General features: G+C 37.4%; 6 protein-coding genes and 1 long non-coding RNA gene across 32 annotated transcripts; 6 read left to right on the top strand and 1 right to left on the bottom strand.

Moving 5' to 3' along the window:
- The first annotated feature begins 17216 nt into the window (after positions 1 to 17216).
- On the top strand, positions 17217 to 199836 carry Stacl (SH3 and cysteine-rich domain-containing protein). Of its 23 annotated transcripts, XM_089736866.1 has the most exons (25): positions 17217 to 17856; positions 52029 to 52968; positions 53203 to 53400; positions 81915 to 82023; positions 136459 to 136681; positions 139834 to 139998; positions 143760 to 143840; positions 147889 to 148074; positions 150811 to 150939; positions 151274 to 151351; positions 151930 to 151998; positions 168227 to 168375; positions 177296 to 177340; positions 178452 to 178567; positions 183037 to 183204; positions 183653 to 183751; positions 184130 to 184306; positions 184532 to 184657; positions 185844 to 185909; positions 186643 to 186774; positions 187477 to 187554; positions 188007 to 188149; positions 189806 to 190036; positions 191080 to 191256; positions 194434 to 199836. In XM_089736866.1, exons 2-24 carry the CDS (start codon positions 52344 to 52346, stop codon positions 191221 to 191223), a joined length of 3537 nt encoding a protein of 1178 aa, XP_089592992.1. In that variant the 5' UTR covers positions 17217 to 17856; positions 52029 to 52343; the 3' UTR covers positions 191224 to 191256; positions 194434 to 199836. The 23 variants fall into 23 exon arrangements, with proteins under 23 accessions (XP_089592992.1, XP_089592996.1, XP_089592994.1 ...); XM_089736870.1 differs by lacking the exon at positions 183653 to 183751; XM_089736868.1 differs by lacking the exon at positions 185844 to 185909.
- On the top strand, positions 58763 to 62777 carry LOC149500321 (uncharacterized). Its single transcript, XM_089736864.1, has 2 exons — positions 58763 to 60260; positions 60675 to 62777. Exons 1-2 carry the CDS (start codon positions 58891 to 58893, stop codon positions 61912 to 61914), a joined length of 2610 nt encoding a protein of 869 aa, XP_089592990.1. The 5' UTR covers positions 58763 to 58890; the 3' UTR covers positions 61915 to 62777.
- LOC114249294 (sodium channel protein Nach-like) lies at positions 72236 to 75298 on the top strand. Its single transcript, XM_028182812.2, has one exon. It carries the CDS (start codon positions 72868 to 72870, stop codon positions 74212 to 74214), a length of 1347 nt encoding a protein of 448 aa, XP_028038613.2. The 5' UTR covers positions 72236 to 72867; the 3' UTR covers positions 74215 to 75298.
- Positions 105985 to 107760, bottom strand: LOC114250913 (uncharacterized). Its single transcript, XM_089737062.1, is given in 2 exon segments — positions 105985 to 107146; positions 107471 to 107760. Coding segments are annotated over 2 exon segments (1341 nt in total). The 5' UTR covers positions 107655 to 107760; the 3' UTR covers positions 105985 to 105989.
- On the top strand, positions 155109 to 159266 carry LOC114249295 (uncharacterized). The gene is made up of 2 exons (XM_028182813.2): positions 155109 to 155268; positions 155833 to 159266. Exon 2 carries the CDS (start codon positions 155899 to 155901, stop codon positions 156637 to 156639), a length of 741 nt encoding a protein of 246 aa, XP_028038614.2. The 5' UTR covers positions 155109 to 155268; positions 155833 to 155898; the 3' UTR covers positions 156640 to 159266.
- A 3543-nt stretch (positions 199837 to 203379) lies between the features above and the next one.
- On the top strand, positions 203380 to 233636 carry Tgi (Tondu-domain-containing Growth Inhibitor). Of its 4 annotated transcripts, none has more exons than XM_089736889.1 (6): positions 203380 to 203475; positions 208473 to 208576; positions 228707 to 228848; positions 229592 to 229737; positions 230863 to 230988; positions 232369 to 233636. In XM_089736889.1, the coding sequence occupies exons 2-6, from the start codon at positions 208480 to 208482 to the stop codon at positions 232821 to 232823; spliced, it is 966 nt and encodes a 321-aa protein (XP_089593015.1). In that variant the 5' UTR covers positions 203380 to 203475; positions 208473 to 208479; the 3' UTR covers positions 232824 to 233636. The 4 variants fall into 4 exon arrangements, with proteins under 4 accessions (XP_089593015.1, XP_028038565.2, XP_028038566.2 ...); XM_028182764.2 differs by lacking the exon at positions 203380 to 203475 and adding an exon at positions 203622 to 204112; XM_028182765.2 differs by lacking the exon at positions 203380 to 203475 and adding an exon at positions 207973 to 208142.
- Positions 233637 to 238453: 4817 nt separating this feature from the next.
- LOC149500320 (uncharacterized) lies at positions 238454 to 248549 on the top strand. The gene is made up of 3 exons (XR_016325059.1): positions 238454 to 240216; positions 241032 to 241099; positions 244184 to 248549. It is a non-coding gene; the product is annotated as an uncharacterized LOC149500320 (long non-coding RNA).
- Positions 248550 to 258076: the final 9527 nt, after the last annotated feature.

Below are 258076 nucleotides of genomic sequence, written 5' to 3'. Positions count from 1 at the left end.
ATCGAGTGACGATAACACAATTCAAGTGCCACCTCCATCGAGTAGCTCTTAACTACTTATTGCCTCCATCCGGCAAATAAGTGGGACCTCCATCCGGTACACAACTTCAACACAAAATACTAATGCCTCCATCCGGCACGCAAGTGGAACTTCCATCCAGTACCCACTTCAACCATAAAACACATCGCAATGCCTCCATCCGGCAATAAAACGAACACATCACCTAAATCGAGCGAGGTGTTCAATTACCAGTCATAAATAACACTGAATACTGTTCTTTACTAATCACACAAAATAGGACAACAAAATCCTTACTTTAATCAGTCAGTTGTATCGTGGTCATTTGATCCTACATCTTCTACATCACTAGTGTCAACAAAATCGTATAGAACGCTCCTGGCCTGGCTGCCGGCGCAGCTAGTGACATTGCCACCCACATTATCATTAAAACAAATGGTAAAACCAATACACATCACTTCACAATATAGAGTCAAGGTCATTAGTAGACCAACACAACAATAGTCTCCATTGAGACCCAGGTCTTCGCTGTACCAATCGATGGAGATACTCTCACCTCACTGATCAGTCTCGTCAGTAGTACTACTTAGAGGCAACCTTATGTAATCATAGGTTCTATTACCAGTTAAAGCCATCTATCTTCATTTCAACATCGAATTTTACTAACTTTCCAATGTTCTGGTCTCGTCAAAGTTAATCTCTTACTTTCAGTATCATTTTAAGTAAAAATCTTTTGGGATATGGCACGCGAACTATTAAGAATTCGAAGGGGCTTGCTTCTGTTATTTATGGTAGAACAATTTAAAAAAGATGTACGGCTTCTAGCACTTCTTGTCAAGAACAATTCCATGAGCTCATCGCGAGTTTGGTCATCAATAACGCAAGTGTGGGCTTCGAATAAGGACACACTAGATTTAAGTACTTATTTCGTTGAATGCTCAGTCTCACTGAACCGATTAAAACAACTATCGGGTAGTACATGACATAAAAATGAGTAAGCAATAAACCATCGCAAAGGATTTGTTTCGTACAGTTTTGGTCAAAACAACAGACTCTTTATGAGAACCTTCGCATGAAATTTCTGAATTATGAAGCTACTACTAACAGATTTCTCGACAAGAGAACATTCGGCACCAGATTCCAAATAAAAATAATACGACTCACCATTTTGTTCTTATTTACCAAAATTGCCCGATATTACGCAGCTACCGGCACGTCGCTCCGCTCGGCCGGTGAATAGTTGACCCATCGAGCGCCGACAGACGGCGCTTGCGTCCCATATCTCGTACTGGCTGCAGCAATCACGTGTTGATTGCGACACGGCCTTCCTGACTGTACACGTCCTCGTGTGATGGTTAACCTCACAGTCTCCTACACGATGTTACTCCTACACTGAGGAAGCCAACCGCGAACACTTGTCAAGCACGCACAAGCACGCACTTCACCGGAAAAACCTGCATCCGCCAGTGGAACCCGAACACCGCCGCATCGCCAGACACGAACGCACCGGACGTCTTATTTTACAGGTCACGACGACTTCAGATGTGTCAATTTTTCTTCCCCACGGAAACTTGCTTGCTTTCTTGTTTGCTTGCTTGCTGGAGCTCGAAGTCATCGAACGTGTAGTGTTATTGGTATTAAATCTAGTAGATTCTAAAATTTCAGCGACAATTCACAGTCTCATGTCCTGGTTTACTACACTAGTGCCATGTAACTCTAGCAGAAGTCAGCCGCTTAAAATAATTCTTGTCTGAACTACCCACTCGTCATGACAGATCCATTATTGCGATCGAAGTTTTCACTTGAGATTTGCACTTGCCTTAATTTCTTGCAATAGCTTGTTACGTGTTGTATTTCCGCTAGTAAATGCCATGTGATGAAGTCGACAGTCAAACTGGGCAACATGAGCCAGAACGTAAGATGTGACGATTTCTTCGTGGTCAGATCTTCCATCGAGGTAACAGAGACGTTATTACACGACTTACGTATGCTGCATTCACACTCTTGTGGCGTACCACTACTAGTATTCTGATCTGCATCATGTTTTTTTTTTGCTGTACTTCGAAAATGTTCAAACACGTCACGCCAGTGAGAGTAGAGTCCTGATCTCACTTCTGATGTCGGCTCACGTCAGGGATGGCTGAGCGGTAGTTTCGCCATCACTCGTATTTGGTTGAACACAGTTTATAAAAAGTCAATAAAACCTTTTGAATAATAATTATTGAAACTCAACACACACAACTTTCACAATGACAGGATAAACCGACAGTTTCGTTGCACATACCGACAGACCGACCGACTGACTGACTGACTGACTGACTGTCAGAGACTTACTGACTGAGACGGACCGACCGTCCGATATGGCCTGCATGACTGTCTGACACGGAACGCCACGACTCTGTCCACGTACCGCCATTTTATACTGTGGCGTTACGTAGTCTACCCTTCATTTTGTGATATTTATCAAAACAACATCTCATCATTTAAAATAATAATCAAAACCACCGTCTTAATATTACTAAAAGTCGTTATCTACGACAACTAAAAGTCGTTATCCACGACATATATTACAGTCATTTAATCGATTATTCGTTGTAATAACACATGTTTTGACACAACCATGGCAGCACTATGTCTACTAAGCTCGCTGATCGTATCGTAGCTATTATCGATTTTTGTTAAGGTCACTGTAATTTATTTTATGAAGTCATTTTCAGAATTGCGTTTATTCACAATACTGATATTCTTCGACAGTCAATGGTAAATGATTTATTCTTGATAATCTTATTATTTTTATTGGAACCAGTAACACAGACATCGGACAAGAATATATATTATTAGACTTTGAATAGCAAATATAATTAATGAATGCCATTAATAGATCCAGGATCACTTAACACTAGAATAGTCTTTGAAGTACCCGTGGCCTGGGAAAGAATAACATTACGTAATATAAATCAAACCAGAACAATGTAATTTTGTTTAATGGCTTGGATGGGTGGACGAGTTCACGGCCCATCTGCTGTCAAGTTGTTACCGGAGCCCATAGACATCTACAACATAAATGCCGCCACCCACCTTGAAACATGAGTTCTAAGGTCTCACTTTTAACAGTACAACGGCTGCCCCGCCCTTCAAACCGAAAAGCATTACTGTCTCACTGCAGAAATAGGCAGGTTGGTGGTACCTACCCGTGTGGACTCGTATGTGGTACCACGTGGTGCCTCGTACCAGTAGGTGGTAGGACGACTAAAGTGGAGGAGCTATGCGTTCCGGTTTGATAGGTGGGAGAGCCGTTATGCAATATAATTCAGACTTCGGCATCATGTTTTAAGGTGGATGCTGACATTCACGGTGTGCGATGTCTATGGGATCCGGTACCCAGTTTTCTCTAGCGAAAATCTATCGAAATCCACCAATTTTTTTAAAGTAGATTATGTTCACGATGCTACGTAAGAAATCTCCTCTGAGGATCTAACATCTAAATATATCCAACATATATATTTTTGTTTTAACTCAGTTAACAGACTCGAATCAAATTAAATTTGTAATTAAAAAAAAACAGGTTTGTACCTTCCTGCAAGTCGATCAGGGAATATGTTCTGCCATTTGTACAGAGTACGATTTTAATTTTTAAGCGAAGCATTAATAGTAGATTTCGTGAACACGTACTGTCAAGAGAAAGTAGCTTACTTAGGCTTATCTCCGCATGTTTCGACAAGGCCGTAGGCCACGTTCTTCAGTTCATTTTTAGGAGTAGAATACGCGTGCCGAAAAAAAATTGTTTTTTATTAACCTTATTCCTTTCACCTTATCCTTGATCCTAAGTCGTTTTATGGAATGGATTCCCACATTGACAAGCGACGAAAGAATTTTATACAAAAGCAAAAATAAAAACAATGTACTTATTGTACTGTGCTAATTTTAATTCTAATCTTATTCATAAATAAAACAATTTAAACAAGATCAAAGCATCTTAATTTCTGATTTTTTTAACTATTGAACAAAATGAAAAAAGTATAACAGTGACACCTCGTGTAATGTAAAAGAACTAGCTGCACAAAGGTTCACGACTGGTCAAAACCGCTGTTTTTTTCAATTGTTTTATATTGTAATGCATAGATGTCGTTCAATGAAGCACTCTGTAAAAATATTGCAGTTAATTGTAAGATTTTAAATGTGACTTAATCGACCCAAATAGGGCAAAGCAAAGCCGCCGTCGCCCGAAGCGTGTCTTGCGGGATCCCCCGGATCCGCTATCGGTGTTGGCTCTTGAAGCGCTGGTTACCGTCCTCATCGAACTTATCAAGCGAACTAGTCTATAGACACAGCCCACTGAGTTTCTGGCTGGATCTTCTAGTGATTCCGATCCGGTGGTAGATACTGCCAAGCACTGCCCTAACTAGAGCTAGTGTTAGCAAATTTTCACAGATTGAGTCTTTGAGATCACCTACCCGTCGACGCCTAGCTAGAATAGCCTGTCAGCAAACAGTGAATAGGTAGGAAAAAACAAATCGGCCCGAAGTTTGATCCGAACCCAAGAATCTGATAATTATTTGGCGTTTTTCGTGATAAATGTATATTTCCAGCATAAGTCACGCGAACTAAAATACAAATAAAACTTTCAAATGGAGACACAAATAATAATTACTATAAGCAATTCCTTATCATCGAAAATATAGCGTGTTTCACGGTGCTGAATTACGAATATGTCGCGGATGAATTCACGGTGCATGTCTGATGTCCAATAAATAAATTTGATTCAGTAGTCATTCAATTGTAATTAGGTATCATAGCTCGCATATAGTCGGTCTATAAGCCCGCCAGTCGCTGTGAGCTATATGGAGCTAATGTTATCATTCCAAAGTGTAAAAGTATCTTTGTCCAGGATTAAGTCTAGCATCAACTAGACTACTTTTCGTGGACAAATTTCTTGCATTTTCTTCCTCCAGCTATATTTTTTTGGAAGGAAGGTTTTTCCTGTTTCGCTTGGACAAATGGGCAAGTCTTAGCCAGGAGCGGTGGGATTTGCTAACAGCTATCCCAGCGCCACCGAAGGAGATCTAACAGCTCATGTAGGTACAAATGCTTCGCGAATGCATCTACCACCAGATCGCGACCCGCTGAGAAGATCTGGCGAGGAACTCAGCGGGTTAGGTTTCACGTCGACCTCTTTGGCGAGTTAAGCAAGTACGGTTACCAGGGTCCCAACTCTGCCCCTAGTGCTAAAGCAGCAGGCGTTTAATAATAGAGGATGTTATGAAATAAAAAACCCGTCCTACGAGACAGTTTATTCCACCCGTCCCTTTTTTTCTTTTATTTATATTACTTTGCGTGCGAAACATGATTTAATAATCACTGCTAGTGAATAATAATATATATTTTTCATGCTACCATGCAAAAAATCTCTGCCACTTGTCTCCTCTCAATTAATAGGAAGGGGTTCCATTACACCCAACAAACATATTTCTAAGGTAGTTGAAAACTTAAACAATATTTCAAATTTACGTATAGTTTCTGGAACTCTATCATAATTGAACAAGTTTCCAATGTAATTATAGGTTACATTACACGATCGGCTAAGAGCCGAAACTTCGAGTTTACTAACAATTAGTAATGCACCGAAAAGTTTCATGTTAACATTAATGTTAATTCTAATTTAATGTAACGATCGAACGTCTTATATTGTGGTCATTACATTATTTCCTTTTAATGCTGTATAAACTATTATGTACTTTTTTTTTTTATGATTGAAGGATTACTGGTGGCCCGGAGGCCTTTCCAGTTTCACCAGGACAGGTGGGCGAGCAAAGGCTCAGCCAGGAGGGGTGGGATTTGCTAACAGCTACCCGAGCGCCTCCGAAGGAGACCTAACAGCTCAAGAGCAGCTGCTTCGCGAATGAATCTACTACCGGATCGGAATCGCGACCCGCTGAGAAGATCCGGCGAGAAACTCAGCGAGCTGATTCATGGGTTAGGTTGCACGGCGAACTCTTTGTCGAGTTCGACGAGTACGGTTACCGAGGTCCCTAAGCCTGCTCCTAGAGCTGAAGGCGTCTAGTGCAAACGTTATTGGATCTGAGGGATCCGTAAGGACGTGTCTAGGGCGTCGACGGTGACTGGCTCCTGCATGATCAGGATTCGGGGAGTAGTCAGCGGCGGCTACGATAAGGCGATTATCATGACGCATAGCCTTATCGAAGTACCGTTCCGACGCTGACTTCATGTATTTCTGGATAGATTCGAGGCCCAGGTCGTCGTGTAGGTCAACGTTCCTCACGAACCACGGAGCTCCGACGGCTAACCTGCAAAAGCGGGATTGTAGAGATTGAAGGGTGTGTATGTGTGTGCGGGCCGCGTGAGCGAACACCACACTCGCGTAAGTCATGACGGGCCTTATGCAAGTTTTGTAAAGTGTCACCTTGTTCCGAAGGGACATTTTACTCCGCTTACAGATCATGGGGTAGAGTCTACCGAGAATAAACGCGGCACGGTCACGGACTGATTTTATATGCGGGCGGAATGTCATCGATGCATCCAGGGTAACGCCCAGGTACTTGACCTTCCTGGCCCAGGGTATGGATTGACTAAAGAGAGTAATCGGGGGTGTGAGATTCCTCCTCCTAATACGGGAGGAAATCCGTGTGGAGCTTCCCCTCTGAAATAGCACCGCAGTACTTTTCGCTGGGTTGATGTCTATGCGCCATTTTCGGAACCACTGTCCTAGGGCTAGGGCTGCGCTCTGAAGCTTCTTCGCGATTAGGGACTTGTTTCTACTGGAATAGTAAACAGTCGTGTCGTCGGCGAATAAAGCTAAATCGGTCGGCGGCGACCGGGGAATATCGTTAACGAATAAGCTAAATAGGAGGGGTGAGAGGACAGAGCCTTGCGGGACTCCAGCTGTGAGAGGTCGTGGGGAGGAGCGGGTTCCCTCGACTCGATATCGAAAAGAGCGGTTCGACAAGAAGTCCCATATGATGAGCACGAGACTATCCGGCACGCCCATGTTGAATAGTTTGAAAATCAAACCGTTGTGCCAGACTTTGTCGAACGCTTTTGCGACGTCGAAGAAGAGAGCTCCCGTGTATAACGGTTTTGGTCGATTAAGCCCCACAAGAATGTGCTCCGTGAGGCGGTGCACCTGTTGAACGCATGAGTGATTTGTACGGAATCCGAATTGTTCATCGATGAGAATGCCCTTGGATGAGACGAAGTCTCTGAGGCGTTTGTAGAGCAGACGCTCATACAGTTTGCCTAGAGACATGAGGAGGCTAATCGGGCGGTAGCTCGTCGGATGATTTTTTGGTTTACCGGGTTTATGTATGCCGATAACGTCCGCTTCTTTCCACACCGCGGGAAAGATACAGTTCGCCATAGCGGCATTGAAAATAGATGCCAACATCACGATGAGTTGGACGGGTAGAAGTTTAATAACGCGGTTGGATATACCGTCGGAACCGGGAGCCTTGCGAGGACGTAGGTCTTTGATCAAGTCTTTAACTTCCATCGGGGTGACGGGTGGTAACGCGTCCGAGGGTGGCAAGGAGACTCTGCGTTCTACCTCACTGTCTACAAATTCTACATGAACAGGGTCCACGGATTGAGTGCTGGGCGTGCACTGGGTTTGCAATGTATCGGCCAGCAGCTCTGCTTTTTCATCATCATCAAACGCCGCGAGTCGGCCTGAGGGGCCTACGAGGGGGGGCATAGTTACTACCGTATCCGATTTGAGAGTACGAGCTAAGCGGTAGTAAGACCTTTGAGAGGGCGCGAGTCTTTCTAAGAAATCAGACCATCTGGCATCTCGGACTTCGACGATGCGAGACTTTACGTCGCGTTGTAGGGCACGCATTCGAATACGATTTTCCGCGGTAGGATACCTGTCGTAGGCGCGTATCGAGGCGTTCTTAGCTCTAAGGAGTTCCCTAATATCGTCGGACAATTTGAAGCGGTGAAGGAAGTCCTCCGATACAACTTGTTTCGATGACCTATCTAATGTCGAGGTGATGTGTGACGTTAAGATGTCTATGGCTTCAGCGGTATCCTGAGGAGACGGGGTAGAGTCTGGGTTAAACGGGAGCGATGGTGGATCAGATTCAGCCAGGCTGATGCCCAGCGTGTGCCAATCCACCACAGTCCTCGTGACGGGAACGAAATCGGGAGCGCGACCGAGCTTCATAACGACGGGACGGTGGTCTGAATCTAACTCTGAAACTACATCGATCGAGTGTAAGCGCAGAGTTACGTTTTTTAATAACGCTATGTCGAGTATATCCGGGCGATGCGCGATATTTAGCGGGTAGTGAGTCGGGGTTAGCGGAGCGACGATATCGAATGCGAGATCATCGACTAACGCGTCAAGCCGCCTGCCATTCGGGGTTGTAGTGTGTGAGTTCCACCTGATGTGTTTACAATTTAGGTCGCCCGCCAGAATGACAGAGCTCCCCATGCCGAGCAGCGCCTCGATATCACTGCTTAGAACGATCTTATCCGGTGGAAGATAAACGGACGCGATAACGATCGGCGCGTGTCCCGTCAGTGAGATTCGGCACACTGATGCTTCGATATTAGCGAGCGCGGGAGGATCGAGCGGGACGCAATGCAGGGCTCTTCTATAGTAAATGACGGTACCACCACCACGAGCAGAGAGCCTGTCGTTCCTGACCATGTTATAGTTCGCGATTTTAGGGTCACGGCGCGCGGGCTTAAGTAGGGTCTCCTGCACTAAAAAGATATCAATTTGATGGTCACGCAAAAAGTCAGAAACCTGATCACGTTGATTTGCGAGACCGTAAGCGTTAAAAAATCCTATCGTTACGGATAGGGGCTTTATTCTACTTATATACGCCATTGATTACCGGCGGAGTGAGGGGAGGACGTACGTATTTAATGACGCGTATACGTCGGCGTATTCTTGCACAACGGCGATAAAGTGTTGTGCAGTGGAGGCAGCGCGAATGGCGTCGCCCAAAGCGTTAACGCGCTCAAAGTTGATCGACTGAAAGAAGTCGATCGCTAAAGCGAGATTGTCGGACGCGGTCGGAGGGCAAGTCGCGGGAGAGGGACGAGTCGCGGGGGCGGGACGAATCGCGGAGGAGGGAGTTGTAGCCGTGTTCGTGTACGGCAGCGGTTTCGCCCAGGCCGAGACACTGGGCACCGGCGCCGAAACGAACGCTGGCTTAGCCTGCGACACAGAGGGTGCCGAGGCTTTGATGTCTGGGCCGGAAGCTCGGAGGCGGTTTTGGCGGGCGACGCGTCGATTTATTTTAGGGGCTCGGGGGCATCCGCGGTAATTTGCGGGGTGACCCTGTGTTCGACACAGGACGCAGCTAGGCGGTTCCGTCGCGGTTTTTTGATCGCGAGTGCATAGGGCCGTGGCGTGATCGCCTAAGCACTTGACGCATCGGGGGCGCGCGTGACAGTTACGGGAAGAATGCCCGTATAATTGGCAGTTATGGCACTGGCTAGGTGTGCCTTTCTTGTGTGGGGTTTCGACTGCGATTCCGGAAAGGCTACAGACCGTTCGGATGTTGAATATTTGCTTACCCTCGGGGGTAGGCTGGAGGGCGATGAGAACCATATTATATGGCTCCCTTCCGCGGCCTGTATGCATGCGGTGTACGGAGTTAACCGGTAGGCCTTGTTCGAGAAGGTCGGCCTTAACGAGCTCGGCATCCAACTCTTTAGGGATGCCACGTATAACGGCACGGAGTTCGCGCTCCTCCTGGAGCGTATACGTGTGGAAACTTATACGCTCCTTACGGAGGTAAGAAGAGAGGGCCCTATGGTCGTCGGGTGTTCGAACCTTAATTTGAATGCCGTTCGCGAGGTTACGGGCATTCGTGAAATTGATATTTTTGGCCTTAAGGGCCAGGGAAACTCGTTCCCAAGCTGCCTTCTCTTGAAGGATTACCGGGGGAGGGGTCTGGGTTTTATTTTGTGCCACCGGACGCGGCGACGGAGTGGCACGGGCTGGAGGCGCAACGGGAGTCTGAGGGCGGGGGCGCGACGCGTTCGCGGCTTTGCTAATTTTAGCGGCCGCGGGAGCTCGAGACTCCGCGGCACGCTTCTTACCCTTTTGCACCAGGGTGAATCCATCCGTCGATGAGGCGGGGGCGAGGTCGACCTCCATCTCCGAGTCAGAGTCGGAGGACGAGGAGGCGGGTGCAGGTGACCTACGAGTAGGTGTTTTGGAGGGCGCGACGGAGGCCGCGGATGATCGCGCTGCTGGAACGGTGACCACAGCGGACGACGCAGCAGTTTTACTCGCCAGTATAGGCGACGCGGGAACGGCAGGCACGACGGAGGCTGCGGTGCTCGATGCAGAAGCTTTGCACGCAGGTACAGGCGACGCAGGAGCAGCGAGCTCGGCGGAGTCCACGAGAGGGCTCGCGGTGTGATCGGCCTTGAAGGCCTGAAACTCGGAAGTGAGCTTTGGGTAGCGAAGCCGGAGAAATTCCGCAAATACAGCGTCCATGATGGCTACGTGCCCAGGTGGGGCTACCCTGGGTATTAGAAAAACATTCGCCTTGCGGCGAGGCCCCAAGTTCTCGGACCTGAGCGGTTCTATTGAACACAGGTGGCGATGCGGCACGATTACTACAGGACAAAGAAAAAAACACAACAAAACGGAAATAACAAAAAGAAACAAAACAATTAAACACTTCCAGGAAGACAGTTTGTCGGCAGATGTACCACGAACACAGAAATAACAAAAGGAAACAAAACAATTAAAAACTTCCAGAAAAAACACTTGGTCGGCAGATGTACCACGAACACAGGCCGCGCGAACAATGGCCGGGCTAACAAAAGCGGGGCGAACAAAGGCCGGGAAATCGAGTGGTCGATGAGCACGTCCGCACGTGACGGGTGCCTCTATCGGAATGGCTATTATGTACTGTATACATACTGTATATATGTATATGTGATTTGTGTATATATGTATATATTTTTTGTGTATTTATTTGTAATTATATTATATTTAATATAAATTTCATTGCACCTACCACTATTTACTCTGCACTACCTTTGGTTGACTGGTAGGGAATGCCTTAGGCATTAAGTCCGCCATTGCAAATTTTATATGAAGTGTAATAAATAAATAAATAAATAAATAAAAAATATCCAACGCAACGAATGCTTTACAATTTTCGTGGTTACGGACGACTGATTTAATTTCTTTAATTATTTCTACGACTCGCAAAAACATAAGAAAGTAACTATTACATTATTCTTTGTAACATATTTATGAAGATAAATACAATAAAATTATTAATCCTAATAATCAGAGAAAGCAGTGAGAATGTGTGGTCGCATTGCACAGACTATAAAGATTTACAAACAATGCGCTAATAAAACATAACTTTTCTCATGAACACAGTGCACTGAGTTTCTCGCCTGATCTCCTCAATGAGTCGCGATTCTGAACCAGTGGTAGATTCTGTAAAGCAGGAAGCTCCTACTAGGATAATCAAAAACTGTCAGGTTGAATGCGTGAGCTCCTGTCCTATGACCTACCTGTCCGTGCCTAGCTGGAATAGCCTCTTAGGCTACCAGCGAATAGGTAGGGGGAAATATACATTAATACGGGTATATACCGGCAAAGACGGGACTTTCGGCGCGTACTGCGGTACCGTAAGTTTCGTCTAGTCGGTGTGGTGGAGCTCGATGGGGCTTAGTCGGTAGCCGGTTCTGCGGAGCAAGTGCCTCGCGCGCCTTTTTCAAGGCGTAGTCTCCTGTGAGATATTGGGAGAGGTGGAGGACTTTGGTCCTTCTCTTCGCCCCTTCTTCCCCTCAGGAGGCGCTAGAGTTCGACATAACCCGGTCCGTTACCCCCTCGACCGGGTAAATGTATCCGTAAATGGATTCCCCAAGGTTAAAAAAAAGGGGGAAAAAAGTAACTTTTTAACGATTTCATGTTTTACCACTTTAACTTGACTTAACAGAATATAATCGAAAATAAATACAGCCTTAGTCAAGCTCAACAATAAAGTGACTCCACCGTTCAATAAATTAAACAAGAAATGTTAAGCCAGAAATCGCACTAGATAAACTTGGTTAACTGGAAGCCTTGAAGCGTTCCACTTTGAAATACTAGACCATATTCAGCCGAGATTCCATTCACGATCAATGATTTGTATTGTGATTTATCAAATTGGTATGTCCTTTCAAGTTCCATTAATGAAATCACTGGGCATTATTGGATTTCGTGATTATCCAACCGAGGGACAACATATGTACCTACAGTTCAAATAAGACATCGATACATCGATTTATTTACAATATTTTTCAGTGGCGCCTTTGTCAATAAGTATTTTCGCTTTGAGGTTAATAAATATTAGCGATTAATTCAAAACCATTTTTTTAAGTAGAAAATAAATAAACGTAATACAGATGACGCAGCTTTCCTAAGCAGTCTTCAAGTTTAATAAAAACTACTTATAACATTTTGTGTAGTCTAAGCTGTGTTAGTAGGTATTTTAGTAATGAATATAAAACAATCAGCATTAAGGTTTGTTTCTGTGTTTTCTTTTTGTATGAAGGCTGCCTTCTCTCTCTCTCTCTCTCTCTCTTTCTCAATAGTTCTCCTTCCAACATAATGATAATAAAAATCAATCAACCGTGTTAATTGCTGTTTTACAAAAGCTAAAAACGGAATAATAATGAATAACACACTTAGAAAACAAACAACCGGGGCTCTTAGATTATCTTTTTTGTTGTTCGTTAGTAAATACTCATATTTACTTGAGATCATCTTGAGACATGAATTAGAAATCTCTATTGTGCCATACAATAGATTTCTATTTATATAACGGTTGTCATATCAAATCGAAAAGCTTGACTGCTTAGCATCAAGAATAGGTAGGGTTGTACATAATAATATGCGTTCTCATATTTATTTTATCAGTAATATTTATTTTTTACAATAAATTATGTATTCATTGTGGAAGCTGTTCGTAAGCGTGTTTTAAATATGTATGTAAGTATTTTGTTCGAAATAATTATAGGTATTAATTTCCAGTTTTCAAACTCTGGCATGGTCACAGTATATATTCACGTATGATTCGATTGACAAGTAAACTGGACATCTAACCTATACGCTACGGACGCTACGTTTTATTAGAATCGTCTTTTAGTATGTGGTAGATTTTTATTGTAAACTTAAACAGAAACTATTAGTCCATTGAGATAATTACCACAAAATCTCTTTGTTTTGATATAAAGTTTGTTATAGAAGAACATGCACTATTAAAGTCAATCAATCATCATTTCAATCAAAAACATCAATTTATAACTGGTATAATTGATCGAATTTTATGTTTTAAGAGCTATTAGTTTTTGTAACAAAGACAACATTAAAGCGATTGTAACTCGAAAGTGTTACATTTAGCTCTGGGGAATTCATTTACGGATACCCGGTTGAGGGGGTAACGGACCGGGCTATGTCGGACTCCGGCGCCTCCTGAGAGGAAGAGGGGGAGAAGAGAAGGGCTGAGGTCCTTCACCTCCCCCAATTTCTCACAGGAAACTACGCCTTGGAAAAGGCGCGCGAAGCACTTGCCCCGCAGAACGACTACCGACTAAACCCCATCGAGCTTCTACCACACCGACTAGACGAAACTTACTGTACCGCGGTGCGCGCCGAAAGTCTCGCCTTAGCCTGTACCCGTACTAATGTTAAGACGGGATCTCATCCCCGGGAAAATCCCGAAGAACCTCGTCTCGGGAGACACACCGTGAGCGGCGCACAGGAGCCACCATGCACCGCTTCACCACCGGAACCACAGTAGACCTAGCTTCTGAATTATAATAACCTATATATTAATAAAAATAGTTGTATATTAATCTTCTATGTGTCGCAAAACTATACATTTTATTCTTAATCCCAAGTAGTTAGAATTAATAATTAGAAGAATACTACAACAAAAATGTTGAATGTGTTTATTTTATATGATGTCCAACTGTAATTTAATTTTGTGTTCGTTTGAATTTGAATAGTCAAAAATTGGTTTTAATTTAATGTTGGCAGTAATCGGGCTTGGTAGATTAGTTAGTTATTAGTAACAATAACTGTACGAAGCTACTAGTGGACTAATTACTAGTATTACTTGCTACAGCGATTGTTATATTACGTATTATTTATATTATGACATGTCCTTCTTCAAACGAGGCTTGTGGAGAGTATTAAACGGTAGGCAGCGGCTTGGCTCTGCCCCTGGCATTGCTGAAGTCCATGGGCGACGGTAACCACTCACCATCAGGTGGGCCGTATGCTCGTCTGCCTACAAGGGCAATAAAAAAAAAAAAAAAAAAAAAAAAAAAAAAAAAAAAAAAAAAAAAAAAAAAATATTACAGTTATTGTGGGAACAAAACATGGTATAGTAAGCTTGGTATAGTTATTGTTACCACTTCGGGGATGGTTTCTATGTTAGTACTATTAACATACAATTAAGTGGTGCGCGAATAGTTCATAATTGATGTCTTTCGTAAGTCTAAAATGAACATGTCATGCATGCATGCTAATTTCTTCATCCGATTGTTATATTTGGTACAATTATTATTATTTTGAACTTTTGGAAGGTTTTCTGTTACCATTCAACGCCGGGTGTACAGTGAATTCGTTTGTCTAAGCTAAAAATAAAGTACCATCAACCCACGACAGTTTCAAGTAGAGTGTATTTCATGCATTTAAGTTGGATTTCTTTAGAAAGAAATTTGTCAAAAACGTAGAATACACATTAAAGTTTTTAATAAATACAAAAAATTTTGCTTTTGATATATTTGCTATAAATATCATTCGAAATAATATTTTGGGAACACTTCGTCAATATTAGTTGTTATGTGAGAAGGAAAATCTGGTGGGTAGTGAAAAGCTCTCGTTATATTTTTCACCTAAACACGCTTGTCGTAGACGCCCAGAGCCACGTGCATCCTCCAAACATTCTTTTCATTAAGTTATTTTTACACGAAATACTTATTTTATTCTTGCTTTGTTGATTCTGCACAGCTTAACATTTCGAAAATATCAAATAAGAGATTTTTTCAGATTTTCGTTATTTAATAGTTTAAAACAAACAAGACAACGTTAATTTCTTGTTGCTGACCTTTGAATGTCGTCAAATATTTTCGGCAACATATCGCGAGACGACAGGCGTGCTACGCGCGGAAATGTCGCGCGGACAAGAATAGCAGCTACGTCGGCAAGCATGAGGTATGACGTCACACGAGACACGTCAACCGATGCGCGTGCTCAACTTTTTCAATGTCTCTCTTCAAAATAATTAATATGTTATTAAAAAATCAAGACACTCAAACTATTATGCCACTGAATAGAGAAACGTAGGTGCTAAAATGACTGAATTAGAACAATATACGAGTATATTAAAGATGTTTTAGTGTTCTACTATTTAAATTCTATATTACTAACAAATCAAACCCGCAAAATTATAATTTGCGTAATTACTGGTGGTAGGACCTCTTGTGAGTCCGCACTGGTAGGTACCACCGCCCCGCCTATTTCTGCCGTGGAGCAGTAATGCGTTTCGGTTCGAAGGATGGGGCAGCCGTTGTAACTATACTGAGACCTTAGAACTTATATCTCAAGGTGTGTGGCGCATTTACGTTGTAGATGTCTATGGGTTCCAGTAACCACTTAACACCAGGTGGGCTGTGAGCTCGTCCACACAACTAGGCAATAAAAAAAATAAGAATCTTTATCCTGCAAATAATTCAACACTGATTAATATGCCTTTGCTGTTCTGTAATTTAAAGTGGAGCAGCCACTAACAAAGGGACAGACAATTTAATAAACCTAGCACGGCTGAATGCAACGCGCTTCGAAGTGTACACTGATGGTCTATATTATGATATTTTCGACTATTGATCAAGTAATACAGACTAGAGGTCCCGCATTATTCGAAATTCGACTATAAAATTGATTGGAATTGTACACTGTACACTAGAATTGTACAATAGTGTTTGTACACTATTATGATTGTAATTTATACTTCTATAATCACAAATTTCACCAAGGCTACACTATAAAAAAATATTAATAAAGACAAACAATATTTAATCTATTCTCAATTTGACCACAGACATCAAGAACAAAAGTTTGACAATAAAATAAATAGCAGTGTGTGTAATGTTTTCTTTATTGATTTAATGTATCTTTTACGCATTATTTTAAAAAAATATTTGCATTGTGCATTCCTTCTCTATATTCTCTATAAGTGTGGAAAATTTCATACTCCTCCGTCCCCGCAATTTTCGTAAAAAGGGATACAAAGTTTTTGCTTCACGTATTAATATATAGATTAGCGAATCCAGCCTTCTCCTATTCCTATAACTTTCAATAGTAGTATAATAATTATATTTTCCGATTCAATTTTTTCCGTGGACTAAGAGGCATTTATTTCATAAGTCTATACTAAAGGCTCCGGTTCGGGATTAGTTGGAATAGCCCCTTAGGCTACCAACGATTAGGTAGGGAAAAAGAAACTAAGCACATTCACAAAAAAGCTATTGGACCCGGTCAATGTGTCGAAAACATGATGATTTAATTTTCTTATTCTGATGCTCCTATCAATAGAGAAGCGAGAGAGCAATAGAAAAAAGAACGTGAATGAACTCTGCTATTCTTCTGAGATGATTATTATTTTGAGTAGTAGAGTGTAGAGCGTACTTTTAGTTTGCATAGTTTGTCACCGCCAAAATACATTCATACATAATAATACATTCATAGTTAATAAAGGAAATATGATTGTTCTAGTAATAGTTAACCTGGTTTTATTAATAATTCGGCTTTTATTAATAATCGTTATACTACAATGACTGGTTTGTCCAAAAGGCGTATAAAAGGATCCTTTATGAATACACCACTCGATCAAATCGTTCATGCTTCTTCCATCGTACATCGATGGTACTATGCCAGAAATCTCCCCGAAAATACCAAGAACCCCAGTTAAAAGCTTCACCGTAAACAAATTATTGGTATATAAATCGTTACCTTAGAAACAAATAACCAAACAATTATTTATTTAATGAAATCAAATTAAAATTAAAAAATTATAGCCGAGGCTGACCGATTTAACTAGGTTAATTAGGGAAACAGTATATTGGCGATAAAGCGAAATTACAGTGATCTTTTGAGTGCATCGGTTTTGCATTGGAGCGCCGAGGGTTGGCAGACAGCAGTGGCAGTACTGACTACGGAGTCGGCAGTCCTACGTCGACCCGCGTGCACGCCGCCCGCCGCGCAGTGTCGTGTCGCGCCCTGGCACGCGCCTTCCAACCCCAATGGACTACGATCGACCAAACGAATTAACTTATTTTTCAATTACTTCTATAATACACTTCAACTCTCCCGATAGAACCTATCGAACGAATCACGCGACCCTAGTATGACTGAAACTCGATTTCGAAAACTTTTACCGACTTTCGATAATTAGTGTTTTAATTATCCATTGTAGTGAACGATTTCAAACTTCTTTGGTTTTTTTCTATTCAAATATGTATCTTAAAGAGGAGTTGTTGAGAACCCTATTTACACACAAGAAGCGACTGAAGTTTTTTTCTTGAACATTTTACCCGTTTCATGAACTATTTACAAAATTTGCGGTTGCGTTTTTTCCCTAAGAACCTTTTAGAACCCTCTACTATTTCTAGTAATACAAGTGTGCTGAATTAAATCCATAAACAACTTTAATCTGTGTAGTCGTTAGCGTAAAATTATAAGTAAAGTGGTTTTAAAGACGTTAAAACTGTGTCAGTTCCTTTGAATCTTAACCAGCAGTGTGCTAGTGGATCATTGTACCCTTCGAATATTCCATTAAACTGGTAAGTATCAGAAATTAAAAATAAAAGGATTTTATATTACCCATGTTCAACTATAAATGTTTTTCAAAACGGTTAGGCTAAGGAAAGAATTTGCAATTCAAATAAAACGCTTTGTTGATGTCCGTTTAAAAATGATAGTCATAGTCGATTTAGTTGATGTCCGTTTAAAAATTATAGTCAAAGTCGATTTAGTTGATGTCCATTTAAAAATGATAGTCATAGTCGATTTAGTTGATGTCCGTTTAAAAATGATAGTCATAGTCGATTTCAAATCGGAATGAAACGAAATAATTCTAAGGATTTCTTTACAAAATCACGAAACTGAATAACATTGAAGAATCATTGAAAATAAACTTTCTAATACTAGCTTGTGTTCTAGTTTTATTTTAAAATAATGAGGACGAGAACGTTTGACGACATAATGCAAAACGTTAGTGTAATGTTGTTTTTCGGTGCGATCAGGATTACTGTAATGTTATTACAGAACGTGTTACGTTGTATCGTATATAACGACTTTATAATTATAGGACGCTAATATCTTGTGCCAAGTCCAATGACATCGTGCAGTATTTATAAAATTATTATACAATGCCAACCGCCTTCCTTATAGTTAAAGACTTTGACTCATCAACGTTGTGTGAAAAATATTTCAATGTAATCCAAAACTGTCGACTTAATTAATTCTGCAAGTATATACAATTGTATCTTATATAGTTTTTCTTATAGAAAATATATATTGTGTAAGTAAAACACAGTCTAATGGTAAATGCGACTATCATTATACCATTATTAATATTTAGTTTCTGAATAGTGAAACTTTCGGTCAAGTTAGCTCAGTGTAGTGAATTAATAATTTTGAGAGTACCGTCTTGTTCCGATGTACTTACATATTTCCACTATACATTTCCCACATATTCACTATTCTATTTACAATCATACATATAACTTACAGCTTATTTCATCATTTATTTCAAATATAAATATTACTCATATTAGAAAAATCAAGCCCGACATTGAGGATTATTTCAAAACTTTGTTCGGAGAAATTTTTAAAACTATTAACTTAAAGTTAAGAAATATAGCTAATTTTTGTTACCGATAAAGAAAGAGAAACATTCAATAGAACACCAAATATTTTATTCCTGAAAATAAAATCCTAAGCCTCGTCTCTTAAAACGACGCAATCGCTTAAATTTCACACCCTTAAACAGTAAATTATCTACCGCCCAACTCAAGAAGTAAAAAATTTAGGAACAAAGTAACAAAAATATATTCTTGTAAAAAACTTTGGAAATAGGAAAATCCTCGAGAATCTACTAAAAGTGATAACTTCCATTTAAGTCCGAGCAGCTCACATTTTTGAAGACAAATAAATTATTCAGAATTTTAAGGGCTAGCTAAACAAAGGACTACATGAATTTACTTAAGAAAACTGAAAGCAACTCTATGTGAGCTGAGTGAAAATTAAATGATATCTTATCACTCTCACTAGATTAGAATTTCTTACAAAACATGTAAGTTGTGAATGAAATACATCCTCACACACTCTATAACTATGTTCGTAATTTCAGACGAAGCGTAATCTAATATCACAGCTGCAATAGAGCGGTTTCAATGGATCTTTAATCTAATTATTACTAAATTGACATTTTGATGGCTATTACGAGTATGTACGCTATTATGCGCGATGGGCAAACAAGATCAAAATTTCGCACTCCCAGAGTTGGTTTAGGGAGAGCGTGATCATGTTCGCATTGACTGACTCGCCAGAGCAGTAGTTAGCCCTCCTGACCGCTCGGCCGAGGGTCATGGGTTCCATTCCCACATAGAACGAACGTTCCTATGATGAACAGGTTTGTTTGCTTTTTGTCTATATATTATATATTTACGGTCCACATAAACCACATAGATATAATAACGGGAATGTTGCCTACCACCATTAGACATTAGGTATAAGTTACATTTCCCTAGTATAACGGTTGTTCCATTCTTCAAACTGAATTACTGCTTTGCGGCAGAAAAAGGCAGGTAGTAGCAGAGTAACAAGATGTCCTACCACTAGCGATTACGAAAATTTTGAGATCTTTATTACCCAATGTTACTCTCTGATCGTATTACGCATTTTATTAGGAAGATTAGTATCCGCCATGCCTGCGAGATTTGAATACCGGCATTGTTGCATTATTAAGTACGAATACAACCGGCGTCTGATCCTTTAGGCCGCGATGACTTCAAAACGAACTTTGTGTGATTGATTAAGCTGATTAACGCGCGAAGATAAATACAAACAAACAGCTCTTCACATCCTATGGGAATGCAGTATCTGGCAGAATGAATGCTAAATTATTCAAACGTTGAATCTGATGTCATTTGTTATATCTAAGACAAATTAGCTTTCCCTCGGACTACCTGAACTACATCATTCAAAGTATTTGTTGCGAGGTTGCCGCTGTGGATTCTGGCTTACCAGAACTTACAGTCGTGGGAGTGATTATGGAGCAAATACCAGAAAAAATCTAAATCTTGCCCTTCCATTTTGAGTTTTCTGTTTGAAGATTAGATCAGGGACGGTCTTCTCAACTACTACTACTACTACATAATTCGCTGTCACTGAGTGGAAGTGCTTCCACTTTAAGATGAGATAGAACTTAACCGAGAAAGGTGGGGATAACGTGAAGTTTTTTTGCACAGAACCCATTGAAGTTTTTTGCACAGATCCCTACTGACAGTGAACAGGCGATTGGTGGAGCCACAAATACCGGTACATTCAGTCAACATAGAGGCTATCAGGTACCAACGAGATGATGGCAGCAACTACTTGCCTCAGAATTTCCCTTTGGGCGAAAAACATTGAATTGAAACAATGAAAACATTGATTCTAAGGTTCTAGAAAAAATATCCAAGAAACACGTCATCTTCATGGACCTTGACTGTCACTAGGCTGGTGTACCAAGTGCAATCTTAGCTCCGTGCCAATATTTGGCCCCAGCTTGACGGTAATGGGTCGATGAAGAGAGATAAGATCGGTTTGTCACTCACCGAAGTCAAGCATCGTCCGTCAGGACTCGTTTCTATCAAGATTCGCAGCTATGACACTCGGTAGTGACATTCGGTTCCAATTTGTGCGACGAGGACAGGGCGTGTTCAGTCGAGACCAAATCCCATACACAAAATTTTGATCTAATAAGATGTAAAAAAAATGAATTAGCTATTTTCTGCTAAGCTCGTATTGAATAGCTTCTATAGTTTTTGTTCTTAATACCAATTAAATGATAGACAATTTATTTATACGTAAAATGTCCAATACCATTAACACATAATAACAAGCTCTATATAGGTAAAGCGGATTCTCGATTAAAGTAATTAAGAAGTTGGCTACGTCGAAACCTTTATTTTCGCATCTCGAATCCCCGATTATATTGTGTTACAGTTTCTGAGTGAAATAAGTAATATAACATTTATTTATATGTTGTATTTGTATGCAATGGCTACTTAAATTTGGTATTTACTGGATTTCATAAGAATTAGGGCTTTGAGTGTTTCTCGACCTTATTTAACTAGCGTGCTATGTATTTGAGGTTCGTTAAAGATTTCAGTAATGATACTCTTCTTCACTGGAATAAAGCACCATAAATCTATCGCAATGCGTCTTGGTCTTGCCCCGTGGAGTTGAGTAAAGGGTCTTAATCTCTAAGATATATATAAGAAAAAAATTTAAAGCACAGAAAAAGTGTTGTAAATTCGAGAGATTATAGATATAGAGATACGGTAAATAATCAGGCGTGATAGGGAAACTGTAGCATCGGAAATAAAGATTGACGGGTAGGATAATACAATTATAGATGAATTTCGTAGGAATAGAAAGATCCTGGTTGAGCTGACATTTCCAAATTTCGCGAGTAAGAGCCTCGATTTGAATTACAGGATAGTATTTTTTTTTAATGGAAAATAGGCCAACTTTCGAAGAGTGAAAACCCAAAAGCAAAAACTTCATACTTAGTATTACCTCATCTGTACGCTGTACAAGCAAACGTTAATGAGATTTAACGGAATAAACTTTGACAAGTGAAATAAGTTCTAACCCTGAACAAACTGAAACAGCCCGTCGTGATTACCTCAAATTAAAACTAGCTACATTACAGCGATGACAAGTTTACCTATTATGTTTTAGAGAAATTACGCTATCTTCAATCTCTTCTTCTTTAATTTCCTTGGTGCAGTCGTTTGACTGTATCATTCCATCCATAATACAGATCCGTACATTTGTTAGAAGTTCGTCCTCTTGGCCTCTTCACCGCAATTATTCCAGTCACCATCGGACACTAAAAGTTTCTATGCAGTAATAGTGTAATAATAAATCATTCTATAAAGTGTAGAATACGGTGTAGGTACACAATGGAAAGCGTGGTAATTTGAGCTAGGAGTTAAACAAAAGACTGACAATTAATTGATAGACTGGAGTAGAGGCTAATGATGTGAGTAATTTTAGTCTCTGAGTTACTCGAGAAAAGGGTGTCTCTCAAACTGTACTGCTTTAAATTATTCAAGTCTGTAACTTCAACTTAGATGATATTGCACATACACAATTGTCGAATGTCAAAATATAGTCTACTGCCAATTTGGACAAGAACACTACTAAGAACATTTCCATAATAATAGTTTTATTTTATAATGCAAAATTACAATGAAACCTCAGAGCATAATTTCCATTCACCCTTGTACAACTTCACTCTTAATGCTTGTTTACTGGATAATCCAATTACAAATGTACTTGTTTAGACTATTCATGTTGTATTCTCGATGTCGATTTATTTCGGAGCTCTCACAATCGATAATCGTTGGAAAGGTACAACCAATCTGACCGAAACCCCAATACTTTGGTGTAGGTATTGAAATTAAATTGAATATCGACCCAACTTATGTGTCACTAACTAATCCAACTTGCTGTTTGCGGTATCTCTAAATGGAACAGTTTTGCGTGGACCTGTTTAAAATTCAAAGCTTGAACATGGATTTAATAGAATACATGCATATATTGTAAATGACAGACGAGAAAATAGACAAAGTATGTATTTTAAATGTTCTTTTTTTTCCCTTGTAGGCAGACGGGTATAAGGCCCACCTGATAGTGAGTGGTTACCGTCGCCCATGGACTTCAGCAATGCCAGGGGCAGAGCCAACCCGCTACCTACCGCTTTAGCTTTAGTTTAGTTCGTAGATGTAAATAATCTTAAGACGCATTTTTTAACAGAGATACCTAACCTAAATAACACCGCAAAAGAGATGCCTTGAGACATGAGATTGAAGTCTCCACGATAGGCTAGTGTCACAAAATAAATGGAAAATCTGTTACAAAAATCAAAAAGATCTTAAATAAATAAATTTCAAAGAACGAAGACACGCAGTTCAACAATCCGGAAGATTTATCCCGCGAACAGTTTAAGGTCGTGGTGCGGGAAATCTCGTAGAAGCCAGTAAGTACGTCACGGAACAGCTGAGCAGAGTCCCGGCCGCAGGTGGGCCGCTATATGTAAATTTAGATTATGAGTCGTAATCCGTTCATTGTCACCAACACTCGCCAAGGCTCAACGTAAGATTGTTGGCCGATTCGCGAAACAACCAATAACTCTGTGATGATAAAAACTTCAATTTTCAATGAACTGTTTAGTAATTTTGTGATAAATTATTTTTAGCAGATTTTCGAATGCTTTGGTTCGTAATTGGATTTTACGTAATGTGTTAAACTATTAATTTCATTACCATTTTTATTATGAAATGAAATAAATCATTTTAATATTAATCAAATGAATCACTGAAAATACTTAATGTGTAGCTCTAAAATAATTTTAGATAGAGCGAAAAGTCGCTCGTAAAATGAAAAACCGGATGTTCGAAATTACCGAGCTATTTTGATTTAAATATCGGATGATATAAAAATGTTCAGGTTAGGCATTATCCACATTGATAATATGAAACGTTATTAATTATTCACCGACTACTGTGTGTACTGTTTGGATGGCAATTTAAAGGCTGACCGCATTATTATTTCAGCTCGACATTTGTCAGAATGCGTACAAAGTCACGATAGCTTATGTTGTCATTAAAAGAAAGTTAACTTCTGTTACATAACTACAAAATCATAAGGTCATAAGTAATAGGTCATAAATAAGTCGTCGTGGCCTAAAGGATAAGACGTCCGGTGCATTCGTGTTGAAGCGATGCAACGGTGTTCGAATCCCGCAGGCGGGTACCAATTTTTGTAATGAAATACGTACTCAACAAATCTTCACGATTGACTTCCACGGTGAAGGAATAACATCGTGTAATAAAAATTAAACGCGCAAAATTATAATTTGCGTAATTACTGGTTATCACCTATCGGACCTCTTGTGAGTCCGCGCGGATTGGTACCACCGCCCTGCCTATTTCTGCCGTGAAGCAGTAATGCGTTTCGGTTTGAAGGGTAGGGCAGCCGTTGTAACTATACTGAGACTTTAGAACTAGTATCTCAAGGTGGGTGGCGCGTCTACGTTGTAGATGTCTATGGGCTCCAGTAACCACTTAATACCAGGTGGGCTGTGAGCTCGTCCACCCATCTAAGCAATAAAAAAATAATAATGAAATAATAGTACTTCGGCTTATTTTATAACCTAGATCTCTAATGAGGTTTGTTTAACCGTAAAGTTCATACCAATGCCAATATAAAGCGGCTACGGATCATAAAGCTTATTAGGCCATTTTCTAGTATTTGGTAAATGAATCAGACGTCAAGATACCCCTGTCAGCCCAAATCCCTTCAAACAAGAATGCTTGATTGCTCTACGGTACCTACCCATAGATGGTACGTGTACCGCGGTCCATTTACATTATAATTAAAATAGTCGGCAAACTATAACAGTAATTGCTTGAATTCATCCAGCTACTACTCGTATATTTAAATTAAAATAACGCTCATTGAAAAAATAACAAAAAAGGAGTTTGATGACAACAGTCGACCATATTTAAACCCAAAAAAACCTTTTATGTTTTTTTTTTCCATGTAAAACGTATCATTTTCAAACGAAAACGAAAGAGTTTTACATTCATTAAGGAAGAGCAATTAATTTTCATTCAACTTGTGTAATTATACGAATGGGAATTTAAATAATGTAATAGGTCTACAAGTATAGGTATGCTACAATGATGTCGTTGATTTTAATAGGTTGGACGATATAAATGAAAAACATGAAAATGGAATACGAAGTTTTGTTGAATTGTGTTGAAAATTAATTATTAAATTAATTAAGATATATCCAAAATTATATCTAAAATAATACTTTTTAAGCATTCTAAATTGATCGCAAATTGAAAATGAAGGATGACAATAAACAATTCATTTTTAGGTTATTTTTACATCACTGAGCATTTTATATACGGACGTGTTACAATAATAATAATAACAGTATTCCGTTACAATTTTGGAACCTATCATTATCCTTAATAGTAATCAGGATTTCTTATTTTCGCATATAATTCTGTTGAATGTTTTAAAGTGCTCTGTTTCCAAGCAGTTAATATAGGGCTAAATCCAACTCTTAAGACTCTTCATCCGTTTGTTATTAGTCGAATATTTATATTTCGCGTCCTTGTACCAATTTTGAATAATTGAAATATATTTTAGTTGTTACAGAAAAAGATTTAACCATCCATGTCGAATTTGTAATTCAAATGCGACTAAAGAAATGAAAGAAATCATCAAAAGAAATCTCGTCCGATAAAAAATATTTTATCAAAGGATACAAAAACAGAAATATGTCGCGTGTTTTAAAATATCACTTGTAGCTTGCAAGGGATGTACTTATTGGTCTTTACTCAATCGATAGTTTAAAAGTGAATAGGATTAAAAAATATATTATAAAAACTCCCTAAGCCGCAAGCAAGCGGTAGGAAGTGGCTTGGCTGTGCCCTTGGCATTGCCGAAGTCCATGGGCGACGGTAGCCACTCACCATCAGGTGGGCCGTATGCCCGTCTGCCTACAAGGGCAATAAAAAAAAGCAAAGGTTCGAAAAAGGTTCGGTCTCACGGATCGTTTGGAACCTCTGGGTCTGCGGAGGGACTTCGGTTCCCTCTGTATTTTGTACCGTATGTTCCATGGGGAGTGCTCTGAGGAATTGTTCGAGATGATACCGGCATCTCGTTTTTACCATCGCACCGCCCGCCACCGGAGTAGAGTTCATCCATACTACCTGGAGCCACTGCGGTCATCCACAGTGCGTTTCCAGAGGTCTTTTTTGCCACGTACCATCCGGCTATGGAATGAGCTCCCCTCCACGGTGTTTCCCGAGCGCTATGACATGTCCTTCTTCAAACGAGGCTTGTGGAGAGTATTAAGCGGTAGGCAGCGGCTTGGCTCTGCCCCTGGCATTGCTGAAGTCCATGGGCGACGGTAACCACTCACCATCAGGTGGGCCGTATGCTCGTCTGCCTACAAGGGCAATAAAAAAAAAAAAAAAAAAAAAACCGACAAGAAAACTTTTACTACTTTGTAACAAAATGTTATGGAAATAATGTTTATGGTAACACCGGGTACAATTCTATGTTGTCTCTGGCTATCTTTATGGTTTAAGAACGTCTATTATCAAAAAAAGAAAGAATAAAACGCATGATTGCAATATATGATTGAGTTCCCCTTTGAAGTTTGGGAACCTTTCAAGAAAGGTTTTAAGGAAAAACTAAAATGATACGCTTTGTGAATAGAAACGGCTTGGATTAGCTTCTGAGAATATTGGATATGACAGTAGATTTTAGTCTGAAATAGTCCGAAAGCTATAAATGTTTGATGGTACCCCTGTGAATACTGGAGACTCCACATACAGAGCTCGCGATAGCCAAAAACAATCGTATTGTTAGAGGTATAACAATAAGTCAAAAAGAAGCATTTATATCAACTACTTAATTACTACTAGTAGTAATTAATTTATTAGTAGCTGACTAATTTAATTTTTTTTTCAAAAGAACCTCACTCGGACTATTTCAAATTTTTAAGACCAATAATAGCCAAAACGGCCTAATTGATGGGATTAATTTATTTTTATTTATTTAATTTATATAAAGAGGTGTGATTTTTTTTAAATATTTAATACAATAGTAAAGTCTTTTATGTTGTCACTGAAATCCACATTTTCTTTACCTTTTCATATACATATTCAATAGCAAAGCACTATATATTAATAGGAGTTATACTTCCTAATTTAAATATGTAAATACGTTCGTAATATAGAACAAAGTTTTGATTTTTTCATGTTCACATTACAGAGTTCCATTAAACACGTAACGTACGTGTATTTGCTTTGATCATAACTCACGACTGCTTTATTCCCAGCATATGAAGTTAATCTGAGTGTTGTGTACATTTTTGCTCTAGGTATAAAGCCGACTCGAGGGAGAGCGTTTTCGGTTAATATGTCACGGGCCGAAGTCAGCCATTCGAAATTTAAGTAAAACATGTTTCTATCACATCGAATGCAAGCCTACGAATATTTTAATGTTAGGTTAGAGTTTTTTGTTCACTGCGTGACTACAAGTCGTGGCATTCATTTTTATTAGTCTGCAACTGTGTGATTTGTAGCTACCGACCACAAATCACACAGTCGACCGGCTCCTCAGACATTATCAATTGTGTTTATGCTTGAAAGTAGTCTGTACCAACGAATACGCTTAATATTTTAAAGCAATTTTCATAGCTTTTTTCTCTCTTTCTTATTTCTATAGAAAATTGTTCATAATTTCCATAATAAACCACAGCTCTAAATAATATATTGATATATCTGAAGCCATAAGGTTCAGGCCTTTCTTTAGTTAGTTAAAAGAGCCATGGAATTATGTCATTAATTCTTACATCTCACAATCAAACTCACAATTAACTCACCGTAAGCTTATGTTGATACCTACTGTACACTTTTTGGATAATCTCTGAGAACTTAAATCCATTAAATACTAAATCGAGCACGTGTAAGTACCACCACTCAGTCGATTTCATCCCCGTAGCAGAGATGAATTTTAATACGATCTAGATTTATCTCACGTCTTAACGTATAGGATAGCAAGATATACTATACCACTATTTGGATGTGCTACTGTTATTACGCAAAAACGCTTTAACTATACCAGAAATTCCAGTGAAATCAGATGAATGTGATTCCTTAACTATATTTAAAATAATTCTTAGTTTGTGATTTGCACAATGGGAAAACTAGTTAGTATAAGCTTTCATCGCCAGCGACCGAATCCATATAAACTTAAAATTTTATTTTTATAATTTACTTCGATTTATACGATCATTTTTAGGGTAATGCTAATTTAATTGAAGTAAAAAAAAACGAATGACATTTTCTTTAAAAGTAGATTCATTCTTATGGCTTCAATGTTGATGTGTGTCCTCCAAAAAAAATTCAATTACCATCTCACTTACTTTTAAGAAAACCGTCTAGCAATGTTTGTGACACAAAGGATCATTTATACATATATTCATTTATTTATTTGCTACCTACAGCATTTCCATTAAAATATTTAAAACTTATGTAACTATCAAGCAAAAACGGTCAGAGCTTGCTTCGTGAGCTATCTCTAAGAATATGGAACTCCTTTAAACAGCTTAGTTGGCTAGTTTAATATCTTAAAATAAATTAAAATATCCAAAAAGTACATGGGCGACGGTAACCAATCACCATTAGGTGGACTGTATGCTCGTCTATCTACAAGGGCAATAAAAAAAAAATCTTATACAAGTTCTATGTTAAACGTACAAATATTTCTACGAGTTTGTTTACTAAAGCATTCAATTTGTTTACAAATTTTCGAAACTCAATTTATTTACAAATGCAAACAGATTCCAACAAAAATAACTAATCCAATAAAAATAATGTATTGACAGAATCCCATACTCATATTTTTATCGCCTATCTGGTCTGGGTCTCATTGTTGAAAACTTATTAAATGTTGGCTCGTAGATTCTGTTTTAGTAGTCGGTAACAACTTTTAGGACATTGCGCGAAATCACCAAGATATAGAAGCTGTAGTTTAGAAGATTATCCATGTCTCATTCGCATGCGATTGAGATATGGATTCGGTCGCTGGCGATGAAAGCTTATACTAACTAGTTTTCCCACTCCAGCCCATCTTTTTAAATACAAAATTGTTGATAGTCCAGCCTGTGATTGCGGTGCTGAAGTCTGTGACGTTAAACACATTTTCTTTTCTTGCTCTCTAAATGATTGCTCTCCTTTCTATTTAAATTTGATTTCATTACGTATTCATTTTCCTACTTCGATTATATGTCTTTTATCTATGAAATCTCCTAGTTTATTGTCTTTATTTATATTATCTAATGATGTACATATTTAATTTAATCTTATTTATATATGTATTTTCATATATTCTCTAACTTTCCTAATCTTTCCCTTGCGAATCCGATCAAGCTTTTTTTGGATTACGTAGTTTCCCAACCTTTTATTTTGTTCTACGGCAAATGCGCAAGCCGCGCGAGCCAAAATCAAACAGAAGAAGAAGAATGTTCAATTCAGATAACAAAATGTCCTTCAAAATTATAAATCCCATTCTTCCATATTATCCTAATTATAATTTCAATTGCTTTTTACATAAACACCAACGATTACCAAACAAGAAGATTCAGGAAAATACGTGTACATTTTAGTTTTTAATAAGCAGTTTCGAGGTTACAATAAAGAATTGACAGTATGACGTCATCAGATAGTTTGGATTGTGACGTAAATTTTTGGCAATGATCATTATTCGCCCAGATTTCATCGAGGCGTACGAACCTACGTCAATTACTATGACTTAAGCCTATATTTATTTTGCAATGTTACAGGATAACGACCTATATAATAAACGCGTGCCATTGTTGTAGTAATCATTAAAATGCCATAATATTTGCTTTTCCGATTTCGCATTAATAAGAAACCAGTGCTGAAGATTAAGGCAGATATCAAGTATACTTTTATACTGCATAGAAGAGTGAGATCCATCTACGAATAAGTCATTACTGTCGAACATAGCCTTTTTATCGTAAAGCTGCCACCTACCTTGAGACATCATGACCTCAAATTTCAATTAAATTGTATGACGGTTGTCCCATTTTCCAAAACGGAACACATAAATGCTTCGCATAAGCAAATAAGCAGAATTGTGGTATCTTACCGGCGCATTTACAATAAATACGACCTACCGTCAGTTATTATTCAAATTTATTAATTTTGCGTATTCGAATCATAGACCTATATAGTAGGGACACGACATATTGTTCTATACGTACAATTGCTTATATAAATAGCACCCATTTTGAAGGCACACACATAAACATATATCTATCTCGTTCTTACTCAGCACTTTAACTCGCAGGAAAACAATATAACAGTATTTCAGTGCGTACATAAAATGAAACATGAATATACGTAAATGTCTCCGTCTCCGTCTAATGAGGCCGAAAATCCGCCATGTTTAGCGCACCAAATGTCATTGTCACGTCAGTTCGGCCGTCTGTTTTGGGTTGTACATTATTTATTGACTTTGATATCGATTTAATATCATTGCTTATATAAAATTTCTGATTTTATCATGCTTAAAACATACAAAAATAATAATTAAAACATATTTAAAGGATCTCAAGAAAGTCGATGCCCCAAAACTATTGGTATCTATATATATTTAAATTCATTATGGAGCCCTCATCCGAAAAATCGGACACCATTTTTCGGTCGGAATCTATTGATCATGACACTAATCATAAATACCTCTTTAAAATATGTCATCAAAACATATTTAGACATTCTGTTTAGATATTTCGGGAAAAAGGCTACCGACAAAATCTCTTCGGAACGATTTAAATAAAATAGTTTTATTCCGCAGTGAGTAAAACACTATTGTAAATTCGTTAAATATTTAATAATTAAGTGATTTTAGAGAGGAAGTCATAAGGAATGACGTTTGTAATTTTATTAACGAATAAATGTTCTGTAGGTGTTTTTTTTTATCAGGCGGTCCCTTAATAAGTTTAAAATTTGAATCACTCTCAAGCGAAAGTGATTCAAATGGTGCGGCGCACCTTCCTTGAGGTGCGCTGCGGTAGTGTGTTACGGACTTAAGAGTCAGCAAAACAATTAAAATAGATTGTAATAGTCTAAGAAAAACGTACTCAAAATACGAGAACATTCAGCATGCTAGAAATGGGCAGATGGCACTGTACTACGCCATATCTTTATGTTTTGCGGCAAACGACAGCTTTATAAAATCAGTGTAGCAAATTTTAAAAATCGTCATATCGTTTACTTGGCAAATTTGAAGCACGAACTCGTCTTAGATTTCACATAATATCTAAATCACATCATCTTTGCACATAACAATATACTTACTTCCTATTATAGTATAAATTCTACAAATACATTCATATTCAACAATATTTAAAATAAAATGAGCCAAGAACGTTTATCGATAAAACCTACTAACATTAAAATCTTCTGGGCAGCACTAAAACCGCCATGTTTTGTGGCCAGATGACGTCACAGTGGCACGAATTTGTTGTTGACGTTTCATTTCCATAGGTTTCCTAGTTCATTGATTCGAATATTACGACACGATGTTATTTCTTTAGCATTTATAAGAAAGTCATTCATGAACATGTTTTGCGTTCGTTTTAATAAGAAAATTGGTATCTGCCTACGGAACTGAAATACCGGCTTAGTCGCTTGATACAAATATACCGAGCTTCTTATCACAAATTTAAAATGAAGTGCTTGTCATTCTATCAATCAATGATAACGAAAATATAAAAAAAGCGGAAAAAATAAGCTTGTTAAATTTTTTGTACTGCACGCATTGAAATAAGATTTAAACATAGCTGACGCGCGGGTCAATATTAGCTTCGTTTGAGATTGCGTGTTTACTCATACATACCTGCAATTAATTTAAGAAAATAAACTTTATTCTGTTTATTAAGAGAGTTTTGGTTTTCCAACAATTTCCGTAAATTTTCTTTTGTTTCATGTTGTATCCGTTTTGCTAATAATAGCATACCGATATTTGGACAGATTATAAAAAAATCGATTTCGGCTCCTTTATGATATACGAAATTAGATGTAAATAGGCTGTGTTTCGTTTGGTAGTGGTTTTTAAATAAGTGGCTTTACAAAAAGTTAAATGACTTCACTGCAAATTAATGTTTCGTATTGCCCTAAATGAAAACACAAATTATTTACCCTGTGCGAATAAAAATATGTTATCAAACTTAATTAAAAAAATAAAAGGTTTTTGCAGAAAACTTTACAGACACAATTTAAAAACCGCTATAGTTAAATAAATTGGAAAAAGTTAGCAAGTTTATTTAGAACTCGTCGCTTTGAAGGAAAATTATTGAAAACTCTCGAAGAGGACGGTAGAGGTCATAAATTCTCATTTTTCTCTAACTTTTATTTATATCTTGCTCTCTTTCATCTACTTTCGATAAAAGGTTTTCTTTTTATTTTAATTATACAGTTAGATGATGAACCGTGCTAGTAAACATATTAAAATTTGTGTGTTCAAGCCAATTCAAATACAATTTACAATGAAATAAATTTAAACATATGATATTACAGAAAAATAAGTCGCTTGCTTTCTTTTAGGTTCCACTAAATGGTAACTGTCGTTTCTTACATTTTGTCAGAGTAATTAAGCTGTGAATTATTTAGCGTGTCAAATAGCGCACGTTTTCGGTACCTTTTTGTATTCCGGTAATAAAAGAGGAAATGAAACATTAAGGCTGTTCACATGTAATTCGGGCCACTGGTCGATCAATACGACAAGTTAATTGAAACAGTTGTTTTGTTTTCTCGTTTACTTTTTACGGTTATTTTCGTATTAAATAATAATCAGAAATATGTAGTTTTTTATATCGTATTCAATTATTAAAATTAATTGTCAATTTCAAAATAAAAGTGAAAGTAGTTTTAATTATGTCTGCCACTCAAAGCGCTGAAATTCCTATAAATAAATGGTTTCAATACAAATCGTTTTATTTTTCAGTTTAATTTGACTGATTGTTGATCCTTTGTCACTCAAAAATTTTAATGTAAATGCTGAAATAAGCTAACGATCTAACTAAATTGAAATTTAAATATATAATTATAATCCAGTTTACGAAAACAAATTCAATATTCCTTTAATCCCATTAATCTGATTAACATTAATTTCGATGAAGAAATCCGATATGATAGACAAATTAATTATATAATGAATTACAAACACGTTCCGTACCAATTAAATCTTTCACGGTAAATTTTCATTCACGTCAGATTTCAACGTAGCAGAAAATAACATCGGCTATCTATATTGAAAAGGTTACAAGTTTGACTTTGTTGTTGTTGTAATAAAAACATAAATCAACACGTAGGTATCCAGTGAACACAGCATAATATATTCACCTAAAATATGAGGCCAATAAATCTAGCCGCTGTAACGAGATCTCTGTCAACAATGGCTTAGTTGATATCTTTTTACTCAAAGTGAACTTAGTAGTATATTGCTTTGCTACGAAATGTTTTAATAAAGGCACTCGTTGATATATCGTTATTGATTTACTTTCATAAATAATACACATAAATTAGTTACAGATAAGAAACTCAACCATTCGACAAAAATGTTTGCGGGCGTCGGCCACTAGATGGCTTCGCTTCGAATAGTTTCTCATTGCTCCTGTAGATGGCAGTAACATATTAACTATCCTATCTTTTATTTTTAATGAAGAATTTTGTAAATTTACAGAAACCACAAACTGGTAAAATTTAATCAATTTGTGTTTAACAAATAAAGACTTATGTGATTTATTTTTATTTTTATTTTTATTTTCTGTGCTTAGTTGTACAATAATGAAACGCCTTAACTTTAACTACGTATAAGTTTGGGGCATCCACTACAAGATGTCCCTAGTTTCCTTACAAAAAAATATTTGTCTTAAAGTATCGCAGTTTCAGGGCTCTGTTTACTTTGGGTTATTCCGAAATTCATCTTGAACAGATTTAACGCCTTAACTTTAACTACGTATAAGTTTAGGGGCATCCACTACAAGATGTCCCTAGTTTCCTTACAAAAAAATATTTGTCTTAAAGTATCGCAGTTTCAGGGCTCTGTTTACTTTGGCTTATTCCGAAATTCATCTTGAACAGATTTAATTTAAGTCTTCTGTTAAATTGTAAAAACAAACAATTCACAAAATTTTCCGAGCTACCCACACAACATCTGTTTATTAAAAACAGTCTTGAAAACGCTCTTTAAAGTTACATCAGTTGCTGTCAAGTAATCAATACGTTTTGTCGTGAACTGTCCAACAGTGGAGTAAACAAACTTCCAGTGTAAGAACTTTCGGTATTCCGAAACTTCTTCGTGTAAAACAGATCTGAAATACAGCCATACCATGGGCGTGGTGACAAAGAAGCAGGTTAACCGAGTATAATAATTTATTAATGGAACAAATGCGTGTCATGTTAAAGTATTTACGTTACGGGCTTGGTTGGGTTCGGCATTGTCCACCTCAAGCATCTTTAAAGCTATTTCTAAGTCACTTCCTTTTTGTTCTGACTTCAGTATTCTTCGTGAATTTATAATCTGCATCAAAACTTTTTGGACACAAAGACTGAACTATTTCAAAGCTGAAAAACAAAACAAAACATGAATGAAACATGTTTCAGAATATGTTACGGTGTCCTTTGGAATACGTTAAATTGTGTTGTTCATGTTTTATTTATGATAGCAAAACACCGCGCAAAAGCGTTTTGTTTCTGACAAATAAATGGTATTTATTATACTTACCAGCAATATTTCGAAATTGATCTCTTTAACATTTTACTACTTTATTATTATTGTAATAGAGTATTTTTCCCAAAAAAAAGCAACCTTTTTTCGGCTTTTCAACTGTAACAATTTAAGGAATACTGTACCATGAGTTCAGAAAATTATTGTTGTATTTGAATTGTTGTAGGGCCCGGATTACGCGGGTAATCACTGCTCTGGTAATCATATGCTTCTTTATTTTGAAAGTGCACCATCTCCGCTGTAACGCTTCGCCGTGGAGTCGGAAGCCAGAATAAGAATCTCATCTATATCCTGGTTCTTTATGTGTTTTGAGTTTCATCCGTTTGGTGGCTTGCGGACCGAATTCTGGACTGGTTCTGACCGAGTAGTGTATGCTAGGAAAACGAGCTGGCGGCATCATCTAGGCGGGCTTCCGAGACGCCAGCCGGTCGCGGGGTTAAAGTGGCGTGAAGAGATGCACTCCGCGCAAAACGCATCATTTTAAGCCAGGTCTCCTCATTTGGTTATTGTCTCGTTTGAGACGCTGCAGATGAGTGAACAGAGCTTGTGGAGGGAAGTTAAAAAACGATCCAACTGGGCTGGGCGGCGTTCGGCAAACTATGTCGAGTCTTCATCGCACATCCCACAGAGCCTGAAAACGAAAGCATTTAACCAGTACGTCGTACCTGTCATGACTTACGCAGCCGAGACATTAACACTCACTGTGCGGCTGGTCCGTCAGCTCAAAGTCGATCAGCGATCCATGGAAAAAGCCATGCTCGGAATTTCTCTGAAGGAGTCGTCATGGCCTAAAATATAAGACGTCGGTGCATTCGTCTGACGCGATGCACCGGTGTTCGAATCCGGCAGGCGGGTACCAATTTTTCTAATGAAATATGTACTTAACAAATGTTCACGATTGACTTCCACGGTGAAGGAATAACATCGTGTAATAAAAACCAAACCCGAAAAATTATAATTTGCGTAATCACTGGTGGTAGGACCTCTTGGGAGTCCGCAAGGGTAGGTACCACCACCCCGCCTATTTCCGCCGTGAAGCAGTAATGCGTTTCGGTTCGAAGGGTGGGGTAGCCGTTGTAACTATAGTGAGACCTTAGAACTTATATCTCGAGGTGGGTGGCGCATTTACGTTGTAGATGTCTATGGGCTCCAGTAACCACTTAACATCAGGTGGGCTGTGAGCTCGTCCATCCATTTAAGCAATAAAAAAAAAAAAAAAGGATAAAGTCAGGAATGAGGTTATTCAACAGAGAACTAAAGTTATCGACATAACTCAAAAAACCAGCAAGCTGAAATGGGGGTGGCTTGGCCATATATGCCGACGACATATGCCATTGAGCTGACGACCGCTGGAGTAGATGGGTTCTCAGGTGGAGACCGCGCAACAGAAAATGTAACGTGGGACGCCCCTTGGATAGCTGGTGTAATGACTTCCGAACAATGTGCAGCAGGAAGTGGATGAGGGTAAGCCGAATACTGGGCTCAGTGGTGTAAATTGGGAGAGGTCTATGTCTAGCAATAGTACTGTGGGCTGATGACGATGAGGTTTGGACTCGGTAAAAACTAGGTTTTACTCTATTCAATTCCAATATGTCCCTCCCCTTTCCTAGGAATTAGGTTAGGTTAGCGTAGGCGGAGTTTTGGCAATTTTCACTAACCCGAAAAATAGACAAATAAATGAAAGGTTCTACGTCGGTTCGAAAACGTGCCGTGAGCCCAGCTCCGATCTAGTGTAAATACTTCTCGGAGCCTGCTAGCTCAACACCGGCACCAGACAGAAGGTGAAGCATCCTTCAGTGAATCTTACTGAAATTTCAACTGTACACAGGTAGAAATTGTCTTTTACTTTACCCTTAATCTTTTTTTGAAATAAATTTAGTAAAAAGGATGAGATGCTTCACAAACGAAAAATAAATTCACTTACAAAGATTTACTTTCCGTTGCTGACACATTTTATTATAAAGCTATCGAGATTTACCGATCGGCCTATCGATAGTACGTAGCAATTTTTTCGAAGTAATTTATTCATACTATATTTTTGCGTTTTTTTTAAAAACTGGTTACAAAGTTAAAGGAATACGTAATTACTCAATAAGTTATTTATATAAGAAGATATAAAGATAAAAGAAGAAGATAGAACATGAGACCTTAAAACTTATATCTCAAGGTGGCTGTCGCATTTACGTCGTAGATGTCTATGGGCTCCAGTAACCACTTAACACCAGAGGGGCTGTGAGCTCGTCCACCCATATAATCAATAAAAAATAAAAAAAGATAAAGGACTTTAAGGTCTTTAGTTTGTTTTTTTATAAACACAACAATTTAAATTCCTAAACCAATTCAGCGATGTCACTCCCAATGTGACTTCGTCGAGTAAAACTTTAGCTAATTTATAAATGAAATGAATTGTTCTCGACTTACATATGTATACTAAGTTCCATGCGAATAATCTGGCACGGAGAGATAATGAGTTGCCAAAATAGATTGCGAGTCGGCAATCGAGTACGACACAGTTTTTGTTACAGGGCCAAGTTCGGTCCAGAATCTCGGTCAAGTTGAGAACCGGTGTTAATCATAAATGTTATTGTTTATAAAATTGGTGTTGATTCAATCGCTTAGTTATTGTAAGACGTAAGCAACGTATGCAAAGATTACGAGTTGAGGTTATGGGTACGACGACACAAATAACTCTTAACAGTCGATATTTTTTTTATTGCCCTTGTAGGCAGACGAGCATACGGCCCACCTAATGGTGTGGTGGTGATGGAGTGGTTACCGTCGCCCATGGACTTCAGCAATGCCAAGGGCAGAGCCAAGCCACTGCCTACTTATGCGATATGTCGAGTAATTAATTTTCCATCCAGCTCAGCCAGCGTTATTACATGTTTAAAATCTTACTGAATTTATAACATTTTGTTACAGATGCAAACAGATTTTAATACGAAAAGTAAACACATACAACATACAATTCTTTAATTATAATTTGTAATCATTGAATTAAAAACAAAGTCTTTTATGTTGCGATAATCATAAAGAAATACAAAAAATGTCTTGCGATAAAGTATGAAATTTCAAAGTTTTCTCAAGCACTTCCGGGGGTGATACATGGGCATTGGCTTAATGCCTTTCAGATACGTGACATCAAAAGATTTGATACGAGACACGAAATCGAAGTTCGATCTGTGAATAATAAAATAAAGTAGTCTTTGTGAGTGTTCCGTAGAATTGAAAACATTTTGGAAGTTTTATAAATTTTGTACGAAAGAACTAGGCCTTGGTCCTATGTTTTTCTCACTTGACGCTTACAAAATACTGGTCGTTTTTCAAGAGGTCTTAACAAACGATTATTACCGTCGAAGGGTGCCAGACGTCGAGTCTCATCGGTATTACTGACCGTCATATAAATTTTCATTAGTCGGGCTCGCTGGGAATTCCTTCATTCGTAATAAACACGCGCTACGTGGCCATATTTTTCCGTTCTTTTGAACGCACCGGTTCTGGGACTCGCGGATTACAAACGGACTAACTTTGTTGTTAAACACACTATTATACTATTGATCAGAGCTCACGGCATTCGTTTCTTTCTAAATTCAATTTCGTATCGGCTACCTGCGACAAGAGACTTAAAAAAAACAAATAAATGGGAACCAAACACGCATGGTCATCCAGCCCCTAATTAGGATTCCCTGTATTATGGGTACCAGATACTGAAATACAAACTTCTATATATATGTATATTTAAATGTTTAAATATCTCCATTTTTAAATAATAAACACCCATACAAAGAGCAAATAAACACTGCTCTTGAGTTGTTAGGTCTCCATCGGAGGCGCCCGAACAACTGTTAGCAAATCCCACCCCTTCTGGTTGAGCCTTTGCTCTCCCACCAGTCCAATCATAAAAAAGCAAATAAACCTGTTCATCACAAGAATGTTTGCTCGATGTGGCAATCGAACCCGTGATCCTCGGCGCGATAGTCAGGGCCGCTAACTACTGCACAACCGAGTCAAACAAATAACTTTTAACTTTACAATAAATTTCAATGCGTCGAGCGTACTTATGTATTTCTCAGCGCGGTAATGCAAAACGATGGTTTGTTTGCTTTTTACAGCCGCATAAAATTTACAACGGCGTGTGAGTAAAATCAGAATTACTGTGTGCTTCGAAATACATAAGTTTTCTAAGCATTTATGGAAGTCGTTCTTCAGTTCTTATAGCTGCTATTGTTTTATCTATGGTTACAGTTTCAATTCCATTCATGGTTTTATGTCTAAAAGAAAATGATTATTGATTTCAATAGTACATAATATATGTAGACGAGATCTATGTTCATTTTATATGGAGCCCACCTTAGACCTTTAAAATATCAGACAGTAACACATACTTACTTGACTGAATTTACTTAACTTGTATTTTTAAAATAAATGCCTTGGGTTTTCAAGACAAAGTCGAAATTCAACTGGAAAACATTCCATATCAAATTAGAGTAGAATTAGACACGACAATGGCACTGACTGACTATTAAATCGATATTTAAGATTGTTGTGATTAATCTGATTAATGTGTGAATTTAATAATCTAAACATATAAAAAACTAAATTTATTAAAAAAACATCCTAAATTGAGTACCTTCTTCTTTATTGATATATGTTAAAAACATAAAGTACTATTATCGTATCCACAATAGCAATATACACTGGTACCTTGGATCATAATATTGTTCTTACAAAGTGTTAATAAGAACGCTACGAATAGAAACTTTAAAAGCATTACTTCAACATTATACGGAGAAATTAATTATACATTAATAATAATATGTGCAAGCTCAGATTCAAATCGTAGCTGAAATAATGGAAAACCATCTGATGTATATTATTTTCGAATACACTTAATGCACGTAACTTTTCGAGTAAATTCACAAAATGCGATAAGTTACTTTTGCGAGACGATGTACAGGAAAATTGACCCTCTTTTAATAATCCTTTCTTAATATGTGTTAATTTGTTTCTTGAAAGATGTTTTTCCCATAAGAATACTACTAAGACTATTAAAAAGATTATTAAAGCATTATTTGAAAACTTTTGTGTCTCTAAAGTTATATAAAGTATGTTATGTAAGTAAATATGCACGGATGTCAACAGAAACATTTCGAAGCTTTCTCTTTAGCGATTTAATTCCGCAGTGGGACGGAACATTAGTCAAAGTGTAAATTAAATCCACGTGGATGCTTTTTGACGATATCAATGCTTGTTTTTGAAAATATACAGATTGTTTTTCCATCATCACAAAGTTGTTCTCTTTATTTAAATTAATTAAGTTAAGTGACAACACAAAAGCATCCTAACAAATAAATAAACAGATGTATTTTTCAATGTTTTAATGAATCTCCTTAATTAACTTCAGAGAATTTTTTTTTTTTATTTTTTTTTTATTGCTTAGATGTGTGGACGAGCTCACAGCCCACCTGGTGTTAAGTGGTTACTGGAGCTCATAGACATCTACAACGTAAATGCGCCACACACCTTGAGATATAGTTCTAAGGTCTCAGTATAGTCACAACGGCTGCCCCACCCTTCAAACCGAAACGCATTACTGCTTCACGGCAGAAATAGGCGGGGCGGTGGTACCTACCCGCGCGGACTCACAAGAGGTCCTACCACCAGTAATTACGCAAATTATAATTTTGCGGGTTTGATTTTTATTGCACGATGTTATTCCTTCACCGTGGAAGTCAATCGTGAACATTTGTTGAGTACGTATTTCATTAGAAAAATTGGTACCCGCCAGCGAGATTCGAACACCAGTGCATCGCTCGATACGAATGCACCGGACGTCTTATCCTTTAGGCCACGACGACTTTTTATGCAACATAAAGCACTTGATTTCTAATTCAATGAAGCGACCTAGATTTATTTATAATATAAAAAAAACATATTTACTCTGAAATATGACACGAACTCCACAAATGCATTCATACGCCGACAGCGAATGCCGACGTCCTTTGGGAAATGAATGCTTGTACTATCATTGCACCGTATTCTCTATATACTGAACTAATGACATCCGACGCCTAGCACTTTGTTCATTCAACGTTCAGACTATCTAGGTTAATTTTATGCAAGAGCGCTACATCACTCCATTTTCCATTATGCCGCAATTTTTCTAAGTGAAGCTTAACTGCTTTCCGGAGAGGCTTAACCAATTAGTGACTTGTCTGTCTCTTGTTTTTGTAGATTTTCGAGGACTAAAGTTTTATATTCAATATCGTTTTAACGCTTAGTGATATTTTAGACCTTCTATTTTGCCTTAGAAGTTGTCGTAATGATTTAAATCATACGAGTTTGAAAAATATAATAGATATACATAAAACATAAATATATATATTTTTAAACATTGATACTGATTGTTAATTAAAATTTAATTGAGCTTCAAAATCAAATTAGTTTTTCACTTAAAATTATTTAACAGAAAATAATATTGAATTGGTAATATTATACTCAATGGCGGTAGCCACTATTTTCAGAATTCTAACACTATATACCTAATTATAACCAGGCAGAAAAGGTGTTAAGAAACGTAAATCATTATTGAATATTGAATTCAGATGAAATTACAAAAATATCTGTCTAAATATTCACCCGAAGATATAAGTAGGAGACTACGCATTTTTCTATTCTGGTGGTTCTACTTGACTAACATCTGTAAGCGATATTATTCTCACCACCAATACCAATTATAACTCATATTGAAGTAGTGGTTAGTATGCTTAAACACCGTACAATAACTCGTACTGTAGTACAAAGTTATTGAAGCCTCGACTTCACGTCACAAGATGGGTAGTGGAATTTACGCTGCAGTTTCTAAAGCTCCAACCATTGAATCAGACCAGGTGGGTTGTGGGATATTCTGCTAATACATATAAGCCAAAAGAAATAGAACGTAAAAAGATAGATCATAAAACGCACATATAAACTTCGTTTCGTGCTACTAAATTATTTACATAACTTCCTATGTTCACGTTAACAATGTTCGTGAGGAGAGACACGACCTCGGCCGTTCGGAAAAATAACATCCGCTGTAAATCGTCGTTCAAGTCGTGGCGTAATATTATTTATTCTCGATATTTTTGCGAACATTTAAACGGTAGTGAGTACTATTCTGATAATTAGTGAAATTTTCGCAAAAACTTTTGTGATGTCGAATTCTTTCAGTTATCAAATTTTATAGAATTGTAAATTTACTATACGAGTAATACACATCCACGCTACTAAACATCTAAAATGACGTATCTATGTATTTTTTTAATTTAATAAGGTAAATAATAATATTAAATAATTTCATATATTTGTAAAACCTTTGCGTTTCAATAAAATATTCTCATTTGTTCCGACATAACATGAAAGCAATACAAAACATAAAAGTATTTAAAACCAATGTTTGTAGTAGCTCATCCATATTGAAATAGGACCAAAGGAAAGAATATTTCAGATTGATTGTATACTTAAAAATATTTTTTTTCACCCTGAACAACGTAATAGACGTGTCATATAGGTAACAAACAAGAGCCAGTTAATGATGTTACGTATTCCATGGTTCGTTTTTTAATTATAGATTCTGTATTTTAATTCAACCTGAAAATAAATTTAAACGTTTTTCCTCTTTTCGTTCTCAGATCGTTGCACTTAATAAGATTAGGGAGTTTCAGACAGTTAAGCGAATTACGTGGGCGGTAAGTATTTGTGTAGGTTCTAAAAATACTACTATATACTATATATAAATATACTACTAGAGGTCCCGCAGTAGTCGAAATTCGACTATAATTAATTGGAATTGTAAGTTTGTACACCATTATGATTGTATTTTATACTTCTATAATCACCAAATTTCGCCAAGACTACACTATAAAAAATATTAACAAAGGCAAACAATATTTAACCTATTCTCAATTTGACAACAGACGCCAGGAACAAAAGTTTGACAATAAATAGTATGCATGCGTTTGTGCGTCAAATAAATGGTATGTAGTGTGTGTAAGTTTTTCTTTATTGATTTAATGTATCTTTTATGCATTATTTAAAAAAATATTAGCATTGTGCACTTCTTCTCTATATTCTCTTTAAGTGTGGAAAATTTCATACTCTTCCGTCCGCGCAATTTTCGTAAAAAGGGATACAAAGTTTTTGCTTCACGTATTAATATATATAATATTGTACAGAACTAAGTATAAAATCAAAGGTTTTCGCGCGTACTAATGACAGCCGAGGGGACTAGAGCGGTCGCTTCATTGGGGTACCTCTCTTGAAATTTTATATTCTTTCAAATAACGGTCAGCATCAACGTTTTCACTCTTTATAATGACGTAAATTTACTAATTAGATATGTGGCGTTGTAATTAATAACAAATTTACAATTTATTTTATACATGTCTATTCTTCATGTGTTAATAATTATTCGATCCGGGGGCAGAAACTATTCTCTACTACTAGGTACTGTATTCTACCAATAAATCTCCTTCGAGGCTCGAGCGATTACCAGGACACCTTAGAGGGATCCGGGGCTATGACTTCGCTCACCCATCCTTGTGAAGCAATCCTTTTTACTGGTGGTAAGACCTCTTGTGAGTCCGCACGGGTAGGTACCACCGCCCCGCCTATTTCTGGCGTGAAGCAGTAATGCGTTTCGGTTTGAAGGGTGGGGCAGCCGTTGTAACTATACTAAGACTTTAGAACTAGTATCTCAAGGTGGGTGGCGCGTCTACGTTGTAGATGTCTATGGGTTCCAGTAACCACTTAACACCAGGTGGGCTGTGAGCTCGTCCACACATACAGGCAATAAAAAAAAAGCTAGAAGGCCACTCAGCCATCAGCATTTCTTCCATCCCAAAAAGGTAGAGATAATTATTTCGATACATAATACTTCTACTACATTATCAGGGATACCATATCGCCATGTGCTAGATTTCAATTGCCATATACATATAGCTCTTTTGATGTTTAATGGCAACGAAGACCAGGGTTAGGTTTGCTTACACGAAGCTGATGTGTAATTTTTTATTCTTCTATTTAACTATACCAGGTTACGGCCCATCTGGTAATAATAGCCTATCGGATCCCAATATTATCACAACGAGAATGACTTCGAAATACTAATTCTATTGCATAGCGGTTACCCCACCCTTCGAACCGAAACGCATCACAGGCGGACAACAAACCCTATCATAAATACCATGTGATAACTATAAAATATTTCTTGAGAATACCTATAAAAATATTGCGAATTTATGTGTCGTAGATGCTGTTAAATTTGAGGGAACACAAATAGCCATCTCTTTGACATTCATTCTATAAAAGTTGTTGAACAATATCGGATACTCAGTATGTACTTAGGAATAACGCTTTGAATACTTTCTAACACTCCACACTTTTTACTGGTGGTAGGACCTCTTGTGAGTCCGCGCGGGTGGGTACCACCACCCTGCCTATTTCTGCCGTGAAGCAGTAATGCGTTTCGGTTTGAAGGGTGGGGCAGCCGTTGTAACTACATGAGACCTTAGAACTTATATCTCAAGGTGGGTGGCGCATTTACGTTGTGTATGTCTATGGGCTCCAGTAACCACTTAACACCAGGTGGGCTGTGAGCTCGTCCGACCATGTAAGCAATAAAAAAAATAAAAAATATATATATTAACAAATTCTTTCTTCTTTAAGATTTTCTTTTTCTTCTTTTTCTTTAAGACTCTTATAAAATGTTTTAGAAAATTTAATTTAATTTTCCTCAAAATATGCTCATGAAGATATGCTACTTCACGATTACGTTCACGTTTCAATAGTTGTTTATTCAAGTTACGATGACCTACTTCCATTCGGATGAATGTAGGGGCTTCGAAAATTTTACGTCCATTGAAAATATTTGAATTCTTAAACCAAGTGGAAGGGATTATTATTGGTATAGGTCTATAAGGGTACGCATCTCCCCTTTGTCTATTTGTCTGTGAATGTTACATGATAAAAATTGTTACTTCAACCTCAAATCTCAAAGTACGATATTATTTTTCTAATATCCATGAGGATGCGTATTAGATTTGATTGAATATTTGATAGAACACATTTTTAATTTATGATATTGATAGAAACGTATTAATATTTGGTGATGTTATTACTAAAAAAAATGCAATAAACAGTTATTTATTGCATATTTTTTAGTAATTAGTATTTGCGTATTTTACATTCCTTCATTCTATCAATATCATAATAATAAAAATTTGTGCAATCAAATACTCAGTTAAAAAATACTTGCAGAAATCGTTATATAAGTTCGTCTGTCGATCCGTAGTGTTAAAAAATACCAACAACTTCTTCTTCGTTGCTTGATAAATAAAATTATACGGGCAAATTAGACTTTAAATCATTTGCAATGTAATTTCTCATATTTACAAATATCTATTAATTTACAATCAGGAACAGTCAATATACAAATTTATAACTCTAGTTTAATCAGTATTATTTTACTTAAATCTTAATCTTTAAATTTAAAGTATTTGATAAGGTTTTACTATGTTGACAATTTAAAATGAATACTAACTATATTAACACTGATTTCCAGTAGTAGCGAAGATTACGAGTAATTAGGGATTCAGAGTGAGAAACCTTATGGCTAGGATGACATGCGTTCTACGTGAAACACTTCACGATAGCCCCAGCTTGATTTGTGTCAGTTCTATCTCATCTGAGCGACAGGGGGCTTTAGGCAATCCAACTGTAATATTTCCTGCCTATCGCCTTCAATGCGTAGGCGGAAGTCGGGCGATTTTCTCCGAACCCAAAAAAGTTCATGTCCGAAGACTTATAAATGGCTGTGAAAGTTTTTTGCCAATAATATAAAAGGTCGTGATCAACGTTTTAATCAGATATTTGATTTGACTTAACAATTAAATATTCGAAGTTCCTCGGAGTTTAAAACTTTTTAACCCAACTGAAAGCGTAATTGGACTCAAAATAGGAATGAATTGGAAAGTTTTGTTTTTATTTCAAGAATCCGTACATATTTAACTTGAAAGTTGAGTTTTGTTCGGAAACATACTAATAAACCGTAAATAAGGGTGAGCAGCAATATAAAGTCGGTAAATTTCTTAATTGTTCCAACCGCTTCATTTAGAAATTGTATTACTAAACTGTAAGTAAACTGTATAAAACTCAATCCTTCTTGAGTTTTAGTTTGAAGTATAAAATAGCTATTGTTACAATAAAGAGACTTCTACCTTAAGTCCTAAAGTTTTTTTTTATTATCTTAGATAATAAAATCTTTAATGCACTTATCTTAGATAATAGATCTTTAATGCACGGTTGAGTGAACGAGATCTGAGAATCCGAAGATAAGTGGTCACCGGAGTTCCAGACCCATATTAAGGCTTTAGTTCTAAATTTCTGTTCTACAGTACCACGGCTACCCCACACTTAAATCCAGAACGCAAGGCTGGTTCGCGGCAGAAATAGATGAGATGATGGTACCTATCCGTGCGGACTCCCAAGACGCCTACCGATTTATATCGAACTCGAATACCGAATATACGAAACGCCTTCAGAGAAGAAGAGGGAGAAAAAGAAGACCAAAATCCTCCTCTTCGTCCAATTCCTTCCGGGAGACTACGCGTTGAGAAAGGGCCCAAGACGCCCTACCACCAGCATAATCTCGAACAAAGGTCACCCGTCCTATAGACTCTTATCTCCATGCGCAACATTCAAGTGGACGGTTACTTTTTTTTTATTACCCTTCTAGGTAGACGAACATATGGCCCACCTGATGGTAAGTGGTTACCGTTGCTCATGGACGTCAGCAATGCTAGGGGCACGGCCAAGACGCTGCCTACTGTTTAAACTTCACAAGCCTCTACAAGATATGAGCAGTAGTCAGGATAGGAGAGTGACAAAAAACATACCAAGGGTGGAAATATCGGACAATTGCTTGCCCAATCCCTAAAATCTAAGATAAGATAAGCTAGGTAGAGATTTTTAAATTAAATACAGATGTGTAATCGCCGTCGTTCGTGAGCATTGATGATACCAGAGGCAAGACCGAGCGCTTTACACCGCTAAGGACTTTTATCAAGCTTCGTTTGAAAAATGAAATGTCATGTAGCTTGATCGAATGGAATGTGGTTACCGAACAGAAACTTGGAGCGATTGCGCTTTTGTATTTGATTATTTGTATTAAATTTGTAATTACGTTATTGTGTGGTATAAAATCAAACAACAAACTAAATCGGATATAAAATGAAATTAAAAGTCAACATGGACCTAAAAATTGCTCCGATGATGTTCAAACTAACCAAAAAATAATTAATTTTAATTTTAGTGACTAACTCAGTGGTACAATAGTTAGCGCCCCTGACTCACGTAATTTCGGATCGTCCTGATCCACCAACGGTGCTTTTAGGTCCTCAAGCACAGGTCATCGTTCTCGTTGAACCCGTCGCTTGCGACGAAGGGCTCGGCGAGTAAATTAACCCACAGACACAGCCCACTGAGTTTCTCGCCAGATCTTTTCGGTGGGTCGCGCTTCCGATCCGGTGGTAGATTCTCCGTAGCACAGCTTTTGCTAGGCTACTTGTTAGCAATAACGTCAGATTTGAGCCCCATGAGCTCACCTACTCGCCCGGTTACGCTGACATAGTCTCTCAAGGCTATCAGATTCCCATTTTTTTTTTATTGCTTAGATGGGTGGATTAGCTCACCACAGCCCACCTGGTGTTAAGTGGTTACTGGAGCCCATAGACATCCACAACGTAAATGCGCCACCCATCTTGAAATATAAATTCTAAGGTCTCAAGTGTAGTTACAACGGCCGCCCCACCTTTCAAACTGAAACGCATTACTGCCTCACGGCAGAAACAGGCAGTGGTACCCACCCGCGCGGACTCACAAGAGGTCCTACTACCAGTAATTACGCAAATTATAATTTTGCGGATTTAATTTTTATTACACGATGTTATTCCTTAACCGTGAAAGTCAATCGTGAACATTTGTTGAGTACGTATTTCATTAGAAAAATTGGTACCCGCCTGAGATTCGAACACCGGTGCATCGCTCAACACGAATGCATCGGTCGTCTTATCCGTTAGGCCACGACGAGTCGGGCAAACATTATGCGATGAACAGGTTTGCTTGTTCTTTGTCTGGGTGCTTATTGTCTATATGTGTTTACATTTAAACGTATATAAGTATGCATATATTATGTCAGTCTCTGGGACCTATAATACAGGGAATCCTTATTCGGGGCAGGTCAACCGTGCGCGATTTGTTAAAACAAAATCGGGTTACTTAAACAATATTTAATTTAACTATTTCATGTTAACAGAGCGTGATACCTTCAGCTACGCGTGACGACACCAGGTTATTGAAATTAAGAAAAAAAATATATATAAAGAAAATCATTATTAAATATTTCGTTTCTCCTTACCAAGTAATGTTTTTAGCTTGAATAATACGAATATTAATTTGATTACAACACTTAATTACATTCGCTTTATACTACGTTACGCACTACGCTGATTGCCTAGTGTGTGCATAAATGATGCGTGTAATTCGTAATCCTAGCATAGATCGTTGCGTTCTGATGCTCAAATCTTCATTGATGGTCTAATCTCTGAGCACGAGTAATTGCGAAGTAATGCCTCCACATTTACCTGTTCTCAGAAATAGTACACGTTTTGCTTATTACTCACGATCTCAAGTAGCTGCATTTTGCAGCTTATTATTTTTTAATGTTGTTCCGAAGATATGTTTAATTTACATAAATTACGAACCATATTATACAATGAAAAACACACTTGATTTCTAACGGATTTACCCACTAACATATACAATACAGCAATATGTTCAAAGTATTTTTGTCATGAATATTGATATTTCCTCATTAATGATACTTTTTCCCAAACTACCTCAATTCCTTTTTCAGTGATTTTAGATACCCTTTTCATTTTAAAGATAGGATTATGATTTTACCTAATAAGCTTTCTTATTAGTGTCGTTGTTTTGTTAGGAGGTAACGGAAGCCCAGTCGATGTACAAATCAAATATGCACTAAAAAATACGAGTTTGGTCAATTTTCTGGTCAATCTACTTTTATTAAATGGACTTGAAAACCAGTGATTTATTAACAAAGACAAAACAAATCACTACTACTCACTCAAGAAACCATATAAACTGGTAATGGCTGTCTATATTCGTCACGACTCGTCTAGCCACAGGTTTATAGGCACAGGCAATGAGCCAAACCGCAAACATTGAACTGTGGGCAGTAAATGATCACACGCTTTTAGCGAAATGCAGCTTACGATGCCGTGCACACTTTCGGAAATCACAAGTCGATTAGGTTATGAGCAGGAACGAAGCAGGAACAATCAGAAACATAAACAGAACGAGCTAGCTATTTGGCGTTAACTTTCTCTTTCACAGAAATAGATCATTGTGAAAAATTGCCTAATTTGTAGGCGAGCTGTGGAATTCTCAGCAGCTATTACTCTTTTATAGCCTAGCAGTCTTTATTTAGTATAAATAAAATCTAATCTACAATCTTGAAATAACTAATTTTTTTTATTATTATTCCCCTTGTAGGCAGACGACCATACGACCCACGTGATGGTGAATGGTTACCGTCGCCCATAGACTTCAGCAATTCCAGAGGCAGAGCCAAGCCGTTGCCTACCGTTCAAATTTATGAGTTTTCAAGTCAATGTTGAATGATATGTCTCTTAAAATAGAAATTGCGATTCAATCTTGTCGGTCGTTTAATGAATAGCTAAAATTAAACATAAAACCCATATTTTAATCATGTCTCGATACTTGTGAAAATCGAAAAGTTTTACCAAATTAAAACTATAATAATATTACGGTATAATCTTGGGTTTAGTATTTCAGACGTTTTGAATACTATAAAGTTTTGGTGTTTAGACACATCACCTAAGACCTTATTCAATATTTTACTATTTTATTAACTACCGCTTAATTCTCAATAATTTTGTTTTTTAAACTAACTCTTCTCTTTATACCTTAGGTATTTTGTGTCTAAGTCCGTCTTTGTATTTTGTGATAAGACCTTTACGTTGAGAGGAACTACTAGGAATATCGTTAAGTAATGAATATCTTTCGGGCGAAAGTGAAGTTGAATGTAAATCTGAGTAAAGGCTGTGTTAGGAAGTTTAAAGTGGTTCTTGTTGCGAGGCCTACCCCCAGCTATTGTGGCACCACTTGACCCGCTTGTTTCAGAGTCCCGTTCTAGTGAAACATGCTACAACTCAAATCTGATCATTATATCGAAAAACATATTAAGCTTAATTGGAATAATTTGCTACTGCGAAAAATTATATATTAAATAATAAAATGAAATCATAGAGGAGAATATTTAAAACATCTGGGTAAATGTTTTCGGTCATCGACAAAAATAGATAATTAATGGACAGTTATTTGTTTACATTAGTTAATGCATAATATTTAAACGCAAGTGCTATTCACAGAGCTATGATCTGACAACTGTTTGAAAACTAAATAAAAGTACATTATAACAAATAATAGAACTCAAAATTTGCATTAAAATCCATATTTCTCCAGTCTGAAAAGTTTAAGAGCTTTTATTGTACTCTAAAGACATCAAGGGCATTGAAGTGAGTAAGCTGATAAAGTTATTTAAATATTACATATGATTTATATTTTATAAAATAGTTCTTAGAGAGAAAATAGTTTTATGCTACGTATGTATGTAAGAAAATATGTTCGTTCGTTATTTACTTGTTACGTTATTGTCCCTGATGAACATAGGCTACTTTTTTTTTTTTTTTGGTTTCCTGTGTGTTTTAATGTTTCCGAAGCGAAGCGAGGGCGGGTCGCTAGTGAGTGAAATAAAAATGTTTTAAGAAGAGACATATTTTATTTCACTTAAGTTAAGTTTGAATATAAGATTAAAAGGAATCCATATTATTTTTATGTTATATGCTTGCCAGAAATATTTCTAATGAAAATCAAATTTTTAAATTAGAATGAACGACTGCTTCAAGGCCCAAATAAACAAGCTTGTGGTACCTACCGGCGCTCACAACACTACCACCACAAGCTCAAAAGATTACCTCTCAGAGATTACCTCTAAAATACAATATCACCGGTAAACCCATAATACTAGATTTACATTTAATATTGGATCAAAACAAATATTTGTCTGTAAATTGAAAAGTCATTATTTATGTATCGATATCAAATTCAACTTACAGGGCTTTAAAGTACAAACCCAGCAAACTTAGGCAACCAATATAAATTAATTTTAAAAGAAACACTAATTAGAATCATCTTCACAGAGAGAAATATCTTGTTCCTCAAACTTTACTCCTACTTATACTTCGCTGTATTTAATTCATTCACCTACAAACGATGTTTCTAAGGAACATTGAATATTTTTAAGATATGGAAGAGAAGTCCTTCTATTTAAAACTGAATACGGAAACTTCCGAAGAAATTAATGTTTTTCACGCTTCGTGTCTAGGTTTATTATTACTACACTTTTCTCCTTGTCGTTAAATGTGCTATGCTGGTGTATTGATGGTCAAGGGTTGATTGACGAACTTACTGGTAGCCTTGTGATAAATGACTATTGGAGCCCATTTGATAACCTATTCATATCGAGCGATGCAACTGCGCGTCACTCCAATTGGTTCCATTTTTAGGATTCGGCAAAAACTATTTTTGAAAGGAAAAATGAAGCACTTACAGAAAGAATAATTTTGTTGTTCATCTGCCTATCTGTCCGTTACATAAGAATGTGCTTTTCAGGAACTTCTAGAGATGTGAAGTTTAAATTAGTAGCAAATATTAGATCTACGACGGAAAGAATTCCTTATAAATCTCCAGCTTCTCATTCGACACAATCAAATTTTATATATAACCCTATTTTGTTACTCATAAAAAATTAAGGGGCACTTCCCGTTGACCTGAAATCATAAAATTTAACATGAGTCAAGGTCTTATCGTTAAAGTTAAAGGAAAAGTTTGAAAATAGTGTATTTTTATCATAGACATTTGATAAAGAAAATTAACGAATAACGTATGAAAGGCGGACCACGCTTTGGTGTCTCTAGACAGCAGCTATCATTGTGGTATCAGCGTATTATCTACCTACTTATAATTGTAAAATATAGCACATTTTAGACAGCTAATTTTAGGCAAGGGCTTATCTAATATGCTTATGAATTTTTCACTTCAAAAAACAATTTTCTAAGGTGGAAACCTTCATACTACGAGTATAATATTATGTTTTATTAATTTTATTCTATATATTCTTTTCTAGGTTGAAGAATAACGTGACATTTATGGAAGAAACTGCTTCGTCGAACACTAGTTATGGCTCAAAATCCTTCCCTTGAAACATTCCTTAATAGTTGTTCATCTTGTCTATTTATCAAACCACTACGTCACCTTTAAAAACATTCCACGTTGTGGTCGAAATAGATTTTTAAGCTTTGTGTCAAAAATAATTTAATTTTAATTGGGACATTTCGTTAAATTATATCCAGAACTAGATTGTAGTGGTAGTGTGTTAAAGTGACGCGCGTAAACCTCTTCGGAGGGCGCGAAGAATTTGCGCGATGCGGTCTCACCAGGGATGTACGTAATATATCCTGCGGATGAAGTAGTTTCCCTGACTTACAGCTCGCATTCGCTGCCCCGGCCCCGGCAGCGGCCTACACTTGATATTTTGGTTGGACCGCTGCTGAGTTTGCCATCCAGCACGCACCCCCTGCCCTTGGCCCCCACCCTCGTCTGCGGCAACTCTCTCAAAACGGCGCCCCCGGAGCCAGCGGAGCGCGCGCCGGCATCGCCGACGCCGTCGCTCGACCGCTCGAGCAAGGTGCGCGAGCGAACAAAAGCCAAGCTTTTCAAAAAGCTCGGACGTCACGAAAACAATGAATTCGGAAAAATTGTTAGGACACCCGCCCCCGACGAGTTTGAACTACCCGCTCCTTTGCCGACTCCAGCTTTTTCTAGGAAAAATATATTTGATCGCGATTTCGATGCGTTATTTGAAGTGGCAAGTACTCCGCAATTCGGCGCAAATATTCGCGTTACGACCCCTGAGCCAGATCATCGACCAGATGTATCAGCATCACATTTTCCTTCTCCTGCGGAATCATCTTTAAGTCTGCTTCCACCTCGGCCCAACTCTGAGCCGACACCCTCACCAGGGAACTCGACCCGCACTTCTACACCACAGCGTTCGTCTCTTGAAGGTTTAAACGAAAGTGTGGATTTCAGATCGCTTGTTTGTTAACTAACCGATTCTGCCTCACCAATTTAGCATGGTACTTATGATGACTGCGATGTGATAGTAAACTTAACATCATTTTCCATTGCATCTTTGTGATTTTAACTATGTGTGATAAGAGTTTTGATTTAAAATAATAATATTTTCAAAAAATAAGGCTACTGGAATATCATAAATAAAAATTACTTCATTTTGACAGGTACTAACTCTAAATCGAAGAAAGTTAGTTTCTTTCGGAGGCTTGGCCGATCCAAAGATTCGACGCCGCCGAGACGTACCTCATCTTTTACCATGCAGCAACCATCAGTGGAGATGGCTCTTCGAGAGCTAACGCATCCAATTCACAATGAACAGCTCAAGAATCAACAGCAAGTCACCTTCAAGCTGGTTAAAACAGGTAAGATACTTTGAGCATGAACAGCTATTAAAACATAAACTTACTAGATAATTCTCTTTTTCTCCACCTTATCCCACTAGTTGGGGTCGATACAGCTAATTTTTTCTTCCATTATCTTTTACCAGCCGTCATCTCAACACTCATTCTTTTTTCTCTCATATCGTCATTCACACACTCCATCCATGTCTTCTTCGGTCGACCTCTTCCCCCTCTACCTTGCACTACCATTTCCATACATCTCCTAGTCACATGCATCTTCTCTCTACGCATCACATGTCCATACCACGCTAACCGTCCGCTCTTTAATTTGTTGATTACTGGGGCTACTTTCACACTTCCTCTGTTATATTTATTCTTTATCTTGTCCATTCTTGTTACTCCGCACATCCATCTAAACATTCGCATCTCTGCCGCATGCACTCCTCTTTCATGCTTTGCTTTCGTCGTCCAACATTCAGACCCATACAGCACGGTAGGTCTAATGATCGTTTTGTAAATTTTTCCCTTTTGTAATAATTACTAGATAATTATAACAGAATTTATCAAAGGTATAAGATTCTCCTTAAACAATTATAACTAGCTGGATTCGAGTAGCAAGTTAACCTGCGATCAAAAACGTCTAAAGTGAAATCGGTTGAGATCGTTAATTAAATATTCCTATTTACCGCCAGCATACTCGACATGAAGACAAATCTAGTTAACGCGAGAACCGGCTTAATTGAATATACTCGATCATAATTCGATAACGATAAAACGGGAACAACACATCAAAAGAAAGGGCGCACATCAGTAACACTGCGTTCAGATAGCTACACAAACTCCATGATTCTTAAATTGACTTTTTTTTTTTTATTGCTTCGATGGATGGACGAGCTCACAGCCCACCTGGTGTTATGTGGTTACTGGAGCCCATAGACATCTACAACGTAAATGCGCCACCCACCTCGAGATATAAGTTCTAAGATCTCAGTATAGTTGCAACGGCTACCCCACCCTTCGAACCGAAACGCATTACTGCTTCACGGCGGAAATAGGCGGGGTGGTGGTACCTACCCGTGCGGACTCCCAAGAGGTCCTACCACCAGTGATTACGCAAAATTATAATTTTGCGGGTTTGGTTTTTATTACACGATATTTATTTTCTAATTATCTTTCTATTTTTTAATTATTTTTCTTTTCGTCTTTCCATATCGAGGAATCAAATGAACTTGCCTAACAAAAGGTATACCGTAACAAAACCTGTACTTTCGCCGTACTACGTTCCTTTTACGTTTCGTAGCTCAAAGCGGCATAATGACTATTTCACGAGGCACGTCGCTAACACAAAGAACGTTTTTGTAGTAACTGTGTCTACAGTTGGAAGCCGTCACGTAGGGGCAGGTTTCAGCGTCAAATAGAATCATTTTTTCAATCCGTTCCGAGCGACTCGGTTCGGGAAACTACGCCGCTCTATTGAAATTGAATGACACTCGAAAGTGGGTCCTAGCTTTACATAATAATATATAGTTTCAATCGATTACATTTTTACAGCATACAAAGGCAAAAAAGGTTCTTCTCACTTGGTGGTCAATCTACAGAGCTTTTTTTAAATAATAACTCGATGAGCTCACAGCCTACCTAGTACGAAGCGGTACACTATCCCGTAGTACAAGATATTACACACCACTACTAACCTTGAGAAATTTCGTCAAAATGTATATTGTATTGGCCTAACAATTATCAAGCTAAAATGAATTATTCCTTCGCAGTAGGAATAGGCAAGCATTGTTTTGCTTATTTCAATAACTGGCCATTACAGAGAATTAGATAGGAAACTGAGGTTCATCACTTTTAGTTCGTAACACAGGATTATAATATCTATGGGTATTTTCCAACTTTTACATTTTTTGTTTGGGTGGAATAAAATGAATAAAGTTGGCGACGTATTGAATAACGCTCAAACAATGTTTAAGTCTCCTTTGCAACGCGTAATACTTTAGGACTTCTTCTTTCAAAATGTCAGAATCCATTCTTAAATGCTAACGTGAATTATATGGACTGAAAGATTTTTTGTTTTAATATTATAATCCTGCTTTTGTCGAATTGAGGTAGGCTTTAACGAAAACGTGCTTCGAACGCACTTAAGGTAACGCTGAATAAATGAATGGAAAGCTTTCCTTTATGTGTTGTGCTTAGCAATATTAAAACGATAACAGGTAGAATAAAATTTGTTTGAATATTTTTTAGGTCGAAAATAAGAAGATAAAATCAGTGTTCGTTTGTAGTGATTTATTTTGTTACTTTTATTATGTAATTTTCTGTAGGTTTATATATTATTTTAAAGGATAAACTAGTGAAAGAGCTCTTGGTCCATCTGATACGACAACACAACGTGAATGCATCGCCCACCTGATGACATGAGGTCAATAGTCAAATAATGGCCGTTCAATACTTCAGACTAGCCACCTAAACCTAGATTAGAGACTAGAGACCATCTAGCATTAATTCTTTCCGATATAAATTGGCAGTTTGGTGGTAGGTATTTACCCATGTGGGTTCACAAGATGCCCTACCAGTAATTACGCAAATTATATTATTATAATAAATATAATATATATAAATAATTAAATTATATTATATATAGTCGCATCGTTCGATATGAGCTTACTACACGTCTCATTCTGTACCCCACGGCGACTATGAGTTCTTTAATGTTAGTGATACTAAATTGACAGTCATATTTAGTGGTACTACAGCAGCTTACGATATGCAACATTCAATTCTAAAAGTATGCGGTGTCGCAATATACAGATATCATATCTTTTAAACCAAATATTTATTATACCCTCCTAATTACCAGAAACTTGAAATAACGTAATTTTATTTATTGTAAATGCGCCACCCACCTTGAGACATAAGTTCTAAGGTCTCATACAGTAACAACGGCTGCCCCACCCTTCAAGCCGAAACGCATTACTGCTTCACGGCAGAAATAGGCGGGGTGGTGGTACCTACCCATGCGGACTCACAAGAGGTCCTACCACCGGTATTGTAAAGCTCGCATTAGAGAGAGATACGTTTTTTTTTTTGGGTAGATACCTCTTATGATGTACCCGGGCTGAAAGGCACAGAACACAAGAGCCGTAGTGCAAATATTACTACTCACCCTAAGATATGACGTTGATGGCTTGATTGCTATATCATCTTCAACGGAAACACTAAATTGTTTTGTGCCAGGTACCTTGTCAAAATACGAAAACCAACATAAATCTCGTCTGTACTATTCATTAAACATTTACACAAATATTCCTCACCGTAAACATTACTTTAGAGAAGCAAGATAAACAACGTTAATAGCTTTTCAGAAAATTCTTTAGAAAATGTTGATAGCCAATTAATTATATAATTATATATAATTGTAAATAACTACTAAAAAGGGTCAATTAACTCACGGTTCGTTTGAGGTTTCTCTACATCAACATAGTTTAAAACAAAGTCGCTTTCTCTGTCCCTGCATCCCTATGTATGCTTAAGTCTTTAAAACTACGCAACGGATTTTGAATGGATTACTGCTTCACGACAGGAATAGACAGGGTGGTGGTACCTACCCGTGCGGACTCATAAAAGGTCCTAACACCAGTAATTACGCAAATTATAATTTTGCGGGTTTGATTTTTATTACACGATGTTATTCCTTCACCGCGGAAGTTAATCGTGAACATTATAAAATTATTATTGAAGTGTTAACTTTTTATGGGAAGGTAAACCGCTTCGTTACGTAACGCGTTACGGTGCCAGTCTGTCTTCTCTTTCTCTCACGCATACGGCAGCGGTACTTAGAACGTATGTAACTCCTAACTATTTATATATCTCTTTCAATTTATGTTACAATTTACCTTACATTATTATATTATTATACAAAAAATAATAACCTGAGCTTTTTCTCAAATTGAACAATTTTAATATTAAATAGTTCAACTTAGATTAGTACAAGTTATCACTTCTGTCGGCGTCTCGAAAAGCACAGGTTTTTTTTGTCAATAATAACTGAGTATAGTTAGTTTAAGTTCAGTATGATAATAAAAACGGCCAGGTCTAATGCAGGTCAACGTTGGATGCTAATATACAAGTGTGCCTCCAGTGAAACGGTTCTATTTGCGGGTCAAATCTCGTTTCGCGAATGCAATTTAGTTAGGTACCACAACACTGCTGCTCGCACGAGATTAACCCTGTTGCCGCAAACAGCGAAACCATTTATTCTTCATCTGGATTTTAGGAATTCCATCCAAAATAATTACTTGTGTTTTTTTATGTGAAGATGTAAATTCGTTCGAAATAAGTTAAAACCATCAAAAAATCGATTCCTGTATATACTATCGATGATGCACTCCTTTGAAAACAACGTGAAATAATAATAAGATCTTAAGTCTGAAAAGAGTTACTTTAAGATATTTCTTAGGGTAGCGGGGTTTTTAAATATTTTCAAAAGGATTCCGTTTTTAGTGAAAAGTATAAAAAGTAGCCAAACTGAATTTGGTTTTGAAGGAAAAACGTCTAGAGCGCTGTTTGCAATTCGAATTAACAATCAGCCTTTTCCCGTTTTATCTTTACATGAATGACCATAAAAACTCCTTTGAAAAACCGAGTTGCGTTTCAAAGTTACAAGCACGGAATAACAAGTGAGCGCTTTTTAAGTGTTATTATTAATTTGTATAATCTATATATATATCGGCGCGATGGATGATTCACGCATTTAAAAGAATCACTTTTAGTTATATAAGAACTGTTTAGAATCAATTGTGATGTAATGACACTCATTGTAATGTAAAACAACACGTGATTTATAATCACTACGTGTTATTTCATTACTTAACCTAAAAACTCAAACACGTGTTGATTTGCAAAAATCACTATAAATACCGGCCGCTCTGCCGACGACGATTCATTCGTGTTCGAGCCGTAGGACAGTACGGATCTCTCCGGAAAGTTGTTACGCTTGTAGCGAAATATAAACAGTGTTCGTGAAGTTCTCGTGAAGTTTTCGTTCAGAAGCCCGACATGAGTCATCATCATGAAAGTAATAACTGTGACGTCAGCAATGCTGACGTCACACTTTTTAAAAACAATACGGAGGTTAATTTTCCGTCATCAGAAGTGGGATCACATGCTGCCACCGCTCAGCAACAACCTGAAGCTACATCACAAATAGAACCACACCATGGATTAAATACTACAGGCGATGCTGGGAGTTCCTTGGAACAGGAACAGGAACAGCCACAATCAGCATTGCTTAACGCACCGATGAGCAGCGTACCGCCACAATTCATCATGCAGATGATGCATGTGATGCAGCAAATGTCGGAACGCTTAAGTACAGCAGAAACTAAGATACGTATAAATGATATTTACCTACCATCATTTGACCCCGATACTAGTGTGGGAGTACGTGAGTGGTGTCAACATATCGACAAAGCCATTGAGACTTATCGACTCAACGACTTTGACATACGCATGAAAGTTGGCAGCCTCCTAAAGGGAAGAGCGAAGATGTGGGTTGACGATTGGATGGTCACTGCAGCTTCGTGGGCTGAGCTGCGCAACAATCTTATCACGACATTCGAGCCAGAAAATCGCTATTCTCGAGACATAGCTCGATTTAGAGAACATATGTACGACTCTTCAAAGGACATCTCGGAGTTCTTGTCACGAGCTTGGGTCTTGTGGAGGAGGATCACCAAAGACAAACTATCTAATGAAGATGCAGTTGAAGCAGTTATTGGTTGCGTGAATGACGAGAGACTTAGGATCGAGCTACTGAACACGAGAGCCACAACAGTCCCAGAATTGATATCTGTTGCATCATCAGTAAGAGCCATAAAGCGTTTTCACGAGGGCTCAAATAAGCTGAGTACAAATAAGCGTCCCCGTTTTTCGAATTCTACGTCATCAAATTCATCCTGCCATATCTGTAAAAGAACTAATCACACCACCAACGAATGCTACTACAAAATGGTTACCGAATCAAAGCCCGAACAAAGAAACAAAACAACAACTGAGACAACGAAGGAAGTAACCTCCTACCAGAACAATAAAACAATAATCTGTTCATTCTGCAAAATACCAGGACACAGTTTTGAAACATGCTTCAAACGTGAACGAGCATTGACATCAATCGTAAATTACGTTGCTGGATCAAAACTATCTCCGATTCAGGTGAAGTTTGGATCAAAGAGTTTTCAGGCAATCTTTGATAGTGGCGCAGAATGCTCACTTATGCGGGAATCCGTAGCAGCTCAAATACCCGGAAAAAGACTACAAACGGCAGACTACTTGAAAGGAATTGGACAATTTCCTGTACTTTCAATAGCTACACTGGTAACGGTAGGTGTTATCGATAACATCAACGTTGAATTACAGTTTCACATAGTGGCAGATTACGAGATGACTACAGATAGTTTAGTGGGTATGAACTTGATAAACAATACGAACCTAACTATGACGATCACTTCGGGCGGAACGAGGCTAACACGTCAGCCACATGTTAATCAAGTTCAGTGTATAAATCCAATTTTCGATAAACTGGATTGTGATCTCACAAATGAAGAAGATATCGCAAAATTACGCACCCTTCTAAACAAATATCAACACCTGTTTATCAGAGGGTATCCAACAACTCGTGTCAAGACAGGTGAACTGGAAATCCGCCTGAAGAATCCAAACAAATATGTAGAACGAAGACCTTACAGGCTCAGTCCAATCGAACGAGAAAGGGTGCGAGCCATTGTGAAAGAGTTGATGGAGCATGGCATTGTACGCGAAAGCAAGTCCCCATACTCCAGTCCCATCATCTTGGTGAAGAAGAAGAATGGTGACGATCGCATGTGCGTGGATTTCAGAGAACTTAACTCTAATACCTTACGGGACCATTACCCGCTGCCACTAATTTCAGACCAAATTGACCAATTGGCCAAGGGGCAATTCTTTACAACCTTTGACATGGCCGCAGGGTTTCACCAAATACCTATTGCAGAATCATCAATTGAAAAGACAGCCTTTGTCACACCGGATGGGCTGTATGAATATACGACTATGCCATTTGGATTAAGTAATGCATGTTCAGTCTATCAACGATGCATCAACAGAGCTCTGAGCTCGTTAATAGGGAATGCAGCTCAAGTCTACGTCGATGACGTATTAAGCAGATGTGAAAATATCGCAGAAGGGCTGTCAAACATAGAACGTATTCTAATAGCACTACAAGATGCGGGCTTTTCCATTAATGCTGATAAATGCAGTTTTTTTAAGCGTTCAATCGAATATTTGGGTAACGTAGTATCTAATGGACAAGTCTGGCCAAGCCCACGGAAAATAGATGCTCTGGTAAAATCGCTTGTACCAACAACACCCAGACAAGTAAGACAATTTTGTGGATTGGCTGGCTACTTTAGAAAATTTATAGCAAACTTCTCACGCATAATGATACCACTATACGAGTTGACCAAATCAGGGGCTAAATGGGAGTGGGACGAGCGCCATGAGAAAGCAAGAGAGAATGTCATTCAGTGCTTAACATCAACTCCAGTACTAACACTATTCCAGGAGGAAGCACCTATTCAATTGTACACAGATGCAAGTAGTTTGGGATTCGGAGCAGTACTGGTACAAGTAATTGCGGGACGACAACATGCAGTTGCCTTTATGAGCATGAGAACTACTGAAACAGAAAGTCGCTATCACTCTTATGAATTAGAGACCTTGGCAGTAGTCCGAGCGATAAAACACTTCCGGCAGTATCTTTATGGACGTAAGTTTACAGTTATCACAGACTGTAATGCACTAAAAGCATCCAAACACAAAAAGGACTTACTCCCTAGAATCCACCGTTGGTGGGCATTTCTACAAAACTATAATTTTGAGGTTGAATACCGCAAGGGTCAACAGCTTCAACACGCAGACTACTTCAGTAGGAACCCAGTCGAACTCACAGTGAATATAATGACCAGAGATCTAGACTGGCTGAAAATTGAACAGCGACGTGATGAAACACTACGAGCTATAATGGATGGTATGAGTAATAACAATCCAAGCAACGGCTATATGCTAGAAAACAATGTCCTCAAGCGTATCGTACAAGATCCAACCTTCGGACACCGATACTGCACAGTGGTACCCAGGTCCTTTCAGTGGAGTTTAATAAACTCCTTCCACACCGCACTGAAACACCCTGGCTGGGAAAAGACGTTGCAGAAAATTAAGGACAGCCACTGGTTTGACAACATGAGCACGAAGGTACGAAAATTTGTTGACAATTGCGTGGTCTGCAGGACATCGAAAGGAGCATCTGGTGCGGTACAAGCTCAAATGCACCCGATTCAGAAACCGTCTGCTGCTTTTCAAGTAATACACATGGATATAACAGGGCGTTCTAGAAAAGTAGCTCATCATCAACTCCGTCGGGCACCGCAACCTGGAGACCAGATAGCCGTATCGGCGGAAGAACACGACCCTCCAGCATCAGCCGGTGAACCTATATGAGCATGTTCAACAATCAACTGATTAATTAATACAAAGGTAAAAGTTTTATTTTTGATTACCAAAATTACACCACAACATAAGTACCACAGTGTACGCCTCAACAAAAAGTACCACAGTGTACGCCTCAACAAAAAGTACCACAGTGTACGCCTCGGCAAAAGTACCACAGTGTACGCCTCGGCAAAAGTACCACAGTGTACGCCTCGACAAAAGTACCACAGTGTACGCCTCGACAAAAGTACCACAGTGTACGCCTCGACAAAAAGTACCACAGTGTACGCCTCGGCAAAAGTACCACAGTGTACGCCTCGGCAAAAGTACCACAGTGTACGCCTCGACAAAAGTACCACAGTGTACGCCTCGACAAAAGTACCACAGTGTACGCCACAATAAAACACTACACAAAATAGGTTACTTTCAAAGTAACCTAAAAAAGGTACACAGATACCAATCTCAGAAAAAGGACATTCTATTATTTCAGATAGACCCCAAGAACTCTCTGGTGATTCACCATAAATGAGCGGCTGGTGCAGAGCGCGCACCGCCTGTCAGTATGGCCGTATCGGCGCGATGGATGATTCACGCATTTAAAAGAATCACTTTTAGTTATATAAGAACTGTTTAGAATCAATTGTGATGTAATGACACTCATTGTAATGTAAAACAACACGTGATTTATAATCACTACGTGTTATTTCATTACTTAACCTAAAAACTCAAACACGTGTTGATTTGCAAAAATCACTATAAATACCGGCCGCTCTGCCGACGACGATTCATTCGTGTTCGAGCCGTAGGACAGTACGGATCTCTCCGGAAAGTTGTTACGCTTGTAGCGAAATATAAACAGTGTTCGTGAAGTTCTCGTGAAGTTTTCGTTCAGAAGCCCGACATGAGTCATCATCATGAAAGTAATAACTGTGACGTCAGCAATGCTGACGTCACACTTTTTAAAAACAATACGGAGGTTAATTTTCCGTCATATATATAAATGAATTGCTATTCGTTAGTCTCGCTGAAACTCGAGAACGGCTGGACCGATTTGGCAAATTTTGGTCTTGAATTATTTGTGGGAGTCCAGAGAAGGTTTAAAAGGTAGATAAAAAGTTTAGGTCTTTCATTTAACGATTGAGGCACTACGAAGTCTGCCAGGTCAGCTAGTTCTTAAAAAAAAATTGATAACAGCAATTAATATTGCTTTCATAAATTTTCATAGTATCAATAAATTTTTACTTATAGTAACCAATAATATCCAATAAGCGTTTTTCGAAATCCGTCGTTCTACATGTAATAAAATCCTTAAGAGGCCTAGCGCCTAATTGAAGTCATCGAACTAGGCATTAATGAAAAATAGTTTCTATACAAATGTAGGTCATATATCCCTTGTGGAATATTATTCCAGTAATTAATATGAAACACACGTACAGCAAACAATAGTTGTACAGGCTAATGAAGTTGACTATAGCTTAATAATGCAATACTCACTCGTACAGAACTAATATTATAATATTTGAACTCGTTCAAGCTTAAGCTTAAGTATAATATGAACTAAAGTTTCAGTTATTTTAAATTTTGTAGGCTTTATGCAAACATGTATGCTTCAAATGTAAAATGGGTTATATCTAAGTTATTATTAGGTTGATCAAAAAGCATTATCTTGGTTAACAATAAAAAAAAATGATTATGTACTAGGAGGATCAAAAAGTAGTGAAAATGAGATAGAATATAATGACTATTGATAACTTAATAATTTACAAAAACATTCTCGCTCACGACTCGGTCGTGCGCGGACGTGCTTTCCGATCCGTGGCCCGCTTGCGAGCTGCGTCTCTGAACTCACAGTTGTGCTCGACAGTGTAGTGACCGTGAATACATCGTGCGTACAATTCAGTAGTGCGGACGTGCCGATCCGTTGGTCGCTTGCGATCTGCGTATCGAGGTCCATTTTTGTGCGCTAAAGTTTTGTAACCGCGAACCCACCCTTACCAACTGCCTTTTTCAAGGCAAAACCAATCGCTACGTTCAGCTTCCTGTGGCACTCACAGGCTAGCGATTTCCTAACCCTTCCCAAAACAACAGTCTTTTTCAAGACTAGACCCCCGCTCGCGATTCTGCCTGCTGTAGCACTATACAGCCCGAGCGGGTTCCTTTCCTTTTCCCCGCCGATTGCCGTTTTCACGGCATAGGCATTCCCCCCCCCTGCTCCTTGCTGTCCTGCAGCACAGGGGGGTTACAAATCCTATCCGGGGCCTCGCCTTTCGGCGAGTTCAACAAAAGTCCCGGGGCCGCCCCCCCCGGGCAAGAAGACCGAAGAATGGAGAAAGAAGACGTTAGTGATATTGTCGGGTTCCTCCGGGATAGGTACCCGTCAATTAGGGCCGAGTACCTAGAGTTTAGGGCCGCCCGTGGCAATCCCTCCCCCCCCGCGTCCGTCGCCGCGTATCTCAAACGTGCCTCGGAGGCACGCCGCGCGCCCCCCGCCGCCGCGTCAAGTTCGAGCGCACGTTCCCACGATGCGGCTCACGTAGCGCCTAACGCTACCCCCACCCCCGCGCCCGCGTCGTTTACGTCATCGCGCGCTTCATCCGTCGCGACCTCGATCGTTTCGAGTTCAGGCTCCGATACCGAATCGGAGATGGATTTCGAATCCGCGTCAAGCCCTCAGCCTGGAACTTCGGATGGGTTCCAAACCGTAACGCGCGGAAAAAAGCGTACTCGCGCCGTGGAGTCCCGGAGCTCCACGACGAAGCAAACTAAATCCGCGACCGCCTCCCGCCCGCAGGTAGTCGTGACACCGGAGTCGGACTCCGCTCGCCGCGTAACCCCGCCGCCGCGTCCCAAGCCCGCGCCCGCTCCTAAAGTAGCTGCCCCGCCCCCGCTGATTCTCCAGGAAAAAACTGCGTGGAACCGCGTTTCCCAGGCCCTTCAGGCAAATAAAATTAATTATACCCATGCGCGTAACGTCGCGCATGGGATTCAGATAAAGGTCGCAACGCCGGGCGACCATAGGGCCCTCTCTTCATACCTCCGAAAGGAGAACATAGGTTTTCACACCTATGCTCTTCAGGAGGACCGCGAGCTCCGCGTAGTAATACGCGGAGTCCCAAAAGAGCTAGATATCGAGTACATTAAGGAGGATCTGACCGCTCAGTCCCTCCCGCTAGTTAGTGTGCACCGGATGCACAGTGGGCGGGGCAAACAGCCCTACAACATGATTCTAGTAGCGCTAGAACCCACCCCGGAGGCCAAAAAGAAGATCGCATGTCTCACGACAATTTGCGGCCTATCCGGGATCTCAATTGAAGCCCCCCATAGACGTGGCACTCCCGGGCAGTGCTACAGATGCCAGCTTTACGGCCACTCGGCTCGTAATTGCCACGCGCGCCCCCGCTGCGTAAAGTGCCTCGGCGACCACGCCACACTAGATTGCTCGCGTGTTAGGGAAACCGCGACCGAACCTCCAAGCTGTGTCCTATGCCTTAAGCAAGGGCACCCCGCGAACTACCGTGGATGTCCTAGGGCTCCGCGAAAACGTCCGACCCACCCAGCCCCCCGAACCGTCGGCCCAAAGACTTCGGCGCCTTCAGTGCCGAAACCCGCCTTCGTGCCGGCTGCGGTTCCCACGGTGTCGGCGTGGAAAAAACCGCTGCCGTATACGAAGGCGGGAACGGAAACCGCACCCCCGCCCCCGCTCGTGACACGCCCCGCGCCCCAGCCCCTGCTCGCACCTCGCCCCGCGCCCGCGTTCCGTCCCCCGCAACCCTCTGCCGTCAACGACTTCGCGCTCGTGCGTGACTTCGTCACCGCAGTCAACTTCGACCGTCTGCGATCGTTCGCAGACGCGATACGTAGGTCGGTAACCCCCGAACAGCGGCTCGCAGCCGCTTTCGATCACATGGACGTCTACGAGTCCGTGTCGCGTACGTTATAAAATCTTTACCGATAATCAATGGCGCAAAAAGGTAGAGAAAAACCGTATTCCCTTACGTTAGCATTCTATAATGCTAACGGACTCGCGCGGCAACGCGATCAAATTTTTGAATTCCTCCGCGATAATCTTGTAGATATTCTATTAGTGCAGGAAACCTGTCTGAAGCCCTCGCGTCGCGACCCGAAAGTCGCGAACTACGTCATGGTTAGGAATGACAGACTCACCGCCTCCAAAGGCGGGACTGCCATTTACTATAGACGGGCCCTGCACGTTGTCCCTCTCGATACTCCCTCGCTCTTACATATCGAGGCGTCAGTGTGCCGTATCTCGCTGACGGGACACCAGCCGATCGTCATCGCATCCGTTTATCTCCCCCCGGACAAGCTCCTTCTGAGCAGTGACATCGAGTCACTGTTCGGCATGGGAGACTCTGTCATCCTGGCAGGCGATCTAAATTGCCACCACACTAGGTGGAACTGCCATCGTACAAACGTCAACGGTAGGCGTCTCGACGCGTTTATAGACGACCTCACCTTTGAAATAGTCGGTCCCCCAACTCCAACATGTTATCCGTATAACATCGCGCTCCGTCCGAGCACTATAGACCTGGCATTGCTTAGGAACGTAACTCTGCGCTTACGTTCCATCGAAGCAATGTCAGAGCTCGACTCAGACCACCGACCTGTCGTTATGCAGCTCGGTCGCCCTCACAACCCAGTCACTGTTACGAGGACCATGGTGGATTGGAATAAGCTGGGCACGTGCCTAGCCGACGCCGCTCCGCCAATCCTCCCTTGCGGCCCGGATTCGAATCCATCCCCCGAGGACACCGTCGAATCCATAAACATCATTACCGATCACATCTCTTCCGCGATCATTAGATCTTCAAAAGAAGTCGATGTGGAGGACAGCTTCCACCGCATCAGACTGTCCCCCGATCTTAGGAATCTCTTAAGAGTTAGGAACGCGGCAATCCGGGCCTACGATCGTCTTCCCACGCATTCAAACCGGATTCGGATGCGTCGTCTACAACGCGAAGTCCACTCCCGCTTAAGCGACGCGCGTAACGATAATTGGCATAGTTATCTAGAACAACTCGCGCCCTCCCACCAAGCATACTGACGACTAGCTAGGACTCTCAAATCCGAAACTACCGCTACTATGCCTCCCCTCATACGCCCTTCAGGCCAACCACCGGCATTCGATGACGATGACAAGGCTGAGCTGCTGGCCGATGCACTGCAAGAGCAGTGCACCACCAGCACTCAACACGCGGACCCCGAACACACCGAGTTAGTCGACAGGGAGGTCGAGCGCAGAGCTTCCCTGCCGCCCTCGGACGCGTTACCCCCCATTACCACTGACGAAGTTAGAGACGCGATCCACAAACCTCCAACCTAGGAAGGCACCCGGCTCCGACGGCATCCACAACCGCGCGCTAAAATTTTTGCCAGTCCAACTGATAGCAATGTTGGCTACAATTTTAAATACCGCTATGACGCACTGCATCTTTCCCGCGGTGTGGAAAGAAGCGGACGTTATCGGTATACATAAGCCGGGCAAACCGACAAACGAAACTTCTAGTTACCGTCCGATTAGTCTCCTCTCGACGATAGGAAAAATTTACGAACGGCTCCTTAGGAAACGCCTCTGGGATTTTGTTACCGCGAACAAAATTCTCATTGACGAACAGTTCGGATTCCGCTCAAAACACTCGTGCGTACAACAAGTGCACCGCCTCACGGAGCACATTCTGATAGGACTAAATAGGCGTAAACAAATCCCGACCGGCGCCCTCTTCTTCGACATCGCGAAGGCGTTCGACAAAGTCTGGCACAACGGTTTAATTTATAAACTGTACAACATGGGAGTGCCAGACAGACTCGTGCTCATCATACGAGACTTCTTGTCGAACCGTTCGTTTCGATATCGAGTAGAGGGAACTCGTTCTCGTCCCCGTCAACTGACCGCCGGAGTCCCGCAAGGCTCCGCGCTCTCCCCGTTATTATTTAGTTTGTATATCAATGATATACCCCGGTCTCCGGAGACCCATCTAGCGCTCTTCGCCGATGACACGGCTATCTACTACTCGTGTAGGAAGATGTCGCTGCTTCATCGGCGACTCCAGATCGCAGTAGCCACCCTGGGACAGTGGTTCCGGAAGTGGCGAATAGACATCAACCCCACGAAAAGCGCAGCGGTGCTCTTCAAAAGGGGTCGCCCTCCGAACATCACTTCGAGCATGCCACTCCGTAGTAGGCGCGCAAACACCTCCGCCGTTAGTCCCATCACTCTCTTTGGCCAGCCCATTCCGTGGGTCTCGAAGGCCAAATATCTAGGCGTCACCCTCGACAGAGGGATGACATTCCGTCCCCATATAAAAACGGTACGCGACCGCGCCGCGTTTATTCTAGGACGACTCTATCCAATGCTTTGTAGTCGAAGCAAACTGTCCCTCCGTAATAAGGTAACTCTCTACAAAACTTGTATACGCCCCGTCATGACGTATGCAAGCGTAGTGTTCGCTCACGCAGCCCGCACCAACTTGAAATCCCTTCAGGTTATTCAATCACGATTCTGCAGGATAGCCGTCGGAGCGCCTTGGTTCCTTAGGAATGTGGATCTCCACGACGACCTGGAGCTCGACTCCCTTAGTAAGTATCTACAGTCGGCATCGCTGCGCCATTTTGAGAAGGCGGCACGACATGAGAACCCTCTCATCGTAGCCGCTGGAAATTACATACCCGACCCAGTAGACCGAATGGTAAACCGTCGACGTCGCCCAAAGCACGTCATTACGGATCCTCCTGATCCATTAACGGTGCTTTTAGGCACCACAAGCACCGGTCACCGTCCTCGTCGAACCCGTCGCTTGCGACGAAGGGTTCGACGAGCGAACTAACCCATAGACACAGCCCACTGAGTTTCTCGCCGGATCTTCTCAGTGGGTCGCGTTTCCGATCCGGTGGTAGATTCTGCGAAGCACTGCTCTTGCTAGGGTCAGTGTTAGCAACTCTCCGGTTGAGCCCCGCGAGCTCACGTACTAACGTTAGGGCGAAGCTGAAATAGCCTCTCAAGGCTATCAGCATAGGTAGGGAAAAAAGTGTGTGTGTCCGCTCCGACGCACGACTGGAGTTTACTGGATATAAAAAATTAAACGAAACAATACGAGAAATAGTTCTATATTACGACAACACGATACACTACAGATTATTAACAAATTAACGAGACACAAAACAAACGACTAACAAATATATGAAAATACAATAATGAGAGAAACGCGCGATCAGTACGAGGCTTTGTGGCGGACTGCCGGCGCAGCAGCCCGGCGCGCATTTCGTGTGACATGCGCATAACGCATTTCGTGTGACATGCTAGTACGATTTTGGTCCCCATAATTTTCATACCCCGGGCCTATATATGTAAATCGATTCTAAAGGAGTAAACTCCAAAAAGTCTTGTCTTGGTCCTGCAAAAACTCTCCATCCGGCATCCATCACCTCGTTATCATCTTTGTACCTGTTTCCCCTTAAGTATTCTTTCAATGTGGGGAACAGCTAAAAATCACTAGGCGCCAGATCTGGTGTATAAGGGTTAACCAATTCGAAGCCAGCTTGCTGAATGGCAGCCATCGCAACTGCCAATCTGTGCACGGGTGCGTTGTCGTGATGAAACAGCACGCCCCTTCAAAGTATTACTCTCCCTCTCCTTTTCTCTTTGATGGCATTCCTCAACTTGGGAATTAAAGCTGCATAATTGGCCTGTAATAGTGGTTCCACGCTCCAAATAATCAATCAACAATATCCCTTCTGAGTTCCAAAATATTGAGGCCATAACCTTGCCAGCCGATGTCACGGCACGAAATTTCTTCGGGGTCGGTGATGATGGCCGTTTCCATTGCGAAGATTGCTGTTTTGTCTCGGGATCAAAATTATGGACCCACGTTTCGTCCATTGCTACGAAACGAGACAAAAAGTTTTCAGAATCTTTTTGAAACTTGTCCAACAATGTTTTCGAAATGTCAAGTCGATTTTGTTTCTGAATGTCGGTTAACATTCTCGGTACCCATCTCGCGGAGACTTTTCTCATATTCAAAGATTGTTTCAATATGTATTGAATAACTTCTATATGAAATGCCCGTTTCTTGAATGAACTATCGGATGGTAACTCTTCGATCGCTTAATACAATTTTCTTGTATTTTCGTTTTCTCGCAAATATGTATCTGAGCTATGCCTGCCAGTATTATTATTTTTCTTACCAAGGAGTATGTCGTTCTCACTACCTTTTTTATCCCTCCTCGTAAATCGTTATTCAAATTGTAGTTGAACCATGACAATTTTATATATACGTAGGTAATTTGAGTCGTCTATTATCAAAGGCGGCAATCTGTACATTTGGACAAAAAAAAATTATTGATATGTCAATACAGATTTATTTGAATATAATCGTCTCCTTCAAAGAATACGGTTCAAAACCTGCATTAAATAAAGGTTAATAGTTAACCTGTTATTTATCTAAGATGTCGTTCCGAAGAGTTTTGTGACTGCCAATGGAATACAAAGTCAATAATTCGTTTTTCTGATTTACCAATCATTGTCCAAAAGTCAGATTGCCGCCTTTGATAATAGACGACTCATTTATAAGATTAGCTCGTAGGTTAGGCCACTCTATTATTGGCGCTGAATGCCTATCTGATTTGAAAAACAAAAAAAATGTTTTTAGAAGAATATTTTATGATAACAACCACAACAGAAAAAAATAGTACAACTAAGTACAGTAACAAGTGACAAGTGATAGTGATTATATCTTACAGGGCTTGCTACGACCGGTAGTGTCAAATCAATAATTTCGATCATTGTATATTTACCCCTATTTCCACTTCGTTGTCGACGTGTGGTTGGCAGCTCAACACACCACGTCACAGCTCTGACAAACCACATATCCCATGGTAATTTACATTGAGCTGACACTACACAAGGGGTAACGTGTTCATATATTTACTAATATACTTGACGCTATATTTGATATTTTCACAAACATCATAACGACACCATTCACACATAAATTAAAACTGTAAAACAAATCATACAAATCAAAATTAACTATAACTATTTTATTTCTTTGAAAAAAGCTTATAAAGTAAGCTTATAATAGCTTAAGCTTATAATATAAGATATTTTTACGGCAAAAAGTTAATTGTCTTGACCTAATTCAAAATTAAATTCCGTTAACTCTTCGTTTCCGATTTCATGGTGGAATTAAGTCCCGACTAAGCCTGAAATAATTGAATCTCATAATGGATTTTCAAGCTCGCACGTTCTGGAATGAATCCGCGTTATAGATGACTTTAGAAGTAACAAAATTTAGTTGGCCTTCGTGCAAGCCTAATTTCATAATTGTAATCGATCGAATGTTCATGCATTATAACTATTCTTCTGTAAAAATATTAATTTAAATGTGTTTGCATTATCATAGAATCTGCAATTATGTTCAGACACATAGTCAGTTTGTCCTCGAAGGAGCGATTTTATCGTGAAGACTGTGGAATCTCCGATCTCCAATAGGTGAACCGCGACCGAGGGTATCTCACCTTCCTGTTGACGCGAAATCTTACTGGCCATGGGTGTTTCGGCCGGTGGTAGGACGTGTGCATCATCTATCTAAAATACAATGAAAATAATAATAAATAGCTTGGGAATTATTTAGCAGTTTTTCAGTTTCATTTCATTTAATCCTGAAGCATACCTATAAATTAAGTAAAGGTGACGTCAAAAGTAAAATCCACTTTAGTGCTAATAAAAAAAAACATCTAACTAAATCACTTTACTTTAAACGTGGAAATCTAATTGCGGACTCGTCTACAATCATTAAACAGTTTTCGATTGGATTTACTCGATTATGATTTTCCTTTTTGCGCGTTCAATTATTCGTTCTTGCTCTCTTGAATGTATTAGAATAAGGACTTTCTTGATGTTACAATGTCGGAGTGTTCCAAGATAATTGGATTTGATCACTTCATAAATATTAATTTTGTTTACACTTATCTTTTCAACTGTAGTCTTGTGATTTGAATATAAGTCACATCGTCGTTTAAGAGTAATTCGTAGATATAAAGATGTTAATGTTTCATCTATATATATAAAAATGAATTGCTGTTCGTTAGTCCCGCTAAAACTCGAGAACGGCGGACCGATTTGGCTAATTTTGGTCTTAAATTATTTGTGGAATTCCCGAGAAGGTTTAAAAGGTAGATAAATATGAAAATGCTCGGAATCTTATATCTTTAAACGAGCAATTCTTGTATATTAATATATATATAATCTGAATCTCGGTAACGGCTCCAAACGATTTTCATAAAAATTAGTATACAGGGGATTTAGGGGGCGATAAATCGATCTAGCTAGGATTTATTTTCAGAAAATGTTGTTTTATTCGTGTTTTCAATAATCAACTCTTCCCGACATCTATTGGCGAATAATAATACTATTTTTCATAATTTCAACTAACTGCTGTAAAGACACAACAAGTTATCAAAAAAAAACCGGTCATCATCTAGTTAAATAAAAATAACAATTTTGTTTTTCCTTTGATTTGTGCCCCGTCGGACGGATTCCTTTTGTTTGTTTTAAGTTTATCTTATACAAAAGCCTAGCTCTTTTATTTATCGATTGAGGCACTACGAAGTCTGCCGGATCAGTAGCAATAAAATAATTATTAATTAATTAATTTAAGTAAATTTCATTACGTGTTACTGTCGAGTGATATTTTGTGCGCAACATTACAATTAATGGTCTAGTCTTTATCATGCTTTTAATCTCACTTTCCGTGTCGTTACTGAACAAAACGTTAATAACCTAACATTTAAATATACAATCTATGACATTATCCAAATGGACATATTTCGTGCGATCGTTAAAAGCCTTGCATTATTTAAATAACAGTTTTATTTTCACTCTTTCATTTAAGCTCCGGCGCCCGTCAGATTATATTATTAAAACTAGAGCCGAAAATATTCAACAAAATGACAGTGTGGCCTAAATTTAAAGAGCATACGGAATTACTTTACCGAAGATTTAAGCATACATGTGGAAATTTAACAGTCCACGGACCGAGTTTCCTCGCGCGAAAAGATGTTCACTTTGTGTACAAAGTTATATATTTCTTAATATACGTACAAATATGGATTGCGGCTGTCGCAACCATTCGGAGATATTATAATCATTATCAAGAGAATACGATTCGTTTCACAACGCGCACAGATTATTTGGAGTGGAACACGACTTTTGCCTCAGTTACAGTTTGTGAGATAGCTAACGTTGAAAAAATATGGATGATTGGTAACGAGGTCTCGAACGATAACTTCGAGAAATTTGATCGTTTCATTGGAGACATTGCTTTCTTCAGCGGAACATGTTATACTTGTTTAGCCACGTGTGATTTCAAACCGATTTGCTCATCGGATTTCACACAGACCGCGTCTATGTTTCGAACTCCTTGTAAAGACTTCTTTTTGAGTTGCAAATGGAATGGAAGGCCGATCGATTGCTGTAAACAATTTAAGCCCCTCGCGACAGAATACGGTACATGTTTTTCAATAAATAATAAAAATGTAGCGGGCACCCAAATTCCATTAGTCGCTACATCCAATCGTCGTATACCAGGTGAGTTAGAAATAACAACATCACAAGATTACGAAGCATTTATCCATTCGCCTGAAGACGTTCCTTTCTGGAATATGGAATATGACCGACGAATAAGAATTGTTTACGGATCACAAGCTACAGTCACATTTACAATAATGGACGTAGTTAATGAACCAGAAGTGTCTCTTATAGCTCCTGAAACACGTCAGTGCCGATTTTCTGATGAAACACCCGAAAACATCCTTGCATTCAAGCACTACAGCTATTCTGTTTGTATAACACAGTGCAGAATAGACGCCCAACTGAGAATGTGCAATTGTACTCACCATTTATCACCGATCCAGTTTAAGGACCATGTTTGTGACTTCGAAGGTTTAAAGTGTTTGACAAATAACTACAAGACTCTCGGGAAGCTCAAAGTTCCGGGCACGACCGAAGCTGGTTTGGATTGCAACTGTTTACCCTCTTGTATTGAGCCAGACTACAATGTGATCTCAAAGAAACTATCAGAACCCGAGAAATTTCTTAGAGCTAGGCCATCATCATTTATAATGGGTAGCAGACCATATCAGCGAGTTACCAGACAAGTTGCAAGAACTACTTTGGACCTCTTGGTCGCTATGGGAAACTGTTTCGGCCTTTGCTTCGGGGGTTCTCTTCTTTCGATAGCAGAAGTCGTATACTATTTATGTTTTAAGCGTTGGAAATATGTAAAAGATAAATAAATTACAATTATTGTTAGTAACATCAATATTTTCTCAAAAACAAATGTCAATTTCTTCAGGATAGAGTTTTATTGCTCGTTTGTTTTTAGATTTTAGTCTTGAACTTGCGCTGTTTTGAAAGAATACAATCAAACGATGGGCAACTTACAAAATGTACACGTAGAAATATACTTTGAGATTTTTCTAGATCATAAGCATGATAAGAGACTACAATTTCATTTCACTATTATTATTTTCAGATTTAAATTTATTTATACACAGAAACGTTCGCATTTACATTAAATCTATTTGCTATGAATATTTATTTCATCATTTCGTTTTACAAAGAAACATAAATTCATAAATGTAACCTACCTTATGAAAATACGAGAGACCTTCTTTTAGCATTAAATTTTAACTTTTTTCTCTCGCGTTAAAAGCTTTGACAAGTTTTCTAAAATACTTTCTACCATTATCTTTGAGTTTTGGTAAGTTGTAATTTATTATTAGTGTTCGAGAATGGTTTATATTATTATTATTTTTGTTTTGCTGAGATTGTCATTATAAATACTGAGATTTCGATCTTAAATTTCAGATGGTGACCTCATTTACGCTGTCATTTCTTGTGCTCATTTAATCCTTTTAATATAAAATGGGTCATAGGGTATCCATCAAGAACACTGAAAAATTATTTGCAGCATAGAATCAAATAGAATAGAATAAATTCGGCAAACAGCAATTTAATTTTTCCAACATCTTAATTTTTTATCGGTCTTAGTATTAAATAAATAATTATTTATTTACAGTTGAATTATAATTCAACTGTATATTTGTTTTGAACCCTGTCCTAAGAATACATGAATATTTTTGCGTCCATTATTACTATGCACAGATAAGGTAAACGTAGCCAGCATCGTGAGAATAATAAGATTAAACCGCAGGTACCGCCGCGTTTGGCAAACACAAACAGTCAACCCTTTTTACCACTATTATGAATATATATTATTGAAATATTAAACTTTCATGACAAAAATTCATTTTTATTATAAATTGTTTTTTTTTGTAAACTATTAAAATATTCTAAAACAGACAGCAATAAATTTACATTCACATAGTTTTTTTTTTTTCTAATCTATAGTATTTTTAGTAGTGATGGACATCAAAATAATTTTCGATGAAATTTGAACTAAGCCACGTAATATCAATATTCATACATGTTTGAAATTAGTCTCGATGAAATATTTGTAAAATTCAAAGCACGTTTTAAATTACTTGAGTTTAGGTACCGACTCAACTATTTCGGAATGAAATACTCGCCCACAATTAAAGTGCAATGTAAAGCCTCATCCGAGTCTCTATAGATGCTCCATTCTATCTTATTACCCGCATCACGATTAAATTCATCTAGATTACATGTTGAGGCGATTAACTAAAGACCGACCTCTAACGGGAGGTCAAAGACACGGTGTATTTAAAACAAATGTGGATTGCATTTACCGTCGTTTTTAAGTTTAAAATTAAGTTTTTTTTTTTATTGCTTACATGGATGGACGAGCTCACAGCCCACCTGGTGTTAAGTGGTTACTGGAGCCCATAGACATCTACAACGTAAATGCGCCAACCACCTTGAAACGTAATGTAGTTGATTTGAACACTTGCAACAAAAACATATTCGGATTTTTCTTCTTCTTGGTTTGCAAATTCAACCACACAGCTCCTACGAAATACAATGGAAATTTACCATTATTCTAATCTGAGAAACAAATACTTGACAAAGTTATATTTTACCGTTAAAATTTGCAAAATAAGTATAGAATGAGAATCTGAACCAACTATCCGAGTATTGGTTACTTTGTTTTCTAAGAAACGCAAATAATCAAAAGCTTTTGTAAACAATTACCAAGCTTGGGCATGAAATCGTGCTGATGGTTAGGATGTTTTAATTGTTTCTTTTCAGTACTATTAATTTAGTTTCTCTATCTAAAGAGAGAGAGAGGGAGAAATAATATACTTTATTGCTCATCAAAATATAATTTACATTAAAAAACAATCAACAAGTAGATACATTTGTACAATAGGCGGTGACTTATCGCTAAAAACGATCTCTTTCAGATAACCGTTTAATTTACAAAAATTCTGGAAAAGATACAGCAGGTATGTGGCGGTGTCCTACTAAATTCACTATTAAAGAAAATATAGAAAATATAGAATAAAATATACAATAAATAGATATTAATTGATGTGTAAATTGTTCGGGACTATGGCCTACATATATTTACTACGTATATTTAGATTTATATTAATCAAGGAAGCGATACAAGGGATTCGGCGAATTACCTTAGATAATTACGTAGTCATATCATATTATATTAATTCAGTATTGAACATGCGATACGTAATTTCTTAAGTTATCGTTCTCATGATACTAGTGCAGAAATTAATAAAATATTTTGGAATATGATAATGCAGGTTTCTCTTTTACGTGAAATCTGGAGGTTTAGTCAATTATTCATCAAATGAAACAAAAAAAGAAACATTGAATTTCACGGAAAAATTTAGGGTTCCCAACACATTAACTAGAATTGTTTAGTAAGAAAACAAGTGGTTAGAAGTAAGTACCCCTAGGTTGGGGTCGGACTTTCCACACAAATCTTTAGACAGAGATCTTTAGGTATCATCAGACTAGTAATTATTTTTTTGTTAATTTTTATTCTTTCTTCTAGTTTCGTCCCTTATTGGAAAGCAAAGTTATTTCCACTTTATAAGATGTCATTAACCGCTAAAACTTTGTTCATACATCCAATGTTATTTTTGTATACTAATATCCTGAGTAAAATATTATCAATATATCGTTAGCTTTATTTTAAATACTATCAATTGCTCCAGTTAAAAAGAAACTCAAGTTTCATTGTGTGTCTCTGTAGATATGATTCTAATGAGTTTATTACTAAAGATTTTATAACTTAGATTGGTTTTATTGTTCTAAGTTCTAACTCCATCTTAACTTTTCGTTCGACTTCAGCTACCAAACTAAAGGAAATCAGTCCACTAATACAACTTTAGAAAGAAAACTTAGGCAACGCCTTAACTTTATAAAGTATTCAAAAGAGTTTGGCCGTGGTGAGCCTCAAACTTAGTTGAAACTTCCTTTTTTTTTTTGTTTCATTGTGTAAGTCTTGCAAGAATTGCGCTGGAGAATTCTCATTCCCGATGGCGCAAACTTGATAACAGTTGTAAGCTAGGTTTTATCGAATTGCTATCATCTTAAAACCTTATCTCGACTTTTATCGGTTCGGTATGCCGAATCTGCTTTTTAATGCTAACTACTTAACTACCTTTTCCATACTAAAATCAAATACACTTTTTAAGTGTTATACGTCGGATCTACTCAGCGGGCCGCGATTCCGATCCGGTAGTAGATTCATTCGCGAAGCAGCTGCTCTTGAGTTGTTAGGTCTCTTTTGAAGGCGCTCGGGCAACTGTTAGCAAATCACACCCCTCCTGGCTGAGCCTTTGCTCGTCTACCTGCCCTGGTGAAGCTGCCAAGGCCTCTGAACCAGATTTTTTTTTTCTGTCTATGCTGTTGCCTTGAGAGGCTATCTCAGCTTCACCCCAGCATGTAGGTGTGAGCTCTCGGAGCTCAAACAATCAAGTCCTAGTATGAAGGCGACACGATCGCGTACCGTTTTTATGTGGGGTTGGAATATCATCCCTATGTCGAAGGTGACCTTCGAAGCCCACGATATGGGCTGGCCAAAGACAGTGATGCAGCTAACGGCGGAGGTGTTAACGCATCTATTAGGGAGTGGGCTACTCAAAGTGGTATTAGGAAGGCGACCCCTTTTAAAGAGCACCGCTGTGCTGTTCGTAGGGTTGATGTCAATGCGCCACTTCCAGAACCAGTGTCTCGTGGTGGCTGCTGCGATCTGGAGTCGCCGATGCAATAGCGACTTCTTCCTACACGAAGTAGATAGCCGTGTCATCGACGAAGGGGCCAGCAGTAACTCCTCAATCCTCTTTTACTATACAGTACACTTCCCAAATAGTAATCTAAAAATGACGAAGTCAGAATATAAGAAATCGCGAAACTCGTTATATTAGGTCAATTAATATAATTTTGTGCAAAACAAATGTTAATTTATTCAGTTACCCTTCTTTTCATATGTATATATTTGAAAATTACCATGTTTGAATTTAATTAAGCTTACATTGTTTTAAAAAATCCTATTCAACAATAGCGCCATACTCCATAGGAGTAAATGAATAATTTATAAAGGTAGATGCTGCAAATTAAAATAGCATCTTGTGCAGCAATATTGCACATAAATGTATTTAATATCTAAATAATGGCAAATATTTGTAGCTTGATATGAACAAAAAGAACAGAAAACTTACTGTTTATGAACTACAAATTGTTTTATATAACAAACAATTTCAATTAGCATCCAACATTTAGGTACTATGAATTTCTATACTCGTATAAGCATCAATAATCGCACTAGTTTGAATCTATGTTTTAAAATTATGTAAATGCGTTTGGGTTTAAAGGGTGGGACAGCCAAAAATAGAAAACAGTAATACCACATTGCGAAAACCGTGATTTACATTATTTTTAACACGTATGATACTAGATCGCGATTTACCCAGTGTTATTTGGCTGGCGAAGTCCATTAGGTCGTGAATGCCGCCACACGTCTAGAAACAATAGGTTGGATTCTCAATTTTAATGTAAATATAACACATACACTACTAAGCAATTTCAAAACAGTATGCACCATTGACCTATCTCCACAAATTTTCGGTTATAAAATCATAAAATCTATACAATCAAACACACTACCCACGAATTTCGAACACACGTTTTGAAAGAAATTACGGCTTCAATTTATAGGCAAAGATATTTAACAAGTATTAAAAGTAGTATTCGCGCGGAAAGTTTAAAATGCGAAGTTCGTGCTTCTGAGTGCAGGGAATGTAAAAGTCCTTAATGAGCTTCGAAGGCTTAAGAACGCACTCTGTCTAATGAACATCGTGCCTCCCATGTTATAGCGCAAATCAATAAGTTTCGTTCGTCGAATTACGTGTAGACATGTACATTGAAGATAATGATGTTCCGTGTTCATACCAATTTAAACTGAAAAAATTTAATATGGTTTTTAATTATTGAAAATAATATCAAGTAACTAATACTAGATTAGCAATTTCATATTTATATTAAAAATTGAATTATTTTCGTTACAAACGTAATTATTTAACAGATTCTTACAATGATTATCACATTGAGTTTCCGATATTTCGGCGTTGTTTCAAACATCATTATCACGGGTGGAAATTATTTGCAATTGGAAATAATCAAATCAGCGACAACATTGTGCAGAAAATAGGTACTCAAACAGTAAAATATTCCGGTAGGGAGCGGCATGAATGTGCCCCTGGCATTGCTAACGCCCTTTTTTTTGTTTTTTTTTATTGCCCTTGTAGTCAAACGAGCATACAGCCCACCTGATGGTGAGTGGTTACCGTCGCCCATGGACTTCAGTGTGACTACAATAGTGTGTATATTACAAATAGGTAATTTCTCCCTTATCATCGTAAATGCTGTATTGTGTATAAAATGATAAGAAAAAAATTGAAATAAATAAATATAACTATACTAGCTGACCCGGCAGACTTCTTAGTGCCTCAGTCGATAAATAAAAGACTTTTGTATAAAATAAACTTAAAACAAACAAAAAGAATCTGTCCGACGGGGGACACATCAAAGGAAAAACAAAATTGTTATATTTATTTAATTCCGAGCATTTTCATATTTATCTACCTTTTAAACCTTCTCTGGACTTCCACAAATAATTCAAGACCAAAATTAGCCAAATCGGTCCAGCCGTTCTCGAGTTTTAGCGAGACTAACGAACAGCAATTTATTTTTATATACCTAGTCAGGTCATAAATTCTGTCACATGTTTAATGTAAAATAATTGAAACAAGTTTATTCATTATGTAACCATTCTTATACCAAAATGAACTTAACAAAACATAGATTCTTATGACACTAAAGTTTATTCAAAATGACCTCCGTGATTTTGAATAAAGGCCTTTAATCTGCGCGGCCAGTCGTCTATCGCAGCACGAACGAGGTCCATGACAATATCGGAGGCTGCCTTAATCAAGGATGTCTTGAGTGACTCCAAATTGGGATGAGGCTTTGAGCACGCCTTTTTCTCCAAGTGTTGCCATATCTTGTAATCTAACGGATTCAAATCTGGACTGGAGGAGGGTCAGTCTTCGTGCCGGATGAAGTCGATTTCACGCGCCGCCAGCCAGTCTTGTGTGCTCTGCGCTCTATGAGCTGACGCCGAATCTTGTTGGAATACCCAGTGCCTGTTATTGAACATGGTATGAGAAACAGGTTCCACAAGGTTCGTCAGGACTGTATTTTGATACACAACTGCATTCGTTTTTACACCTTTCTCACAAAAATGTACCTCTGTTAAGCCCCAATAAGAAACTCCCAACCATACCATGAGTGAGGATGGAAAATGACCTCGTTGGACACGCGGAATACGGTTGCTCGCTTCTTCACTACTGTGTGCGTACACCTTATCATTTTGTTTGTTGTAGCTCTCTTCTACGGTAAAAATTTTTTCGCTTCAACAAAGCGCGGCATCTCTTCAGTCTCAGGTCCATTAGATGAGCATTCAAACGATGTCCTGTTTTTCTTCGATATGCCCGAAGCCCTAAGTCTTCATTTAACACCCTTTTCACCGTGGTTCTGCTTAACCCCATCTGAAGGGCCAACAGTTTCTGCTTACGTTTGGGATTTCTTTGAATTCGCGCCTTCACAGCTTTTATCACTGCTGGAGTCCTAACAGACCGAGGACGACCACTTCTTGAACTGTCATCTACACTAGAGTCTTCATTGTATCGTTTGATGGCACGATAAACGAATCTTTTGGTTATATTCAAATTTTTCAGTATGTTAAAAATTTGAATTGGCCCGTAACCGCAATGATGCAACGCAATAACTGCAACACGGTCTTCTTTAAGCGTCCACTCCATATTTAAAAATGAGTAAAATTCTAAAAGTATACATTTTTATTTTCATGAACAATTCTAAATTCGAATTCAATAAAAAAATTTGTGGCCAGCATTCTAAAAGAAAAGTTTTTACTGTGTGACAATACTTATGACCTGACTAGTTATATAGATATATTAAACCTTCCATGTATTTTGTAATTTAAATCGGATCCTTAAAAAAAGATGTGCGGTGTCGTGGGACACCGGATAGGAACGAAGTTCCTTATTATAAAAATATTAATTTTAAGTTCTATTCGAGGTATACAGAAAATAATTATTCGGGTATACCTTTTTTATTATGATTTTTTAATTGATAAAAAAACGACTTTACAAAGTTATCAACTTTGTTTTATTCACAATGATTTATAAAAAATATATAATAAAAAAATATGCTATTTTTTGTACGCTATTACAAAGTTAAGTCGTACACTATGTGCATTACTAATAAAAATCTTACGTTACGGACTTTTTTTCCCGGTTAGGGTACCCCTCCGCATCCGTTCCAAAACTTTAAAATCATTCGTTCCAAAACTATAAAAGAATTAAATTATATATATACATTATATATTAAACCGTTCATGTATTTCGTAATTTAAATCGGCTCTTTAGTTAATGTTTAACAAAATTAATGTTTATGTTTTTTCCAGTGTCGGACTTTACGACGCAACTGTCACAGCTGTATGAGCGGCATTCCTCCGAGCTCCAGATACTCGTTGCCAACTTCCGCAAACGGAACAGCGAACTCAGAAAGGAGAGGTGAGTGCTCATTAAAAATAAATAAATCTTGATTCTCGAGACACGCTTCATGAAAACTTATTTGAACGATTCTGAGGAGAACACAACATTATCCGTTTTCGTAACGAAATTTAGGAAAAAGCCGAGCTTCTTTCACTAAACAATATATTTAATAGGGTTTTATAAAAAGTGTTATATGAAATGCTTAAAACGTAAATATTTAAAAACAAACGATCTCACTGACGCGTTAAAATTGAATGGTCTGTGAATTTAATAAAAAACATTCCGTAAAATAATAATGTCTTAATTAATCCGAGCCGTAGTGTGCATATTATTTCCGTCCACAATATTCTGCAGTTTATCCTAAAAGTGATCGGATGGATTTAATTTTGATTGTAACATAGCATAAAAATACTTCTATAATCTATTCTGTACTAATTTTCCATTCTTTTCCCTACTCGATCATTGGTAGCGTGGCGGGGCTAACCCAGCTTCACCAGTTTGGTAGGAAAGTACAAGTAGAAGTTGATAACAAAGTTTACTATTACGATTTCATCGAATAAAATCAAACAATCAATCAATTATTCAAAAAAACAGATATAAATATTAATGAATCGAATAACAGAAATATTTATTAATAATAGAGAATTTGTGGTGAAACAATGCTCACCGCAATGACAAAATTTTTGAACATTATCCATTACTAATCGTATTCAAATTGTAATCGATTAAAAATGTAGGCAGTTTTTCTTTTTTAAATGACATATGTTTTTATTATAATACTATCGAGATGAAATATATTTCCTATCAAAAAATATTGTTTAGGCAGCAAGTAATATGAGTTTTAATCTTTAATGCAAACATGCACATTTAATAAGTTTTCCTCCAACAGACTGAAGTAATAAGCTTATCCCCTTACCGTGTTAGCACATCTGTCTGCCTCACCTTTCTTGTTATCTTATCAGGTGCAATATTAATACGCGAACTGGAATATTACAGTTCATTGAATTTGTCGTTTGGATCTGTACAGAAACATTTCGATTATGGTGAATTTTTTCCGCTTAAATTACAGTTTTAAATAGAGTAAAATACTATAGAGCGACATTAAAGTCACCCTTACCCAAATAATACTGTTTTATTTACTGGTGGTACCGCCCCTTGTGATACCGCACAGGTAAGTACTACCGTCCTGCCTAACATGCGGATTTGGATCCGGTGGTAGATTCAACGAACCAATGCTCTTGCTAGGGTTAGTGTTAGCTAGCTCTTCCAGTATAATAGAATAGCTCTTTGGGCTGCCAGCGATTAGGTAAGGAAAGAGCAGTAATGTGTTTTGTTTTAAAGAGACAGCCGTTGTACTGTAAAAACGAAGACTTAGAACTCATGTCTCAAGATGGGCCGCGGCATTGACGTTGGTAATGTCTATGGGCTCCGGTGACCACTTAACACCAAGTGGGCCGTGAGTTCGTCTACCCATCTTAGCAATTAAAAAATATACAACAATATTGTATTATTCTAAAAATTTATTTTGCGGTGTAGGGTCGTGGGCCCCACCATACATTGCGTATAACCCTTACATGAGCCCGCTAAGTTTCTCGTCGGATCTTCTCAGCGCATCGCGGTTCCGATCCGATATATACGCATGGATTTGCAAAGCAGCAGCTCTTGAGCTGTTAGATTTCCTTCGGTGAGGCTCGGGCAGCCGTTAGCAAATCCCAATCCTCCTGGCTGAGCCTGTACTCGACCACCTGTTCTGGTGAAACTAGAAAGGCCTCCGGGCCACCATTAATACTTTATTCATAAAAAAAAAACAATTTCGTATACAGAGTGAACAATAATGCCTATCGTGATTATTTTGTGTGGCTCGCGGCTACTTTTTAGGTTTACATTATCTTCTAAATTCGTAACAATAACCTTTACCAACCACAAGAGAGAATTGAATAAAAGATGAAACGACAAATGTTTTTCTTGTGTGCTACAGAGACCTGACAACATTAGTAAAACGTCAGAAGATCAACATCTTTCTGAATAATATACACGTTTATTGCTTTAGTTTTCGGTTGTCTAAGCAAAGCAGGATGCGTTTTCTGCATAAAGCCCTATAATAATGTATTGATGACTCGTGACCGTGTAACAAATTCATTCTTGTTTATTTTTAAACAATGAATTTACATAAATAATATCTCCGACGTTGGTCAACTGTCTAGTTAAATTTGTCGTAAACAACACATTTGCAAGCAGCTGTTCGATAATATTGTATTTTGCCCGTTATTAATATGCCCTTTATTTAAGTACTAGCAACCCGCCCTCGCTTCGCTTCGGAAACATTAAAATACACATGAAACAAAAAAAAATATTTAAAAAAAAAATTAAAAAAGTAGCCTATGTTCATCAGGGACAATGTCGGCTTCTAATGGAAAAATAATTTTTCAAATCGGTCCAGTAGTTTCGGAGCCTATTCGAAACAAACAAACAAACAAATCTTTCCTCTTTATAATATTAGTATAGATATTGATTTATAAACGAGAATAAGCGCTCGGTGATTTTCTTGCCAAAAGCACCTCACTAAGAGAACATAGCTAATTTTGTCACAAAAACCAGTTCTTAAAGCCCTTAACTGCACAATAATGTGCAAATAAAAGGAAGAGTTCATTCTCCCGGGAAGTAGGATCGTTAAGGGCAATTACTCGTTAGCTTTTGGTATGAGACTCGCTGGGAAACTACGGTTTTGTAAAAGCGCGTTTGCGGCTCAGACTTGAAACATTTCCATTCCGATAGAGGCACCCGTCACGTGCGGACGTGCTCATCGACCACTCGATTGCCCGGCCTTTGTTCGCCCGGCTTTTGTTAGCCCGGCCATTGTTCGCGCGGCCTGTGTTCGTGGTACATCTGCCGACCAAGTGTTTTTTTTCTGGAAGTTTTTAATTGTTTTGTTTCCTTTTGTTATTTCTGTGTTCGTGGTACATCTGCCGACAAACTGTCTTCCTGGAAGTGTTTAATTGTTTTGTTTCTTTTTGTTATTTCCGTTTTGTTGTGTTTTGTTCTTTGTCCTGTAGTTATCGTGCCGCATCGCCACCTGTGTTCAATAGAACCGCTGAGGTCCGAGAAGTTGGGGCCTCGCCGCAAGGCGAGTGTTTTCTAAGACCCAGGTGGGGCTACCACCTGGGCACGTAGCCATCATGGACGCTGTATTTGCGGAATTTCTCCGGCTTCGCTACCCAAAGCTCACTTCCGAGTTTCAGGCCTTCAAGGCCGATCACACCGCGAGCCCTCTCGTGGACTCCGCCGAGCTCGCTGCTCCTGCGTCGCCTGTACCTGCGTGCAAAGCTTCTGCATCGAGCACCGCAGCCTCCGTCGTGCCTGCCGTTCCCGCGTCGCCTATACTGGCGAGTAAAACTGCTGCGTCGTCCGCCGTGGTCACCGTTCCAGCAGCGCGATCATCCGCGGCCTCCGTCGCACCCTCCAAAACACCTACTCGTAGGTCACCTGCGCCCGCCTCCTCGTCCTCCGACTCTGACTCGGAGATGGAGGTCGACCTCGCCCCCGCCTCATCGACAGATGGATTCACCCTGGTGCAAAAGGGTAAGAAGCGTGCCGCGGAGTCTCGAGCTCCCGCGGCCGCTAAAATTAGCAAAGCCGCGAACGCGTCGCGCCCCCGCCCTCAGACTCCCGTTGCGCCTCCAGCCCGTGCCACTCCGTCGCCGCGTCCGGTGGCACAAAATAAAACCCAGACCCCTCCCCCGGTAATCCTTCAAGAGAAGGCAGCTTGGGAACGAGTTTCCCTGGCCCTTAAGGCCAAAAATATCAATTTCACGAATGCCCGTAACCTCGCGAACGGCATTCAAATTAAGGTTCGAACACCCGACGACCATAGGGCCCTCTCTTCTTACCTCCGTAAGGAGCGTATAAGTTTCCACACGTATACGCTCCAGGAGGAGCGCGAACTCCGTGCCGTTATACGTGGCATCCCTAAAGAGTTGGATGCCGAGCTCGTTAAGGCCGACCTTCTCGAACAAGGCCTACCGGTTAACTCCGTACACCGCATGCATACAGGCCGCGGAAGGGAGCCATATAATATGGTTCTCGTCGCCCTCCAGCCTACCCCCGAGGGTAAGCAAATATTCAACATCCGAACGGTCTGTAGCCTTTCCGGAATCGCAGTCGAAACCCCACACAAGAAAGGCACACCTAGCCAGTGCCATAACTGCCAATTATACGGGCATTCTTCCCGTAACTGTCACGCGCGCCCCCGATGCGTCAAGTGCTTAGGCGATCACGCCACGGCCCTATGCACTCGCGATCAAAAAACCGCGACGGAACCGCCTAGCTGCGTCCTGTGTCGAACACAGGGTCACCCCGCAAATTACCGCGGATGCCCCCGAGCCCCTAAAATAAATCGACGCGTCGCCCGCCAAAACCGCCTCCGAGCTTCCGGCCCAGACATCAAAGCTTCGGCACCCTCTGTGTCGCAGGCTAAGCCAGCGTTCGTTCCGGCGCCGGTGCCCAGTGTCTCGGCCTGGGCGAAACCGCTGCCGTACACGAACACGGCTACAACTCCTTCCTCCGCGATTCGTCCCGCCCCCGCGACTCGTCCCTCTCCCGCGACTTGCCCTCCGACCGCGTCCGACAATCTCGCTTTAGCGATCGACTTCTTTCAGTCGATCAACTTTGAGCGCGTTAACGCTTTGGGCGACGCCATTCGCGCTGCCTCCACTGCACAACACTTTATCGCCGTTGTGCAAGAATACGCCGACGTATACGCGTCATTAAATACGTACGTCCTCCCCTCACTCCGCCGGTAATCAATGGCGTATATAAGTAGAATAAAGCCCCTATCCGTAACGATAGGATTTTTTAACGCTTACGGTCTCGCAAATCAACGTGATCAGGTTTCTGACTTTTTGCGTGACCATCAAATTGATATCTTTTTAGTGCAGGAGACCCTACTTAAGCCCGCGCGCCGTGACCCTAAAATCGCGAACTATAACATGGTCAGGAACGACAGGCTCTCTGCTCGTGGTGGTGGTACCGTCATTTACTATAGAAGAGCCCTGCATTGCGTCCCGCTCGATCCTCCCGCGCTCGCTAATATCGAAGCATCAGTGTGCCGAATCTCACTGACGGGACACGCGCCGATCGTTATCGCGTCCGTTTATCTTCCACCGGATAAGATCGTTCTAAGCAGTGATATCGAGGCGCTGCTCGGCATGGGGAGCTCTGTCATTCTGGCGGGCGACCTAAATTGTAAACACATCAGGTGGAACTCACACACTACAACCCCGAATGGCAGGCGGCTTGACGCGTTAGTCGATGATCTCGCCTTCGATATCGTCGCTCCGCTAACCCCGACTCACTACCCGCTAAATATCGCGCATCGCCCGGATATACTCGACATAGCGTTATTAAAAAACGTAACTCTGCGCTTACACTCGATCGAAGTAGTTTCAGAGTTAGATTCAGACCACCGTCCCGTCGTTATGAAGCTCGGTCGCGCTCCCGATTCCGTTCCCGTCACGAGGACTGTGGTGGATTGGCACACGCTGGGCATCAGCCTGGCTGAATCTGATCCACCATCGCTCCCGTTTAGCCCGGACTCTACCCCGTCTCCTCAGGATACCGCTGAAGCCATAGACATCTTAACGTCACACATCACCTCGACATTAGATAGGTCATCGAAACAAGTTGTAGCGGAGGACTTCCTTCACCGCTTCAAATTGTCCGACGATATTAGGGAACTCCTTAGAGCTAAGAACGCTTCGATACGCGCCTACGACAGGTATCCTACCGCGGAAAATCGAATTCGAATGCGTGCCCTACAACGCGACGTAAAGTCTCGCATCGCCGAAGTCCGAGATGCCAGATGGTCTGATTTCTTAGAAAGACTCGCGCCCTCTCAAAGGTCTTACTACCGCTTAGCTCGTACTCTCAAATCGGATACGGTAGTAACTATGCCCCCCCTCGTAGGCCCCTCAGGCCGACTCGCGGCGTTCGATGATGATGAAAAAGCAGAGCTGCTGGCCGATACATTGCAAACCCAGTGCACGCCCAGCACTCAATCCGTGGACCCTGTTCATGTAGAATTAGTAGACAGTGAGGTAGAACGCAGAGTCTCCTTGCCACCCTCGGACGCGTTACCACCCGTCACCCCGATGGAAGTTAAAGACTTGATCAAAGACCTACGTCCTCGCAAGGCTCCCGGTTCCGACGGTATATCCAACCGCGTTATTAAACTTCTACCCGTCCAACTCATCGTGATGTTGGCATCTATTTTCAATGCCGCTATGGCGAACTGTATCTTTCCCGCGGTGTGGAAAGAAGCGGACGTTATCGGCATACATAAACCCGGTAAACCAAAAAATCATCCGACGAGCTACCGCCCGATTAGTCTCCTCATGTCTCTAGGCAAACTGTATGAGCGTCTGCTCTACAAACGCCTCAGAGACTTCGTCTCATCCAAGGGCATTTTCATCGATGAACAATTCGGATTCCGTACAAATCACTCATGCGTTCAACAGGTGCACCGCCTCACGGAGCACATTCTTGTGGGGCTTAATCGACCAAAACCGTTATACACGGGAGCTCTCTTCTTCGACGTCGCAAAAGCGTTCGACAAAGTCTGGCACAACGGTTTGATTTTCAAACTATTCAACATGGGCGTGCCGGATAGTCTCGTGCTCATCATACGGGACTTCTTGTCGAACCGCTCTTTTCGATATCGAGTCGAGGGAACCCGCTCCTCCCCACGACCTCTCACAGCTGGAGTCCCGCAAGGCTCTGTCCTCTCACCCCTCCTATTTAGCTTATTCGTTAACGATATTCCCCGGTCGCCGCCGACCCATTTAGCTTTATTTGCCGACGACACGACTGTTTACTATTCCAGTAGAAACAAGTCCCTAATCGCGAAGAAGCTTCAGAGCGCAGCCCTAGCCCTAGGACAGTGGTTCCGAAAATGGCGCATAGACATCAACCCAGCGAAAAGTACTGCGGTGCTATTTCAGAGGGGAAGCTCCACACGGATTTCCTCCCGTATTAGGAGGAGGAATCTCACACCCCCGATTACTCTCTTTAGTCAATCCATACCCTGGGCCAGGAAGGTCAAGTACCTGGGCGTTACCCTGGATGCATCGATGACATTCCGCCCGCATATAAAATCAGTCCGTGACCGTGCCGCGTTTATTCTCGGTAGACTCTACCCCATGATCTGTAAGCGGAGTAAAATGTCCCTTCGGAACAAGGTGACACTTTACAAAACTTGCATAAGGCCCGTCATGACTTACGCGAGTGTGGTGTTCGCTCACGCGGCCCGCACACACATAGACACCCTTCAATCTCTACAATCCCGCTTTTGCAGGTTAGCCGTCGGAGCTCCGTGGTTCGTGAGGAACGTTGACCTACACGACGACCTGGGCCTCGAATCTATCCAGAAATACATGAAGTCAGCGTCGGAACGGTACTTCGATAAGGCTATGCGTCATGATAATCGCCTTATCGTAGCCGCCGCTGACTACTCCCCGAATCCTGATCACCGTCGACGCCCTAGACACGTCCTTACGGATCCCTCAGATCCAATAACCTTTGCACTAGACGCCTTCAGCTCTAGGGGCAGGCTTAGGGACCTCGGTAACCGTACTCGTCGAACTCGACAAAGAGTTCGCCGTGCAACCTAACCCATGAATCAGCTCGCTGAGTTTCTCGCCGGATCTTCTCAGCGGGTCGCGATTCCGATCCGGTAGTAGATTCATTCGCGAAGCAGCTGCTCTTGAGCTGTTAGGTCTCCTTCGGAGGCGCTCGGGTAGCTGTTAGCAAATCCCACCCCTCCTGGCTGAGCCTTTGCTCGCCCACCTGTCCTGGTGAAACTGGAAAGGCCTCCGGGCCACCAGTAATCCTTCAATCATAAAAAAAAAAAAAAAAAAAAAAAAAAAAAAACTTGAAACATTTTATTAGATTGCTTCGCTGTCCTTTGTATCCCTTATTTCTTGAGAAGCTTGTTTATTCTGAAATGGGCCCAATCATTCATATACAAACGGTACTTAGTTTGTATTAGAATGTTAGCGACATATTTTGATCGAATCTTGTCTTCAATCTAATAGGTTTTAAAGTACTTACCATACTATGCATAAAAAAAATTATAAACATTATTTAACATGATATTAGTACGGTTTCGCTTTGAATCTGGAATAGCTTATCTTTAGCCTAGCATGTCAAAGGCAAGGTGTTCGCGTATCGATCGAGCAGCCATGAGTGATATCGTGGTCCGGAAACTGTAGCATATAAGCATGCAACATTCTTTTTGTACAAATTTGACTCTGTTGTGACGGCCTAGCAAAGCACCAGGTTTGCTTTTCCTATAGGTATCATAGACGGCGAATAAGGAATTTACCGGCAAATGGGGAGCAGCGTTCTCTGAGTATTCTGCCAATATAATGCATTAACTGGCAGTATGGCATATTGCAAGCACTTGACTAAATCTTCTTCAAGCGCTAAACTGTCTTCATTAAAATCCACGTATTAAGATTTTCCAAACTTTATACAGTTTTTTTTTTATTATTGCTTAGATGGGTGGACGAGCTCACAGCCCACCTGGTGTTAAGTGGTTACTGGAGCCCATAGACATCTACAACGTTAATGCGCCACCCACCTTGACATATAAGTTCTAAGGATCTCAGTATAGTTACAACGGCTGCCCCAACCTTCAAACCGATACACATTACTGCTTCACGCGCGGACTCACAAGAGGTCCTACCACCAGTAACAGATTAGCAAAACTATGTTCGCGACAGCTTCCAGAAACTTTTTGAAAATTTGAATTTGAATTACATCGATTTAACATGAAATCTAAAAAAATGCTGAATCTAAGGGAAAAACGATATACTATTAGCAAGAAATCAAATTAAATGCTGATTTGGGAAATTTTCCTTTGCAGAATGCGTTTTGAGAGCAAACACGTGTATATTATTCGCTCCAGTTGTTATTATTCGTACACTTCGATTTTACTTTAACAAATCAAAACATGATATTTAACAAAAATAGTGGACAGGAAGCTCGTTTACCTATCAAGGCAATAAGATATCAAATTTAACACATGACCGACTTGTAAGATGTAGAAGTAACGTGTGAGAAATTAAACAGATTTAATGAAAGACTGCATAGGTATCGCCACCAATTCTCCTCCTCAGTGCTCATGCATTCACGCTTAGAGCGAAACTGTTACCACATTATAATTAAGTTTACGTTCTCATCTCTTCAATTACTCGACGTATTGGCTTTCTGGTGTCGGTGAGCTCGATAAGGAGTAGTCTATCCACCTACTGTACAATGGTAGCTTCAGTAGTAATACTTCCCCGGTTTTTGCCGTTGTTTCGAGATAACATAAACAATTATCAAGTAAAGTTATTTTAAACATCAGGTTTCTTGGTTTTTGTGTAAAGAACGAACGAAAACATTTTTTTAAACAAGTAATTATATGTTGTTATAATTGTGTATAAATGTGTATATGGTTATAACTTGATGGTGATTATATATTCATATAATATGTGTAAGTTTTATATTATTATCATGATATAATATTGTGTACGTTGTGATTATATATTCATATAATATGTGTAAGTTTTATATTATTATCATGATATAATATTGTGTACGTTGTTGTATGTGATATATGCCGTATATGTATGCCGTATATGTGTTTGTATATGTACGTAATATTATCATCAATTTTGTTATTTTCGTAACAAGTAATGCACCTACCACATGATTCTCTTCACCAACCTTGATTGACTGGTAGAGAATGCCTCAGTCATTAAATCCGCCATTGTATCTTTGTGCATGAAGTTAAATAAATAAATAATTAGAAAAACAAAAAATTTTGGTCAACTTTTTACCTGAACCTAAAGCATCACTACCTGCCCATCAACATCAGCCTATAATCGTCACCGGTTTGATATTGGCCTCTCAAAATTTACATCAGTGAACTCGATCTTCGACTTTCCTTAAGCATTTCTTACCGGCCACCCTTCCCAAGGCACCGCACCACATATCCGCGGGAACAGCCCAAATTACATTTGTCGATGTGCGTGCGTTCTCCACTCAAGAACTCCATATCCACTTTAAATATCATCATCGTATATAAACGAATCTTTCAGTTTTTAATTACGTAGTGTATATATATTTTCACTGGTGGTAGGACCTCTTGGGAGTCCGCATGGGTAGGTACCACCACCCTGCCTATTTCCGCGGTGAAGCAGTAATGCGTTTCGGTTGGAAGGGTGGGGGTAGCCGTTGTAACTATACTGAGACCTTAGAACTTATATCTCGAGATGGGTGACGCATTTACGTTGTAGACGTCTATTGGCTCCAGTAACCACTTAACACCAGGTGGGCTGTGAGCTCGTCCATCCATCTAAGCAATAAAAAAAAAAGTGTATATATAAATAATATTTTGAATGTCATTTGTATTAGAACATTTGGATACTCAAGCAGCTATAGAAATTAAACAACCATTATTTATATTTTACTTTCATTTAAATAGGTGTAGGTACGGTATGGAACGAATTCTTAGTAAAATAAACGAGCGAAAGGTATATTTATTCAAAGGAATACACCAATCGTTTGTCTTTGAAGTTAGGTACTCAATGTTGCCTTTATAAATTTATCTCCTACGATTCTCAATAAAATTCGGTTACCTTTCCCCTGGAGAACCGCCCTAAAACTGTCGGATTAGGGCGATATGTTTATTTCTTTGAAACTTTGGAGACACCAATAAACTGTACTTGACAGCGTTTCGAATATAAACGTCGTGTAATAAGAAATTTAGATAAGATATTATTGTAATGAGATCAAAAAGAGTATCTATTGTAAAATGCATTTCAATAAAAACGAAGAACTTTACTAAACAGAAATGTGGTTTGAAGACCTGTTTAAAAATCCAGGGTTATTTGTTAATTTTTATAACAACATTGGATTAATATATTTTTGTAGTTTTATCATATTGTAACAGTGGTAATAACAGTACCAAAAAGTGGAGAACTTCCTGTGGGTCTGATATTTGCAGCACGAGTAAAGAAATGTAACAATTAAATGTAAATTTGAGCCGATATAATGTGGTAAATTTTAATTTTAAGCTTGATGCTATATTATGAATAGTAATACGACAAAAAAAAACTATTTAGACATAAAATAAAATTAAGTAATGTAACGTAATTTGACTTGTAGGAAAACATTTTATATTATAATGAACATGCCAAAATTTTGTTGATTAACTTTATGAGCTGGCCTCCTAAAGTTGATTAAAGCTCCGCTGGGATGTGCTCATAGTAATGCGGAACAAGCTCTTATGTTTTGATATCAAATATTAAGTATTTACTAATTAATGTTAGATAGGAACCGAGACCACTATTCTGTTTGTGAACACGAATAATACTTGCCTACTTGAATTGCTAATTACATAATTTATGTGATAATTTTATGATTTAATTTTCTTTTAGTTACACTAGAACTTCCCACAGTACTTGATAGGGCGTATAATCTGAACGAGTGTGTGACTATAATTGTTACTGTTTTAACCGTCAAGAGCTCGTGTCTTCTAGTTCAAAATGTTGGACTATATCTTTTTACCGTATATTGTACAATATACGATGAGTTTTCTCCACGAACATCCTAACAATCAAAAAATCAAACATGCCAACAACCTTACCTGATCGAAAAACATATTAGCCTAACGCGATCCTGTGAAGTTTTGTAACGATCAAAGCAAAGATCAGCTACCAAAATGGGCTGGGTTTGAATAGTTGATATATTTATACATCGCCAAATATGAATATTTAAGTGTTCAGATGTGGCTCGGAGTTAGCTTAAAAAGTGACGAACGTGGAATACTTGACATTGTAAAAATTAATATATGATATAAGCATGTTTTCCGATCATGTAAGATGTGGCTAATGTCGTTTATTAGATGGCATGTATTTAAGTTGAAATCACTATACATAGTACATGCGCCGTTCAATTATATAATACTACTAAAGCTACGAATTGTATATTCATGTGGAATCTGACACAGGCATAAAACGGTAATAACTTCGAGTTACATCTCCAGCTTTCACTGATCGATCCAATAATCTTACATTAATGACGCGCATTCGTCGTTGTCAGTGTAAGATATCTGCCCGACGAGGTCTTTAGATCTACTGCAGGATTAATGTAGCTATATTCTGTTGATGCCTATTTCTGTAATAAATTAACTGACAAACGTATAAGACTGTCTCATAATTTGAATTGAAAAAGGAGTCTCGATAAAAAAATGTCCTAAAATCCTTTATGGGAATTTATGGTACATGGCCCTAGTACTACAATATATTATTATTATTTATTTATATTAGTTACTAGTTGACTCGGCAGACTTCGTAGTGCCCCAATAGATACAATAAAATACCTAAATTTTGTATAAAATAAACTTAAAACAAACAAAAGCAATCCGTTCGACGGGGGACATATCAAAGGTAAAACAAAATTGTTATTTTTGTTACATTCCGAGCATTTTCATATTAATCTAACTTTTAAACCTTCTCTGGACTTCCACAAATAATTCAAGACCAAAATTAGCCAAATCGGTCCAGCCGTTCTCGAGTTTTAGCGAGACTAACGAACAGGAATTCATTTATAAGATAGATTTTATGATACATTAACTCATAATTAAATGTAATTTTACTGGTGGTAAGACACATTGTAAGCTCGCTGGGATAATTACAATGCTACCCGTAAAGAAGTGATGCGATGAAGTGAGTGTGACAGCAAGTACATATGGCATACGATTTAAACTTCAGCCACATGTATCAGGTGAAGCCATTAATTGTTATTTCTATGGATTCTTGTAACGAATCAAAACCAGCCCTAAACTACTATCACTAGCCTATGCAACAAAAAATATTCGCAAAAAAACATTTCAAAGCAATCATTTCACTCTGATTTTAATATGACAAATACTGTAATTATAATTGTCCAGTCTGTAAACTTCTTTTTACGTGACATAATGACGTGAAGTTTGACTAACCAAGTCGACTGTTTTTTTCAATTAAAACGTTGTTAGAATTGTTTACTTTCACATTCAGAAGTATTTTTGTAAGAGCTTAGATACAATACCGGTATGCGAACATAATATCCATTGATCAAAATTAAAAGAACATCATAAGCATTCGGTTTCTCGTGTTCACGTTTCTGTAACATCACTAAATCACAATAAAAAACAAATCAAGCAATTTCTGGGAGAACGTTATATTATGTACGTTAAAATATCCATTATAATATTTTTATATAATACAATTACTTTTTGTATAATACCTATTCAAATTATGTGACTGAATGCACAATACATATAATATCACCTATTCCCACTAATAACTATTGAAGATGTACTTTTGTAAACACTTAAAATTCCGAAATATATTTTTGTCCCTTAATCTTTTTTATGATTATATTTTGATAATTGAATTAAAAATAGAAACTGCATTTCAGAACGTCCAAGTCTTTCGGAAAAAAAAATGTAATTCAAATTCGAAATGAATTGCGAGGAGTTTTTTAATATAAAATTTACGTCATGAATTAGTCTATATGTGTACATAATATCTGACTTTGTATATGTATACATGGACACATTCCTACTGCTACAAAATACTATCATGTCACAGCTAAGATCTGTATTAATTGATATTGAAATTTAAATACTTTCAAATTCAAGAGACTGCATTTCCAACAAAATATTCCATATTCACGCGTAAAATGAACTGGATAGTGTCGCCTGATGTCGCTCCTTGACATTCAAATTTGCAAGCGATGTTCGTGACGTAAATTAGATTTCAATCGATTTTCAAACCACATCTGCAAATATTACAACATCCTTTGGTTGCTTTTGTTTGTTTACTAATATCAACTAAATTGTTGAATTGCCGATTCTTACTACTTGTTATTTTAATTAAATTATGTGGCGAGTATTATATAGTACCAATTTAAAAAATATTTTAAAACTAGTAAATTTATATGTTGAAATTGGTTGCTTTTTTGTTGTAGGTCTTCTGAACTTCTTCGGATGTTGTTTTGCTTAGGACTACTTAAAACTAAAAACTTGAAAAGTGCGTACTTAATAAAGCCGATCAGGAAAAACGCATAAACCGACCCCATCACGAATAAACTTTGGATTTTTCGTGATGAAAAAGTTCTTTTTTTCCTCCTACCTAATCGTTGGTAGTCTAAGAAGAGGCTATTCCAACTTCCCACGGACAGGTAGGTGAGCTCACGGGCTCAACCTGAGAGAATCGCTAACACTAGCCCCAGCAAGAGCCGTGCTTCGCAGAATCTACTACTGGATCGGAATTGCGATCCACTGAGAAGATCCGCCGAGAAACTCAGTGGGTTGTGTCTATGGGCTATTTCGCACGTCGGCTTCGACTAACAGCGTCGGAGTCGACGCGCGAACGCAGTGCAGACGAGTTTGAGTTCAACAATCTGAAGGACGGTGACCGGTGCTTGAAGAGCTTAAAAAAATGATACCCAACCTTTAAAAGTCCTAGTCAAAAATAGCCCTAGTCTTAAGCTTTAATAGTGACAAATATTTATCGTATTACAAACTAAGGAGAAACTCGTTCCAATTGAAATTCTTAAGCAGTTAAATTTATTTCAAATTTAAATCTCTCTATTTCTACTCATGTAATCGCAGGTCCGATGTTACACGTCATTTCGGATCCTCCCGATCCACTAACGGTGCTTTTAGGTACCTCAAGCACCGGTCGCCGTTCTCGTCGAACCCGTCGCTTGCGACGAACGACTCGACGAGTAAATTAACCCTCGGACACAGCCCACTGAGTTTCTCGCCGGATCTTCTCAGTGGGCCGCGTTTCCGATCCGGTATTAGATTCTGCGAAGCACGGCTCTTACTAGGGTTCGTGTTAGCAACGTCATCAGGTTTGAGCCACGTGAGCTCACCTGCTAGTTAAGGCGATGCTGATATAGCCTCTCAAGGCTATCAGCTTAGGTAGGAAAAAAAAAAGAACATTCTTTCAGAAAAATGGTTATACACACCATACGCTTGATAACTAACAAAGCAAATATTGAGACAAAACCTATGTATTACAAAAAAGTGACATAAAGTAATCACATCAAACGCAGACAACATAGAGTAGAATATCCTTTCACCTAAGGAGAAAAAGAGTCGACCTTAGATAATGGAAGAAATCAAAGAATCCACCTCGAGACTTCCAAGACAATTACAAAAATTTTAAGATGATTTATCGTGACTATGTAAGCATATAGCATCCAAATGATTATGTGTGCACTTTATTCGCGTTCACGTAGTGGTTGTAGGTTTAATTTAGTCTACTACCATTCCCCAACGTAGTAATCTAATATTAACAAGCTCATGTTGAGCTTAAACATATTCGCTGGGTCGCAAACTAAATATGATGCGAGTCTACATCTTAGAAATTCACTACATTACTGTTTTACCATTTAATTTTATATTAAATGCAATTTAGAATTTATTACGATAAATTTCGATTATTAAATTTATTTCATTTTGTAATTGGTTAGATACGTTAAATTCTATCTTAGATATGAGATCTTGTAATGTATTACAATATAATTACTACTGTTTGTGAAAGTAATCATTAATAATGTTAAATAATTTAATTTCAATTTCCTAAATTAGTGATATGATAAAAACGTGAAGATTGTCCTGGAGAGCTCACAGTGAAAACTTATTAAATATGTATTTTGATAATTAATATATTATGTAGCATACGCAAAAATAGGGTAATTATTTGGCCTCGTAATTTCAATACCAGTAGGTTCATTAAAGAAAAGCTTAAAGTAATAAAGTATCATAAAACTTACATACTATTACGATACAATCTCGTGCTTTACATTTTCATTTTCCCATTTTCGACTTTCGAAATATTTTAGTTTTCGTGATCACGAAGTCGCCCGTTTAGTTTAGTTTAGTAAGTAGCTTTTATTACGTCTACGATTCGCGAAAGCCGAAGAAAACCGGTATTGAAATAATTCAGTATTACGTAGGTACATATTCTAAGTAATTTAAATCGAAAAATAAAGCTTAAAATTTTTGCAAACCAAGAGTGACAACGAATTGCTTGGGGCACTCATCCTTTGATATGATAATCTGCTATTATAGTGCTATCTCTCAACTTTTTGATTTTTCGGTGATCAGCACAATTAATTTCTTATCATCCAACACAGAATAATCATAGTAACACAATATCCACCTACCAATAATTGAATAAAATCTACTATAGGTGTAGTAAAGTTATGAGAATTTATAAAAAGAAACATATATTTTGATGTTCTTACATAAAGTTTATAACATCCAATTAAAATGCCATTAGGAGGACTTCTATTTGAGTACAAATTTTTATTTTTTTGCTTAATGATTTCGAATATTTTATGAATTATTTTAGTATCAATGGTCAAGTATATACTATACTTAGTATTTACTTCTATTTACTATACTAACCATTGTTATATTCTAAATAAATATTATACCATACTTATTAATTATTAAATAAAAACATATCAAAAATGTACTACAACAAAAAAAAAACACATCTTTTTATAAAAACATACACCATAAAACGAACAGTTTCAATATAATTCATATACATCCTTAATACACTATTTCACAATTAACTAAAGCGCCAAGCACTTTAGACATATTATATTTCGCTAATTAAATTGCACCTTTAAAATCAATCTACAAAAGCGAACTGACATTTTAATTAATTAAGCGTATCAGTATTTTTGCTCTATTCCAGTGCATTAACATTAAATGGAGAATACGCTTGAAAATAATTTTGTAAAATATATCAGAGGAAAAAACCTGTTTCCTTCGTACATAAACCCAAGAAACTACTAAAGTGCCTCCACAACAAACTAGTATGAAATTCATAACATTCGTCCGCCTGTGCTCGTAAATTGCTTGCTATCTTGAAAATTACTTTTGGTCACAATCGAAAATAGCTACACATACTATTACTATAGTTTTTAGAATAATATTTTTACGCACTGGGGTTCTGGTTAAATAAATGTTCCACCAAAGTACAACTTAAAACTTTATCTATCATTTAGAACACAGACAGAACACTTTAAAATTCTTAATTCGCTTCTTCCGCTTCGCTTCAGGTGATCCGTTCGCGGTTTCGCTTCGAGTAGTTCCGATTACTGACTAACTGCCATCTCTGCAACGCTTTTATAGTTGATACGACATCCCTACAGTTATCGAGAATATTTCACACAAGTCGAGTATTGTGTGTTTCCTCTATCTGACAATAGATAGTGTTGTATTACTCGAGCGTTCTAGGTGCTACTAGATCCTTCGATATTCGTTCGACTATTTGGCGATAGATAACAGCGTAACAATATTACGTTAAAACAAATAAAATAAGAGTAGCAACAACTTAAAGGTTTAGTTAGTTAACACGTTGAAATAATGTCACTGAATTCACATAATCAAAATACCAATGCGCAATGTAAATTTACTAACGTAAAAATCACCTCTCAATGAAGGTTCAAGACATTATACAAGTATTCGAGCCCCTATGCAAAATAGTTCGTCTAGTGTGAAATTTTCTTCGTGAGATTTTGTCGATTTATACTTAAGATGCATTGCGGTCAAACTTTAAACAGTTCACAACATTGATTTGAACGCTTTTAAATAACTTTAAAAAGAGTAAAGACGTTAACGTTAAAATAACAATACGTTTTACTGTTCCTTGGTAAATTAAAGGTATACCAGAGGTGTAGTCAGCGACTTGCGGCTTGCATTATGGATGAGGTCAAGGCCTGAATTCAGAGACGTTTCAACGTGCGGTCTCAAACGATTCCGATTGCTTCCCCTTAGCGAGAATTTATACAATTGTACCAGATGTTTATCAACGGCAGTGTTACCTTTGTTAATTTACCTCGTAAATTTGAATTGGTTGAACAAAAGGGAAACTGTTGAATGAAACCGAAATATTTTGTATTTACATACATACTTTTTGCTTATAATTTTTAAGTTCTCTTAAAATCAATAATGTCAATGAATAATCTTATTTTTCAAAATAAAATATACTCTGCTCCTATTTGTTTAATAAATAAGAATTTTTTTTTATTGCTTAGAAGTGTGGACGAGCTCACAGCCCACCTGGTTTTTAGTGGTTACTGGAGCCCATAGACATCTACAATGTAAATGCACCACCCACCTTGAGATATAAGTTCTAAACGGCTACCCCACCCTTTAAATCGAAACGCATTACTGCTTCACGGCAGAAATAGGTGGGGTGGTGGTGCCTACCCGTGCGGACTCACAAAAGGTCCTACCACCAGTGATTACGCAAATTAAAATTTTGCGGGTTTGATTTTTATTACACGATGTTATTCCTTCACCGTGGAAGTCAATCGTGAACATTTATTAAGTACGTATTTCATTAGAAAAATTGGTACCCGCCTACGGGATGTAACTAGAGTGAAATCTATGCATTCAATTGACATCTCGGCATTAAGTCTTCAGCAGTAGGTAGCGGATTGGTTCTATCCCTCGCAATGCTAATGTGCGTGAGCAACAGTGAGCGCTTACCAGCTCAGATGTGCTCATCTGCCTACAAAAGCAATAAAAATAAAAATCTTCTATTGATGATTTTATGGATAGTAATCACTGTTATAAGACTTTTCTACTAACCCGTCTTATGTCTGCGTCTTTAATAATACTAAAATGCACAAATTTGTTTCTTGACTTCTTCTTTTTAAATACATCAATAGAACATTACTTTACAAAGATGAGTTTGTGGGCTCTACGGTGACATCATATTATATAATTAAGTTTTGAAATAAACACAACGACTCCACAATGTATTTTTTTGTTATTTCATATTCACCCAAATGATGCAACGATAATGGGTCTTCCATTATTACAAGAAACTCAGTGACTCTAATGTAACCCGGCGTCAACTGACAATCATCGTCGGATCAAAACACCGAAAGTGTTTCAACAGGGTGCCTCGACGCGACTCGCCTCCTTCACTGCCGGGCCACTCTCGAGTAATCATTTGTGATTTACTCTGTGACAAAAATACTTTTGACTTCATCGTTCTAAGATCATCCAAAAACAAAACATTGGCACATTCTTGTAGTTAAATTTGTTGAATTCGGGTTCTTCATTTATTTCACACATTAGGTACAGTTCAATGTTTCTCATATCAAACTTTGTTTTTTTGACGCGAGTATGGTATCACGAGTAAAAATTGATGAGAAAACCAAGTTTTCTAGTTTCTTTCTTTTCTTCTTTTTTCTTCTTATCTAGTTATAAGTTTCCATTTCAACCCAATTTTCTCATTGCGTACTCTGAAATTCGATCATCCACTTCTCCAGATAATAGAAAGGTGCATCCTTTAAGCACATTTCCACGCTTGAGAAAAGAAAGATTATTTCCATGTTATCTTCAGTAGTTTTCAATCTTTTTACCCGTAACTGTAATCTTTTTGGACAGCATAAAACCATAAAGTTAAGGTTAAAAATCTTGATAAGCTCTTGATTACGCTTTTATTTTCGATCTTAATGACTGTTTAAAATTTGCGGAGCAGAAGTTGACGCTGCAACGAACTAGGACAGACATAGCTTGAATATAGTTAAACGAAAACAGCAAGTTTACTGAACGAAGCAGAAGTTCTTAATGGCAACAGTTACAAAACGCAAATACAATTCGTTACAAGAACATCGCTCTACAAAATTAAAAAAAACGTTTTAAATGAATGTACTAGATTTAAACAGCTATATTAAAAACGAACTCCATTGACTGATAATAAAATGAGATATGACTTCGCATATTAGAGTAACACGAGCCAATCTATTTCGCATTAGAAGCAACATAATTTACGGCTTAAATTATCAAAAGTTTTAAAAATAAAAGTTTCAAAAATAAAATATTTTCACTGCAATTTTTTTCTCTTATATGAAACTAACACTTTCATAAATGAAATTTTATGTAATATACGTAAAATATGAAGTCGCCATTTTCATATCGAATACTTAAAGTAATGAAAATTATAAAAATGAACAGGTCGATACACACAAAATAAACCATGTGGATTTTAGTAATTATAGATTAAAACAAACGAACAAACATGATATGTCCATAAAAATAAGTTAACTTGGCCATATGAGCCACTAGTTTATAATTAAACTAGTGGCTCATATGGCCAAATCATGCTTTTCGTTAACTAATTCATGATATTTACTTTTTAGTTAAGTAGATTCCCAAAGCTTTAAGCCTCTCTCGGTATACCTCTAATGTATGTTAAAAACGATGATTGGTGTTTTGCGTTGAAATAATATCAAATGAGACTTCAATATTGATACCTTCTCTTGTTTAACTAGCTAGTGGTTGATCTATACAATTCTTATCTTTGTAGAGGGCGGGCTTCAGAACAGAAGAGGAAATTACCTTCCTCTTTATTTGTACTTTGAATTAGTCACGTGTTCTGGTTTGGATAAGATAGACGATAAAGCGGTTGAAGCTTTAACCTAATCTTAGGAGGCGGAAGTATCTATATACTATATAATGGTTGTGGTGTATATTGGTTATAATGACTATTTTTATTAGTCGAGGCATGAAATCGTCGGCCGATCAACACAAAAATAAACGAATAGCATCGCTATCACTCTGACACATATTTCCTGTTAAAATCCCTACCGCAAAATTGATGTACGATCCATTTATCAAAACCAATTGAGCTTACATTAAAATAAAATAAATTGTATCGATTAATGAATTGGTAAAATGATCGTAATCGACTTCTCGATGCCGATCCATCTTCGTTTATAACTGAAACATATTCACACAATGCAAAGTCCGCTTAACATATTTGACCTTAAAAAACTATTAATAGTTGACAGAAATTAAATTTACAATCGCAACTAATCACTTCCTATCCGTAAACGTCTTGGCACACGGCACACACGAAGTTCCAATTAAAAAACAACATCACGACGAAGGTTCGCTTTGAAATCGGTATATTCGTAAAGAAAAAAAAACGGGAATTATTCGTTAAGTGGATGTGTGATTTAATGTGAATTTCGTATGCTAGCTACCGTTGGTGGTAGTGCGGCCGTCATAATTAACCTTGTCTTCTGAACACGATCGTGATCTTGACAGTAGAACACGCAACAATGATCGTGAAATATACTAGATAGTTTTTACTCACGTTATTTTAGATTAAATTTATTTAATTGTTTATAAATTTGAGAAAATTACGTCATGTATTTTATCACACAGCCGAGTCCCGTTCTTTTCAGAAACATTCGACAGGCTTTTTAACTTTAATTTTTTTTCACTTTTTTTTTATTTTTTTTTTATTTAATTACGTTTGCTAATAAGCAGGCATATGAATTACGATGGCGGGATCAGTTGAAATACAAGATTTTTAATTTAAGTGCCAGTTGTATTATGATGTATGCTGATCATTTTGAGTAAACTTATAATTGGAAAACTGATTATGAAGAAGTTAAATTAGCGTGGATAATAATAATAAAAAAAATTGGAAAATATTATAAATTTTGTTAACTTTCATCGTTGTGTATAGTCTCTAAAACTATTAAGCATGCGAAACGTCGGAAATATTGGTACGAAATTAATAAACGCGATAATCTCGCGTAATCGTAAAAATAATTTTAAATATATTTTCGATTCCCGAAAAACGAGGAAAATATTAAATCAACATTAGATTTCAAATTCAAAACTGGAAGTCAATAATTTAATACCTAAAAATCAATAGCATTATAACTATAAGAAAAAAAATTAATAGCATTAAGATAAATAAAATCGGATCGTCGTTTCCAGTAATGATAATATCATCTGTGGTTTTGTCAGGGAAACCATGTGACACGGTTATTACTAGAGATTGGCTCCAGCACTACTAGAGCGACAACCAAGCCAGCTGTTTGGCTGGCGGCCAGATCTGAACCAGATGACTGACGAACAAAAAATCGCTAAATTGTAAATAGTTGACAACATCGAAATACCTAATTCGAATTCCAGCGTAAACATTCCTAGACGTAATTGAGAACGATTCGATTTTCACTTTGCTTTGTAGTAGCAAGATATTCGTTTGGAAAGAATGTTCATATTTGATGAATGTAGCTCCGAAATAAAGATTACATTTTCGTACTAGATACACAAACTAACATTGATGTCGGTCACTTCAGATACGTGAAGAACGTTAACGGTAATAAAAATTTGTTCGATTTTTTTACGTGACAACGTCTTATAATTCGATGGAGCCGGCTGTACGCACGAAAAAACATGACTCATGCGGTGTTACCTCACTCTGAGGCGTTCCATTTAAGGCTTGAAGTGCAAGCGAGAGCGCGCCATTTACCTCCTTCTCAATATCCATACAAAATATCTATCAAACATATAAAATTAAAATTTTCTTTTGAAAAATAAAACCATTCCATCAGTATTTTCTTATGACGTTGTCACGTTCAACTATCGTCAGTAAGCCGACTTTACAGACAACCGATTTTATTTTTATTACATGCTGAATCTTTACGCAAATAAGTCTTACGTAAGGCTTGATTGATGTTAACAGAACAATTACAAAGGCACTAAGCCCTATGTAATGTCAAGTATACTGATTCAATAAAAGCAAATCTATGGTTAAAAAAATATATTTTTCAACATAACAAGGTTAATGTTCACAGTGTTTTCAGTATCGTTCAATCTATTTTTAATATGCGTTAAGTGAACCGAAAAAAACAGTGTTCTGCCCTTTTTATTGCTTTTATGAAACGGGTATCGGCACTCAATTAAAATTTCGATTAAAGGGTCCGTGTTTAATAGCTTTATCTTAAATAAATGAACAATGAAAAGTTAAGGGTCACTTTTATTTACAGATTCCCCAATGTTTTTGTTACATGGACGTTTATGTTCGTATGTTGATTTAGAGACTAAATTTCTCATACAAAGGGCAAAATAAAATAAAACAGAGTCTAAAGTTATATTGTCAATGGGGTTGGCCGGTTAAAGCTTTTCTCAGATGTCGCCAGCGTAGCTTGTTCCCTTGTCACAGAGAGCCGCCATTTTGTGTGTTTTGCGTTCGTGATATTTCGGCATTTTGTGACTTTGATACGATTCTTATTACTTTCTAAGTAGTGCTAAACAGTTTTACAACATGTATTCCAACTGGATAGTAAAAGTATTAAAGGAGGAGTTGAGAAAACGTGGTGCATCTTTACGAGAGAAAAAAGCGGATCTTGTCGAAAGGTACAATGTTGATGTTTTATTTTAACTTAGAAAACTTCTCTCAAACTGTTTCCGGTAGCTATTATAATAATAATATTAAATTATGTACCTTAGGAACTTTATTCCTTGTAGCATGTGCAAAAAGAATTGTTCTTATTACACACATTACCTACCAACTAATGTATTATTTTACTTTTTTCAGATTAGAGCTTTAAGACCAAAATTTTAATTTTGAAACAAAATGAAAAAAAGTGCTCTAGCAAAATATGCTAATATATATGGTTTGCTAGTGGAGCCATGTGGCATTTTCATTAGCCATGAGCGCCCATATCTTGCTGCATCTCCTGATGGTGTGTTGGTCGAAGAAACTATAATTGAAGTGAAATGTCCATACGCTAGCAGAAAACATGAAATAAATATAACAACGGTGCCTTACTTAGAACAATATAACGGGATATTGTCTCTAAAAAAAACCTGCCCATATTATTATCAAATCCAAGGGCAGTTAAACTGCTCAGGCAAAACATACTGCAACTTGGTCATTTACACAAGGAGATCAAAGTGATTTATGTTGAAAAAGACAATAATTTTATAAATAATATGTTAAATAAATTAGATACCTTTTATGAAAATATTTTCAAAGAAGCGTTGTATGAAAAATATCTGTATTATAACTATACACACTTGTCGAAATAAAAAATCAGGAATATTTTTAATTATTTTTATTGACAATTCCTTCTCTAAAATTACATAACATTACACATATGAAAAATATTTTAGATGCTAAAGGTACATAAAAATGATTTAGTTTATTTTTTAATATTAAATAAGTTTTTGTTAGCCCTATTAATCGTTCTATGTGAACCCTCTGACTAGCTAATTTTTGATTTATCTTTAACTGAACACATGGGATTTGTGATTTACCTTTTAAACAAGATGGGATATTTATACTAATTCCTTTAGAGGCAAACAGATCCTGTACATTAAAACCTCTGTCTGCCATAATACTATCTCTAGAATAACAAATCTGCAGCAGTAATCGTTCTACTATCTGTCGATCACTTGCAGAACCAGCGTAGCCGTTTGAAACATATGATAATAATCCCCCTGGTGAAGCTCCTACCAAAAATTTCAAGGTATTTTTATGTTTATAAGAACTAAATGACGCTTTTTGAGCATCAGGTTGACTAGGCTTCTGTATGCCTATTTCAGTCCCATCTATAATCACCCTTGTGGAGGGATAATGTGTTCTATTAGGCATATAATAATTTACTAAGCTGCGGCTAGGCCAAATGTCAATTAGGCTCCAGATATCACTGACAAAATTTATCCATGTTACAACAATATTTATTGTGATTCTTCTAAGCTTCATTAGTAACATTAAAAATTGATCTTCCATTGATATGCTGACCACTCTACTCCAGCAATACCTTATATCATTTGCCATTGGCAAAAGAGTGATTAAAACTAATAAAAACTTAGATGCTGTTTCCAAACCGGTGTAGTATTGCACTGTCTCATCGTCTGCAAGTAATAGCTCTGTAGAGAACAATCTTAATATATTGGATGTTTGAGTTCCAATAGTAAGATGATGCCTTCTAATTGTTTCATCTATACTAGAGTTATTATTTTCTATTAGAATTTCTTGAGAGACATTTGAATCAAAATGCACATTGCTGTGTTCTTCAAGGGGTACTATATCTTCACAGTATTGGGAAGTGTTGGGCAGGCTAAAAAGCTGTTTTTTAAGGTTACGAGTTTGTAGCCTTTGTTCTCTACTTTTTGTTTCTTCAGAAACTGGTTTCATATTCCATGAAAATATAGATGGTACAGCACCTTTCTTTAGATATTTATGTTGATGTTTGACACCTACAACACAAAGAAAAGCATTTAAATATACTTTCACAACGAAACCTGACCATAGTTTCAAAATATTTGTTAATACAATGGATGCAGCGATTTAGATAGAACTTTCAATAGTAACAGCTGATAATGAACAACAGCTCATGAGAAATGTGTTTCCTCCAGTCTGATTTTGTGTTTGTTAAACCTTACAGCATAAATCTACTTGCAAAATATGTTAGCAACTAATAGTGTGCCTAACTAATTATTTTTGGATTTTTTTTATAAGAGAACAAAGATGTGTGCTACACCTAGTCATGCATTATAAATATTTGACAGAAAGAAGCATACCTGTGTATTTACTAATGTTTTCATAGTCAGATTCCACAAAGTGTTTACGACATAACCTCGAACTTTTTGTGGGAGTACTTTATTCGCGTCAAATGGCCTTTAACCACAGTCTTCCAATTTTCTTGTCCTTCGGAAATTGATGTACTCCAATTTCTGAGCATATTGGCACAAAACAACCCGTCATTGTGTTTAAAATAATTTTTAATCAAAAATTCCAATACAAATATTGAATGTTATGGGAACAATGCACACCAGCGCCACTTTGACAGTTGCCAACCCCATTGAGGCAACTCAAACAAAATACAAATTGAAATTTAATGCTCTTTTGATTCGAAAACATTTCTATTCGCATTAAATTATTTCTTTTCCATTAGATTTAATTTCAACATAATTCCACGATCGTTTGAAGAATAGCAAATTCTCTTTATAAGATACTTGTTACTTACTTTTATATTGTGTGCGTAGGTCGTGTTGGCAACTATTATGGGTTTGTCTACAAAGCTTCTTATTTAACTACTAGCGACGCGCTCCGGTTCCGCTCGGGTCTTTAACAAAAATTTCAACAATATTTGACGTTGTTTTAAATAGAAGAACACTTATTGCGGCATAACTATAATAGTTAGACATATGCTGTCGCGACACTTTTTATAAATAATAATGTGTTCTACAAAGTCGTAGTACATTATTTTATTATATCATCAATAGTTTTCGCAGGGTACGCGATGTAAAGAATATTTTAGATAATTTTTTTACACCTTGGGTTACATTATTGGAGTTTTAGTAAGGATCTCTAATTTTTTCAAAAAAGATTATAGCCTATATCACTCAGGAATAGTGTAGCTTCCAAACAGTGAAATAATTTTTCAAATCGGTTCAGTAGCTTCTGAGCCTATTCAATACAAACAAACAAACAAATATTTCCTCTTTATAATATTAGTATAGAAGTATAGATATAGATAATACCTACACACACTATACATTTAAGATTTTGTATTGTAGACTTGACATTTTATAAAGATACAAAGATTTATGTTGTCTGCAATGTCATGTCTGGAATACAACAGACAATACATCAGCTTTAAGTTTACCAACTTTAACGCATTGTGACGATCCTACATATTGCTAAGAAGTAATCGGATATGATGTTTAAGACAGCTTCAATTCCAAATCAATTAAAACTATATCTATTGTCGTTGCATGATGTCTCTGTCTGTCTATTTCAATCACTAAACTACTCTTGAGTCGGGGAGGGAGGGGGGGTGAGCCTACTGAATCCCTACAAACGATGACACTGTAAACTTTACCGAATGCCTACTCATTAAACGGATCACCGCAGGACGCATGTCGAATAATTAGTGAATTCGTACAACCCCTAATTAGCTCTCGCTGTCAAGTCATTAAACGACCACGGGTTTCTATTTTTAGATATTTTCAGGCGTCGGTTGGTGAAAACTGGAGGCGTTCAAAGATGATGAAATAATATAAAAATATTCCATTAAAGTTCCGCGCTTGACTTAAGCATCATTTTCTTTGTTTAGGTGCGTAATATTTCAGGTTTATTGGCTAACGAGAGGCTTTCGACGCGGTGACAAAAAAAATGCGAACATTCACGTAATCTCTTGACGTAAACAAAAAAGAACTGTAAAAATAAAATAAAAAAACTTTGTGATTTTTTTTATCAATACGTATACGTGCAGCTAGATCTGATTTCTTAAAACAAGCTCATGACCAACCTGGCTGAACGTTAAGTGGTTTGTGAAAACTATCGGCAGAACTCCGAGATGAATTACTTTGGAATAACGGGTCTCATCCCATAATCGAAGTTTGATTTGTTCGTGACAAAGACATACACTTCAGAAACTTAAAATCCGTTTAGTAGACAGAAATTTTAATACTAATGAAAAATTAAAAATGTATCTCTCTTTACAGCATAAACATTTCTTTATCCCTAACCAGTGAAGTGATTCGTGAATTGCGGTTGGGTTAGACAATACTTTGGGGGTATACGACAAAGGAAATATCTTCCACCGAGTGGGTGGGTGATCATGCTCGGTAGACCGGCGGTCCGAATGTTTTTGTTCGATACTTGTATATATGCAAGCTTATCTTGAAAATGTCGTAAGCGAGATTCAGGCATCTGTCAAATATCTTGTGTTCTGGCAGTTGTATTGAGGCAGTAGCCATCACTACTGCCTCAATACCATTGCTAAATATACCTGTGTGCCCTAAATTTCAAGTCAAGGCAATGAACGCTGCCCACACACTCTACAATGTTGCGTTTCTTATAATGTGGTACTTAACACCTAGTGAACCGTTAACTGATCTGCCGGAGTAGGACAATATAAAACGGAATTCTAAATACAATATAAGAATGCATACAATATAAACAAAAAGGAAAAACCATATCTATATAATATATAAAAATGAATTGCTGTTCGTTAGTCTCGCTAAAACTCGGGAACGGCTGGACCGATTTGGCTAATTTTGGTCTTGAATTACTCGTGGAAGTCCAGGGAAGGTTTAAAAGGTACATAAATATGAAAATCTTCAATATTAAACAGAAATAACAATTTGTTTTAAGTTTATTTTATAGAAAAGTTTAGGTCTTTTATTTATCGACTGAGGCACTACGAAGTCTGCCGGGTCAGCTAGTACTAATAAATTTTTGTTTATCAATTTAAATTTCATGTGTCGATGACCACTGTACTATAATTTTATCACAGACCAAGGTATTCCACTTACTTCTACCTCTGTGACGCATAGAGCGTAACATAGTAAGCAAAAGTCGAGCGTTGGTCAGATCGTTAATCATTTCAATGCGTCGCACAGCCTCCCAGAGGTATCATTCCTTCCACTCTAACAACGACGTATCAACAAAGTTGTTTTATTTACTTATTGCTTAAATGGGTAAAGTATGGGCGAAAGTACATATATGTAGTAAAGTTTTTACCGAAGGTCATACACATCACATTATAAATTTCCCGACCACCTTGAGACATGGGATCGAAGTCTCCATTAAATTGTATAAAAGCTGTCCAATCTGTCATCTGTCCAATGTTAAACTCGAACCGATGACAGCCTTTTTTTATGATTGAAGTATTACTGGTAGCCTGGAGGCCTTTCCTGTTTCACCAGGGCAGGTGGACGAGCAAGGCTCAGCCAGGAGGGGTGGGATTTGCTAACAGCTACCGGAGCGCCTCCGAAGAAGATCTAACAACTCAAGAGTAGCTGCTTCGCGAATGAATCTACTATCGAATCGAAATCGCGACCCGCTGAGAAGATCCGGCGAGAAACTCAGCGGGCTGACGCATGGGTTAGACTGCACGTCGAAGTCTTTGCCGATGACAGCTCAGCGGCAGAAATAAACAGAATGAAGCTATCTATCCGTCTTGGTATACACCCTGACACTGTACTGGTATTTGCTTACCAGTACTTTGTTATAACTCTCAGAGAACACTGCCGTCCATTTGTTGGTAAAGTCAGCTCTTACGACACCCACGGGAAAAAACATAGGTACGGGGTAGTCACAGCGGAGCGCGACGTAGTTATACTAGTTAGGAAAATATAATAAAATAAACCAGATCTTTTAATATGCTTATTATTACTGAAATAATTAAAGTAATTTTATTACTGATAAGTGTCTCTTGACAAATTGTATATTACTTTCAACATTATATACATACCTATAGTTTTAATAAATATCAATATCTAAATCTAATCGTAACCACACTTATCTGATATACAGCATTTTGTTATTTCACTAATGTTTTTTGAATTTTAAGTAAACAGAATAATTCATGTATATTGTAATAACTTTGTATCGGTGTTCATAACGCACACATGTTACCTTTTCTATTTGAATTTGCACAGCTACCTAAAATAAATTGCCGAAAGCCAAACGGTTACATATTGTACAGTAGTATTTCCATGTTAAATTGTATCTTTTCTATTTTGTATAACCTTCACTACATAGTATAAAACAAAGTCGCTTTCTCTGTCCCTATATCTGTCTGTCCCTATGTATGCTTAAATCTTTAAAACTACCAACGGATTTTGATGTGGTTTTTTTAATAGATAGAGTGATTGAAGAGGAAGGTTTTATATGTATAATAAAATCAATTAAACAGTAGAGAAATCAATAATAAATTACAGTTTCCGAAGCGAAGCGAGGGCAGGTCGCTAGTAAATGATAAAGTAAAACCCAAATACCTCCATTTCGATATAATCTCTCACAATAATCAGAGTGATATAACAATGACTACGTACATTTAACATATTGAACAAATGCGTTATGTGTGAGCTAAAAAGTCGACTTAACATTTCGGTTATACACAAATGTTATTGCATGTCCAATAGTTTGATTGTAGCGTGAGAACAAACCACATGTTTAATTCCACACACGGCTCCAGTAAAAACACTGTTAATAAGCGCTTTGTCAAAAGCATTTTTATCTTTTTTATTGTGATAATGGCGTTTTCAATGAATTTCATTATTATAGTGTCGTGTATATATTTCTGATATTAGACTGAAAAAAAAAAAACTTTTTTTCAAGAGTCCTTGTTCGTGAAGTTATTATATAATGTTAAAATATAAACATAGTGTATGATTCCTGGCTTGCTTTTCTTTAATCTCTATATATAAAAATGAATTGCTGTTCGTTACTCTCGCTAAAACTCGAGAACGGCTGGACTGATTTGGCTAATTTTGATCTTGAATTATTTGTGGAAGTCCAGAGAAGGTTTAAAAGGTAGATAAATATGAAAATGCTCGGAATTAAATAAAAATAACAATTTTGTTTTTCCTTTTATGTGTCCCCCGTCGGACGGATTCCTTTTCTTTGTTATAAATTTATTTTATACACAAGTTTAGGTCTTTTATTTATCGATTGAGGCACTACGAAGTCTGCCGGGTCAGCTAGTACATCATAAAATTTACTGATACCGAATAATATAATTATTTAAGTATTCCAGTTTTGCACGTTTTTCGCATTTAAAAATTATAAACTCTTTATACGCTTAATAAAGATAAAACACCAACAAAAACGACCCTAACAACGTTTTGTTTTGATTCGCGTATTTTATTTCATCATAAATCTTTTCAAACGACGACAGTAAAACGAGAACAATTGAATAATTAAAAGCTCAGTGAAACTGCATAGCAAGGTAGGTTTTTGCTCCGCGACATTATACAGTCACCCGCTTAAATAATTGATGTTGTATTTCCTTCTGTTCGTTTGCTATTTATTTATTTATTTATGTGCACACAAAAAAGGAAGGCATAATACAGAGTAATAGGAAAATTATGTACAAAGGCACTGCTTATTTCTTTAAGAAATCTCTTCCAGCAAGCCTGCGAGAGGATAATGAGAATAATAATTAAAAGTGATGAGTTTGCTATTTAAATTGTTATTTGAATTTAGTCAAATTTATTGGAGCCCTGAAGTTATTAGCGAACCACTGGGTGACTTTCAGTTTTTTTTAGCTTTCTTTAGTACATTCGCTACTTAAGATGCTTACAATATAGCGGTAGGTAATGCATGAATAAATAATTCACCAGTTTTGCAGCATAATGAATAAAACCTAATTATTTTTTTAAGTACTCGAACTATAAAACTAAATCATGTCTACATAATGAATTATTTCGTTAGTGTTTGTTAACTATGCATGCAAAATCCGTGAGCTATTGTTCTAGCAAGCAAATGTCACGTTGCTTTTGCATGCAAAATTGTCCGCGACAATTTGATTGTTATACATATAACATTCGCTGGATATTGCATATATGAAATTTATGGTCGAAGATATTTACGGCATAGTGATATTTAATTGGTTCAGTAACAACACATCTGCTTCGAATGGGAAGTGAGTTGAGAAAAGAGTTTTTTAACTGATTTAATTAATTGTTTTTTTTTTGTTTTTTATCAATTATTTTGGAACGAAGTTCCTTATCGCGCGTTGTGAAAGGGGGCTAGACGGAAAAAATTCTTACGAAAAGTTGTCACGACACTTTTTAGATCCGTCATTCTGACCAATCAACGTGTAGGCGCTTATCGCGTGACATTGCTCGTATCCGATTGGTCCGCGTAATGAGTACAGTTTCTCGAGATGGCGTTTCAACAATAGTAGTTCATAGTATTGTTTTTTTCTTCTTCATAATGCCGTAATTTATTATTATAACTTAAACAAACATTACAATTCCTTCACTAATTAATCGAAAGGAACTTCGTTCCATCCGGGTGTCCCTTGACACCTCTGAAGTTTTTTTTATTTATAAAAAATAATCGTAACACAACCGATCAACAATTTTGAAAGCCCTTTTTTTTCTTCCTAGAATAAGGTGTTAAAATTTCTCGATAGGCATAAAGCGCGTTAATAGCGAAGCTCTGTGGCTAAATGCTCCGATTTTATAATAACAATTGTTTCCGATTGTTGCAATGATTGTAAAGCATATAACATTCGCTGGATATTGCATACGAGGGCTGCACTAAAAGTATCGGGAATGGAATATTTCCACTGTTCCTGTCATATTAAAATCTTTTTAATTGAAAACTCCTTGGTTTTAAAAATCGAATACCCTTTATTTATTTAAAAAAAGATTCTCGGTCGTGTCACGAGGTTTTGTCAAACTTATTTAGTCGTTGAGAAAATGAAATTGACTCGAGAAAATTCAAGAGCGATGATTTATTATGACTTTCGAAGTGGTTTAACACAAAAACAGTGGGTTGACCGGATGATTTCTGCATTTGGTGATGAAGCCCCATCCAAAACCACAATTTATCGCTGGTTTGCTGAGTTTCAACGTGGATGTGTCAAGCTCAGTGATGATCCCCGTCAAGGTCATCCAAAAACTGCAGTCACCCAAGAAAACGTTGATGCTGTGCGTAAGCTGATTGAAGAAGATCGACATGTGACATACCGCGAAATTCAGGCAACTTTAGACATTGGCATGAGTCAAATACAAGTAATCTTGCATGAACAATTAGGTGTAAAAAAGTTGTTTTCCCGATGGATACCGCATTCGCTCTGTGAAGAGCAAAAAGCGGCTCGCGTTACTTGGTGCGTCAGAACTCACGAAAGATTCCACGTAGGATCCTCAAATGCTGTATACAACATTGTATCAGGTGACGAAACCTGGATATACGCGTACGAACCCGAAACAAAAAACCAGTCACGAGTTTGGGTGTTCGAAAATGAGTTAAAGCCAACAAAAATTGTTCGTTCACGGAGTGTTGCAAAAAAAATGGTGGCCACGTTTGTCTCCAAAACCGGCCATGTTACGACTATTCCTCTTGAGGGACAAAGAACGGTTAATGCAGAATGGTATGCTAGCATTTGTTTGCCACAGGTCGTTTCTGGACTCCGTAAAGAGAACTGCAACCGCCGCATCATCTTCCATCACGACAATGCGAGTTCTCACACCGCGCACAGAACAAAAGAGTTTTTGGAGCAAGAAAACAGAATTATTAGACCATCCGCCGTACAGCCCCGACCTAAGCCCTAGTGATTCTATACTTTCCCTAAAATAAAGAATAAATTGCGTGGACAGAGATTTTCATCACCTGAAGAAGCTGTGGACGCCTACAAAACGGCCATTTTGGAGACCCCAACTTCCGAATGGAATGGTTGCTTCAATGATTGGTTCCATCGTATGGAAAAATGTGTCAAATTTCGCGGAGAATACTTCGAAAAGCAATAAATACATTTTAAAATAGTAATGTTGTGTCACTTCGTTAATTCCCGAAATTTTCAGTGCCGCCTAGGTATATGAAATTTATGGTCGAAGATATTTACGGCATAGTGATATTTAATTGGCTCAATAACAACACATCTGCTTCTAATGGGAAGTGAGTTGAGATATAAGTTTTTTCACTGATTTAATTAATTGTTCTTTTTGTTTTTTTATTTATTTTAATTGATTTTTTTAACTGATTTTTTTATTTATAAAAAATAATCGTAACACAGCCGATCAACAATTTTGAAACCTCTTTTTCTCTACCTAAAATAAAGTGTTAAAATTTCTCGTTGGACATAAAGCGCGTTAATAGCGAAGTTCTGTGGCTAAATGCTCCGATTTAATAATAACAATTGTACCCGATTGTTTCACAAAGTTTATTTGGAAATTATTGCCTCTGGTAATGAACGGCAATAAATGGTGTGAACGAATAAGATGAAAAAAAATTAATAAGCGAATACGAAGAAATACGACATGAAAATTTACTTGTATCTAATCATTAGGCATTTTCATTTCGGAGGGTATAGCATACGCTTTTGCAAAACCAATTGCATCTTTGATACAGGTGAGCGGCGATATAAAATGCATAACAGGTGATATAAAATGGTGTCAAAGTGTCAATAGATTTCAGTAACCATTCGAAGCAAGCCATGAGCTCAGCTGCCGGTTCATGGTAACAAAAAAGACAGAACCTATCAAGAAATATATCATTGTCAATTTCAAATTATGAGTTCCCTTTTTTTGGACGAAAGAGAAAGAAGACGCTTAAATTATTTATAATATGTTATAACAAACTAGCGACCTGCCCTCGCTTCGCTTCGGAAACTGTAATTTATTATTGATTTCTCTACTGTTTAATGGATGTTATTATACATATAAACCTTCCTCTTCAATCACTCTATCTATTAAAAAACCGCATCAAAATCCGTTGCGTAGTTTTAAAGATTTAAGCATACATAGGGACAGACAGATATAGGGACAGAGAAAGCGACTTTGTTTTATACTATGTAGTGATTCAGGAAGTTGTAGAATGATAATAGCTTAATATTGTATTACACAATGCTGGTGACCTTATTCTGTAACTTGGTTGTTGTTTGATATTACAGACAAACAAATTACGTTGTAGTCATGATTTCACTTTGTAAATTCATAAACATTGCAACGTCTACACTAATTAAATCATTAATCATCCTATTGATTCACGAACTGTGTCTGAATTTATGTATTCTCAATTAATCTTCAAAGCAATCAGCAAATTCAAAGTACGTGGGAAGTCCCAATAAAGTATCTATAGAAACAGAAGTGAACAATTCGGAAAATTTCAGAAGGGAACATTCAAATCGATTTTTAAAGGAAATTTTACTAGAGTTTTCCAATTTTGTGTCGGACATGATTATTGTATATCTTTCTAAGCCAATATGTAAATACAACCACATACATACAACCTATGTGAAAAAAAAATACAATTAAAGGTATAGTAAATAATGCAGCAATGAAAAGGTTTTGTGGGTAATTAATGAAGTTGATATGTGAAGGAGAGCTTAACTAATTTTCTAATTTAAAGTTATACGGTCTAAAAGCTAATTTCATTAAATCCTAATATTCCTACTACTAAAGCCGAACATAAGCTATCTATACAACATGCGGTCATCAAAAACGACCTGCAGACATAAATAGTACATTATTGTAATAACTCAATGGATGACACGTAGAAATAGGACAGCATGTCTCAATAAAACCATTGGCAACCACGAGTGAAAAAGAGAGAAGTATAAAATTATGTCGTAGTGCGTCGACTCGTGGCCTTACCGTACTAGAAAATGCATGGAATAATAAAATTTTGACGTAATATTTTATAAATGCAATTTGTGAATTGCTTAAAATAATCGAAATAAAAGGAACGAAATTAGTTATATTAAAATTTACAAATGATATTATTATTTAATTATATGTTAGAGGAAGAGAATATGTTATAGGAATTCTGAAAGTGGCACCTGTGACAGAGAAGTGGAGAAGTGCGCGTTTGGGATGGTATACACATGTGATGAGACGAAATGAAAATGAGGTTGGTAAGAGAGTGTTAACCATGAATGTGGAAGGATATAAAGGAAGAGGTAGACCTAAAAAGAAATGGATGGATTGCGTGAAAGATGATGTGTGTAAGAGGGGAGTGAGCGAAGAAATGTTATATGATAGAGGAGTATGGAAGGAGAAAACATGTCGCGCCGACCCCAGGTGACTGGGAGAAGGGCAGGAGAATGATCAATATTTAATTAGTCCTCTTTGATACATGTTGCTTGTGTATACGATTGTCACTAGTTAAGAGTACAATCACATGAGCACATAGTAAATATTTTACAATAGCTCATAATTAACTTTTTCTTTTCTTTTCTTATAGTACTTTTTAACAGCACGGGCTAAAACGAACTGATTGTTTTCGTGACTGACCATTCAAAATGTAATATATTTTCGAAGAACCTCTGAAAATTGCACAAAAAAACTGTGTAGCTTAATAACTCATTAAATAGTGAGTTCACAATTGATTCCAAGGTGTATAGCGTTATTTTCTTGAATCTGCACCGTGTTGCGATGAGAGCGATAATTAATTTTGAGCCAGTTACTGGGGCGTGTAAATAATACCATATTAAAGGCCTAATAATAATAAAAAAATATGTTGCATAGCGCAGACGCATGCAGTGATGACTAATATATTTAAATTATGGAAGCGAAGTAAAATAATGAAACACAACTGAAATCAAAGTAAAAACATGTGACTCACATGTGTTTCTTGAGGGCGTTTTCAATGTGACATTAATTTAAATAAATGAAGTCGCAACAATGATATGTATTATGTAGATGATATCGACGTAATATAGTATTTGTTGTTTTTATAATAAATGGAAATGCGAAGTTGTATATCAGTGTGTGGTGATGCGTTGTATGTTGGATAATGAATGTAATGCTAAAATAAGAAGAAGCGAAAGCGGAAATGACAACAATTAAAATTAAAATTTTAGTAATATAAATTTAAGTTCGATTTCAGTCCGTAGAGATTTTAATCGTGGTCCGTGATTTAAGTCCGTAAAGGTTTGAATAGTTTTCCGTAGTTTAAATTTGAACTGTGTTGAAACAAAGAACGAGCAAAAAATGCGGTACCTACACCAGTTTTATTTTCTGGTAACACAGTTTTACAACACGCAAATTTTACAACTACCCTACGTTTATAGATATTGAACAAAATTATTAAGCATTTTGGGCTTTTAATCCAATTACAATTTAGAAATTCTAGTGGAAAAAAGAGCGAAATGCACAAGGAATTATAACGACTATATTTTTAATTAATATGTAAATAGATAACGCAACACCACAAAGGAACACGAGCGAACATTTATTCAGCGAGTATTCTCCCCCATTGAATTTTGTAATTTGAAATACCATACACCTTGTAACAAAGTATAATAGCACGAACAGTTATAGATCGATGACACGCGGAAAGTGTTCGTAGTGGTCTGTGTATTTTAGTGATAAAAGCTTTACAATAAGCTAGGACAGCCGAGTTGAACGACCAGCGTCACAACGTTTTTAATAACAATCGATCGTTGTAACAGTCAAGCTAGACTTATATAAGGTATTGAATATTTGGGTTTAGGTAGTTTTGCTTCAGACAGTTTCACTCAATGTTAGATCGGACTATATTTTTCGCTCCATAAAAAATATGTTATGTTTGGATTTCGAATTGTTCGATTTTTTTCATTTTAATATAAGTATGTAGAATAATTCAGTTGTGTCACATTTTCACCTCAAGTACAACTTTAATCTTCAGTATTATTTTATGTCGTTTTATCATTGGGCTACCTAACTAAAGCTTAAAGCTAAATAGGCTCGGTATCTGTCCACCGAAGTCAATGAATCTGTTTTGTTTTCTCATGATTTTTGAAAGACCGGTATCATTATGATTTTCAGTTGTGAATTGAAATTATTAGTTAACGTCGATCCGTGTTGTCTATTATTGACACTAATCAAGTTATTTGAAATGATTAAAATATCGTAGTTTTTAAACATATTATATCAGAATCATTTTAAGGTATGGTAAGAGAGAATATTTCCATACAACTCAATAGAGTTAAGACGTTTAAAATTAAGTAACCAGTCATCTTTGCGTATCTTCAGCTTGTTCAAATGAAAATAAATATAAGACTAAAGCATAAAATAATTACTTTAGCGTTCTTTCACACTATTCACGGCACTGCATAAATTAAATATTTTCCCAGTCTGAGTGCTGGAATGTATACCCTTAAATAATGCGGAACATTCAACAATTACTGCGCATTGGACGTCTCGACTTGTTTTTTCCCTACCTATGCTGGTAACATAGGGGGTATGCCAGCGAAATCAGGTGAGTGTCTTTGACTTTGATGGTAACACCCATTTTTATCGCATCAGCTTGACTAAAAACAAAACAAATTCGCATGAACATAGTGCACAACACTACAGAAATATTCAATGATGAAATAGACAGTAAATCACAGAGCTTGAGTATTCAGGAGTACTTTGCCGTTTCGCCCGCGGCCGGTTCGTTCCACGGAAATGGGACAGACGCAATCTCACGCTCTTAAAGAACCACGAGCTTCTTTATCCTTTCAATTGCTCATCTATATCTAAAACAGAAGCGATTTTGTAAGAAAGAATGTGACGTATCAATACTTGATTACGTATATATTTGTCTACAAGGACGTTAGACTTTTGATTGCTAGCGATTAAAGACAGCGTGATGACAAAAAAATAATTGGGCCTAACTGATGATAATTATTACAATTTGACAATCGTTACTTGATGTTCATAGAATCTATTTCTATATTATATTACTTTTATACAAAACTCAAAACCAAAATAAACATTTCAGTTTATCAATGACAATGCCTACCTGTACATTGACTACAAAGTTGAATGTTTTCTAAAGGTCTTGTTTATATCTTCAAAATAATTATTTGTTTTTAAATTGATTTTTACGGGAGTGTGGTTATTTTTTAAAGGGCACATGTATCTATCAAATTATAATTTTCTCTCCTGCTACGAATATTGGAAAAATACGAGACAACAACCAACGATTCGACCCTAAAAGAACTTAATATCCCTCAAAGGTCAACGGTGCAATCCAGGATTCTTCAATATTTTAGACACGTATCGCGACGGCCAGCAGTTTCTATCGAGGAACTTGTTGTTCAGGGTAGGGTCAAGTAAAAGATCTCGTGGACGAAACCCCATGCGCTAGACTGATCAAGTGAAAGACCTTACCGAAACCCCACTTAACGAGAGCGCCAAGCCTAAGCTCGCGAACTATAGAGATGTTCTCTCGAGGATTTAATAAACAACGATTCCACATGACCACGACTGCTCTGCCAATAGCAACAGACTATGATGAAGAGACAAGTACACCCTGATGTCGGATTTCAATAACTTCAATAAGGATACTGGACTCTAGCTGTAAATTCAAACCAGAGGTGTAGTTCACAAGCCACAAAGGTTTGTGGTACATAAGCTTTATGATTTTCTTTATACGACGTTTTAAAAATGACGTCTAATGGGTGGCCGTGGCCGCAAATGTGTCAAATTTGAAACAGTTAAATTTGTTTACAAAATATTCTTCTATGATTTTGATGTCTTAACTTTTTATTAAGAAAAAAGTCCAGGGAAATTTTTTTCTGCACTGAAGCCAATTATAAAATTTAGTTGGAAAATAAAAACCGACACATGCAATGAATTGATTTTGTTGATTACTGCTATAGATAAATAGATGAGTTCGTCTGACATAAAGTCAGCGGTAGGTAGGCAGCGACTTGGCTCTGCCCCTGGCATTGCTGACGTCCATGAGCGACGGTAACCACTCACCATCAGGTGGGCCGTATGCTCGTCTGCCTGCTCGGGCAATAAAAATAAAAAAGTCATTATCGGGGCCCTTTGAGACACTGAGTCGAAATTTCAACTGTTTCTCATCTCTTAAAACATGGCTGTCTTGTCCATTAAGCCATAACTATTCATAATATAATAATAAGTTCTTCGAGCAGAAATAAAAATGATGGCAGTGCTTACCTATGCAAGCTCATAATACACTAAGAAGTAACGCCTACATTTATTATAGAAAAGTCAATCCAAATTACGTGAATGAGAGAAATAGCATAGACATAAAATCACGACGTGGAACAGTGAATACTTTGTTAACAATTACCTGAGAAGGCGGTTACCGCTAAAAGCCTGGCCTTACACGTCTAATTGGATCAGTCAGCTCGAAAGTTACGTACCAATCTCAAATTTCGGAAACGATTTAGTTTCATAGAACTTCATCCAGGCACTCTCGGCAAACGTTTATTGGCGTAGTACAGGTAAGCTAATTATACAATTTGGATTACGTATCGTAAGTTAGACAAATAAGATAATTGATATTACGATTGGAACGTCGATTTCGATTAATACTTCGTACCTCAAGGCAATGTCTGACAAGCGTAACAACGCTTTAACGCAACATAACCTGAAAAATATTTGAAGGTACTGAATTATATGAAACTTGTGGGTGTTCCGAAAAAAAATTTTTTTTTTTAAATTCTATTCCTTTGATATTATTATTAAAATCAGCAAGTAAAAAAAGTTTATTGAATAATAAAATATAGAAACATATTATGTAGGTGCACAGGATTCTTATATTTAATGACTTCACGTACATTCAGACAATGTAAAAGCTCGTTTCGATTTAGGTATGTGCCGCTTTAACAAAAACTTTCCACTCTATTAAGCAAAGTAATTATTTCTCGGAATCAATTCAAAACTAGGTACCCTACCTGTGAATTTTATATATAAAAAAGAAACTCATCTGACCTAAATATGGAAACAGCGATTCGACTATTTTATAATGAAGGTAATATATATTTTCTATTTAAGAAACTATTTGAAGAACGAGCTGTCGGCTCATCTGGTGTTAGTGGTTACAGGAGCCCATAGACATCACAATGTGAATGCCGCGGATCACCTTATCATACGTTGTCCCAATTGTGTCGTACTAAAGTTATCCCATTCATAAAACTAGAGCGTTTGACTGCTTTGCGAGAGAAATAGAGATGACGGAAGTTCCAACACACCGTAATAAAGTTACAACAATTAAAATCGAATTTCGGAAATTTCGAGAGCTAACTAGTGCAAACAAGCTAACTTTGCAGCGGTTGAATTGCATCCGATGACTTTAATGAAATTTCTATTAGACTTGAAATATTATCTATTTCGATCGCCAATCATAAGACTTACAGAATCGTATTAGAAGAATGGTACAGTAATCTTATACAAAATTACGGATTGCAAGTTTTTTTTGCCATTAAAATAGCGGTTTACCAAAACTAACAATAACTAACCTATGAAAATTATCATGATTATCATGATTAAGCAAGAAACTTTAAATCTTATTCGCAGTGCGTAGTTTTTTTTGGTAGATTTTAATTTCTAATAGTCTATGTGAATTCAATTTGAAGCATATTTGAAAACGGTGTTATTTGTGGTCCGTTCGCCCAACAAACGCGATTATCGGCATTTACATCGTTAAATCGGTATGGTTCATCTGGCACCGTAACTTTATAAAAACTTTCAAACTAGGCTATAGGTTTCCGAGGCGAGACCAACTTTCAATACGAGAGTGCTCATGATACAAACTTAAAAATAACTTAGGACTTATATACTTACTTATAAAATGACTTAAACAATTAAATTTATTTGAGCTCATATTGAAAGAAAATAAATCCCTCCAAAATAATATATTTTACGATTTAATTAATTATATAAGGTTAAACACTGAATCCGCTTAAGTTCTTCCAAAAATTCAATTTCGTTAAATCGACGCAAAAATATTCCTTGAAGGATTCATCAATCAAATATAAAAATTTCAATGTTTGAGCGGCGAGCTTCCTCTCATAAATTGATCGAAATTTAACCGATCCTAGATTGATTTCCCAATGTGTAGCGCGGAAACTGTTGGTTTGAAATATGATGCATATACAGTTGGATTTTTATTGAGTTAGGTTTGATTTTCATATTATACTTTTACCCTACCCAGGTAGGCTAAGGGGCTATTCCAGCTACGCGTGGATGGGTAGATGATCTCATGCGCTCCACCTGAGAGAATTTGCTAACACTAGCCCTAGCCCAACGGCTCGCAGACTCTACCACCGGATTGATATTTCGTCTCACTGAGGAGATCCGATGAGAAACTCAGTGGGCTGAGATTTTCGTTAGCGTGGTAGACAAGCAAGCTCTATGCCACCCATGGCCAACTCAGCGATACCCTGTCTCATGAAATGGGTGCCACCCACTTTGATTATACAGGAGGTTGAAATTTCACCTATTAATAAAGGCATATTTTAAACCGGAAGTATATCTTGCTTCGCGTATCGTTTATTGATGTATACGAGGTATCTAGAAACCGCGGCTAATTACGAAAACGAAAACAATAAGATACCTACACATTTATGAATACAATGGATTATGCATATTTATTACGTTATGAATGAATACTTTCATTTAATTAGTTAATATTTCTTGAATGCATTATTCTCTTCTTCTTTCTCTTATTTTTTTCCACCTTATCCCATTAAGGGGGGTCGGCACAGCTAATTTTTCTCTTCCATTTTCTTCTATCAGCCGTCATCTCAACACTCACTCCTCTCTCTCTCATATCGTCATTCACACACTACATCCATGTCTTCTTTGGACGACCTCTTTCCCCTCTACCTTGCACTACCATTTCCATACATCTCTTAGTCACATGCATCCTCTCTCTACGCATCACATGTCCATACCACGCTCTGGAATCCATTATTATACATATAAAGCTTACAAACTTATTACCTAAACTCCACATCGTAGCAGCTACGGGTATATCGACTGATTTGAATTTTGACAGTAACATGACCGGCCTATAAATTAATTCTGCTTGTTACAATGTGCCTTAAAGAAAAATCTTTTTTTTGGATCGCATTTTTTGGGTTAACTTTTTTTTTTTTTTTTTATGTTTGAGAGTTTACTGGTGGCCCGAAGGCCTTTCCAGTTTCACCAGGACACGTGGGCGAGCAAAGGCTCAGCCAGGAGAGGTGGGATTTGCTAACAGCTACCCGAGCGCCTCCGAAGGAGACCTAACAGCTCAAGAGTAGCTGCTTCGCGAATGAATCTACTACCGGATCGGAATCGCGACCCGCTGAGAAGATCCGGCGAGAAACTCAGCGGGCTGATGCATGGGTTAGGTTGCACGTCGACCTCTTTGTCGAGTTCGACGAGTACGGTTACCGGGGTCCCTAAGCCTGCCCCTAGTATTAGAGCTGAAGGCATCTAATGCAAAGGTTATTGGATCTGATGGATCCGTAAGGACGTGTCTAGGGCGTCGACGGTGACTGGCTCCTGCATGATCAGGATTCGGGGAGTAGTCAGTGGCGGCAACGATAAGGCGATTATCATGACGCATAGCCTTATCGAAGTATCGTTCCGACGCTGACTTCATGTATTTCCGAATTGATTCGAGGCCCAGGTCGTCGTGTAGGTCAACGTTCCTCACGAACCACGGAGCCCCGACAGCTAACCTACAAAAGCGGGATTGTAGGGATTGGAGGGTGTCTATGTGTGTGTGGGCCGCGTGAGCGAACACCACACTCGCGTAAGTCATGACGGGCCTTATGCAAGTTTTGTAAAGTGTCACCTTGTTCCGAAGGGACATTTTACTCCGCTTACAGATCATGGGGTAGAGTCTACCGAGAATAAACGCGGCACGGTCACGGACTGATTTTATATGCGGGCGGAATGTCATCGATGCATCCAGGGTAACGCCCAGGTACTTGACCTTCCTGGCCCAGGGTATGGGTTGTCTAAAGAGAGTAATCGGGGGTGTGAGATTCCTCCTCCTAATCCGGGAGGAAATCCGTGTGGAGCTTCCCCTCTGAAATAGCACCGCAGTACTTTTCGCTGGGTTGATGTCTATGCGCCATTTTCGGAACCACTGTCCTAGGGCTAGGGCTGCGCTCTGAAGCTTCTTCAAGAATTCTTCTGAAGATTAGGGACTTATTTCTACTAGAATAGTAAACAGTCGTGTCGTCGGCGAATAAAGCTAAATGGGTCGGCGGCGACCGGGGAATATCGTTGACGAATAAGCTAAATAGGAGGGGTGAGAGGACAGAGCCTTGCGGGACTCCAGCTGTGAGAGGTCGTGGGGAGGAGCGGGTTCCCTCGACTCGATATCGAAAAGAGCGGTTCGACAAGAAGTCTCGTATGATGAGCACGAGACTATCCGGCACGCCCATGTTGAATAGTTTGAAAATCAAACCATTGTGCCAGACTTTGTCGAACGCTTTTGCGACGTCGAAGAAGAGAGCTCCCGTGTATAACGGTTTTGGTCGATTAACACGTTCGCTGCGGCAAGTAAAATCTTAAACCTTTGTCTGGTGCGGCGGCGGGCCAAATTGTGCCCCCAATGATTTTTCCGCCAGTGCGTGGTAGGTCTTTTTCGACACGTCAGCACAAGGTTAGATTAAATTGCTATAACTTTGCGAAAACATAATGTAGGTGAACAGTTTTTGGACTGTTGGAAAAACCTTGAACCCAACTTCTTTAGATTTGATTCGCCCCGGGATCTGCCGAACAGAAAATGAGAAATAAACCAGGGAAAGTGGCGGGTCGATATCGACCAGAACCGCACTAGAAAGTATTTTTAGTAGTGATGGGAAAGACAAAAATAAGGGGATATCGAAAATAAAACAGAATTAAAGTAAAGAAATAAAAATTGTTTATTTAATTATTTATTAATGGCTGTCTTTAAAACATTTCGCACAAAGATTTTGCTTGCACATTCTGCAGTATGTTTTAATTTTTTTTACTTTCCTTTTCACCTCGGAACTCTTCATGGTTTCCCGCAGTTTTTCATAGCACCCCACACAATTTCGCCGTTTACCGCTCATCTCAAGGATATGATCGGCCGTAGGTGTTACTTGATTTCCTGAAATGATTTTTTAAATTCTGTGATTCATTTACCTTATGAATTTGACTACAGGGCTCTCTGTATATTAAATAGATTCTCAAATAAAATGAAAAAGTTAACATAGGTCTTGAAATAGTCAAATCTCATCACCATGCGTTGTCAAAGTGCACATTTTGATGGGTAAAATTAAACACAACATGCTACAAGATAAGGTGATACAACTTTGTTTTCTGCAATTTTCAGACCACTCTATTTGTTAAGCTTGTGAAAACAAAATATGTACATATAATACAGGGCCTTATATAGTAGAATTGAAGCGTTATTTTCAAGTTAAATGCAGCCTTCTGACCCGAAACAACAACTCATGTGTTATTGAGTAAGTAAACAGAGTGTCATAACATACCTTAATACAAGGAGTAGTGCAATAAACGCCATACATTGCTCGCAGAAAAATAAACGGAGTCAAACCAAAGCTCATGCTCGAAGACCATGCACAGCCACCTAAGCACTCGTAATGTGTAAAAAATAATGACAATAGTTACCTGTTGCAGAGGTAGAACGTCGTCAACACGAAACAGAAGGAATCACCTTCAACATAGGTCTAAAGATGGTTACAGTTATGTTGCACGTCGTTATACTTACTATCAGGGCATATATTTTTTCCAGTAATTGATTGTATTAATGCTTCTGTAAATTCTTTCTTTGAAACCTTCTTCTCATTTTCAAGGAAAATATCTCCTGACTGCTGTCACTATCACTATCTGCACCGCAAATTAATTTATTTTCCAAAATATTTATCTTTCTTTTGTTGCCTGACATCGTGCCTTTAATTTTAAGGAATAAAAAAAACGTGACGTACGTTAATTCCGATAGCTTGCCCAACACTAACTGGCGAGGCGGGCGCTCTGTGCGGTATCGGGCCGCCAACAGCCTGTTGGGACGGCGGGCCACAATAGGCCTCCTCCCGCACCGAGTTGATATTTTTTACCGTCAGTGCGTGATAGGCCGATAAAGGCCTGCCGTGATGTTTTTATAGGGAACACCTATACTTTTGACCACAATCTCAAATATATATTTGTCTTTGTCGTACCTTTACAAACACCTGAGATAATCGTTCCGCACCAGCGAGAGGGACATAGTTTTCTTCGTCCGCACCAGGTGAAATTCCGCGGCAGGCTGATTTGGGCCTGTTCCGCAGTGAATGTGTTAAGCCCCACAAGAATGTGCTCCGTGAGGCGGTGCACCTGTTGAACGCATGAGTGATTTGTACGGAATCCGAATTGTTCATCGATGAGAATGCCCTTGGATGAGACGAAATCTCTGAGGCGCTTGTAGAGCAGACGCTCATACAGCTTGCCTAGAGACATGAGGAGGCTAATCGGGCGGTAGCTCGTCGGATGATTTTTTGGTTTACCGGGTTTATGTATGCCGATAACGTCCGCTTCTTTCCACACCGCGGGAAAGATACAGTTCACCATAGCGGCATTGAAAATAGATGCCAACATCACGATGAGTTGGACGGGTAGAAGTTTAATAACGCGGTTAGATATACCGTCGGAACCGGGAGCCTTGTGAGGACGTAGGTCTTTGTTCAAGTCTTTAACTTCCATCGGGGTGACGGGTGGTAACGCATCCGAGGGTGGCAAGGAGGCTCTGCGTTCTACCTCACTGTCTACTAATTCTACATGAACAGGGTCCACGGATTGAGTGCTGGGCGTGCACTGGGTTTGCAATGTATCGGCCAGCAGCTCTGCTTTTTCGTCATCATCAAAGGCCGCGAGTCGGCCTGAGGGGCCTACGAGAGGGGGCATAGTTACTACCGTATCCGATTTGAGAGTACGAGCTAAGCGGTAGTAAGACCTTTGGGAGGGCGCGAGTCCTTCTAAGAAATCAGACCATCTGGCATCTCGGTCTTCGGCGATGCGAGACTTTACGTCGCGTTGTAGGGCACGCATTCGAGTACGATTATCCGCGGTAGGATACCTGTCGTAGGCCCGTATCGAGGCGTTCTTAGCTCTAAGGAGTTCCCTAATATCGTCGGACAATTTGAAGCGGTGAAGGAAGTCCTCCGCTACAACTTGTTTCGATGACCTATCTAATGTCGAGGTGATGTGTGATGTTAAGATGTCTATGGCTTCAGCGGTATCCTGAGGAGACGGGGTAGAGTCCGGGTTAAACGGGAGCGATGGTGGATCAGATTCAGCCAGGCTGATGCCCAGCGTGTGCCAATCCACCACAGTCCTCGTGATGGGAACGGAATCGGGAGCGCGACCGAGCTTCATAACGACGGGACGATGGTCTGAATCTAACTCTGAAACTACTTCGATCGAGTGTAAGCGCAGAGTTACGTTTTTTAATAACGCTATGTCGAGTATATCCGGGCGATGCGCGATATTTAGCGGGTAGTGAGTCGGGGTTAACGGAGCGACGATATCGAAGGCGAGATCATCGACTAACGCGTCAAGCCGCCTGCCATTCGGGGTTGTGGTGTGTGAGTTCCACCTGATGTGTTTACAATTTAGGTCGCCCGCCAGAATGACAGAGCTCCCCATACCGAGCAGCGCCTCGATATCACTGCTTAGAACGATCTTATCCGGTGGAAGATAAACGGACGCGATAACGATCGGCGCGTGTCCCGTCAGTGAGATTCGGCACACTGATGCTTCGATATTAGCGAGCGCGGGAGGATCGAGCGGGACGCAATGCAGGGCTCTTCTATAGTAAATGACGGTACCACCACCACGGGCAGAGAGCCTGTCGTTCCTGACCATGTTGTAGTTCGCGATTTTAGGGTCACGGCGCGCGGGCTTAAGTAGGGTCTCCTGCACTAAAAAGATATCAATTTGATGGTCACGCAAAAAGTCAGAAACCTGATCACGTTGATTTGCGAGACCGTAAGCGTTAAAAAATCCTATCGTTACGGATAGGGGCTTTACTCTACTTATATACGCCATTGATTACCGGCGGAGTGAGGGGAGGACGTACGTATATAATGACGCGTATACGTCGGCGTATTCTTGCACAACGGCGATAAAGTGTTGTGCAGTGGAGGCAGCGCGAATGGCGTCGCCCAAAGCGTTAACGCGCTCAAAGTTGATCGACTGAAAGAAGTCGATCGCTAAAGCGAGATTGTCGGACGCGGTCGGAGGGCAAGTCGCGGGAGAGGGACGAGTTGCGGGGGCGGGACGAATCGCGGAGGAGGGAGTTGTAACCGTGTTCGTGTACGGCAGCGGTTTCGCCCAAGCCGAGACACTGGGCACCGGCGCCGAAACGAACGCTGGCTTAGCCTGCGACACAGAGGGTGCCGAGGCTTTGATGTCTGGGCCGGAAGCTCGGAGGCGGTTTTGGCGGGCGACGCGGCGATTTATTTTCGGGGCTCGGGGGCATCCGCGGTAATTTGCGGGGTGACCCTGTGTACGACACAGGACGCAGCTAGGCGGTTCCGTCGCGGTTTTTTGATCGCGAGTGCAGAGGGCCGTGGCGTGATCTCCTAAACACTTGACGCATCGGGGGCGCGCGTGACAGTTACGGGAAGAATGCCCGTATAATTGGCAGTTATGGCACTGGCTAGGTGTGCCTTTCTTGTGTGGGGTTTCGACGGCGATTCCGGAAAGGCTACAGACCGTTCGGATGTTGAATATTTGCTTACCCTCGGGGGTAGGCTGGAGGGCGACGAGAACCATGTTATATGGCTCCCTTCCGCGACCTGTGTGCATGCGGTGTACGGAGTTAACCGGTAGGCCTTGTTCGAGAAGGTCGGCCTTGACTAGCTCGGCATCCAACTCTTTAGGGATGCCACGTATGACGGCACGGAGTTCGCGCTCCTCCTGGAGCGTATACGTGTGGAAACTTATACGCTCCTTACGGAGGTAAGAAGAGAGGGCCCTATGGTCGTCGGGTGTTCGAACCTTAATTTGAATGCCGTTCGCGAGGTTACGGGCATTCGTGAAGTTGATATTTTTGGCCTTAAGGGCCAGGGAAACTCGATCCCAAGCTGCCTTCTCTTGGAGGATTACCGGGGGAGGGGTCGGGGTTTTATTTTGTGCCACCGGACGCGGCGACGGAGTGGCACGGGCTGGAGGCGCAACGGGAGTCTGAGGGCGGGGGCGCGACGCGTTCGCGGCTTTGCTAATTTTAGCGGCCGCGGGAGCTCGAGACTCCGCGGCACGCTTCTTACCCTTTTGTACCAGGGTGAATCCATCCGTCGATGAGACGGGAGCGAGGTCGACCTCCATCTCCGAGTCAGAGTCGGAGGACGAGGAGGCGGGCGCAGGTGACCTACGAGCAGGTGTTTTGGAGGGCACGACGGAGGCTGCGGATGATCGCGCTGCTGGAACGGTGGCCACGGCGGACGACACAGCAGTTTTACTCGCCAGTATAGGCGACGCGGGAACGGCAGGCACGACGGAGGCTGCGGTGCTCGATGCAGAAGCTTTGCACGCAGGTACAGGCGACGCAGGAGCAGCGAGCTCGGTGGAGTCCACGAGAGGGCTCGCGGTGTGATCGGCCTTGAAGGCCAGAAACTCTGAGGCGAGCTGTGGGTGGCGAAGTCGGAGGAATTCCGCGAATACAGCGTCCATGATCGCTGAGTGCCCAGGTGGGGCGGCCCCGGGTCTTGAAAACACTCGCCTTGCGGCGAGGCCCCAACTTCTCGGACCTGAGCGGTTCTATTGAACACAGGTGGCGATGCGGCACGATTACTACAGGACAAAGAAAAAACACAACAAAACGGAAATAACAAAAAGAAACAGAACAATTAAACACTTCCAGGAAAACAGTTTGTCGGCAGATGTACCACGAACACAGAAACAACAAAAGGAAACAAAACAAATAAAAACTTCCAGGAAGAGCACTTAGTCGGCAGATGTACCACAAACACAGGCCGCGCGAACAATGGCCGGGCTAACAAAAGCCAGGCGAACAAAGACCGGGCGATCGAGTGGTCGATGAGCACGTCCGCACGTGACGGGTGCCTCTATCGGAATGGGGGTTATCTTACTACATGTACGAGTCATAAACTCACCTCTATTGAAGATAATCAACACTCATACACAACGGCTTTCTTATTAACAAATGTTCAGAAATTGGAAAGTACAGGTTTGCTTCTACAAATAATAAATACAGATATTAATAAGTGTTTCATTTATCTTCATTCAATACGAGACTGTGAACAAGATAAGACTTCTGTTAGATAGGTAAAATAAATCATTGAGTAGACGTGACCAGACGCAGTGAAAATAATCGGACGTTTGGACAGTTCTCAGAATAGTTCTAGTCATACTTAGTATTTATATGTACTTGTCGAAAATATTTTACAATTTTCTGTATTATGTTTCTGAAGTACGTGTATTTGGAAAAAGCAAACTTTGAGTTACTTGCCGATTTTTCTTGGTAATGAAACGGTATTTTTATTATCGATTGTCAACGTGTGAAACCTTTTTCGATTTAACAAGAGATAACTGGGTGTCAACAAATGGCATCTTGTAAGAACATAAATCACGTATTATCCAATTACTAATGCTACCAAAATGAATCGGAATTCGAAGATAAATAAATTTGGATGTTGGATTCAATGCACCCTTAAGTCATTGGAAAATATTAGCTGTGTGGGTGCCTAGAATAGCTCAATTCCGTTGCTTCGGATTTTTCGTTTCTTAGTTCAGCGCACGGATAGGTACCACCACCCTGCCTATTGCCTATTCCTGCTATAACGCGATTATACGGTTCTACGATGAAGGGTACGACAACAGTCATACAATTAAATAAAGAATACAATCTCATGTCTCAAAGCGGTGGAATTTACGCTGTGATACGATCTATAAGCTCCTATAACCATTTTACAGCAGATGGACCGTGAGCTAGTTATCACGAAGTAAGATAAATCTTCGTAATAGAATATAATAATGAGATTCCATTAGAAAATATGTTTATTATTCGATTAAATAACAACATTTAACATCATAAAATCGACAGCGGTAAAAATAACATCGACAGATCGTTTATTTTTAGCCGACGTCACATTTTTACATAAGAAGCTAAGCGTCCTCATATTATAAGGACCTGCCAAATGTTGATGGATGACTTTCTCGTGATTTGACTCTATGACATGGTTCCATAACGTTGCTAATAAGGTTTAACACGCAAACTGCTTTACCTACGCCGTATTCTTGATAACACCCATATATTTTTGAAGTTTGAAGCGTATAATAATAACCAGATTAAAGCAAAACTTGACAAAGGAATTCTAATTTTCGACGATAATGTCGTCGGTGTAAAATATCTTAAGTTCAAGGATGTAAAGCTGAATGTGAATTGGGTTCTATTTATGTCAGTCAAACAACGGTAGTCGTAAAAAGTAGAACCTCCATTTGAATGACGGACACTTGCAAAGACAAATGGCTATTTGAATGGCTTGGAAAGAAATAAGGCAAGAAGTCGGTAATGCTTTTTCGTAATAATAAAGTTGTCTTAGTCAACGTATATGGTTTCATACATAAAATAAGGCACACTGCACAATAAGAAATATGTATTACGTATGCACAAGAAGATGCTTTTGAGGATTGGCTTATTTATTCAAACAAGGTTTTAAATGTCTTTAAAACTGGGTTTCCCACATTGTATTTGAAAAACAGGAAAATATGCAGATCTAAATTAAAATCTCTTGACTAATACTGAACAGATTGGTCGGTGTGAATACGGCTCAGATCAGATTCCCACTCCAGCACGTCTGTCACCGATCTAAGAGCTCTCGCCGTCTCATAATTACCCACTGTGTGAAATATACGATGCTGTGGAATTTTATCCAAGCTATCTCCAAGTGGTTAAAAGATCAGGGCTATTTGTTAGATGAACAACACATATAGATTCATTTGGTATTTTATTTTTTGCGGCTTTTAATCTAAATAAACGGTAACAGCAATAAATATAAATTAAAAAAACATAATATTTTGTGTTCTAACTGATTAGTTAAATTTTTTTATAGGTATATTTATTATTCGCATTCAATAGCGGCATTTCCGAAGTTAAAACATGAAAATATAGTACTTATAATGAACGAAAAAGAATTATCCACATTTCTTTTTCTTCCTAGTATTTTCCCGGTCTAGTCCCAGAGTTTAATTTCCTCTGGAGGCGTGGTCTCGCCGCTTAGCAAACCCGTCGACCAGTCTCTGGACCGTCGACGCGGTACGCCCGGTCCTCGCAGAATGGGCGAACTGCGAGCGAGGGCGTCTCACCTTCCGGTTAACGCAAACGCTCACCGGTCATGGGTATTTGGCCGGTACCTGCACCACTTCGTCCGGAGAGAACCGACGATGGAATGCCACCACTGTGACTGCGACGAGGACACGGTCGAGCGCACGGTCGCACATTGCCCCGCATAGCTGGGGCAGCGCCGTGTCCTTGTCTCGCAAATATAACTGGACTTATCGCTGGCGACCGTCGTAGTTACGATGCTCTGCAGCGACGAGTCCTAGAAAGCCATGCTCGACTTCTGCGAGTCCACCACCTTGGAGAAGGAGGTGGCGAATCAAGAGAGGGGAACTCATCCCTCTCCGCACAAATGCGTCGCCGCCGAGCCGGAGCCGATTCTGACCCCGGGCAGAGATCGGACGTCGAGTGAGAAAATGCAAGGGGGGTCGTTTGGGGGGTAGAGCCCTAAAACATCCTTGGACCCGCGGTCGGCTCTCAACATCTGCAGACCGTCGAGTCCCACATATACCACGCGCCCCCTAGTCCGGAAGCCTCGCAAGAGGATCGGCCCGCAGACCGAAAAAAAAGGATTTCCTACTTAAATGCCCCTGGCATTGCTGAAGTCCATGGGCGACAGTAACCACTCACCATCAGGTGGGCCGTATGTTCATCTGCCTACAAGGGCAATAAAAATTTTTAAAAAAGAAAAAGATTTTAAATGTCAACTGATTGTAGTTAATGAAGTCCATTCAGTTTGTGTATATGTATGTATGGTTGTACAAGCATCGTGTAAACGGCGATTAGTCTTGTCAATTACCCATTTGAAATACAATAAAGGCTTTTATATCGAAATTCCTATGACATTTAACGACGCCATTTCATTAGGCTATAACATTATGTTGGACCATAACGATCTCGTGAACCTAATAAAATTATGTGAGAAAAAGATTTATGTAATTCGTTTTATGCAATTCTCTAATAACTGGTGTGAAATTAGGTACGAACAATCGTCATACTACTATAAATCTTAAATAAATGTTCTAAATTATACAACGTAGCTAAGTTACACAAAAACAATCTACCGATTTAAAAAAAGTTAGTCTCAAAATATGTTAAGGTGTAATTTAATATTAATTAGTTAATAGTTAATTTTTTAACTATTTATTTAATTAACACATCAAAGTTATGTATTAGTTAAGTTACTACTAAGTAAATGTAAAATTTAATTACCGAATATACTTTAGGCAATGTGATTTATTCGTAGTCTCACAGAAAATAATTTACCAAATCAATTAAAATGTCAAATTAAAAGATTGTAAACGATACTGCGTACGAGTATTTTGCTTTTGCGATCGACAAAACCTTTTAACATTATAAATATCCGTTATAGAATGTAGGACACCGGAAAAATCCTTTTAGACCTGTTCCAAGTGATATAGCTGAAGATAACATTAAGGATTTAATTACAAGACTTTGACACAGATCGATCGATGTACGGCAATGCTTTCCGATTAAATACAACATTTTCAAACATATTATGGGCTTATTTGATTTTCCGATAGGATATTTATGTGCAAATATATTTTGAGGTTGAACACATTCATTTTCTAATAGCAACAATAGGCATGCGTTCGGAGCCCAACACAATTCATTGAAATTTTAACCTCATGTATTTCTAAGTATTTTACTTGCAAAGTACATAGAGTGATAACGGTGGTAGGACGTTTGGTGAGCCCTCAATAGGCAACGCATTTCCTATATCCGCTGTTCTACCTATAAAACTGAAACTTAGAAGTCACGTCTCGAAATGGGTAGCGGCATTTTCATTGTTGATCTCTTTGTCATAAGATTAGTAGTTCGAAATATAATGTATTCGAGACGGAAAATCCTAATACTTACTGTATACTTATCAAAATAAATTTAATTTCTTATATTAATGGCTTATCATTTTAAATATAAAGCATTCAGTTAAATAAATTATGATGAAGCGACAAACTCAAGATAAATTCCCGCAAACGGGTCATCTATTTCGAGTACTCACCAACCCTACACTGCTTTATCCCGTAATCGATTGCCGAGATTGAAAGACGACATGGGCTAATGACCCTTTTCAAAATAGATGCCAGTTGTCATATTGTTAACTTGAACGATATTTTATCGCCAAATTTTCATTTATTAATTATACATCTGAAATAAGAGAACAAAGATTCATAAAGTGTATAATAGTAACGGAACGAGGCCCTAAAGGCTCTACAGTAGTTCTAAATATTTCACATAATAATTTACGCCTTATAATTCATTTTCTAAAACAATGGTGAAATTCTGAGAATGGTATTATTTAGCATTACGCATTGATCAGACAATGTTGACACAAACAATGTTGCTAACTTAACTATATTTTACATCGAAAGATCTTTTATATAGCTATTATAAAAATTATTTGTATTGAATAAGCCTGATCCCGTGATTTGTAATAGGCGATTCTAGCTCTGGTGGCTACCAGGCCTAATCTTAACCAGCTGGCCCTGAAATAACACGAGATCCTGAGTCTCCGATGATCGCTTGCTGTTAGAAGCTAATGTTTTTATGCACTATATGGGTTACCGAGTTCAAGAGCCATCTAGAGTTGAGTTGCGTTAACTAGCAATGATGCCCATAGACGTCATAATGTGTATGTACACCGTCGCGCATCTTCAAACATGAAGTCAAAACCTCAGTTATATTGTAAAGCAGCTGTCGCTCCGTTCAAACCAGAACGCATGACTGCTATGTGACTGGTGGTAGGACCCCTTGTGAGTCCGCACGGGTAGGTACCACCACCCTCCCTATTTCTGCCGTGAAGCAGTAATGCGTTTTGGTTTGAAGGGCGGGGCAGCCGTTGTAACTATACTGAGACCTTAGAACTTATATCTCAAGGTGGGTGGCGCATTTACGTTGTAGATGTCAATGGGCTCCAGTAACCACTTAACACCAGGTGGGCAGTGAACTCGTCCACACATCTAAGCAAAAAGACAGCAAATGAGCAAATCAGTGGTTTAATTCATTAATAACATTGAATCATATTTTTTGCCAGAGCAACATGTCCGTCTTCTTTGTTCCACACGTGGGAGACGCTATTGCAAGAAATAGAAGCAGATGTCATCGGTTACAACAACGCTTCTTCTTCTTTGGAGCGTATAGTGGCGACTCCACTTATAGAAAAAACCTTTCACATGAAGGTACAAGCGCGGAAGCTATTTGCGCATCGTGAGGGCTGTGAAGTGATTCTTGGAAAGGCAGATGATCAACTCACTAAGGTATGAAAATTAAACGATTTATTGTATAGAAAATACGATTTGTATACGTATGTATGTTTGTTTGTTTGTTTCTTATAGATTCCGAAACGGTCGAATCAATTTTGAAATTTTCCTTCATAATTGTTACCAGGATTATCAAACATCATGAAATAGTTTTAGTTTTTCATACAATAATCGATAGTCAGATTAGAGTGTAATTGGGTATCACTAGTATCTCAATATATAAAAAAAATCTCAAATAATTCAAGATATATATGTATATAAACAAAAACGTACAGAGCTTTCCCATTATATTAAATCCACATTATTAACATTGAACGTCTTATGAAACTGGAAATAAAACTTTCGACGAAATTCACTAAGAGTCTTTTTCCGGGAAGACCTTAAGAAATTGAATTTATGAATCCGTGTCCTATCACGAGGAGAATTGTTAGAATTGACGTATTTACTCGAAGCGATGAACAGTAGACGCGACACCAAAGTGATATCGAAATGTATTTTTCCTTACTTCGTATTATCGGATGTTTTTAATATCTTTGTGAGTGCTTTCGGTAACATTAATCTCACTTAGTAATTACATTCGAGTATAGTTTGTTCATAATGCAAGAGCTGCTTTATAATTGTATAGACAAATCGATATATTGTTCTAACTACCTACCTTTTTCTTGTCTTCGAGAATTTTAGCCATAAATAAGAAATGTTAGTTTAACGAATGTTCATTAAAACGTTACTTAAATGTACGAAATCAGATCCACCAAAGCACCACCATTTTTAATTACTAGTCTTTTGCAAAAAATCTCTAAAATCCCCTTTCACAAAAAAGGTAATATTCTGAACTTTCATCTTTGCAATCGCCTTATTTCACTGGATTTATTAAGTCAAGATTATTAAATTAAACTTTAAGGCTTTAGCATTATTTTTTATCAAAGACGATTCCATTATAGTCGAAGTTTTTATTTACCGACGTTCCAGAAACTTGAAAAGTAAAGTTCTCCAAATCTTCGTTCTCATTTTAATTAATTTTATCATCTACAAATCCATTGTTTATATCACCATCTGCTGTAATTTAATATTAATCTAACCTAAATTAATTATCATCATTATATTATAAAATGAAATTTCTAATTATTATCGTTCATAATGTAATTATTTTACATTTTCCCATATAATTCAATTTGTATGGAAAATTGTAATATTGATAATCTATATATATGAAAATGAATTTCTGTTCGTTAGTCTCGCTAAAACTCGAAAACGGCTGGACCGATTTGGCTAATTTTGGTCTTGAATTATTTGTGGAAGTCCAGAGAAGGTTTAAAAGGTAGATAAATATGAAAATGCTCGGAATTAAATAAAAATAACAATTTTGTTTTTTCTTTGATGTGTCCCCCGTCGGACGGATTCCTTTTGTTTGTTTAAAGTTTATTTTATACAAAAGTTTAGGTCTTTTATTTTTCGATTGAGGCACTACGAAGTCTGCCGGGTCAGCTAGTTGATTATAAATTATCGACTTAAAACCAATAAAAAATAATAATTGGAGCATAAAGTTAATCAATTCACTTTGAACTACTAAAAAATTACCAAAATTTATCCAATAAAAATTTGAAATAAACAGCAAATCAACCGGAAAAGACGCGGCTATTTGCAAGTACATCGAAAAGCAATCAACAGCGCGGTCACACACTCCATCATGCCATATCTACTATCGATAAACGCATTGAGAAACCGCTCTAAAAGCATTAAGCACAAAATATTTTTCTACTTCAGTACACTTTTATTTGCATACGTTTACAAATATAATTACATTTAGAGATACGGAAAGAATAACCATGCATATGAATACATGCATGAGAGATTCGGTAAACTTTAGTAAAGAGAATTAAAATTATTTGATAACCACATAAATACATAAATACGTATATGTATTATACGTAAAAATATTCTCTTTGAATCATCAAAATAATGATTTTGTTACCAATCCATTTACAAAAGAAATACTGGAATTGATCTTTCTTAGTAGTTTGTAATATAGTTAGTATTATATAGATAAACTAGCTGACGCGGCAAACATTGTTTTGCCACATATAAGATTTCTAGGGAATTTCTAGTGTAGAAAAAAAAACTAATTTATTGTAAGTGTGTAAGGATGTGGTAAATGAGTGAAAGGGGTATGTAGTGCTGTGAACGATGAGGGAATATATAATAAAAATAACAAAACCTCATTCAACCACACAATACCACTTCAACCACATAACAAAAAAAAATGTCCAAATAAAATAAAAAAGTTAGGGGTGGACAACCCTAATCACTAAAGGGTATGAAAAATAGATAGTAGCCGATTCTCAGGCTTACTGAATATGCATAAAAAATTTCATGAGAATCGGTCAAGCGGTTTCGGAGGAGTATGGGAACGAACATTGTGACACGAGAATTTTATATATTAGATATAGGATTATTTAAACTTTATTTTCGGGTAAAATCCCTTGAAGACATAGGATAGATATACGTACAAATGAAATGGTTGTAATTTAAAAAAAATATTTATAATATCTATACTGATTAAAAATAGTTACGAGAAAAGCTGACGAAAATTATTTTGTTTATGTGAATGTGAACATATTGTGATGTATTTTTTACTTTTTTTTTGGGGCCAGTCACACACTATTGCCTGGCCCCAAACTATGATTCCCGTTACTGTGGGTACCACATGGTACATAATATACATACATATTTAGAAACTAAAGTCCCAGACAAAGAGCAAATAAATCCGTTCGTCACACGAAATCGAACCCACGGCGCAAAAGGCAGGAGTACTAACTACTGCTCCACCGAGTCGGTCAAACTTTGGCAATCTTCTTATAAAGACCTTTTTCGATCGATTATCTTTTTCGATTGTCATCAAAAACAAAAATTTGAGTCATAGGCTAAATTCTAAGTGTCTAAATAAAAATACAGTGCCTGCTTATCTAAAAAATTCAATGATGCGTTTATAATCAACAAAGTGTTCTAAACTATTCCACGTGTCAAAGTTCAAATTTGTAATTCGTTTTACACTCGAAACTAGACGTAAGTACTAACTTGACGTACTGGCCAACTCCAAACTAGACGTAAGTAAGTTAGCAACAAAAGTCAATTACCCATTTATATTCCAGAGCCGTCAAGACTACCGGGCGGCGTTCCTGACCTACTGCAACAGTCCGAATTCAGCTGCTTTGGCCACGTACTATGATTCACACAACAATTATGTGCAGCAATTAACCGCTACAAACGCGATGCTTGAACAATACCACAAACATACTCTGCCTACTATACTACAGGTAAATTATACCTTTTATTTATATATATTTTAACTGCCATATAGGCAGATGAACATACGGCACCCGTTATGGTGTACCTACGGTCACTGTCGCACAGGAACATACAAAAAATTCAGGGGTACAGTCAAACCGCTGCCTACTGCTGAGGGCTTTCCCCAAATCTTTGAAGAAGGACGGGTCAAAGCGCTCCGTACACTGCGAAAGGCAGTTCATTCCAGATTCGAATAGTACGCACCATAAAGATATCTGAAAACGTTCTGTGAATTAACGCAACGGCTTCAGATAGTATGGATGAATTGAAATGAAGGGATCATATTGAACAAAGGTGTCTTTCATTGTTTGAAACAATAAGCCGCAAGGCTATCACACCACTTCATTCGGTATATTCCCTTACAACGCTGTCAAATAATGCATTACTAAAGATAACATGAAGTATCCAGTCATGTAAATTTTTTGTACAAGCCTTCGGTTTTGTTGCCCTATGATTGCTCGCGGTCATTTTTAATTTAATTTTTTAAGGTTTGCAAAGTTATCTTAGACTATTTCTCTGATAGAACAAATTAATAATAATATAAGTGTAGTATTGTAAAAACTATAGTATGTACCTACCTAAGTATTCATTAAAGTCGTTCAAAGTTATAAATAAACCAGTAATTATTTTAATTTTAATTATCCAAGGACAAGTTATAGTAACATTTAAAATAGTTGTATATTTATATGTAATTTGGAAAAATGTATTTCATTCAAAAAAAGGTTATTGTTCTACAGTCTGTATCTTACAATAGGATAGAACGAAATGAATAATAGTCATTTCTATATTCCCGTATATAGTAATATAATAGTTCCCGTATTCTAGAGCCGGGAATTTCTATGTCAGTCTATGAATAGGCCCACAAGACAATAGTGACCAGCGGGGTCAGTTAGGACTATGATAGGACTACTGCCTATTACGCTGCTCTTGTTATTTTGAAAATGGTTTAGTATAATATAATTTATACACATAGGCAGGCAGCTTTGTGTTTTCAGTGTACTTAAGCATCAGAAAGCGAAAAATTTGCAAGAAAATGCTGAATTCGCCGCGATTAAGGTCGAATCCTATTTCAATTTAAATAATGACTTACGAATACATAAAGCACCCAAATAAAATGTAAGCCGGCCGTAAAATAAAGCTAACTGCAAATCATTTTCATCAACTAATGCAAAAGTGCCCATAAATGATGTTTTGAAATACCTATATCTAAAGTATAAACGACATTACTTCAGGGACGTTTCCAATTTCATCATATTAATGGACAGTCGTTTCGATCTTAACTTGATAATACGGCCCTATATTCAATATAAGTTATTAAGTTCGAGCCATCTTTTACTGATGAACTCGGGATCAATCTATCTTATCTCCTGAAAAATGATTGACAAGCATAACTAATATAGCTCTTTTAGATGATTAAACAAGCGTTATGATTTTTTTCGAAACCTTGAAAATGCTACCACAATCTCTTGAACGTATTTATGTATACACAGAAATTCATAATAGTAGATAATTTGAAAAGTAGGTACAAAAACTTATTTCTTTAAGAAATATTTTCCAGACCCTCGAGAGGAGTATCGGAATAATAATTAAAAGTGATGACCGGATTTAGACAAGCCATAAATAACGATTTCTTTGGCTTTCACGAGTCATAGACATAATTAAAGCTTCTTTAGTCTCGCGTTTGTTTATTGTCCTTATATTTTTCCAAGATTTCGAATAAGTTATAGTTTTTGTAGTCATTCGTGGTCATACGTAAATGTACTTATTAATCGGAGTACACACAAAACGCATTAAAGCAGATTTAAATGCTACATATTCCTGATATGGATATATATTATGTCCGTACTAAATGAATAAGAATTTGGCAGAACAGAACAATAAGTTTGATGCAAGATATAAATTCCTTGACTTTGAATATAAAACCGAAAAGAGACTTGCCAACTCGCATATCAGCGAGCTGCAAGTATTACAGCCTGACCGTATGCAAAATAAAGGAACGAGAATAGAAATTGGTTTTGTGAAATGAAAAAATCAGGACCAAGCATTGATTTGACCTACACCATCAACAGCCCATAGGAGTCCACTGCTGGACATAGGCCTTCCGCAAGGTTCGCCACAATGACTGGTCGAGTGACGATATATCTGTAAATCTTCTTCGTAGAGATGGAAATTGGAGGAGATCATGACAGAGTAAAGAATGGCAGAATGCCGAAGAGGTGAGAGCACATCACTCTGGGACTTGCCTACAGGAAGGTCGAAAATAATTATGAAACCAGCTAATAGGAATGGAAAAGCATTGTAAGATATGTGTACTCTGAACAGAACCTTAAAATCAACATTTGAAATCGAGGAGCACTAATATTTTGTGTTAGCTGTTGGTTTTGTGTCCTTAGTCGAATTTATAAATGTAGTGGTTCTTGCTAAAGAAGATTGTGGAAGAGAAGAAAATATGACAGCTGGGGGCAGACCTGAAATATCAGTCTGGACATAGATCGAAACTAAAAAGGCAAAAGGAATTGGGGTATATTGGAATTGAAACCACTTATACCTGTTTCCTTGTTTTACTTTCGTACTAAAAAAGGAACGGATCATCAATATGAATTTGAACATTATACATGAAGTTGTTGAACAATGGTTATTTTTATCCATTATTATTAATTACCCAAGGTATTTCTAATAGATAATAAAATTAACAGCATTATAATCACGTACTTCGTGATTCGAGCTTAGTAAGAAAATATTTCAGTGGTATTTTTCTTATAAACATCCAATTAGCTAAACGATTGCTTGAATTTGTCGAAAGATAAAAGAATATTAAACGTTATAATTTGTAGCAAATTCTATTAAATTCGACGCGAAAACTATTAAAAGCATTAAAATGTTGTGAACTGACAAAAAAAGGGTGCGTGTACTTATGTACGCGCGTAAGAAGTTATACTTTATTTTTATTAAATTTATTTCTTTTTTTTATATTAAATAATTAATAATAAATATTTAACGTTAATAATTTAATAATATTTAGTATGAATTATATTAAATAATAATTTTGTCATTTATATTACTAAAAAATGAATGCTAATAACACTTTTTTTTACGAGCGTACATGCGCGAAATTTCACCTGCGGCTATATTCAGACTCGCCAAGTTACGTCGGTCGTATTGTAATGAGCGATTTAGTGGGCAACTTCATTTCTGTTAATTTTGTGTCACGGTGCGCGCGCATCGTAAAATTTCACTCTCATCAATTTTTACAACAATTTTACTACAATTGTGCTTCGAACCGTCTTCAAATCTGTTATAATAACAATGTGTTCAGAGACTACTATACGTTTTGTTCATTTCAAAAAAGAAGCGATGAATGAAACGATTATCCAAGAACGTTCTACACCTACCTTAGTTCTGTTCCTTCATGTAACTCATTACTCTCCCAAAATGTAAGCTGACATAAGACGATATAGATCCGTGCGTAATTTTAATCAAGTTCTCGAAGATATAACTACAATAACTGTTAAATTTATTTTGTTCGTTTATCGACTGAAGCAGATCCGAGTTCTAAATACATAATCCCTGTTAACAACACTTTCAATTAAAACTAGATTCAATAAAATTAAATTACCGTCTATGATGTCCTTCGATATCCGAATTTAATTACAATAACCTTGAAGAACGCCAAGAAATATGTTTCTCTGTCGGAATATAATTAATTAATGTTATTAAATATTATTTTCAGGAGCTGGAAGAGATTCTAACTGAAGTTACAACTGCTGTAAGTGACGCAATTTGCCAAGGAGGAGAAATTATAACTGAAAAGGTAATTTTTTATGAGTTTTATATGCCGCTTCATAACATAAATACATATAATACAATATTGCTTAATCTAAATGTGAAAAATAGTCTAGGAACTCAGACAGATCAATTTATTAACGAAGTAAGTTTTTTTTTTTTTTTTTATTGCCTTTGTAGGCAGACGGGCATACGGCCCACCTGATGGTGAGTGGTTACCGTCGCCCATGGACTTCAGCAATGCCAGGGGCAGAGCCAAGCCGCTGCCTACCGCTTAATACTCTCCACAAGCCTCGTTTGAAGAAGGACATGTCATAGCGCTCGGGAAACACCGTGGAGGGGAGCTCATTCCATAGCCGGATGGTACGTGGCAAAAAAGATCTCTGGAAACGCACTGTGGATGATCGCAGTGGCTCCAGGTAGTATGGATGAACTCTACTCCGGTGGCGGGCGGTGCGATGTAAGTATCTCAATTTTCATATTTCTGACCTAAAAAACCATATAATTTTTTAATGACTATATTTTAGATTAACAATGTGTCGGTTTTCGAGATTGTCTTTGTTAAATGAGGATTATAAGTACTCGAAGGTGGAGATTACTGCGTTCCTATAATTATTAACCCTCAATTGTCATGTCTACTATTCCTAATGACATTTGATTGCGATATAGACAAGTTAGCGGTAACAACCCATGCATACCAACAACACATCTTAACACTAACCAGTACTGACAGTACGGTATCTTATCAATCCGCACGAGTAGTTACCATCACCCGTATTTAGTAATTATACGTTCCGGTTTGAAGGGTGGGGCAGTCCTTGGACTGAGACTTAGAATTCAGGTCTCAAGCTGGGTAGCGGCATTTTCAGAGGTCATGTCTATAGGCTCCGGTAGCCACATAAGACCAAGTGGGCTGTGACCTCGGTCACTTGTCTAAGCAATGATAAAGTAATTAAAGAAAATTAAATTTTCCTTCGTACGCAACCCTACAAACTAACTTAATTTAGAGTATCCTCAAAGGTGCGAATGGCAGATCCCGTTTTAATTACTTGCCAATTAATTGTTCTGACAATCAGAGAAACGGATTCAAACAAAACTACAAAGCCTAACAAGTATATGATATATCCCAGGCAATATTATAAAATATTATATACAGAATTCAGTTTTTTATACAGGTTTTCATAAATGCAAAATTTTGAATTCCGTTTCACTAGGTACATACATATTGTATTGTATACTTGTATTTGAATGCTATTACAGAAGGTATATTTATAAAAGTAAAATTTGCTACAAGCTTTCTATAAGTTAACTTTGATATTCAGCACAAAAATCGAAAATAAATTTGTTCACTCACAGAATGGATTCCGTCTAAGCTTAACAAGTAAAGAGAAAACACCACGATTCTCCAAGCGCAACCAAGAGAACTCGATGTCAATAAATATGCCCCATCGATCTTTGTCATCCATCTTGAGATTGTTTTAGTTAAGCCCCTAGAGGCCGTAAGGGAAATAAAGTTAGACGGTAATAAGAGCTGAATCAAACTTACTAGATTAGACGAATAAGAGGGCTCTGCACATATTTACTTATAGATAGACCTTTACAACTTTTGTGGCAACATTTTTCAAATATTTATATCCTATACCTTTCCTTAATTAATAAACTCAGTTTGTAACTTGATATGCGAACAGATCAAAGTTATGAAAATACACAGGAAAATGTTTGGTATAATTATTCTTCTTAATTAAGCCTTCGTACCTACTTGTTTTGACGATAAACTAAAAAATATAGTATTCTGAAACTGTTATTAGTGTAATGAATCATGTCGATAAAATATACATATAAGATAAGGCAACCCAAATTCTAAGATAAGATAGATACGGATAGTAATATGTAACTTTATGAACAATTATTTTATGTTATAGCAAAAATTACATAGAATAGACACACTCAAGGCATAGTGCGAAATATATTCTAAACTAGCTGACCCGGCAGACTTCGTAGTGCCTCAATCGATAAATAAAAGCCTTAAAATTTTGTATAAAATAAACTTAAAACAAACAAAAGGAACTTAAAACAAACAAACAAAAGGAATCCGTCCGACGGGGGACACATCAAAGGAAAAACAAAATTGTTATTTTTATTTAATTCCGAGCATTTTCATATTTATCTTATGGACTTCCAGAAATAATTCAAGACCAAAATTAGCCAAATCGGTCCAGCCATTCTCGAGTTTTAGCGAGACTAACGAACAGCAATTCATTTTTATATATTAAAAAAATAGAAAATAGATGGTTCAATTTACACGCAATTTGGTCGTCTTGGGTTGAATTATAATGTCTTTGCAAACACAAAAGTACACAAAGAAAGTTTTTATTTAAGACGAACACAATATATAGAAAGAAGGAGAAAGTAAACAAGAAATAGATAGTCCAAGCAACACAAGCAGGTACACGAAACAAAAAGCAAAAATTATAAAAGGCGTAGAACATAAAAGATAATACGGGATGCGCGCTCGCAAGTCAGATTTCGACTGGTGGCGGTGGATCGGTAAAAATGCGACCGATGTACTAGCGAAATATATCGCCGCCGCTATACTGCAGTTATCGCCTGACTTTGCTTGTGAATTTTATTTTGTTTAGTGTAAATAATGTTTTATATGATTGTGTGATAAATGAATGTGTTGATATAAAATAAAATATGTATGTGTTGTTGTGTAGTGTAATTATAATAAAATATTATAAAATAAATAAATACATGTGAGTCACCCACACGCAACAACTGCTTACGAGCTGAAAGCTTGTTAAAACATGTTACATTACCGATAAAACATACAAAAACTCTTCTTCGTAATCGACGAGTTCGCCGGAGACGATGACCGGTGCTTGAGGGTCCTAAAAGCACCGAGAGTGAATCCGGGAGATCTGACAAGACATGTTTCGGGCGACGGCGGCTTTGCGTTGCCCCGTCGTGGTCGGATAAGCTTTAACGATTACGATCAAAACTACTTTTACGGTTTAATCTCGCGTATTTTATTGTCATCGCATTATTTCCGAGTTTTCGGATACTTTGCAATTTTCGTCACGGACGACTAAGATATTATTCATCGGCTTCTGCACATCGTGCTAAGTACCGTTTATACTTCAAAAAAAAATTAATTACGTTTTTTTCACACAAAACGAACTTACAGTATCTTGAGGTCTGCCAGTTTCAATGACTTCGATTATACATACATATATATTTAAAATAATAATAAATATTAGAACTTTAAGCAACATGTTTGCAACTTTAGAGGAGAGCCATTTAAAGTTTGAAATTTGGAAAAAATATCATACAAAAAAAACTTCTTCGGCCATTCTAATGGAGTAAACTCAAGTGGAGTTTAATTAAAAACATTTAACTGTTGATGGTAATACCAGATAAAACACGCCCTTAATTACAAAGATAAATGTCGCGAATTAACGGAAACGTCGCTTAAACCAAATAGCCTTCCACCTCTGGATATTGTGTAAACATAGATGATGTAAATATATATACATATAAGATATTATAAGATAAGATTGAATTGCGTTATTATGAATGAATGGATGAAAATTCTTTATTGCAGAAAAATATTGTACAAAGGCGAACTTAACGCCATGCAGGCATTCTCTTCCAGTTAACCCTCGTTGATGAAGTGAAAGATACAAGAAGTGCGTAGCTGTGTTAAAGTTAATACATGGCGATAATTTAAAGAATTATAGTAGACATGAGTAAAAATGAACACTAGGTTATAATTACATTGCCAAAAATAAATACATAGATACATACATACAAATACATTCAAAATACATAGATATAAAAATACGTATCAAATAAAATAAATTATATAAACCACAACATACTACAAAACAATCAAGCAATCTGTGCTTTGAAAAAGAAACCATGTACTTTCGCTTTCAAAATATCAACTGAACGTGCTTCACTAAAACTCGGGGGAAGGCTTATTATTCCAAAGACGAGTTGCGGAAACAGTAAAGGAATTTCAGTATTGAGTATTTGAGTATTATGTTTTTAATGTGTTTTTTTTTTGTTCTCAGTGTAACACTCAATTGCGTCGCTATGAGTCGTTGTGTGCTCAAGCTCGTGCCGTATCCAGTACTGCTGATCTGGCGCATTTAGCCCGTACACTACTAACTGCACAGCCACCAATGAAGCCGCCGAAGCGGGCTTTCCTGCCGCCTTACCCGCCAGAACCTGATGACCCGCCACTGGACGTTCCTGCGGTAAATTTAATACCCCTTGAAACAAAATGCAATAGTTCAGTAAACTGTTCAATAAACTCAATAACTGGTGGTAGGACCTCTTGTGAGTCCGCGCGGGTAGGTACCACCACCCTGCCTATTTCTGTCGTGAAGCAGTAATGCGTTTCGGTTTGAAGGGCGGGGCAGCCGTTGTAATTATACCTTGGAACTTATATCTCAAGGTGGGTGGTGCATTTACGTTGGAGATATCTATGGGCTCCAGTAACCACTTAACACCAGGTGGGCTGTGAGCTCGTCCACCCATCTAAGCAATAAAAATAAAATAAAATAAACATTTGTAAAGTCAAATTTGTATGTAAATAAATCATTCGAATGATAAAACTTGAAAGGCAAAATATTATTTTCTCATCCGATTGTCAACCAATTTGCATCTTTTTATGTTAAGTAGTAGGTATTATGGCGAGCTTTAGTCTCGCCAGATTTCTTTATTCGAATGATTTTATAAATATCCAACAAAACAGAAAATGTAATCATCAAAATTAATCTGAAACTTGTGATATTAGTGATTAACGTCTTATTTTGTTTATTGATCGAATGCTGGTAATTTTAAATAGGTATATTTGAAAATCGTAACAACACAGCTCTATATTCATGATCTTGGTCAATAATAAACTTTTATAGTAAAAGGTAAAATAATTTATTAAATGTAATTCTTCAAATCTTATTTATTTTGAATTGATATAAATAAAATGCTATTCCAAATTTTATCAATAATATTTCAGAAAAGGAAATAAATAATTTGACTCGCAAACCACATACAAAATATAATAGTAGCAAGATGTTACAAAGCAAAATCCAATCATCCCTAGAACGAAATTCAATTTATGCTCGAACCTTTAGGAGCCACGAAGCTTAGATTAATTCTGCATTTATAAATATTTCTATTTGAATGTCGGAATGTTTCTAGGGGTACAAATAAAAGAGGCTTCATAGTACAATACATGGCTCTGAAAAAGTCTTCATATTATAAATAAAACGAAGAATGCAGATTAACCCTCTGACTAGGCTTAACATAGAAAGTAAAAATATTTACTACGTCTTATTATTATGAATGAACTAATTACTAAAAAGATTTTTTTTATATCTCACCCCTGAAGGGTAAAAAGAGGGCGAATACTTTGAAGGATAACCTTATTCTGCAGTTATATTCATTTAAAACTAAAGGTACTCATTTACTGACGCTGACGCAAAAACAATACAATGTTCCAATATCGTACATGTAGATTGATGCAAGGATGTAAACTTTTAATGAAACAACTTAAAGTGAGATAATGATCTGAAACTACGTACTAAATATATTTCATAACAACTATTACAATATTCGCTCAATGATCTGTTTTTGGCGATAACCACTGACACCTCAAGATTCACATTCGTGTCGTTTAAGTATAGCAACTATTTTTTTCTTGTTAATAACACTTTGAAATACTGAATACAGGCAAAACCGTTTACTGCGACATCGTTTAGAACAACATGCCGGTTATAATAACCTAAAACAAAGGCTGAATGCTATATGACCGCCTTATTAAAAACATTGCTTTATACGACATTGCTTATAACGACATACCCCATAAAACGACCACATTTAACTAATATTTCGGAGAATTAGATCTGTTAGAACGACCGGCTAAGCTGTATTGTAAACAATTTGAATAGGTATCCACATTTGTCTTCAATGGCTATTGAAATCAGGAAAGAAAACAATAAGATTTCGTTTAGTGTAGGGTCTTTTCTAATTCTTAGAAACAAAACACGTGCATGCAGTAGAGTCAAAGACCGCTTCTTCATATCTCTTCAGTTAGTTTATTACTTATCTATACACAAGACGCACCAAAACTTTGTGGAGTTATTCGTGAAACTTTCAAAATGTCGCAAAGAAAAAGAAAACAAATTAATATTGAAGAAAAATTGCATATTATGTAAATATATTTTTCCAATAATTCCCTATCGATTTGTTTGTACTTGCAAGTTACACATTAAACATCACCGGTTGTTACGACTATCGGTTTTTACGACTGAATATGAGCAGTCCCTTCGATGTCGTTATAACAGATTTTGACTGTATTTCCAAAAAATATAATGATAACAAAAACTAAAGCTCATCAATACAAACAAAATAATAGAAAGACAAAATGGTACTTGACTGTTAAGTGTCTTTGCTTATTTGGGCGAAGACAAATACCTAGAGGTAAATATCCCTCTTAATTCCAAATTCACAGCTTGTAAGGGTGTAAAAAGTCACTAGTATGTTAGAAAAAAAAAACAAGTTTAAATCAACGCACAATCTATGGTGGTGTTCCTGTATCCTGGCGAAATCTCGTTTACCTCACAATGTTTAGGCGAAACCCAAAGATTTACTATAATGATTACATTGAACATGTTACGTGTTATAATATGATAAATGATTTACTTGTTTGGTTAACTTTTTTCCTCGGCTTGCTTAACGACCAAAGTCGCGAACAACATAACATATTGGCCTTAGATATCTAATAACCAGTACGGGTAAATAAACCTACTTATATATATATATATTTTTTTTATTATTGACATCACTTTCTATTGGTTCATCTGTCCTGTAAAAAAGGTATTCTTTAGCTTATTGAAAAAAGTATTCAATAGAATTTAAGAAAAATTGACTTTTACTTTTTTCTTTTCTTTTTCGAATCAATAATTTTATTTTTCCTTGTTTTTTAACAGGAGAGCATGCCTCCAGTTCTGCGTGAAGAAATGCTTCTGGACCGCATGGCTGGTGGACAGGCCCGACTGAGCTATGAACAGCTTAGAAAAGACGCTCAAGATCTCGAAACCCAAATCAAACTTTTACAGGTTCGATAAAGCATGACAAAAACCTATTAAAAAATACGAAGGGTCATTGAAAGACACATTAATTTCATTCAGTTTATATAATAAAAATCCATTAATTTCTTAAAATTTACTAAGGAAACATTATCAAAAAGTCTAAATTCATTACTGTAACCGTTACAATTATAGCAAGAAAATTTTGTTACCGTTTGAATCATACGTATACTTTTAATTTTGCTTCTTTTGTGATGTATACGCAAATTTTCTTTGTTAAAGTATTACTATAATGATTGCAATTTCTAAAAATACTGCATTTATGGATATTCGTGATTTTTTTAATTATATTGCGCTATTATAGGATGGCTTGGACTCTCTAGCCCGTCACCAGAATAGAGGACTCGAAAATAGTGTCTACAGTAAAGTCAATGAAATACAAGTAAGTCATTTTAGATCAAATAGTTCTACGACAAAAAAAAATTTAATGAGCACATTAAAAAAATCGCATTCATTTAAAAAAACTAAGTTCATATGAAGTTCAATATATCTGACTCCTCAGATTTTTCTAGATCCCTTGCGGTTTCATTAAATTTGAATTAATGATTTGATCTATAAATAGAAAGTAATAGGTACACATTTTAAACGTTATTAGATAATAATTATTATTTTAGAATTGAGCGTGATATTTTATTTCTACCACAATACACTAGCGACATCTATCTGTTGTCCAATGGTATTTAAGCCGTCCGTCGAGACGATTCTTCATCAACTCAATAAACTATCAGAAAAACCAGGACTCTGTTTTTTCTATTGCTAGATTAAAAATGACTTAAAAATATGCAAGATAAACAATATGACTAACTAAATATTTTAAATAAAAAACCAGTGAGTTTACCACGAACAGATAAATTAAAAATTATTAAATTTAGTGGTACCTACAGATTATATGTATGTATAGTATCATAATTTTCTTAGAAATATAAGTCGAATAATAAGTGATATCTGTTTTTTAACTAGGAGGATATGTCAATAAAGAAATATGAATACAGGGCGACGCAACTCCATCTTGCGGCTGTAAGAGCTCAGGTAAGTTTTGTCTTTAATTGTTTCATTTTATTTGTCTAAACTTTGGACGTAGCGAATTTGTTGGTGTCGAGAAGGTTAGCCCTAGCGACTGTTTCCGGAACTAAGATATAACGGATTCTTTGACCTAACAATGGGATAGTTTATGCTTGTGATTTCATCGTTGGACATTCAAGAAGTAAGGTAAATATTCTATGAACAAAATCTTCGTATTCCAGTAGATACATATTTCAAAATTGGTTCGCAATGAAATCAAGATTGTGATTGTTTACATACACACAATTAGTTAGTACAGCTTATATTCTATCTGTCAGACAGTTTTGCTAGTCCAATGACTATATTATTTTGTATTTAACACTAATAATGTTTTGTGCAATAAATAAATTGCTATTTTCAAATTGAAAATACTTTTACAGTTTTACCTCGTGTTTATTATTGTCTATAATAATATGTTATTTCTGACTTTTCTGATGCTTTATAGTTTTCGTGATCACGGACGATTGACCATGTCGTATAATATTACGCTAATAATGAACGCGAGAATAAAGCGTAAAAACTGTTTTAACTTGAGTATTTTAGATTCGCGAAAACCATAGAAAATCACTGTATGTGCCTATGCGTATTCAGATAAAATAGAAAAGTATTTGAAAAAAATCTACTAGCTTTCTTTTGTAATTCTGTTCAATTTCTGATCTCGGCACAAAAATAACTTAAATCCTTTTACTGGGATTGATTATACCATTCATATTTGTTGTAAGTCTTATTAGCTAGAAGAGACGGCTGGTACATTACAAGTAGGAACGAATTGTGGATTGAATAGCAGTTTCCGACTACAGACAAAGTTAAGCTGTTTATAATGACGGGATCACTTTAGCAATCCCTCAATCTCCATAAGAAATATAAAGTAATAAGCACAAAACATAAACTGAAAAAAGCGTATCCGTAGGCCCACAGGTTCCAATAGATCCGTGAGGTCAGAGTGGAGAATCCGAAAGGAAAAAATAAAAAATAAATAGAAATATGTGTACTGGATAATTACCGGAACTATATCGTCATAACTTATATAACCGGAACGAATCGGTGACTACAATAGGCAGGGTGGTACTTACCTATTTACACGCAATTATAAAATATCGTAGCACTAGTAATTATTTCGTCTTTAAAACACAACAAGGAAAACAAGGTTTTTTTAACTGCTTAGATTGGTGAACGAGCTCACCATTGTCCCATATCAACCTACATATATTAACATCGTAAATAGCGCCTTGAGAAATGAGTTCAACGCTCATTGTTATAATACAACGGCTTCCCCACCCTTCGGACTGAAACGCATTACTACTCCACGGCAGAAATAGGCAGAGTGGTAGTAGGTACCCATGTGGGGTCACAAGAAGCCCTAGCAAGAGTGATTAGACAAATTATAACTTTTGCGAGTTTCATTTTTCTTTCATGATGTTATATCTTAGCCGTGGAAATCATTCGTGAACATCCGTTAAAAGCGTAGGTACTTCATTAGAAAAAAATGTACCTACTTATCAGTGGGATTCGAACACCGACATATTCGATACGGCCGTACCAGGCGTCTTATCCGTTAAGCCACTACAAGCTTCAAAAATATAACAAAACAATCAAATTGTATTAAATTATCATCATATTTGAAACAAAATATACAAAAATATAAATGTGAAAAAACAGACAAAATTGTTAAATTACGACAACAAATTTATTTATAAAAATAAAACTTATGTAGCCTAAGTTTCTTTTTAGTCGTCCGCAAAACTGTTTGTATTTTTTCAGTCCCAAATTTCCTAGAGTTGAATCGAAAGTATAAGATATCAAACTATAATAGCAGTGACCTAATTGTAGTCCTAACAATTAAAACCTGAAATTATCTTCAACTAAACTGCGCATGTTCTTTTCTAGTCAATAGTGACACATGCGTAGAAAAATTTCGATCAATAAATTTAAAATTAGCGCCATTACTTTCAACATTATTTAAAGTAGCTTAATAAGTCTCAAAGTAACTGGATAACAATTATCATCAAAACTTGTAGGGATACCAAACATAGTTGATATAATTTTTAATAGTGTTAACAATTAACTGAAAACGAAAGTTTAAAAATTGCAGTTCCAAACAGTAAGTGCCGCTTAGTATATTTCAAATTCTTTTGTTACAGCACCCAATCTTTTTTTATGTATTTTTCTTACAATACAGATGATTAAATTATAAACTATTTGACAAGTAGCCCCATTTGGTAATAAACTTTATTGTTTTGAGACTGAGCAGTGCCGCATTGCGCACAGCATCCCATTCAGTGTAAGACAAGATCTCGACTATTGACATAACCTATCGCGCTGTGTGATACGAATGTTTCGTAATTATTTTGTATAAATACGGTACAAAAAGTGCAACAAAAATTTTTTTAAGTTCTGAGTTTTGATAATAATCACGGATCGCAAACATAAAATTAAATTTCGTGCCAAAATGGGTTGGATTTCAATGAAAAATCATATGGTATGTATTTTATTACCCTACTACAACGTCTTATGTCATTTATACAAGTCTAATGATCAAGTAATAATTTATTCTAGAGCATAATTTATTAAAAATACGACTTTTTTTACAATTATTACATTGGTTTTATATTTTAATGTTTACTTTCATTCGATGTACATATTTTATGAGTACATGGCATTAAATTAAGTAAATAATGTTATGCACCAAAACTGAAACTATTTTTTGACAAAAAAAATTGGCTATATTACAGATAAAGTAAAAACCGTTGTCAAAATTTTCAAAACTCAATATTTTTAATAAAATTGCTTAAGCAGATAAATATTGCCTATAAAATAACCGACTATTTATATACTATTTATTTTCGTCTAATATTTATAGAGATGTTTTAAATTGAATTTGTTCTGTAACAAATTTGTATGAAACACATTAAATAGGTAAATAATATTATACGGATACATAGATGTGAATACACTTAATATTAATGTAGATATATTAAAAAGTCAAACAAACCGATTCAGAGACGTTCCGAATGTTGATTAATTTTCATGCGGAACGCTTCCGTAACCGCTTTCCCGCGCGTTTGCAGTCAACAGCGCCACCTCAATAGACGTGGCTAATTTCGGAACACACACATGTCATGGAATGCTGCTCAGTGTGCGCGTGTCTTGTTTGTTTTCGTTTGCCTATCTAGTTTACAGTGAACAGTAAAACAAAGTTTGAAAATTTATAAAGAAATTAAATCATAAGTGATCAAGGTAAGTAATTTAAAATTGAGTTCCCTGTTATATAACAACAACTCGTGAAACAAAACAGAAAACCTGATAATGATGACACATTTTGCTTTTAATGTATTGATAACAATAAACTGACCCACATACAATTTGATATCTAAATTAGTACTATAAAAATAATTCATTTTTTTGTGAAAGTTCACATTTCTGAACACGATAACAAAGTCACATTCTAACCTATAAACTAATAGCTAAAATAATTTTGTAGGTATCTTAAAATGCATTTACATATTACTGAAATAAATTACATTATACTTTATTGCTTTTGACTGGTTTTTTAGAAAGTACCATAAGTTTTATTTATCAAGGTTTTAACATAAACACATTGTCTAAGTAACCTTCCGTTTCGGCGGGAAAGTCAGTCGCCTGTAGATAAAACAGTAGCAAACCAACTACCTACTTAAATATAATATTAAGTGTATAGGAAACTTAACTGTTATGCTTCATTAGTATGAACATCTGAAGAAAGAGAGAAATAATAATTGTTTTAAAAATATAAAAATAACTTTTATTTATAAATAATTTCAGGGGCATGTTGAGATCCAGTTGAGCAGATCAATTTTGTTAATTGTTAAAGACGCAGTCGCTAAGAAGATGAATAAGAAAAATGGATATCAATCTGACGATGATAACATAAGATACAAGCTTAATACTCAATACTTCAATAATAATTTAAAATCCCCTAACAAACATAAAAAAGAGAAACAAAAAATTATTGATGATGATGAAGTTCGCTACAAGTTTCCAACAGTACTACATAGGACAAAACCAGCTGAGAATAAACTAAAACCCAAACAAAAAATTAAAGTCAATTTCTGGAGTAACAAACAAACCAGTAACCGATTACACAATGTGGATCCAAAAAGCAAAACAAACAGACGACACACAGTGGGCGCACCAAACCTGGATAAAAGTGATAAAGTGGTCAAAGTACGTAAACGGGTGTCATTTTTACCATCACCAATATTTTCTGAAAACCATATACCAATGGTAACTGTGCCAGATGACTTAACCATACAACTTAATGAAGAAGAAGCCAATGACTTAGGTGAAGATTTAAACCAAGCATTTGTCAACAATGGGACTAAGGTTTCTAAGAGAAAGTCTTTAAATTCAGAAAACCAAATGAGTACAAAGCATAAAAAGAAGCAAGATTCAGAACCTCGAATCCAGGGTAATGAAACTGAATTAGAATTTTTCTCAAAGTATGTTGTACAAAAACTTAGAAAAATGGAAACCAATCAGCGTATTTATTCAGAGAATTTAATAAACACTGTATTAATGTTGGGACAGCTTGGAAAACTGAATGGAAAGTCAAAGATAGCTGAAGTATAATTTGATCATAATATATTTTAAGCATAAGCTATTTAAGCATGAAAAGTATAAAATAAACATAGTATATTAAGAGAAAGACTAACTTTTGAGAAATCATGTGCCTATTGTACAATATGTATGTATTTATAACTTACAACAAAAATAAGTAAGTCGCATCACAATTTTCTGCAGTTGTTGCCACATACAGTATAAAACTAATGATCTATAAACAGATCTCAGTTGATTTGGCAATATATTTGTTACCGCTAATCATAGTTAAGTGTAAATTAAATAAAGTATATATTTATTAAGATCACAATGTATAAAAGAGTTCTTATGTACTAACAGTGAACAATCTTAAAGCTTGGAGTGTTTAAAATTTGAATTCACTTAACATTGCAAATCATTTTAGTCTGCAAAAAGTGCTCTGCTAATTTTGGGGGGAAATACTATAACATTTTTTATTCTTCTATTCTGTTGGGTGAATATTACTTTATTTACACATTAGATAATTAATCTACTATTAACTAAAAGGCTTAGATAATCGTCATTTTATAGTTTCTGTTCACTAATTTAATAGAAAATACTATTTTATGGGAATAATACTGATATCACATTTAATTACAAAAACAAGTTTTGTCAATGGCTCAATTATATTGAAATTACTGTTCTATCACTTGAGAATTTGTGTTGGCAACCTACTTTGGCGATTCTGATTGCTTTTAGGGCTGAAACTTATCTAATTTGTTTTAACTAATTACTGACATACAACCACAAATTGTACCAATACTTGCATCTATTGTAAAAAATTTACTCGCTTGTATTAAAAATATTGTAACACTTGCAAATATTTGGTGTTACGATTTGACACACTGCACAAATTTCATTAAATAAATATCTTAACATTATCATAAGAAAAACTTTGTAATTTAAACTAGCATAATTTCTAGGTAATTAAATCAATTCAAACTATATTGTTATGAAATAGATTTGATGTTTATATCAGTTACGTTACATGTTGACCATCACCATATTGTGCCTTATGTCACTAAAAAACTTTTTCTTTAGCTGACGAAATGAAATGGATATAATAGAGAAAAAAATGTTATACAGTAAATGTGCCAATTCATTATTAGATTTGACAAAACCTTTCAATCATTTTCGTTTGAAGAAATATTATCTTTTACATAATACAGTACAAAGGAATTGAAAAAACGTTTTACATTTACCCTAAAATAGTGCAATGTTACGAAATGTGAATATTTTCATATTACATATTATTATGTGTGTGTTATTATGAATATCTTTGTTCAATATCAACTGTAAAAACGAAATTAAGTATACATTTATAAATCGTGCAATAAAAATGAAATAGGTGTAGTATGGCGTATTTTTAGTGGTTTGCGTTTCTTTTAACAGAGATTACATACATACACTATTTTATTTATACTATGGGATCATTTAACACTTATTTTCAAGAGTATATTTTAAAATTTTCAAAAATAATTCCCTCTAAATGTAACTGACATATCAAATGTCGCGTATTAAATCAAAGTAATAAATCAATGTAGACAACTTTCTGGTTAATCGGCTATTCCGGCACTATATTGCAGTCCTTCGTCAGCTTCATATGCATAATTTTCTTCCTTTAGCTTTTCAAGCTTCTTTACTGTCGCTAAAGGTGAGTCGATACAACCTCTTATCTTCGCATAGACCAGTACCGATGTCCATATAATTACAAAACAAATTCAAACCTCGGCCAACCCCTAAGGGACGCATGACAAATACTAATCGACGATTTTTTTCAAATCAATTATTAATAAAAGGACATGACGGGGTGTTTGTGAACCGCACTTATACAATTATAGGGACAACCATCTTAAACCAGAGGCCACGTTTACCTGTTTAAAATGTTTTTATGGCCTGCTTGTAATTTCGACGCATAATTATTTGTGACAAAGCCGTTAAGACAGTGAAAAACTATTCAAAAGATTTTTTACTTACTATAGTAAGGTGATTTCCATGAAATGATTTTTACGAGATCAACTACTCCGAGTTGCAGTACCGTGCCCGTTCTTCGGATACCCAGACATTTTATGTATAAACGAAACTTATTCGATGGAGATCGTTTTAAAACTTATGCTTCGTCACGGGTCTCTAGTTCTAGAAATTTCTATCAAAGGTCTATTGTTCTAAGAAATAAAAGAACATCTACTAACTAACGTTCTTTTTCTTTCCAATACATTTTAAATCGTTGATGAAGGAATGACCGAAGAACGCTCGCTCAAATTCTTATAATTTTTAAACGTTGTGGAATTGATTTGAAAATTTCAGAATATATTTTTGAATAGTTCTCTATCGATTTATAACAACAAAATTTGAAGCTTCTACACCTATTTCCCTCCTTAGAAATCCAATCATATTTGTCAGGTTTTAAAGATGTTTTTTTCATTCGCACAGTATTTTTCGTAGTAGATCTAAATAATATGACATCATGTGTTTGACGAAAATAGAAAATATATTTTTGACTTATTTTTTCATTGCTCGTGAATATAATACATAAAAATTGTCATGAAGATTGTACATTTTTACAAGGCATGTTTTATGGCCTTGTATGAAATAAATAAATAAAAAACTTTAATTTAAAAGTGTTATCATTTCCTAATTGAAATCATAATAAAGCGAAAAAGTAAAAAAATGAAATCATCAAATTTTCCGCGCCTTATTCAATTCGAAGCAAACTTTTTAAATTTCAGATCCTTTAAAAACCTCAGAGACAGCGAACCTTTTTTAGAAGTGTTTCAAAGTTTCTTCATTTATTTTTTTATAATGGTACGATTGCTAAGCCAGTTGAGTCACTTGGAAAGGATGAAAAGGACACCTAAAACTTGTTTTAGTTTTGTATAAATATTAATTAAAAACCACGTTCTCTCATCACTGAGCGAGAAACACTCGATTTCCTCTTGAACGTCTAGGAAGGAAGTTTGCGACAAAAGAACAAGATTTTACATTTTACGTAAAAGGATTACTAAGATCCACTTGAAATTACTTTTATAAATTCAATATTACGTATGAATGAACACGTTCACGAAAAAAATCCACATTGGGTAAAATGCAGTTCTTCGTCCAAGTTTGAAGGGTGGCACAGTCGTTATTAAATTCAACTGAAACTTCAACCTCATTTATAATGAGCAACAAAGACAAACATTAACTTTTTATTCTTGATGGTCACCGCAAAGCCTCAAACTTCTTAACTTTATGCAACAATAATAAGATTATTAAAATGAGCGCGTAGGTCATTAAAATGTCTGTCGGATTAAGGGTCATGTTATACCGGTGCTTAAATCCCCGAGGCAGGTACCAAGTTTTCTAAGGTAACATGCATTGAACTCTGATGATCGACTTCCACAATGAAGGAATAACATCATAAAATAAAGATTGAAGTCGCAAAATTTGAACAAATTCGTAAATACAAGTTGTGGGGCGTATTGTATGTAGACAAGTATGGGTATGTACATTATTTCTAAGACGAAGCAATTGTGCATACTGCTCTGAAGGGTAGGACAGCTGCTAAGCATTCCAATTGTGATAGCTTTCACGTTATGATGTCTATGAGCTCCGATAACCACTCGACACCAAATAAACTGAGGCTTATGCTGATTGCCTTGAGAGGCTATATCAGCGTTACCTTAGCGTGTAGGTGAGCTCTCGGGGCTCAAACCGGAGATGTTGCTAACGCTGGCCCTAGCAAGAGCAGTGCTTCGCAGAATCTACCAACGGATCGGAAAAGCGATTCACTGAGAAGATCCGGCGAGAAACTCAGTAGGCAGTGTATATGGGTTAATTTACGGTAGGACGGTGACCGGTGCTTGAGGTAGGTACCTAAAAGCACCGTTAATGGATCGAGAGGACCGGAATGACGTGATTAGGGCGACGTCAACTGTTTACCATTCGGTCCACTGGATCGGGTATGATCACCCACTAATGATAGGTAGGTACTATACAGATACTGTACTAGAGCAACCAAAACGAACCCGCACCGCTGATTTAGATATAAAATCAATCAACGAAATAATTACTACCCTGCTAACTGGTTAATAAAATTAATACTGGATACTTAAATCAGTAAATGCGTCCTGAAATAAAGCTCAGATATAGCGTTTCCTCAACTCCATTTCACCTAATCAAGACTATTAACTCAGTTGTTTATAATTTTGAATAACGTTGATCTAAATTTTGTTTATAAATAAATAAATATTTGCTAACAATCACACCACGTTAGGTACCAGATAACGGAAATAAATGTAATATTTTTATTACACACATACATATTTTATATTTAATAGGTATACATCCATAACCATGGAAAAGACATTTTATATTTATCATACAAATTTCTTCCCTTGGCGGGATTCGAACCCGCGACCCCCTTGTGTAGTAACCATGTCACTTACCACTACACCAGATACACCACCACTACACCAGAGCGGCCATAAATGATTTTTACCCGAAAATTAGAAATTATTGTCTTATAGAGCGTTTTCCTCTTGGTTGTTTGTAAACGGTTGCTGGGCGACGACTCTGAGCGCCGGCACGCTACATCCGGCGACTCCGTCGACCCCCGACCCGACCGCCGCCGCCCAGTCACTCGTCGGCGCCCGCCCCGCTCGGCGGAGTAATCTCGCACGCGACTTCTAGCTTGTCATTTAATTTTATTTTTCTCTGAAATCCTTTGTATAAAGAAACCAATTTACAGAATATTTTGTGTGAATACAATTTGAATATTTTGTGGAAACTACATTTAAAGAATAAATAATGCTTGCTTTGTTTTGTTTATAAAATTTGCTCGCTAAATTATTTTCTGAACCTTTATTCCTTTTTTATACAAAAAAAATCAAAGAAAATTTGCTTTTGGCAAATAAATTCAATATGGATTTAGTACACCGTTTGCACTATTTAGTGTTGTCTCAAAAGTCTGATTTAATGACAATGGATCGGGAGCAAAAAATGCGTATGCGGCGACAATCTAGCTTGCCTGAATACAGTAAAGCGAATAAAACACGCCAGCGGTTGGAGCAAGTCTACTTTAATGACGTAAGTTCTTAAAACATTAAATTAATTAAAACAACGAAAGTATTTTTTCTTTATTTAATTACAACTGACTTTACGCTTTAACCTCGCGTTTATTTTCGACTTTCGTTTTACTAACTTTAAAAATATATAGGTATCTTATCAACAACACAACAACTAAAACAGATTATTTTCATATATTTATTAAACTATACTTATATATACTTACAGCTTGGACTACCTACTTTAGAAGATGATATTATTATTATTATTACGTCTTATGCCACAGTAATTTTCAGTATTATTATTTAATTAATTATACAACAAGCATAAAATACAATTGTATTTAGGATTTTGCTGTATTTGGTTCTTCCAACTTACTCACTAATAAGTTTTTAAACGCAGCCTTATCATGCTGTATAGTTATTTTAAAATCACATTTTCAATAAACTATTAAAAGCTAAGTCGAGATCATTCCAGGTTCTATATATTTTCAAATAAATTTAAAAAGTCTCTGGTCACTAATTTGTGTAGATACTTTAGCGTCATTTTTCCTATTATTCTAATTATAAAAAAGTATAGTTGTGAACAAAAGCTATTAATAACAATTTCTTTTCCATACTTATTCGCTAGTAGCCTAAAGAGTTATCCCAGCTACGGCCGGACGGATAGTAATAACTAGTTAACAATTAAATTACAACATCCAAATCAAATAGCCATCCTCTTACTTTTATGTAAATTTGTGGATGATCTATGTAAACACCTAAAATAATTTTTATTGAATGCCATGCAATGTCTTCGTCGTCTGTTTTTGACTGACGCACGATTCAAGAAACTTCAATAGTTCTGTTTTATGTTATAGCAATTTTCTTGTCCACTGTCCTGACGATTTCTATCATGTGATTCAGGGCTGACTCTCTGTGGTATTCGGGGTCTGGATGTTTACGCGTGGACGTTTCCGACGCAAATTACACAGATGAAAATCCTAGAATGTGGAATGGATAGTCATTTAAAATGAAACGCTTATATTTCTATTGCAATTCTGTAATTACATGCAGTTTATATTAAGCTAAGGTTAAATATTATAATATTATAATTAATTTGGCTGACTTTGTTGACAGTTGAAAGAAAATTGCTGAGATAGATTTTAGGTGCAAAAAAAAACTATCTTTACCATATAATACTTTATGTACCTACCTATTTATTGCGTTGTTTTATTTCAATCCAAGGAGTATCTAGAAAAGGAGCTCGGTTAGATCAAATGTAGGTACTTCGCTCAGGAATTGGCATGAAGTGACAATTAAAGAACTATTCTAAAAATGATCTAAGTACATACTTAAAATATTTAATAATAATATAAAATTAGCGTAAGGGTAAGTGAGCCCATTGTCCACCAGACCATAAATTATTATTGAACTCTACTTCTATCTATACCTTGATGTAAGCGCCGTAGCTAATCAGACACATGAAGTTGCCGTCATTGTCACAACAATGTAGTTGAGAACTGTCTTACCCTTTGATCTACAATTAATTATTATTTTACGGGGAAAATAGGCAGAAAGAAAATAATTTTTTGATGTTAAAAAAAAAACTATTTACAGAGTAAAATAAGCGAGATCTTAACAAACTTCTAATACTGGATAGTTCCCGAAAGGCTTGAATAAAGATAAAATGGCTTGCAGATAACCCGTCTCACCGTTGGCGTCCATCCGCTGCGATAAGGCGGTTGAGGGCGGTTTTTATTTGCACTTGACACGCATCACGTCTATCTTGAACCACTTAAATATTCTGAAGAAAACGAAACACCTATAATACTGTACATTTGCATTAAGGAACAAAATTGGGGCTATCGCAAACACCAGATAAGCTTCATTTTATCTGGTGTTTGCGTGTCACGCAATTGTTTATTCGGGTCGTCGTCACGAATAGTTGTGTTCGGTGCTCACTGATTACAATTTACTTTGCGTGACCAAATTGGTCCATAGTTTTATCCCATGCTTCATAACTAAAGTCACGCAGCGGCAATTCTAATTAACCAGCCTAGTTGTGGAAACGCGAAACGTCTCTTAGGATTTGTGGTTCAGAAATGACGGAATTTCATGATCACACTATAGCATTATAGTCTACTCGCGAATTAAAAAGGTAACTCAATATTAGGGAAACCCATTTCTTGATACTAATCAAGAAATGGGTTTGCCAACCCTACTCAATCAAGAAGAAGAACTATCTCCTTCTTCTTGACTGAGTAGGGTTGGTAAACCCATATTTTTAATAATTTCCGTAGATGTTGAACTAACGGAATCCCTAAGGCACCACGTGAATGCCGGCATCCATCTTGCGTTAAAGTAATTCTAATTTGCATTGGAATAACAGTTATCTTCAGACACAAACGCGAGGTTTCTTCACGAGAGAAATAGGTCGATGTTAATAACCCGTGTGGACTCCAAACTCCAAACCCACGACTTAAGCGAACAAAGAGTAAGAATTAAGGTACAATACAATAATTAATGCGGTTACCAAAGTAATTATAGTTAGTATTTGAAGAAACTTGAATTTGTTAGGAAGGATAGGAGTTACTGAGAAGCTTTGGCTAGAAAATAAGGTTAGTAAGTAGTAGTAACATACTACTACAAGTACAGACGGAGGGACACCAAGTCTCTAATAGCTTGACATGGAGGAAGCCTTACAGATCAACTCAAACTTTTATCTAAACTAATATCCATTTCCACTAATAAGACTCGATGGACTGCAATTAAATGCTCACGGTCGTTTGATTGTTAACAATACTGATAATGTCCTCTAGACAGTTGTTTATGATCATTTATATCTCTCTGTTATTACCTTCTATAAGAGCGTAACAAATAAACACGTGCTGGTATTATATAGCTATTTATAAAAAGCTAAATTATGACTTTTTGATAACTTGTAGAGCTCTTATCAGGATTTTAAAAGAATTCAGAAAATATAAATGACTCGGTTCACTCTTAAATGTTCTATTTAGTAGTTTTGCATAGCCACTATGGCAAATAAAATCGATTTCCTTGGTCTTAGGGTTTTTACTTAAACATACCTAATATGACATTCACACAAGTGCTTAATGTATTATCAAATCATGAAACGATTTTGCAGCCATTCGCTAGGGCTAACTTAAAGTTGCATCACTTATCATACTTATTAGACGGTACGCCTAATACCAAATGCTTAAAAGTTGTATATTTGTAATACAAGTATTGCTTCAAAATCCACAAGTTTCCAAAATTTTATTCGTCACATATCATAAAATGTAATTTACTGGTGGTAAGACCTCTTGTGAGTCTGCACGGGTAGGTATCACCACCCTGCCTATTTCTGCCGTGAAGCAGTAATGCTTTTGGGTTTGAAAGGTGGGGCAGCCGTTGTAACTATACTGAGACCTTAGAACTCATATCTCAAGGTGGGTCGCGGCATTTACGTTGAAAATGTCTATGGGCTCCAGTAACCATTTAACACCAGGTGGGCTGTGAGCTCGTCCACCCATCTAAGCAATAAAAATAAATTTGTATGCTTTGATACGATTATGAAAGAGCAATGTTTAATTTCAAAATGGCAATGCTCTTTCATCGAACATGAATTGTTGACTGGCCCAAAAAAAACCTATGACGTATTATCGAATTAAGATCTGTAAGTTTATGGATATTCGTTGTTTGGGTTTTCTTTAAATATGAACATTATATAATTTATATTAATATAGCATTATTGTATTATTGTAGATGTCTATGGGCTCTAGTAACTATTTAACACCAGGTGGGCTGTGAGCTCGTCCACCTATATAAGCAAAAAAAATATTAATAAAACCATTGATCGAAAAACGGATTGTGTAAAATAAACCTCAAAAGAAGAAACAGAAAAGTCCCTCCCTCTCTACGGTACCTATGGAGGAATGGATTATTACTGAAAATTTAACTTAAAGAAGGTTGACATCAGGCAGGGTGCCAGTCGTAAAAGTGATGCCAAATCCCTATGCAGCATGGCAAGAGAACATGCTACGTCAACCTCACATAATGTGAAATAAGAAGAAGAAGAAAAATAATTCATGATTTTTTAAAAGAATTCGTTATTTCGTTATTTTTTTTACTTAACGTATGCCTTTTTCTCATTTTGTTAGTAAGGCTCTTTTGTGATCCAACACTGCCTAAGCCTTTTCGGTCAGAGATAACGAATCTTTCTTATTTTTTACATTAAACAATCCAAGAACCGTAGGGAATATAAAATAAACAAATAATTCATGCAATCATGATACGAATCCTAAACATATACGAGATATTTACATACAATGTATACTCAAAACCTCCAGTAAAGTCAAATTCTACGTAATAAAAATAACTGTTTACTCACTTATAAACTTGGTTCTGTTAAAATATATGAATGTTTACACAAAAAGTTTTCTGTCTAGGCAAAATTACAATATTTTTACACAAAAACCAAAAACTGCTTTAGAATAAGGCCACTGTTTACATTTGGGACATAGCTTTTGATGACCCAAATAAAAAAAAAGTTACGTCCAAACATTGGAAAAGCGATGCAAATTTCTTAATTTACATCACAGTGTTTGGGTGGATTCTTGAAATTCGTTGAATCTTTTTCCGTGCAGGTGAGTACCTATCTAATTTTTTGTTATTCGGATGAAAAAGACGTTATAACATTATCTATACATACTTTAAATACATTTTGTATTTAAATTACGCTCGACCGATCGATAGAATCAATCCCTTCGTTCGTCTCTTTCCCCAGCGCGCTATGGTAACCATTTTCTTCAAACAAGATTTTGAGACTTTGACAGTAAAGAGTTCTTCACAGTAGCCAGTGGCTGCACTCCTGGTATTGCTTATATTCTTGAGCGATAGTAATTACGTTGCCAATTTCTCTTTTTTTTTTCATACCTAAACTGATAGCCTTGAGAGGCTATGTCAGCGTAACCGGGCGAGTAGGTGAGCTCACGGGCTTCAAACCGGGAGTATTGCTAATACTGGCCCTAACAACAGTAGTGCTTCACAGAATCCTCGACCGAATCGCAAACGCGACCCACTGAGATCCGGCGAGAAACTCAGTGGGCTGTGTCTATGTGTTAATTTAATTCTCTAGCTCTGGTAAACACTTACTACACCAGGTTAGCCGAAAGCTCGTTTGTCCAACTGCCCTGAGATTTCCTTCAAGCTCAAATTAATAAAAGGTGCACCTATTTTGATAATGAATAAAATATCGATAAAAATGAATATTGCTACTCTCATTTATAAGAAACGTATATTGACAGACGTTAATATAAATGCAACACACATTTTTTACTGTACATTGGTACTTCTGATATACTTCTGAGCTCATCTGATGATACCGGAGCCCATTGACTTGAATGTCAATTGCGTCATTGAGAAATTAATTGGGAATTTTAATTGTTTTGTAGTAATCATTTTCCTATCCTCGTCGAGTCTAATGCACAAATTATTGGCGGCTGAAATTTGCAGGATGGTTAAACCCACGGCTATTCCGTGGTTAAACCAACTGGTGCTAATATTATACGTATTTTAAGTTTAGTTAAGTAATCTATATTCATGCATATTTTAATTTATTTATTATAAAAAAAAAGAACACAATATTCCTAACCTAAAAGTACATGACAATGTTATTATCCGCAACATGCTTCATCAGATTACAGAAATAAAGTTATCAGCAACATGCTTCGTCAAAAAATATTTTAATTAAATAATTGAAAGAGTATGTTTCCAATCTACATAAACAAAATTAATGGAATAACCTAATTGCCAAAAACGTGTAGTTATGCCCCTTTAATTGTAACCATTTTTACCATAACCAGTAAGTGGGAAAGTACACATGTGTAATATGAATGGACTTTAAACACGCAATTCTAAATATTAACGAAACAGTGATAGAACAACTATAACTATATAGATTTTTGTACTGATCAGTAAGTCATCATTGACTGATTTGTTTTTCAATTTTACTTACGCTATGCAAAAGGTTTGAAGTTTTTTTTTTTTTTTTTATTGCTTAAATCTGTGGACGAGCTCACAGCCCACCTGGTGTTAAGTGGTTACTGGAGCCCATAGACATCTACAACGTAATGCGCCACACACCTTGAGATATAGTTCTAAGGTCTCAGTATAGTCACAACGGCTGCCCCACCCTTCAAACCGAAACGCATTACTGCTTCACGGCAGAAATAGGCGGGGCGGTGGTACCTACCCGTGCGGACTCACAAGAGGTCCTACCACCAGTAATTACGCAAATTATAATTTTGCGGGTTTGATTTTTACTGCACGATGTTATTCCTTCAACGTGGAAGTCAATCGTGAACATTTGTTGAGTACGTATTTCATTAGAAAAATTGGTACCCGCCTGCGGGATTCGAACACCGTTGCATCGCTACATACGAATGCACCGGACGTCTTATCCTTTAGGCCACGACGACTTCAGAAGGTTTGAAGTTAATTGCTAATAATAAATCAATGTTCTAAGTTATTACAATTGGCTTTTTTTTGCGCAGAGAGACCTATTCGCGGCAAAAGCAGACAGCGCTTCAGGGGTAGATCGAAAATTATCTTCGTCTTCGGCAGGCAGTATGAAGAACAAATGGTTGAAGGCTTTTCGGAGCCTAAAGCCGCCTAGCGCACCTCCGCCACACGTGCCAGATAAGTGAGTATCGTATAATATTATCGCTGCTAATTTTACTCACAATATCACCATAAATTTAAATTCTAACTAATTTATGATTACCTACACGACTTTCAAAAGTATTAATGGAAAATGTTTCTCTTTTTAAATAGTGTATTCAGAGCGATTAAGTAAAATAGTAATTAGCCAGATAACATCCTTTGTTCTACGTTCTTTTATAATACATATTAATGGATATTGTAATTTAGTTGTTTAAAAACACACCTCAATCAGAAAAAAAAACAAAATACATTTTCGATTTTTATATCTATAAAATGAATCAAATTTTATTTTCTAATGAATAGTTTTAAAATTTTCCAAGAGTCTTCGTATTTTCTACGAAATATGTACTTGGGTTTTCAAAAAGTGGTGCTTGAACTGCTTCGAAACTAATGAAAAGCAGCTGCTTACGTATTTGCTAAGAACGCTGCATTATTGAAATTCGTTTCCACTTCAGTAAAACTAAGAAAAAAAGATCTCCAAAGCAAATATCAGTAAATACAGTAAAATATTCGTATATAGTCAGATAATGCGAATAAAATAATGTAATATATAGTATTATATAATATATACAATAATTTACCGATACGAAAGATAAAAAAAATTCCGACATAGGCACGAAAATACACTAGCACAGAGAAAATAATTGTAGATGTTTTGTTGCACACAATATATTTTCAGAAAATACGAGACAGAAGTAAAAAAAAAGGTAAACAAACGTTCTCACTAAGTAAAGTAATGTCAGTGTACTGCAGATTTCCCGAATAGTAGAAATTCGTAATTAATTCGTGAAATGGTTTTGTTTCAAAACATCAATATCTGTGTTGTAAAGTAGATATTGTAATATTGTAATTTACGTAAACATAAATAACGTCAATCTGGCGTTTAGGTCGACCACAGGATTTAGCTCGTAAGATGAATTGGCCCGCATATCTATATCCCGCATAATCCCTGGAATCTAGAAGCGGTATGACTCACCTTAGTATTGGCTAACTGAACTAATTATACCATTTACGGGTTTATTGGAATCTATGCTATATATGAAACTATTTATAAATATTAATAACACAAAAACGGCTGAAGGGATTGGATAGAAATTTCATGGAACATTCAACTAAGAAAAGATTATTTCTACCGAAACTATATTTAGAAAAACTTGTTATAATCGGTTTAATTATTATTCCTACATAACCGTGTTTAAAATTATTTTCTAAGCAGTTTCCTTAATCCATAAGCAAATTATATAAATGTTATTAATAACTACTGAAACCCGGACGCGTTCTGATTTTAAAAAAATATATCGATAACTGGAAAGAACTCACGTAGCTCTTATCTTACGTTCATACTATTACAAAGACCTTCCCTGAATAGCAAATAATAATTGAACCAAGTCTTATCAAAATCGAATCAAAGGCTTAGCGACCCATATATATACATAAATTTTTGTTTAAATATATATCAAAAGCTAAATCGAAGGACAACGCATATACGTGCTGACCGTGAGTGATGGTAACATACGAAACAGCGAAAACAAATGACTCAAAATACAAACAATACCAATATATCTTTATATATATATACACGAGACATTGTAGGTGTGTACACGAATATCGACTAGATTGGAAAGGCGTTGTGCTGTCTGAACGATCGACATGTCGCCGAAATTGAATGAACCAGATAGTCTGTAATCACGAACAAAAGGAAGCTAGATCTGAAACTGGCGTATTATACACAAACAGTACGCCAACAACGAATTTCGTATTACATAATGTAAAACTATTAGACGCAATACACAAACAAGATTATTATAACGAGAACTTGCACAAAATCATGTAGAGCTTCTTTTAATAGTGCTTCTGGAAATCCGATTACACTGTCGGATAATTTGTAACTAGCAATTTAGTCTTAATAAATTACTATATAAATTGAATTAAATTGCACATTTAAAAGGGATCAGTGACAGGGATTTTGTCGGGTTCCTCCGGGAAAGGTACCCGACAATTAGGGCCGAGTATGTTAGGTATAGGGCCTCTCGTGGCAATCCCTCTCCCCCCGCGTCCGTCGCCGCGTTTCTCAACCGTGCCTCGGAGGCACGCCGCGCGCCCCCCGCCGCCGCGTCAAGTTCGAGCGCACGTTCCCACGATGCGGCTCACGTAGCGCCTAACGCTACCCCCACCCCCGCGCCCGCGTCGATTACGTCATCTCGCGCTTCGTCCGTCGCGACCTCGATTGTTTCGAGTTCAGGCTCCGATACCGAATCGGAGATGGATTTCGAATCCGCGTCAAGCCCTCAGCCTGGAACTTCGGATGGGTTCCAAACCGTAACGCGCGGTAAAAAGCGTACTCGCGCCGTGGAGTCCCGGAGCTCCACGACGAAGCAGACAAAATCCGCGACCGCCTCCCGCCCGCAGGTAGTCGTGACACCGGAGTCGGACTCCGCTCGCCGCGTAACCCCGCCGCCGCGTCCCAAGCCCGCGCCCGCTCCTAAAGCAGCTGCCCCGCCCCCGCTGATTCTCCAGGAAAAAACTGCGTGGAACCGCGTTTCCCAGGCCCTTCAGGCAAATAAAATCAACTACACCCATGCGCGTAACGTCGCGCATGGGATTCAGATCAAGGTCGCAACGCCGGGCGACCATAGGGCCCTCTCAGCATACCTCCGAAAGGAGAACATAGGTTTCCACACCTATGCTCTTCAGGAGGACCGCGAGCTCCGCGTAGTAGTACGCGGAGTCCCCAAGGAGTTGGACATAGACTATGTTAAGGAGGATCTGACCGCTCAGGCCCTCCCGATAGTTAGTGTGCACCGGATGCACAGCGGGCGGGGCAAACAGCCCTATAATATGATACTCGTGGCGTTAGAACCCACCCCGGAGGCCAAAAAGAAGATCGCATGTCTCACGACAATTTGCGGCCTATCCGGGATCTCGATCGAAGCCCCCCATAAGCGTGGCACTCCCGGGCAGTGCTACCGATGTCAGCTTTACGGCCACTCGGCTCGTAATTGCCACGCGCGCCCCCGCTGCGTAAAGTGCCTCGGCGACCACGCCACACTAGATTGCTCGCGTGTTAGGGAAACCGCGACCGAACCTCCAAGCTGTGTCCTATGCCTTAAGCAAGGGCACCCCGCGAACTACCGTGGATGTCCTAGGGCTCCGCGAAAACGTCCGACCCACCCAGCCCCCCGAACCGTCGGCCCAAAGACTTCGGCGCCTTCAGTGCCGAAACCCGCCTTCGTGCCGGCTGCAGTTCCCACGGTGTCGGCGTGGAAAAAACCGCTGCCGTATACGAAGGCGGGAACGGAAACCGCACCCCCGCCCCCGCTCGTGACACGCCCCGCGCCCCAGCCCCTGCTCGCACCTCGCCCCGCGCCCGCGTTCCGTCCCCCGCAACCCTCTGCCGCCAACGACTTCGCGCTCGTGCGTGACTTCGTCACCGCGGTCAACTTCGACCGTCTGCGATCGTTCGCAGACGCGATACGTAGGTCGGTAACCCCCGAACAGCGGCTCGCGGCCGCTTTCGATCACATGGACGTTTACGAGTCCGTGTCGCGTACGTTATAAAATCTTTACCGGTAACCAATGGCGCAAAAAGGTAGAGAAAAACCGTATTCCCTTACGTTAGCATTCTACAATGCTAACGGACTCGCGCGGCAACGCGATCAAATTTTCGAATTCCTCCGCGATAATCTTGTAGATATTCTATTAGTGCAGGAAACCTGTCTGAAGCCCTCGCGTCGCGACCCGAAAGTCGCGAATTACGTCATGGTTAGGAATGACAGACTCACCGCCTCCAAAGGCGGGACTGCCATTTACTATAGGCGGGCCCTGCACGTTGTCCCTCTCGATACTCCCTCGCTCTCACATATCGAGGCGTCAGTGTGCCGTATCTCGCTGACGGGACACCAGCCGATCGTCATCGCATCCGTTTATCTCCCCCCGGACAAGCCCCTTCTGAGCAGTGACATCGAGTCACTGTTCGGCATGGGAGACTCCGTCATCCTGGCAGGCGATTTAAATTGCCACCACACTAGGTGGAACTGCCATCGTACTAACGTTAACGGTAGGCGTCTCGACGCGTTTATAGACGACCTCACCTTTGAAATAGTCGGTCCCCCAACTCCAACATGTTATCCGTATAACATCGCGCTCCGTCCGAGCACTATAGACCTGGCATTGCTTAGGAACGTAACTCTGCGCTTGCGTTCCATCGAAGCAATGTCAGAGCTCGACTCAGACCACCGACCTGTCGTTATGCAGCTCGGTCGCCCCCACAACCCAGTCACTGTTACGAGGACCATGGTGGATTGGAATAAGCTGGGCACGTGCCTAGCCGACACCGCTCCGCCAATCCTCCCTTACGGCCCGGATTCGAATCTATCCCCCGAGGACACCGTCGAATCCATAAACATCATTACCGATCACATATCTTCCGCGATCATTAGATCTTCTAAAGAAGTCGATGTGGAGGACAGCTTCCACCGCATCAGACTGTCCCCCGATCTTAGGAATCTCTTAAGAGTTAGGAACGCGGCAATCCGGGCCTACGATCGTCTTCCCACGCATTCAAACCGGATTCGGATGCGTCGTCTACAACGCGAAGTCCACTCCCGCTTAAGCGACGCGCGTAACGATAATTGGCATAGTTATTTAGAACAACTCGCGCCCTCCCACCAAGCATACTGGCGACTAGCTAGGACTCTCAAATCCGAAACTACCGCTACTATGCCTCCCCTCGTACGCCCTTCAGGCCAACCACCGGCATTCGATGACGATGACAAGGCTGAGCTGCTGGCCGATGCACTGCAAGAGCAGTGCACCACCAGCACTCAACACGCGGACCCCGAACACACCGAGTTAGTCGACAGGGAGGTCGAGCGCAGAGCTTCCCTGCCGCCCTCGGACGCGTTACCCCCCATTACCACTGACGAAGTTAGAGACGCGATCCACAACCTCCAACCTAGGAAGGCACCCGGCTCCGACGGCATCCACAACCGCGCGCTAAAATTTTTGCCAGTCCAACTGATAGCAATGTTGGCTACAATTTTAAATGCCGCTATGACGCACTGCATCTTTCCCGCGGTGTGGAAAGAAGCGGACGTTATCGGTATACATAAGCCGGGCAAACCGACAAACGAAACTTCTAGTTACCGTCCGATTAGTCTCCTCTCGACGATAGGAAAAATTTACGAACGGCTCCTTAGGAAACGCCTCTGGGATTTTGTTACCGCGAACAAAATTCTCATTGACGAACAGTTCGGATTCCGCTCTAAACACTCGTGCGTACAACAAGTGCACCGCCTCACGGAGCACATTCTGATAGGACTAAATAGGCGTAAACAAATCCCGACCGGCGCCCTCTTCTTCGACATCGCGAAGGCGTTCGACAAAGTCTGGCACAACGGTTTAATTTATAAACTGTACAACATGGGAGTGCCAGACAGACTCGTGCTCATCATACGAGACTTCTTGTCGAACCGTTCGTTTCGATATCGAGTAGAGGGAACTCGTTCTCGTCCCCGTCAACTGACCGCCGGAGTCCCGCAAGGCTCCGCGCTCTCCCCGTTATTATTTAGTTTGTATATCAATGATATACCCCGGTCTCCGGAGACCCATCTAGCGCTCTTCGCCGATGACACGGCTATCTACTACTCGTGTAGGAAGATGTCGCTGCTTCATCGGCGACTCCAGATCGCAGTAGCCACCATGGGACAGTGGTTCCGGAAGTGGCGAATAGACATCAACCCCACGAAAAGCGCAGCGGTGCTCTTCAAAAGGGGTCGCCCTCCGAACATCACTTCGAGCATCCCACTCCGTAGTAGGCGCGCAAACACCTCCGCCGTTAGTCCCATCACTCTCTTTGGCCAGCCCATTCCGTGGGTCTCGAAGGTCAAATATCTAGGCGTCACCCTCGACAGAGGGATGACATTCCGTCCCCATATAAAAACGGTACGCGACCGCGCCGCGTTTATTCTAGGACGACTCTATCCAATGCTTTGTAGTCGAAGCAAACTGTCCCTCCGCAATAAGGTAACTCTCTACAAAACTTGTATACGCCCCGTCATGACGTATGCAAGCGTAGTGTTCGCTCACGCAGCCCGCACCAACTTGAAATCCCTTCAGGTTATTCAATCACGATTCTGCAGGATAGCCGTCGGAGCGCCTTGGTTCCTTAGGAATGTGGATCTCCACGACGACCTGGAGCTCGACTCTTTTAGTAAGTATCTACAGTCGGCATCGCTGCGCCATTTTGAGAAGGCGGCACGACATGAGAACCCTCTCATCGTAGCCGCTGGAAATTACATACCCGACCCAGTAGACCGAATGGTAAACCGTCGACGTCGCCCAAAGCACGTCATTACGGATCCTCCTGATTCATTAACGGTGCTTTTAGGCACCACAAGCACCGGTCACCGTCCTCGTCGAACCCGTCGCTTGCGACGAAGGGCTCGACGAGCGAACTAACCCATAGACACAGCCCACTGAGTTTCTCGCCGGATCTTCTCAGTGGGTCGCGTTTCCGATCCGGTGGTAGATTCTGCGAAGCACTGCTCTTGCTAGGGTCAGTGTTAGCAACTCTCCGGTTGAGCCCCGCGAGCTCACCTACTAACGTTAGGGTGAAGCTGAAATAGCCTCTCAAGGCTATCAGCATAGGTAGGAGAAAAAAAAAAAAAAAAAATTTAAAAGGTACTAGTGGTCCCGCAGTAGTCGAAATTCGACTATAATTAACTGAAATTATAAGTTTGAACATCATTATGGTTCTATTGTCAAAGAGACAAAGACTATTTATTATATTTCTATAATCACAGATTTCGCCAAGACTACACTATACAAATAAAATTAATGATAAACCATATTAAGTAATCTGTTCTCAATTTGACCACAGACTCTAAGCAATAACAAAAGTTTGACAGTAAACAAATAGTATGTGTGTATGTAAGAGTATATAAGTGTGTGTCAAATACATGGTAGTGCGTGTGATGTTTTTTTTATTAATTTAATGCATAATTAAAAAAAAAGAATTGCATTGTGCACTTCTTCTCCATATTCTCTATAAGTGTGGAAAATTTCATACTCCTCCGTCCGCGAAATTTTCGTAAAAAGGGATACAACGTTTTTGCTTCACGTATTAATATACTTATATAGATTCAATAGGTAGGGTAGGTATTCAACAAAATCAGACGATTTAACTTGCACACTGCATAGTCTTTGAACTGAAGATAACGAGATGCATACAAGAGTTAAAATATTTGCTCGAAACAAACGAAGCCGTACGCTAGATTTGACTTTTCGTAAAATATTTTTACAGAAACTCTTTGATGTCCCACGTTTTAGAGGATTCTGCACCGATAAACGTCTGACTATTCATTAAAGGAACGAGTCGCAATAGCCTCATAGCCGCTAGCTGTTGCTACCATATTTTCTTAACACATCCAACATCTTCTCTTCAATTTACTTCTACTACCCTAATTCTTACTACTTATTTCACACAACTTTCCCAATTTTTCCAGCGATAGGACATAATGTTAACCTACACTGTGGATACCACCGTCCTACATATTTTTCTAGTTTAGCATTCACTCGTAACAGTTTTTAGGGTAGGATAGCCGTATAGCAAATCTTTTGAGGCTTGAAACCACAAGTCTCAAGGTAAGCATTGCAAGGTAAGCATATGTGATGTCAATGGAATCGAATAGCGACAATTCCCCGTGTACATCATGAGCTGCAGGCTCAACTAATACAAACTCAAAATCGGACGTAGTCGTGGTTTATATTTATTTTCAATTTTATACCGAATTTTAAATTCCGCTGTCTTTGAGAAATTGCGACTACAATCCTTACTAATAGTAGACACTAACGTGAAAATTCCATACAACTTGACTCCTACACATGACACAATTTCCATTGCAGCGCATACACGTTTAATCAAAATTAGATAGTCCTACTGAGCCAGGAATCTAGTCTCGACTATACGCCGTATACATTTACGACGTAGACAGTTTTGATTACGGCCTAACTTTTACAAAAAAAATACCCTTATTCACTAGTAGGTAAAGTTCACCGAATCGTTAAAGTCGCCACAATGACGTCAAAGTTATTGTAGTCTAAAAGATAAGACGTCCGGTGTGCTTGAATCAAACGATGTGATTATAACGGAGTTCAAATAACGCAGGTAATTTTATTCTAAGGAAATATACACTTAACACGTGCTCACGAACGACTTTCAGGACAAAGATTAAGACTAAGACTAAGATTAAGACTATGATCGAATATCCTAGGGAGTAAGTATTCACATTGCTACAGACGATCACGATGCCTACCGGTGCCTTCAGTCAAATTGTGATTCCAGCAAGAAGGAAGCTAATTTTAATTGTATATACATAATAATATGTCTTCGAATTGCGTTCTCGGTGGCGTAATGTACTTTGTGTATCTTTGTATCACAATATTTAACTAGTTCAGTTTACACCACGCTATTAATTCAAATTATGAAGTGTGTAATATTTTGCTTTACAGGTTTTACACGTACATTTCTGTGTTTGTATCATTGTAAGATATTCATTTTAATCACTTGTGCCTATTTGTGAGAGATTCAAAATAAACTCAAAGAATATAATATAATAATTGCAATAAATCCAACTGGTACTAATTGAATCTCTTACAATATTAATCAAATTTATTGGTACTCTGTGATGACCTCGATTTTTGACAGGTGGATTTAAATAATGTACATACCTACTAGTGAAGCCTTATGTTGTTGATTCGAATATTCTTTATTCATTTCAATTTCAATCCACACATCGATACATCACAGAATGTAATTGCAATACTTTGTCTATTTTATAAATTGTCACGATTTTGGTGTTTTGTTCATGTTGTTATTTCTCTCTTTTTGCATCATTAAGAAAAAATCAAATGTACCACGCTGTGTCAACGGTTATGGCGATGAGGTAATTGTGCCCTGTAGGTGTGAGATTTGTGACACGAACTGATAAATGTGCTACTATCCTCGATACATGCCCCTGAAACTACTTACTCATCCTTTCTCACTTAGCAAGTACACTCAAATATAGCATGTTTCTGTACCACACAATATTTTAAGTAGTTTTAATGTTCACCGGCTTTATTCCGCTACACCAAGCTTCAAGGCAAAGGCAACGTTCCCGAAATGCCCTTTAATTATATTAAATTCGCTCACTCGCTCGCTTTCGATTAAGTTCGCGTTTCTTAAAAATCTGCTGATGTCGCTTTGTATTCTGGTTGTTGGTTTTAATTAAGTGAAAATTCTTTGTTAGAGACAGTTCATGACATTTCTAGAAGAACGTTAATTAAACGAAGCCCATTAAGGCCTGTGATTACTTTTGTGCTAATGTTGGTAGGTAAACGATTACCACCGCCGACTTGGTCAACGGCGTCTCACCTTAACCTTGGACGCCATCGATTAATTTCGCTGTCGTGTTTTACACATGCAACCACATACGATCAATTTATCGATGAATTCTAAATGTCTCCATTTGTAGTCTGCCTTATTTCTATGGATGACGCAAATACACATTTCGTCTTTTCGCATTAAAAGTGTACGATTTCCTAAAATATTCGAAATTGAGTTAATATGCGGAATCATTTGGTATCACCAGTAGGTATTTTTCTCGTAAATACTGTCAAAAGAGCGTAGTTTAGATTTAATTATTTTTTTCGTTTATCTATTATTTGACTACTATTAACAAAATGAATACATAATTTTATCTTACTTTAAAAGACAGATAATGTAACTGGTAAAAAATAAATGTTGCAAAGATGATTAATATTAAAAACATCAATCAACCTTTCATCATCAAACACAAAAAATCATCAATCAACCTTTAAAACACTCTCGTGTAAAATTAAATAAGTTTTGAGATTATACAGTTTTAATGCGACAAGACGATTTATGTTGTGTTCCGTAATTTCGATTTTGAAACCATTGAAAACAATAACTATAATAAATTTGTAATAGTTAGTTTTTGCAATAATATAGAAACTACCTACAAAATTATATAATTAAAATATTTTATTTCGTAGGAGAAATGGTGCGGCGCGCGAATCTATGCGTTCAGGAGATTCCGAGGCACACAATTTCCAAGAATATACATACAAAAAAATCACACCTTGCGATGTATGTTCACAAGTGCTACGAGGTAAGTAATCTCTATTTATAAAAATGAATTGCTGTTCGTTAGTCTCGCTAAAACTCGAGAACGGCTGTACCGATTTGGCTAATTTTGGTCTTGAATTATTCGCGGAAGTCCAGGGAAGGCTTAAAAGGTGAGAAAATATAAAAAAGCTCGGAATTATATAAAAACAAACAATTTTGTTTTTCCTTTGATGTGTCCCCTTGATTTGTCTTTTATTTATCGATTGAGGCACTTCGAACTCTGCCGGGTCAGCTAGTACATTCAAAATTTTTTATAACAAGAAGTTTTTGACATAAGCTCAGTACCTATTGTTGTTGTTAGGAACACACCCAACTAATAAATTTGTTGGCGATCTAGACTATGATACCAGAAGTCGTATTTGAAGTCCAATAGGCGTCGGTTTCTTTGTTATAAAGATTCGGCTATTTAAGTCTTCGTTTCCAATTTTTTTTCTCGAATATCTACCAACTTTGGCAACATCTTAAATACCCTCGGAAATACATTTTAATATTAGAAGTGAGAGGTGCAATGAAGTCCTTGTTTCGTTCAAGTCAAATACATAATAGTAATAATAAAGTTTGTTTTACTAATATTGAAAAATAAATATCAATAGGAAAAGCATTTTTAACGATTGATCAATTTTATAAACATATCGTGAGTTTGTTTTTTCAAATTATATGTTACGAGAATCAGCTGAAGTATTTCAAGATTCGTGTTACATGTAAGAAACCCACAAAAAGTATTGTACCGATAAAAGTCTTTGTTCTAAAATCTCTAATTAGAGACTACTTTGGTAGCCCCAGATAAAGTCCTTAATCGCGTACAAATCCGATTATTTTATTTCTGTTTTCAGCTCTTCGGAGGATTTATAATTACAATGTTTTTTTAAGATAGCAACGAAATTAATAAAGTTAAATATTTTATAAGTTTATTACGCGGTTTTCATACTTTACTATAGTAGGCTACTTAGATGATACACGTCCTTACGGATCCATCAGATGCAATAACCTTTGCATTAGACGCCTTCAGCTCTAACACTAGGAGCAGGCTTAGGGACCCCGGTAACCGTACTCGTCAAACTCGACAAAGAGTTCGCCGTGCAACCTAACCCATGAATCAGCTCGCTGAGTTTCTCGCCGGATCTTCTCAGCGGGTCGCGATTCCGATCCGGTAGTAGATTCATTCGCGAAGCAGCTGCTCTTGAGCTGTTAGGTCTCCTTCGGAGGCGCTTGGGTAGCTGTTAGCAAATCCCACCCCTGCTGGCTGAGCCTTTGCTCGCCCACCTGTCCTGGTGAAACTGGAAAGGCCTCCAGGCTACCAGTAATCCATCAATCATAAAAAAAAAAACTTAGATGATGCAGTTAATAAGATTCTAAAACCGATCTTTCCATTTATTCTACAAAATATTTGCTAGAAAACCATCACAGTTCTCAATATTTACAGTAAACAGCTTTTGAATTTTCCATGCTTCAAACGAAAAAGAATTTTTACTTCGCGGCAGAATGGTGGTAGAATCTCAATAAGTCTTGCCATCAATAATTAATAAAAACCAAAATAGCTTTCTTAGTCAAAACATTTACAAAAAATCAGGTACATATTGACACGCTAAGATTAATATATCTTGATAAAGCTATAGAATATTGTTAAATTCATAATTTGATCACAAAACAAATAACACTCGGGCTGCGTTCGTGTTTGTGGTGGTACAGCCCGCGCAATCGATATTATAATGTCGTAGCAAAATCGACTAAGCACGTGCCATATCTCAATTTTCCTTCATCGCATATTCTCGAGGCAATTTTCTAACGTATCAAATTTCAACAAAACGAACAAATAAAACTACAAATATCAACAACACGTAAACGTACAAAAAACAACTTCTTCATTACTAATCCTACTAAGAATGACAAGAATTCTTTAATTATATGAATTCACAGCGTTATAGTGACTATACATAATAATATGCCTACTGATTTTTGTGAAAACTAAGATATGCACTGGCATATCACAGAATTTTTTATTTTGAAGTGAAAACTTCTTTAGAATCGTTGTGATTTCAAACCAGTTGCAACGGAAAAAACGACAGGTAAGAGACACAAATACAAAAATGTGTAGGATGAAGCCAGCAAAGAATGAGACAGAAATATACATACTATAGCGCCATCTGTGATATTTTTTAATACTAACGTGTGTATGAAAGCTCTTGTAGTGAATTTTAATTTAGGATTATACGTGAAATTAAAATATCAATTCACAGAGGGCGCTACCTTACAATTATTTACTAATGACAAAATTTTACACATACTTAAGACGTTTAGGATAATTGTATTTGAATTTTGGAAGGTTTCACTTCTGCCACGTGGGAATTGCACACATTTTGTTTTTATTATTATTTATTTATAACTAGCTGACCCGGCAGACTTCGTGGTGCCTCAATCTATAAATCAAAAATAATCCGTCCGATTTTGTGTGTCCACTTTGATGTGTCCCCACACATCAAAGGAAAAAAATTATGATATTTTTATTCAATTCTGAGCATTTTCATATTTATCTACCTTTTAAACCTTCCCTGGACTTTTACGAATAATTCAACACTAAAATTAGCCAAATCGGTCCAGCCGTTCTCGAGTTTTAGCGAGACTAACGAACAGCAATTCATTTTTATATATATAGGTTAAAAGTTTTGATTTTTCATTTGCTACAACTAGTAGTTAATTCGTGGTTTAATTACGGGCGTGGTTTCTTCACACCCGTATGCTTAAAAATTACGTGTTTAACTTGTTTTAGTGAAGGTAGGCCGTATTTTAATTTTCAAACCCGTACAGGTAATATACAGGCAATACACCCATGTTGCCTATTGATTCCGTAAATCCTTAAGCAGCATTAATGAATGCCTGTTTTTGAGTAGCTGGGGTAGTAGGTGGACGTTATTACAATATAATCATGTTTTCAATTTACATCTCAACTTGGGCGATTGCGTTCACATTGGAATATGTTAGACTGCCCGAAAAAATACCGTAATGTTTCCAGGGCTTATGTATGCGAGTTTCTTTCCACCGTGACTTTTATATACTTCAACAGATTCAGGTACGCGAGGCCTCGTTAGAATCCTTAAAGGCTTCAAAATCATCCCGAGTGACGCTGTCTTTTTAAGAGCAGTTTAAGAGATATTTCTTTTAAATTCAATATTATTGTTTTTTATAAATATTCCTTTAAAGTAATGTCAACGCCTAAAGAAAACGTTGAACAGGCTTAGTTTATTTGATACCTCAGTTTAAAGAGAAATTCATCAAATAATAAAAATAAAAAAATCCTGAGAGGTGTCAATAATATATTCGTCATAAATTACAAAGATTTTGGGTGTGTAAGCGAAATTATTAATACAATGAAAAACTTGTCCTGTGTTTTATTTTAGTAACTTATTACAATATTATTGTCAAAAATAATGATATCATGCCTTTCAAGAGTCCTATTGACGTTGTATATTTCTCATTCGTCTTCAAATTAATTTAAAAGGATAAATATTGTACTCTAAGATTTATTTTGGAAGCCCACAGCTCCTTTGTAAGAATACGTACGTAAAGGTAACAAAATATTTATTAAAAGTCAAATCACGATTTTTCTATTATGATCCGGTGCTTTTTAACGAATTTAGCGATAATTATGAAAGAGGTTCTAAAACTTTCCGATCTTGAGTCTTCACCGTGCATTAACTGCCAACAGTTTTAGGTCACTGAGTAGTTAAACAATTCCTGCCACTCCAGTTTTCAAAACAAGACTTTGATTGATGCCGACGCGCGCGAACTTATGCGCGAATTTAATCGAATTAAAATTTGTCAGCGGCTGCTCGTTCATTGTTCGAAGCTCGACAATCTGTTCGTAACGAGTTATTTCAGAACTATTTAAACGTTGAGCATCACATTGTACTTCATTGCCTTTTTTCTCCAGTTTTTTATTATTTTTTATTGCTTATATGGATGGACGAGCTCACAGCCCACCTGGTGTTAAGCGGTTACTGGAGCCCATATACATCTACAGCGTAAATGAGCCACACACCTTGAGATATAAGTTCTAAATTTCTAAGGTCTCAGTATAGTTACAACGCCTACCCCACCTTTCAAACCGAAACGCATTACTGCTTCACGGCAGAAATAGTCGGGGTGGTGCGGACCTAACCGTGCGGACTCACAAGAGGTCCTACCACCCGTAATTACGCGTAATTTTTGCGAGTTTTTGATTTTTATTACACGACGTTACTCCTTCACCGTGGAAGTCAATCGTGAACATTTTATAAGTCGTATTTCATTAGAAAAATTGGTACCCGCCTGCGGGATTCGAACACCGTTGCATCGCTAGATACGAATGCAGCGGACGTCTTATCCTTTAGGCCATGACGACTTCAATACATTCGTGTTAACAAACGACTTATGAGAAAACAATAGGGGGCTTACAATCAATTTTATTGTTCTTAGGTCACACCAGACAAGGTCTGCGTTGCCGTTTATGCAAAATGAACGTCCATACAGATTGTATGCCACAAGTAGGCAAATGCCAAACAAAGTCCCGACTCTTGCGCAGACAGAAAAGCACTTCCGAAATCGAGTCTCACAGAGTTCAAGAGACTGCATTCGAAGATGAAAGTAAGCCTCATTGACCATCATTATTAATACGCATATGTATCAAACAACACTCGCTACATACTTAAGGTAAATTTTCGACTATCATTAGGTGTAAATATTTGAACCGAGATGTTGAAAGTCAATATAAAATAGAAACTAAAATTAATCACTGAATACTTTTCGTTCGTTTTTACTGATAATTATGCAATCCGAAGTCGTGGTAAGTTTTATCCTCATTATGTACATTTCATTTAAATAACACACTATCGTCTGATAACGATTCTAAGACACAAGGTAAAAAAAAATATTCATGAAAACTTCAAATTTACTGAAAACAAAACTACCACTTTAAAATATTATACCATACAATTTTACATTTGCCTTTAAGGTCATCATTAACAATGCAATTTCATACTAATATACACGAGCTACAGCTAACACAATCAGATGCTTAATTCACGTTGTCCAGGAGCGGAAGACGGGTGGCTGCCAGGACAGAGACTCACCAAGATTTCATTCAAGAAATCTGTCGAGTTCGATGATGATTTTGATAGCTTCTGTGACGAGGGTACAGTATGAGTCCAGAGTGACCCCGTGCAACCTCCCGAAGCGTTCGACTATACTAACATTGTAACCATTGTACTAAAAGTGATACCCCACAAACTTGATAATTGTACAAAACCTCACTCACTAACGGCTGCAAACAACCATTAGCGCAACTCGTGTACACAACCTCGCCTTGTTAGAACTAAAACATTGTATTGATTACTTTACGATTTACCAAATCTGTTTAACAGTAACTAATTCAGTCTAGCCACTTTAGATTCTGTGTAAATGTATCATAAGCAATATTATAGGTCTAACGAACGAAACATATTCGCCATACATGTACTAGGTGACCACATTCGTAATCGCGATCCTGATCTAATCGAATTTCGATACTCAGAGGAGGAAGTGGATCAGACCTACCAAGTTCTGAAGCGCGCCAACGAAATATCGAAGCCGGGCGGCGGGGGGCCCGTAGTGCGCGTGTCGGCGCCGGAGGAGTGTCCCGCGGCGCGGTCGCCGGCGAGGCCGTCCGCCGGACTGGCTGTCGCACCCCAGCCTCTCTCTTCCAGCTCAGGTCTGGCGCCGCACCCGAGCTCGATCGCTTCTCGCTCGAGTCGCGCCGTAGGCCGCCGGCCGCCGCGCCGTCCTTCGCTCGGTCGAGGCGCGTGACGGCCGTCCGGCAGCTTTACTCAAATCACTCGTTTTCAGTAGTGTCGAATTGTTTTTTGCACGCATCGTATAGTCGCGGGCGCAGGGCGGGGGCGGGGTGCGGTCGGTACTGAGCGCTGCTTGTCGGTAGGCGCGGCGATGCGGCCTGACGGCGGCGTGCGGCGGAGGCTCTTCGCCGGAGTCAAGAGTTTATCGATGTGGGGCTCACGGTCTCGTCGCGGCTCTCCTCAACACCGATCAATTTCTCTACCGGAAAGTACGCGCCCACGGCTGCCGTAGCGCATCGCTCTAGTCGTCTCACGGCTTTGTTTGTCCAGTCCTCCTGCTGGGTCACGGTGCAACGTTTTTGTTTGTGTCACTTTGTGTGTTCAGTATTTTATGTTATTTTATGTTCAGTTTCGCGATTGCAGTGTTAGTTTAGAATATAGGATTGAACTAGACGAAGCTCGGAAAAACCTTAGATGCTTGAACCTATCCTGCCTAAAGGTTCTGTCACAGGAATGGACAACCGCGATCGAACTTCCCGAACCCAATCATACTTAAATACATTCTTTCGTGTGAAGTGCTGTACGTTACTGTTTTTGTTTCATTTTTTTTTTATTCATTTCATTTATTTTGTTTTGTTCGCACATTATTTTTGCAGAATCGGAGCAGACGACAACGAGACCTTTCGGACAGCCCTTATGTTTCGTTAACGAAAATGGTGATCCACCACCTTCAATTCTCAAGTCCACAGCAAGCGTTCGCAAGAAAAAATGATAAATATATAATTCGGTCCGTCGGGAACGATGTCATTAAATGAGTCCCGCCCATGACAGGGCAGTGCACGCAACGCGGTAGTGTAATTCGTTCTAGAGAACCGCTTCACGGATGTCTTGTTTATACTTTTATAAAATTTACCCCGAAGCGCCCCGCGTACTGTGATATGTAAAATGTTATTGTAATAAAAGTTAAATCTGAGCAACATTTTTTTTCTGATTACCATTTAGCACTGATTTTTAATTATTCGCGTATTACATCCTCCGAGAGAGCGTTTTGATGTAAGTGATGCATGGCTTTCCGAGCGTGCCCCTAACTGCATGTCGTTTTTTGGCGATGATATACGAACAGACACTCGTTATTCCTCTTCACTTGCACCAAATTACCCGCAGCCTTCTCAACCCAGAACTCAGCAACTATCGTATCACGTTTCACGAATCTCTTAATACTTAAAACAAAACTAAATCACGCGCCACGGAAAATATTGTTATCCAACACGAAATTAGAACTCTCATAAATCGACTATCGAAGACTTTTCTGTTTGTTTCGTTTTGTTTGTTCACTTTATGGCGTTATCTATTATTTTTTTTCTCTCTCATTAATTTCAGGGCATTACCTCGGGGCTATTTAGTGATAGTATCAAAACAATTACAGATTAGTTTCCTGTTTACTTGTCCACACAGGTACGATGAAGAACTCGAAGAGTGCCCAAATGTTGAGGCAAGCTGACCGCACCAGTCCCTTACCTGGTACCAATAATGTCTTCATAATAAACGACCCTCGTAGAACTCCACACGTTAGCAATTATGAAAATAATGAAAATTTCATGTATAAGACGAAATCATGTCTTACTGTATCTAAAATTACTGATCACAGGCTGCATCCGAAACATAGAATTCATATCGCAGTAGCTATCATCGATAATTATCAAATTCAATTATTCGAGAATGCGAGGAGTCACACACGTATTTCGGATAGGAATTTCTTCTATACACTTCATCTTTTTCTATCCTGTATCTTATTCTAACTAAAATTTATTAATATTTTTATTTGCACTGCTTTCGCACTTTTTCGTCGTAGTTCTTGTACATAAACTATTATTTTAATTTTATATGTAGCCCTGTTGCGGTGGAAATTGTTTGCCTACTTACAATAATATAATATTTTTTAACATAGTGAACTTTGTTTGTCTTCAATATAGGTACTAACATACATTTAGCGTTAGCTTTGATGAAATGAATTTTAGTAAATGAGTTATTTTTCGTAATAGGTTGTACATTCAAATGAATCTCACATGAAAATCTATTTAATTACCTCTAACTATCGAATCGTAAATATGACAACATATTGTTAAGTAACAAATTTAACACTTTTACACACAAAAATATACTATTTCAATATTGAATAAGTCTTAACATTCAAATTGAAGAATTATGGTAATCTAGGTAAGTTCTCATGCTCACATTGAGTCAAATGTTATAGCACCGCATTCACCGAGACGTCAAAAGTTGAACCTTAGGATGAAGAGCTTGTCGTTGGACTCGCCAGAGTGTGGAGAGCTGAGGCGTCGACCAGCACGAGACCAACAGCCCTCGCAGGGCAGCCGTGTCCTATGTACGAATACATACAGTAATAAAACTACCCGAGTCCACAAAATAATGCTATATGACTTACTCAATCTTCAAACATCGAATTGAAAGGACATCAACACAAACTCCCAAACAGCGACGCGATCATTGATTTATTTCCGACGTTCAGACGTGTACAATAGTGAATTAAGCACATCAAAAATGTTGGAAGTTCGTGACTGACCTTTCTTCGCAGAATATTATTATGAGAATCAACATACCGCACAACAGTCTACTTTTTCTTTTGTAACCTTAAAAACAGATTAATAACAATAGCGTTATTTGGACTTGGGTATTTGATGTCGAGCAGTTTTGTGGGCACAAGCGATGTTTACCAGAGAGAAAATCCCTTCGGCTTAGCTTTTGTGTGTTTTGAAATTTATTGTATTGTTTTAGCACATAGGCGGGTACTTACCGGCCTACTGTCGGACACTTTCTTTTTGATGTTTCCTTGTCTGATTAATTTCCGAATTCTTTTAAAGTTATAAAATGCTGACATTAAACATGGGTGACATTCTTCTTTCTAATATTTAAATGCAGATCGTGTATAGGCACTTTAGACTCTTAAAACTTTCAACGGTGAGAATTCTGATAGAAAAAAATCTGTTACGAATGTATTGTTTTGAATGCGTTTATGACGTAAGTATTTTTTTTTGCATGAGTTTTATGTTTTGTTTTATTTTTCTAGGTTACTGCAGAGCAAATTGCATGAGATATGGCTTTCCTAGAATAAGTAACCACCTCGTTCATAGATACACGTGTTCATGTACGTTCCGTATTGTCATTAATCTAAAACAGGAAAACAGTGATGTAATTTCCGCCTTCTGTGAAACGTACAGATAGACCAGCAAAAACGGTCTGTTATTCCAAGCCTGTCTTCAGTAAGCTTGCTTTATTTGTTTTTCATTAATTTGATAAAACCAAGTAACCGGTACTACATTGTTTTCCTGTGTTATTTAGTAACAAAAAAAAATGTTTTCGAGAATAATTTCTCAAGTACAGAGAACAAGAAACCGTGATGAAAGATATATTTTATCTTAAAAAAATTAAATTACTAATGCTTATACGTATACGACCCAATTGAAATACATTTGTGTATTTAATGAATTTTTATTGTTATCCAAAAATAAATTAGTTTGTGTTGCTATCGGACAATTTGCATGTGCATGTTTGTTTTTAAATTTTCAGCATTAATGAATATCGATTAAAATGTCGTAGCTCCATCATCGCCGGTACATAGCAGGAAGCTATTGAATACGCGTGGAGGTCGCATGAGCAGCGTTGAATTGCCAGACGAACCGGACAAAAGCCTGTCTTCTAACAGCGCAAGTCCGTGCCCTTCGCCAGTTAAACAACAGAGCGTGAGTTTGTTTTTATTATTTCATTATTTGTAGATTACTGCTACTTGTCCATAGAGCGCCTTGTCGTTCAGGGCAAAGTAGAAGGCACCAGACCGCGTGGAAGGGTGCCCATGCGATGGACCTACCAGATCAAGTCGGTAGTTGGCGGCTGTTTGCATGAGTGTACCAGGCTCACCACAAACCGGGAGGAGTGGCGATTGCTCGTGAGGCGCATAACATCTGCCCACAACAATGATGCTTGATGACGACCACGACCGCTCTGACAAGAGTGATACGACATACGAGATACGAGTTATTCAAAGGGTGCGAACAATTGGAACACTATGTGTGGCATAAGCCACGACAGATATTGACGTGTATGGGATTTTACTATAACTTTATAAACGACTGGTTAATAGCAGGGGAATTACTATAATTAGTGTAGATATTATTTTAATCAAGACACTTGTTGATGAAGATGAAGAAAAGGCAATTAACGATTCAGGTTACGGTTTAATAAGCTGTCGCTATGATATTTAAAAAAGGAGTACAGATTTCACTGAAAATATCTATTACTGGAGCTTTTATTAAGAAAATAACACTTCGAATACTTACGAAAAATATAATAAAATATTCAACTCTGAAATTCGTGAGAAGCTAAAGGTGTAAGCAAAAAAATCAATTACGTGAGGCATTTGAGGTGTTAGAGCTCCGAAGCGGGAGCTCGAATGACATACTCGATTTAAAAGTTATCTATTTGTAATTTCAAAATATCCAGTTCACCGATTTGCTAACTGAAGTGGATAATTCAAGAAAATACTTTTACAGTCACTTCTCGGTGGCTCGGGAATTGGAATGATGGGTTATTTTCCAGTGCAATTTCAACGTGCTGAGTTTCGAAACGAAAAGTATTAATTTCAAATATATTTTTTTATGTCATAAACTATTTTTCTAACAAAAAGTAAAAAAAGAGAAAGCTTATTAAAAATATATATATTGTCGTAGATTTAGTGATGCATTCACGACATACGTAGTGGTAAGCTGTTGCCGATATAGATACCTCAACGTGAATTCCGTCAACTTTAAAACCGAAGGTTGAAACACAAAATATGTAATTTACAAATCTTGGAAAAAAAAGCTCTCAGAGGCAACGAAAAATTCAACACGAGATATAGACATTCAAACGTTCACGCAGCCCTAATGTAACATTGTAAATTGTACTGTGTAACGGTTTTTATTTCAAAACGAAACGCATCTCTGCCTTTTTTTTTAAACCTACCTATGCTGATAGCCTTGAGAGGCTATTTCAGCTTCGCCCTTCGACGCAAGCGACGGGTTCGACGAGGACGGTGATCGGTGCTTGTGGTACCTAAAAGCACCGTTAATGGATCAGGAGGATCTGTAATGACGTGTATATCTACCTTGCAGCAGGAACAGAGACAGCGGTGGTTCATGCCCGTGTGCTTCATAATTCCCGATGAATATTTATCTTGACATTTCCCAAAAAAAAAACTTAATTATGAAAATAACTTGCATAAAATATTTTTATTGCGCCTGGACTGCGTCCGAATTGACGGACTGCTGATTTTCGGTGATAACCGCCACTGATATTTATCAGTATTGCCAGGCGCACAGCCAAACTGCTACTTATCACGTATGTTAAAACAACTTTTTCAGAAACATCAACGTCTTCTTCCAACGAATCTGTATGTGATTCTATACAACTTCAAGTCTCGCCATGCTGATGAATTAGATCTTAAAGCTGGTTACAAAGTGACCGTCATCGACACCTCCGATCCTGACTGGTGGAAGGGAAAATGCTTGGGAAAGATTGGATATTTTCCATCTAAATACTGCACAAAATTGCAAGCCGGTGAAAGACCTCTTCAAGTCACCCATAATCTCCAGGTTTGTTTTTATACCAACATTCAAGTTGAATAAACGAGTTCATAAAATTATCTTTTTTTTTAAAGAGAAAATTCTATCCGTTTTGCAATTATTGCATAGTTTTTTCTACGGTATCTGAATAATTAATCAACTAAATCATTTTACACTATAGGATTTAGTATTAATAATTTGATAAAAGTTTTGTTTTGAACAGAAAATCGCACTCGTCGCTTCTTCCATTTGAGTAACAAAAATAATTTACCCACGTTTGGCTTATAGCAAGCAGTATTTGTTTAATAGCCATTGTTCCTTTTGATCAGTATCAACTTAATGTTAAGTGGTTATAGGAGCTACTCCACAGTGATCATCGGTATGAAGTTGTCGTGACCTAAAACGCCCAGTGCATTCGTATCAATTCGAATCTCGCAGGCAGGTACCACTTTTTCTAATGAAATATGTACTTAACAAATGTTAACGAATAACTTCTACGGTGAAGAATCCACCTAAATTATAATTTTCTTATGTAGGGTTTCCTGTGAGCCCACAGAGTAGATACCACCACCCTGCGTATTTCTGCCGTGAAACAGTCGCAAGCATACGTTTTTGTTTGAAGAGTGGAGTACCCGTTGTACTGTAAAACTGAGACTTAGAACTCATGTCTCAAGGTGGGTAGTGGCATATACGTTGTGGATGTCCATGGACTCGTGGAATCATTTAACACCAATTGAACCGTGAGCCCGGCCACCATAAGCTAAGCAATAAATAAAAGTCTGAATATACATATCCACACCGAGACATGAAAATATTGAAGTACAGATCCAGCGAGCTTATGATACACCCTACCATCAGACTATCGCTTATAGACAACATAAGCCCACTTTTTGATACGATTTGCTCGCCACCCACCGTAAATTAATAGTGCAATAGTATAAACCTTTCTTGGACTGCCAACAACAGCTGTACCAGTCTCAGTTCTTTTGCAAAAGGTGCCATGCAAACATAATGCATTATTTTTAAAAGATTAGATGACACATTAACTTTGTGCCGACAACTCCAAACTCCAGGTGTCGGACGGAGACAATGGACTGATGCTGCTCCGTGACCAAATCGTGATCCAAGTAGGTGACGAAGTGGACGGAATGGTGATGATCAGATCTGGCGACAATCGCCAGGGAGTATGCCCAATTAAATTTCTTCAGGAGGTGTGACGCTTCAGGCTGCCCAACTTCGATTTAATGAAGGCATGTATAATTTTTAACATATAATATTTTTTCTTAATTATTACACGTTGTATTGTTTATGAATCGGGTATCAAATGATCCATTTCTATTTTCACATGACTGTACTGACTGTATCTGACAACACTGAGAAAGATTGCATTCGACATATTAATAATATAGCCGATTCGATTATTTATAAATTTATAGGAGTTACATTTTTTAAGAATTGATTTTTTAAGGTATATTAATTATTTATTTACAAATTGTCGCCTACACGATGAAACACCAAAATATGGGTTAATACAATTTGCAACCATATATGTATAATTGACTATTAACTAACCCTATATACAGTAAATACCGCCACCCTTAAGACTTGATATCTATGTCTCAAGTGTATTGTAATTACGTAAATTAATTTTTTTTGGGGTTGATTTTATTACACGATGCTATTCTTCATCGTGGAGATGATTCGTGAACATGAGGCATGGACGTATTTCTTTACCAAAATTTGTAATTGTCTAAGGGACTTTAAACACCAACGTCGTCATATCTTTAGTTCCCTACCTATTCGCGGGTAGCCTTAGAAGCTATTTCAGCTACGCTCGGACTGGTAAATGAGATCACGGGCTCAATCTAAGTGAATTTGCTAACACTAGCCCTGCAGCAGTGCTTCGCAGAATCTACCACCGGATCGGTATCCCGAACCACTGAGTCTTAAGATCCGGCGAGAGACTTAGTGGGTGTCGCATCGGTCGCTACGAGTACATCAGACGTTTTATTCTTTAGAGTTTAGACCACGATGAACTACTGAACTATAAACTTTGGTTTTTCTGTTACCAAATTCTATTATCCACATGTGTTAGCTAGATGTAATTAGGTGAACCGCCCGCTTATTTACCCTCGACTGGAATAAATTTGGAAAGTTTTTCAATTACTGTATGATAAATAGATCTTAGGGTCCATCTAGTGTTAAATTAACGGAAGCGTTCCTTTTAAAACTTATTTTATTTATTTATCTCGTTTACTTCAGATATTACATCCATATTACATTAAAAATAACATTTCACATGGAATACAATAACAAAATAAAAACAACAAAAACAATTTCGGAATAAAATAAAAACAAAACTACCTTAACCTATAGGACTTATAATTATAATTAATACTTATAATTATACTTACCTTAACTATATATTGTTATTTATATATTATAAATAAAATCATTACATAACACTTAGTTGATAATAAGACAAATACAAAATTAAAAATAAAAACGTAACCAAATTACCTAATCTTCAACGCTGTTCTAAAATAATAGTCTGCTCGAATAAACAAGCTATTTCAAGGAATCGTTAAAATTCACAATAATAACAATAGCTCCGACAAAAAGTCATGCAAACTAATGTAATTCATGGTTTATATTTGGCGAACTCATTTTCAATTTGTTTTGCTATTATTTTCATGACCTTTACGAGGTCGCCTTGTGGTAATAACCGAAGCAGTTCATCAACCGTATTAGCTTGAATATCAATTATTTAGCGTGACTGCGTTTAATAGGTGTATTTTTACAAAGTAATGAATAATATACTTACATTTAATTTTGTTGTCAAATAAATTTCAGTAGCATCTTTTTTAGTTTCATTTTTCTTATAAATGTTTATATTAGTTGAGTTCGATTTTCCATTTCATTTAATAAATATATATATTTTATATATATTTTTTGATTTTCATTCGTAATATTTACGTGTTTGGATTACACAGTTTTCAAATAAAAAGAGAGAGAAAGAGAATATACTTTATTGCACACCAAAACACAAATAAGATTTAAAAATAGTCAAAAACCAGATACAATAGGCGGTCTTATCACTAAAAGCGATCTCTTCTAAACACACGTTTTATCCACAGAAATTCTGAAAAAGATACAGCAGGTATATATATTACGGTGTGCTATTATAAAATTTACAGTGGTCTATCAAAATAGTCCGAACCTTAAAACTGCAATAATACAAAATTTCAAGATACTATCGTACCATGTTCGTTCGATGTTGTCAATATTTATATGTAACGTTACATTAAAGGATTTGTATTTTTTATTTGCTGTCAAGTAAAAGTTATTTAGAACAAGCACTGATTGATACGTTATTGTTAATATACTCGTATAATAATGCAGAACGAATATCTTACTGCGAAATAAGATATCTTGAAGGTGACCGTTTCATCGTTTTAAATGTCCTTGAGAAATTACTAAATATAGTCAATGTATAGGCCGATGCAAATTTTGAAAAGTTTTGAACAAATTACATCAGTCACAACACGAATGCCCGGAATTATGAACTTGAACTTGAACTTATTGAACATGCCCTAAACAGTCGTCCTAACCTATTTGAAGTAGTCGTGGCCTAAGAGATAAGACGTCCGGTGCATTTGTGTTGAGCGATGCACCTGTGTTCGAATCCCAGGCGGGTACCAATTTTTCTAATGAAATACGTACTCAACAAATCGATTGACTTCCACGGTGAAGGAATAACATCGTGTAATAAAAGTGAAACCCGCAAAATTATAATTTGCGTAATTACTGGTGGTAGGACCTCTTGTGAGTCCGCACGAGTAGGTACCACCGCCCTGCTTATTTCTGCCGTGAAGCAGTAATGCGTTTCGGTTTGAAGGGTGGGGCAGCCGTTGTACCTATACTGAGATCTTAGAACTTATATCTCAAGGTGGGTGGCGCATTTACGTTGTAGATGTCCATGGGCTCCAGTAACCACTTAACACCAGGTGGGATGTGAGCTCGTCCACCCATCTAAGCAATAAATAAAAAATAAAAAAAGACACTTCATTCAGATCCTCCCGATCCATTAACGGGGCTTTTAGGTACCGCAAGCACCGGTCACCGTCTTCGCCGAAACCGTCGCAACCGACGAAAGACTCGACGAGTAAATTAACCCATAGACACAGCTCACTGAATTACTCGCCGGATCGTCTCAGTGGGTAGCGTTTCCGATCCGGTGGTAGATTCTGCGAAGCACTGCTCTTGCTAAGGCTTGTGTTTACCATTCGGTCTACAGGATCGGGTAGTTTCCAACGGCCACGACAAGAGGGTTCTCATGTCGTGCCGCCTTCTCAAAGTGTATAGATACTATCATCCAGCAAATACGCTCGGGCATCTACCGTTACATACCTAATTTAAATTTCCAGAAGCGAGGATCCCTTACAGACGAGTCGAAGTTCTACCACCCGCCGAAAATGATTCAAAGTGCACCAGTCACACCATGCGACAGCGAATCGACTTGGTCGGAAAGGAATTGGTCGAAGTACAACAATGGCAGCTCCCCAACATACGTTAGATCAGGGTACGATAAATACGATAGTTATATAGGAAACGACAGTACGGGCCTTGATGAGGACGTCCACAGAGTTTACGCGGACGGCATGTGGTGGTGGCAGAGACCGTTGGGCGTTCGGCGGGATCACTGCCAAAGGTGTGGGGCTTCGTCTTCTAAGAGGCCTTTGAAGATGATTCCGTGTGCCGGAACAAGTCAAGACGTACCAAACCACTTACAACCCAGACCGATGCTATCCCGCGAACGGCCCTTGCGTTTCGTAAAACAACTCTTTTTGTAATTCTAGACCAGGGGTGGCCAACTTGATTACCAGAACTAAGATCTACTGTCTACTGACGAAACACCCTGCGATCTACCGATGACATTTGAAATTTAACGAAACAATGTAGTTCAGTATACAAAGAAGTAGTATATTTTCTTTTATTCCTCCTCCTTGCGTCAATAATCCTCAATGCTGAGGGTTGTGGCCTCCTCTAAAAACTTTCTCCTGTATTATCCTGCGCCATTCCTGCCTATCCTCGGCTTTGTGGATAGCAACGTGGACCGTATCTGGTCCGGCCATCTGTTACCAGCAACAGCAGCATTGTTTCTTTTATTAAAAATTTAAAATACACCTAAAATTATATAAAAGAGAAATGTTGTGTAGAAGAGAGCATAAATAATGTGACGTAATGGTCGTTAACAAATGATACAAAACGGAGAAGATGCGTGCAGCAATTGGTGATTACGTTGCTTTATATTTTTTGTCTTGCCAGGATCGACTGATGTAATAGCCATGATCGACCGGTCGATCGCGATATACTGGTTGGCCACCCCTGTTCTAGACAATTTAGCCTAATATTTTTACAGATTGATTTTTTGTTCACACATTTGTAGGTTTGAACGTAGACGTATGTTTGTTCCACTAATATTATTATGTATATTTTAAAAATAGTAGAATAGATATTAAATTATAATTAACGTGGAACTTACTACAAAATATCCTTAAAATTTGATTTAAGGATTGTGTTCCAGCTTCCAGTGTGTGTCTGTTTCAAACGCCAATTTGTGATGTGTAAATGTATTTTTAATGCACTTTTGTTAAAAAATGAGCAATTTTTTAATAAGGCTTAGGTCCTATTGCATAGTCTAAATGAAAACCAATGTAGTAAATAGTACAGTAGTTTTATAAATAAATAAAAACGTAGATAGCATTTAATTTCTTAGTGCTATTTAACAAAATTAGTATTCGTAATTTAAATCGTGCGAATTAAGAAATTTTATTATGTATTCTAAAGGCACATTTCATCACTCTATGATAATAATCCAATTGGTATGTATCTTATGAATTCAAATATAGCGTTCGGGTGATTTTCATAATAGTGATTAATAATTCCGGCAAATTTTGAGATCGACCTTTTTTTTAGTTATTCCTATTATGGTTACATAACCACACCCTGTAGCAATTAGGGACAGTTAGGGATAATACAAAATTTGAAAACAGTGAATCCGAAAAATACTCGTAAAAAGAATATTTTAATTGTTTATTTATATGTTTTTTCACCATATTTAACTATACATCGCGGTTATAGATTTAGCTGTCTTTTTCCAGTTTAAAAATCATACTGTATAGAAAGCTATAAAATACTATATATGTATATAGTAAAAGATTTACTTAGATATTAAATCAAAGCGATTTTATTAAATTTATTGAAAAATTCTCGGCCTATTGAAATATTAAGAGTTTATGTTCCTTCCAAATTTACAAAATTTGTGACGAGGGATGTTTTTGTAAATTATATTGTAGTGACTATGTATTATATGTACTATGTATATAAAATATTACTATTTGCACGAAAAAGTCCTTTTTCTGCAAAAAAATACTTGCCTACATATCATTTACAAACTAAATGGTTTGATACAATCTTGTTTTCAAGAATTACGCGGCCATTGATTCAAAGCTCCAGTAAATTTAAACATTCCATTGTGTGACATTAGTTCGCATGTAAAAAAATTAACGATAAATTCTAGAAATAAAATCAATATTGTCATAGAATAATGCGACAAGGTGCACTTATTGCTATTTTAGAGAAGGCTTATCTTTAAGAAATTATAATAATCCCACACCTATGCGGACAAAAGCTTGTTCATTTACTCTCAGTGAGGGTTAAGTAAGAAGTTATAATTGTCAATGGACGATAAATCTTAAACGAATTTCGTACGAAGTAGGCAATCCACTAAATCGTGCCCGATCATTGAATCAAAATGATTTGTTTTAGGCAAGTTAAAATTGATTAATAAAGATAGCTCTTGTCTTGTCTCGTTACTTAAACTTCAATGCAACAATTCAGTCGAATATAGTAACAACATACGCACAGTCTTATAATATCCAAAGGAAAACACAAACTGATTTCAATCTGTATGAGTTAAATCTACTTAAACACAAAAAACAACGAAGTAATGAGGTAAAACGAGATATGAAAGACCATCAAATAATCTACCATTCATTATAGCGAATTATTTTAATAGAAATAACAATTTAGCATTACTTAGGAACTATTCAAGTCAGAATTTTAGTGCTGTCAGTTTTCAATGAAATCGCCATGAAAACTGTTTTTTTTTTGTGATCGAAAATCATAATAGCCATTTTATAGGCTGCGGTAAAGTATTAACCTATAAAGTACCTAACTATATAAATACATTACATTAATAATCGTAGTAACTTACTATTAAGGTAGTTTGAAAACTTATTCATTAATCTATTACGTCTGTTAACCATAGTACAATCGTCAGTAGATTGCAATGTTAGCATGTAAAAGTGGAAACAATATAATAAAAATAATTAGTTATTTGCATTCCTTTATCGTTCATAACGCATTAGGTTAATTAACTCATTGTTTGACATAATATGGTGGCCATAATATCGCTTTGGTACGTTTAGAAACTTAGCAATAAAGTATATGAATGATAAAACTATGTTTCCTTATATGATCTATTTATTGAATCAATGTTGACAAAATGTATATTATGTATTGCACATTAATACTTAAGCTTTGACGTAGAAGTCTAAAATTCTGCATTAAATGTTATAGTTTGTAGTGTCTGTGGTAATTGAACCTTACTAGTGTTGGCCTAGTGGTCATAATCAGATAACAATCCAAGAAGCCATAATCATTGACACCTAAAGAATTAGATTCATTTTACGTATTTTCTCTTGTGTTATTATAAACAGTAGGTATTTATTAACAGTAATCTGAACAAACAAGGGAAGAAGCGCAACTGTTTTGTCTTTGCCTATTTATTTATAGATACTGATTCAATACAAATTATGTCATTCGACTTTTTTCGATTATTTTATCATTCTTAATACTCCACTACATAACAGGGTATTCGTTATCTCCTAAAACAATATACTTAGCGTCATTAACTTGAAACATACTTAAAATATTTATGTACTTTTCTCCCACATTCCTTCTTCATTAGGGGGGAATTACTTCATTTAAATAAATAAAATATTAATTTTGGATGTATGTCGTCCGTCCCAATTCATTTTTATGAATTAAATGTTGATGAAATTATGGTAATATTTAATTAAATTGTTCTCTGTTGGCTTGTTCTGTGAGTTACATTGATTTAAATTAATTGTTATGCTTTTTCTTTGACCTGAATAATAAATAGTATTGTCAAAAGGAGTCATAGTCAATAGAGTTCAGACCTAAGTATTATTTATAATACTAATAATAATAGAGGCCCACATGTTTTTTTTTCTCTACACTAAATAATTTATTACCTTAACGAAATATGATTTTAGAGATAAAATTTCATGAATTTAAAACAACAATATACACAATAACACAATAAATAAACAAACTTAATTAACGTTTTTAACATTATAAATGTTTTCACTTATTTAGTTGGATAAAATTATTTAGGAATATTGTGTTCTTTTTTTTATAATAAATAAACTTTAAAATAGTAAAAAAAATAAAAAATAAAAATTATTTAATCAATTGAGTCCTCTTCGAAAAACAGAACCAAATATATATTTTAGGTTAGATATAATTAGAGGATTATATTGTACTTAGATGATAGATATAATTAAAATTATATTAAGTGTGGTCAAATCCCGAAAATTGCACGCTTATAAAGTCCCTAGGAATATTTTACACTATTTTATGTAACAGTTAGGTCGGGCAAAAACAAAATGGATTTATTGATTTACCTTAGTTTAATTTATGTGCTTTTAAAAAGTAGATAATTATTTATAGTTTTAAAGAAGACAATTACCAGTAAAGTGATCTTCCAATCACATAAGCAAATTAATAAGTAAGTCAAATTAAAACAAAAATATTGATATGAACAGCAAAAAGATGGATTCAATTCTCTTACGTATTACTTATTGAAAAATAATAAACAAATAGAATTGAAATAACTAAACCCATCGTTTAACTTTCTTCCCGCTGTTTTGTTTTTCATAAAAATTATATTGTCAAAGTTTATTTAAACTCTCCGAACCGCTTTTAAAGCTTACGAAAGTTTATCTGAACTTATTTTATTATTATATTAAAAAAGCAACGAATTATTCAATAGTCGTTATTGAATTGACCTTAGCTTTAGCTGAATGCAGTCATCGTGATTTTGTGGTATTATTAGAGATTAAATTCAATCTCACTCTGCAGAAAAACAGAGCAACGTATTTTTTTATTATTTACACATCAAAATATAATGTTTAAAAACTGCCCCAAGTTCATGAAATATATATACTACTTTATTTGCATCTTAATGTTTTATTGCTTTCGATGACAAGTCCAACGTGTATTAATCTAATATCTACCGCAAAGAACAGGAGTTATTAGAATCCTTGGAAGAATCTAAACTTAGCACAAGGAAGGTTGTCAAACGCTGCGAAAACACTAAGTGGATTATATACATTGTAGGAGTTGATGATTGAACTTTTCTAAATATGTTAAAACGCCCCAGTCAAGATGTCGTACCCATCCTTATATCAAAGCAATAGTAAATGGAAATTATGCAAGTATGAACGAAATATATAAAAAAAATGGTATTTTGGAATTAGCCGGAAACTAAGTGTAACTTGACACAACGCACTGCAGCTTGGGATTGAACTTAAATTAAAAAAGTGTAGATCGGTCTCGATATGCGTATATTATGTTATTTTAGTATAAAATAATTGTTTATTTCCGTCAACAATGCATTTATTTGTCAAGGGATTAATTAAACTGTTGTGTTTAGATTAAATAAATATCGTGAGATAATTCGTATTGTTTTATTTGTAAATCTTACCTAAAACATTAATCGAATGTTACCTTATTATTGAGACCAGAACAAAGCAAGGGCTTCAACATGGATTCTCTGTAAAATTGAATGCTTACAAAATCTAAATACGTAGGAACGTTATGGGCTTACACAGATAACGGCTGCGGTTAATAGAATTCATAGTATAAGTAAATATTACCACAAACTTTATATAAAAGTTGTGACGTCAGCGTTGAAATTAATTTAAAAAGCTGTAATTTAGCATTATTATTTGTAAGACGAGTACTTCTACTAATAGAACTTCGTAGTGATTGCATCTCGCTATTCGCTATAAAGGATATTCGTCTCGAGCGATGCGACTATGCTAGAGTCGAAATCCTCCAGACAGAGGTACCAATTTTCTAGTGAAATACGTACTTACCACGAATAGTTTTCACGATGAAGAAATAAGAATGAGAGAGAGAGAGACAGAGAGAGAGAGAGAGAGAGAGAGAGAGAGAGTTCTTTATTGTACACCAAAAAACAAATAAACAGTTACGTACGAGAAAAAAATTTAACCTCTAAATTGCTAATTTGCGTAATTATTATATAATTGAAAATATTGAAATAATAGAACCTCAAGTGTCCGTGAGTGGCGTCATTCATGTTGAAGGATTTTGAATAGTATTTATTTTATTATATTTTTTTATTGCTTATATGTGTGGACGAGCTCACGGCCCACCTGGTGTAAAGTGGTTACCGGAGCCCATAGACATCTACAACGTAAATGCCGCCATACACCTTGAGATAAGAGTTCTAAGGTCTCAGTATAGTTACAACGGCTGCCCCACCCTTCAAACCGAAACGCATTACTGCTTATTAGGAAGGGTGGTGGTACCTACCCGTGCGGACTCATAAGAGGTCCTACCACCAGTAATTACGCAAATTATAATTTTGCGGGTTTTTGATTTTTGTAACAAGATGTTAATCCGTCACCGTGGAAGTCAATCGTGAACAATTGTTAAGTATGTATTTCATTAGAAAAATTGGTACCCGCATGCGGGATTCGAACACCGTTGCATCGCTAGATACGAATGTAAAGGACGTCTTGTCCTTTAGGCCACGACTTCTTCAGCCTGAATGCGTGCTCCTGGCTTATGAAAATGTTCGGATTATTGAAAACTGTCGGACATCACGAACCATTTCGAATGGAGATGGAACTCGAGACTTTGCTGCGAGTTGTACTTAATACCGTAAGCTACCGGAAAAGTCTCCGGAAGAGCTACTTGATATTATATCGCCGTTTTATTTATCATTGCACCATCTGACGGCACATCCAAATTCAACCTTATAACCACCTACCATACGACACTAGAATGAGATGTCCTTCCTTCCTTTATGAAAAGAATTAACAATGGCAGGCCATTGCCTGTGACAATGCTGATCTCCATGAGCGACAATGACTATTTAGAATCAGGTAGACCTCATGAGTATCTGCCTGGTAAGCCGTACTAACCTTAAAGTAAATCTTCTCAAACCGGACCGTTTCATTGATTTAAGACAGAAATAAGCAATAATGGTAATAGGTATCTTAATCGTAGGTGCAATAAATATTTCATTGGGACAGTGGCAGATCGTTTCTGGATACTCGTAAGTCAATAGTCATTAAAACTACGTTGTCTATGGATGTATTTACGTCTACATGTCTATTAGTTCGTAAAATGAACATAACTTTGTTTACCCGTGGTGGTTTTTTTTCCTTCTTCTTCTTCTCAAACGTGTCACTCTTGACAGAGTGGTCGTGGTCGTCATGTAGTGTTGGAAAGGGCAGACTTGATGCGTCTCACGATGTCCCGCCATCTCTCCCTGCTCGAGGCCATGCTACTGCACTCATTTAGAGGACCTCCCACTGCAGTTTTAATTTGGTCGGTCCACCGCATTGGTGACCTCCCGCGCGGTCTTGTACTATCAACCCTTCCCTGTACAACGAGGCGTTCTATGGACCGGCCATCTCGTCGCGACACGTGTCCTAAGAAATCCACCATTCGAGAATGTACTATAGCAAATAGACGCTGCTTGATGCCGAGTTCCTGATGTATCGAGAACAACGTTGGCAACAAGTCGGTCCACGAAACTGCAAGCATTCGTCTCCAGCACATTTCCAGAGCGTCTTTTTCTTCCTTTCCACATCCCGCACGGTCCACGTCTCAGCAGCGTATAGAAATATTGAGAATATTAGTGTTCTAACGGGCCTGATCTTTGTGGTTTTGGTTATATTTCTATTTCTCCATACTTTCCTCGGCCCGTCCATCGCCGACCTCGTGACAGCCATGCATGCGCCTTTTGATTTCGTCCACGCATCCGCCATTATTTGAGATTAAAGTTCCAAGGACTGGACCACGTCGCAACCCGCTATTTGAGTGACATCCGGCGAGTTATTCTTAGCGCGATCGACAATCATCATCTTGGTCTTGCTGCGGTTAATCTTCAATCCAAACTCAAGGCTCACACGTTCCATCCTCGACAGTAACTCCCCCAAGCATTGCGCATTAGTTGCAAACAAATTTGCAAATCAGTTTTTTTTTCTTACCTATGCTGATAATCTTGAGAGGCTATATCAGCGATACCCTAGCGTGTCTCAAGCCGGAGGTGCTACTATCATCGGATCGGAAACGCGACCTACTGAGAAGATCCGGCGAGAAACTCGGTGAGCCTGGGGGTTAATTTACTCGCCGAGCCCTTCGTCGCGAGCGACAGGTTCGGCGAGAACCTGTGGAGGTGCGTATTTTGCTTGATGTAACACGGTATGCCTCACGTATAGGTTATTCTATCTATTTTTGCCGCGAACCAGTAATTTCATTTCGGTTTTCCTAAAGCAACCATGCTTGGTTACCTTTTTATTTTTTATTCCGTACCGAACGGGTGCCCGAGCACATGGCCTACCTAGTGCTAAGTGATTTACGGAGCCTATGGATATTGTATCGTGAAAGCCGCGACCCACCTAAGATATGAAGTATGACTTAGTGGCTGTGCTATCCTTTACCCGTACAATTTTTCCTCTCTTTGATAATCAATTTTATTTTCATTTTATTATTTAATCGCTATAAACGATTCTGAACGCTAACGCACCTTTACAAAAAATGTTAGTATCATTAAAATAAATGTCTACTAAATATAAATTTTATTTAACCATAATTTTATTAAAACCAAACTAATTCAAGATTTCATGAAATTTCTATGGTTAAGGCTGTTGTAATGAAAAAAATGGATGATACTTAGATTAAAATGATACGAATACTTAATAATTCACTATTAAATTGTGAAAAAAAGTATCATTTGCACGAGATATTCCATGTTCTTGAATTATAAATTCTAAAGAAAGTATCGAACCGAAACAGTGTGTCATGCTACATGCGCAGGCCAACGTTGTTCTCGAGTGTCGACCCTACTATTCGCCTCGCGGCGTGTGTCGATAACCCTGCAGCAGACGCGGCCGCCGGCAGCCAACAGAACGTCTGCGCTGTAGCGCTGACTTGCGCTGGCCGGTGACCGCTAACATCTCGCATTCTCACACAAACTTACTATCACGCACAGGCAGAAAGACACGAGGCCCAAGGCAGTCTTACGTTGGACTGGTGGTACACATAGCGATCCAATCAAGGTATTTACAAGTGTCATGAACAACGACGTATGTTTTCAGATTTTGACCTTAACGCTTCAGTCTAATAAGGACTTATAAACGAGACAACAAAAGAGATTACGTTTTAAAATGTTTCGTTGGCGACTTATTATTCAATATAAGGAAACAAAATGGCCCCACTCCAGTGCCGCCTCAATACATTCGGATTCCTCTACACAGATGGCAGCACTAAAAATATTTGACATTCCACGAATTCCGATCGTAGTGGGCTCGGCTCAAATGTCAAACGCGACTACTTCGTCAACAGAGTCGTGGCGCGGCAGTTGGATTTTACGAAATAACAACAAATATTTACTTCATCAGTGTTTGGCGAACGATGATTATTAATTATTAGAAATCTGTATAATTTGCGTCGCAATAAGTTACATCGCGATTCTTTACATACCGAGTTTATCGGGGACTGGTAAACGTTTACGATACATTCCTATTGATTTTCGTACTTCGCCGGTGTAATACAGCTTATCATGAAATAATTTATAGTAAATATACGCTTCTGGATTCTAAGTTTGAATACAACTCGTTAAATTTCGGGACTTTCTGTCGCTGTGAGAAAGTTAATTCGGATTGTTGTTGGACGTCGTGGGAAATCATCAATATCGTAAGTACTTACAATGTTTTTACTCTATAAAACTGTGTTTTTTTTTCTTGAGAACTATCAAACTTCCTGTACAGAGTTTCAATGCCAGTTCCTATAATGTAATTCTTGTTCAATGAAAACATTTAGTTATTTATTATATTTCCTTCATAAAATTAGGCTCAGACTTAGATTCGGGCCCAAGATCAATAATGGTTATGAGATCGCTTAAATAAATACCTTAGTAAAAAAAACATTGCTCAGAAATGAGTTACATACCGGTTCGATTTGCAATTGGCGAGTACAAAAAATTTCGCCTCTAAGTACTTCGGTATTCGGCGAAGGCTGATAGCTAGTCCACGGCGTGGAATCTCGCGAACATAATAGCGTGGAATGCGAACATTCGCGCGGTACACATGCATGTGGCCCGCACGTTGATAACGACACGATAAAACGTTCACTGATTGCTCAAGACCATCATACTCATCGTATTTATAAATCATTTTATTCATTTTAGTTGGTTATTTTATGCATTCGGATAGAAATTTGGACGTTTGCGGTAAACAATTTAGGAGGTATCTGCTCTTTTTCAAATCAATCCAAATTATATACAAATGTAAATAAATGAAACAATATAGGTACTATTACCTAAATTAATTCCAATTGCCAAATACATTTTTGCTCTAGAATATTATTGATATGCTGAAAATACATTATTAACGAAAAACAAAATTATTATGATCTTCCCAGCCTAAATTGTTCTGTAAACTTATTGCCTCTAAAATTTGATTTATGCTGAGTAGGTACATAAAACAATGGAATCTTAGAATAATTAGAACGCGTATCAATCTCATTAAGGCTCTGTAGCTTTTTAAAAATTCATATTTGATTATTGTACCTTAAAAAAGTTTTGATGTTAAATGTAAAAAGAATATATACGTCAACGATATGTAAAGTATTAAAAGTATTATACAGTAAACAGTTTTATCAAAAACACACACTAAACCGGACGCCCAGCAAAGAATTTCCGTTAAAATTTCGCTTTAAACTAGATAAGCATTACCAAACAACACTACCTATACACAGTGCATTAAATCGAATTTTATTGGCATATCTATGATATAAAAAAAAATTAAATTCTTCTAATAAAAAAAAAAAAAACTAAGCAGATACAGTCTAACAAACACGTCTTTATTAACAAATGGTAAGTAAGTAGGTATTACATAATAAGTTCAAATATGTATTCCAATTTTAAAACGTCCACGTTATAATATGGCTGAATCAATGCTCAGTTATTCATATTAAAAAAAATACAGTTAACTACGCATGGATAACTATATAGTCAGTTTTACAAATGGAACATCTGCCGTAGTTCCCTCGTTCCCCTTGCACCACGTGCGCAGGCGCAGCAGGGGTGGCGAATGTCGTAAAAGAATTCACCCCAAATGCGGGCTACCATTAAACAAGCAACTTTCAAAGTAATCCAAACCTTACTGTGTGAGAAGTAGAACGAAAGTCGTTTTAGAATACGTTTAACTGAAATAGAGAATTATTTTTAACGCTCGGAATGTCAAGGTTTCGACCACCATGTGGTTTTCGTTGGTGACTGGCAGGTGATAACAATCCATGATGCATTTTAGATGAAAAATAATGTAACCTTTAAGAAATATTATTTTTGAATTACCTATTTACAGAGCATCTAACGTATGCAAAACTTCCGGAATTTGTGCAAATGTTTGTTTAGATTCAAAACGATATAATTTTAAACAGGACTTTAATACTTAGATATGTGATATATCTACAACTTCAATCAAATAAACGCAACACAATGTAACAACATATTTTGTTTGAATTAAAACCCATCTTTTTTACTTGACAACAATCTGAGACAAAAAATATTATAAATAAATTTGGTTTACGTGTCTATTATTTTTTTAACAAAAGAGGTATAATAATAGCCAAACTATTATTAAACCATTTTTATCCATATGTAGCTCTACGCAGAGTCTTATTTTGAGCCCAATCTTAATAGAATAAAAGAAAAAAATCCCTGAAAAGTGTGTTTAAAAATTCATTGATTCTTAAAAAAAAGGCTTTCCTGCTAAGAATTTTACCATGGTAAAAGCATTTTAATTACCCTGTAAGATTATAAATTTACAGTTTAATAGTGTATCTGAAATGTCTCAATTATTTGCGTAAAACGAATCGCAATGTTGCCTTAATTTCAAATGAACTGAAAAACAGAATGATTCACTAGTTTGGTATTCGAGATTATGTACCTAATTGTACAATCAATAACACTAATACGGTTCAGCGAACAGTTAAATTATACTGTTGTAAAGTACTATAGATAACATTAATTAACCAATATTGGTTCAATATTTCAACGTATTCTTGAGCGCAATTTATCTAATTCGTCACTTCACAATAATTTCATACATATGACACTTTGATTATATACACGTTACATTTTCGGAACCATTGTATGTGAACGCAACTAATTTGGAAAATATATATTTATCACGTTTTTATTAGCTTGACCTGTGTTTATCTATGTAACTTATTTTTTAACAATTTCAAATCGTCCGATTAATTAGAGAATTTGTACACGCATCAAGAACCTATAATAATATAGTGTTTTTTTTTTAATTTTGTCCTAATATTCTAACCAGGATTTATGGAACGAATATTTTAATATTTTCGACTTTGCATCATAGTTTATATTTTAACTATATTTATAAATTAAATGATTAGCAAACTATATATTATAAAATTACTGTTTTAACAGACCTTAAGATTGAGTGCAACAGCAAAATCGAGAACCTACTTATATGGTAATATTTAATATAAATTTTATCACGGAGTATTTAATCTCAATAATAATATTTCTTAAATAAATAGAATATTTTAAATGACTTATCAGATGTCGTGAATTTATTCTGTATACAAAAGTTACAGCCAACAAAAAAGTCCCTGTAATATTTCAACTATTCCTGGTACGTACGTACATAATTGGATTTACATGTCAAATTCCATTACAACTTCAATGTTCCGTTGAATGGCTTCGTGACCATCTGACTAACTTTGTGTCGAATGATGCATCTATGTGTACAGACCGACATACCATCAGTGCGCGTGACTCCGCCACTGAACACAAAAATTCTAATGTGGTTAATGTACCAAATTCCTCATCATTAACAAATCATCGCTTGTTCCGCTCTTTTGTTTGCCCATCCCTTCAACAGTACGGTCGCAAGAACTGTTTGATAGAGTGAAAGATATTTAATAAATCTGGAATATACCTACCTGTATTTCATGAGTTAATATTTGATTTAGGTCGTGTAAATAAATAATAATGTTATCTAAAACAAGATCTAAATAGAAATGTGTTCTAATGCTTTCCTATTAAGCAATTTCTAGATTGGTGTAATAAAAACAGAACGAAAAAAAACAATTAATTACAGCTTCGAATTATTACAACCTACAATAATTTTAGTACACAATACAAAAAGTATTCAATTTTTCTCGATCGTTGTCTTTTGTTTTGATTCAAATTAACGACCTAAGATACAACTTATGAATTTATAACGTGAAATAATAGTATTTCTACAAGATTTGCACCTGATGTACTAACCAACTACCCACACGTCTAACTACATATTATTATGTATATAACACGGCAATATATGACAATATGGTATGTAAGTTGGTAAGACAGTTACTTATGCCCTCAAATTTGGGGCTCATTTATCAATTTATAAATAAGTTGAGAACACGAAAATATTTTCCGGTGTAAACCGTGTTTTTCGTAATTCGAATTTTATGAAATAGTGATGATAATAGTGATTGTCTGGTGGAGCATATCGGATCCGGAGTACAGTGGAGTATTGGCTTCGTTCCCGCGACGTGCGCGGTATGCGGCCAATTGCCACGTTTCACAACTCTTTGTTTGATCATCTGACTCCTGTCTTATTTACGTGGTGACTGTAAGACTTGGCGCACGTCTGTCCAACGTCTAGCCGTTAACGTGCCGTCAGGAAATTCCACTGCTCCGGTATTCGTATGCCTTTATGACTCTCGGTCTGCGATACTTATTTAATTTATGAATGTTTTTTTTTTCGCAGCGCCGGCCAGACTGTTTCAAAATAATCGAGATTCAATGTTAAGTCACGGTCCGCATTCCAACACTTTAATCTGTTTACATTTTTGCAATTTTATTGGCATCCTATTTTGATAGCGGAATGTTGATATATTAATTATAATTCATTGAAGATATAAATTAATTTTGCCGTAAAAATCTTAAGGACACATTAAATTTATTTGTAATATGTTGTAATAAAAGAAAGTGAAACTTTCTCTAATAGGATTCGAATATAAATTTCAGATAAGCAATGGAGAAGGTCGAAACTCCCCTGGATGTGTTATCACGAGCTGCCACCATGGTGCAGCCGTGTCCTGCCTATCCTGTCAGCGACTCCGATAGTTTTGGTAAGGATTATAGTTTGATTATCTTATCCTTACTGGCACAGCCGAAGGAAATTTATGAAATTGTATTTTACTGTTGCGTAACTCACATTTGAATGTGTTCGTGATTTCGCGGATCACATACCGCAGGATATAGGTATGTCTCGTTATATTATAATACTAATTATGTTGTATAAGTCAAAAAAGAATTTTAAATGGTTTCTTTTACCTCCAATGATCTCAACTTTAAGTTACGTAATAATCGATAGAAATTATAATAATTTAAATATATTTAATTCGACGACACATATTATCTTCTAGCGGCGGGATGGCCTTCGGCCTTGTAGGCGGATCGCATTCCGAATTCCAGCTGACATTGTTTAGTGGACACAACACTCGATATAGGTACACGAAATATTCGTCATAACAAATACGTTTTATTCAAAATGATTGTTTGATATTTTTTCATCGAATTAAATGCAACTTGACTTCTACTGCTTTCACACATAAATTACTAAATAGAATACATGATAAAATTGGTACATCCATGGGCAGTTTTGTAAAGACTGAGCACAGTCGAAACTATGACTATATAGAGTATAGATAAATTAAAAAAAGTTTGACTTGTTCGTAATTCTGAAAGATACAAGACATTGAAACACCTATGTAAAAAAATATCACTCGCCACTGTATTTACATTTAAATACACCCAGATACGCTGCATAAATGCGATATAAATTAATTGATATGAATGTACGTCGAGTTGTCTAGTTGTTAGATATAGGACGGTTCGCTGCCTTGTAAGCAGGCTGCATTCCAGATCCAACCACATTGTCTCCCGAGAACGCGCCAGTTTGTATGTTAAACATAATACATATGACTGAAGAGAAACTTTACAATCATGTTCATTAAATCGAATCATTAGTTACAAAAACGAAAAAAAAACTGGGAATATATTTCATTTAGACAATGACATTGAATTTATTTAATATTTTAGGACGTCTTGTGAGTCCCCATGAAAAAGGAAAAACTGAATCCTTGCAGTAATTTGACTTTGTTGTCTATCGGTCCCACACTCAGACCGTGTTTTCTCAGAAACTGGTTTTAAATTAAAATTAGTACCAAATACCTAAAAAGGTCTATGACGGAAGGAAGTCATAAAAATGTCAAGCTTCTCAATTTTACTAAATAATCACAATATATCAGTCACAAGCCTGTAAGGGCACTTCCGATTACATAAAACCATGAAAATTGAAATGCTTTTATATAGGAAAAACTTAAAAATGATAATATATTTGTATCTCTGACACAAAAAACTTTTTGTTATTTTATTTACAAAGTTACGTTTGCAGTTAAATCATCGATCGTCACGTAAAAAAAACTGCATGGGAGTTTAATTTTTCGACCGCAAATCTTAGTTTGTCTTTTAACGTGCAAAAACAGACTGGCCAAATCGCTTATGATCGCAGTAATTTTTGTTTCTCATTAAAATTCATTAAAGAAAATATATACGTTGTTAAAAACGTATTCTTTTCGTTGTCTAGTTATTTTGTATTTATAATAATTTTCCTGTTACATAAATATCTCTAAATTGTTTTGGTTTCCGTTCGTAAAACTGGATATGTAAAGGGATTATAATCCATACAGCCAAATTCTTAAACGAGTTAACTAACATTAATATTGATGTTAGTAAACTTGTTTTCTGGGTAATGCATAATATATTTGGGACACACGCACAATACGTAAGCAACAGCTTGCCACCGGGAATTTCAGGGCACGAGTTTTGCTGGCACTTGTCCGGTTTTTTTTATTCTACACATGGCCTTACAAATCCTACCAGGTATTGGGAACAACTCTCGAAAAAGAGCGATGTTTTGCTGATTATCTCCACTGTATTAAAACAGTTCCATTCATTTTGTGTTATCTAACTGTCTCCGGTAATTAATTAACTTAGGACTGTCGTCCAATTTGAGCAAACCTCATAGACACAGCCCACTGAGTTTCTCGCCGGATCTTCTTAAAGGGTCGTGATTCCAATCCGATTCTGCGAAGCACTGCTCTTGCTAGGGCTAGAGTTAGTAAATTATTTCAGGTTGAGCGCGTGAGCTCACCTCCCCATCCACAAGAAGCTGGAACAGCCCCTTAGGCTACCAGGGAATAGGTATGGGAAAAATAAAACTTCAAGAAGAACGAAGAACAATGTTTTATTTCAACTTGGATTACACTATAGTATATTCTATTTTTAGTTTTTCACAGACCCGACTATCCTAGAATACTGAATTTATCTTGAAGCGTGCATTTTTTTTTCTTAGTTGGGTGGACGAGCTCACAGCCCACCTGGTGCTAAGTGGTTACTGGAGCCCATAGAGATCTACAACGTAAATGCGCCACCCACCTTGAGATATAAGTTCTAAGGTCTGAGTATAGTTACAACGGCTGTCCTACCCTTCAAACTGAAACGCATTACTGCCTCACGGCAGAAATAGGCACGGTGGTGGTACCTACCCGCGCAAAGTCACAAAAGGTCCTATCACCAGTATTTGTACTAGCAATTGTATTTCAGAAACATTAAAAATTAGTTTGTTAAAAAATAATAGGAAGCAATTCACAAGAGTTATCGTACAATTGAAACCTCATTATCTAATGATGGTGACCGTCAGATGTTGACCGTCATGTTGATTGTTTACCACATTATCCTGGCTCAGTCAACCGATACGTCCGGGCTATACGTTTACCTAAACAATGGACCAACCGTACTTACCTACTTCACTTGTTTAAAACAAATCTATTCTTAACTAGGTATTTTCAAGTAGTAATTTATAAATACATAGTTACTCTGTTCGCAACAACAATTCTATGTTCATTAATATCGATTTTTTAAATCAAGCATAATAATAATAACTAGAGGTCCCGCAGTAGTCGAAATTCGACTATAATTGGAATTGTAAGTTTGTACACTATTATTATGATTGTATTTTATACTTCTATAATCACAAATTTCGTCAAGGCTATAAAAAAATATTAATATAGACAAACAATATTTAATCTATTATCAATTTGACCACAGACGTCAAGAACAAAAGTTTGACAATAAATAGTATGCATGCGTATGTGCGTCAAATACATGGTATGTAGTGTGTGTAATGTTTTCTTTATTGATTTAATGTATCTTTCATGCATTATTTAAAAAAAATATTAGCATTGTGCACTTCTTCTCTATATTCTCTATAAGTGTGGAAAATTTCATACTCCTCCGTCCGCGCAATTTTTGTAAAAAGGGATACAAAGTTTTTGCTTCACGTATTAATATATAGATAAAGTCCTTCGTGACTACGAAAACTGTTCTCGAAAAATCAGAATAAACCCGAGCTAAATACTTAAATAAAATCTGGTAATCTGATTAAATCGTAAAAATAATTTTGCTTACGAAATACTTGTCTTGTAAATTGTAAATACCAGACCTCGTCACCTGACAATCCATCCGACCTATGGCCCTGAAACAGATAAAATATACATATATGTACATGTTTAAACATATTTTATAGACCCCTCTGTAAGTCATATGTAATGTCGTACTAAATATTGTGTTAAGCGGATTCTTTATTTGATACAGTCGTGCGATTTAAAAATAAATAAAAAGAACACACATAAATATTTTAAAAGATAAAGTCAAGTCTACCACTACAATTAAGATATTGAACACCTAAGGAATGCAATTAAAATTTGTAAGAGAAGATATGAAATTTAAATTAAGAACGTCGTTTGTCTATTGCTGCGTTCCTGGCCTATCTAATCGAAATACAATCACGCAAATTTAAATGTTCTCGTTTTATTGAGTGTTTACAAACAATGGTTGGGTAGCGAATAATTATGCAACGCGTCGTCAGCGTCGTTTGTATATTGCGCGCTCACTTTCGTTGCGCTAGTGCGTGCGGTGTGGTGCACAGCGCGTGCCTTCCCCACCGAGTCGCGGCGCCCACCAGAGAAAGCGTTCAGGAATTTGGCCGAAGCGTGCCCCCCGGTCTCGGTCACCAAATTCCATTCTGTTTTTACCACGACGACGACTACGCTGCGTAAAACACGATCATTACACGAAACATCGATTATAACTAGTTATGAAAAGAACGACTTCCAAACGAATAAAAACGAAAACCGAATAAGCAGTGGGTAAACAAGTTCGTACTACCGACTATTCGATTCAATTAAACTATTTTTTTAAAGAAATAAAATTATTCATTTTGATTACTTGGTTTTATATCTATCTCTATATATAAAAACTAGCTGACCCGGCAAACGTTGTTTTGCCATATATAAGATTTCTAGGGAATTTCGAGTGTAGAAAAAAAACTAACTTATTGTAAGTGTGTAAGGATGTGGTAGATGAGTGAAAGAGGCATGTAGCGCTGTGAACGATGAAGGAATATAAAAATAACAATACCTCATTCAACCCCATGTCCCATTATAACAAAAAAAAAATTGTCCAAAAAATAAAAAAATAATCTTAGGGGTGGACAACCCTTATCACTTAAGGGTATGAAAAATAAATAGTAGCCGATTCTCAGGCTTACTGAATATGCATAAAAAATTTCATGAGAATCGGTCAAGCGGTTTCGGAGGAGTATGGGAACGAACATTGTGACACGAGAATTTTATATATTAGATGAATTGCTGTTCGTTAATCTCGCTAAAACTCGAGAACGGCTGAACCGATTTGGCAAATTTTGGTCTTGAATTATTTGTGGAAGTCCAGAGAAGGTTTAAAAGGTAGATAAATTAGAATTAAATAAAAATAACAATTTTGTTTTTTGTTTGATGTGTCCCCCGTTTCCGGATTCCTTTTGTTTGTTTAAAGTTTATTTTATACAAAAGTTTAGGTCTTTTATTTATCGATTGAGGCACTACGAAGTCTGCCGGGTCAGCTAGTCTTGAATAAAAACAGAAAGAAAGCCTAATTGCTTTGCGACAGGAATAAATAGCTTGGTGTTACATACTCGTGCAGGTTAATACCTCTACAATACCACCATTAAATGTGGATCGGTGATCGTAGTAAGCTGGTTATCTGAAAACGCTGCTCTTTTATCTCCAATCATCATTATCCTGCCCTTCTCCCAGTCACCTGGGGTCGGCGCAACATGTTTTCTCCTTCCATACTCTTCTATCATATACCATTTCTTCGCTCACTCCCCTCCTACCCATATCGTCTTTCACACAATCCATCCATTTCTTCTTAGGTCTACCTCTTCCTCTAAATCCTTCCACATTCATAGTTAACACTCTCTTAACAACCTCATTTTCATTCCGTCTCATCACATGTCCATACCATCCCAAACGTGCACTCCTCAGCTTCTCTGTCACAGGTGCCACTTTCAGACTTCCTCTAACATATTCATTCCGTATTCTATCCATTCTCGTTACTCCACACATCCATCGCAACATTCGCATCTCTGCTGCATGCAATCGCCTTTCATCCGCCACTTTCGTTGTCCAACACGCTGATCCATACAAGACGGCAGGCCTTATTAAGGTCTTATATATCTTCCCTTTTAGGGGAAGAGGGATGTGCGAGTCACATATGGTGCCCGTGCTCTTTTATCTCCAATGAATCCTTTAAATGCTTGTTTCAAAAGCCACGGAAAGCTACGGCGCGTCTCGCTTTAAAAAATGTTTATATCTTGCGATTAACCACATATTAATAAACCTTTAAAACAAAACCACGATCATCATCAATATTTGCTATCAAAACATAGTATGGCCAACAAAGCTGAACGCCTAAAGACGTTTCAGTGAATATACTCATTCTGTGTGTGCGAAAATGATTCTACTATTAACAGCTAGCTTTTCAATTAGGCGATATATTTTATCGTTCGTCGTGATTGTTAGTGCCCCTTTTAAATTTTGTTATTGAAGTTAAGTTCGGCAATCAGCGCCACATCAATCAATCGTTACTATGCACGTAAATGTATAACAACTCTCTACAAATGCAATAGTTAGCATTATTTAAAAGGACTTATCGTAATGAAATGGTTTTTATAGCGGAAGATATTGGGGTGAATGTGGCGTGCACATGTTTATATCCGGAACGCAGAGGCGGCGTGTTACGGTTTCGAAAAGAATGTCGAATGTAGGTTGCCTTACGGACTACGGCTACGAGCAATCTCGTATTGGTTAGCAATAGCACTTTACTATTGCTGTCACAGTACTGATATTGTTTTCAGCATCATAAATCCGTATATTTGGGTCACCTGTTTATGAACGCCGAATAGCTAGTGGCCATGTAATAAATAACCGCCAGCTGAATTCGCAATCTCGGCATTGACATAATGCAGTAACGCGTGTGAAATACGAAAGCTCAAAAATACCGACGGTCGAACGATGGTAAAAATGTGATGTGCGTGACAATATGACATTCGTGGCGGCTTCGCAACACGCTTAAGGAATTCCGAGCGATGAAGTTATCATGTTGAGTTGAATTTCTAATGGCAATGGATTCCATTTCGTTGGCAGCAAAGCGAGAGTGCAGCTATTCGAGCTATTCGGGCCGACTCGCATATTGTTTCTCTGAACGCAGTTTGCCAAGCAAACGACATACTACGAGTATTATATAAATTCATCTTTTTTTTTATTGCTTAGATGGGTGGACGAGCTCACAGCCCACCTGGTGTTAAGTGGATAATGGAGCCCATAGACATCCACAATGTAAATGCAGCACCCATCTTGGGAATAAGTTCTAAGGTCTCAAGTATGCCCCACGGTATGCACAACGGCTGCCCCACCCTTAAAACCGAAACGCATTACTGCTTCACGGCAGAAATAGGCAGAGTGGTGGTACCCACCCGCGCGGACTCACAAGAGGTCCTACCACCAGTAAAAATTCATTTTCAAAAAAATCTATGTTCAAAGTATTTGAAACCTGATTATTTGTACGTACGAAAAGTTTTAACCGCGAGTTTGTTATGTCGACTCGTTCGTTAAGAAAACCAGTTCGATTCGGACATTGGAAGTTATTATAGCATTGAGAACGTAGCGCTATCATATCCTGGTCCGATTTTTGTTAAAATCATCTCTTAGACTTCCGGAAACCTCAAACAAAACAATCACTGCATGTTTATAAATATTTGTATTACGAATTGTTTAAAAACGCACGCCCATTTAAATTTTGTTCCGCGATTCTTGTTTCGTGACTTCAGTTAGTTGACTCGATCAGCACTTATTAATAAGTTAAGAATGTTAATAGCCTTCGAAGGCGTTCGATAAATTTTTTTACTTGACCTCTATATGAGTTGTTATCGCGTCTTCAAACACTCAGTCCATTAGAAACGTTCAATGCTCACTCAAATAGATAATAAAATTCTCAATAAACAGTAAATAGATATTTACTAAGTATGCGTGGAATTCAGGCAACGCCTCTTGTGATGCAATCAATTTCGAAGTACTTCACATGATTTTTTTAGAATAAGTCATACATTCAGTTCATAGAATACTCGTAATTTTGACTTCGTTAATTCGCTACCTCCGAGTAGTGAACGGCGAACATTAAAATTACGCATACAATAAAATTATCTTTAGATGTGCAGCCTGTACAAACAAAACGTTGGGGCGGCGTTTGAATCCACACAAGGGATCTCCTTAAGTTGCGTTTGAATTGAATAAAGCATGTCATGGCTACCACGTCTCAACATACAAACGTACGAATACGTGGTGCTATTCCGTATTGTGTAACAACAAAAATCGGCACATAGAGACACCCATAATGGATTGCTAATTCAGTTAAATTATATTATGTATTTGAACTATTACGCTTCAAAGTACATTCCAAAAGAAATAAATTGTAGCTGATCCGGTATATTATTTTTATTTATTTTTTTACAATAAACCAGTAACGTATAAACCAAATATGAATTAATTTAAGATACAGTCATGGCGATACTCTTATACTTCTTCTATGTATGGATTTAAACACGATTTATGATAAAGATATATTTTTATCTCATGTTTACGAACAATAAAATATATTTTCTTATCTATTGCCATAATGTATCTGGGTAAAAATCAATTCTAAATTTTACCTATAAATCTGACGTACACCTTTATACTAACTAGTGTTTGTCTGATGTTTTATATTCGACAACAATAACAGACCACATCAAGATTTAAATTAATTTTATGTATTACATTTTCTCGTCTATTCTCTCACTGCCTCGTTTATACTACTTCTCACTATTAAAAATATATATACTAATTATTTTATTGCCAACTAGCTGACCCAGCAGATTTCATAGTGCCTCAATCTATAAATAAAAAACCTAAGCTTTTGTATAAAACAAACTCAAAACAAACCAAAGGAATCCGTCCGACACATCAAAGGAAAAACAAAATTGTTATTTTTATTTAATTCCTAGCAATTTCATATTTATCTACCTTTTAAACCTTCTCTGGACTTCCACAAATAATTCAAGACCAAAATTAGCCAAATCGGTCCAGCCGTTCTCGAGTTTTAGCGAGACTGACCAACAGCAATTCTTTTATATATAGATAGATAGATAGATTAAAGCGGGTCATTCGTTACTTAACGTATAAAAAAAAAAGAAAATCGGTACAAACAAAAGAGAAAATACCACTCAGCTGTATTCTCTTTGCCTATTTATATATAGATATGAAATACCTGGCATCGACAAGCAGCTAGAGCGAGTCAATTATAATAAATCATTGAAATTAATTTACAATGATTGTCAATGTCACCCGCAAGGTGGATCATAATTTCTATATGGTATTAGATAACGTGTTCTGCTATCATGTTCCCAATAGGTATTAGAATATATGAAATATATTGAGTTCATTCTTATTGCTTAGATCGGTGGACGGACTCACGGCACCTTGATGAGGATGATCCAACATGAGTTCTAACTCACAGTTTTATAGTACAACGGCTGCCGCACCCTTCAAACCGAAACGCTTTACTGCTTCACGGCAGAAATAGGTGTGATTGTAGTTATACTGGTGGTAGGACCTTTTGTGAGTCTACCTAGGTACCACCACCCCGCCTATTTCTGCCGTGAAGCAGTAATGCGTTTCGGTTTGAAGGGTGGGGCAGCCGTTGTAACTATACTTGAGACCTTAGAACTTATCTCAAGGTGGGTAGCGCATTTACGTCATAGATGTCTATGGGCTCCAGTAACCACTTAACATCAAGTGGGCTGTGAGCTCGTCCACCCATCTAAGCAATAAAAAAAAAGTGATTATATCCGTGCGAGCTCACAATACGCGCTACCACCGGCATCGATCCAGGAATTAAAAAAAAAACCCGGACCTGTCCACCTTCAGACACCAAAGTCTTCATTAGATTAGAGCAACGACTAAATCGCTCTTTAAAGCCAGGAGGACTCATGATTACTTAGTAGTAGAAAAAGCGGCGACGGCGCGACCAACTGCTATAAGTACACAAGATAGGAATTAGGAGCGGGCGAGGTTAGGTAATAAAATAGACCAGGAGTGGAGGCAGGCCATTCCTCCACTCTTGGTCTATTTTATTAGACCGGGAATAGTGATAGCTCGAGGAGAGGCTGGGGTCGAATGTTCGTGTCATTATTGTGAAAATAATATTATCACATGTAGAACTGACGTAGTAGACTCAGCAGTATCAAAATGAAAGTCGAATGTATTTTTCATAGAATTAATCCACTTTTTTTTTCTTACCTAAACTGATGCTTGAAGCCTTGAGATGCTATTTCAGCGTAACCTTAACTAGTAGGTGAGCTCACGGGGCTCAAATCTGACGACATTGCTAACATGAACCCTAGCAAGAGCCGTGCTTCGCAGAATCTACCATCGGACGCGATCCACTGAGAAGATCCGGCGAGAAACTCAATGGGCTCTGTCTGTGGGTTAATTTACTCGTCGAGCCCTTCGTCGCAAGCGACGGGTTCGACGAGAACGATGACTGGAATCCACTATGCATTACTATCTATTACTATCTACTACGATATACTGGTGGTATGGTATATAGAGATTCCACGAGTAGATAACATTACATTATATTTGAGACATTGAGCTCATGTCTCAAAGGCTCAACACGAGCGATAGCATCCACGTTGTACTTGTCTGTGTATGGTAACCACTTAACACATGGCGGACGATAGGATCGCTTAGGACAACAAGTCTTATTTTTAGTATTTTTCTGAATGATCATAATAAAATTAGTAGATGCATTTTGGATTCTCTCGAAAACAGTCCTGCCTTTAAAAAATCTGTTTTGTATATAGTACAAAATTGAATCAAAATATAAACGTTAATCCGAGGAAGTCCACACATTTTTTTCTTGTTTCCACGTGTTGTCGCGAAGGTCATGGCCTGGATGTAAGGTGTAACTGGTCTGAACGCATCGGCACGTGTCCGTCATGCTCTGCGAAGCGAGAGTAGGAAGAACGTAATTTCTACTCGCTGCTGCTTCAATTACTCATGTTTTGACTAATGTTAATTTCTTACCGAGATTTTCGACTGTTTTTAATACGCTTTTATTAGCTTCAGACGTATGTAGTATGTTTGTAACGGAATCTTTGAACGTTATTTTGACCCCCTTCAAAACGTCGGATTAACTCGAAATTTGGTATTATTAAGGACCGATGACAATCCAATATTTAAAAAAAAATTGAAATTCGACTAAAAACTGAAAAATAAATAATAAAAAATATTTTTTTTACAATACACCGCGCTTTTTTACAATAAAATCATTTTTTCTTACACTATTTTTAATTCAAATTTATTAAAATTTATTTTCAATTTTTAGTTGGATTTTCTATAAAAGCGTATTTTGTTAGTTTTTTTTAAACTATTATTTATTTGTTATTAAAAGCCATTATTTTGAACCCGATAGTTTGGAATTTTCTCAAAAAATAAGCGTTCTGTCGTATTAGATGAAAATGAATTTACTAACATTAAACGTGACTAATCATAAACATTTTATCTACATTCTTTTTAATGTGAAATTAAATTCCTGAATATTGCGTTTGTCTTGTTTGCAATCACTCATCGTTTAACCAATTGACATTCAATAGTTATTAATTTTTATTTATGACTTTGTTGGCCTCTGGTCGGTTTCCAGAATAATGTCATCAACGTACGATAGGTGGCGCGGGCCTCATTTCAACATATAATTTAGCCGGGTTTCACGGAGTAATTATGTAATAAAAACATTTTGTTAATTATGGTACAAAAACAAAATGTAAAATAAAAAACGAATTCCATCTTTGAAATGACCACGCTCTCGTACTAAGATCAGTGACAGTGACAGACCGAGACTAACTTAACCCTTGAAAGTTGTTGTTAAACGCTACTAGGTGGCGCTTTATATTTACATGTTCAATGTTATAAATATCGATGTTTATAACTAGATGTCGCTGAAATCGCCAAGTTAAATCGAGTGCCAACATTACAATTTTTAATCCCCACTTTTCTCTTTCAAACTTCGTTGTTTATTGATTGCTATTATTGCTTAATCAAACAATAAATGCTATATTACTATAATACAACCAAAATCATACGTGTCGAAGAATAATGTATGTTCTCAATGAGTTAATCTAGGCTTATTTACTTATATTTAGGTAGTTTACTGTTTCGTTTAGATTTTAATGTATGTTTTATTTACTAAGATTTGTATGTTACACAGTATGTTTTGACGCTTCCCGCACTTTCACTCGAAACATTCGCCTTCCGCCGCTGCATTGAACTACGATATTGTTATGTAAACTTGCATTCGATACATCTTCATTAAACCTAACAATGTTGTTTGTAAATAGTCTTTGTATAGGTGCGAAGGCCATTTTTGTTTTCATCTAATCATTTCGGCTTTCGGCGCCTTTCAAGAATGATGTTAGGTAGTGAGCTAACCTAGCTAGCCTGCTAGTCATCAATTAATATGTCCCATATCTACAGTTCCTTAATCCTTATTCCAGAGAATAGTTTAAATATTGTTTGTCTTTAATCATATTTTTTTATAGTGTAGTTTTGGCGAAATTTGTGATTATAGAAGTATAAAATACAATCATAATAGTGTACAAACTTACAATTCCAATTAATTAGGTATAGTCGAATTTCGACTACTGCGGGACCTCTAGTTAATATTGTTATGCATTAAGATACATAAATGAAATCACGACTGGTATTTACGATAAATCATCATCTTGCGTCAACGACGTTATAGAAAATCAATATAATGTTATTTGTAATACGTTTATGTACATTTATGTTATACAAATGCATTATTATATGCTAATATGCTGGATGGCTGCTACCGGTTTCTGAACGTTCGTGCCGGTAAATGTGCCTCCGGGCAGCCAGGATGCGCCAGCGCTATGGACACGACGTTAAATTGTAAAACTTGGGATTTTATTGAACTAAAATTTGAAGTTTTATTATTATTACTATTTTTGGAACGAAGTTCCTTATGGGACGATGCGGAGGGTTACCCTAACCGGGAAAAATCGTCCGTAACGTAAGATTTTTATTAGTAATGCACACGGTGTACGACTCAACTTTGTAATAACGTACAAAAATTAACCTTATACCTCGAATAGAACTTAAAATTAATATTTTTATAATAAGAAACTTCGTTCCTATCCGGTGTCCCACGAGGCCACACATCTTTTTTTTGTTTAGATGGGTGGACGAGCTCACAGCCCACCTGGTGTTAAGTGGTCACTGGAGCCCATAGACATCTACAACGTAAATGCGCCATATTAGTATAGAAAGTACCGTAGGCTAAAGGACGAGACGGTATAATTGAGTCTGACGGCGCAATAAAGCCTTTGTTCAAATCCCGTAGGCAGGTCCAGTTTGTTGAAATTAAATACCTACTTAATAAATGTTTACGAATGACTTCCGAGTTGAAGGAATGCGCTGTGATAAAAAACAACGTCGCATAAATTGATTTGCGTAATTCCTGATGGCTTATAGTGAGCTTGCCCGGACAAGTACCACTAATCTGCCTATTTCTGCCGCGATACCTCCTGTTCCGGCTTGAAGGGCTGGAACAGCCGCTATACTTTACAATCTAGACGATATCACGTCTCAGGGTGAGTTGGATTGAGACATGTCACATGTTTTGGTAAAATTCATAGAATTCCTAGAGGATTCATATAGAGAAAAGAAATACCTTTTGCGGTTTTTTAAAGGCAGGAATGTATTGGTTGTTTAATTTATCGGTCGACTATACGTTTTCTAAGAAGTTTCTTTAAACAGAGACATTCGTAAGCTATAAGCACTATATTTTTCAATTTTAAATTGTTGGATTACTTGGACATCATCATTCTGTTCATGGCGATTATTGACGCAAAATATGTCAACTAATGTTTGTAGTTACTTCGTATTTAGATAGTCTAGTTTCACTTTATAAATACTAGAATAATCTGGTATATTGATATGTTTTCTGTTAAAAAAAAACTGACGGGAAAACAAGCATTTATAAAATGATGACTAAACAAATTTATGCTATTATTCATTTTCCTAATAATATTTTTTAAGTTTAATTAACTTGTGTGTGCGAACCCTAACGTTTCACTTATGCGTAACATTCCATGTTCCCTCAAATCGGGCTACTGGCTACACGCAACGAAGAATTAGAATATTTAATGTATTCGTTTGAACATTCAAATAACCATAATACGCATATTAGAATCGTTCGTTTTTTTTTTCATATTAAAATGTTTTAATTTAAGATTTCGCCGCGGCACCGAAACCTTTGGCTTTTTTATTTTTTTTTTTCCTTTTAGTCAGTCATACATTTTCAAAGTTTTTTTTTTTTTATTGCTTAGATGGATGGACGAGCTCACAGCCCACCTGATGTTAAGTGGTTAATGGAGCCCATAGACATCTACAACGCAAATGCGCCACCCACCTCGAGATATAAGTTCTAAGGTCTCAGTATAGTAACAACGGCTACCCAACCCTTCGAACCGAAACGCATTACTGCTTCACGGCAGAAATAGGCGGGTTGGTGGTACCTACCCGTGCGGACTCCCAAGAGGTCCTACCACCAGTGACGAAATCTCAGACTGAAATTTATGTTCATGTTCTATTTAGTGAAACTAAATATTGTTAATTATAGTAAGTGATATCGTCTGGTAACACTTTTACGACGTGAACAGTGAGCTTGTTTTTTTCCAGAACAAAAACCCGATTACTCACATAAAGACACAATTGTAATAATAAAATAATAAAATAATTGTGTTTATAAAATACGTCCTAAATTAATAAAATATATTTTTAGTCACGAAAAATATGACAGATAAAAATACGATACGGAAATTCTAACAAATGATAAATGATGTTATGTACAATTCATGTTGGTATTAAATACACAATACACTCGTAAATTGCCGTCATGGAGCTAATCTATTATTGAGGAAGCACCACGCTAGAATGCGGAAAGGTTTCTGAGTACTTGTCTGTTGGAAACTTATTTAGCTAGCTATAATACAAATTTATTATTTGACAGTATCCAAATGTAGTCTTTAGTATTGAAAGAAAATAGCTGTTCGTGTATACGTGTATAATATTATAATAATGTTATGGACATAATAAAATAGAAAAACAATAAAAATACATTCTTGAATCTAATATGTTAATTTATGGAATACAGAAAAAACCACAAAAATATATATTTAAATTCAATAGATCTTTACTGGTGGTAGGACCTCTTGTGAGGCCGCGCGGGTAGGCACCACCACCCTGCCTATATCTGCCGTAAAGCAGTAATGCGTTTGGTTTGAAGGGTGGGGCAGTCGTTGTAACTATACTTGAGACCTTAGAACTTATATCTCAAGGTGGGTGGTGCATTTTACGTTATAGATGTCTATGGGCTCCAGTAACCACTTAACACCAGGTGGGCTGTGAGCTCGTCCACCAACTAAGCAGTAAAAAAATAAAAAAATACAATAAGTAGCACCAAAGAAAATTAAGACTGTACTCTTAAAAAGGATTTATTAAAAAAAAAAACAGCGCGCGTGTATTATAGGGTAATGCTCATCCGATCCCTACGGCATTTAACATCGATTCGTTTAAATAAAGCTTAAGTTACAAGCAAATCGATATTCGTGCAAATAAACAGCCCTCGAGGTCGTCTCGGTAGCCAGCCGTCGAGATGAGTTCCTCACACGCATGCGCGCCCACCGAATTACACACATCCTCTCCTCTGTTCAAGAAGGATGTACCCCATATTATCAGACCTTTATTAAATATTTTCGAACAGGATAACATTTTCGATCGCGGTTTCCGCTCTCGAAGTTGAGTACCCTTCGAACGTTTTAATGTGCTTTTGAAAATGATATTTCATAATCGCAGCGAGACTGTAGCGATTTGCGAATAAATAGTTGTTTTAAAATTAAATTTCATTTTGTACCTGTAGATAAATACCAGAAATAAAGCACTATCAATCGCATAAGTACTTGCCTACTTATTTTTATTTGAGATCATAATGCTAACATCATTTCAAGTTTTGAATTGTTATTTTGTACGTTTAAAAATTACTTTAATTTGCTTGTTTGATTTTGACTGTTATAAATGTTTTAAACTTTACAGATTCGTAAGTTCACATTATAGTCAACTGCTAAAGAACAATTCATAAATAAAAATGATGTTTACGAAAACTGAAGAAATTAGTAAAAAATATCGGAAAGTCAATTTCGGAAAGTTTTCACTTTAAAAAGATATCGAGTTATTGTTAGAAGTCCACTTGTACTTTCATTATCCAATCACAATACAACGCTTGAACACGTCCGAACAAAAGTTCCTTGAAAAATACGAAGGGATCCGCTCCGCTGGAGATGCTACAAACAAAATAAAAGTAATGATAAAACGGACCTAATTCTCTTTTAATTACAGGGACCGGCTACAAGAGTTTCGAAAACCTTCTAAATGTTGCATAACGTTTTGATTACTGATTAAAAACGAGAGAAAATAAAGAGAAGAGACTTGTTTATACAACGAATTTGCTTTACTAGAACATTATCCTCATGTCTCTGTAGAAGCTATATGAGTTTCCAAATTCGAATATATTTTAACCTTTATCAAACACTAGCGGCCCGCTCCGGCTCCGCTCGGTTCTTTAACAAAAAATTCAACGATATTTGACGTTGTTTTATTTTTTTTAAATAAAAGAACACTTATTGCGGCATAACTATAACATACATATGCTGGCGCGACATTTTTTGTAAATAATGATGTGTTCTACAAAGTCGTAGTACATTAGCTTATTCTATCATCAATAGTTTTCACAGGGCACGCGATGTAAAGAATATTTCAGGTAATTTTTTTACACCTTGGGTTACATTATTTGAATTTTAGTAAGAATCCCAAATTTTTTTCAAAAAAGATTATAGCCTATGTCACTCGCGAGTAGTGTAGCTTCCAAACAGGGAAATAATTTTTAAAATCGGTTCAGTAGTTTCGGAGCCTATTCAATACAAACAAACAAACAAATCTTTCCTCTTTATAATATTAGTATAGACGACTAAAATAAGAGGATTAAAACGTATTTATTAATTTTCAATATAAGTGTAATACTTCTGAAGCAGAGAGGACTATTAGAAAACCGTAAACGTAGCAACTATTGTAAAATTATTTCGTTCGGCTTCTTTGTAATCTGTTGTAATTAATTTTCTTATTAGTTTCTATTCTAATTTCTGTTCGGCGAATCGACCAGACTTAATAATTAAAGCAGCGGCGCCAAAGCCTTACCTGGCGGTACACCTTTGCCGTCGCTCTATTAGACAATAAAAAGTTAATGCTTATACAGCCCCGCGGAGATGCGGCAACTTCTCACAGTCCGAACCTCGTCCCCTCTCCCTGACACCTCTAGCACCAAAATAAAATATAACCTTCCAAGGATACAACCTCTGCTATTTTTGAACTAACATAACACAACGACAATTGTCACAGTAAAACGTACCTTATTTACAAATTTTAAAACTCAATTTTGTATACATGCCCCAATGTCCATGGTAAATCAAGGTGCAATCGAAAGTAAACTGTAAAACGTCCGAATAGGGTTTGAAATGTTTAAGTATAAAGTTAAAATTAAGGTTGTAGGTGCAGACAGAGCGTAGGAAACGAGGGGGTTCATTAATCCCCGCGCCCTGCGCGCACGCACTTTCATGAATGGACCGAACAGGTTGATGTGTCGGTAGCTATAGGCCGATCTATTTTAACTATAAATATTTATTATAGGTGTGTCTACTATAGAATATACTTTCACATAGATGAGCGAACTAAATCACTGTCCACATAATTTTAAGATCCTTAACCCATAGACATGACAACGAAAATGCCGCGGCCCATTTTAAGTAGTGATAGATTCAAGTCTTAATTAAATTATAATAACGGCTATCCCACCTTTAAGACTTGAGCCAAAGAGAACAGTAAAAAACTAACGATAGCTTAGGACTTGAAATTGAGGAAGTAAAAGGCTAAAGAAGGATGGGGCCGCAAAATTATACCTTCTCATGATATCCGAACGGCTATGTATATTTACCATCTGTAATTAAAGTACGGAAAATAATTTGAGTATATAGGTATATGGTACCTACGTTTAACAATTTTATTTATACCCATAACTTCATCTTCAACGTTATCTCAAAAAATACGTGTCGATTAATACAAAACCGTTTCCTGATAGCAAAGCATTGAGGTCGCCAACGGAAATTACAAAAACAACGTTTTGTCATTCACACAAAGTCTTTTTACTTTTAAATGACGTGATGTCATCATTTCCTTTGTTTTATTTCGATGGAAGGCTGAGAGGTGAACCGTTCTGATGCCCGCCTTCGTTAGTCATGCAATATAATTTTTATAATTACGATTAACGTTGTGTTAATTTTCTCAACAACGCTGATGTTCGATAATAAAATTTCTTGAGATCGTGATCTTATTTGAGCATGTCGATACACGAAACACCCTGTATATAGGAGGCTCGAAGGAAGCGCCGCAACGTCCGGCCGCGTGGATGTAGCGTGATGCTCTTTTTTTTTGTTCTTTTTCGGTTTCGTTTTTTTTTTGTTCATCTCATTTATTTATTCCAATGTAATCTCTTCCAGTTCATTTTTTATTCAGTCAGCCTTCAGTGTTAAACGTGCAAGGGCTGCAGTGTCTTGTCTCTCGGTGTTCAACTGCAGTTTTCGTTTCCAAAGTGATCTCCTTTGCCGTGCTTATTTTGATATGAGAATTGTTCCCGGTTTTGTGATGCGATATGATCTGTGATTGTAGTTGAAATAAGCGAATCTGTGATCAAAAATAGACGATTCTAAGGCATAGCATTTAAATTATAACAAAAAAAAAACACATTATCGGATAACCGTTTCCTTTTAATTATACTATCTCTTGCAAGTGTTGGTATGAGAATTCATGAGAAACATCATCGTAGATTGTATTGTGTTAGATTGTTGTGATGATGGAACTACCTCATCACCTGCTACTTCTGGCTCAGACTTCTTTGAGATTGCATTTACTTTCGATGGAACCACCTCAGTCGCCCAAGTTCAGTTTGCCGCTATGGCAACCGTGGATGCCATCTCCGGAAAAAGGTAAAGAAAGCACAACAGAAAAGCCTTGAAATATAATTATTTCATTCTAAAATATATATTACCTGCTTGGATATATTTTTTGTTCTTTAACAACACTGTTTCCCAATTTTTTTTCCTTGAATATCTTCAGTAAGGTGCCGTATATCTCTAGTTAAGTTTGAATATTTGACATAGTAATGATACTTTTTTACCCTCTGCAGCAGAAGCAAGGTAATACTGGCTCGGTTGAGTTTAGCTTACAAGAAGTCTAGCTTAATGGTGTAGTTTATAAAATCTAAATATAATTAGCACCAATTTCAAAGCGTCCGATGAAAACTTGCACTCGTATCGATGTTCGTTTTAAATAATAATAATAATTCTTTAAAATTATAAATACACTAATAACACTTCCCAAACAAAAATCTCATTTAATCGAAATAAATGGTAAATTCAGGAGATGACAAACTCTTTGTCTATACTATCTATACTTCTATACTTAATATTATAAAGAGGAAAGATTTGTTTGTTTGTTTGTTTCGAATAGGCTCCGAAACTACTGGACCGATTTGAAAAATTATTTTTCCATTAGAAGCCGACATTGTTCCTGATGAACATAGGCTACTTTTTTTTTTTTTTTTTTGGTTTCATGTTCAACATTAAAACAAAACATTCGGAAACATCCGAAGCGAAGCGAGGGCGGGTCGCTAGTAAAATATAATTTAATTTAATGTTTATTACGAAGCATCGTAATCGTCGTTTTGTAATCATTTTTTCTCTGACAGTAGGTATGTGTTACAGTTAAATGTTGGTAGTAATTTACACAGCAGGGTATTGTAAGCAACTTTACCGATTTTCACTAAAGATGAAGGCTTTAGGAATCATTCAATATATGTAGTTTATTTTCTCCCAAACATTTACCTATTCAAATAACTTTTTATCTAAAATATGATACGATTATCTCATGTTTGTTTGTTTATTTATCAAATACGTTGTCAACACGATTAGATGTGTACATTGTTTTATCTATTTAAATCTTAGTCGGTATTGAAAACATTCAAACGGAAAGCACTATGGGGCCAAATGGTTCATTTGACCTTAGAGTAGGTTGTCATCACTGGCAGTTCATAAAATTTAATCACGTAAAAACGCCATACAGTTGAAAGGAACAGTTTAATCTGTATCGTTTAAAATTTTATTATTATTATTGTTATTAAGTATTATTAACAAGAAAAAAAAACCTGTTAACAAAGAAGTAATATTAAAGTACTTAGTATATTACTAGTTTTGGAGCATCGTATTTTAATAAGTTTTGACTAAGCGATCGTCTCAAATTTGCTTTGTGTGTTTCATTTGGATCTGTCTGGTTGGTTTTTAACAATAAACATGATGCCAAGTCAGAATTAATTTTGAACATTATCAGTTTGTGACCCGAACTAAACCGAATGCGCGATTGATCAAGCGCACAATGCATTTCCAAGATATTAAAATAAACTTGCATTTACAATTAAGATATAGTAAAACTGAAATTTTTTTGTTGCAAAAAGTTTTTCTCCGTGATAAGTTATAATCGAAATGAATGCTAAATATTGCGATTATTTCTTTCCAGAGACACCTTCGACGGCTTCCAGTGGCGAGTCGGAAGGTGATCGCACCTTGTCCCCGGAGACTCCACGCAGCCAATCTAAAGAAGCTACTGGAAAATGGAGGAGGGAACGGAGATCAATTCGTCTGCCTGAATACAGACCAAAGTGAGTGATAAAGTAGTGTTTAAGCTCGGGACCGTATTATACTTCAGGGCTGATCCGGCTAGTTTTTTTTTGATTGATATATTAGTGGTGGCTTGGAGGCCTTTCCAGTTTCACCAGGACAGGTCGACTAGATTCTGAGTGCGCATACTATTTATACTCCTTAAACGATCGGTTCGTTCTTTTCTGTCTATTTAACTGTCTATGTACATAATATGAGAACGGTCAGTTCGTTCCTTGTTGTCTGGTTCGTGTCCGTGTTTTAGGAAGTCAAAAAGTACTGCCTCCGCTAGTCACGCACGCCCTCGTTCCATTTCTCTTTTTATTTCTTTTCAAATTCTTGTCAAGTGTCTGTCTTAGTTTATATCTAGTCGTTTTAGGTCTTACGTCCTATCAAAGAAGTTGCACGCCACGACACTCCTTGTACTGTTGTATACTAGTATTCTTTCACGAGACAAGACGAGAATTGCTCGTGTCTTAAATATATTGTAATTTATTTTACTTCAAACAATAAAAATATATTCTTTAATTCAGCTAAACTCATCGAAATGTATCTAGTTCGCCGTTCCACTACAGCGTTACAATAACAAAGATATTCGAGTAGTTACATAAGCATAAATCAAACGTTAAACGACGCCATAAACAAAACCACAGATAGCCCAGCGCGATATTAGAGTTGCACCCACACGTTTAAATATTTTATCGATTGTTCCGGTTTTAATGTACCTAAACTATTTTGTTTAAAGGGAGAACGGGAAGATGGCGCTCAGATCGCAGTCGTTCAACGAAAGACGCACCGTGGTCCCATTCACGCGTGCACAACCTCACAGCGACGGAGATCTCTCCGATGAAACAGATGACGGGCCCGCCAATCTCACTGTCAACGGAAAAAGTAAGACACAACTATTAATGATACTGAATTATTGAACACGTCGATACATTTGACGGAATTAAAATAACTTTTCTAATATAATACATAGACATATATATCTTTTTAATCTTTTTTTTTAAATTCCTTAAACGGAATTCACAGTCTATTAGTGCATAGCTACCCCCATATCTGTAGAGGTGAATACCACGCATCTTAAGACGTAACTCAATTTTACTGTAAAACAAAACAAAGAATATTGTTGTCCCACTCTTAAAAACAAAAAGCATGCTTTGCACAACAGAAAGTAGTACCTTCCCATGCGTGTTTCAATAACCATTTAACACAAGGTGGATCGCGAATTCATTCTTACATTTTTGGTTGACGCGGTGGTGCCGTAGTTAGCGCCCCTGACTGTTGCGCCGAGGGTCGAGGGTTCGATTCCCACTTCGAGCAAACATTCGTATGATGAACATTACAATATACAATAACAATATTATCTAAGTTATTATACGAGTATGTATGTTAGTCTCTAGTACACAGGAACATAATACAGGAAATCCTAATTTGAGCCCGAATGACCTTACGTGATTTGTTCCCGGTTATTATTATTATTATTAGGTATAAATTTTTTTTATTGCTTAGATGGGTGGACAAGCTCACAGCCCACCTGGTGTTAAGTGGTTACTGAAGTCCATAGACATCTATAACGTAAATGCGCCGCCCACCTTGAGATATAAGTTCTAAGGTCTCAAGTATAGTAACAACGGCTGCTCCACCCTTGAAACCGAAACACATTACTGCTTCACGGCAGAAATAGGCAGGGGGTATGGTACCTACCCGTACGGACTCACACGAGGTCCTACCACCAGTAAGTACGCAAATTATCATTTTGCGGGTTTGATTTTAATTACACGATGTTATTAAAATCACCGTGGACGTCGATCGTGAACATTTGTTGAGTACGTATTTCATTAGAAAAATTGGTATTTGCCTTGGATTCGAACACCGGTGCATCGCTCAACACGAATGCACCGGACGTCTTGTACTTTACGTCACGACGACTTCAGTATGTTCCTAGCTATTATTATTATTAGGTAGACCACGAAATGTGTCCGATTTCCATTATTGTTCTATCGTTTTCGACAGAAGCACCTCCCGAGTACCCGGGCAGCAAGTACGAGGCTCCCATAGACATGCGGCTGCGGTCCCGGCCCGCCCCACCGCCCTACAGTCGCCCTTCAGTCATCACCAAAAGCAACGACACCCCACCAGGTAATTCTTTTTAAATTTCCTATATTACAGTTGCAGGCAGACGATGAGCATACGGCCCATGTGTAGGTGAGTAGCCACGATCGCTCATGCACATCAGCAATACCAGGAGCACGGCCTAAACATTTTGTTTCTTATTGAAAGACAAAAAAAGACAAAAAATATTGTGAGCTAATCGTGATTCTAAAGTCATATGTAGGTATACTACTACTTCTTCTTCTTCTTCCAGTGCCTCTTCAATCCTGAAGGTTGGCCGTTAGTTTCCTATATTCATTTCTGTCAGCAGCCAGCCGGAACAGCTGTTCGACGGAGGCAATACCGGTCCACTCCCGGATATTCCGCGGAGCCATGACTTTTTTCTTCGCCCAGCACGTCTCTTTCCGTCCACTACTACTACTATACTATTTATCTATCTTAAATAATACGAAGTACAAGAAAGAGTAGTGTTCAAAATTTTTTGTTACCTGGAAAGAGGCTTTGCCAATACAATAGTATTGTAATTAAGAAAAGCACGTAATATTGTTATTTAACTTTCATTGAACAGTATTTAGTAGGCAGCAGCCTCGATGTGTCCCTGGTATTGCTGATGTCCATGGGCAACAGCGGCTATTTATCATCAAATATACCGTATGCTCGTCTGCCTACAAAGAAACCGAAAACCGTTACAAAACAATCTAGAAATTTGTAATAGTAGACTGTACCAATACTGATTCGTTTAGTTTACTATGTTTCTCGCCGGGTTTTTTTTTAGTGGCTGGGTATTCTGATCCGGTGGTAAATTCAACGAAGCATGCTTTTGCTGGGGCTAGTGTTAGCAAGTCCTCTTATCTTGAATCCCGTGAGCTCTCCTATCATTCCGTGCGTAGTTGGAATAGCCTCTTAAGCCCCCACGATTAGGTATGAGGAAAAAAACAGAATCATTAAATCACAAATTTTGTGAGGCTAAATTTTCGCGTTTGGCCAACCACTAACAAAGCGTATCATGTGTGACGTTTGGTATTAATGTATGATATGATTTATGGTTGCCATATATATTGACCCAAACGATTTCACGCGAAATAAAAGTTTGGCCGAGTCATAAAAACAGTTTATTTTGAAATAATGGAAACATAATTACCGGAGGTAGGACCTTTTGTAAGTCCGCACGGGTAGGTAACGCCACCCTGCCTATTTTTGCCGTGAAGCAGTAATGCGTTTCGGTTTGAAGGGCGGGGCAGCCGTTGTAACTATACTGAGACCTTAGAACTTATATCCCAAGGTGGGTGGTGTATTTACGTATAGGACAGTTACACCACCAGTTATATATCGTCCCCTAACACAACTTAACTGATAAGAGTGAATATCATCGATTTCAAAATGTACACTTACGTATTTTACTAACAGGTTCCATGTCGATGTGTGATCCAGTGATCGACGAGCATTTCAGAAGATCTCTCGGCGACGATTACATGAACTTGTTCAAGAAGAACTCGGAAAACGCCCAGCCCAGCCCTAAGCCCAACATGAAGGACAGAGCCAGCAGCCCTATACTATTCAAGACTGAAGAACCTCCCAAACCGACCAAAATCATCGCTATGGAAATAGACGACCCCAGTTTGTCCGTTGACGATCACTTCGCTAAGGCCTTAGGCGACACGTGGCGGCAATTGCAAACGTCAAAATCGAAAGAGAATGAGAAAACGCAATTGAATCACAAAGGCGGCGTGGACGACCACTTCAGCAAGGCCTTAGGCGAAACGTGGCAGAAAATACAATCGTCGAAACACAATTTGAATTCGGACAACGAGAAGAAAGATCAAACCACGAAAATTATCACAAGGAGCGGGGTCGTAATATAATAATGGTTGTTGCGGCTAAAGGCGGTTCGGTTTACGACCTTGTAAAAAAAATACGAGGCGTTCTCATGATGCTCTGAACTCAAGTGTCGATAAATTCCCACTTGTTTAACATAAAGAACGCTGTTATTTTGTTAATGGGCACGAGTCGAGCGCCCTGTATTAACGTTTCATGTTATATTTAACTCACGAATCCATGACAATTCTGTTGTTACCTTTAGGGCTTTTGGGTAAACGATCGGATGTTATTTAATTTTATTTTAAGGTATTATGAATAGTCAATTAGTAGTCACCAGTTTACACATTGTAAATTATTATTACCTCAGAAGGAGCGCTTTTGCACATCGGTCACTAGTAGATATAAGTTGCGAGTTGTATGTGTTGTAATTAATAATAGTCATTTCTATAGTAAGGATGTATCGTTAGAAAAAGACGGCTAGAAAGTTAAAGGAGCTAATTTTTAATTTTAAAACACCTTTTAATGTTCCTCGTAAGAATACACGCGTATTATTATATTTTTTTGTGATTACTTCAAAAATTCAGATAAATATTGAAGTCAATACAATGTTAAACACACGGTTTCGTTTGATAATTTTGTTTTAATTTTATGAAATTTCGATTAAGAAATTTATGTTAAATTATTTTGTTTCCATTTACGAAAAGTAAGATAGTAGACAGCTGGCTGTCTTTTAATACATTTTTTTTTTTAAGAACGTGATCTACGAATGTATGTAAATAATAATTTCCTATTTATGCACATTAATTAAGGAGGTTACTTGTCATTGAAGATAATACGAATAAACATAGCCTTTGAAATTTATTTGTTTCATTCACTTTCATTTTTGAATAACAAATAGAAATGGTACATAAATAAACAGTTTGAAGGATAAACCAATAATACATTCTGCAATAAATAGCAACGACGCGAAGCTCTCAACAGTTGTTGTATGTTTTTCTGTGCATTTAGGGTCGCTCACTTTGACAATGACTCGGTCAATCCGAAGTTTACCTATGAAGTATTGAGATACGGTAATAAGCTCTCATTTAGCGTTGGGGCCGTTTAAAGACGGATATTTAAAAAAAAAATGTTCGGTATTATACATAATTGTTTCGTTTAAAGGACTCATAAATTTTTAAATCACTTGTAAAACCGCTTGTACAGGCGGGAGCTCTATTCGTTGATGGGTTTTCTTTCATGAAAACGCAAAAGAAATTGCATAGCTATCTATGAGAGGGGTGGAAAGCGGACAAAAAACGGCATGAAAATTAAATGTAAAATAATAACATAGATAAAAAATACAAACATACTTGTAACATATAGAACTATTCATTTAAATATTTTAATAAAATAATATTGCTTTTCACACAGACTTAGTACTGGTAAAAAAAAAAAAAAAATGGAGGTGGTTCAGATGATCCTGTTCGAAGTGGATGCATCGAACAGCGCTTATTTTTATTTATTTTATGTTTATTTTATATTTTTATTCCCCTTTATTGTAGTGAGGGATTTTAGAATAGGTACGTGTGCACAGATCTACATCGTTATATTAACGTTATAAAAGTTAAAAACCTGATCCCGAATACAAAACACACATATAGCTTAAGTAGCAGCAGTAAGTAAAGATTGTTTGGAAAACAAACATATGAAAGCTAAAAAAATCATTACAAAAAATTCACACGCCCTACAACCTGTAAGCAACAGTAAATTTTTTTTTTTTTTTTATTGGTAGTAAATTCTATCTATTACAATGAATGTCTATCAAAAAACAAATATTACACCAATTACAATAACTGGTTCCATCGATTGCTTATTATATTAAGTACAGTATCTATGATCATTTAAAGTAAGAAAAGGATGTGACAATTCCGATTACGAATACCAACACAGCAGCTCAGTTCGGAATTCCTAGTCATACCGGAAAAGACGGACACGTACAGATTCAGCGAACTATCTACCACATCTTTAATGTAATTTTTAAAGTTTTATAAATAACGGGTATGTTACCCTTGTTGCAATGAAACCACTCAAGCGGATCGTCTTGCATAATAAAGAATTCAGTAAACAAAATCATTTATCTTAATTCATGTTGCGAACATCACAGCGCGATGCCGCACCCACTTTGATACATGTTGTCGAAGTATCAATTGTATTGTAAAGCGACTTTTTTTTCCTACCTATGCTGATAGCCTTGAGAGGCTGTTTCAGCTTCGCCCTAACATGTAGGTGAGCTCACGGGGCTCAAACCGGAGTGTTGCTCACACTGGCCCTAGCAAGAGCAGTGCTTCGCAGAATTTACCACCGGATCGGAACGCGACCCACTGAGAAGATCGGGCGAGTAACTCAGTGGGCTGTGTCTGTGGGTTAATTCACTCGTCGAGCCCTTCGAGGACGAGGACGGTGACCGGAAAGCGACTGTCTCATCCTCATCCTTCTATATCGGTGCTCGGCAACCTTATCACACACACAAAAGCTAAAAGAGCCAAATACAGATATTAAACAATCGAAATTTATACAAAGAGCCATTTTATTAACATGCGTTTTTATAGCTTTGTGTTTCAAAAATGGTTTCCTCGTTTCTTACAAGTCAAGATAAAGGTAAGATCAGAAAAGCTAAAATACACAAGTTTTCGATAGCAACGTCATTCACGTTGTGATGCCTATGTGTTTCAGTAATCTCTTAACACCATGAGCACCATCTCGTATGCCTAATGCAATGTAAGAAATATTGATGAAGCGTGTTAGGGCCCAATGGTTAGCATTACCAGCCTATTTCTGTCACGAATGATGCGTCATCGTCATCATTCTTTCCTATTACCCTCTGCTGGGGTGTAGGGCCCAAATCAAATATTTTCATTTACATTGGTCTTGGGCAGTCTGTTCTAGCTCCACCCACGTCATGCCCAAGACACCTAGCTCCTGCTCCACCGAGCGACGCCAATTTGTTCTGGGGCGACCTCTGTTCCTTTTGGCAGACACTTTTCAGGTCATTGCTCTCTTTGATAGGTGGGTATCGGACTTCCTCAATATGTGACCAATCCAACGCCACTTCCGCGCAAGGATCTCCTTCTCCATTAGTGTCTGCTTGGTGAAGGGCACGAATGATGCGTGCCCGTTTGAATACGTACCCTGCACGCAATGTTATCTCAACGAGGCGGTCGACAGTAGGTATTCATGGTCTGGAGCCTGGATTTAATAAGCTTACAAGAAGAGCGGGCATTAGCTCGCCTACACAAAGAATATAAAAAGCTTGTGCCTGAGTAATTAATAAATTGAAGCGCTTCTAAAAATATCAAACGCAAAACTTAAGTTCGAGAAGTGGATTCCTTATTACTTCAATTTTATTTCTGTCATATTACAATTTTTTTTCAACCAATAAAGCTTTCAGTCAGATTTTGTAAGATATCGTTTTTTTGCTATATTTCACGCTAAATATGACAACGTTGGGATTAACACTGTTGACCCATCCAGATCAAACAGATGATCTACAGAGTGTGTTCGGCATCGTGCTTACGATCATCTAAAAGTCAGTGGGAGGTCCCTTAAAAGAGTGAAACAGCATGGCCTTGAGCAGGGAGACATGGCGGCGCATCGTGAGACGCGTCAAATATGCCCCCTCTAAGGCTTACATATCGATCACCAACACTCTGTTAAACGAAATGATTAAGAAGATGAAAAGTTAATTAGTTTTATATGCCGAGGAATGAGTTTTCAGAGACAAAAATTAACGCCTTTTAATTTAAATTTCTCCGCTGTATTTCCAGAAGTATCCTTGTTCACACGAGAGTAGTAAAATAGGTACAAAAATGCTTAAATAACAACGTGTAGCGATCCAATATATACATAAAATATGCAGTAAGAAGACGATCGCTCCTTAGTTTAATTCACTAATTTAATTAATAAGTGGAAGCTACTCGAACTGTTATTGATATTGAGTTGGTAATGTCTACTTCAAATAAGCTTAGAAGTCAAATAATATCACTTTATTGAAGCATAAAGATTCAGAGTACATATAATATTGCTCGTCACATCTTTTATATTATTCAACTGTTTCCATAATATTTTTTATGACAAAGAACACAAAATCCCATTCAACATGTTTACCTTCCATTTTTTCGAGATTAATATTATTGTAGAGGGTAAATACATATAAATCAAACGAAAACTGAGAGTAGATTGAAATTTACATGAAACATAATGATTCAGAGTACCTACATATTAGTATAATATGGCTTGTGACATCTTTTATATTATACAACCGTTTCAATAATCTTTTTATGACAAAGAACACAAAATCCCATTCAACATGTTTACCTTTCATTTTTTCGAGATTAATATTATTGTAGAGGGTAGATACACATAAATCAAACGGAAACTAAGAGTAGATTGAAATTTACTAGCAATCTCCGGGGCTAATAAGCAACAGATTAGATTTTTATACCTTAATGTCATTCTGCGACTCTCAACGCTTTTTTAAGAGTTAAAAAACAAAAGGCTTCAGTTTTTTTTCTCTTTTATTTATATACCTAACTGTGAATTGTACACTGTGAATAGAATTTCGTAAATTTCAAACATATTCAAACATTTGTAATGCGTTTCGGTTCGAAGAGTGGAGCATCCGTTGTTCTGTAAAAACTGAGACTTATACTCAGGGTGGGTGGTGGCATTTACGTTGTTGATGTCTATGGGCTCCGGTAACCAATTAACACCAGGTAGGCCGTGAACTCGTTCACCCATTGAAGCAGTAACAAAAATTTTCTTAATTTATTTATATCAACTCATCTATCGTACGCATCACTCAATATTTTATAATTGATTAGACTACCATTTCGTGCTTCCGATATTTTAAAAACTTTATTTATAAAGTAAGTTTATCAGTAAATTACGTTATCAAGTTTCTTGAGAAAAACGTTTGGAGGAATCTTTGTGTTGGATAACCACGTTCGAGCACTGAATTCGAATGGTGCTAGAGGATTTTTAAAACTCTTCCACACACTCGAATACAGTTGTCAAAACATGGACATTTTTCTACACTGCTCTCTATTCTACTTCTTGTGTCTTCAGGTCTTGAGTACGACTCTTGATTACCTGCAAAAATCAAAATGACGTGCATGAATGAATCAGCGATATTTACACGTATTTTTTAACATAAAACAATCAATGCACTAATTATGAAAAAATTGCAAGAACGTAAGGGTATTTTCTTTTATTTCCTTCGATAAAAGACGTTGACTTACATCCCAATCCGACAAACGACTTCGCAGCTGGGAATCCGTAACGTAAAACGCCCCCGTCTTGATCAAATGGAAACCTAAGTACAGGGAGGAAGGAAATTAAATACCGGAGAACAGAGGACAAAGTCTTCTATAAAAAGTATCGCAGTAAAAACTGAAACACGACATTGGGATGTAAGCTAATTGTGTATATTGTGTATATTGTTTCTCGTCAGTCAGAGAAACTCTTTTAAAACAATATTGTCGTGGCATTAACAATTTCAGATTTCGAATTAATTTCCTCGTTTCGACAAAATTGTCTGTAAATGTATTTTTTATTTATTTTATGACAACTATTATGTAACAGAGATAATCTCATCATAGTGCGAGGAAGGCAGCCTAAAATTGAAAGAGAAAATTTTCTTCGGTGTCTGTGTAAACTTTTCACGTGGTGCATATCTAATAAATAAATAAATAAATATTTACTAACAATCACGCCACGTCAACTGGTCCCGTGGTAAGTTCCTAAAGAACTTGTGTTACAGGTACCAGATAACGGAAATAAATGTAAGATTTTTTATTATACACACTAATAGTTTGCTATTGACATTTGACACAAGACATCTTCGAAGGTTCACCGTAAACCTGTGTACCTACATACGTATCGTGAAGTTCGACGTGGTTGCGATGAGCGTTTTCATTATTTATGTGTAGCGTTACCTGACCGGCCGCGAGGCGTATCGATCGAGCGCTCTGTACCCGCCGCACCCCGCACATACGATCCCAGCTCACTAAATACGAAAATAATTGATTTTCCTGTACCTTACGATGACGTTGAGATGAATTGACGCGAACCGAGACTGTCATCTCATCAGAAGTCGATTACGTACGATCACAGATCGAATCCCGCTAGATTTTTTACATACGCGAAATTTATTCTGAAGCTTTGATTCGAGCAAATGGGGAATTGAGTCGATTCCATTTCGGTTCCAGGAAGCAGATCAAACAAAAGTTGTAAGACAAACAAAGTGGAAATCCATTTAACATATTACAATATTTACTTGGGCAATCGAGTAATTCTGTGTTTGAATATATTTCGGCGCTTAATTAGGGTCTTAGGAATCTTAATTTTCGTAATCACTTTAACATTCCCGATGAAATTCTTAAACGAAAGTACCTAATATAAAACGAAATTGAAATTAATGAGAGAGGTAAAAACGCAAATGGGGCGAGTGTGAGTTAGCCTTCACATCAAGTAAAAAAACATATAATTTGCGTAATTACTGGTGGTAGGATCTCTTGTGAGTCCGCACGGGTATGTACCATCACACCGCCTATTTCTGCCGTGAAGCAGTAATGAGTTTCGGTTTGAATCGGTGGAGCAGCCGTTGCGGTTTGAAGGGTGAGGCAGCCGTTGTAACTATACTGAAACCTTAGAACTTATATCTCAACTCTCAAGGTGGGTAGCGCATTTACGTTGTAGATGTCTATGGGCTCCAGTAACCACTTAACACCCGGTGGGCTGTGAACTCACACTCCAACCATCTAAGCAATAAAAAAAATACAAAAGTTCCAGTAACCACATATCATCAAGATTCGCTGACGTATCTACGCAAAAATAATATAAAAAGATAGGTACATACCTTTATCATCATTATTTATTACTATAATCGCTTGTGTACCTAAACCGAGTTTTATCACGTTTATATAGAATTCTTCTCGATTTTATCATAAACGAATACCTACTCATCGCACCGTATTCACTTACCCAAACGATGAGCAATAGTAACAAGATAATATTCTCGTTATTAAACTGGAACGAACAGTAATTTCGTCATGTTCCGTAGTCGGGCATTAATTTCATATTCTCGTCGCAACGGTGCCTCATAATACGGAGGTAAGTCAATTTTATGCGTAAAATTCAAATCAAGTATATTTTAATTAAATTCACTTTGTCACTCGCGTTTCGTCTGCTCGGTTAGTTGTCAGCAATGTTCGCTGCAGTGAGAACACTGATGCTGTATGTCCAGGGTTAGTTATTTAAGGCGTAGAGTGGTTCCACGCGATGGGATGAGGACAATTAGACGCATCCCGCGCTGAGGTGCCGGCCTGCACACAAAGCTTGTAAGAGGATACTTCCTATAACAAAGGCTTCAGTTCTCTAACACACTAGTTCGAAGCAAAGGTGAGTTCAGATTGTTGAATGGTAAATATTTAAAGCGAATTAGTAAGCTGAAGTGGCAATAGGCTGGCCATATTAGCCGATAACCGTTGGGGTAAAAGCGTTCTTGAGTGGAAACCGCCAATTGGAAAACGCATTGCAGAACGCCCTCAGGCTCGGTGGAGTGATGATCTGTGCGGGGTGGCTGACAGGAGCTGGATGAGAAAAGCCGAGGATCATGCTCAGTGGCGAACAATTGAAGAGGCGTATGTCCAGCAGTGGACTGCTATAGGCTGATGATGATGAAATATTTAAAAAGACAACATCCATAATTACCTATTGGTATAATTCTCTTTGATACAATAACAACATTAATGTCAAGCTCCTACTAAAAATTCTACATGAAGTTGACTTCGTCAGTTAAATTAGAATAAATGAAAGCCAATGACATATTACGAAAGGCTTTTAAGCGTGAACAGTCTTTGTTAAAAAATATTGACGATGACGCGTCTTTTCATTGTATACCCATCTACATATAATACAATTATTTTATTTCAGTAACGCTGTTTACAGCAAATTCAATTCCTTTATTTTTATGACCAACTTTTTCAATTAAATAGACAGAAACGGTTATGCTATTTTCTGGATTCCAACGTCATTAGGTTTGTTTACACTAAATTTTTATCCGTCTGTCCAAAATTATACTGCGAATAGCCCTGACTATTGCATTCTGTGACTTTTTCATCCTCAAAGAACTGAACCGATTATGATGAAATTTGGTATGGTCATAGTTTTTTTTTTTTCTGAGTAAAAATAATAGGTGTCTTTTTATCCCACAGCCATAGATGGATCTCCGGCCACAGGATATAAAATGAAGTCCACGCAGGCGAAACTGCGAATCGAAATAGTACGTAGTGTTTCACGCAAAGCACATATTTATTCCAAAGCGATGTGAATGTAGTAAGAATCTGCAGTCATTGTGAGTGCGCCCCTCGGGCGCCAAGTTGTCACCCGATGCTCTGGATGTGGTCACCTCAGAGCGGGCACCGTTATTCAGATCCTGTGAATAGCAAAATGTGCAACACTATTTAATCTCTATGTCTGAGGAATTTGTACTTCATAATTTACTTCCGATCAAATCTTTCAACTTGACTCCTATTTTTATATTTCTACTACTAATTAGTTAGTTTTACGAATAATACATACTTCTGTTGTGACACGTAGTTAATTAATCGTAAGATGTTCTACAAAGTATTTCTCCGTCTAAAAACTACTTCATGTTTTTGTTAACTTCTTTATTATTATAATATCTCTCGGCGCAACCCTGCTATTTAGTGAACTAATATGGTTAGAGTTAACTATTTCCTTAATGTTAATATTGTTCGATAACTGTTATAATCCCAACGCATGTACGCAAGGGCTCGGCAAGTAAATTAACCGACAGACACAGCCCACTGAGTTTCTTGCCGGATCTTCTCAGTGGGTCACGTTTCCGACCCGGTGGTAGATTCTGCAAAGCACTGCTCTTGCTAGAGTTAGTGTCAGGTTTGAGCCCCGTGAGCTTATCTAATTGTTAGGGCTACGCTGACATAGCCTCTCAAGACTATCAGTTTAGGTAGGAAAAAAAACGCTCGTCACATTCCGACTCGAGCAGCCGAACTGAGCGGAGCTCTCTGTTGCTATCGCTGTACACTTGAAATGTAATAAATGTAATTCATTGGAAAAGTGAGTCTTAATTACTATCACTATAGAAGGCAATAATAATGATGAAGAGAATGGCGTCAGCAACGTTGACGTCACGATTTTACAAACACCATGGAACCGGCCTCTTTCCCAATATCTAATCATGGATATTATTTTGAAGTTAATTACATACCTTTTAAACACCCATACATGTAAATATAGTTCATAAAGAAAAAAGAAACGGCCGTGTACGTTTCGTAGGTATTCCATCCAATAAATAATTACATATCTATTTTGGGAAATTCAATTAACCGAAACGAAATGAATTCCTAATCCGGCCAATCGGATGTAGACGAAACAATTTCGTAACGACATTTCGAAGCCCTCGTTAAGTACAACATAGAAACCAATAAAACAAAACACGATGGTCTAACAATAGAGAGAGGAAAACGAGAACAGGTGCCGGTAAAGCCTTGCAAAATGAAAGCCTAAATAAATATCCAGTGTATCAAAGGAAACTTAATACTCAATCAAACGACGTACTTAACGATTATTTCTTTGCTTAGGATAAAGTAACAACTAAATAGGCCCAATCTAAGAGTACTCAATTTAAGTGAAGGCAAAGGCAATTTTTTTTCTTAAATCGAAGAGCGATTGAACTACGCATACTATAGACATTACAACGTTAATGCTATCACAACCCTGGCGACATGAGCGCAGTTTCAATTGCATTGTGTAATCCTTTGCTATAAAACTGGGCGGGACGGGAGTAAACCCACGTACCTACTGGCTAACGTAACCAACCATCAATAATATTGAAAAATTAGGCCGATGTAATGTTATTCCTTTATCGTGGAAGTTGTTAGTGAACACGTGTTAAGTACGTATTACCTTAGTAAAGTGATAAGTAGTACAAGAACAAACGATAGGTATATGTAGCAAACATTAACTAATGTAGACGTTTGTTCTGTTTATACACTGGAAAGTTTGTTGTACCAGGCGAGAGATAAACAGTCAAATACCAGAATTTCGTTACTTCGTAGTCAAAGCCTACGTTCGTAGCACTTACAACTTAATAAGCTTTAGAAATTTAACAATAAAATTTACCGTAACGACGGTGTAGTAAATGTGGGAACGTCCGAGAGGAAGTTTTAATACGACGAAACCAATGACCCGTTTATATAGAACTGTGCTGAAGTAGTTAAAACATTATTAAATGTTAAAACAACGATTATTTCGAGTTGAATTCGTTTCGTGCTTCTGAACGTTTTCATAGCCCCATAGAAACAACTACGACTCGTAAAATTTCGAAGATAAAAGATTACTCCAAATATCCTAGTTTTTCATGACATTATGAACACATAAATATGTAAGAGTATATTAGGAATAATATATTAGGAGCATATTAGGATGTATATATTAGGATAGTAGTATATTAGGAATGAAATGTGACCTAATTCGGAACTTTAGGTTCTAAGCATCGACAAACAACCGGTGTAATTTCTATAAGCAATCCGGACTCTTTGCGTTATCTCGATGGGTAAATAAATAAACCTCAAGTGGAGACAAAGAGAGAACAATGGAATTCTTCACAAATAGCTTTTATTTCAAGTCTTGGTTCCGTACTTCCGATCTCGGCAACGTTTACCAACTTTAATGACATTTCAACTGCTCTGGTGAATTCTTACAGCAAATAAAAATAAATGTGTGCTATTCAAAACAAAAAAAGTATCTTCCCGAATTAAGTCAGTTAGTCCATCAGATAGTTTTCTAATGGAAGGATAAAACATGTGATCAAAGCAAACTTTGTAATTAATGTATCTGTTTAGATCTATATCTTAGGCCGGTATATCCCTCGACAGTTGACGAAATAACAATTAATTGAAACATTTCATTGTTACGGTGGAATGAATACTGTGTTTGATATTTGATTTGAAGCTGTTGACTCATTTATCTTCGATAGTACGTACAGTATAATTACAGTACAGTGATTTGGTTCGCTTGTCTATGCATTAAGTAATTAAATGTACGTTTTTTTTATTGCTTAGGTGAGTAAACGAGCACACAACCCACTCGGTGTTAAGTGGCTACTGGAGCCCATAGACATCTAGAACGTAAATGCGCCACCCACCTTCAGATATAAGTTCTAAGGTCTCAGTATAGTTACGTTAAGTGTTTTGGATTAGAAAGCAAAAATAGAAAATAAAACAGTGGTAGAGGTAGAAAACAGTGTAGTGTTTGACAAAGGCTGGAATGTTTGCAGTGCACAGTTTCTGGGAAGCATTTTAGAGGTTATCTCTGTTGACAGGGCGTGGTCAACGGCTCACCACGCGCCGACATCGCAAACATCGAAACTACCGACCTGCGAACACAAAGCGATTTGCGATCGTTCTCCTGATTCGGGCAATATCGGATACTCGGATTACACAAACAAATCGGCTACCTATTACATGTAAAGTCATTTCAAGGCAAAGGCTTCTTAAAGATCTATTTCTGATAACATGTTTTAATACGTTATTTGTTTAAGTCATTTTCAGATTGCTACAGTAAGACCATTGAGTTTTTTTTACATCTTCACGTCAGTTTTTCCTGTTGTGTCAACCGGGTTTATTAACACATACCTAGCGTATGTTAGCTTTGATAAAAACGCGGCTTTTCCGAAAGTCCCATAACGAGGCACAGATTAAATTAATGCGCTCCTTAAACTCCATACATCCGAAAATACAGAAAGTGTTGCATCTGAGGTTGGGCACCACGAAATGTCTTTTGGTTAGTTGTGGTTTTGAAGGTATATGTGGTATGTGACACCTTCCAAATTAAGTCGGCTTCCAGCCTAATAACAATCAAAACTTAGTCTTCAAAACGAGTCCACATCTCAAAGGCGTCCAGTGTCCGGGTATAGTGGGCACCGATAGTCAAAGACAATGCTACGATGTAATGCAAAAGCTATTACCGAATTTCCAGAGCCATGGTACATCACGAGTATTTGAGATGATTCGTCACTATTCTACTTTAACCGGTAGGCAGCGGCTTGGTTCTGCCCCTGGCAATGCTGACGTCCATGAGCGACGGCAACCACTCACCATCAGATAGGCTGTATGCTCGTCTGCCTACATGGCAATAAAAATAAAATAAAAAATAAAAAGTCCGAAAACAAAACAAGCTTCTCCTTAATTCACAAATATTCTAGGCCATAATTTACATGAAATCCCGAAAATTACTGTTATTACACACTCAAATGAATATGACTGCATCTATATTCCGTCTATATAGCGGCTTTTATTTTTTCGCAAGTAGAACAAACATACTTACGTCTGCTCGAATAGAGAACATTGACCTTTTCTTACTAGGGGATTAAATATGTTTCGGGAATAAGCTGCTCGGTATTTCTTTTGGCTTCAGCGACTGACGTTCAGGTATATTGTTTTATTAATCAACATTTTTCGTCCCGTTCATTGGAATTCTTTTTATTCGGTTTTATTTATATCTATCGGTATTTATTACGATTTACTATACAATGGCTGGTGAATACAATACAATAACAAAGCGCTTACGTTGTAATAGAATCAAAACGTTAGTTTTATTAAATTTTATTATAAATATTAATATGTAATTTTGAACGTACTTCACCCTAACTAAACATAAAAAATTTCAATGCTGTTATTAAGTGGTTCTTGTTTTTATTGATTCTCCAAATTACGGATCGGATATGTAACTTAGCAATCATATATTGATTAATATGATGTAGTATGTATCGATTTTTGAAGAGCGCTGAATGAAAGAAAGAGTTAAGTTGTTTACTAGGTGCTGAGAAAATAAACTCGCTATATGCGCTCTTTTATATTCCAAAATTTACAAGAATAATCTGCATAATAATATACAATTGATGGTTTAGTGGTACCCCAGTACCTTATATAAGAACAAGAATGCCGCCTCTTCAGTCTTCATGCGACCAACTCATGATATCAACGTATCAATTACATTATATCACTACTATCACTACCCTTCAAACAATAACACAGCAATATTTCCACCAGAAGTTTGCAGGGCAGTGATTCCATTCCTAAATTCTTATTCTTTAATACATCGTTGGAGGTACAAGCTCACGGCTTACCAGTGACGTTGAGTGAAACGAGTGAAACACGTTACAACATGGATACCACCACCCTTTTTGAGACTTGAGGTCGAAATCTCAATTATATATCGGTTGTTCGAGCATTGAAACCGGAACGCGTCACTGTTACACAGGCAAAGTCACATCGCTCGATACGAGTACCCCGGGTATCTTTTTTTAGGCCACGAAGATTTATAAATTACGTAACAGTAATAAGTTTCTACGTTGTCACTTTTTTTTTTTTTTATTACTAAGGCATGTTGGTGGTACCTACCCGTGCGGACTCACAAGAGGTCCTACCACCAGTGATTACGCAAATTATAATTTTGCGGGTTTGATTTTTATCACACGATGTTATTCCTTCACCGTGGAAGTCAATCGTGAACATTTGTTAAGTACGTATTTCATTAGAAAAATTGGTACCCGCCTGCGGGATTTGTACACCGGGTGCATCGCTACATACGAATGCACCGGACGTCTTATCCTGTAGGCCACGACGACTTCACGTGTATCTTTGACGATTTTAAATTATCAACGTTTCACGTAGGCACTTTAATGACGAATACTAATCAAATTACTCATTGAACACGTTTTGAAATCAAAATTTAGATTACACGACGAATTTCGATTGATCAACGTGATACAAAATCTATTTACATTTTGGAATTCGATTATAATACGTACCGTTAGAAATGTTTTACAAATTTGATTTTGTAACGTACTTACGTATACGTAAACAAGCGTATACGTACATATGTATCTACACACTCGCGTAGAAGTGGAACATAAAAACAAGGCATGAATAACGCATTTCCGTCGTGAGGCTACAATAACAAGATAATATTATTACATAAGTTATATTGTGTACATAAACTACGTATGTATATGCACGCCTAAACAGAGTACTGGGTCAGTGAAAACAAATTAAACATAAAATGGAGTTAAGTAATGAATGCAACAAGGGGTGAAAAAACGCCTACGCTTTATCGACTAGAGCACTTGCCGGCCTGACCTATTAAAACTTTTCTACATAATGAAATGCTACGTAGAAACCCTTTCATAATAACTTTAAATATGATAATGGTTTCGGCGACTTTTTGTATACAGAGCTTTTTTTTAAATAAAAACTTATACCTTTTACAACATTACGTTGACAAATAACTTCGGTGTTTCAGTAGTTTAGTAACCCATTATTCCTATACAAACTACACCATTAATACTAGATAGACCGTGAGATTATCAATGCATGTACATCGCTAAAAGACGAGAAGAATTACCAGTATACTATCTACTGTCTGACAATACATGATTGAGTAACTTTTAATTTGTAACGTTCAATAACTTCCGTGATATAAAACTTTGAGCGAAAGCAATAAATATCCGCATTAAAGTTTTCAAAGTAAACATCACAGAACTGAGTAGATAACGAGTGCAAAAGAAAAACGTAGCACTCTCTTTAACTGGAACTTCTCGCTTCACGGTTCGCGATTTTAGTGCAATTTAGCTTCCATAATAGAAACGCTTCTGAGTCGGAACGGTAGGCAGCGAGGAGCCCCCGGGAAACGGCGCATCTATCTCGGACTAAAAATATTTTTAAATTAAATGAAATGAAACATGAAACGAGGGAAGCATCGCAAAGAGGAATTAAGTGGGTTCGGTGTTCATTAAATGAAATTTCTCGCAGTTAAAATTCGGTCTCTTAACATTCTCGATCGTTTATTAATTTAATGTTTATTATTAATAGTCTTTGAGTACCGTTGATGATAGTCGTTGTTGTGATGCAAAAAGAAGCTTCTAAAACAAAATATACGTAAAGCTTTGACTTCGGGTCTCAGATTGGGTGGCAACTTTCATATTGTGGTGTTGTTTACTTCGGTGACAATTCAATATCATGTGGCTTGATAATCCAAAGTAGTTCAAAGAGTTGAAAAATATACTTCCTAATGTAGTGTAGATAATATGTAACACATATTGCAATATGACGTGTGCGATGTCGGGCGACGCTCCTGCGAGGGCAGTCGTTCGCCTACCGCCAGCTAAGCAAGGTGTGCAATAAATGCCTAATATATCATCAGTATTTTATTGAAGAACCCAACCATATGTCACTAAACTAATGTACAAATAGATCCCAACGGTAATGACACCGCTAAAACCAATTTTGGTCCTCCTCGGAGGCGAGAGTAATTTTTAGTTAAATTTTTAAATTGCATGGTTCAAGAGACTGGACTTAAAAACCTGTGCCCAGCGATATTGTTCGGTCCGCTGCTTACCGCCTACTGAACTTGTTCGCAATGTTATTTATTTAGGATCGTTCTCAATAGAAGGGTCGCACACAATCGTTGGTCTAAACATAAAAACCCGTGTCGGTGATGTTAATATGTATTGTTACTAGTTTTGTTACCTGCTGTTTGACTGCTTCTCTACTCGATGGAATTTATCTTTTTTTTTGGAACGAAGTTCCTGGTGGGACGATGCGGAGGGCTACCCTATCCGGGAAAAACGTCCGTAACGTAAGATTTTTATTAGTAATGCACACAGTGTACGACTTAACTTTGTAATAACGTACAAAAATAACATTTTTTTTTTAAATCATTGTGAATAAAATAAAGTCGATAACTTTGTAAAGTATTTTTTTTATTATTATTATCAATAAAAAAATCATGATAAAAAATGTATACCCTAATAATTTCTTTCTTTATACCTCAATAGAACTTAAAATAAATATTTTTATAATAAGGAACTTCGTTCCTATCCGGTGTCCCACGAAACCACACATCTTTTTTTTTATCAAGGCAGATATATTTTGGACTTCTTCTAAGCAGGTAAGTGGCTATCGTCGCTCTTCTTCTTCGCACTAGTAAATACAGCCTTGTATACTTAGACGATAAAGAGGTGTAATATGCAACAAAGAGAAGTAAACAACCTGCTATGTTTAACCTTTTTTTTATTTTTCTATTGCCCTTGTAGGCAGACGAGCACACGGCCCACCTGATGGTGAGTGGTTACCGTCGCCCATGGACTTCAGCAATGCCAGGGGCAGAGCCAAGCCGCTGCCTACCGCTTAATAGTCATAATTTAACAACTCATAATCATATTTTCATAACTTCATAATTATATTTAAAAATCGTATAGTATCTATCTAATATCGCAAGTAAAAGCGCAAAATCCTCGGTTGCGAACAACTTATCTCCCAGTCTCGTTTCCCAGTTTTATCCACCTCTGTTTCTGTCTGTTCGCTGAAAGTCCAGATTGGCAGATGTCGATACCGACTATTCGGTGTCGTGATAAGCCAACCGACAGACAGAGGTTGTTACAAAACGAGAAATTGCAGATGACAGTTTGCCGAGCTTGCAGATTTGTTAGGCAATTATGTACTTACACTTCTATCCGTTAATCGGAACAGCTTACATTGGAACGATTTTTGTCCTCTTATTTTTCTACACAAGCATTTTAAAGCTCCTAAAATATTACACGAAGAAAGGAAAATTCCAGTACGTGAAACATATTTTTATGTGATTATTTCGAAACATGCTATTTAATATATCCGTTAATATACATTTTATACTCATAATACGTGAAAATCCTGTTGAGGTAATAACGTAATGTACTCTTTTCATGGCTTAATTACACAACTTTATCTCAATACCAGATACGATACTTATTAACTCCTTTGACTTCTGATTGGAGGTACAAGCTCTAAGAACTCCCCTTTGCCCCGAGGTAAGTAGAAAAGTTTTCTTTGATTACACGATCCGCTATTATTTTTACGATATTACCTAACGTTAGGATAAAAGTAGGTACCTAAACTTCTATTGGATAATTTAATATCTTTTTTTAGGTAGCCTTGTGTTTTATTATATTAGGATTAGTTTAAATGAACGTTTTTTTTGTTTTTACTTGTGGTAGAACCTCTTGTGAGTCCGCACGGGTAGGTACCACCGCCCTGCCTATTTCTGCCGTGAAGCAGTAATGCGTTTCGGTTCGAAGGGTGGGGCAGCCGTTGTAACTATACTGAGATCTTAGAACTTATATCTCAAGGTGTTTGTATGTTGCATTACGTATACGCATTTATGTTGTAGATGTCCATGGGCTCCAGTAACCACTTAACACCAGGTGGGCTGTGAGCTTGTCCACCCATCTAAGGAATAAAGAAAAATGCATATTTAGATTTTTTTGCGTTTTATTTTCTTTGTATCACTATACATAAAGGTGATATTTGCCCCAATAACATTGTATGAATACAGTTACTTATTATCTAGGCGTCAAAATACTCCGGCGTTTGACACAAAGCGAAGTTAGTTCGCGACAACGACATCCATGTTAAAGTTTACGTCGGCTACTTACTTCCAGCGCGTCTGGCCTATTTCTGCAGTGACTTAACGATGCTTTAGATTTTGAAGAATGACATCGTCGTGTTCTAATATTATTAAAACTTCCACGGTCGGACCTTAAGTTAAGGTTTAAGGTGAGAATAATTTATATAGGATCGTGGCGGGCACTCAACTTACAGCACTATAAGTACGAGTAATTACGCAAAATAAAATTTGCAAGTCAACAATACATTCAATTCGAGGTAATTTTATTGTCCAACATGGGCGTGCCGGATAGTCTCGTGCTCATCATACGGGACTTCTTGTCGAACCGCTCTTTTCGATATCGAGTCGAGGGAACCCGCTCCTCCCCACGACCTCTCACAGCTGGAGTCCCGCAAGGCTCTGTCCTCTCACCCCTCCTATTTAGTTTATTCGTTAACGATATTCCCCGGTCGCCGCCGACCCATTTAGCTTTATTCGCCGACGACACGACTGTTTACTATTCCAGTAGAAACAAGTCCCTAATCGCGAAGAAGCTTCAGAGCGCAGCCCCTAACCCTAGGACAGTGGTTCCGAAAATGGCGCATAGACATCAACCCAGCGAAAAGTACTGCGGTGCTATTTCAGAGGGGAAGCTCCACACGGATTTTCTCCCGGATTAGGAGGAGGAATCTAACACCCCCGATTACTCTCTTTAGACAACCCATACCCTGGGCCAGGAAGGTCAAGTACCTGGGCGTTACCCTGAATGCATCGAAGACATTCCGCCCGCATATAAAATCAGTCCGTGACCGTGCCGCGTTTATTCTCGGTAGACCCTACCCCATGATCTGTAAGCGGAGTAAAATGTCCCTTCGGAACAAGGTGACACTTCACAAAACTTGCATAAGGCCCGTCATGACTTACGCGAGTGTGGTGTTCGCTCACGCGGCCCGCACACACATAGACACCCTCCAATCTCTACAATCCCGCTTTTGCAGGTTAGCCGTCGGAGCTCCGTGGTTCGTGAGGAACGTTGACCTACACGACGACCTGGGCCTCGAATCTATAAAGAAATACATGAAGTCAGCATCGGAACGGTACTTCGATAAGGCTATGCGTCATGATAATCGCCTTATCGTTGCCGCCGCTGACTACTCCCCGAATCCTAATCACGCAGGAGCCAGTCACCGTCGACGCCCTAGACACGTCCTTACGGATCCATCAGATCCAATAACCTTTGCATTAGACGCCTTCAGCTCTAACACTAGGAGCAGGCTTAGGGACCTCGGTAACCGTACTCGTCGAACTCGACAAAGAGTTCGCCGTGCAACCTAACCCATGAATCAGCTCGCTGAGTTTCTCGCCGGATCTTCTCAGCGGGTCGCGATTCCGATCCGGTAGTAGATTCATTCGCGAAGCAGCTACTCTTGAGCTGTTAGGTCTCCTTCGGAGGCACTCGGGTAGCTGTTAGCAAATCCCACCCCTCCTGGCTGAGCCTTTGCTCGCCCACCTGTCCTGGTGAAACTGGAAAGGCCTCCGGGCCACCAGTAATCCTTCAAACATAAAAAATAATAATAATAATAATGTTATTGTTAAATCACACAAAACTTCCACACCCACTACTTCCAAATCAATATTTTCTTTCGATGCGTTGTCAAACACATATTTTAAACTACGATATTATTATTCCACATCATACCGCAAATGTAACCGCAAAATATGAATTCGGAAATGTATTTTATTTCATGGAATCTTGATCGAAAAATAAACTATTCGACCGTTATGCAAGAGGCTGAAAATACATTTCTTTTACTAGAATTACAAATTTAACCAGAAAACAGATCAAACGGGCCCCGGACATGCATTATAGAGACTCGTAAATATTTAGTGTCGTTAAACTTTCACACCTGGACCGTGCCGACATCTCGCCTCGTGCTCTCATTTATACAACATCCTAATTCTCAATTCATAATCTAAATACAACGTGGCTGTTTGTTTATAAGATGAAATTTCATTTTAAACTGGTACTTGAATATATTATATGAAAAAAAAGTATTATACTTTAGGTCTTCTTAAGTCAAATAAAATATTTTTTTCGTCTTGATCAGGAAGTAATTTGTAGAAGTTTTCCATTCGTAATGACGCTTGTGGTATTAAGCCATTATTTATAGACAGCCTTTTCATGAGCGTCAAATTGGAAAAGCTCGTCGTGGCTTCGCGTGACTAATTACGATACGGACTAAACATTATACATGTGTCATTAATATGTACACGCAATGATGGCATTATTATTTCTCGATTTTACTGATATGAGAAGAGAATTTTGTTCTATTTCTCTCAGACGATAATTATATAGTGGTTAAGCATCTTTAAGATTTCAACTGAAAATATTAGTGTTAGTTCTTGACAACTTCTAGTTAATGTTACAAATTTTATGATATAAATTTAAGGAACGTTATTTTCTATGTTATATATATATATATTAGATCTATGTTATTTTCTACTTCAAGTTAATGAAACGTTTTAAAATATTGATTTCGAACCAAACCTAAGCGAATCCATCAACAAAATCAAATTACACTAAAAGGCTTACCTTGTGAATGACAGTTTTGATAAAGGTACCAAGATCCTTAACCGGCTTTAGTCACCGACAGTAATGGAATTATAATATAAAAAAGGAACAACATTAAGCTATGTTCATTGTTTCGATTATACCAAATTTTACTATTGCACTATGTAGATATCACATAGGTGGTGTGCAACAGAGATTACGGTCTACGAAGCCGGAATTAGCCAATTTCCGAAAGTCGATATGCAATAAACATATATCGCCGGGTACAGTACCTATATGATTGAAAACTTCTTACTTGAAACTATCAGTCATAAGTTGATGTTATGGTCAATCTGTTTTATTAGTTATTTGCCAATGTATCTAATGTAACTAAAACAATTTTTACTGTTAATTTTAGCTTATTAAAACCTTATATTCATTAAAGGTTTTCTCTTATTACACTATATATCTAAAAAGTTATAGTTATATATTTTATATACATAGTTACAAAGCCTACATAATTATATTTTAGAAAAAAAACACGGAAATTTGTAAGTTCATCATACTTTAATAATTATTAAAGTTCATTGATCTAACTTACGAAGAGCTTCTGAAATAATATAATACCTACGAGTACTTTTACATAATTACGTAAGCGGATTTCGCTTCTGCAGGAAAAAAAATAAAAATTATATTTCTTAAACTCAAAAATAAAAGAAAACTTATCTTTTTTTTTATTGTTTAGATGGGGGACGAGCTCACAGCTCACCTGGTGTTAAGTGGTTACTGGAGCCCATAGACATCTACGACGTAAATGCGCCACCCACCTTGAGTTATAAGTTCTAAGGTCTCAAGTATAGTTACAACGGCTGCCCCACCCTTAAAACCGAAACGCATTACTGCTTCACGGCAGAAATAGGCAGGGTGGTGGTACGTACCCGTGCCGGCTCAGAAGAGGTCCTACCACCAGTAATTACGCAAATTATAATTTTGCAGGTTTGATTTTCGAATTCGAACACCGGTGCATCGCTCAACACGAATGCGCCGGAGGTCTTATCCGGACGGAAATCAAAAACAGACCTGGGGAATGTAGTTCATGCAGCCAAATCTTATAGTAATCTATAAATTTATTTAATAGACAAGTTTGCTATGTTGCACGTGTATGTTTGTATATCGCGCAATTATGTTTCTATATGTGAGTATCTCTCTAGGTAAAGTAGGGTAACTAAATAATATAGTGATTACGTTCTCTTTAGACCAGAGTATTACACAATTTTTTTAAATGATAAAGAAAATAATAAAGTATAAAATAAATAAAATTAAAAGGATAATAATAAACTATAGTTTCCGAAACATCGGAAATAATAAAAGGAAACTGATAAACACGATATTAAGCCGTAACTGTGGTTAACTGCGGCAATGACTCGCGAAACCTGAAGAAAATACCACAATAAACAAATAATAAATTTATTTAATTTACTAAATAGTGTATTTGGTCGTTTATTAGAAATACACCCGTACAAATTTATTTTAATATGATGATTTCAATAAGTGACCTTAAATTTTCCAATATTTTTTTCTGGGTAAAAACACTAGCCACCATGCTGCTTTGTTTCCTGACATCACTGGAAACTAGATAGTAAACTCTCTACTCAGGAAAATAACATCAAAACATACTTTGAATTTTGGAAAGAAAGAAATAATACTTTTGTAGTTAAATGTTTTTTTAATATGTATTCGTGTAATAATGGGTAATTATTTACTAACCGTTTCTGTCTGTAAAGCTGTACAACTATGATATAATATCGTTCTATTAAACTTACTTAATAAAGCAAAAGTTTTCTAGTTCTCTTCCGAAGAGCCCATGTATAACAGTTTAAGTGAATTTCAAAATTCTGCTCAAAGACGTGCAATTCATGAACAATTTAAATATTAACAGAGAAGCCTAGAAGTTTCACAAACTTCAGGACGAGGATGTTACTCGCACGTCCCCTAGTTTTGGCAGTAGTCCTAAATTTCGGAAAATATCTATTGCTCGAAAGTTATCTTTGGTACTCTATTGTTGCAGCGACAAGAATACGGCGAAGCACGCGTTCACTACTTGCTCCACCTGGAAGGAACTGAATCGTGTCCCCTGTTCCTCAAATAAGACAAGTTTATCGCTGCCAAGCGTCAAAATTACAATTCTCAACAGCGACTATCGGAAGGTAATTCTCGACATCTGAGGATCCCCATCTCGAAGATAGAGGCGGGGAGAGCTTATAAGAGAAAGAGATATCTCTCCGGACCGATCCGCCACCGTTAGGCTAAGGGATTTCGCCTAGTTCCCGTTTCCGCTTGAAGCTTTCTTAGAGGTTAGAAGATTCTCTAGGTTACGGTTCGGAGCCTGAAGGGATGTCTATCAAGATTGCCGACGTAGAGTCGTTTTGGCCAACGACTCCGTCGGTCCAGCGTCCTTAGATGACGAAGTATTATATCCCGAGTTATGTCCCGGGTGGGGCTCTCTGACTTGTGGGCAACAATATAAGAGAGTCGTTTAGTGGATAGATTTGGCAGTTCCACATACCCCGTGGCGCCCCCTCAATGCGGAGAGCTCGTAGGAGATTCGGTCATTGGCCCACGCATAAAAAGAAGAGCTCGATTCGAACAAGTGGTAGTTTAGTGGTTAACAACAAGTTTTACTGGTGGTAGGACCTCTTGTGAGTCCGCGCGGGTAGGTACCACCACCCTGCCTATTTCTGCCGTGAAGCAGTAATGCGTTTCGGTTTGAAGGGCGGGGCAACCGTTGTAACTATACTTGAGACCTTAGAACTTATATCTCAAGGAGGGTGGCGCATTTTACGTTGTAGATGTCTATGGGCTCCAGTAACCACCTAACACCAGGTGGACTGTGAGCTCGTCCACCCATCTAAGCAATAAAAAATAAATAAATAAAAAGTGGCCTAGGTTGCCTAAAAGAAGCCAAATATTTCAGCGAATCCCCTATGAAAAGCGGCTTAGTTTCTGTCTATATTAAAAAAACTATACAAATCATAGATTTTAAGATCTCGTGGTCCACTTGTCATAGGCAACAATAGATTTCATCCACCCTAAAGCGACGGTCTATTCTCGGCGAAGCCGCCATTGACCTAGTTTCCTGAGGGCAGACGAGCGAGTTGCAAGTTGCTATATTCCGCTAAATTAAAATTAATCAAAGTAAATTTAGAATGTTTAATCCGTGGAGTCATGGCGGTAACAGACTGCGCGGCGCCGCATTTTATCTAAATTGATGACACTGTTGACAGGGAATGCTATCAATCACAGATCGTTTGGAATATTTGGTTATAACAAAGGCAATGTATGTGTGTATTGAGCTGTATGCTCTATATAATGCTCCAATATTGTAAAATTAACCATAGACAATAAATGATAATAAAATAACGTTATAAGTAAATCAAAAACAAATTATTTTTTATTGAAATAGGCCAAGTGAATCGAAGCTTTCTACGTATTTAGATATACCAACACCGACAAATTACAAAACATTTAAATCACTACATTTATTACATCGTTTACTTATTGATTTTATTTCTCACGCGTGCTCAGGTTTAGATTTTCCGAGAGCTCTGTGAATTTGCCGTGACATTAACCGTTTCTACACAGCCATTCATCCAATTAATTCTACGAGTATATCGGCATAATCAGCAATAGCTAATATATATAGAATACGCGATAAATAATGATATGACAAATAATATAATGTTTAAGTGTGAATTTCTACATATTATTGCTTAGACGGGTGAAGGAGCACACTGTGCACCTGGTGTTAAGTGGTCACCGGAGCTCCTAGGTATTACAACGTGAACGCCGCCATGCGCTTTAAAACATGAATTCGAAGTCTCAATTGAATTATGTAACTGCTGTTTTATTCATCAAATCGAAAAGCATAACTTGCTTAGCAGTAGAAATAGGCGAGATAGCGGGACTTACCAGTACAATACCATCTTACTGTCAATTAACATTCCCGATCCTGCGGGCCGAATGGTAAACAGTCGACGTCGCCCAAAACAGGTCATTTCGGATCCTCCCGATCCACTAACGGTGCTTTTAGGTACCCCAAGCAGAGGCCATCGTTCTCGTCGAACCCGTCGCTTGCGACGAAGGACTCAGCGAGTAAATTAAGCCATAGACACAGCCCACTGAGTTTCTCGCCGGGTCTTCTCAGTGGGTTGCGTTTGCGATCCGGTGATAGATTCTGCGAAGCACGGCTCTTGCTAGGGTTCGTGTTAGCAATAATGTCAGGTTTGAGCCCCGAGAGCTCACCTACTCGCCCGGTTACGATGACGAACCTCTCAGGACTATCAGCTTAGGTAGGAAAAAAAAATCAATTATTGTACTTAGTGTTATTTATTTCATCTAACAAAATTGATAAATTTTGCGTGTTTAATTTTAATTACACGATACTACTATTCCTTAATCGTGGAAGTCGGTTGTAGAAACGTGTTATATTCTTATTTTTTTAGAACAAAATGGTTCCTACGTGCGTTATTTAAAGATCAGAATATTCGCTTGATACGAGTGTCTCATGTCTTTTTTAGGTCACGACGACTTTCAAAACAATTTAACTAAAGTTAATTCAATTAAAAGTTCCAAATTTAAATGTTTAGCCGTTAACAGCTTCGAAACACTAACGAAAAAAATACCGAGCAAGTATATATACCTATTGAAATACTGAATACCAAATACATAGTTTTAGCAGAAACGCCAAGAGGGTCAATACCAACCGTGGTATTAAAAAGGCGTTAACCACTAGACCATCGCATTTGCGTACCTTGATCATTTATAGTTAATAGGATATTATTTTTTCAATGCCATTTTGACATTCACATCTAAAATTATATACATCTATTAAAAATCACATTGTATTTCAATAAGAATAAGGATGCATAAAAAAAATTCAGCTATAAATTATCAAAACGCAGATTTTGATACGGAATGTCGCTGGCAATGTCAAATAAATTAACAGAATTGAACCACTGAAGAGGTCTATGAATTGAACAGAGTCACAAATGTACCGCATGACACAAAATCTAGGAACAAGGGATCAATACGTAGAAGGTTAATGCCAATGAGCAGTTTCAACTATCCTACTGTAATACAGTTATGGTCCTCTCAAACTTCACTCCTCTGAACTTGGATAACTTCATTTGGATTGTAAATTCTATCTCTTCCAATTTTCTTGTTTTCAAACGATCTCTAATT

Source organism: Bombyx mandarina, chromosome 22 (genome assembly GCF_030267445.1).
Source record: "Bombyx mandarina strain Sakado chromosome 22, ASM3026744v2".
Lineage (NCBI taxonomy): Eukaryota > Metazoa > Arthropoda > Insecta > Lepidoptera > Bombycidae > Bombyx > Bombyx mandarina.
Note: the sequence above shows the minus strand (reverse complement) of the source record. Positions and strands in the feature narration are given on the sequence as shown.

What these genes read in the sequence shown, in the direction of transcription:
- Stacl (XM_089736866.1), top strand. Translation starts at nt 52,344, where the DNA reads ATGTACGTAATATATCCTGCGGATGAAGTAGTTTCCCTGACTTACAGC. An exon ending in GAGAAATTATAACTGAAAAG is followed by an intron (nt 143,841 to 147,888) that starts GTAATTTTTTAT and finishes TTTTGTTCTCAG; the next exon opens with TGTAACACTCAATTGCGTCG. An exon ending in CCCAAATCAAACTTTTACAG is followed by an intron (nt 150,940 to 151,273) that starts GTTCGATAAAGC and finishes GCGCTATTATAG; the next exon opens with GATGGCTTGGACTCTCTAGC.
- LOC114249295 (XM_028182813.2), top strand. Translation starts at nt 155,899, where the DNA reads ATGAATAAGAAAAATGGATATCAATCTGACGATGATAACATAAGATAC.
- LOC114249294 (XM_028182812.2), top strand. Translation starts at nt 72,868, where the DNA reads ATGACAGTGTGGCCTAAATTTAAAGAGCATACGGAATTACTTTACCGA.
- Tgi (XM_089736888.1), top strand. Translation starts at nt 226,986, where the DNA reads ATGATGGAACTACCTCATCACCTGCTACTTCTGGCTCAGACTTCTTTG. An exon ending in TCTCACTGTCAACGGAAAAA is followed by an intron (nt 229,738 to 230,862) that starts GTAAGACACAAC and finishes CGTTTTCGACAG; the next exon opens with AAGCACCTCCCGAGTACCCG. An exon ending in AAGCAACGACACCCCACCAG is followed by an intron (nt 230,989 to 232,368) that starts GTAATTCTTTTT and finishes TTTTACTAACAG; the next exon opens with GTTCCATGTCGATGTGTGAT.
- LOC149500321 (XM_089736864.1), top strand. Translation starts at nt 58,891, where the DNA reads ATGAAAGTTGGCAGCCTCCTAAAGGGAAGAGCGAAGATGTGGGTTGAC. An exon ending in AAGAATGGTGACGATCGCAT is followed by an intron (nt 60,261 to 60,674) that starts GTGCGTGGATTT and finishes TGATAAATGCAG; the next exon opens with TTTTTTTAAGCGTTCAATCG.